The following is a 265,785-nucleotide window of genomic DNA, read 5'->3' on the forward strand; positions in this document are numbered from 1 at the left end:
CCCGCTGCTCAGAACTTGGGCTCGTTCCTGAGCTCACAGCCTGGTTTATTTGCATGGGATGTCAGTCGCGGGCAGAGGGGCGGTATTTTTAGTGCTGACCCAGATGCCGACAGGAGGGAGGCTCCGGGCAGAGTGCTGCGGGGTTCAGCTCTGCGCTCCCACAGGCCGGGCTGCGGGGCTGGGTGCAGGCGGTGGGGAGCTCACCCCGGGGGTCCTGGAGCCGACCGCCCCGTGCCCAGCAGCTCGTGTTCGTCCTCCAAGCACCGTGCCCCCCGTTCGGTAATCACCCCCACCCTGCCACTTCGATCCGTACAAACGCTAAACCCCGCGTGCACCTTCTTTGGTTCCGTCCAGGCTGGTCACGGAGGCTTTAGAAACGAGGCGGACGCTCTGGCTTTGATTTACACCAGGATTTAGGCATGGAAGCAACTTCGCCTTGCCGCGGTGTTAGATTGATTGTCCTGCATGGGAACGCTTTTGTGGGCTGGGCAGAGAATAGGAGACCCCAGCCATTCTTTTGTCACTCAGCCCTCGCTCAGCATGCGGCTGAAACCAAGGTGACCTCATAAATCCTCAGGCCTGGTACAGAACAAGTGTTCTGGGTCAGTTTTATGAATCATTTCAGTTGTTCGTTGTGATTTTCAGAGAAAAAATATATTTTTCAGCTTAAAATTTTTATGGGTGTTTTAAGCAGCTTTATGGGAAAACCACACACAGAAAAAAAGAAAAGATGAAAGACTGATTTCTCCTTTATCAAACTTGACTGAAAGCTTCTTTTAAAAGACAAAGAAAATAAACTCGGAGCTCTTCTCACAGATACTCAAGACCTACCAATTAGCCATTTGCCGACTGCCGCAGAGCCCTGACGCCCCGACACACACAGGGGATGGGGTTTTGGCCACCACCAGCCCCAGCAGTGCAGCACCCACCGCCCCAGCACCGTGCAGGAGGGGTAACAAGGAGGACTTGGGGCTCCTCGGCTGCCCAGGGGCCGTGAGGTCAATCACAGAGCCTCTGCTCCCCCTGCTCCCCTTCTAGTGTCGGGGAGGCCCCGGGCAGGCCGTGTATGTTTGCTGGTGGGATTTACACGGGCTGCCCAGGGCTGCTCCACGTAGCACTGGGGGCGTTTCGGAGCCCCCAGGCTGCCACCGAGCCCTGGTGCCAGAGCTGCCTGGGACTGCCCATGGTGCTGGAACAGCTCAGGAGAGGTCAGGGGAAACCAAGGAGGTTAAAGCAGAGAAAGGAAAGCAAAAGTGTTCAGCAGCAAATGACTCAGCCTGGTGCAGCTCCTGAAAGAGCTGGAATCCAGCAAGAAGTGTACCAGAGGCAAGGAAGGGGCCGTGGTGCCAAGCGCTGCAGGAGGAGAACCTGTAAGGGGTTGCAGGTAAGAGCCAGGTGCTTGAGTGATTAAACACAAAGGAACAGGGGTAAATAGAAGTTAGATGGCATAAGGAAGTGGCAGCTCTCTAAAAAACAGTTTTAATCACCTAAGGAGCAGGCGGTCGGTAAGAAATGGCAAGGCTCCGAGGAGGCTGATGGGCAGGGGCTGGGGCGAGAGCAGCAGCGAAATGCGGGGGGGCAGCTGGATTCCTCCAGCCCGTGCTGACACTGGGGGAGAGCAGATCACACCCAGACAAAGCCCCCCAGGAGAGGGAGGAGAGCATGAAAGAAAATGTCGGAAAACCCAGAAGAACAGGAGCAGGAACTGCCGCCGGCCCCAGGTGCGTCCTTCCCCAATCTGCCATGGGAAAGAAGAAGCATGACCGTCGGTGGAGGCAGGGACGAGAGGGAAGAGGGGAACACCAGCACTTGTGGTTTTCAGAGGAGACATTCACAAGTGCATTTGTGTAACTTCGGGTGTGGGAAAAGTACAGGCGGGCAAGTGCCTCGATCAGCAAATGAGCTGGAGAGCACGTAAACCCGAACTCGGGGCTTTGATGCAAGCCCAGGCGAGCATTTGGTTCCCAGCTCGGCACGCGGGCAGGAACTGCTGCAGCTGGGCGAGGGCCGGGCCTGCCGGTACCTCCGCGGGAGGGACTTGGAGACCGGAGCCGGGGCTGCGGAGAAGTTGCTCTCGTGTTGCTGCTGGGATCAATATTCAGGCACATTTAATCCATTTCCTGTTTTTCTGAGCTGGGGGAAGTGGGACAGGCGGATGATCCGAACTCAAGAAGCAGTCATCAGGAACGGGGTTAGGGAAGTCAGCACGGAGAAGTGCAGAGGGGGCGGGTGGTAACGCGGTCACAGTGCCCATTGGGAGCACCTGCACCCCCGGCACAGGCAGCCCCCGCGGGCAGGGGACGAGCTGGTCCCGCTGGCGAGCTCCTACCCACTCCTTAGGGGTGGCACCAAAGCACAGGGCCCTGTGCAGGGCTCACCTTTTGCACCAAACAGTGGGGTTAAATCGCCCTGCACCAGCCTGGTGGCACTGGGTTGGCACTGGGACTTGTGCCGGCACCTTGAGGCAAGCACCATCCCCGTCCCTGCTGCCTGCACGTCTCCCCGGCCACAAGCAGCTCCTGCCTGCCCAGCTGGGGCTCGGCAGCAGCCCAGCTGCTGCTGTGCTGGCACAGCCAGGAGGGACAACCAATTTCTGGTGATTTTCCTTCCCCTGCCTTCAGTGCAGCTGTGCAGCGGGGGCCGAGCAGTGCGCTGCGGGATGGGGCCCTGGGGGCCGGAGCTGGCAGCAGCTCCCTGGGGAGGAGAGGGTCCGGCTGCGGCCACGGGGAGCGTCCGAGCACCCCTGCAAGGAGCTGGGAATGCCTGGCCCAGCCTTGCCAGTATGTCGGGAGACAGCGCGTCCAGCCCGCTCTGCAAGGCCTTCGAGAAGGCTGAAGAGGGAAGTGAGAGCAAGGAAGTGAAACAAAAGCATTTGTCTGATCCCCCACTTCCCTCTCGGCGCGGTGTTTGTGCAGCTGCCTCAGCAGCTCTGCTGACTGTTGCGGCCTTGCTCTCCTTTGAATAGCAAAGCTCAGTCTTATGCACAAGGGCTTGAACGTTTGACAGAGCAAATGCAAAGGTTTGCGTACCACACACACAGCTTTTGCTTTTGCCCTGGAACCCCAGAGGAGCGGCGCTCGTCCCCTTTCTCGGAGTGCTGCAGATAGGAATCTGTAATTTACTTTATTCTGAAGGCCTCTGTCTTAGGGCTGTTGTTTTGTTTTTTTCCTGGGTTTCGTTTTGCTATTTAAACACACGAGTGCTGGTCTCAGGAGCGCGTGCGTGTGCGTCAGCCGCTCAGCCTCTGCCTCGTGGTGCTGTACTCGGAGGCAGAGCCGTCCCGGCGGCCGGCACCGTCCCGGCACGGTGCCACACCAGCACGGTGCCTGCACGCCGGCACTGCCGGGGCACCGGGAGCCCCCGGTTCCTGCCCTGAGCCGGGCGGCGTGACCACAGCACGGCTGCAGAACACGGCCAGAGGAGATGGGTGGGCATTCATTGTCCCGAGTGATAAATGGCTGTGGAGAAATTGCCCCTTGGAGAAAGCAGGATCCTAAGGGGACTGGAAGAGACGTCCAGTCCATGTGGGAAATAGATAGAAATTGCTGCACTGGCCCCCAAATGAGGAAGAAAACAAAAAGAAAAACGGATCAGAACAGCTTTTCCTGCTTTCCGGTCTCCCTGGCTCCTCTTGCCAGCACTGAGGGAAGGGACCCTGGCTTTCCTGCCCAGACCGGGGCCCTGGGGAGCTGCCTCTTGTTTTTAGCTTCCTTACTTGGAGCAGGAATTGCATTAGCAGGTCTCGAAGCCAGCAGCACTGCGCCCATGTTCCTTCCGGGAAGCTGCTGTCATTCCAAGCCCCGGCTTCGTGCTTCCTGCCACGGCGCCCTCCGGCCAGCTCGGCCCCGCGGCTCGGCAGGGGGCTGCTGAGCACGGCGTGACCGGGGAAATTGGAGCAGGGAGCACGGAAGTGAGAATCCCTCCTGTCCGCGCAAAAAGGCAGGGGATGTTTTTGCAGGGGTGAGTTCTGTTGTGCTGCTCTCTCCGGTAGCCGTGCACCCCACCGAGGCGCTCGCTGTAAGCCAGGCATCCAGCTGAGCTCGGCGGAGGGAGCGTGCGCGTGGGAGATGGGAGCAGCGGAGTGATGCAGGGTGTGGAGACCACGGCATGTCCACAAAAACTCCACCCACGCCGGAGAGAGGAGGCTCATCCGCGCTGCGCATCCTCCGGAGCAGCACTGCAGGCTGGCGCTGAGGGGAGCGCAGGAGGTGGCTGCTGTGATTTCCCCACCACCACCACCCCCTGCCCAGCGGCACAGCCGGCTCCCCGCGCTCCCCCCATGCTGTCTGGTGGGTCGGGGGGCTCTGGGGGCTGGAGAAGCCTGGCCGGTGCTGGGGGCACTGCAGGCAGACGGAGGACAGGGAAGGGGTCGAGCTCCCAGCAGAGCTCCCACGTGCCCACTGGGGTACTGGGGGGGTTCTGGACAGGGCTGTGGTGTCAGCTTCCCACGCAGCACTGACTTGTCCTGCTCAGTGCTGCAGGTGGGCTCCCACACCCCATGCCGTGGGCACTGGCCCAGGGGTGCCTGCTCCCATCCCCGAGCCCAGCGGTGCCTGTGCTGAGCACACGGCGAGGCTGTGGCCATGGCTGTGCCCAGCGAGGTCTCATCTCTCCCCCGGGCTTCCTCTTCCTGCTCTCCAGCCGGCTGGTTTGCCTCCCCCATCACTTCTCCCTCCCCAGGAGGATGTGTGCTGTGGGCACAGCGCGGACATGGGAGGATGCACGGAGCGGGCAGCTGGTGCCCAGCCCTGCACCCCAACCAGGCGGCCGGGACAGCGGCCATTCCCCTGCCGCAGCGAGGCCGATAACCGGACAGCGGGGCTTCTGCGCTCCGGGAAGGGCAGCGGTTGGTTAGCCCACAGCTGCCACTTTCAAGTCTTGCAGGTGCTCCAGGGACTGCGACATCATCTGGTTTAGAGTTTATTCCTGTTTTACTTCCCCCGTAGGATTCCTCTTTGTTGTAGCTGCAGAAGTAATTATATTTAGAAGGACGTTCTCCACTGCAGGAGGAAGCCGTGGCCTCCTCTGCTTCACTCGGGGGCAGCTCCCCCAGCGCTGCCCTGCCCGGCCGTACCAGGCTCCAAGGGCTGCTCCGGGGGGGCTGCTCCGGGGGGGCTGCTCCGGGCGATGCCAGCCCGGGGGCGATGCACAGCTCCCCCCAGCTCTGCTGTGGACACTGGAGCTGCAGCGGCAGCGTGGCCATGCCCAGCTGTCTCCAAGGCCAGGCACGGGGAGCAGGGCTTGAGTGGGCTGCGTGCGCGGGCACCTCTCAGGGCTTGTTTCAGTCCTCACAAACCAGAGCGCCCGGGATGCCCCCACGCTAGCGCAGGATGCCCCAAGCTAAGCGCGTTTGGCAGCTGGCACTTCTGCTTTCCCCGCCCGCTGTTGGGCTGCTCCTGTTCCCAGCCCTGCCTGCCTCTTTAAGCGTCTCTCCCACTTCTCTCTCCCACTTTCTCTTTTGCTTTGTCTGAGATCCTCCCTTGCTGCTTCCCAGCCGCGGCTTCTCCCAGCCAGCACTGCCAGCAGACAGAGCTCTGGGGTCTGAGCGTCCCGCAGGTGATGTCCCGCGCTCCTCCCCTGCCACCGCTCCCCAGTGCTTCGCTGTCCCAGCTCCCCGGGTGGTTCTGAACCCCCTCCTGGCTGCCTCCTTAAATCCTGAGCTCGAGCAGGTGCTGCCCGCTGCTGGGTGCAGGTTGCTCCTGGTTTTCACCGGGAAGTGCGCACGGTAAGGAGCGGGGGCTCCCCACGAGGCTCTCTTCCCCCTCCGGGGTGACTCAGCCCTGGCTGCTGCGGGTCCCCCGGGACCAGCCGGGCACGGGGCCACGTGGGGCCGTGGGTCTGTCCGTGTGGGGCCAGGGCTGCACCCCGCAGGCTCTGGGGCTGGGACAAGCGGTGGCAGCGCTGCGTGGACCTCGCGTGGCCCCGCAGCCCCATGGTTGGTGGCTGTGTGACCTTTCCAGTCCGGGTGTCCCGAACTGGCCGGTGCCATGCGTGGCACCAGTGCGAACGCCACCGTCTGCCTTTCCTTCCCCTCGCTCGTCACCAGAATGGTGCCACGGAGCAAGCAGGAGAATTGAAACCGCTCCTTCGCGTGCTGACCCTGCCCTGTGGCTGCACGCCTGGTGCAGAGGACAGGCTGCTGCCTGCAGCCCCGTCCGCACCGTTTGTCCCTCGCTCTGTGGCCGTGCGTTATTTCTCTCAGAACAACTTGCTCGGAAGAGCTTGTGTTGCCAACAAACCCGAGCAGGCTGTGCCACCAGCCAGTCGCACCGCGGTGCACTCCTCCCCGTGTACACGAGCAGTGCTTTGTGCCATTTGTAAGCAATTATTTGACTTTCTTCCTGGAAATAGATGGAATTATTAATAGCTCTAGGAATCCTGCAGGATCCTGTTGCAGGCCCTCCCAGAGGGTGGGGGGGACGGTTCTCTGGGCCCAGGTGCATTCACAGCAATGCCCTGGAGATCTGTGATTTTTGCAATGATTTTAACCAACTCTGTAGCCCTGGCTCTGTGAGGGATCTCATAAATCTGCCCGTAAGCAGGCTGTATAGGCCCAGTGCTACTGCAGGGGGGAGGAAGGCAGGAAAAATGGAAACATAAAATCTGAGGGAAAGCTGCTGGAGCCTGGCGTGCTTACTGCTGGGGAAAGGCATTAATAGAAACAAAAAAAAAAGGGGGCAAGGAGGTGCTCGAATGGCAACGAAAGGAGGATGGAAGGGTCTTGGGGTGGTGGGGGCATGGCAGAGCTGGGGCAGCCTGTGCCAGGCGAGTGCACCACAAGCACCAGCCCTGCGCCAACCTGGAGCCTCCGCCGTGCGTTTCACTCGGGCTCGTGGGACTGGTAGTTGTCAGCTCAAAATGTTCCCAGGGAGGAGGATTTGGGCCCTGTGTCCCTGTGCCCTTTGCTGCTGCATCTTTCCTGCAAAGAACTCAGGAAAGGGGCACCTTTGGCTTTCCCGGCCTGCCCCTGAATTGCACGGGAGCCTGTCCATGGGAAATTCTGCTCTGAGGGGCACAGGGAGCCCAGACCTCAAACCACAGGGTCTGTAACCTAGCCAGCAGGGCCAACGGCGGGTCCTGGGCTGTGCCTCCCTGCTGCAGCCTGGTCCCTGGCCCTTGCTGCAGGTGTCTCACGTGGGACCCCTGGAGCTGCACAGCCCCACGCGTCCCAGGGCGCACAGAGCCCGGGACCAGCTCTGGAAATGCCCGTGTTCAGTCTGGGGGGGGTATTGGGGACGGTGATCACCAAATAGGTCAGTCCGTGCTGAAACGAGCCTTTACCAGAGCAGCCTGGCTGTCGGGCTGCGCAGGGTGGGAGGGAGCCCCGAGGAAGGCTAACTAACGTCCGTCCCTCTCCTTCCCCAGCCATGACAGCATAGGCAGCGGTGAGAAATGGATCGCTTCACCGAGTGTGGGACCCAGACGGACGCCGTGGTGGTGCTCTCCCTGGCACAGGCGGCGGTGCTGGGCTTGGTGTCCGACAATGAGCTGCTCGGGGCCACCGTCAGCCCCGCCGGCTTCTTCCCGGGGCTGGGAGGAGAACTGCCCGAGGCGTCGGGAGGGGAGCCCGAGGAGCCGGAGGGCGACGGGCAGGCAGCGGGGGACGGGCAGGAGGAGGAAGCCCTGGAGGCAGAGTCCTCCTTGGAGAAGCATGCCCGGAGGAGGAAGCGGCCTCCTGTGAGGCTGGTGCCCAAGGTCAAGCGTGAGAAGGCCGAGGTGGAGGAGGAGGTGGTGTACGAAGTGTCCGTCCCCGGGGAAGACAAGGGCGAGCTGCAGCACAAGCTCCCGCCCGCCTTCCCGGACCCCAGCCAGGAGAAGACGGTGCAGAGCAGCGCCGTGAAGATGATCGACCTCAGCTCCTTCAGCAGGAAGCCCCGCCGCCTGCGGCACCTGCGCCGGCACACGCGCCAGTCCTCGGAGAGCTACGAGCCGCACCACGGCGAGCCCGACCCGGCGGGCACGGCGGAGGGCAGCACCGCCGGCACCCCGCAGACCGAGTGCGCCTTCGAGGCGGGCGCCCCGTCCCCCGGCGAGGCCGAGGCGCCCGCGTCCCCCGAGCAGGTGAAGAGCGAGCAGGGCTTCTCGTGGCAGGAGCCCGGGGAGCTCGAGGGGGACGCGGCGGGCGCCAACAGCGAGCGCAACAAGAAGGCGCAGCTGGACCGGCTGGACATCAACGTGCAGATCGACGACTCCTACCTGGTGGAGGCGGGGGACCGCCAGAAGCGCTGGCAGTGCCGCATGTGCGAGAAGTCCTACACCTCCAAGTACAACCTGGTGACCCACATCCTGGGCCACAACGGCATCAAGCCGCACTCCTGCCCGCACTGCAACAAGCTCTTCAAGCAGCCCAGCCACCTGCAGACCCACCTGCTGACCCACCAGGGCACGCGGCCGCACAAGTGCGAGGTGTGCAGCAAGGCGTTCACGCAGACCAGCCACCTGAAGCGGCACATGCTGCTGCACACCGACATCAAGCCCTACAGCTGCCGCTTCTGCGGCAGGGGCTTCGCCTACCCCAGCGAGCTGAAGGCGCACGAGGTGAAGCACGAGAGCGGCCGCTGCCACGTCTGCGTGGAGTGCGGGCTGGACTTCTCCACGCTCACCCAGCTGAAGCGGCACCTCGCCACGCACCAGGGCCCCACGCTCTACCAGTGCCTGGAGTGCAGCAAGTCCTTCCACTACCGCAGCCAGCTGCAGAACCACATGCTGAAGCACCAGAACGTCCGGCCCTTCGTCTGCACCGAGTGCGGCATGGAGTTCAGCCAGATCCACCACCTCAAGCAGCACTCGCTCACCCACAAGGTAGGTGCCGGGGCCGGGCGTGCGGCGCATCAAGCGCCCCAGGGCTGCTGCTTTTGCTGTGTCCCGGGGAGAGGTGTTGGCCCCGGGGATGGGTGCTGGTGGGCCGGGTAGCATTCACTACAGCTCCTTAAATGGGAGAGAAACTGCAGTCATCGTGCAGGCAGGGTGTCAGGGGATGGCCTGGGGGTTTCCATCCCCCGGGAAGGGGGCTTTCAAACCTGCAGCAGGGGGCTGTGCTGGGTGCTGGCCAGTGTACTGACCCTGCAGTGGGTCTGACTGAGGGCTCTGCTGTTTCTCAGGGGCTCTTTCACGGGGGAGCGATTGCCCGGCCAGCCAGAGGGCAGAGCCTGGCAGCCAGGTCTCCTTGTGCCCAGCTCCCCCCACAGCCCACCTCCCTAGGGTGGCTTGGGCAGGGCTCACCGAGGTGCCGCACCGCAGCGTGGGCTGCAGCGGGGCTGTGCTCTCCTGATGGCTCCTTCCTGCCCCTTGGCCGAGCTGCTCTCGGTGTCACCCCAGCAGCACACAGTGCTGGGTTTTCCAAGTGCTGGGAACACTTTCCCAGGGGGACCAAGCGGTGATGTGTGGGGCGAGGAGGGGTGGGGGCTGCCTGCTGTGTGGCGGAGTTGGGGTCCCAGGCAGCGGGAGGGGACGGCCCCAGGCTCTTGGCAGCACCAGCGCTGCTCACAGAACAGGCAGCGAGAAGGAGTCAGGAAATGCTTTGGGAAGGTGCAGGAGGGCTGGTTAGGGAAAACCTCCCATCGCGGCTGGCTCCAGCCGGCAGTCACTGAAGCTCAGCTCCCATCCCTGTGCCTCAGGAGGCTCTGCTCGGGACCCCCCCGTGCGCCCCGGCCGGCAGGGTGCAGCCGGAGCTGCCGCAGCAGAGCCCTGCCCGCGCTCACCCCGTGCTGCAACCCCTCCAGGGCGTGAAGGAGTTCAAGTGCGAGGTGTGCGGCCGGGAGTTCACCCTGCAGGCCAACATGAAGCGCCACATGCTCATCCACACCAGCGTCCGTCCGTACCAGTGCCACATCTGCTTCAAGACGTTTGTGCAGAAGCAGACGCTCAAGACCCACATGATTGTGCACTCACCGGTGAAGCCGTTCAAATGCAAGGTACGGCGGGGGGGGCCGTCCTGGCGCTGCTCTCTGCTCCTGGAGAGGTGCCAGCCGGGGCTGGGCTGAGCCCTCAGCCAAACGAATGCAGTTTTGTGATGCCTCCCTCTGTTCGCACGGGCAAACAGCTCGTCCTGCGCTGCCTGAGCCGTGCAGCAGGCAGGCAGTGGCTCGGGACGAGGGAGCGGGGACGGCTGCCCGAGGAGGGCAATTCCTGCCTGCCTCTAAGCAGTGCTACACATGCGGGGTTTCGTGAGTGTGGGCTTCACAGAAATACCAGCAGGTCGTCCTTGAGGCCTCCCATGAAAGGCAGGGGGAGGGAGGGGGGCAGCCCCATTAGTCTTGGACATCCGTGGAGTCAGTCGGGGACCCGGGAGCAAGGTCAGGTCTGCAGAGCCCACGTCCCCGAGGCAGTGCTGCCCGGCAGGGGCAATGCCTGCTGCTCAGCCCTTGCTGGGGGGCGGGGGGCACCAGGAGAGCCCTCGCTAACCCCAGGAACGTTGTTGTAGGTTTGTGGGAAGTCCTTTAACCGCATGTACAACCTGCTGGGCCATATGCACCTGCACGCTGGGAGCAAGCCCTTCAAGTGTCCCTACTGCTCCAGCAAGTTCAACCTGAAGGGCAACCTGAGCCGGCACATGAAGGTCAAGCACGGGGTGATGGACATCAGCCTGGACAGCCAAGGTAGGTGCAGGTGGGGCCGGAGGCTGTGGCCGGTAGCTGGCCCTGCCCACCGCAGGCTGGGTGCTGTGGTGTCCCTCGGCGTGCTGCGGGCTCCGGGCTGTGCCGCGGCACCTCTGGGGAGCACCCAGTGGGTGCTGTGGTGGGGAGGGTGCCACAGGGCCACGCGTGGAGCACCAGCACCACGGGGCAGGGCTGACACCGTGTGGGCGCTGTCCCCTAGACCCCATGATGGACCTGGCCGGGGCTGAGCACGCCGAGCTGGACGGCCAGCAGGAGATGGAAGACTTCGAGGAGGAGAACTCTTACGGCTACGGAGGGGTCGGCAACCCCCCGGACGAGAGTGCACTGGCGGAGCAGGCCATGAAGGAGATGGCGTACTACAACATGTTGTAGCCAAGCCGGGGGGGGCGGCCGGCCCGCAGCAGGCTGGAGGAGGGCGGCCGCCGGCCTGCGTGGACCTCGAGTGGTAAGAGGAGCTGCTGCTGCCCGCGGGCTCGGCGCCCAGGCAGACCCGCTGGAGAGGGGCAGGCTGCAGCCGGGCAGAGACGGGGATGTCCTGCAGGCTGTGCTGGGTGGAGGCTGGAGGTGCTGCAGGGCAGCGGTTGCTGCTTGCCTCAGGCACTTGGAGCAGGCACGCCAAGCCGGCGAGGCTCCAGCACACTTTGAGAGCTGCAGAAGCCTGGGCAAGCTCTTGCCACCAACGGGGGCTGTTCCTGCTTGGGGCCCCGTCTCCCCCAGCCGCCCTGGAGAAGGAGCACCCGAGCTGCACGCAGCTCCCCTGCCCAGCACCATCCTGCCTGTCCTCCTGCCCGTCCTCCTGCCCTCCCACCCGCCCCGCTGCGGGGTGGGAAGCCAGGACCTCGCCCCAATCTTCCCCTTGCCTGTAGCCCAGCACCCAGCGCACTCCGAGCTGCGGGCAGGGGAGGGCACATCCCAGAAGACGACGAGCATTATTTGTGATTCTACCTCCTGGGTCCTCCCTGCTCGGCTGCGGCACCAGCCCAGCACCCCCCATGCGCCCAGCAGCGCAGGAGCCCCTCTGCCTGCAGGAAGCCCGGAGGAAGGCGGCTGTGCCGCAGCGCCCGCTCATCCCCGGCTCCTCGGCAGGGAGAGCCGTTCTGGCATCAGCTGCGAGCTGGTACAGGCAAAGCTGTGGCAAGCCAAGAGAGGCCACAGGGCACATACAAAACAGAATATTTTCTTACAAACTAATTGCAAAGCTCAGTGGAAGCAGCAGCTCTGAGTATAGAGCAGCTTTAGCGAGCGATGTATTTAAAGGAAGGCAAACCCTGTTCAACTTGAGCAAATGATGGTATTTTGAAAGTAATTTATTTTTTTCAGATGTGCCGCGTGGTTGGATTTATCTTTTCACTGAGTTCAGTTTCCTTCAACCAATGTTCTTTGTAAACCTGTGTAACGTGTGTGATCTGTGAAGCTGCGAGCAGCGCAGGCGGCGGAGGGGCGCGGGGCGGGCAGAGCACCCAGGGGGCTCCTGCTGCCCGCGGGAGGCCGTGCCCGCCTGCACTAACGCACCAAAGCTGCTGTACGCACTGCCGGCGCTCCTCGCCCCCGTGAGCTTCTCCAGACCGGGGCTCAGGAAGGTTTTTGCTCTGGGAACACAGCCCCGGGATGCTGGTTTGCCTGACAGGCTCCCAGGTGCTGTGGGGGAGAACCGAGCCCAAGGAGTGACGGAGGCAGAAGTGGCACCGGTGGGGATGGGGATGGGGACCCTGCTGCCCGGGGAGGGAGCAGGCAGGGAACAGCTCGCTCCCAGTGCGGGGCACAGCCCCAGCCAGCCCAGGGAGGCTGCAGCAGCCCTGGGGCACGCAGTGATCGCAGCCTCCCCACAGCCACACTTCCCGGAGCAGGGCACGTGCGGGGGCCAGCGGCTTTCCCTGTGGCCTGGGGGGGTTCCTCCTGCTGCAGCAGCGCAGAGGCGCTGCCATCTGCCTGCCTCCAGGGGCCTGGTGCCACCACCCAGCCCCAGCCCCAGCCTCACCCCCCGGCTGCAGCCCCCCGAGATGTGGCGCAGGGTGGAGGTGGCAGCGGCCTCCCCCCAGGCCGGAGCCCCCCACGGCGCAGCCCCCTCCCCACGCCCGCCCCTTGCTCCCGGACAGCGCGGCGCATCCCCCACAAGCTACCTCTGTCCCGTTACCAAAAAGCGCTGGTGCCAGCGGGAGCGGTGCGAGGAGCACCCCCAGGAGCACCCCCAGGAGCACCCCCAGGAGCACCCCCAGCCGTGCCGCACGGGGGCTGGTGCCGCCCCGCACCCCCCGGCGTGCCCGCCTTGTGCCCGCAGAGTGCTTCACCTGCCCCTTGTGCAAAGCCCTACTGTGTTTATTTTTGTTGATCTCTTTGGTTTGAAGAGTTGTTTAGCAATAATTCTAAATAAATGAATATTCTTTAGCTGCTGGCTGCCTCCTGCGCCCGGGCAGGGAGGACGTGGCCGGGCGGCGAGCCCCCCGCGTGCCCGTGCCCCCCCCCGCGAGCCGTGCCACCACCACGCGCGCCTCGGTGACGTGTTTAATAGCTGTTTGGCACCATGAGGTCAGAGGTTACAGAAAGTACAGTACGGTGAAGGGCAGCCCCCCCCCCCCCCACCCCCTTCCTACAAACCCCTGCTAGAAAGGCTTTAAAAACACTCGTAGGAAAACTGCTTATAAAAATGATTCCAATGTTCCTGAGCCGTGTCAGTGAGCTAGAGGCGGCGCTGGCTCGCTATCCTGTTAAAAATGAGGTAAAGGCTGGGCAGCACACGCGGACCCCCGCCCAGGGGGAGCCTCTTCTACTTCTTGCCCAGGGCCTTGTCCAAGTTGTTCTTGATGGCATCCAGGAAGTCGGTGGTGTTCACAAAGTGCTCGTTCAGCTTCACGCTGCGAGAGAAGGGTGCGGGGAAGGGCTGGGGGGGTCCCGGGGGGGCGAGCGCCCTGCCCGTCCCTGCCCACGCAGCGCCAGCTGGCCGCCCGCGGGGAGAGGAGCCCCCACAGCGGGACGTGGCTCCCTGCCCAGCCACAGCCACCGCCCGACCAGGGCGAGCCGTAAATAGATGCCCAGTGTCCCCAGAGGCCGGCCAGCCCCCGGTGCCCGTCCTGCGGCCGCCCCAGAGGGCGAGCTTGCCTTCGTGGCACACGCTCCCTGTACACCCCTCCGCCCCGTAAGCCACACTTACTTGGCAAGCCCGTGAATGCAGCCTGCCAGATCCTTCGTCATCGTCCCACTCTCCACGGTCTCAACGCAGACCTTCTCCAGCGTCTGAGCAAACCTGGGGGGCAGCGGGGTCACCGGCAGCCACAGCGTGGGGCCCCGTGTCCCGCAGTGTCCGGCACCAGCAGGGCTCGGGTGGGACGGGGCCACCCTGGGGGCACCCCCAAACCACCCCACCCCACCCCACCCCGCTCACTTGATCAGCTCTGGGTTACTGTCCAGCTTGCCCCTGTGCTCCAGCCCACGCGTCCAGGCGAAGATGCTGGCGATGGGGTTGGTGCTGGTGGGCCGGCCCTGCACGCAGAGAGCCCCCGTCAGCGGCCGGGCCGGGGCAGCTCTCCCCGGGGCTGCGGGGGCCGCACACCCACCTTCTGGTGCTCCCGGTAGTGGCGCGTGACGGTGCCGTGGGCAGCCTCTGCCTCGATGGTCTTCCCATCCGGACACACCAGGACGGAGGTCATCAGCCCCAGGGAGCCGAACCCTGCAGGGGGACAGGGTCAGGGTGGCCCCAGGCGGGTGGCGGCGCCCCCCCAGCCACCCCCTCCCAATTCCCCCCCCAGCAGCCCCGGCATTACCTTGGGCCAGGATATCCGACTGGACGTCCCCGTCGTAGTTCTTGCACGCCCAGACAAAGCCTCCGGAGGACTTTAGCACCTGGGCCACCATGTCGTCGATCAGCCGGTGCTCGTACCAGATCTTCAGCTTGTCGAACTCCGTCTTGTAGTGCCTGGGAGCCAGAGTGGCTGTCAGCAGGCGTGAGTGTCGCGGGGTGTGGGGCCCCCTCCCCAGGCCCCAGAGCCCCCCCCCAGCAGGGGCAGGCGGCTGCCCCCCCCCAGCTCCATGCAGAGCAGCCCCAGCAGCCCGGCCAGGTCCGTACTTATCAAAGATCTCCTGGAAGAGGTCTTTGAAGCGCCCGTCGTAGGCTTTGAGGATGGTGTTCTTGGTGCTCATGTAGAGAGGCCACTTCTTCTGGATGGCGTACTGGAAGCAGCTGTGAGCGAAGCCCGAGATGGACTGCAACAAACGGGTGCAGACGCTGCGGTCAGCAGGGACCCGGGTTCCTTGGCTGTCCCGCAGCGCTGTGGGACCCCCACCCTGCCAGCCTGGCCACGAGCCCACAGCAGGGCCGTGCCAGCCCACGGGACCCCAATGCCCCCCGCCAGTACCTCGTCTGTGTTGTACATGCCCATGCCCACGCCGCCGCCGGGGAAGTTGTACACCTCCCACTCCTTCACCCCGCTGCCGTCCTTCGGCGTGAAGACCATCTTGAACGTCCCGGACTTGTTCACCACGAAGTCGGTGGCTTTGTACTGCAGGGGCAGCACGGGGTGTCACTGCAGGGCCGGGGGGGGCTGCGGGCACCCCTGGGGGCTGCGCCGGCCGCCCCGCGGGCTCACCTGGTCACCGTGGGCATGCCTGCCGATGGTGATGGGCTTGGTCCAGCCGGGCACCAGGCGGGGGATGTTCTTGCAGATGATGGGCTCCCGGAACACCGTCCCGCCCAGGATGTTCCGGATGGTCCCGTTGGGGCTCTTCCACATCTTCTTCAGCTTGAACTCTGGCACGCAGCGAGGTGAGGTGTGGGACACCAGGCACAGCCCGGCACAGCACACAGCCCCCTCAGTCTCCCCATGCCGTGGGTTCTGCCAGCCCCCGCCGCCAGCCCCCCCTGCAGCAGGGGCTCAGCCCCATCCCCTCGCCCCCTGCCCACCTTCCACCCTGGCTTCGTCCGGAGTGATGGTGGCACACTTGACGGCCACGCTGTACTTCTGGGTGGCCAGCGCCGAGTCGATGGTGACCTGGTCATCTGTCTTGTCCCGGTGCGGCAGGCCCAGGTCGAAATACTTCAGCTGGACGTCCACGTTGGGCAGGATCAGCTGGGGGGGCAGGAGCACGTCAGAGCCGGGGCAGGCACCGTGGTATGGCCAGCCCCAGCCCCCCGCCCGATTCACCCCCCTCCCCGGGGCCCTCCTTCCACCGGAAGGCTCACGGGTTGCACCAGCTGCTTCCTGCAGACAGACAGACACGCGGACAGACAGACAGACAGACGGAGGGCAGAGGGCAGGGACCACCTGTTCCCTGCACGGCACCCGCCAGCCCCGCGCGTGCAGCGCCCGCCCATTTCCCGTACGGCAGGGAGGGGCCCGGCCCCGCGCCCCCCCGCCGGGCCCCCGCTACCTTCTCCTTGATGAAGGCCCAGATGATGCGCGTCATCTCGTCTCCGTCCATCTCCACCACCGGGTTGGCCACCTTGATCCTCTTGTCGGCATCTGGGCAGGGGGGGGGCACGGCTCAGGGGCGCACACCCGGCCCCGGGGGCAGGTCGTGGCACAGAGCCCCCCCGTGGGACCCACACAGCCCAGCTGCAAACCCCTCCTGGGGCTGGACCCGGGTGCAAATTCGGGTGCAAAACTTTGCCTGGGACCAGGACCAGCCTCAGGGCAAGCCTCCACGGGGGTGGCCACAGATCGGGGCACAAACCCCACCAGGGTGCGGGTCGGGGTGCTGGGCTGCAAAACGCCGCGTGGGACCGGGGCTGGACAGGACCCGGGTGCAAACCCCACTCAGGGCGGGACCCGGGTGCAACTGGGGGTGCAAAACTTCATATGGGACCGCGGCTGGACCCGGGTGCAAGTGGGGTGCAGAACCCCTCGTGGGACCGGGCCTGGCCCCGTGCAGCCCCCCGGGGCCGCCCGCAGTTCCGGGCACGATTCCCCCCCCCCCTAAAATCGGGGCCGCAGGGGCACGGGTCGGACCGTGCTGGGGGTGGGGCCGGCTGCGCACGGCGCCGGGGCCGAGCCGTGCCGAGCCAGCGCGCCCCGAGCCGTGCCAAACCGCGCCGCGTCCCCGCAGCCCAGCCGAGCCGTGCCAAACCGCGCCGTGCCCCCCGCGCCGTGCCCCCCGCGCCGTGCCCCCCGAGCCGAGCCGAGCCGAGCCGGGCCGCGCCGTGCCCCCCCCCCCCCCGCTGCCCCGCCCGCCCTCTCCGCCCCAAGGACACCGGGCGCGCCCCCGCCGCGCGCCCCCCGGGCCAAGGTCACGCGCACTCACAGTGTCGCCGCGGCCCCGAGGGTCCCAGCACGGCGGCGGCGGCGGCGGCGGCGGGGGGGCAGCGGGGCAGCCCGGCGGCGCGGCTCAGCGCCGGGACGGCTCGGAGGTAGCGGGCGGCCATGGCGGGGCGCGACGGGGCGGACGCGGCGGGCGGCGGAGCGGGGCCGGCGGAGCGGGGACGCGGCTCGCCCCGCCCCGGGGAGGTGCGAGAGCGCCTGCGCCCGGCCCCCCCCCCCCCCGAAAGCCGGCCCCGGAGGGGCCCGTGCGGGGTCCGGCTTGGGGTCGGGGGGAGCCGCCGCCGTCCCGCAGCCCGCAGCCCCCCCCCAGCATCCACCCGACGGCCCTACAGGGGTGCGCAGAGAGGACCCCGCCGGGGAGGCACCGTGGGGACGGGAGGGGGCGTTTGGGGGACGGGGGGGTGTTCCTGCACGCCGGGCGCAACCGGTGCCAAAGCACAAGGTGACCGGCGGCCGGGGATCGGCTTTCACCGGGCAAGGGCTGGCGGGCAGTGCTGGCACGGCCCCCCCTCGGCCGGGGCACCCCCGGCACACAGCTAGCCCCTCGCCTCCGTGCGTCTCTGGCGGCGCAAGGGGGTGCCCGTGCCCTCCGCGGGCAGGGGACGTGGCTCCCGCATGGCTGGGCCGGGCAGGGCACCCGCTGCCAGCTCAGCCCGGGGCTGGGCGCTCCGGCTTTCCCTACATAGAGAGAAACCAGCGGTGTGCGCGCTGCCAGCTCGTGACGCAGGGCGGACGGGCCAAGCGGGACACGCAGCCGCTGCCACCTCCACCAGTCTCGCCTGGCCTGACCACAGCACCGGGGGGGAGACGCGCCCCGGGGCACCCCCAGAGCGTGCACGGGGGGCAGGAGGGGTGCAGGGGCCCAGAGCGCTGCTGTCCCTGCGTGCACGGGCCAGGCCAGCGGCTTTTTTTAGCTGCGGGGGCCGGGCAGGTCCCGCTCGGGGAAGGAAAGCAAAACAGGCACCAGCCCCAAGCAGAGGGGCTGCGGGGAGGAGGCAGGGCCCGGCGCTGACGTCTGTTGGCTTTAACATTAACCAGAGCCGCAGCCCACGGGCTGCCAGCTGCGGGGGGCCGCTGCTCCGGGGCAGCGTATGAGAGCTGGGTCCCACCACCCTCCCACAGCACCCTGCCCTGCACCCAGCCCTGCAGCCGCAGGGACAGCGCCGTGGGGCTGCCCCACAGCAGGGGGGCAGCAGCATTACCCCAGCGCAGGGCCCGGGGCTGCCCCACGGCACCGGCTGCAGCCCTGCCAAGCCTGCGGTCGCAGCCTCCCCGTGACCGGGCTCTTGCAGGGACGAGGTCAGGACAGCGCGGCCCCGGGCGTGCAGGCTCCGGCCGTGCTGACGGAGCAGCCATGTGGCACGGGCCCAGGGAAGGGCTGCCTTTGAACAAAGGAGGCATCCCTGGCCGGAGCCCAGCCCACACGCCCCGGGCTGCTGCCAGAGCAGCTCCCCCCGCAGCTGGGTGGCCCCAGGAGGGTCTGTGCAGGCTGGCCGGGCTCGCTGTGGGGGCCAGGGACGGGCTCCAGCCAGCCCTGCGTGGGGAGCAGCGCGTGCAGGGGGCTGACTCCAGCATTTTGGGGCACCGAGAGCCCAGCCAGAGAAATAGCAAGGGTCCAGGGAGGGAAGGGGAGCTGTCTTTGCCCCCATACAGCAACCCCACACCTCACCCCCCCACCCGAGGGCCCAGGGGCTGCACAGAGGCAGCAGCTGCAGGGACCCCATCCCCACTGGCTAGGGGCAGCCAGGGCCACGCGGTGCAGGGCAGCACGGCCACCCCAGGGACGCGGCGTGACATCAGGCAGAGCAGATGGTGGCGCCTGGGGACATGGCACAGCTGAAAACACAAGTGGAACCTCCACAAAGGAGGACGGGGAGCCTGGAGGTGCAGGGCTGAGGCTGGCTGGCCCCGTGTCCCTGCCTGGCCCAGCGCTGGGCAGCAGCTTGGTGCTCACTCACAGCACAGCGCCGGCTCCCCGCAGAGCTGGTGCTGCTGCCCCAGTTCTGCCCACAGGCTGGGGGGCGCTCAGCCCACTGGACCCCCGTGCTGGGGCACAGCCGCATGCCTGGCTCCCCTCACCCCTGTGGCTCAGCTCCTGTCCTGTGCCTCCCCCAGTGCCTGGCTGCTCCCACGCTGCCTGTCCCTGCACTGAGCAGGGGCCCCCACTGCAGCCACCCCAAACACCAGCTCAGGCCCGTGGATCCCCATGGGCTCTGCTCACCGATGGCACCCAGCCAGCAGCCTCCAGCCGTGTGCCACGGAGCAGCCACCTGCAGCCACGTGCTGCTGCAGAGCACCCAGAGCTGCACATCGCCGCCAGGGCCTCACGGCAATGCCTGCAGCCACACACGCTTGTACCTGGTGTCCTGCACCCACCGCACAGCACCAACACCCCTGCTGCTGGGGCTGCCCCGCAGCACCCCCGTCCCCGTATGGGGGGCCGCAGGCTCTCTCCCCGGGCAGGGCCCCCAGCATCACCCATGCTGCAGGACCCCGCAGAGCCCCGCTGCCCACCGGCCCTGGGCTCTGCTGACCACCGTGCTGCTGGGGCGAGCGGCATCGTGCCGGGGACCCCCCACCCCGGGAACCCCCGGGACTCCCCGGGGACCCCCCGCGCCTTGAGCTGGGGTCCCCCCCTGCTGCGCCCCGGGGCCGGGGCTGCCCCGGCTTCAGCCCCCCGAGGCAGGAGCAACGCCCGCCCCCTCCCGGCCCCCCGCCCCCGAGCCCCGGCCGGGCGGGACGGCGGCAGCGCTGCCGGTGGCGGAGCCGCGGGCGGGGGCGGCCGGGCGGGGCGGCCCTTTGTTGCGAGCGGCGGGCGGAGCAGCCGGAGCCGCCCCGGAGCCGCCCCGCGCCCCGCCGCGGGCGGGGAGCCCCGGAGCCGCCCCGCGCTGCAGGCGGGTCCCGCCGCGCCGCGCCCGGAGCCGGTAAGCGGCGGGGAGAGGGCGGCGGGGCGCGGGGGGGTGAGTGTGTGAGTGAGTGTGTGTGAGTGTGAGAGACGTTTGTGTGTGTGTGAGTGTGAGTGTGCAAGGGGGTGTGCACGGGAGGGGCGTGCGGGGGGATGTGCGCGCTGCTGGGGGAGCCCTTGTGTGCGGGGGGAGGTGTGTACGTGCACGGGGTGTGCAAGGCTGCGGGCGGCCACTTGCACGGGGCTCCCACACGCTGTGTGTGTGTGCAGGGGCGGCCGCTGCCCTGGGTTTGCCGCGGGGGTGGCAGAGGGCCTGTGTGTGTGCGTGCAGTGTGCGTGCAGTGTGCGTGCAGTGTGCGTGCAATGTGCGTGCAGTGTGCGTGCAATGTGCGTGTATATCGGTGTGTATATCGGTGTGTATATTCGGTGTGTATATCGGTGTGTATATCGGTGTGTATCAGTGTGTATATTCAGTGTGTGTATCCGTGCAGCATGCGTGTGGCTGCGTGTGCAGGGAGCGGGAGCACTCAGGGCTACGTGTGAGGACGGCTGCCCGCCCCAGAGCGTGGGGCTGTGCTCACCGGGGGCGTTCCCAGGTGTGAGTGTTTGCAGGGTGGGGTGTGTGCCTCCCCTAATCCACCCTGCGTGTGTTTACATGTGTGTCGGCGCGCGGTACGCACGGTGCTTGCCCGAGGAAGTGTTCTGGACAGGCATCTCGGTTTCTTGTAAGGAGGCGTGTGCGCTCGCTCGGTGTCAGGTATGGGGCACGCGTGTGTGCTGCGTGTGCCACGTGTGTGCGTGTGTGCACAGTGCCGGGATGCCTGCAGGCTGCACGCGTGCTGCGTGTCCCAGGCGTGCCGGCTGCTCCCAGTGGTGTTAGGTACCTCTGCAGCCTCTGGGTTTGGGGGCACTGGGAAAGCGGGGGCCACACAGGTCGTGAGGTCAGGGGCCCCCTTTTCCCATAGGCAGCACCACAGTGAAGGGAGCTGCTGTGGGGTAGGGGGAGCGAGGCCAAAGAACACCAGCACTGGCCTAAACTCTGTGGGGCCAGGGGTGGCTGGGAAGGGGTCACACATCCCTGAGCCAGGGCCCCTTGATTCCTGCACTCCCGGGAGCAGAAGTGCCTAGGCTCAGAGACCACCAGGTCCCAGCCCTCCAAGGGGTGCTCGGTGTCTCAACAAGCAGCTGGGGCTGAGCGTTGTGTCCCATGTGTCCTGCAGCCTCACAGGCCAGCAGCACGCAATAGCAGGCACACAGACCGCACAGGAGAATGAGGTGAGGGAATGGGGGGACGGCTCCATTTTGTAGGGTCTGGAGGGCCCCTGCCACAGGGCCAAAGGTGATGCTGCAGGGCAGTGTGCGGCCAGCACCTAGACAAAGAGAGGGAACGTCCAGGTGGTGGGGCCAGATCTAGCTAGGGAGGCATGGGGCACAGGGACAGGCAGGTGGGAGCAGGGAGCAGGGCTGCAGCCCCTTGGGAGGCCCCCAGCTCGGCACGGGACACGGCCGGTGCCTGCGGAACAGGGAAGATGCCCAGGGGCCCTGGGCCCAGGGTGCCCCTCCTGCCCTGCGGCTGGAAGCTGCCGCAGCCCCTGGTCCCGAGCGGGGCCTCTTCCCCGCTGCCTGCCGGCGTGCAGCGAAGCAGAGCAGGCGTGCGTGCTCCTCGCTCCCCCCGCCGTGCTGACCGCGGCTGTGCCGCCCGAGGCGGCCCCGCTCCAGCAGGACACGCGTCCTCCTCTGAGCTGCTGGCGCTGAGCAGCTGGGGCTGGGAGCATCTGTGCGTGAATCAGCAGGGCCCGGCAGCGTGCACGGCTGCAGGTGTGCGTGCGAGCGCGCTCCCGCTCTGCCTGTGTGCGCGGCTGGGGGGAGGAGGGGGTCTTGCGAGGACGGCCTGGTGCTGTCTGGCAGCCGCCAGGAGGGAGCCGAGCTGGGGGCGTGCGCGCCGTGTGTAGGCTGTGTGTAAGCACGGCTGGAGTCTCCAAGCAGGGGACGTGCCTGTGCCGTGCCCGTGCCGGGGCAGGTTGATGAGCAGGGTTTGAGCACGCAGGCAGCGGCGGCGGGGCGGCCCTGGCCCCAGCTCCTCGCAGGCAGCAGCACGGCTCTGCGCCGCCTTCCCAGCCACCTGCGGGAGCAGGGCGGAGGGCTTCAGCGTGGGAATTTGGTGCAAAAACCACCAGCGTGCCTGCCAGTTGACCCTAGGCCACGGGTTTTGGTGCTGCCCGGGCCCGACACCCCGAGCAATTTCCCCATCCCTAACCGCTGTTGCAGGTGGAGGGGCGGGAGGGCTGGCAGGGCGGCCGCACATGTGCGTGCAGGTACGGGCAGAGCCGCGCAGGGCACGCAGGCACGCACATGCCCGCCCGGCCGCTGCGCCTGCGCGCCGAGCGAGGGGCACGGTGCTGCAGGGTGCCCCTCGCGCTGCCCCGCGCTGGCAGCCTGCGTGGGCAGGCGGAGGAGATAAATGGGAGTTTGTCGTAAACAGGCCGGGCTGCCAGCAGCGGGCTGGGGAGCTGTTCCAGGCTCGCCGCCGGCAGGCGCTTAAAGGCGCAGGCTCCGGACTCGCCCCGCTGCCCTGCTCCTGCCCGGCCAGGCAGCCTGCACCGGGGCACCCTGCCTGCCCTGCCCGGCCAGTCCTGCCCACCCTGCCCACCCTGCCCTGCCCGCCTGGCCTGAAAGCGGCTGTCCTCCCCCCGGGGGTTCCCACTGCTGCGTGCCGTCACGCCAGGGGGTTGGCACTGCGCTCCCGTGGCCACGCGCAGGCAATGCTCAGGTCCCCAGAGCCCCCGCGGGGATCCCCGGGGTTGCAGCAGGCAGGGGGGGCATCGCTGCAGGGGCGAGCGTCCGCCCTCCTACCCCACGCAGCGTGGTGCTGCCCAGCCCTGTGACGCAGAATCACGGCCCTGTCTGTGGTGCTTCCCGGGCAAAGGGTGCTGATAAGGCAGGTGGGGTACAGCCCTGGCCCGTGCCCAGGAAGGGACTGCGGCCACAGCGGGAGCGGGGATGGAGCCGAGCCAAGGAGGGAGGCAGGGGCCCCACTGGTAGCCCCAGGCACTGGGAGCCCCGTTCGGCCCTGGAGTGGGCACCCTCCGGCCATGTCCCACTGGCAGAGCGTGGAAGCGGGGTACGGCCCTGCCAGGATTTTGGGGTACCTCCCGGGCAGGGGGCTCGCATGAGGGCCCCTGCCAGTGGGGGGGCGATGGCCCAGGGGTGCAGGGCTGGGGCTGGCCCAGCGGGCAGCCAGGGGCTCTGCCCCAGGCATAGGAGCAAAGTGTCTGGGCGGGCCTCGACCCCGGGAGGGCTGCTGAGCAGAGACCCTTTTCCCTTTCCCCCCCGTTGCCATGGCAAAATAAGCAGCTGTCATTAATAACGCATTTCCATGGCAACCGCTGGACGAGCGCGGCGGTTCTCTGGGGGTCTGCGGGTGCTTTTGTGAGGGGGTGGCGAGCCCCCCCCCGCCACACACGGCCCCGCACACCGCGGGGCTGGGAGCGGGTCCCGCTGGGCAGCCTGCCCCCGGGGGCGGCCCGTCGGGGGGGCAGCGCCCCTGCCCCGTGCTGCCCGGAGCCGCCCCCCGCGGACACCGGCGGCCGGGAGCTTTGCCCCGGGGATGCTGCGGCCCCGGCAGGGCAGCGGGCGCCGGGATGTGCCGGGAGCGCGGGCGGGCGGCCCCGGGGCGCAGCCGGGGAAGCTGGCGGCACGGTGCCGGTGCCGGTGCCGGTGCCCCCTCCCCGGGGGGCGGCGGTGCCCAGCAGCGGGTCCCGGCGGGGCGGGGAAGGCTCCGCGGGGCTGGGCTCGGCTGGGCAGGGCTGGACTGGGCGCTGCGCCCGGTGCCGGTGCCCGAGCGGGCGGGGAGCCCCGCGGGCCGGGGCGGGCCGGGGCGGGCGGGGGGCGGTGCCCGGTGCCGAGCCGAGCCGAGCCGTGCCGCTCAGCCCCTCTCTCCCCACAGGTCTGCAGCGCCCGGGGCGGCTTCGCGGGACGCCGCGGAGGCCCGGCCCGGCCCGGCTCGGCTCGGCCCGGCTCGGCTCGCCATGGCTCCGCGCCCGGCGCTGCCCGTCCTGGCGCACTCGGTGCTGGCGGCGCTGCTGCTCTCGGCGGCGCAGGAGCCGGTGCCGCGGGTCAGCCTGCCCTACGGTGAGTGTCCGACGGGGCTGCGCGGGGGGGGCGGGCGGGGCGGGCCCGGGGGCTGGCCGGGCACCCCCCCGCCGGCACCCCCGGGACCCCGGCCGGGAGCGCGGGGGGGAGCCGCGGCGGCGGGGCTGCCCCGAGCATCTCGCCGTGCACGACGGCCGCCCCTGGGGGGCGCGGGCTGCCCCCGCCCGCTCGGCCGGGACCGGGACTGGGACCGGGACCGGGACAGGGGTTGGCCTCCCCCGGCCGTGGGACGGAGCCGGCCCCGCCGCCCCGGCGTGGAAACGCCTTGTGACAGCCCGCGGGGTGCTGAGCCTGCACAGCTCCCTCCCAGCCAGCCTGGCAAGCCGGGGCTCGCTGCGCTCCGGGGGCTGCCGGCAGCACGGACACACGGGGAGCAGCAGGGGCTGCGTGGTGGGGATGGGGCAGAGCCCCCGGGCTGCAGGCACGGCGGTCAGGGAGCACGGAGCTGGGGCAGGGTGCTCTTGACCCCTGCGCATGAGGTGCGTGAGTGTGGGAGGGGGTGAGCTGGCCACAGGGGCTGTGCATGTTGGCACTCCGTGCAGCTCCAGCCCTGCCACGGCAGCCAGGGTGCCTGCAGGACCCCCCTCACAGCTGGGGGTGTGCGCAGCCCCTCGCCGTGCCCGGCCCCAGGTGCTCTGGGACCCCCTGGCCCTGGACTGGGCTGGGGAAGGGGCTGGGGAGGGGTGGCCCAGGGCAAGTGGGGTCCTGGCAGGCAGAGCCCCCCCTCGCCCTGCAAAGCCCCTGCTGCCTGGGGCCACGTGTCACCGGCTGACATCGGGGGGGTCAGCATCCTGCTCCTGGGGGCAGCTCGGGTTGGCACCAGCAGCCATGGGCCCAGCTCCATCGGCTGGCACTGAGGCTGTGGCGTGGGCAGCCCACAAGTGTTGAGTCTCGCTGGGCTCCCAGAGGTGGCTAAATCCAGCTGCCGTTGGCGAGCGGTGCCTGTCCCACGCTGGCTCCCGGCTGGGGACAGCTGGGGAGGGTGCGGTGGCTTTGGGTCAGGATGGTTCTGGCACGGGAGCGCTCTCTGGCTCCGTGCGCTGTGGTTCGTCGGCGTGGACGTGGCCCTGCCACGTGCTCCCGTGACTGCCGGCCACAGTTGTGGTGGCACCAGCAGATCTGGGACCTGCTGAGTGGGTTGGGATGGATGGGAGCCCCCGGAGCCAGCGGGACAGCCCAGCTCGGCTCCGTGCCTTGCCACACCGTGCCGTGCCACACTGTGCCTGCACAGACCGGTTCTGGCCCAGCTCTGCCCTCCTGCAGAAGCTGTTTTGGCAGAGGCTGCAGCCTGGGCTCGGGGCTGTGGGGAGAACCTAGGGGGCCCGACCTAGATCCCCCCGGTGCCATTGCAGGAGCAGGCAGGGGGTGCCTGCAGCGTTGTGCATCCGAAAGTGGCTCCTGTGTGGGGCTTGCGGTTGGCAGGGGGGAGGAGCAGGCGAGCTGCTCCCCTTGAGCGGCTGGATGTGCCTCCAGCAGGTTTGTCTGGAAGAAGCAGGTCTTGTCCTAACAGGTCCCCCTGGCAGCCAGCACAGGCTCCAGAGCTCCCAGGCTGGGAGAGCTCTGCGGGGTGCAGGGGCTGCCGCTGCCCCTCTGCTGGCTGCGCTGCACCTGCCATGGGTGGCATAGCCCCGAGACCCGGGCACGGGACCCCCTGGCAGGATGCAGCTCCCCAGGGCATCCTTCCCTCTGTGCTGCCACAAGGGAGGCAGCGTCAGAGGGCAGGCACTGGGCCAGGTGCCTTGGACTGTGCCCAGGCTGCCGGGATCAGGGAAGGGCTGTGCCGTGCAGCTCCACGCCGTGCCGTGCCTCCTGGGGAGGGAGTCCAGGGTGCTTGTCAGGCGCAGCAGGTGGGGATCGGGGTTGGGAGTGCTGTGTCCCTGTGGGGCTCTCTTGTGCCCCCCCCCGTGCCGTGGTGGCAGCAGCAGAGCAGGGAGAGGAGCAGGGCCCTGCCCCGGCAGCGCTGCCAGCACCCGAGCGCACCGGACAGAGTCCGTGCGGTGGCTGGCACTGAGCTGGGGGCCGGGCAGGTCGGGGCATCCCCGGGGAGCTGTGGGTCAGGGGTGAGGGAGTTGGCAGCGTGAGTCAGCCCGACGTGTCCCACTGACACAGCCAGGCCGTCTGAATCAGAGGGCTGCTGGCGCGAGAGGAAGGGCTTCCGGGGCAAGGCCACCCACGCGGGACAGGCGCTCGCCTGACTCAGACGCTGCCTCTGCCCGGGGCCGGAGCGGGCAGCGGCTGGGGCAGTGCCAGGGGGGCTCTGCAGGCGGGGGTCCCCCCAGGGCTGGCCGCAGGGCCGAGTCCCGAGGGGCTGTGCTGCCCTGTGCTGGGCAGAGTGCCTGCAGCACTGTGCGCCCCAGGGCTGTTCCCGGGGGCCAGGATGCTGCAGCCCGTGCTCCCAGCAGTACAGACATTGCAGCCGTTGGTGGTTTTCCGGGTGTACAGAAGGATGTGGTTCAGCCAGCGCAGCCCATGCTGCCAGCTCCCTCAGCGAGGGGCGAGGGGAGCTGCCCCCTCTCAAAGTCTGCTGCTTTCTGCCTCGAGTCACGGCCGCAGCGGGGGTCGGTGTGGTGCGCGCAGCCCGGAGCAGCATGCGCGGTGCTGATCCCTCGCTGTCCCCCGCAGACTCTGCCGAGCGGGTCGTGCAGCGCTTCACGGTGCCCGGCGTGTCCAACTACACGGCGCTGCTGCTGAGCCCGGACGGCAGCACCCTCTACCTGGGGGCGCGCGAGGTGCTCTTCGCCGTCAACACCAGCCACTTCCAGCCCGGAGCCCCGGCCCGCAGGGTGAGCCCGTGCAGAGCCCCCCAGGACCATGGGAGGGCTGGGGGCACCAAGCCCAAGTTTGGCACAGGTTCTGTGCAAGACCTGGTGCTTTTTGCAGCCAGTTGGGACAGCGAGGAGGCTGCTGCCCCGGCTGTGCTGGCAGTGGGTGCTCAGCCCCAGGCGGCTGCTGCTCCTCGTGGGATGGAGCCAAGGGAGGACAGCGGTGCTGGGGCTGAGCTCTGCCAGCCCCAGGAGGGGTGTCAGGGGGCCAGCCGGTGACAGGGGCTCCCAGTGACTTTCCCCTCTCTGCAGCTGCTGTGGGGTGCAGATGAGGAGAAGAAGAGGCAGTGCGTGTTCAAGGGCAAGGACCCCCAGGTGAGCCCAGCAGGACGTGCTGCCGGGGGCAGGCAGTGCCCCGTGCGCCGCACCTGCAGGCGTGGTGGCTGAGCCCTGTCCTCCCCCTGCAGAGGGACTGTCACAACTACATCAAGATGCTGCTGCAGCTGAACAGCACCCACCTCTACACCTGCGGGACCTGCGCCTTCAGCCCCGCCTGCGCCTACATTGTGAGCATGGGGAGGGTGCCGGGGGGCCCTGCGGGGCCACAAGTCCCCGGGGTGGGAGGTGGGCACCGTGCTGTGCTCACAGCCCCGTCCCCGTGCAGAACATGCAGCGCTTCAGCCTGGAGCGAGATGCATCAGGAAGGGTGCTGCTGGAAGACGGGAAGGGACGCTGCCCCTTCGACCCCGAGTACCGGTCCACCGCCGTCATGGTCGGTAAGGCACGCGCTCCCCCGGCCTCTGCGGCGGGACGAACCCCGGCCGGGCACGGGCAGCCCCGGTGGGAGCAGGTCCCGTGTCCGTGCCGGGTCCCAGCAGGAGCCTCTCCCTGGCAGACGGCGAGCTCTATGCCGGCACCGTCAGCAACTTCCAGGGCAACGAGCCCACCATCTACCGCAGCCAGGAGAGCCGCATCGCCCTCAAGACGGAAAACTCCCTCAACTGGCTGCAGGGTGAGGGGGGCCGGGACAGACAGGGGTCGTCGGCCCTGGGCTGGGGAGGAGCGGGGACGGGGACGGGGACGGGGTGGTGCTGAAGGTGCCTGTGCCCCCAGACCCAGTCTTCGTGGGCTCAGCCTACCTGCGGGAGAGCCTGCCTGCCGGCAACCCCGAGGGCGACGACGACAAGGTCTACTTCTTCTTCAGTGAGACTGGCAAGGAGTTCGACTACTTCGAGAACACCATCGTCTCACGCATCGCACGCGTGTGCAAGGTGAGCGCGGGGCAGCGGGGGCACACGTGGGGAGGATGTGCCCAGGGTGTCGCTGATGCGGGCAGGGGGAGGGATGTGGGACCTCCCTGCACGTGTCCATCCCTGGGAAGGGACCAGCACCTGCAGGAGAGCCCTCCGGGGCAGTCACAGCTCCACGGTGCCCAGCCTCGCTCACGCTTGTTGCTGCTGTTTGCCCCACGGGTAGCAGCAGCCCCTCCCTGCCTCCTGTGCCCCCCGATGTAGGGGACACAAACCCATCCTCCTGGACTGCATTTCCCTTCTGTGCACGCTGCTTTGCTCGTGCCTCCCCAGCTCTGGGGCTGTTGTGGATAGTGCCTCAGTGCTGCCACATGGACAGACAGAGCCCCTGCCCCCTCAGCCAGCCCGGGGGCTCTGCAGCATGGGGGTGTCCCCGTGGGGCTCCCCCGTGGGGCAGCGGAGCCATCGTGCCCTGCCCTGACCCCCGGTGCCTGCACAGGGGGACCAGGGCGGGGAGCGGGTGCTGCAGAGGCGGTGGACGACCTTCCTGAAGGCACAGCTGCTGTGCTCGCACCCCGAGGACGGCTTCCCCTTCAACGTGCTGCAGGACGTCTTCGTGCTCACACCCGGGGAGCTGCGCTGGAGGGAGACGGTCTTCTACGGGGTCTTCACCTCGCAGTGGTGAGTGGCACGGGGGCTGCGGGGCGCAGTGGGGTCGGTTCTCGCCCCCCCCTGGGTTCCCAGAGGCGTGTGAGGCTCAGCGGAGCCGCGGTGCCTGATCCTGCCGTGGGCTTCACCTCTCCCCAGGAACAAGGGTGGCCTGGGCAGCTCGGCGGTGTGCGCCTTCCCCATCCGCAGCGTGCAGAGGGCCTTCAGCGGGCTCTACAAGGAGGTGAACCGCGAGACACAGCAGTGGTACACGGACACCAGCCCCGTGCCGGAGCCCCGTCCAGGCACGGTACGTGCCCCTGGGCACAATAACTGCAGGATGGGGCAGCCCCTGCGCCCGCCCCCACCTCCATCCTGGCTCCTGGCAGTGGCAGCAGGGCCACCCTCTGCTCACACCCTGGCTGACCCCCATCTCCCTCCCCAGTGCATCACCAGCCACACGCGGCACATGAAGATCAACTCGTCCCTCCAGATGCCGGACCGGGTGCTGAACTTCATCAAGGACCATTTCCTGATGGACAGCCCCGTCCGGAGCCAGCCCCTGCTGCTGCAGAGCCACCTGCGCTACCAGCAGATCGGCGTCCACCGCGCGCAGGGCCTCCACGGCACCTACGACGTCCTCTTCCTGGGCACGGGTGGGTGCAGCTGGGGGCTGGATGCGATGGGATGGGATGGGCACTGCGTGTCCTCAGCCCCACTCAGCACAGCCCTTGTGTTCACAGACGACGGCCGCTTGCACAAGGCTGTGCATGTGAACCACAGGGTGCACATCATCGAGGAGATCCACCTCTTCCCCGCCGGGCAGCCCGTTCTGCAGCTGCTGCTGGACCACGACCAGGCAGGGGCCGGGCACGGGCGCTGTGGGGTTGGAGCAAGGGGAGGTGTTGCGAGGGGCAGGGATCTGCTCGTGGTTTGGGGATCCCTTTCTCCCTCCTTGCCAGGCCCCCGCTGTGCTGGGAGCTGTGACTCCGAGCCCAAGGCTGGGGAGCCCTGGGGGGCTGGGGTCCGGTCCTGCTGCAGGTGTTGGGGCCGGGGCCGTGACGCTGCCCCCCTCCTGCCTCCCCACTGCAGGGCCTGGTGTACGCAGCCTCCTACACGGTGGTGGCTCAGGTGCCCTTTGCCAACTGCAGCCTGTACCGCAGCTGCGGCGAGTGCGTGCTGGCGCGGGACCCCTTCTGCGCCTGGAGCCATGGCGCCTGCCGCAGCACCGCCCTGCACCCTTCGGCGCACCCCCAGTAAGTGCTGCGCCCCGGGAAGAGCTGCACCCAGCCCCCTGCAGCCCCCAGTGCCTCACCCCCTTCCTCTGCCCCAGGCTCTGGGCCCAGGACATCGAAGGCGCTGACACGGAGCGGCTCTGCCAGTCGGCCAACGTGTCCCAGCCCCGTCCCCGCATCCTTCTGACCCCAGGTGAGATGCTGCCGGGGCGCTGCGCTGGGGCAGGGGCTGCTGCCGGCCCCAGGCCCCCGCTTGGCCCCCCCGGCTCCCCCAGCAGCAGGGTCCCGCGGCCTCGCTGACGTCCCCGCGGGTTGTCTCCCCGCAGCCTCGCACACCCCGTGCCAGCAGATCCAGCTGCCTCCTAACGCGGTGCGCCCGCTGCCCTGCCGCCTGCTCTCCAACCTGGCCTCGCGGCGCTGGCTGCACAACGGAGCCCCCGTCAACGCCTCCTACCTGGTGCTGCCCGAGGGGGCCCTCATCCTGGTGGGCAGCCCCGAGCGCGCAGGCACCTACGAGTGCTGGTCGCTGGAGGAAGGCTTCCGCAAGCTGATGGCCAGCTACTGCGTGGGCGTGCAGGAGCTGACCCACGGGCCCCTGGAGGCCGGCAGCAAGGTGTCCGCCGGCCGGGATGCGCTGGAGGCCGTCAGCACCTCGCGGAGCACCTCGGCAGTGGGCAGTGCCGCAGCCCGGCTGGAGGGCAAGACCTACTGGACCGAGTTCCTGGTGATGTGCGTGCTCTTCGCCACGGCCGTGCTCGTGCTGGCCCTCTTCCTCCTGCACCGGCACCGCGACGGCATGAAAGCCTTGCTGGAGCCCGCAGACCCCGGCCGGCACCAGAAGCCGCCCCGCAAGCCGGTGGAGAGCCTGCCCCTGAACGGCAGCAGCCTGCCCAGCGCCGTGCCCGAGCACAAGGGCTACCAGGCCCTGCAGGACAACTACATCGTCAGCACCCCCGTGCACGAGCCCCCGGGCACCACGCGCACCTTCTCCGAGTCGGAGAAGAGGCCCCTCCACGTCCGGGACAGCTTCGTGGAGGTGTCTCCAGCCTGCCAAAGACCCCGGGTGCGCCTGGGCTCTGAGATCCAGGACTCGGTGGTGTGACGGGGGCTGAGAGCCCAGCCCCCTTGCGCACGACTGCCTCTGCTCTGCTGAGCCTCGCCGGCCCGCGGTGCCGCGGCTGGGATCGGTGTTCGTCTGTGTGTGCATGCCCGGAGCCCGCGCCCGCCACGCCACATGCTCAGCTGCCGGGGCCCCCCGGGGGCTGCCCGGGCACCACCTCAGCTCCAACCCCACGCCCTGGGATGGGTCTAGGGGCTCCCAGCGTGGAGGGGCATCGCGTGCCTTCCAGGGACGGGTGGGATTCCTCCCGCATCCCTGTTGCGGGACGGACACGGTGCCCGGCACGGGCTGCCGGCGTAGCCCAGGACCCGTCTATGCAGAGGGCAGGGGGGGTCGGCCGCAGCCCCCCCAAACCCTGACTCACTGTGACGTCCCACTGCGGGACTCAGAGCCACGCATGCGGCCGGGTGGTGCCAGAGCGCAGCGGCCCCGCGGCATGTGCTGTGTGTCCGTGCTTGGTTCGGTTTTAATATGTTGAAAATGTGAATTGTGTCCTGGGGAGGGGGGGGGCAGCAGGCAGCGGAGCCCACCCCGTGCAGGGCTGGCAGGGCCCGGGCCCCTCGCCCCTGCGCTCCCCGATGTGCGTGTGCAGAAACGTCTGTGGTTTTTACATAAAGTTCTGGTGTCTCCTTTGTACGCGTGTGTGCTGCTGCGGCTGGCGGGGCCGGGGGCTGTGCCCAGAGCTGGGACCAGACCCCCAGAGGGACCCGGCTGTGGCACAGGGACATGGTGCTGGGGCAAGGACCCTGCGCACAGCACAGCGCCGCTCCTCAGCCCTCGCGCCTGGGAAGCAGCGAGCTCTGCACCAAGCTGCTGGCGTGCTGGGGCAGGATCCCCCCCCGGGACCAGCACTGCCTCGCTCCCGGCCGGCCCAGCGCGCCCAGCTTCCTGCCCAGCCTGTTCTGGGACATCAGAAAAGCCACCGGAGGCGTCGGCTGGTGCCGTGCCAGCAGACGCAGCCCCTGGGGCCGCAGGCCGCGGCTGGCAGATACCATCAGCGCTGCGGGGCACTGAGCTGGAAGGGCCGGCACCGCCGGGAGCGAGGAGCTGGGACGTGAGAAACGTCTGCGAGCCGGGGCCAGGCTCCAGCAGCACCAGGCGCAGCGCTGGGGGAGGCCGGGAGCCGCAGGCTCCCCGCACGGGGCCGTTGCAGCGGCTGGCAGCCGGCCAGGGCGAAGCCCGCTGGATGAACAGACACAAAGCCCCGGCGCTGCTCGCCCCAAAGGTAGCTGCCTGCCCTGGATTTCCTTTTGTGCCTCCTGCTTAAGAGCCAAGCTCTTTGTGCACCGCCCGCTGAGCGCGCTGGGAAACAGCCGCTGGTGCTCCCGAGGAGGGAGGCGTCCCCCCCGAGGATGGAGGTGCCCCCCGAGGGTGGAGGTGTTCCCCGGCAGTGCCTGGCCCCCCACAGGACCCGTTCCCATCCCTGGGAGCTGCAGCTGGCACACGCAGAGGGGCCTGGCAGGAGGCCGTGTCCCCAGCACCCCTCATGGCAGCGGTCCTGCAGCGCCGGGGGCTGCCCCCCCCCTCCTCCATCCCCTGGGGCGAGACAAAAGCAGCAGGGCCAGGCAGAGGGTGAAACCAGAGCCCTTTATTTGTCCTCTCCAGAGCACAGAGAGGAAGAGGCCAGGCGCTCCTTGCACCATGCTGAGCTGAATGCGAGCCTGAGGAGGGGCAGAGAGGAAAAGAAAAGGAAACCCAGACCCTGAGCGCGCTGATGCTGCGGCAGAGTGCGGCTGCGGCTCCTGCTGCCCCGGGGCCAGCCCTCCAAGCAGCGAGGGGCAGCTCCGGAGTGGCACGAGGACAGCACCGCTGCTGGGACGTTGCATCTGAGGTGGATTGTTTCTTATAAGAATCCCTGTTGTGCAGGAAGGCCCCGAGGAAGAGCAGTGGAAGGCACAAACTGGTGCTGTGGGCGGTGGGGGGGCTGTGCTTGGTGCAGCGTGGCCGCAGCCAGGAGCACCTCTGTGCCTGCCCCAACCCACCGCAGAGCTGTGCTTATGAAGGGCTAAAATCTGATCCTGGGGCAGCAGAGCTGCTGCCTGGTCTGGTGGACGTGTCCAGGACAGTGAAAGACAGCGTCCCAGGACCACTCATCGGCTGCAGAGCCCTGCGGACGCCTGCTGGGCATCGGAAGGGAGCAGGAGCGGAGTCCTGCCTAAGGCACTGCGGTACTGCCAGGCTGGTGAGGCGCAGGGCCCTCTGCCGCCCTGCTCACTGGAAGAGGAAATGTCTGAGACCATGAAGAGCTGTGGTAGCTGGAGAAGCAGTTCTGCTGGAGAGCTGCAGGGCTCTCACAGGACGATCTTGAAGGAGCTGCAAGAGACACGACAAGTTCTGCATCTCCTCACGGTGCTGCAAGCGGGTGGTGTGCGAGCAACCTGTGCTCTGGGGACACATCACCCTGTGCCAGAGGCCTCTACAGAGTTATCATGGCATGAAGTTCCCTTCACTGTTACAGGAGACCTCGTGAGGGATAGGCTTGCTCCCATGAGAGCTCTGCCCCAAAGCCAGCACAGCAGTCGGGGTGGGCTAGCCCCGGAGAGAGCCCCCTGGGACTGCACCGCTGCAGGCCACGGTACCTGACAAAGTCCGGGGAGCGGGAGACAACGTGCTGGAACTCGGAGAGGTTGATGGTGCCGTCCTTGTCGATGTCTGACTCCTCCAGGATCTGCAGGGGAGAGAGAAAAGCAGTGAGCTCCGCGTGGCCAGGACCATGCAGCGACCCCTGCCCAGCCTGACGGTCCTCACGTTCTGGATGAGCTGCTCCATCTCCGCGTTGCTCAGAGACACCTCCTCGCCTTGCCCCGTCAAGCAGTTGACCAGCTTCTCCAGGTCCTTTCTGGACAGAGTCCCATCCTCGTCAAAGTCTTTGGGGAGAGGAAAGTTACATCTCGGCAGGGCCCCCGTGCCTCGAGTCAGAAGCACTCATGCTTAGGGAAGGGGGGGGCCTGGATGACCTGCAGGCACGGCAACCCCGCACTGCACATCTTACGCACGCCCTGCCGAATGCATGGTCCCCGCAGGGAGTCCCTAAAGCTGCCGCTGCTGTGGGCACCCTGAGGGCCCTGCCAGCCCTCGCAGGCTGTCCCCAGCCACGGGGGGAGGATCCCAGAACACTGCGTCTGCCCCTCGAGTTACCAAAGATGCGGAAAGCGTAGTGGGATTTGATATCCGGGGTGGCGGAGTCGCTGAAGACACTCAGCATGTCGAGGAAGTCTTCAAAGGACATGCTGTCGTCCCCCTCCTCCGAGGTGGAGAAGACCCTGCAGATCCGGTGCTGGAAGGGGTTTGCCTGCCGAGATGGGGGGGCTCAGGGCAGGCTCCCACAGGTGCCAGGCCCCGCAGAGCACTGCCCCGCACACCCGGGGAGCCCTGCGCTGCCACCAGGCCATGGCACGCAGTGCAGCTGTGCCACCCCAGGCAGCAGGGCCCTCGGCCCAGTGGCACAATGGGGACGAAGGATCCAACTGTGGGCACAGCTGATATGGGGTGGTGATATGCTGCCCGAGTGTCGGTCAGAGCAGCACGGCCAGGGCTGAGCGTGGGCACCACGGGGGGCCCGAGGGGTGAGCGCTGCCCTGCCCAGACGCAGCCCCCCGGGGAGCAGCGCGGGGTCCCGCTGCCACCAGGCTCCGTACCCGCAGCTCGGGCAGCGTCAGGATGCGGCTCTTGGGAACACGCCGGGAGCAGGCATTGTCCCTCTGCTCCTTTGGCAGCAGCTCACTGAACCTCTTGTAGGCACTTGAGGAGGCAAGAACAAGAGCGGCTCTGTGCGGGGGCAGCCCCCGGGCCGGGGGCAGCGCGGGGCCAGCACCGGCTCCCGGCACCGGCCCCGGGGGGCGAGGACCCGGCCCCGCCGCCCGTCCCCCGCGTGCCCCGGGCGGCCCCGCTCTAACCGGGCACCGTGCCCGGGGCGGCCGCACCCAGCGACCTTCGCACCGAGCCGCCGGCACCCCGAGGGCAGGGAAACGGCTCTGCCCGGCCCCGGGCCAACCTCGCCGCCCCCCCCCCCCCCCCCCCTGCCCCGGGGCAGCCCCCCTCCCGCAGCGGAGCCCCCCCTCGGCCCGGGCACTCACAGCAGGATCTCCTGCTTGCTCAGGAAGGTCAGCTCCTGCGGGCACAGCGCGCGTCAGCTCCGCCACCGGGCGGCCCCGGGCCCTCGGCGGGGACCCGAGCCCGGCCCCGGCTTCCCCCCGGGGTCCCCGGAACCCCCCGGTCCCGTCCCCTCCGCCTCGAACCCGGCCCCCTCCCCTGCGCCCCCCCGGTCCCGGAGCCCCCTCGGCCCCCTCCCCTGCGCCCCCCGGTCCCGGTGCCCCCGGTCTCAACCTCCCCCGGTCCCGGTGCCCCCGGTGCCGCCCCCACCTGGTACTCGCGCAGCGCCTCCCTGTGCAGCAGGCTGCCCGCGCCCCCCATGCCGCCGGTGCCGCTTCCGCCTCCACGTCACTGCCGCTGCCATGGCAACGCCCCCCCCGCCCCGCCCCGCCCCACCTCCGGTACCGCGCGGCACGTGGGGAGGGGCGGGGGGGCCGGCACCGGGACACCGGGACACCGGGACACCGGCACCGGGGGCAGGTCGGGGCACGGGGCCGGCCCTGGCACCGCGGCGCTCACCCGGCACGCCCCCCCCTTTCCCCCAGCAGGTCCCGGCGGCACCGAGCATGGCGGCGGCGAGCAGCGGGGAGCAGCCGGGGCCACCGGACATCCCCGAGCCCGAGGACTTCGTGTACGGGGAGGACGAGTTCGTGCTGCAGGGGGTCTCCTGGCCCGGCACCGCGCCGTCCCGCTTCGACCGGGCCCTGCTGGGCGCGTGGCAGGACCGCATGGCGCGGGGCCTGTTCCGCTACCGCCTCGAGGAGCTGCCCACGCGTGTGCTGCCCGGCGCCATGGGGCTGGTGGCACAGCTCAACCCGCAGCGCGCCACGCAGCGCCGGCCGCCGCAGGCCATCCGCAGCCTGACGCAGCCCTTCGACCCGCAGCAGTTCAACTTCACGCGGATCCGGCCCGGGGAGGTGCTGCTGCGCCTGCGGCGCCGCTCGGGGGGCGACCCGCCGCCCCTGGACCGCGTGCTGGTGGCCATCAACGTCAGCCCGCTGGAGCGCGGCCACGTCCTGCTGCTGCCCGAGCCGGCGCTGGGGCTGCCGCAGGCGCTCACCCCGCAGCTGCTGCGCTTCGGGCTGGAGGCCGTGCTGCTCAGCACCCAGCCCGGCTTCCGCGTGGGCTTCAACAGCCTGGGCGCCTCGGCCTCCGTCAACCACCTGCACCTGCACGCCTTCTACCTGGCCCACCCGCTGCGCGTCGAGTCGGCGCCCGCCGAGCCGCTGCTCCCCGAGGGGGGCCCGGCCCTGCTGCGGGACGTGCCAGCGCCCGCGCTGCTGTTCTACACGGCGGGCGCCGAGCTGCGGGCCGTGGCGGAGGCGGTGTGCGGGCTGGCGGCCGGGCTGGCGGCGCGGGGCCTGGCCTACAACGTGTTCGCCACGCGGGGAGCGCCGCCGGCGGGGGGGGCGGCGGCCGCGGGGCTGCGGGTGCTGCTGTGGGCGCGGCGGCCGAGCTTCGAGGAGCCCGAGGGGCCCGACGAGGCGGTGCCGGCCGTGGCGCTGTGCGAGCTGGCCGGGTACCTGCCCCTGCCGGCCGCCGCCCCCTTCGCGGCGCTGTCGGAGGCCGAGGCCCTGCGCGCCCTGCGCCGCCCGCTGCTGCCCGAGCCCGAGCTGCGCCGCCTGCTGCGGGACCTGCTGCCTGGCACGCCGCGGGACACGTGACACCCTCCGGGACACGTGACCCCTCCCGGGACACGTGACCGCCCGCCCACGTGCCCGCGTCTCGATGGTTGCGGGGGGGGGGGGGCGTCGCCATGGAGACGGCGGCGGCCCCGCAGCGGCGCCATGGAGGCGGGCGGGGGGGGCGCGGCCGCGGGGGCTGCGGGCGGGAGCCGGGCCCCGGCCCCCGGCACCGGCACCGGGCACGGGCACGGCGCCGCCGGGACCCCCCCGTCCGGCACGGGCACGGGGCCGCGGGGGAAGCGGAAGAAGCGCAGGCGAGTGCGGCGGGAGGGGGCGGCGCGGGGAGCTCTGTCTGTCGGTCGGTCGGTCGGTCTGTCTGTCTGTATATCTGTCCACCCGTCGGTCCGTCCATCAGTCCGTCTGTCCGTCGGTCCGTCCGTGCTGCCCGCGGCCGCGCACATAAAGCCTGTCGGTTCACGCCCCGTGTCCTGGTGTCTGTCCCGGGGCGCGGTGCCCGTGTGCCCCCCGCAGCAGGGCAGGACGCGAGGTGCCGGCTGGGCCCTGCCCCGGTGAGGCCTCTGGGGCCCCTCCAGCACGGAGCAGGAGCTCCACGACCCCCAAATCTCCCCGACGTGATGCCTGGGAACACCCCGTGGTTGGGACCGGGTCACCTCGCAGCCCCCCAGGGCCGTGCTGGTCCCTGCACAGAGCCCACGCGCGCCGTGGGGCACGGGTGACATTCGGGTGACATATGGGTGACATTCGGGTGACACGGCCCCCTCCTGCCCACCCACTCTCAGATGGGCTCTGGTCGCACACTGAGCAGCTCTTGTTTGCTCTCTTTCAATTCCAGCGTCCCGTCCATCAACCTGACCACCTGCAAGTACGAGAGCGGTAAGGCCGGGGCACCGCGGTAAGGCCGGGGCGCTGCCGAGTGCCCCTTTGGATGAAACCCACCCGCAGCGAGCTCCTCGGATGCCCAGTTGGCCAGCGAGGAGTGCTGGTGTTGAATTTCTGCTGCATGGTTGCTTTTGTTTCATGCATTTATTGTTTGTAACTCCTGTAAAAATCCTGCACTTTGGGCCAAGGTGCTCAGTGCTTAAAGAGACCCAAATCAGGCAGCACTGCAAGCTCTCACCACCCCATACACCTGCATTCGCCAGGCCTCTGCTTGGATCAGAGAGACAGGTTCGGCTGGGGGCAGTCGTAAAGCGGGACTGGTACCTGTGCTTGGGGAGACGAAGCGAGCTCTGTGAACAGCTTAACTTGAAGCGGGTGGTGGAACAGGCTGGATCAGTGCCTGCAACATCTCCTTGCCATTCGTCTCCAGTGACGTGCTCTGGGTAACTGGTTCCTGCTCCTCGTCTTGCTCTTCTTGGCTGCCACAAGCTGTATCTTAAAGGAACGATTGGACAGATGTTATTAGTCAATTTGCTAATGACTACTCTTGCACTGCAACCACATATGCACTGCTGAAAGTCACAGCCTTTAGCTGTGGTCAGCTGAAGGCTGGCTGTGCAAGGAGCACTGTTTTACACAGAGCGACAGGCAGCGCCTGTTCCTCCTAGGGCTACGCGCGGTTTGGTGACAGGAGGTGGATGAGGATCCCCACAGGAGGTGGTGTGGCAGTCCTCAGAAGACTCGTATCTGCCTGTGTGGCATCAAACACGTGGCAGATGCAAGCCTGCTGTAATCCAGGGGGTGCTCTGGGACCCCACAGCGGGAGGGCTTACAGGGACGATGTTCCCCAGTGTACTTGCGGTCAGGGTCTGTAGTGAGTTAGCGTGGTACAGCTGGTGGCTGCGGTGCCTCCTGCAGGGTCCCACCGAGACCTCGTCACCTGTGCGGGTGGCAGTGCAGCCCGCAGAGCTTTGTTTAGCTCCTGTTTAGTCTGGGGGTTTAACAGTCCCGGGCATTTACATCCTCTGCTGGCGCCTTGTCACACGCTTTCTTTGGTACAGTGCGACGTGCTGCACGGTGCTGTGGGCTGAAAGAAGTGGGAGAAAACGAAGAATGGACGCTGTACTGGACGGACTGCTCGGTCTCTCTGGAGCGTGTCATGGAAATGAAACGGTTTCAGGTAAACACCCCCGTGTAAAGGGCGCCCAGCAGGAAGAGCTCAGGAAAGGAGGATGAGAGAGGGTTAGCGGAACAAAGAGTTGCAGAACAAACCAGAAGTGTCTAAACGAGCACCCGTGTGCCCTCCTTATCGGTGTTGGTCCCAGAGCGCGCAGGTTCAGCAGCCACTGCTTCTGTTGTGTCTCTGATTTGGTGCCCTCAGCAACAGTTCAGTCAGTAGCACGAACTGGAAAGTTGCCAGCCTCTTTAATGCAGGGTGAAATAAATGGTTCTTCTGGACAAACTGCTCCCTTCCACAAGCTGCAATATTTTAGGAAGGGAGAGCTTCAGGGCTGAGATGGAACGAGCAGATAAATCACACTGGTGAAGTTCAGATAAAGCGGTTCTAGTGTAATCTTATCCTTGGGCAGACGTTCAAGGCAACTGCTCGCCTGGCTTCCCGTTCTGCTGCTTCTTTCTTCATATACTGGCTGTCTCTGGGTCTCAAGGACTATCAGTGATGATTCTGTTTTTCTTCTGCACCTCTTTCAGAAAATCAACCATTTTCCTGGCATGACAGAGATCTGCCGTAAGAACTTGTTGGCTCGCAACCTTAACCGCATGCTCAGACTCTTCCCCAAGGAGTACAATATTTTTCCCCGTACTTGGTGCCTGCCAGCTGAGTGAGTGATACACATTACTGCAGCAGAGAACGGGGGTGTGAAATAGGAAGTGGGAACGTCTATGCTTGACAGATAGGGCTTGGACGTGGGGGGCCTCTCTGAGATTTCGTGTCTTGGCCTGGGCCTTCGTAACCTTCCCTGGATCTGAACAGGGCACCGAGACCCATTTCTAGTTTCACACATCTTTAATCCTGATTAGACTGAAATAGGCTGTGGAGTAGCACCTGCTACAACACACGCCTTGCTGCTTGGCAGGTTGCAGGCCAAAGGGCTAAATCTCAGAAGAGGGACCCACCCTGAAGGACAAAGGGCACTGGGCTAGGTGGGAAGCGTAATACCTGTGCTTCTGAGGATCATCAGCTCACTGGGAACAGGAGAGGTAACAGAGAAGCATGCTGTGTCATGGCAGAGGATACTGAGAGTGCAGGTCGTCATGCTAAACAAAATATGGGTACAGTTATATGTAAACCATCATCACGTTATTCGAAGTTTGGGGCAGAAGGCCCGGCCTCGCTGATAATACACAGGCAAACAATCACAGAAGTGTAGCTGAAGGATGCCAAAGAGCACTCGTAAGTTTGGGTGGTGTAAGGAGATAAGATATCCGTTTTCAGACAGATTTTATTCGTGGCATTTCCTGAAAGACGTAAAGTAGGGCTTCCGAGATACGTTCTGCAGCTGAACTCTCCTCACGTTTATGATGGTTTTCTTAATATCTGACCTAAAGCACCTTTGCTGAAATATCAGCGCTTTAGTACTTCTCCTGTAGGCACTGGCCCAGTGGTTTGCTGGGTTTTGCTAATAGGACCAGGTCCAGGAAGGCTGTTGGTACAGGTCCTCTCAGTCCTCTCCTTTCTGGGGAAGACTGACCTAGTTCTCTCAGTCTGCCTTTCCAGGTTGCGTTTCCTGGACTCTGATTGTTCTTGGCACTGTTTTCTGGGATTTGTCCTGTTTGCCTCCCCATTTCCCTTAAATGTGGTGCCCGGTATAGAGACTGGGTTCCTCCCTCAAGAGCAAAATAATTAACTGCCGTGTGGGCCTGACACTTCAAGGCATCGTGCTCCCAGTGGAGCTGCTCTTGAAGATCAGCCATGTAGCATGATACGTGAGCTCAGCCCCACAGCACCATAGTGTGAATATCCAAATGTTATCAGAGAGGTGAGGGGCTCTCTTTCTGCAGCTTGTAACAGTCACCCCTTCGTTGTACAGCTACGGAGACTTCCAGGCCTACAGGCGCAGGAGGAAAAACAGAACGTTCATCTGCAAGCCAGACAGTGGCTGCCAGGGGAGAGGCATCTTCATAACACGTAATGCAGAGGAGATCAAACACGGAGAGCACATGATCTGCCAGCAGTATATCTCTAAGGTAATGGAGATCGTCTTGAAATACAGGTGGAGGATTGCAACTTCTTAGCTCTTCCAGCTCCCTGCCTCCTCCCTGTGTCCTTTGCCCCACGTCTCCTGAATCTGCCACGGGCACCGGTGTGGCTGCAGTGCAGCAAAGCAAAAGCTCGCCCTTCTCCTCGCTGCTGAGCTGCCAGGAAGTGGCACCAGCAGTGCACGCAGAGCAGCTGACCTCCAGGAATCCGCGGCACGCCTAGCAATGTTCCTTTATCTCATGCTTGCTCCTGCCTTTTTTCTCACAGCCTTTCCTTATTGATGGCTTTAAATTTGACATGCGTATCTATGTGCTGGTCACATCTTGTGACCCGCTGAGGATTTTTGTCTACAAGGAGGGTCTGGCCCGGTTTGCCACCATGAGGTACATCGATCCCAGCAGGAGAAACCTGGTAAAAAAGGGAGGTTTACAAAAAACTCACATAGTATCTATAGTTTTTAGACCCTAGTTTGTCCTAGGGGCATTCCAGAACCCGATAAGGCGGGTACTGGTGCATTGTATGGGACTCAGCTTTCTTTCTTTCCTCTTCTCCCCTCCCTCTGCATCTCCTCCCCACAGAAGTTATTTCAGGAGTGTCTGAAGTAGATCTACTCCCAGGTCCCACGTCTGGGCTGTTTACTGGCATTATCACAGAATCTGAGAGGTGTTCAGATTTGGAGGAACGTTGGATGTTCTTGAGTCCCACATTCTGCTCTAAACTGGGTCAACAATAAATTCAGATCTGGTTTCTCTGAGTTTCACCCAATTAGGTGTTGAAATCTCACACAGATGGAGACTCCACAACGTCTGTGGGCAACACTGCTACTGCTTCTTGCCTCTGTGGGCATTCTCAGGTCTGCACCTTTCTGTGTCTGCCTGTGCTTCAGGTAGAAGAGGGACCTGAGAATTACCTGGTGGTAGTGGAACAGCCTAGGAAAGACAGGAAGGAGAACAGGGAAAGAAAGCTGTAGACCATACCCATGCCCATCTCTAGGTAGGGGTCCATATCCTATAAAATCCCAGAGGAAGACAGACTCTAGTGTTGGATTGCTGTGTTCTGGCCACGGGCTGGTGTGAGACACCCTGGGTTTCTGACTATGTGCCCCCTTGTCCCAGAGCTGCGTATTTGTACGCCCTCCCTCTCTCCAGTACATTTATGTATTGGAGAGGTCTTTTGCTTTGGATGAATAAAAGAAGAGGAAGAATCTGCAAAAACATGCTGCAGCTTCTGCCCTGAGGAGTCCCTTGTTTTCTGGTGGGGCCGCAACTGGAATGGCATCTGTGGAGCTTACTCCCATGCTCTCCCCCAAGAGACAGGACAGTGGTAGGGAGCAGGTAGAGCTCTGTTTGCTCTAACTTCTGGCTAGAGAATGGATCACCAGCATAATTCACTCCTTGCTGCAAGCCACTGACACGGAGAGAGAGGAGGCAGGGGTGGGTGAGGCTGGTGGCTAGGTTAGTGCTAATGGGGCTGTTGTTTCTGTTTACACTGCAGCTGAGAGTTAATGAAAGGTCTCTTGCGGTTCCTCTCTCAGGGTGATATCTGCATGCATTTGACCAATTATGCTATCAACAAACGTAATGCAAACTTCATCCAGGATGACACGATGGGCAGTAAGAGGTATTGTCTCGTTCAGGTACCACGATGCCTGGTGCACACCCTGCAGGAAAGCTGTGTTGGGGACATTGGTTTACTTCCATCTTTCTTGGGAGAAACATGGTACCACAGCTGAGCTCTTACCATCTCCTGTCCCCCACACAGGAAACTCTCTACCCTGAATGCCTGGATGATGGCTAACAGCTACAACACAACAAAACTCTGGGAAGATATTGAAGATATTATTATAAAGACTCTTATTTCAGCTTACCCTGTGGTGAAGCACAATTACCAAAGCTGCTTTCCTAACCACACTACTAGCTGTGCCTGCTTCGAGATACTGGGTTTTGATATTTTGCTAGACAGAAACCTGAAACCTTGGCTGCTAGAGGTGAGGAAAAGTCTCCTGCTGCGTTGAAGCAGCAGACAGCTGAGAGCTTGCTTGTCTGGGGAAAGCTCCAGAAGAAGGGGTGGTGGGATGAACAGAACTTCTTTGACTAAACTGGGCCACCTCGCTCACAACATTAAACTGTCTGAGAAGACAAGTGGCCAAGCAACCTGCTGCAGGCTAAGCAACCTCAATTCACCAGATCTAAGAACCTGCTCCCTGTACACCCTCTCTAACAACAGGGAGTTTCCTGAGTTTTAGAGCTCCTTGATCTGTAGCAGCATCCTGAATTTATGATAGCTGCCCTGCTCTTGCAGTCCTGTGGGGTATAGGAGCTGAACGGCCTGCAGTGGGGATGAGCATCACACTGCAGAAGGGGCAGAGGGACAGGACCAGACACTGCGGGCAGCCTCCCGCTTTCTGTCGCTGTTACAGGGGAGAGCATCAGTTGGGCTCGATCCTGGTGGGTCCCTTCCAGCTCAGGATATTCGATGGTTGATGGAAAGTGTACAGGGAGGCAGGCTGGGGCCAGCAAGCCTGCAGCTGGCAGCACGGTCTGGGAGTTGGTGTCCTGCTGCTGGGAGTTGCCAGGTTCGACCAGCTGCTTGTTTTGGCAGGTGAACCACTCTCCCAGCTTCACCACGGACACTCGCCTGGACCGTGAGGTGAAGGATGCTCTTCTCTGCGACACCATCAACTTAATAAACGTGCATGCCTGTAGCAAGAGAAAAGTGCTGGAAGAAGACAGACAGCGGGCAAAGGAACGGCTGCTCCAGAGCCATCAGGCTCCCCGGGTATCCAGGTATTGCTCTTCTGCACGGTGCTGCAGGCCCCTGGTGAGGAGAGCCGGGATGTGACACTGAAGTTTCCAGGGGCTGGGGCACCACAGGGCCTCCGAGAAGAGATCCCCCAAACCATCTGCACCGTGGATGGGAAGAGCCAGGACCGGTCCCTGGGTGCGAGGAGATCTGAGGCTCCCCGTGCTCTGGCCTCTGGCCTTACAACCTTCCCCATGGAGCTGTGCCTGCTCCTCACGTCCTTGTGTTGCCGTCAGGCCGTGCCAGCATGCCCGGGCTTACAGTGACGCTCACAGGACAGACTGCAGCACTGCTGCAGGGGCTGGGAGCACCCCGGGCCACAGGGCCCTTCTCCAGAGCAGGGCTCCTTTCCCAGGGCTGAGGGTTTTCCCACCCTTCTTTGTCTGCGTGTCCTTTCATGATCATGAATCCACATGGCTGCCCGAGGCCATTGGAGATGAGCCTGCTGCCCGGGCTTTTCCTGCCACACAGGGCAAGGCAGCAACTCCCTCCAGCTCCCATTTCAATGAGACCCGGGGTAACTACCGGCTGGAGAAGCTGAGCGTGTCAGCCCTGCACACGGCATGTCCCTCGGCTGCCCCACGCTCCCTGCTGGTGTGAAGATCTCCCAGCCCAATGCGGAGTAGCAGGCATTCCTTGTACAGGCACATTGTGACTGAACTGCCCTATTAATTGGGTTGAAAAGGCTGAGGGGCAGGCTGGGAGCCTGGAGCAGGGGAGGCACCTGAAAATGCTTCACCAGCATTCTGCATGTAGAGGATGAAGAAGTGTGGGTTGTGCTGGTTCCCTGCAGTGACTCTGTGTGAAACAGGCTCCCAGATGGGGAAAGACGGGGACAAAGCTAGCCAGGCCCTTTGTCTCTCGGGCAGTAAAAATAATGGAGTCTCCCATCGCAGCTCCCTGCCTGTGCTTTCTCCTGGTTTCCAGACGCGAGGAGTTAGAGAGCAACCAGGCAGCCTGGCTGTCCCAGGCAGAGGAGTACGAGAACTCGCACCTGGGCAGCTACCGGCGCATCTACCCAGCGTGTGGAACAGACAAGTACGAGCCATTTTTCAAGCAGAGCAGCTCTCTCTTCCAGGAAACGGTATCATCCAAAGCACGAGAGGAGTGTGCCAGGTACATTGCTCCCACAGAAAACCCACCCCTCACATTACACAGGGGCGGAACAGAGACCACTCGCTTCTGATCCCTTCTTGGGAGTGACTCCTGTTGGTTACCAGCTGTAAGCAAACTGGGGAGAGCTGGAAGGAGGAGAGTCTGCATATGCTGTTGCCATGGCAAAGCAGCCTCTTTAGTGCGTACCTCTGAGAGGCAAATGCAATATTCCACTGACTTCTGGGCTCAGGAGACACATTGAAAGCATCCTCCCCCTTCCCACCCTGCTGGCAGTCCCAGCCTAATTCATGGGCATTTCTTACAGCAGTGGAGTACAGTAGTCTCTCTCTTAGCAGCACTCCTCTCCCACTTCTTAGCACACTTCCATTATGATCTATTCACTACAGAACTCCTGACCACAGCAAAATGTCCTCAGGTTGAAGTCTTTGCAGTGTTTTGCTGTTATGGAACCAGTGACCAAGGCAGTTCTTCTATGGCAGGCAGCAACTGGAGGAAATCCGCATGAAGAAAGACAAGTTAGAGGCTGTTACCAGGAAGAAGAAAAAAGAGAGGAAAGAAGAGCTGCAGGGAGAGTCAGCCATGGACAAACCCCAGATCCCCAACAAAACCACAGCTTCTATAACCCACCTCACCTCCAGAAGCACCGAGACGCAGGATAAAAAGGTACTTTGTTCTAGTCAGTGCTCACCCATGCGTTTCTCAAAGGCACTAACAGGGCTCTTGGAACAGAGCCGTGGGCGTGTGTCTCCTGAGGAACAGAAGTACAAGGCTGGAACTCCCCTCCGTGAAGTCCAGAGGGTTGAGAACTTGTGCTGGGAGGCACTTGTAAGCACCAGTGTTGTCCTACCTTGCAGCGCCTCCCACTGGGATCTCCATCCCACTCCACCCCAAAGTCTGAAACTCTTTTAGGGCTCGGAGCAATCTGTGGCTTTGTCTCTCTTGCCCATTACTACGGCTTCACCTTTGCTGTAACTTGTGTGTTTCTTTCCTGAGATATAGCAAGTGCAGTATGACTCCATGCAACCCCAGGATATCGTGGAGGATGAGGAGAAGAAAAGAGTGAATGCTCTTCGGAAGCGTAAGAACCTCATCCGAGGCCTGGGCATCACGAATCAGCTCTCCCGGCTGCTCCCCACAACTGATAGATCGACTGACACCCAGAGATCCTCTCCTGTTACCTCCAAGATCCAGGTAACTGAAGATTCCCAGGTCCGTCCCGCAAGGCCAACATAAGAGACAAGTCATTCCCGGGAGGATCGTGAGGAGTGAATCGTGGGCACTGAGTGTCTTTGGTGTGGCTCAGTTAAATGAGATCCAACGTAGTGTCTGGGTCCTTGGGTTTTCCTATAGTTCTGTGACTTTGTCTCTTTCCAAGTGGGTGCATGGGGGCCATGCCAGTCACCTGCACAGAGCCCCCGGGCACCTTTCCCCAGAAGATGTTGCTCGTTGCTATTCCAAAGAACAGGCTGTGGTCATACTGCCTTGCGGACACTGCTGTCCCCAACATGCAGCACAGCCTGGGCTGCTCCTTCAGGGCCATACCATGAATCTCCTGACTAAATAAGATGAATTCCTAGGAAGGAGTTCTTACAAGCTAGGGACACTAACATTAGGAGCATTAAACCACTAGGAGCCCGATGAAGTAAACGGAACAAAGAGGGGCTGAAGGGAAGTGTGGAAATGTCTAAAAAAAAGTCTTTCAGTGTATTCTGCACTGCAGACAATGCCTCTCCCTAAATTATTTGCCCTCTGCATTACACAAGCCCCCTCCTAGGGAAGGTGATGAGTCCGGTACACGTGTTCTGATGCTGTTAGTGCCCGTGCTGGAAACACCACAGAGCTCAGCCCTCGGTGCAGGGCTCCCCCTTCACAGTCATCCTCGCTCTGCAGGAGCGTGCTATAGCGTGAACCCTTGGCTTTGCTGCGGTCACGTCCTGGATTATCTCCGGGTGCCCAGCAGAGGATTGCACCAGGGGAACCTGGGGATGGACCTAGCCTTAAAGCAGATCTGTTTGATTGTCTCAAGCTGAGTCCTGGCTACCAAGCCAATTCCCAAAGCAGGCTACTGGTGCTAGCTGTCTAAACTCTGGACACACTTTTCCAGCAGCAAAGCATTATTTGGGGCTGGGTCAGATCCTTCATCACTGAAGTCTCCCCAGCCAGCTCTGGCATTTCTTTCCGCAAATCCCACTCCAGCTCAGAACAATGTTATGGGCAGAGTCTGGGAGTCTGAGCACTGCTGCAGGCAGATCAGACGGGCAGCTGCACTGACCCCTTAGATGATTTGAATCTGAGACCGTGAGCATGCTGAGCTTGGGGAGGGAGTGCAACAAGACGCTTTAGTGAGCACCTGTAGGTGACTGGGGAAGATTTTTCCTTCCTGCCTCTTGCCAAGGCCTCCAGAGCTAAGCTGCGGCTGCTTTCTTTCCTTCCAGTCGCAGTTTCTCTGGGACGCACTCCAGGGACAGAAGGCCTGCAGCCTGGTGACTCTCATCCCCCTCTCGCTCCTGGGAGGTGCCGTCCGGCCCTTGGGGCACTCGTTCACCCACAAGCCCAGCGCCAGGGCTCAGCCGCCAGCCGGCCGGGGCTCTGCCCCTGCCGCCGTTTGCACCCTCTCGGTTCGAGGCCAGAGCATCCCCTGCCGTGAGCAGCCCAAGGCGCAGCACAGCCTCCAGCCGCGGGACGGGGGCTGCCTGCAGAGCCAGGCTGCACAGACTCCAGGGGTGACCCAGCCCTGCCCCAAAACCAGGGCACTGCCGCTGAGCGCCCAGCAGCTCCCTGGAGCCAGAAACAAGGCTGCAGGCTGTGAGTACGCCGTACCCTGCTTTGGTTCTGCTCGCATCAGTGACCGGTGAGGGGCAGAGGCGATTCCTGCCCCCTCCGAGCTGCGCAGCAGCCGGCTGAGGATGCCCGGCCCGGCTCCCGCTGCCCGCCCCGCACGGCCCTGACCCGGGCAGACCCGGCACCGAGCCCCCGGCCCCCGGCACCGCCGCGCCGCCCCCCCCCCCCCCCCCGGGGCCGCCCCTCCCGCTCGGGCCATGGCGGCGCTGCTGCGGCGCGGGCTGCGGGCGGCCGCGCTCCTGGCCGGGGCCCCGCGGCGGGCGGCGGCGGCGTGGCCCGGGGACCCGGAGCCGCCGGACGCGGCGCTGGAGGAGGCCGAGAGGTGCGGGGCGGCGGGGCCGGGGCCGGGCTGGGGCCGGGACCGGGGCCGCGGGGACCGCTCACGTCTCTCCCCGCAGGGCGCGGAGGCGGCGAGCAGCGGCGCGGCTGCAGCGGCTGCGGCGGGAGCTGGGCGAGGGGCGCGGAGCCCCCGAGCGCACGCTGAGCTGGCAGGCCATGGAGCAGATGCGGTGAGCGCCGGGAGGGACGGGGCGGGACGGGACGGGACGGGACCGGGGGGGGGGGCGGCTGCCGGTGACCGTGCCCGTGCCCGCAGGTTCCTGCGGCGGGAGCTGCCCGAGGAGTGGCCGCTGCAGCGCCTGGCCCGGGGCTTCGGCGTCAGCCCCGACGTGGTGCGCAGGGTGCTGCGGGGCCGGGGCTGCCCCCCGCCGCACCGCCGCCTGCGCCAGGATGCCCGAGCGCTGCGCGCCGCCGCCTCCCCGCCGGCCCCGGGCCCGGCTCCGCACGGCGGGCTGGAGGTGCGCGCCCCCGACGGCACGCTGCTGTACCGCCTGCCCCGCGCATGGGACCCCGGCTCGCAATAAACGGTTGAACGGGACCCGGCTCCGCCCGCTCTCTCTGCGCATTTCCCGTGGGCTCCGGGGCGGCGCCGCTGCCGGAGGCGGCTCCACGGGGGGGGGGGGGGGGACGCGGCCACGGCGCTGCCCGAGCTGGTGGGGGGGGGGGGCAGGAGCTGAGGGCCGGCACGGGGCTGCCCCGCGCCCAGCTGCTGCGGCCGGGCCACGGCTCGGGACCGGCACCGGGACCGGCTGGGTGCCCGCGGGGTGCTCGGGGTCGGGGCCGGGCCGGGGCGGCGGAAGCGGCGGATCCGGTGCCGGGTCGGAGCAGCGCGCGCTGCCGGGGCCGTGCCCGCCGCTGGGGGCGGCGCTGGGGCGGCTGCTGGGGGAGCGCGGCCCGGAGGAGCCCTGAAACGGGGCGGCCATAAACGGCTCGGGGCCGCCGTGCCCACAGCCGCTTCCGCTCCGGGAGGGGGGCTCCGGGCGGCGGGGTCCGGTCCGGGGCTGGCGCCGGCCCCGCCATGGCCTCGGCCACCCGCCACGATGTGCCCGAGCCGCCCGACTTCGGCATCCTGAAGCGCCTGGCGCGGGACCAGCTCATCTACCTGCTGGAGCAGGTCCGGCGCACCGGGACCGGGACCGGGACCGGGACCGGGGGGTGGCGGTGGGACCAGGACCGGGGCCGGTGGGGCAGCGGGACCGGGGCAAAGACCGGGGGGCGGTGGGTGCCGGGACTGGGAGGCAGCAGGGCTGGCACCGGGACTGGGACCAGGACCGGGGGGCGGTGGAGCTGGCAGCGGGGGCACGGTGCCGTCCCGGGCAGGCAGGGCCGAGGCTGGGTCCCGGTGCAGCCCCAGGCAGCGCCCACCCCGCTGCCCACCATCACGCAGCTCCCCGGGAGGAAGGACCTGTTCATCGAGGCCGACCTGATGAGCCCCCTGGACCGCATTGCCAACGTCTCCATCCTGAAGGTACCGCGGGGCAGGCGGCCGGGCACGGGGGTGCCGCTGACAGCTCCCCGCTGACAGCCCCGCGCCTCGCCCTGCAGCAGCACGAGGTGGACAAGCTGTACAAGGTGGAGAGCCGGCCCGCACTCAGCACCAGCGACCAGTGAGTGCAGCCCCTGCCCTGGGCAGAGCGGCACCGAGAGGCGGAGGGGGGCCGGTGCCCCATCCGCTCGCCAGCTTGGGGTTTGCCTCCCCGGGCCCGCTCGGGCCTCAGCGCGGAGCTGCTGCGGGGAACGGGGCTGGGGCAGGCAGGGCCGTGCACCCGCGGCTCTCACACCCCTGTCGCTCCGCTCAGGCTCTGCTTCCTCGTCCGGCCGCGGGTGAAGACGATGAAGTACATCGCCGGTGAGTGCGGGCAGCCATCGGCCACCCGCTGGCAGGGGGTGCCCCCCGCTCCGTGCTGAGCTGGGGGCTGCCGCGGGGCCTCCCCAGGAGGGTCAGCAGTGGTGGCGAGGGGCGCGTGGCGCGTCCCACACTGCGCGGGCTGCAGCCGGGGCTGTGCGCACCGGTACCGGGCCAGCTCCCGCAGGTCCTTCCAGCCCCACAGGCTGCCCTTGCCGGGCCGTCAGCTGGCCCCGCTCCCAGGGTTTTGATTCCTGCCTGAGGTCTTTCGGGTCCAGTGAGGAGCAGGACCCCGGAACTTGTCCTACAGGGGCATTGTGCCCAGTGGGGGCAGTGGGTGGTCTCTGTTTGTGGGGGCTGCAAGCGCTCTGTCTGCAGATATTGTCAACGCTGACAAGATGTCAGGCCGGAGCCGCAAGTACAAGATCATCTTCAGCCCCCAGAAGGTCAGTGGCTGCTGTTTCTTCCACCAGCACCCTGTCACGCTGTGCCTGTCCGGCCCCTTGCCTTCCCCCCAGAAATGTTTCACTAAAGCAGATGGGGGGGGGGTGTCCAGGAAGGAGAGCGTCCTGTGTGCCGCTGGCAGCTCGCCTGGCTGAGGGCCTCCTCCTGCCTTGCAGTTCTATGCCTGTGAGATGGTGCTGGAGGAAGAGGGAGTCTTCGGCGGTGAGTGGGACCGTGCTGCCTGCAGCCACCCCCCTGCCCCGGGGGCTGGCTGGTGGCGGCTCTGACACCGCAGCACCCCAAGGGAACCCCGCTGCGGGCACCCCAGGCTGGTGGGGCCTGGAGCCGGGGCAGCAGCCGCAGGGCCATGGGAGGCTGCCTGCTGCAGGCGGGGTGTGCACGGCACAGCATCAGCGCCTCTGCCTTGTGCTCAGGGAGAGCAACGGCCTTGCCCCTGCCTCGGGGGAAGAAGGGAGTGATTCCCCTGGGAAGGCCCCGTCTCTCTGTTCTCCCCCTCTGTGCGTGGGGCTGCCGGGCCTCCTGGGGCTGTTCCTGCGGGGGGCTGGTGACTGCTGCCTTTCCCTGTCCCGCGCTCAGATGTCACCTGCGATGAGTGGTCCTTCTACCTGCTCCCCCTGGATGAGGACATCATCAGCATGGAGCTGCCCGAGTTCTTCCGCGACTACTTCTTGGTCAGTGGGACAATCCTGCCGGGATGCTGCCCTGCAGGACAGCAGCCTTCCCTGCACTCACCTCTTGGGCCCAGGACAAAAGAGCTTTGTTTGGGGGATCAATGCGTGGTGTCCCACTCAGCCCTCTCAGCCCCTTGCTGCAGGACTCTATTGTCCTGGGGTGGATTTTGCCTGGGGAGCTGCTCAGGTGGGCTGCAGTGCCTCCACCTCTCGGCACACAGCTCCCCTGTGCTGCCCCCTCCAGCCCTCCCTGGGTGGCTCTGGGCACCTGGCGTGTTCCCCTGCGTGTGGAGCGGGGCCGAGCCCACGGCTCCCCCAGCCCCAGCCCCGCTCCCAATGCACGCAGCCATTTCCAACCTGGCCTGCCCAGAGCCTCTCCCCAATGCTCCCATGCTCCCCGCAGGAGGGAGATCACCGCTGGATCAACTCGGTTGCTCGAGCCCTGCAGTTGCTGAACTCCCTGTACGGGCCATTCAGCAGGGCCTACGGGATCGGGAGATGTGCCAAGGTGGGTGCAGCCGCAGGGCTCACGCTGCCCTGGCCAGAGGTGCCCGCCGTGTGCCCCGGGGAGGCTGCGTTGGCACCAGCCCTCAGCAGGAGCAGGGAGCAGCTCTGCCACAGGCACTGGCGTGCTTTTCCTCTTGCAGATGTGCTATGAGCTGTGGCGGGACCTGGAGGAGGAGAGTGAGAGCGACAGCCAGGGCAGGAATCCGGAGATCGGGAACATCTTCCTCATAGACAGAGGTGGGGGCTGCGGCAGGCTGCAGCCAGGGCCTGGCAGGGGGAGCGCTGGGGGCTGCCCATGCACACAGGGCAGGAGGCAGCCGGACAGCGGCCGGATCTCATTGCAGACACGGACTATGTCACGGCGCTGTGCTCCCAGATGGTGTACGAGGGGCTGGTGGACGACACCTTCCGCATCAAGTGCGGTAGGTCGCAGGGCAGCAGCGGGGTGACGTGGGGCCGTTCTGTCGGTCTGTGATCCAGTCTGTGACTCCACTACTCTTCATCCTTCTCTGCAGGCAGCGTGGATTTTGGGCCAGAAGTCACCTCCTCGGACAAGAGCGTTAAGGTGCTGCTCAATGCCCAGGACAAAGTGAGTCCTGCCCACGTGCCGTGGTGGCAGTGGGTCACGCTGGCGCTGCGCGGGGCACCGGGAGGGGGCTGAGCAGGGAACGGAGCCGCTGGGCCTGGGGTGCAGGTATTGGTGGGTCGGGTGTGCAGGAGCTGCGGTGCTCTCTGCAGGTCTTCAGCCAGATCCGGAACGAGCACTTCTCCAGCGTGTTTGGCTTCCTGAGCCAGAAGTCTCGCAACCTGCAGGCACAGTACGACGTGAGTCCCACCCGGCCGCGCGGGCACCCCCAGCGCCTCCCTCCGCAGCCGCCTCACTGCCACGATGCTCTTTTGCAGCGGCGCCGTGGCATGGACATCAAGCAGATGAAGAACTTCGTCTCCCAGGAACTGAAGGGACTGAAACAGGAGCATCGTCTGCTGAGCCTGCGTAGGTGCTGGGGCAGCGGGGGGGTTGCAGGGTGCTGCCAGCCCATGGGAGGGGGGGGCAGAGGGTCTGAGCAGCGGGCAGGCAGCAGGGGCTGTTGGTGCATGCAGAGCTCTGCAGTGGGGCTCGGGGGATGAGCTGTACATGGAGCCCGTTACACCCCCAAAGTGTAAAACTCTTGGCTGTGCAGATATTGGTGCCTGCGAGTCCATCATGAAAAAGAAAACCAAGCAGGACTTCCAGGAGATGATCAAGGCTGAGCACTGTGAGCATGGTTCTGTGTCTGTCATCACCCCCCGGCTCCCCCAGCCCCAGTGCCCCACATCTGGGCTGTCTCACAGCCAGGGTGCCCCTTACAGACTGTTCATGTTGGGGTGGGTGTTGAGGTCTTGAGCAGGGTCAAGCCACGTCCTTGCAGGGCTGACACGTGGCTGGGCAGGCAGCCCAGCATCACAAGCCTTCCCCTCCCCACGGGGTTCAGGCAGGGAGGCTGAGCTGAGACCCTACCTCAGCCAGGCAGTGAGAGCCCCGGGAATGGGTGAAGTGACTCTGCCTCTGCCCCCGCACAGCTCTGCTGGAGGGTTTCGACATCCGCGAGAGCACCAGCTTCATCGAGGAGCACATCGACCGGCAGGTGAGAGCCGTGCCGCGGGGCAGGCCGTGCCCGGGGACACGCAGGGGCTGGCAGCCCGCTCACAGCCTGTCCCCACACAGGTGTCCCCCATCGAGAGCCTGCGCCTCATGTGCCTGCTGTCCATCACGGAGAACGGTGAGAGGGGCTGGCTGCACTGGGGGCAGTGCCACGGGCCTTGGGCTCAGCTCACAGCAGTGCCCTGTCCCCACAGGTCTCAACCCCAAAGACTACCGCTCCCTAAAGACCCAGTACCTGCAGGTGAGCCTGCTGGGGGCCCCCCACAGGGCGAGCACAGGACGGGGCATCGCTGCCTGCCTGCTGCTTGCCATAGGGCACCACGCTGCAGTGCTCCCCGGGGATGTGCTGGCTGCCTGCAGGGGTTGGTGTGAGCCAGGGGCTCTGCCTGCCCCACAGGGTGCCCTAAGCAGCCTCCTGGGGCTCCTGTCTGTCCCCACGGAGGTGCCACGTTGCTGCCTCATGTGTGCTGGCAGCTGGGGCTCCGCGCTGATCCCAGTGATCCCTCCCCAGAGCTACGGGCCTGAGCACTTGCTGACCTTCCACAACCTGAAGCGCATCGGGCTGCTGACTGAGCAGGCGGCTGGGGAGACCCTGACGGCTGTGGAGAGCAGGGTCAGCAAGCTGGTGACAGACCGAGCGGCGGGTGAGAGCCAGAGCCATGGGGAGCTGCGGAGCAGGGCAGCCCACGGCAGGGAGCTGCTGGGCTGGGGGCAGTCCCAGGGCTGGTGCTGCCTCTGCTGCCCCTTCTCTGCCGGAGCCTGGTGCCTGCACAGCCGCCGGGCCCCAGCTGGCAGCTGCTGCACCATGTCCCGGGGCTCTGAGCTGCTTTTGTCTTCTTTTCCAGGAAAGATCACAGACGCGTTTAATTCCTTGGCCAGGAAGAGCAATTTCCGAGCCATAAGCAAGAAGCTGGGCTTGGTACGTGCTCGGGGGGCTGCTGGGCTGCCCGCTGCTGGCCAGAGAGCTGTGCCCGGCCTGTGCCCTGGCCTGCCCCAGAGCTCTGCACCCCCTGGCTCTGTCACACCCCGGGGCTGCTGCCTGGTGCCTGGCTCACCTCGCCTGCTGCGAGGGCCGTGCCGTGCGGGGCGTGATGCGGGGCCAGCTCCGTGATCCCGCAGCGAGCACCGCGTCCCCGCAGATCCCCCGTCTGGACGGCGAGTACGACCTGAAGGTGCCCCGGGACATGGCCTACGTCTTCAGCGGCGCCTACACCCCCCTGAGCTGCAAGCTCATCGAGCAGGTGGGCCCGGGGCGGGGGGCGGGCACCGAGCACCCCGGGGGGAGCCCGGCCTCGGGCCCCCGCTGCCCCCCGGTGCCCCCCGGTGTGTGCAGGCCGTGATCCGCTCCCTTCGGCAGGTGCTGGAGCGCAGGGGCTGGCAGGGCCTGGAGGAGGTGCTGCGGCTGCTGGGCGGCCCCGAGTTCTCGGAGGCAGGTAGGGCAGGGGCAGGGGGGGTGTGTGGGGGGGGTGGGCGCGGGACCGGGACCCCGCTGTCTCCGTGCGTTGCAGGTGGCGGTGCCGAGGCGGGGCCGGGCCGTGCCGGGGGCCGCACGGTGCTGGCCGTGTTCCTGGGCGGCTGCACCTGCTCCGAGATGGCGGCGCTGCGCTTCCTGGGCCGGGACAGAGGTACGGGGGGGGGGTACACCGGGGGGGGCACGGCGCGGGGCTGGGGGCTGTGCGCTGAGCCCCGTGCCCTGTCCCCGTGTCCCTATCCCCGCAGGGTGCCGCTTCATCTTCCTGACCACGGCCGTGACCAGCAGCGGCCGCCTGATGGAGGCGATGGCGGAGCCCCGCAGCTGACCCCCCCCAACCCCCCCCACCCAATAAACCGCCCCTCCCCCGCCTCGCCCCGCCTCCTCCTGACTGCTGCGCGCGCATGCGCCGTGACGCCGGGGCGCCGCCCGGAGTCGGGAGCGCCGCCGGGAGGGGTCACGTGGCGGCCGCGGAGCCTCCTCCCTGGGGGGGGGCGGGGTCCCGCGAGAGCGGACGGAGCCGATCCGGCTCGCGATTGGGCGGCGGCCGCGGCGGCCTCTCGCCGCTGTTGGTCGGCGGCCGGCTTGGGGCGGGGCCGGGCGGCGGTTGAGGGCGGGGCTCGGCGTGACGCGGCCGCGGGGCTGCGGCCAATCAGCGCCGCCGGCTGCCAGTTTGAATCCCGGCACCGGCGGGCGGCGGGCGGAGAGCGGCCATGAGGAAGAGGTGGGGGCGGCGGCACCGGGACCGGGACCGGGACCGGGACCGGGACCGGGACCGGGACAAGGGGACCGGGGGACGGGAGGGGACCGGGGACGGAGGCGGCGGGACCGGGGGGCGGCGGGGCGGAGACCGGGAGAGGGACCGGGACCGGGGGGCGCGGCGGGAGGGGCCGGGCGGTGGCCGTGGTGCCGGTCCCGGTGCCGGTGCCGGTCCCGGTGCCGGTGCCCCCGCTGACGCCGTGCCGGGGCCGTGCCGGTGCCCGCAGCGAGGTGCTGGCGGCCGAGGCCGTGTCGTGCCTGAACCGCGCGCTGGCGGCGCTGCGGGACATCTGGGAGGAGATCGGCATCCCCGAGGAGCAGCGCCTGGAGCGCACCGACGTGGTGAAGAAGCACATCAAGGTGAGCCCCCGGGCCGCCCCCTCCTGTCCCCGTCCCCCCCCATCCCGGTGGCCGCCTCTGACGGTGCCCGTGCCCGGCGCAGGGCCTGCTGGACATGATGGTGGCGGAGGAGGAGAGCCTGAAGGAGCGGCTCCTGAAGAGCATCGCCCTGTGCCGCAAGGAGCTGGACGCGCTGTGCCGCGAGCTGCGCCTCGACCCCTTCGAGGTGGGCACCGCGGGGCTCTGACGGGGCTCGGCCCGGGGTCCTGGCGGGGCCTGGGCTCCCCGTGCAGGCGCACCCAGAACCCCAAAAAGCTCGGTGGGGCCGAAGGCTGGGTGGGTCCCTGCAGCCCCGGTGCTGGGAGGTGGCTGTGAGAGGTCCCGGTGCCTCGCAGCGCCTTGTTTTGAGCCTTGCTGCTGCGTTTGCACCTCCCTGGGGAACTTTGCTCAGAGCCGGGGGCTGCGTCCCTCACTTTACCCTTAAGGAGCCCTGGGTGTGAGTCAGGACCACAAGAGCTGTGGAGGAGAGTGGTTTTCTGGTCTGTCCTAGGCAGAGGAGGAAAGCACCATCCTGCAGATGGAGAAGGATTTACGCACCCGCGTGCAAGTGATGTTAAAGCAGAAGAGGGACAGGCAGCAGGAGCTGAAAGCTCTGCAAGAACAAGACCAAGACCTGTGCGACATCCTCTGCGTGTCCCCGTTTGGCATCGACAGCAACGCCGTGCCCAGCCTGGAGGAGCTGGACCGCTACCGGCGCCACTTGGCCTCCCTGAGCGCCGAGAAGGTGAGCGGGGAGCGGGCGAGGTCTCCCTGGGGGGTGGGGACGGTGCCCACGGGCTTCTCATGGGGCTCGTCACCTGCAGGAGCGAAGGCGGGAGCAGTTTGTCAGTATCAAGCGACAAGTCATCCTCTGCATGGAGGAGCTGGACCACACCCCGGACACGAGCTTTGAGCGGGAGGTGGTGTGTGAGGACGAGGAAGCCTTCTGCTTGTCCACAGACAACATTGCTGCCCTCCAGAACCTGCTGCAGCAGGTATGTTGGCACCTTGAGGCAGCCTTGCTGGGGCTGTGGGGCTGTGGAGGCTGCCTGGCAGCGTGACACAGAGCGTGGCTGCTCTGCACTCAGTAACCGCGTTGTGTTAGAACCTCCTGCTAGGAGCTCTTGCATGGAGATGTGGGAGGATGAACGGGCTGCTCTGCTGGCTGCAGCAGGGCCAACAGCCTGCCTGGTTAGCATCGGGCCGTTCTGGTGCTGACCCAGCTCTCCTTGCTGCAGCTGGAGGCCCGGCGGTCCCTGAACGAGGCCGTGTGCGTGGAGCTGCGATCCAGGATCACTGCGCTTTGGGACAGGCTGCAGGTTCCTGAGGAGGAGAGGGAGTCCTTCGCAGTGCACATGACCGGATCCAGGGCCAAAACTAGGAAAGCTGTAAGGACCTAAGGACCGTCCTGCTGTCTCTGGAGGGGGGAGGGCAGGGGAGCAGCAGCTCTGGGTTGCACGTGCGTTTGCTCAGCTGGAGTGCAGGGGCAGCTTCCAGCAGTCTGTGCTGTGAGCCAAAGCCTGCCCTCGCAGGTGGAGGAGCTGGGGCTGGGGCTGGTGACTGGCTCGTTAGAACTCGGCTTACACAGAACATGAATCCAGTTCTGCTCTTGCTGCCTTCTGAGCCTGTGCTCTGATCTCACGGCAGCTGCAGTTAGAAGTGGACCGTCTGGAGGAGCTGAAGCTGCAGAACATGAAGTCTGTGATCCAGGCAATCCGGGTGGAGCTGGCTGAGTACTGGGATAAATGCTTCTACAGCCAGGAGCAGAGAGAAGGCTTCAGCCCCTATTATGATGGTGGGTGCTGGCTCTCAGACTCCCCTGGGGGAGCTGCAGGCTGCCTGCCAGCAGACCGGCTGCAGGGAAGTGCTGCTGGATGTGGTGCCGGGTCCCTGCCTGCCTCCTGAACGCGCTGTTGTATCTCTCCAGAGGACTACACAGAGACCCTGCTCCAGCTCCACGATGCTGAGGTGGGGAGGATGAAGAACTACTATGAAACACACAAGGAGCTGTTTGAGGCCGTCCAGAAATGGGAGGAGAACTGGAAGCTGTTCCTGGAGCTGGAGGTATTGCTCGGGCAGGTCTCTGGGCGCTGTAGGCCTCTGCTCTGGTGTGCAGTGTCCTTGAGGGAGCGGGGGGGCGGGGGGAGCCCTAGCAGCATGGTGAGGGGATGGGGCGCTGTGTCAGAGCACCAGGACAACTTGTGGTGAAGAGCTGGCTGTGCTGTGCGGGGCTGCGCTGCAGGGAGCACTGTGCAGTGAGGCTGGGCTCCGTGCCTGCCTCTCTCCTCACTCTCCTCACCTTCTTTTTCTATGCTAGAGGAAAACAACCGACCCCAACCGCTTTGCCAACCGGGGGGGGAGCCTGCTGAAAGAAGAGAAGCAGCGAGCAAAGCTGCAGAAGATGCTTTCCAAGGTAGGTTCAGACCTGGAGGGAGGAGAAGGAGCTGCAGTTTTGGGTAGGCACATGTAGCAGTGACCAAGGAGAAGTGGGGCACTTAGAGCCAGCAAGGAGTATCTCGGGGGGCAGCCTCCTGACACTGCCCGTGTGTCCCCATCAGTTGCAGGAGGAGCTGGAGAGCAGGGTCCAGGCCTGGGAGCAGGAGCATGAGGACGCTTTCCTGGTGAAGGGGCAGCAGTTCATGGAGTATGTGGCGGAGCAGTGGCAGCTGTACCGCATGGAGAAAGAGAAGGAGAAGCAGGAGCGGGTGAGTGCAGAGCTGAATGTGCTCTCCTGGCCTCGAGGAGCCTCTTCTGGCTCCAGGCTGTCAGTGGCCCAGCCCCACTCAGGGGGGTGAGAATTGCCCCAGCCCCGGGCTCCCCATCTGCTGCTGGCAGCTCCCTAGGGAGACGGGGTCTTCTCTTCCTGCTGGCTCTGTACGTGGTCACCTTCCTTACCAAAACTGGTGTCTGCTGCTGCTGGTGTCTGTGTGCTGAGCATTTTTCTTGGCCTCAGCTGCACCAGGACTCTGGCTTGGCTCTGGCTACCTGTAAATCTCCCCCGAAGTACCTGCTTCTGGCTGCAGGGCTGCTGCCCACCAGCAGAAGCCTGCCTTTGCCCTGGCACTGGGCAGTGACCCAGAGCAGAGCAGCCAGCTCCCCGCTGCTCCTCTGCTCGGGGTGGTGAGCGCAGCTCTCTCACGCAGCACCTGAAGAAAAGCCGCCAGATCGAGGCAGAGATGATGTACGGGAGCACCCCGCGGACACCCGTCAAGCGTCGCGTGCTCACCCCACACACGCCTGGCAAAGTAAGGAAGGTAAACTGTCCACACCGGGCAGAGTGCGAGGCTGGGACCCTGCCGGCACTTGAGTGCTGGCACGACGTAGTGCGTGTGGTGCTCAGAGCCCCACCTCTGGGTTCAGTCTCTCAAAGGTGCCAGAAGGGCTCAGGGGTGTTGCAGCAGTGTAAGGGAAGCAGGAATGGGGCCAGATTGCGGGCACGTCTCTCCATGGGGGCGGTGGGATTTGTTGGGGTGCCCCGGAGCTGGAGGGCCCTGTGCGGCTGGTGCTTCCACAGTGGCTTTCCTGGTGTGGCACAGCCCCGGCTTCCTCCCCCCTCACCTGGTGCTCTGCTTTCCCCCAGCTCAACACCACTTCCATCTCCAGCGCCACCCCCAACAGCACTGTTCGCTCGGCCTTTGGGGCAACTCTCTACCACTCACCAACCTCCCGGCTGCCGCCCTCCGGAGGGAAGGTGAGGGCCCTTCTGGGGCGTCCCTACCTGCAGGGGGGCTGGGGAGCCCTGCCGTGCCGCGCTGCTTCACCTGCCTCCCCTGCCAGGCTCCAGGGGCATACAGGCTGCTCGTTGGTCCCGGCCTGCCCTGCTGGGCAGCTGCACGGCTGGTGGGATGTCGGTGGGACCAGCACAGCCTGGGGGAAAAGGAGGGTGGGCAGCATTCAGGAAGACTCCCCCTAGCCCAGATTTCTGGTGGGTGTCTGGGCCAAGCCTGAAGCTTGGGGGGGGGCGGGGGGGTGGTCTTCATTACCTGACCTATGTGTCCTGGGTCAGAATTGGGCCCCAGACCACGAAGGGTTGCTGGAGGTTGGAGTTCCTCCAGTACTGCAGAGCAGCAAGGCTAGCACAGGCTTCCAGCCCCCTCGGGTCATGCCTCCTGTCTTCCATTCCAGCAGTTTGGTCAGGCTCGGACCCCCAGCCGCGTGGCTTTGAAGCCCCCCCGGCCAGGACACAGGGAGCAGAACAAGGAGAACGTGTCGCAGCTGAACGGAACCACCCTGAGCGGTGGGTGCACCCCCACAGCCCCTGCCCAGCGTAACTACAGCGTTAGTTCTGTTGCCAGCACCTATTCTGAGTTTGCGGTAATTCACCTCTTCTAAACCTGCCTCCCCCCGGCCGCGCGGGGCCTGCGCCCCCTCCCACAGCCCCGCGGCCCCCGCCACACAGAGCGCCTGCTCCTGCCAGCGCCCCCGGCACCGGGTGGGGGCTGCATGGCAGGAACTCAGCGCTGAGGTTGGGGGGCTGAGGCCAAGCACCGCTCGCATCCTGCGTGGCCCTGAGCAGCCCCGGGGGGAACAGATGGAGACGAGAGGAGTTCTGCTGCCCAGGGCAGCCCCCGAGCCCGTGCAGGAGCCAGGCCCTGCCTGCGGTGTGTCCCTGTGCCAGGCCTCCCGGCACAGCCCTGCTCCAGTGGCGTGGCTGCTCTCTGGAGCTGGGCCTGTCCCCAGCTGCCTGAGCCGAGCACTGAGCCCCGGGGTTTGATGTGGTGTTTCCTGGGCGCGGGCAGCTGGCAGCAGCAGCGCTCTGTTGCTGTCCTAACCTGGTTGCTGGGAGAGAGGCGGGAGGGTCCTGCTTGCCCCTGGGTCCTTTTCCCACTGCCTGCATGGCCTCAGCCCCTGCATGCTCGCCTTGACTCAGCTTGCTGTGCCCCTGAGCTCAGCCTCCCAAGGGACCCTGCCTTGTCCCACCTCCTGCTGGCCTGAGCTGTGCTGGGGAGCTCCCTGGGGGAGGTGGGTGCTGGGGGGGGGTGTTGGTCTTTGCTGGTGGATAGAGCTTTGCTGGCTGGAGGCCTCTGCCCTTCCCTTAGCCCTCACTGAGCCCAGGCTTTAACCTCTCCTGATGCCCAGGAGCATCCCTTCCTGCTGAGAACAGAGCCAGCGCTGGGGGTTCCTCATCAGGCCCTGATGCTGTGCCTGTGGCAGCCCCTGGGGAGGGAGGGAGGGAGGCAGGGTGCTGGCTGCTGGCCCTGCTGTGCTGGGCAGAGGCAGCGCTCCCTTCCTGCACTGCTTGCACATAGGCTTGCAGCCTGCCTGTGCTCCTGCCCTGCCAGCCTGCTCCCTCGCTGTCCCACCGATCTGGAAGCGCTTCCCAGGACAGGTGGTGAGCTGCCAGCTGCAGGAGGGAGGGATGAGGCTCCCGGCCCAGGGCTCTTGCTCCTGGGAGCCTCGGGGATCTTTCCCAGCTGCTGAGAGCTGCCTTCCTGCCCTGTCCTGAAGCAGGGGGGGTGTCGGCTGCTGTCTCTGCCCAGCAGGGGCACAGCGTGGCCTAAAGCCGCTGCCCCGGAGCACCAGCACCGCCTGCGGCCCCCGGCCCTCACCCCCCGTCTCCTGCTTCTTGTGTCCACAGCGCGAACTTTCAAAGGCTTCCAGGTGTGACACCAGCTCCCGCGTGCTCAACTCCACCACCACCACCGCCTACTGCTGAGGCGCTGCCCCCGGCTCTGGCCCTGCGCAGCCGCAGTGAGTCCCTGCCCTGGGGGAGCGCTCCCGCAGCGCCCAGGCCCGGGGCAGGCCCTGCCCTCGGCTTGGCTTTTAGCTAGGGCCCAGCATTAGTCTGGCCGCCCCCCCCCCTCTGCCTGCGAGGGCAGGGGAAGGAAAAGGACACTTCTAACATTTTTGCTTTTATTTGGGGAATTCTTGTGACTGTTTGTGATTAAAGACTGAGAACAAACTTGGGGTAGCGTAGCAGCGGGTGGTGGCTTCCGCGGGAGCCTGGCTGGGCAGTGGGGTGAGGTGGCAGGGCTCTGCCTTGCCGGGTGTGCTCTGGGACAGACAGGACCTAGTGCAGAGAGCTGGCCTTGGTGCCTCTTACCAACGGCTTTTTTTTTTTTTTTTTAACCTTCCATATATCTGTAGGTATTATCTACCCAGCTCTTCCTTAACAGCACAGCAGCCATGCTTTAGCTAGGGCTTGCTTTAGCTGAGGTTCCTCTAAGCAGCCTCCCTTGGCCCCCCGCGGACTGCTGCAGCCTGGGCTTGTGGCTGAGGGTCTCAACTCCCCCACGCTGGGCACTGCAGCTGCTCCCTGGAGCCCTCAGGTGGCCGATTCCCCTTTGCCCATCCTCGAGCCCCTGGTGAGGGGCTGCCTGTCCCCCTGCACGTGCACCCCATCGCCTGCCTGCCCTTTCTCGCCCGCTGCTCCTGGGCAGAACAGCGCATGGCTTGGCGGTACGACGTGCTGGTGGGGGCCCGTTTGCACCTTTTGTTAATGAAGCTCTGTATGTGTGTCTGTCCCTGATCAGAACTAATTTGCACCTTGTTGTCACTACACTCCCCCACTTGCTGTTATTTATTCCCCAGGTTCTGTTCCCTTGCTCTGTAACTGTATATACTGTTTATGGGAATAATGCGTATCCATGTATATACCCCTGCTGTTTGTGTGGTTGTTGGGGTGACCAAAGGCTCCTCCAGCATCACCCTGGAGGCTGGGAGGAGGAGAGGGCTGGGCCTGGCTCTTCAGCCCCTGCCTTCTTGCCTGTGCCCGTAGGGGCTGGAGCAGCTGGGCACCTGTATGTGTACGCACCGCGAAGCACTACCGCAGCTGTTACAAAAAGAGATTTAATAAATCCATGTAGTCCTGTTCTGTCTTTATCACTAGTGCAACCCCAGCTGCCTGAGGCAGCAGCACAGCTCCTCGGCCTGAGCTGTGGTCCCGGGGGGGGAAACCCACCCACGGTGTCTGCCCAGCCTCTGCCCGACCTCCAAGGGCCGAGGGCTGCTCCGTGGGGCAGGGGCAGAGCTTTCCTCTGTCTCCCTTTGCTCCATGCACACAGCGATGGTTGTGGGACAGCCTCGTGCCCCTCACTGCTCCAGCACGCACACGTAGGTGTTCCAGGGCCCGCACACCACCTCCTGGGCCCGCAGCCCCTCTGCCACCAGGTGCTCCACGCGCCGGGGCCGGTCAGAGCTGGTGTTGTCCCCATGGCCCAGCTGCCCATATTTACCTGCAGACACAGCAGCTGTGTGACGGGGCCCACAGGAGGGATTTCATCCCCTGGGCAAGGATGGAAGGGGAGCAGTCCAAATAAAGCATTAACAGCCAGCAAACAAAGCGGCAAGGCAACCAGCAGGTCACACTGGGCCATCATGGAGCAGAAGCCTCGCTTACCCCAGCCCCAGGTGTAGAGCTCGCCGTCTCCTGCAACCAGGACAGAGCCCATCAGCTGGCATTGCCCCCAGCACCGGGGCTGCTTCCCCCACCCACCCACCGGGCACTCACGTGTGACTGCAGCCGTGTGCCGGGACCCGCAGCTGACGGCACCAACCTCCACGTCCTGGGGCAGGTCCAGCAGGGCCGGGAACGCCTGGATGGAAATGAAGGCGGCGCCCGGCTGCTCCCGGGGGGGCGGCAGCTCCGCGGCCCCTGAGAACAGCGGTGCTCAGCCCTGGCCGCGCCATCCCAGGGGCTGGGCATGGCCTCGCTGCACCCAGCAGCATCCTCACCTGTGTCTGCGTCCTCATCCTGGTCCTGCTCCTCTGCCACCGCCTTGGAGGGCAGCGCCAGCTGGCCCGATTCGTTCCAGCCCCACATGTAGAGGTCCCCCCCCTCTGCAAGCACGCACGGGGCGGCCCTGGTCAGGGCACAGCTCGGACCCCGTGGCAGCGGCCGAGTGCTCGAGGGTACCAGGCACCAGCACCGGCCCTGCCCGGGACCACACGGGGCAGCCGGCCCCAGGCTGCCAGCACCGCCACCCCCCGCCCCCAGCCCCTCACCGCTGATGCTGGCCGAGTGCCACCCGCCCGCCGCCACCGCCCGCATGGGCACACCGGCCAGGGCTTCCACCAGCCGTGGCTGCTGCTCCGACTCCAGGCCCCCGTGGCCGAGCTGCCCGTGCCTGTGGGGAGACGTACGCGGGCAGACAGACGGGCACCTCCCGCACCCGGTGCCTGCAGCCCTGACGCCCCCCGGCCTCCTGCCGCCCCCCGGCTGTGCGGCAGCTCGTGGGCCACAGCCGGCAGCGAGGGCACTGGGAGGCCGGGGCACAGCTGCTGGTGGTACGCAGCCGGGACTGGGGGGCTGCATGGTGCAGTAACTACGCGCAAGGGAACGACGCACGGCACAACTGTGACATAACGAACGTGCCCCTGCTGTGTCATTTATGTCTGAGCTGATTTGTATGTCAGGAACTTAACCTGCAAGGCTGCAGGTGCTGGCACAGCGGGGTTAGCACCAGCAGGGAAAGGGGAAAACTGCTGGGGAGCTGAGGGCTGCTTTAAGCAAGCGTCCCTGAAGGCTGGAGGGCCCCGTGTCTAACAGCTACAGCATTATTCAGCAGAGCCCTAACGCTGAAGGAAGAGGCACAAAGAAGTACGAGAGGCTTCTCATACTTTTCTAGTAACCAAAGCTTAACCATGGCATTTAGTGTCTGCAAAAAGTTAATCCTGAAATACATGACAGCAAGTGAGGTGTGTAAACCTTTCCTTTAAAGGTAAAGAAAGAAGGCAAGAACGATGGCAATATGGCAATATCTGTAAATGTAAGGGCTGATCTAATGCTGTTTGCTATGACAACCCGCCGGCCATGACAACAGCCCCCAAACACCAGCGACCTGAGGCTGGGAAACAAAATGCACCCGAGCACATCGGCAATACCGAGGGAGGAAGACACTCCAGTTTGCACAGCTCTGCTTTAATCTTTGTTGGCTTTGTTTCACGTAAGCAGCAAGATCGCTAACTTACCCCTTCTACCCTGTAACTATCTGTAATTGGCAATTAACGTGGTCAGGGCAGATCGCCCACCGACACCCCGACCCCACAGCTGTGCTGGTAACGTCTGCTCGGGGCTGGGGGCGCACGGCCGTACCCAGACACATTTACCAAGCACAGGGCTGGCAGCGTGACCCCGGGGCCACCCATGTGGTTGGACTCAATAGGGACAGACCCAGGTGCTGCCTGTGGTAAACCCCGCACAGACAGGGTGAGACCAGTGCCCGCAGGGACTTTCAGGGAGTCCTGTAAGGCCGGTGGCACCAGGCTGATGTCACAGCATCAGCAACAACACACCAGGCTCAGCCTGCCCAGGTAATAGTATGGGAAACGCCAGACTTGGGTACAAGTAGCAAAGCCAGTACCAACAGGGAAAAACATTGTGGACGACCTGCTGGTCCCCACTGCACGTGAGGCCTGAAGGCACGGCCTGGGAACGCCGAGCAGAGAGGGCCGGGCCAGAACCCGAGTGCCTCTGTCCCTGCTGCACCCCAGGCGCCTCCCCACTGCCAGCCCTGACAGGGGGCACGAGGGAAGGGACCGGGACAGCCTCTGCCCCGAGCCCAAGCAGCACGGGGGGCAGGGGGCAGCTCGCAGGGCTGCTGCTCAGGACCAGTTGCACGTAATCAAGAACCAAGACTCAAGAGTTACTTGTAGCACAGTATTTATGTGCAGCAGCATGAAGAACAGCCCTTGAAGTGCTGGCGGGTGTGCGTGCTGCTCGCTCGGCTGGCTGCCCACGCAGTGCGGCACCTTTTTAGCGTGCTGGCGACACCGGAGCCCTGAACCCTGCCTCCACCTGCGTGCTACCAGCTGAGGGACCCCCACCACCACCCCAGCACCCCTCACCTGCACCCCGGCCACCGGCGCGCCCCCCCCCGGCCCCCTGCCCCCCCCCGGCGCTCACCTGCCGCCGCCCCAGCCGTAGACCTCGCCGTTGGCCCCGAGCGCCAGGACGTGCTCGTGGCCCAGCGCCAGGGCGCGGAGCGGCGGGGCCGGGGGCAGCTCGCAGAAGAAGGGCGGCCGGGGCACCGCGAAGCCGCCGGGCAGCAGCGGCAGCGGGGGGCGGCGGGGGCCCGGCGGCAGGGCCCGGCGCCAGGCGGGGGCTCCCCGCAGCTCCCCCCGCAGCGCCGCCGCCCGCGGCCAGGCCTCGGCCGCCGCCCCCGGTCCCCGTCCCCGTCCCCGCAGCAGCAGGACGTGCGTCTCGGACGGCAGCGCCTCCGCGCACCCCGCCGGCAGCCGCCGCCGCAGCCCCGCGCCGAGCACCTCCAGCCCCGCGCCTGCGGGAGCAGCGGCTCAGCGCCCGCCGGGGCTCCGGGGGGCTCCGGGGCCGGGAGGGGCGCCGGGGGGGCCCGGCAGCATCCCCGTGCCGGCCGCCCCGGGGGGCCGCTCACCGGTGTCCAGCACGGCGTAGCTCCAGGCGGGCCACACGCGGCGGATCCCCTCGATCCCCTCGGGGCCCGGCTCCAGGCGGCGCGGCCCCGGGCCCGGCGACGGCTCCCCCGCCGCCTCCTCGGCGCTGAAGCCGAACACGAGCCAGGAGCGGCGCGGGGCCGCCATGGCGGGGCGGGGAGGACGGGGCGGGGATGGGAGGGGCAGCACCGGGCCCCCCCCCGTCGGGCAGCCGCAGACAGACGCGGAGGCGGCGCCGCCGCCCAGGAGCAGCTTCAGCGCGGTGCCCCCGGTGCCGCCCCCGTTAAGGCACTGGCAGTGGCGGAGGTGGCGCTGGGCCCCGTCCTCCCCCCCCTCACCCCGGGACGCGGCGGCAGCGGGCGGGGGGGGGCCCGGCCCGGTCCCAGCGGGCGGCCCCCGGTCGGTCCCGGTGCGGCGCGGTGCGTGCGGTGAGCGCAAGCCCGGAGCAGCGTGTGCAGGGCAGGGCCCGGGCCCGGGCTCAGTCCTGGCCGGGGCCGGGCTTGATGAGGCCGTAAGACACCGCCTGCGCCAGCGCCTCCTGCGCCGCCTGCGCCACGCGCGGCTTGTCGCGGTCCTTGGCCAGCACCGAGAGGATCTCCAGCATCTCGCTGGCGATGAGCTGCTCCGCCACGCCGCGCTCGGCCGCCATCAGGTTCATCACCACCACGGCCCCGCGGTGCTGCAGCTCCGTGCTGGGGCTGAGCAGCAGCGCCTGCAGGATCTCCAGCCAGTGCACCGTCTGCGGGCAGAGCGGGGTGCTCAGCACCGTGGGCAGCCGCAGCACCGTGCCCCTGGGTGCCATACGGCAGCGGGTCCCCAGCCCACAACTAGCCCCAGCACGCGGGGTGGGGGGCACACGAGGCTGCCCCTGCCCTGGGCACTCACCACCTGCGGGATCCTCTTGCAGATGGGGGGATGCAGCGCGGTCAGCATGGCCAGGGTCCCCGAGGCTGCCCGCCGCAGCTTCTCATCCTCCTCCCCGCTGTACAGGACCATCAGCTTCAGCCGGTCGCTGTCCTCGGCCAGGAACAGCTCCTGCACCTGCAGGCAGCAGGGAGGGAGGTGGCCAGCAGCCCAGGGCAAGCAGCCGCCGGCTCAGCGCGGCACGGCCCTCACCTCCTTGCTCATGGCCATGTTGCACATGCACTCGGTGGCAGCCAGCCGGATCAGCTCGTGCTCCTCAAACATGTAGCCCTCGATCATGGGCACAGCCTTCTCCTTCAGGATCTTCTGCCTGCAGCAGGCCAGGGGTGAGCACTCCTTGCCCCTTGGTGCTACCCCCGCACCACTTTTGGCCAGGGCAGCACCCATCTGGACCTGGGTCCCCCTCACCCCCCGCCTGGAAGAGCTGGGCCTTGGCCCCACTGCCCCTACCGCAGCCTCTCGCTGATGCCAGCCAGGTTGGTTAACGCCATCAGCCCCTCAAAGTTCTCCAGGCCTGTGCGCTGGAGGTGCAGAAGGCTGACCAGGGGCCGCACCACCTCGTAGATCTGTGGAAAGAGCAGTGCAGGGCTCAAACCTGGGGGCAGGGACTCTAGACCTAGCAGAAAGGCAGAACTGCTCCTTGTGGCCAGGCCTGGACAATCAGGCCGTTGTGGAAACCACCAGGGGCTTTTGCCTCCTTCCCGAGGAACGTCAGACTCAGATTGTCACCCCTCAGGCCTCCATCTCCTGGGCTGCCAAGCCCTGCCGCAAGGGGAAACGAGGAGCCAAAGCTGGCTCCCAGCGACCATGGCAGCCCCTGCCCCGCAGCCCTCCCTGTGCTGCTCAGCCCAACGCCTCCCCAGAGCAGACGTGCCTGGCTGCAGCAATTTGGGCACACAAGGAGCGTCGAGGCCCCCCCACAGCCCTCTCTGACCACTGCAACCCCCGGCTGTCCCCTCCACGCCCTGCGCAGCGTGGCAGCCTGCCCCTCGGTGGTGACACTGACCCGCTCCCCAGGAAACACCATCTCTGGGTTGGAGGTGATGGTGATCTTCGCCAGGGCCTGAGCCGCCTTGGTCTGTCCCACCTCAGTGCCCTCCAGGGACAGCGGGATGAGAGCCTGCAGATGGAGATGCATCAGCCTGTCCTACAGCTGGTCACAGCCCCAGCCCTCCCCATGGAACGGGCTGGGGGCACCGTGGCACCCACCACCTCACCTTGCCTCCTCCCTGTGCAACCACACCGCCTCGGTCCTCTGCCTCCGCCACGAGGGCCAGGAACACCCTGCAGACAGGGCAGGAGCAGACGGAGTCTGGAACCTGCTGTGGTGGCTGCCAGTGCCACCCCGATACCAGCAGCGGACCCGGGCTGTGCCAGACACCCCCCTGCTCCTAGAAGCCCGGGCTCCCCACAGGCACTAAATTTGCAGGAGGGTTCCAGCAGCCTCAGAGGGCAGCTCCCACGCCCCTGCCCCCTGTACCTGGAGATCAGCTCCCGGCAGGAGTTGGTGAGTGCCGGGTTCTCGCTCTTCACCATGCAGGCCAGGGCTGACACCACGCCAGCCGTCAGCAGCTTGCGCACCCGCCGCTTCACGAAGTCCGGCTTGTCCTGTCCCGGGCAGGGGCACCGCTCCAGTCAGAGCCAGCACCCGACCTGCCACCGCCTCCTGCTGCCCAGCCCCGAGGCCATCACCCCAAAGGCACCAGAATGGTATCTCCGGACTCCCTGTCCCTGGCCAGGCTCTGTCCCAGCCCCCTGCTGTCCCGTGGGGCCAAGGCTCCCCACAGCTCCTGCGATCATCCCCCCCCCTCACCTTGGGGTGCTGCTCTGGAATGTGCTGCTTGGCGTACTTGGCCAGCTCCAGCATCTGGGGGTCTGGCTCCTCGTGGTCGTAGCTGTTGGTGCAGTTCACCAGCGTGGAGGCAACTGCATAGAGCACGCTCCTGTCCTCCGACTGCAGGGGAAATGGGACGCTCGTCACACCCGTGACACAGGACAGAGCAGGGCTTGAGCCCGCTCAGCACCACCAGAGCCCTGTGCACACCCCAGCCACAGCCCCGCAGGAGGAGCCCCAACCCCTTCCATCAGGAGGGGCACTCGGGCACGTTCCCCCCACGGCGCTCAGCGCCCACCTTGGCCAGCTGGAACATGGCCTGCATCGCTGCCTTGTCCTCCACGAACTCCTCCTTGACATCCGCATCGAAAGTGAGGTAGGCCAGGCCCTCCACAGCCCAGCGCCGCGTGCCCGCGTCGATCGCCTCATTGCACAGCCACCTGCGAGACGGCCCCGTGAGCCCTCCCTGCAGGGCTCCCGCCCCCAGCGCACCCCGCCGTCCTCAGCACTCACTTGCGGCACTGCTTGGCTAACTTCATCGTGGAGCCCTCAGCAAACTGCTTCATGCTGAAGTCAGTGCCTCCGGCAGACCCCAGCTTGCAGAGCCCCTGTGAGGAGCAGAGCGTCAGGGCTGGAGGCCGCAGTGCCCCCGTGGCAGCCCCCCAGCGGGGACAGGATGGCACCACGGGCCGCCGCAGCCCCCCAGCCCCACGCACTGCTGCTCCTCCTGCCCTGCCGCGCTCACCACCAGCGCCCGGATGCGGATGCTGTCCCTCTCGCTGTGCTTGTAGATCTCCTTGAGCAGGCTGACGCCGTTGGCCGTGATGAAGGACGCGCGCTTGGCCTTGTCAGCAGCGTGGATCAGCGCCTCCACCGCCACCAGCTGGTGGGCCTCGCAGACGGAGGCGCAGAGGGACAGCACGCTGTCCATGATCCCCTCCAGCTCCAGCACCCTGTTCCCAGCGTCTGAGGGGCCCTGCAGCAGGCACGACACCGTCTGTATGGCCCGCAGCTTCCCGGCCAGCTCGTGCCCCTCAAACCAGCTCCTGCAGGGGAAGAAGGCCAGGAGGGATAAGGCTGATCCCCACCAGCCTCACGCCGTGCTGCCCTGCCGGACCAGCGGCATGGCAGGTCCCTGCTGCTCTGCACTTGGCTTTTACCACTAAAAGCAAGAAGCCTGGGAACAGGGTGCTGCCACTCCCAGCGGAGGCAGGGACAGCAGCAGAATGCTCCTGGCTGCACAGGACGGAGCCCTCCTCTGCCCCGGGCTCACCTCACGTAGTCCTCGCACAAGTGGTGGAAGTTCTCCCTCTCAGCGTCGCACTTCAGGTCCTCGTAAAGCTTGCTCAGTAGGACCGAGGCGCTCATCCGGGTGTTCTCTGTCACGGGCAGGCTGCCCGGGGCTCCGCACACTGTGCTGCCCACCTCCAGAATCTTCTTCAGGCCTAGGAGGACACAGAGCTCAGGCACCCAGCGAGGAGCAAAATGGGACGCGCAGGCACCTCGGTCCTGCAGAGCCAAGGCACGCGTCGCCCCAGGCAGAGGGGTGTGACGGCCCAGCGGGATGCTGCAGGCTGTTTCACTCACCCTGGTCGATCACCCAGAGGCTCATGCTGTTGTTGGTCTCCTTCGGCGACTTCCTGGGCACCACCTTGATGAGCAGGTTGAGGGCGTTGTCACGGCCGTGCGCAGAGGCCCCTTCCAGAGGCAGCAGCTCCAGGAGGTCCTTGATCAGCAGTTTCAGGTCCTTGGAGGAATCTTCCAGGGGAGACAGGGCCAGCGGTCAGTGCCCTGCACACAGCCCTCACCCCATCACAGTAAGGCCAGCAGGAGCTGCTGGGATCGGGGGATCCTGACCCCCAGCTCAAGCCCGTGTAAATCCAGGCCCAGAGGCAGGGAGCAGCAGAACCCACCGCAGCTCAGTGCCTCCCCACACCAGCTGGGGCAGCAGCCACTCACCCAGCACCACCGCGTCCTCCTTGCCACGGAAGTCCTTCTGCAGTCCCTCCCTCAGGGAATCGAACATGACGTGCAGAAGGTTGCAGGCAGCCAGGGAAACCTGCTCGTGCTCCACACCCAGCACTGCCGAGAGGCGCGGGGCCCCCAGCTCCGCCAGGATGGCCATGGTCTGCAGGTACAAGCACAGGCGCCTGCTGGGGACTTTGGGGGAAAACCCGGCACTCCCCAGCATCTTCTGAGAGCTGTTCCCCTCCACAACAAGGCTCTCACAGCTCAGGCCTGGCAGGTGACAGCTTAGAGCTCTGCTGTTCAGCTGCAGGGCTACAGCACAACACAGGCAAAGGCCATCGGTGCTCCCCAGCCCACCGTACTTCAGAGCCTGCCCAGCACAGATGTCCCCGTGGTCCCCACACGCAGGAGGACCGAGCTCCCGCGGCACCTACCCGGGAGCGGTGCCCGGAGCACAGCCCCACCAGGGTGCGCAGGGCTGCCAGCATCAAGTCAGCCTTGGCCGTGTCAAGCAGCTGCGTCAGCAGCCGCACACCATCGCTTTGGAAGATTTTCTCTGCTCCAGCCTCCTCTCGTGCCAGCACAATCAGGTTCTGCGCCGCCTGGGAGAAGAGAGGCACGTTTGGGTCACCCGCCCTCCAGAACAGACTCCCTGCACACAGCGAACCTCATGTGGGAGCCAACGGGGCAGCCACAGGCCCCCAGCCCCGCTCCCAGTCTCCAGGGAGCGTGTTCTGCTGGCAGGAAGCCTGGGCTCCCAGGACAGCACAGCGCAGCCAGCAGTGCCGACCTAGGCATGATTCCTCCACTCCTTGCCCAACACCCAAGTCATGTTGCCCCCCGTTCCCTGGAGCTCAGACCTTCTGCTTCTTGTCGGCATCTTTTTCTTCAGGATCCAGCAAGATCTGGAACATCTGCTCCACCTTTGAGTCCGTGCAGGACATGGTCTTCATCTGAGACACACCAGAAAGAGCAGCTCAGCCCTTGCTCCCCCTCCACCCCCCGCTCCCGCAGGGATGCGCAGCAGCAGCCGCCCCACAGCACCTTCCCCCTCACCTTCTCGTGCATGCTGCTCCCCAGGGCGCGCAAGGCCTCCTGGAAGGCCTTGTTCTTGGGCTCCAGGCTGATGCACCTCTGCAGGTCGCTGATAGCCTGGTCCAAGCGGCCCAGCTTCTGCAGCGCCTGGCTTCGGCGGAACAGCGCCTTCGTGTCCCGGCCGTCGGCTTCAATGGCTGCAGGAGAGCGAGGGAGCGATCGCAAAGCCCCTGGCGTGCCCCGGGCTGCCTTGGTAGGCGGCACACAGCAGCCGGTCCCTGCCGGCTACCCCTGGCAGTACCTTTAGACGCATCAGCCTCCGCCTCGGCATAGTCCTCCTGCAGGGAGAGAGCGGGTGAGAAGGGGGCGCCTGGCACACCGTCCGTGCAGGCTGCATTCACCCTGCCTGCTGCACCCAGCGCTGAGAGAGGAGCAGGGAAATGGCTGGGGGAGGTTGGGGGGGGAAACAGTGTCACTGGGAGCTGGGGACCAGAGGTTGGGTGCCCTGCCCTTCCCAGAGCACAGCCCTCGGGGGGTCTCCAAGGAGCTCTAAGGCCCCGTGCTCTCCGTGTGCCCGCTGTGGCGGTGCTCCCTGTCCCTCTGAGCTCCTGAGGCTCTCGGTGCTACCCCCTGCTCCAGGCATGGTTTGTGACAGCAAATCAAAGGCTAGTGGGCAGACCCGGGGCACCTGCATGCCCCAGCTGGGGACAGCGGCCCCTGGGGAGATGGGACAGCGACAGCCGGGGGCTGGGGGCAGGGCAAGGGGCGAGAGGAGGGATCAGCGCCTGGCCTGGGGGCTGGCGGCGCTGTGCGGGCACCCAGCCGGCAGCGCAGGGTGCCCGGCCCTGCCCGGCCCAGCCGGCAGCACAGGACGGCCCGGGACGGCCCAGGGCAGCCCATCCCGTCCCGTCCCACCCCATCCCGTCCCACCCCGTCCCGTCCCGTCCCCACGCACCAGTTTGAGGTGGCAGGCGGCTCGGTTGCGGTGCAGCACGGCGCGCTCGGGCCCGCTGCAGTCGAGGCTCAGCGCCCGCGTGTAGGCGGCCAGGGCGGCGCGGTGCTGCCCGGCCTGGAACAGCGCGTTGCCCTCCGCCCGCAGCCGCCCCGCGGACACCTGACACGGCAGCGCCTGGCACCAGGGCACGGGGCCGCGACCGGCACCGCTCCCCCGACACGGCCCGAGCCCGGCCCCGCCCGGCCCCGGCTCCGTCTCGTCCCGGCCCGTCCCCGAGCCCCGTCCTGCCCCGCGCTGTTCCCCAAGCCCCGGCCCGGCCCCGAGCACAGCCCGATCCCGATCCCGGTCCTGGTCCCGGTCCCGCCCCAAATCCAGCCCGGTCCCGCCCCGTCCCGTTCCCGTCCCGGTCCCGGTCCCCTCCCGTCCCGTCCTGCCCCAAATTCATCCCGATCCCGATCCCGTCCCCAGTCCCGGTCCCGGTCCCGGTCCCCTCCCCTCCCCTCCCCTCCCCTCCCGTCCCGTCCTGTCCGTTCCCGTCCCGGTCCCAATCCCGTTCCCGTCCCCGTTCCCGTTCCCCTCCCCTCCCGTCCCCGTCCCGTCCCCGTCCCCCCCTCACCGCCTCCTCCATGGCCGCTCCGGCCGCGCTGTGACGTCACCGCCGATCGCCCGGGGAACCCGGACGCCGCCGCCCGCGTCACGTGACGGGAGGGGAGGGGAGGGAGGCGGGGCCGGGGCCGGGCCGGGCGTAGCCCCCAGCGCCCCCCCGCGGCCCGGAGGTGCCAGCGCAGGGCGGGGCCCCCGCTGACCCCCGCTGACCCCGCGCGACCCCCGGTGCCCCCGGTACCGCCCCCGTGCCCCCGGTACCGCCCCCGTGCCCCCACCCCCTGTGACCCCACTGCCCCCCCGGCCCCCCCACCCCCTAGTGCCACCCCCCCAGCCCTCGGGTCCCCCAGAGGCAGCAGCCACCGGGACCCCTACGCTGCCCCCCCAGGAGCGCAGGGGGCCGGGGCTGCGGGGCCGGGCGCCAGGAGCCCCCCGGGGGCCGGGGAGCCGCGGGGGGGGCAGCGGCCGCAGGGCAGGAGGCGGCCGAGGCTGCAGCGCTTGGTGCGGTAGAAGTGGACGAGGTCGAGGGCCATGAGGACGAGGACGAGGAGCCCGTAGAGCCCCACGAAGGGCAGGGCCAGGGGGTTCCTGCGGGCGGGGGCGGCTCAGCACCGGGGGCAGCTCAGCACCAGGCACCCCCAAGGGCCAGCCCCCCCCCAGGGCTGTGCTGCCCACGCCGCAGCCCCCGCCGCCCCTCCCGGCCTCGCTCACCGGAGGAGGCCAGGCACGGGGAGGCTGGAGAGGTTCACCCCGGTGAGGGCCTCCACGGCCCCCTGCGAGCAGCAGGACTTGAGGGCGTGGGGGCCGGGCCGGCAGCAGTACCGGTGTGCGGCCGGGTCGGTCAGGCGCGGGCAGTAGAAGCCGGGGTGGTAGCGGCCGTCGGGGCCGGCGTAGCCCTCGCAGAGGTGCAGGTTCTGCACTGAGGCTGCGGCAGGAGCGGTGGGCACGGGGCTGCGGCACCGGCACGCTCCCAGGGAAGGGCACGAGCAGGAGGGGAGGGCAAAGCCCCAGCCCGGCAGCCCAACGCTGGTCTCCCTGGTTCCCCCTGCCCCACAAGGGCAGCGCCTCTCGCCCCACACAGCTGTGACCAGCTCCGGCACCACCACCCCTGGCTCCCATCCCCAGCACGGACCACCGCCTCCCCGCCCTGACCGCACAGCCTCCAGCTGGGGATGGCAGGGAGCAGCCCAGGGGACGTGGTCCCAGCCAAGAGGGGGAGGACGGGCAGTGCCTGCCTCAGGGAGCAGGGGCAAAGGGGCCGTACCTGTCCCGAGGATGCCGGGGCACAGAGCAGCGGCGAGGAGCAGCCGGAGCAGGAGCCCACCCGGCATCTTCCCCGCCATCCCTGGGCAGAGGCAGCTCCGGCGCTGTCTGAGGCAGAAACCACAGCCCCTCCTGCTCCCGCCTCCATTGCGGCCCATCAGGAGCCTCGTGGAGCCATTAGAGCCTCCTGCACTCACTGCCCCGCTCCGCAGGGACCACGGGCAGGAGGCGGGAGCATCGCTAATGAGCTTCTCCAGGGCCAAGCACCGGGACCGGAGGCACCATCCCCACCTGGCAGCAGGTCTGGCAGCCCTCACCGGGCACCTCAGCCCTGCTCGGGCTCCCGGCTGGAGGCTGAGGGCTGCAGGCCAGACGGGCACAGGGCGAGTGCACTGTGGCTGTGGGGCAGTGGGCAGGATGTGCCGCAGCCCCTCGGGCAGCAGGAGAGCCCCAGCAGGCAGCAGCCTGGCCCCTGGCCAGCTGTGCCATTAGCCAGGCTCTGACAGAGCCACCGTGGGCACACGTGTGCCCTGCAGAGGGGCAGGACCCGGCCAGCTCCCGCCCGCCCCCCGGCACCATGTGCCCCACAGCCGGGGACCCTGAGCCAGACCCTGAGCAGTGGTGGTGTGAGGGGTGTGCTGCCCTGTGCCCGCAGCACGCTGCCTCCAGCTGCTCTGCCCCTCGTCGCTGCTGTGGCTGCGCGTGGCTGAGCCTGGGGGGTGCAAGGACAGAGAGATGGAGCTCAGACGGCACCACCTCCTTCCCCAGCCCTCCCCAGGGTGCCGCAGCCCAGCCCACCGGTGCCCCAGCAGTAATAATTAGCCCCGGGGGGGGCAGGGGAGTGCAGCATCCACAGCAACCGGGACACAACACGGCTTCCCGCAGCCTCTGAGCCACCACAGACCCGAGGCGCTTTGGCACTGCCACCAGCTCGTACACACAAGCAGTCTGGGCGATCCCCAGATGGGCAGGCACTGCAGCACTGCTGGAAGAGGCCATCCCCACGCTCACCCCACGCTCACTCCAGCACCACCTTGTCTTTGTGCATGGCTGTCCCAGCCATGCCACCAGGGAATGAGCTCCCAGGGCTCCCCACCCTGCTCAGCTGGGGGAGCAGGGGCAGGACGGGGGCTCCATGGTGCAGAGCAGGCACAGCACCAGCCGCCCGCAGCCCTCCCAGCCCGCCTGGGCGCAGGGCACAGCCCAGAGCCTCTCCCCGCAGAGCCCCCCTCCTGCTGCCCAGCGCCACCGGTGCGAGAACCACAAAGCAGACACAGGCCGGGGCTCCTGGAAACAGCCTCATGTTTCCTACAAGCTCCAGGCGAGCTCAGTCTCCAGTCCATAGCGCCTGCCCGGCCAGGCCGCTGCCAGCCCACGTGCTGCCCTGCCGGTCCGTGGGAGCCCAGGCGCCAGCAGGGCCCCTGCCCCAGGGCTGCACGGCGGGCACACCGCGGCCGGTCCCGCTGCCCCGCCAGCCCTGCTCCGCTCAGAGCAGCGCCCAGCCCGCGCCCTCTGCACCAGGCAGCATTCAGCAGCCTCCGCGCAGCCCTGCCGCAGCAGCTCACTGTCCGAAATCTATCTGAGAACACAGGACTAATAAATTAAGAAGGCAGCAGCCTGCGCAGGTCCGGCACCTCCTGCCTGCCACGGGCCTGCCGGCGCAGCCTCTGCGGGGCTCGGCGGCTGCTCCAGCAGCGCACAGCCAGTCTGCTCCTCCCCGCCGCGGGACGCGCTACCCCAGGCGGACGCGGAAAGTGGCGATTTCCATGGGGTCCAGGCGGATGGCGGTGCTGTTGGAGGCCGTGCCCAGCGGGTACATCAGGGTGAGCGAGGTGGGCTGCAGGGAGCCCAGCTCCAGCCCCTGGAACAGGCTGCCCAGCGCCAGCTAGGGAGAGAGCAGGAGGGCGAGTGGCACAGGCGCCTGGCTTCCTGCACTGACCCAGCCCAGGCTTTCCCCTCCTGCATCGGAGGGTGCAGGGCCCATTCCAGACCCCAGTCCCCCTTCCTGCAAAACCAGTGTCCTCCAGCTTTGCCTGCAAAAGGGGCAGAGCGGGACTGCCTCCTTCGTTGTGGGACCCTTGAACTGCTATGGGTTCTAGGCTTCGGGGGGGGCCCTCCCTCCCACCCCAATCCTGGCTTGGCAGGAGCCCAGGATGCTCGAGGCAGGCCTGGTGCCAGATGTGCCAGGGTGCCACAGCCCAGCTCTGACCCCACGAGGGTGCAGGCGGCAGCTCCTACCTTGCCCTGGGTGGTGGTGCAGTTAAACCCCAGGTTCCTGGCCTCCAGGCTGCAGTCAAAGCCTTTGCGGTGCAGGATCAGGGCTGCCTCGGCCGAGGGGAGCGAGTCGTCCTGCTGGGAGCGGGGCCGTGAGGCACGGTGCTGGGGACCCCTGCGAGCCCCCCGCCACCTGCCCACGGCTCACCTCTGCCTGCAGCGTCCGCAGGTTGAGGATGTGGAAGTCACAGGGGACGGTGGCAGCAAGGGGCGCGAAGGAGCGCAGGGCCGGCGGGGCTGGCTTCTCCTGGGCCACCGGCAGGACCAGGGCCTCGGCATTCAGGTGCATGGAGGTGATGTGGCTCAGCAGGGAGGGGAAGCTGACCGGGCGGCCGTCCTGCGCCTGGCAAAGAGCAAGCAGTCAGCGCGAGCCAGGCGGCTGCGGGGCCAGGCACAGCCCGCCAGGGCCTGCGGGGCCTCCCGCTCCTTTTGGCCTCCCCGACGGCACCCAGAGGACAGGCACCCCCCGGCACCGGGCACCCAGAGCCTCCAGGCACGGCCCCTCCTTCCCCAGCACCCAAAGAGCAGCCTCGCCACATGGCCTGCGTGGTTCCGGCTGGGCTCTGGTGAGGCTACGAGCCCGCTAGGGCCTGGCTAGTCGCTAGCAGCTACTGCACGAGACAGGGGGCGGCAGGGCCGGGCCGGCCGTTACCTCTGGGCTGCCAGTCCTGGCGCCATGGAAGCCCAAAGCTTTAAACACGGAGGCCAGTTTGGAAAAGAAGCTGGAGCTCTGAGTGGGTGAAATGGTGCGTGGATCGAGAGCAACGAGGGATGGGATGAGAACACGGTGATTATGAGGGCTCCGTGCCCCCACACGCGGGGCAGACCCCGCCGCGCAGTCCTGCCCTCCCCGCACACCTCCCGCTCTGGGCACGGCCCCGTCCCTCTGCAGTGCCAGCGTGGTGGCTGGGAGGGCCGGGAGGTGCATGGAGGGCACCCCGCACCCGGCTGCACCCGTGGCTCTGTGTGCACCACCGTCCCCCAGCGTCCCGAGGCAGGGCTGGGCTCTGCTCCCCAGCAGCGCTGCCCCTGACCCCCAAAGTCCCGTGGCGCCCCCAGCCCACGCACCTTGTTGGCAGTGGCACGGCGCTCCAGGAGGAGGCGGAAGCGGTTGCAGGTCCGCTTGTTGTCCTTCAGCCCTTGGCCCAGGCCCCGGTTGTCATCCTGCATGAGGCGCCGGTCCAGGATCACCTCCAGCTGGCCTGCGGAGAGCGGGCCCCGAGCATTAGCAGCCGCCAGCAGCCCCCCAAGCCCCCCGGTGGCACAGCCCCCAGCCCTGGCTCACCGCTGCTGAGGCTGGAGACCCCCAGGGCCTGGGCTGTGTGCAGCGTCAGGCGGCTCTGCATGTCCTGGATGTAGGCCATGGCGGGCATGGGGTAGAAATTGGCCTGCAGCGGCAGCTTCTGCTGGTACCTGCGGGGCTGGATCTGTCGAGGGACGGGGGTCAGGGGCTGGGGGGCAAAGCACTGCCCCCGCGGGCAGCTGCCGTCCCTCCCCGGGCTGCTGGCACACCTGGAAGCCGTTGAGGTCTGTGAAGAAGGTGTCCTCGCTCTCGATGTCCGTGCTGAAGCGCAAGGCCAGCTCCTTGTTGACGTGGTCACGGATGTCCACCAGGCAAGACACGTCCAGGGACAGGCCCTCCACGCCTGTGGGCCAGCAGTGAGCGGCTGGGCCCCGCAGGGAGCCTCGGCCAGTGGCCCCGGGCTGGGGAGTGCCCTGGCACAGCCCCACTTGTCCCACCTGGCACGTTGTAAAGCCGCACCACGGTCTGGACGTGCTGGTAGTAGCTGGAAACCTCTGAGAAGAAGGGTCCCTCCGTCACTCGCACAACTGGGGGCTCCTTGGGTGTGTAAGGCTGTGGGGGGAGGAGGCTGCAGTGAGGCTGCTGCCTCCAGGACTGTCCCATGGCTGTTGGCACAGCCACCGGCCAGGGTCCCAAAGGAGGCCCCCATACCTTGGCCTCGCCATCGGGCAGGAAGAGATAGGCTCCACTTTTGTCCTTGGAGGTCCTGGTGCCGTAGACAAGGAACTCGCTGCTCACCCTCTGCTCCCGCTCCTCCCCAGCTCGGCGGAGGCTCTGCAGGGCGCAGGCCGGCAGGGCAGTGAGCGCAGCCTGCCCGAGGCAGAGCTGTGCACCCTGCCCTCCTTCACCTCCGTGCCACCCCCAGGCGCTGTGCTTGCCTGCAGCAGGCCTGAGTGCCCCGAGAAGCAGGCCCGCAGGTGCTGGTTCTCCAGGCAGAAGTCGTCAGGAGCGGTCGGGAAGACGTGCACAGGTACAGCCTCCTGCTTGTGCACGGGCAGGTCCCGGCCGTGCAGGTACAGGCGCACGGAGGACTTCAGCACGGCTTGGCCATCGAAGGACTTCTGCAGCTGCAGCACACGCAGCCCCAGCGCGGGCAGGCGGGCCAGCACGGAGACCTGCGGGCGGCAGGCAGACGTGACCGAGGGCTTCCCTGGCAGGCAGCCAACCTGCTGGCTGCCAGCAGCACACGGGCCCCACTTTTGGGGTCTCTGTGGTGGTGGATGTGCGTGGGAGCCTGGGGTCTTGCGTGCCGTGGGAGCTCCTGCTGTGGTGCAGAAACACTCTGATGGCGTGTCGGTGTGTGAGGGCGGGAGGCTGGCACACACGGGCTGTGCAGGGTGAGGACAGGGGCGGCAGCGGGTGGCAGGGCACCCATACCTGGTAGACGTCGGGCACCATGTTGGTGGCGGAGCCCCACTGTGCAGTGAGCTGGGCAGGCAGGGGCTGCCCCTCCTCAGACAGCACGCGCACATGCGGGGTGTCCACCAGCACCGGCACGACGCTCAGGCGCTCCTGCTCCAGCGGGTTGAACACAACCAGGAATCTGCAGGGCAGAGATGCACCAGGACGGCCACCCCCAGCCCCACGGTGTCCCACACGCCCTGCACTCCACAGCACCCCCCGAGCTGCACACACAAAGGCTGCTTCACAGAGCCCCAAGTGCCCCTGCACGTGGTTCCCCCATCGCCTCCCGCTGCCCCCACGAGACCCCGCTGTCGGACAGGAGGAGGCAGCCCACAGCCCTGCGTGCAGCCCTACCGTGGCGAGGCGCCCAGCTTGATGACTGTTCTCTCTGGGAGCGAGTCCTGGTTGAGGCGTGTGTCGTCCTAGGGGAAGCAGCAGGTCAGCCACGGCGTCCCCACTGCCCCCAGCCCGCCTGGCCAGGGGCGCAGCCTGGGGCTGGGGCAGCTCCCCCAGGGCCCCAGCCAGCAGCGGGTGGGCAGGCGGCGCTGTGCCGCACAGGAAAGGGCACGGAGACCCCAGCACGAGGCTGAGACATGGGGAGCCTCGGGGCAGGGAGCTGCTCACCGTGCTGAGGAAGGGGGCGGCGGGGTCGTAGCGGTAGGCGTCCTTGTCCCCCAGCACCAGGTAGTGCGCAGCGTTGATGATGACGCGTTTGAGGCTCGAGAGGGAGTGCAGCAGCCTGGAGCAGCGGGCAGAGTGAGACACTCAGGACCGTGCCCTCTGCCCCCTCCCAGCATCCCCCTACACCGCCCCCACATCCCGCTGGGGTGCAGCCAGCACGCCCAGCCCCGCACCCACCAGCCCCCAGCCGTGCCCCCGGGCTGTGCCGCAGCCACCCGCACGCACCGGACTCCATAGTCGACCACCACGGCCTCCTTGGCGGTGCCCGTGATGGCGTCGTGGTGCTGGAAGAGCCCCAGGTTGCGGCGGGCGTTGGTCAGCAGGGCATAGTCAGACAGCGGGTAGCGGCTGTCGGCACCGGCACGGCGGGCGTGGGCGAGCGCCAGGCTGTACAGGATCTCTGCCCCCCTGCGCAGGGACAGAGTCACCCAGGACCCGCCAGCACCCCTGGGCCCCACGGGGCCAGAACGCAGATGAGAGGAAAGGAGCAGCTGGCACAGGCAGCCTCAGTGCCAGCAGGGCAGAAGCATCACCCCCCCGAGCCGTGCCTGGGCCATCCCCAGCACACCGGTGTCTGGGCACAGGCCAGGGCGAAGGCTGGGGCTGCGGGTGCCACCCGGCCAGCACCATCCTGCACCCCGTGCCCCACGCACCACCCCTGCCCCAGGGCCCCAGCCTGCTTCTCCTCACCGGAGGTGGGTCTCCAGCACGCGGTCCAGGCTCTTGTAGAAAGGCCGGGAGGTGAAGTAGCCCGTCCAGTAGTGATCCTCCCGGTCCGCGTAGGAGAAGAAATCGCCACTCAGCACTGGGAACCCAGGCGGCTTCATGCCCGGCACAATGCCCACCTTCTTGTAGAGGGCATCGAAGTAGTCGGACAGCGTCCCGAACTGCGCCTGCGGGACAGCACACGCAGCTCTGAGTGCTGCCCACACTCAGAGGGGTGCCACACACCCCTCCCCGCTCTGCGCACCCCTGCCCAGGCTGCCCCAGGCACACGGGGCCCTTCGGCAGCCCCAAAGCTCCCGGCACCGACCTGCACGTGGAGGTGGGGCTGGGAGTTGAGGAAGTCAAAGATGCGCTGGTAGTTGAGGAACTGAGCGTCCCACTCCTGCGGCTTGTCGTAGCGGAAGTCGTCCCCCAGGGGCACCAGCAGCACCTTGCTGCGGTACAGCTTGGACTTCTTGCGGTACTGGTCCAGCAGCAGCTGGGCTCTGCCATGGGGCCAGGGCGTGAGGCTGGCTGCCGGAGGCCGGGCTGCGGGGCTCGGAGCCGCTCGCCCTGCCCTCGCCGCACTCACCGCTCTGCCACGTTGGCCTCGGTGATGGCGCGGGGCGGCACCTTCCATGGGCAGTTGATCCGGCCGCCTGGCAGGCGCTTGAAGTCGAACTGGCAGCAGATCTTGGGATCGGGCCCGCAGGTATGGGGCACGTCATAGCTGTAGAAGGGCATCATGTGGCAGAAGATGTCAGTGCTGGAGTCTGGGTCTGCAGGACCGAGGACAGATGAGCATCAGCAGAGGCTCTCCCTCACCTGGCCCCTAGCAGAGGGCACAGGGCACACCGAGGAGGGGCAGAGCAGACCCAGCACACAAGTTCGCCGGGCACCAGGCACCGGCACATTTGGGGGTCCCCTTGGGCCTGCCCACTGCAGGGCAGAGGCATCGCCTCCCGGCACTCAGCTCCCTGGCCACATAGGGAAGTGTTCAGCAGCTTTCCTCTGCTGCCACCCACCCCAGGCAGGTCCGCTGCTGCGGTCACCTCCCACAGCCCTCACCCCACGCCTGTCTCCACATGAACTCCAGGTTCTGCGTGGCAGCAAAGTGCTTCTTGATGGCGTAGTGCACGCGCTGGATGAGCATGCCCGTCAGGTTGGAGCGCTTCAGCAGGTAGGGCATGGTGGAGCTGTACCCAAAGGGGTCAACAGCCCAGCCTGACCGCGGCGTCACGCCTGGGGGCACAGAGACCCGTCAGCACCTCTTGTGAGCAGCGCCCCCAGCCAGCACCCCTGCAGCCCACCCAGCTCTCACCGATGTTCTTCTCCAGCCACTGGTGCCCCTCGATCAGCTGGTCGATCATGGCGAAGTAGTGGGAATTGGCCTCGTCGGGCATCACCCAGCCACCCGTCACCATCTCCAGCTGCCCGTTCCCAACCAGCCTGCGAGAAACACGCACCAGGGACGTGGTCAGCTCGGGGCAGGGCCCTGCGGTCAGCCACGTACCCATGGCAGAGCCTCCCCCTCTCCTGGAGCCACCTGGCTCTCGGCAGCAGCCTCTGCGATTGCCAGCTGTGGTGCGATGCCCACACTCTCCCCATGCTCCTGTGGGGAGCTGCGTGGAGCCCACGGACACCACGCTGCAGCCAGAGCCAAGTCCAGGGGGCAAAGGGCCCTTCCCTTACGCCCCCCTCACCCACACCCAGCACCTCCTCCAGGCAGCAGAGCCCAGCAGCCAGGGCAGCCCTACCTCCGCACCGCAGCTCGCTTCTGGGCACTGATGTTGTCCCACCACTTGGAGAAGAAGGAGATCTCAGACCAGATGAAGCGCCGGCGGGGGTCCTCCTGCATCTTCAGCACCATGCTGTTGAGGATGTGCTGCGTCTGGTCATAGTAGTACTTGTCAAATGTCTTGATCCAGCCTGCCAGCACACGTGGGGGGTCACTGAGCGGGGCCCAGCCCTCCCCAGCCAGCAGGGCAGGGGCTGGGGGAACACGTGCTGCCTCTGCTCACCGGGGTCATTGTGGGAGTGCGGCACCACAAACACCTGCAGGGGCTCAGCGTCCCACTCATTGGGCTCATAGGTGATATCGAAGCCCTGCTTCCACACCCCGCCATCCTGGTTGTCAAAGGGCAGCAGGGAGTACACGGCCAGCATCTGCCAGGGGACAGCGAGCTCAGGGGGCAGGCACCGGACCGGGCAGGTGCCTGCAGGCGCCCTGCTGCGCATCCCCTCGCCGTCACAGGGCTGGGCCCCTCGCCCCCTGTGCTCGCTGCTGCACCGAGACCCCAGCCCCTCACCTGCAGGTCTGGGCTCTGGCCCTTGCCCCCCAGGGCAAACTGGCAGTCCTGCGGGGACACGGAGAGGAAGCTGGGGCGACTCTCAGGGGGCAGCGCCCAGGAGCTGTTGGGTGGGTGCCGGGGCGGCGCCGGCTGCCCCTCCGCGTGGGCCGTGAGCTCCAGCACCGAGTCCTTGATGTGGCTGATGATCTCGTGGTTCTCCTCCAGCAGCTGCTCCAGCTGCTCGATGCGGTTCTGCAGCACCGAGATCTGGCTCTGGGGACACGGGCGCCGCGGTGAGCGCGCTGCCCCGGCTCGGGGCTTCCTCGCACAGCTCCGGCCCCGCTCGCGGGCTCTCGGCAGCGGGGAACGAGCCCTGCCCCGAGCTCCGGGCCTGGCGCCGGGCCCCGCAGCCAGCCCGGCCCTGGGCCGCCCCGCGCCCGCCGCTCACCCTGGGGAAGTTGCCGCCGCTCTGGTGGCGCGCGGGGTCGTGCTGCACCCGGTCCAGCATCAGGTAGAGGGAGAAGACGGCCACGCAGAAGATGGCAGCGCCGCACACCGTCACCTGCTTCTTCAGCTTCATCCCGGAGGGCCGCGGGGCCGGGCCTGCGGGGGGGGGCGCACCGGGAGCGGCCGCCCCGTGCCCGCCGGGCGCGATGCGGGGACCGGCAGCGACACCGGGCGGCGCCGGCGGAACGGCCCCGGGGGGCTGCTGGGGCCCGGCCCCGCGACGGGCGGCCCCGGGGGGGGGAACCGGGAGGAGCCGGGCCCGTTGCAGGCCGGGGGAGCCGGGGGGAGCCGGGGGCGGCCCGGAGCAGGCCGGGGGCTGCGCTGGGGAAGGCGGCGCCGAGCGGAGCGGAGCGGGCGGGGCCGGGCAGGCCGCGGGGGGCTCGGCGCGGCCCGGGGGCGGGGGGGGGGCGGGGGGGGGGGGCGGAGGGGCGCGGGGGCTCCCGGCCCGGGGCTGCCCCCCCGCTGCGCTCTTACCCTGCGCGGCTCCGCGGCCCGGCCCCGCCGCTCGCCCCGCCCGGGCCCCGCCGCCTGCCGCGGCCGCGATGGGCCCGGCCCCGCCCCGCCCCGCCCCGCCCGCACGGCCCCGGCCCCGGCCCCGGCCCCGGCCCCCGCCCCGCCGCCGGTGGAGCTCCGCGACCCCGGGCCCGAGCGGCCGCCCCCCGCCTTCCCCGCCCGGTGCCCCGCGCCCCGGGCCCAGGACAGACGCAGCGCTGCGGAGCCCACGTTTATTGCCCGGAGCCGCCCGCCCGCGCCCGCCGCCGCCCCCGGCCCCCGCCGCCCCGGGGGGTCCCGGCCGCGGAGCTGCCCCTCAGCGGTGCCGCTTGCGGATGGCGATGAGCTCCTGGTGCACGGCGCTGAAGCTGGGCCGCCGGCGGGGGTCGTAGTCCCAGCAGCGCAGCATCAGGCGGTACAGCTCCTCGGGGCACTGCTCGGGGGGCTCCAGCCGCACGCCTGCGGGGGGCAGCGCTGGGGTCGGGCCGGCCGCGGCACCGGCCCCGGCCCCCGCGGCCCCGGAGGTCCCGGCTGGGGGGGGGGGGACCCGCGGCCCCGCCGCCGCCCTCACCCTGCTCCACGGCCTCGCGGGTCTGCTGGTTGCTGAGGTTGGCGTAGGGGACGGCGCCCAGGCTGAAGGCCTCCCACAGCAGGATGCCGAAGCTCCAGACGTCGCTCTCCGAGCTGTATCGGCCTGGGGACACGGCGCGGGCCGGGCGGCGAGTGGTGGGGGGCACCCACGTCACCACCGCCCCACCGGGTGCCCGGCTCTGCCTGCCTCCCACCCCAGCACCACGCGTGGGGTGCCGGGCAGTGCCCCCCGGACTCCCGGGTCCCCCAGCACAGCCTCCCCCTTTCCCTCCCCACAGGCTGTGTAGGTCCCAGGCCGTGCCCGGTGCCGCCCGTACCGTAATTCAGTGCCTCGGGGGCAGTCCACTTCACAGGGATCTGCTTCATGCCTCCCGTGGAGGCGTAGATCCCATCCTCCTCCTCCCGCGACATCCCGAAGTCGCTGATTTTCAGGACGTTCTTCTCGGTCACCAGGCAGTTGCGGGCAGCCAGGTCCCTGGGGTGGCTCAGAGCTGTCAGCCCTGCACCCAGCTGTCCCCAGGACCGGGGGGGCCCGGCTGCCCCTGCCCTGCCCGGCCCCCGCGGCCCCCCCAGCCCACCTGTGGATGCAGCGCTTGCTCTCCAGGTACTCCATGCCTGCTGCAGCGTTCTCCGTCATCTTGATCAGCTCCTTCACCTTCAGGTGGGGCCCCTCGCTGCGCAGGAAGCTCAGGAAGTCCCCCCCTGCACCGAGCAGCACAGAGCTGGCAGGCGGCCATCCCAGCCCCGTGCAGCGAGCTCACACGCTTGCACTGGGGCGAGCCCCCACACATGCACCAGGGACCGCAGGATGGGGCCGCTCACCCTGCACCAGCTCCATGACGATGTAAATGGGCTGCTTCTGGGTGCAGACGCCGATGAGCCGGACTATGTTGGGGTGGTTATACTGTTTGAGGATCCTGTGGGGACAGTGAGCAGCACCGTGGGCACACGGGGACCCAGCTGCCCCCACCAGCTCCATCACCGCCTGCATCCCAAGGATGCTGTGCCTGGCTGGTGCAGGGACACAGCCCCCAGCTGGAGGGATGCTGAATCCCAGTGGGGTTTGGGCAGCCCCAAGACCTCAGGACAGACAGATGGGCAAGGACGAGCATGACGGTCACACAGACCTGGCTTCCTGCAGGAATTTGGCCTTGAGCTCAGGTGGCAGGGTTTCCCGGCAGGATTTCACAGCCACGGGGGTGTTGTCAGCACGCAGGCGGCCGCTGAACACCTCCCCAAAGTTACCCTGCCGAGAGACACGGATGCACCGCCCGAGCCTGCCACAGCGCACCCGCGGCCAGCCCTGCCCTCCCGCTGGCACCCTCGCACCCCAGCTCACCCGGCCGATGCGCTCCCCCAGCAGCACGTCCTCGTGGTTGAGCACCCACTTGTCCTGCAGGCAGCAGACACCGAGGTCAGCGAGCCGCCCCAGCCCACATCCCCTCCTGCTCCTGCAGCTCCCTCGTGCAGAGATGAGTCACTGCAGCTGGAAGGGGCCGGGGCTACGCCCTGCGCAGGGCTCTCGCCTGCTCCCGCTGCCCACCCTCACCTTGGGCACGGCCCTGGCCAGGACGATCCCGCTCTTGCGGGTGATGGGCTGCTGGCTGTGCAGGAGGTGGTCGATGAGCAGCGGGATGGTGGGGAAGCCGTCCCCCTCCAGCCGGTACAAGTTCTGCAGGGAGGGGAGGCTGCGGGGTCGTGCCTGTGTGCACGCGTGAGGTGCACACCCGGGGGAGTGCGTGCATGGGGGTACACGCACACACACACGCAGCACAAGCGTGCATTCACACGCACGATGCAGGCTCACAGCTCGTGCTCCGTGCTTGGTCCGTGCAAGGACATGCACACAGCTCGCAGCCGCACACACACATCCTGTGCATTAACACCAGGGTCCTGTGGCTGCACAGGCAGGGCCCCGACATCTGCCCACTGCAGGGGCCGCTCCCAGTGCCACCCCCGCCTGCGGTCACTCACGTCAGCAGCCTGGATGATGAAGTGCCGGGGCTGCCCGTCCCACAGCACGCTGAGCACATACTCCTGCTTCCCCTGGCTCTCCCGCACCAGGAAGTCCCCGCTACAGCTCAGCAGCTCCTGCACCTCTGAGCGTGGGATGGCCCCGTGGTACCAGACCTGCTGGCACAGCGGCTTCTGCACCTCCGGGATGAGGGGCACCGGGGGTGGCAGCTGGACGGGGACAGAGCAAGACCGGTCATTCCCCCAGGGACAGGGAGAGCAGGGTCCAGAGGGGCTCGTGCAGGGTGGGGAGAGGGGCTGGAGAGCAACGTGGAGCAGGGCTGTGGGGCACGACAGGAGAGGATGGGGGGAGCTGAAGGTCTGGGAGGTTTGGCAAGGTGGCTGGGCAGGGCAGGGTGGCTGGAGGTGCTCAGGGTCTCACCGAGAACTTGGGGCTGAAGATGCCCGAGATGTGGTTCTTGAGGGTCTCCAGCGCAGTGGCCCCGCTGCGTTCCTGCTCCTGGGGAAACATGTGAGCTGTTCCCCTGCAGGCACCCTGCGTGGGGCCGCCAGAAACCGGTGTCACCCAGCCCCACATCTCCCAGAGCACTGTGGGGAGGACTCACCACGGAGGAGACCGAGTGCCGGTCCTCCTGCAGGGGCAGGGCAGGCAGGGGGTCTCCGGAGCCCAGCTCCGCCAGCTTGTTGGCCAGCACATCCCGCTGCGCCTGAAGCTTGGTCTGGGTGCATTGGCAGCTCTGGAGCTGCTGCTGGGCTTCCTGCAGCCCCTGGCGCTTGCTCAGCAAGTGCACCCTGGGGACGGGATGCAGCGGGGTCAGCCCCTGCCACCTCAGCCCCCGCCCCGCCACCCCCCCTGCACCTCACCGCTCCCCAGGCCTCAGCCCCTGCTCCTCGCCCTGGATCTCAGCCTGCAGCTCCCGCACCCGCTGCTCCTTGCTGCTCACAGTCTCGGTGGTGGCCGCCAGCTCCTCCTCGATGGACGTCAGGCTGCAAGAGATGTGTGTGTTGGGTGGGTGCCGAGCCATGAGCCCCCCAGCCTGCCCCCGCCCGCGGTCCGGCCCCGCTCACGAGTGCTGGACACTCTCAACGGTCAGCTCGTTCAGCTGCAGCTCCCCTGGCGCCAGGCTCTCCGTCTCCTCCAGCAGGTTTTCGTCAAAGGTGACGGCTGGCGGCACCTCGCTGCCGTACCTGCGGGCACCGGGCACAGAGCTGCCCTCTGCTCCGCTCGGTGCCCACCCCCGCAGGGCCGTACCCGGTGCGGTGCCCGCGGCCGCACCATCTCTACCTGTGGCACTGGACAAAGCTGCTGTACTCCGTGGCAGGGTCGATCGCTTCGATAGCACGGGCCATTTCCTGGTGTATGGCCAGCACGTCCTCCTGCACCAGGCTGCTGATGCTGTAGTACTCCCCCAGTATCTCCTTCCTGCGGGCACACGGGTGCTGGGGGCTGCCCGGCCTCCCGCACCCCTGCAGCCCAGGCTTGGCCCCGCACTGCCCAGGCCGCCTGGTCCCGGTGTCCCCACAGCCCCTGCCCCTCATGAGGTGCTGGGGAAGGGCCCCGAGCTGCCCTGTCCGCAATGGCTCTGGTGCCAGGGGACGGGCGTGTGTGGCACAGGCAACGGGGCAAGGACAGCGCCTGTGCTGTTGGGGGCTCCAGCAGGGGGAGGGAGCGTCGCTGGGTCTGGAGGGGAACGGGGGTGCAGAAGCAAGGGGGTGACCGGAGGGGCGGCAGGGCTCTTACAGAGTGAGGACCATCTCCTGCTGCAGGCTGTAGAGGGACTCGTGCAGGCTGGGCAGTGCCCGCTGGTAGTGGTGGTGGTGGTGCAGCGCGGCTGCCTGCACAGCCAGCACGTACTGGTTGTGCAGGGCGTAGAGCTTCCAGAGGCTGCGCACGTACTTCTCCTTCGCCTTTTCCCTCTCCCTGTCTGCGAGGAGAGGCCATGGGGGCACCCGCTGCCCCGGCACCACAGCTCCCAGTGCATCCCCCCAAGCTCCCAGGCCCACCGAGGTTGTGCCCACGGGTCCCATGGGGCTGCCGTGGCTCCAGGCATCCCTGATCCCGCGGTGTGGCCCGAGGAGAACCGGGGACTGGGGAGAAGAGCGCACGGCAGGACAAGGCTGGGGGATGTGTCAGGACAGTACGGGGCTGCCACCCACCTTTGCTGGCCTCCTGGTACTTGCGCTTGGCCTGGGTGCTGTCACGCACCAGGCTGCGGTACTGCGCCTTCAGCTTCTCCATCTCCTGCTGGGTGGTCTGCAGGACGAGGCACCCTCAGGGAGCGGGGCCGGGGCAAGGGCCCGAGCCCCCCAGCCACTCACACAGGGTCCTGCCTACCCGGGTGTACTCCTGGCTGAGCTGCTGCCACTGCTCGGTGAAAGCCTTGCGGAGCTGCTGCTTGTCGCGGATGAGCAGGCTCAGCTTGGCCAGCGGCCCCGCCGCCAGCTCCTCTGCATGCCGCCGCAGGGTCTGGCTCAGCATCTCCGTCTGGTTCACCAGCACCCACCACGACTGCAGGGACAGGGAATCAGGGACAGAGCAGTGACGGCCACCCTCTGGCAACGCGACAGGTCTGTGGGGTGTGCACCTGCACCCTGCTGTCCCTACCTCCCCGATCTGGCCTCCGTGGTCACCAGCACGGAGCTGCCCAGAGCCCTCCTGCTTCTCCAGCTGGGACAGCATGTGGTGCAACATCCCCGCGTACTCCCGATCACTCTTGGCCCGCTGTGACATCCACTTCTTCATCAGCTCCAGCAGGCGCAGCTCACTGTCCTGCAGCCGCAGCAGCGCGCTGTGCCCCTGCGGGCACCACAGCTCCGGCCCGAAGCCCATGGCACCGTGGTCCTCCTGGGACGAGGCTGCAGAGCAGCAGGGCAGCCTGAGACGCGGCTGCCACCCTGCGCTCCGCGTGGAGCTCGCCTGTGGGCAGGGCTCTTTGCCTCCCCTCGCCCATCTCCCCGCGGCAGGCATGCGGTGCCCGGGGCAGCCCCGCAGCGGGGGGCAGAGTCACCCACACCCTCCACAATGTGCCTTGCAAAAGGCGTATTGAAGCAGCTGGGAGGGCTGCGTGTGCCCAACATGCCGCAGCAGTCGGGGCCCGCGGCGGGGGCAATGCCAGGGAGGAGGAAGCGTGGGGTCAAAATCCAGCCCCGCTCTGCCGTGTGCCGCGAGGCCGGGAGCACCGGCTCCATGGGGCTCCGGCTGCTCTGGCCCTATCCTGCCCCACTCCCTGTGCCCGTGCCGGGGGCAGCTGGGCACACTGGGGCAGGACAGCACCCAGGGGCCAGGGCACAGGCAGGAGGCCAGCAAGAGGGGGACAGGGCACTGAGCCACGGGGGACAGTGCCAAGCCTGGACGTGTCCCTGCATACAGAACTGTGGCATGGCCAGCAGGAGCCGAATTCAGCCCAGGCCTGGCCCCAGGGTGCGCAGCCCATCAGAGAGGGCACAGCCAGGAGTAGGAGGGTGCTGGAGCCTGGCTCCATGCAGGGCAGGATGTCCCCACACAGACTAAAACCCCGTAGAAGAACAGGACCGTGACCCCCCCCCCAGCCCCGCAAAGGGGTCCCCTTCTCTCCAACCTGTGCGTGCCGCGAGGTCCCGGCCGCGGAGCTGGCGCCGGTGTGCTCCCGGGGCTGGGGCCGGTGCAATCTGGACCTGGCGCAGCTCCGGCTCCCAGAGAGGAACAGGAAACCCTGTGCTGACCATACAGCCATTGCGAGATTTCCTGCGCTTCCTCCCCTCCCTGCCGGTCCCCCGCGTTCGAGGCTGACTCCAGCACACAGCCCCAGAGCTGCTGGGCAGCCCCCAGCTCCTGCACCTCTCCCAGCGGCCAGGCACCAGGGCCTTGCACCATCAGGATTTGTCCCTGCAGGAGCCCGGGCCCCTTCCTCACCTCAGCTGTGCTGCGCTGCCACCGCAGAGCCTCCAGCTGCAGCTCAGCCCAGGTTGGCTCAGCTGCCTCGTGGGGCACCTCCTGCAGCCAGGCAGGGGTCCCCCGGCCCCAAAGCGGTGTCACAGTCACCTGCAAGCCACGTTCAAGCCATTTCCACTTCTTGAGGAAGTTGTGGGGAAAAGTGCGTAGAAAGGTTTTCTTGAGTTGCCTTCCCACGGCTGAGCGCTGCCTGGGTGGTCATGTCGAGGAACACTGCAACGCCTCAGCACGGCTCTGCACCAAGGGCTGCTGCAGCCCCCGGGCACGGTCAGTGCCAGTCTCCCTGGAAACTGTTTTTCCACAGCACGTTTCACCAGCAGCAGCACTGCAGCTCTGTCCTGCAGCACACGCTCACCAACCCCCAGCCCCCGCTGCCCATCCCAAGCCCTGCCCGGGACTCTGTTCTGCGCGAGCTGCACCAGCAGCACCCCCTGCACCACCGGCTGCAGAGGCACTCAGCACTTCCACAAGAGCAGCAAGGGTTCTGCCAGCTGGGCTGAGGGGCTGCTTCTCCTCTCCAGCTTCCCCTGGCTTCTCCCAGATAGCGCAGGCTTTCCCCACATGCACGGGTCTGGCTTGTGAGACACCGGGCACCCCGAGCCGGGGGCTGTGGCCTGACCCCCTGTGCCTGGGTAGTCAGGGCAGCCAGGCTGTGAGGCTCCGTGAGCGACCGTGATTGCAGAATCCAGCAGAAGCCCTCGCTCTCCAGCAGCCCTGACCGCTGCCTGCAGCAGGAAGGCCGCTGTGGGCTGCGCTGCAGCTCACCCAGTTTCACATCCTCCATCCACGGTCCCACAGCCTGCAGGGCCCCGCACTGCGGTGCCCCGTGGAGCTGGCCCCGGCTGACCCCCCCACGGCACCGTCACTGCGGCTGCTGGCTCTGCCCTGCACAGCCCTCAGCCGAGGGGCAGCCGGGACGTGCCCCCTGCCCAGCCTGGCAGGGCAGCGAGAAAGGGAAAGCTCCCACAGCTGCATGCACGCAGCAGGGAACCCGCTCCTGACCACAGGAAGACGCCACGGCTGGGATGGCACGAGGGCAGCTGCAGAGAGGAGCCCCTGAGCAAGCACGCAAAGAAACCCGCTTGGGGCTGTCCCCCTCCCTCCGACAGCCCCCCCGGCCGGCTCTGCCATCCCACGCACTCAGCCCCAGGTGGAGCAGGGCTGGGCCCGGCCCGGGCTGGCAGCGGGGGCTGCCCGCAGGCAACGCGTGGCTGCAGGGGCTGCGCTGGGCACGGGGGCTGCAGCGCGCGAGCTCAGCCGTCCCCAGGGCTGCAGTGGAGGGACGCAGCCCGCGTGCTGCAGGGAAGCAGTGCGAGCTCCCCAGCCTGCTGTCCCCCTCCGCTCACTAGAGCCGGTTCCAAAATTAGCTGCTCTGCGGGTTTGCGATAAGCAGCTGCTTCCCGTCACTCAGGTGAGGGTGACGGTCACCGCCTGGGTGCCACGTCCTCACCAGAGCCCCAGACAGCGGCCCCCTGCAGCACAGCTCCTGCCACAGCCCGCAGCTCTGCAGGGCTCCTCGCCTCCGGGGGCATCTCCGTCCCGGACAGAGCCCACGGGGGGCCCGGAGCCGCAGGGCTCCAGCAGCACAGCCGCAGGCAGCGAGCAGCTGGGCTCCGCAGTGCTCTGAGCCGGGGGGTCCCGGCAGGGCCCCCCCGCGCCCCTGGCTCAGCCCAGCGCTCCCCACCCTGCACCTGCCCCGGGACCCCTCATGGGGCTGCGGAGCAGGGCACGGGGCTGCTGGGGGCCCTGGCCCCACACCTCCATGTGCCCCGGGGTGCCTGCCTGAGGGCCCCCGGCTGCCTCAGGGTGGCAGGACACAGAGCTCGGGCAGCGGGGCTGGTTTGCATAGTTCTGAACATTTAATAACTCAGTCTCTCTAGCGTTATATCCACATCCATTAAATTAAAAACAGGCTCAGGAGGCAGCTCCCGGCTGATTAAATTACAAGAAAAAATTACTGTGCACCAAAAAGTTATTATAGAAAAATAGTCCTGTGGCCCCCCTGCCGGCAGCTCCCTCTGTGACGGGCTGGGACTGGCGCTGGCACGGGGCAGGTGGGAGCCCGTGCCGCAGCCCTGGTGCGCGGCGGTGGCGGCAGGGGGCGAAGGGGCTGGCGGCACCGGCCCCCACCCCGCAGGGAAGGGGCTGAGGGCAGGCAGTGCCGGGGGCTCTGGCGGGGAGCAGAACGGATTGTCACCAAGTGGGGGCAAGGCACGTCGGGGGGCAGGAGCAGCGGGGCCGGGGCTGCCGGGCTCTGCCCGGTACAGGCAGCGCGAGGCAGAGCCAGGGCACGGGCAGGCACCGGCGCTGCCCGAGCGAGCCGGCCGGCAGCACACAGGGCCCTGCCCAGGGGCAAAACGGGGGGGGCTGGGGCTGACCCCAGGGCAGGGGGTCCCTCCCCTCGCTGGGGGCCCAGCCTCGGGCACACGGGGAGGCGCTGCCCTGCCTGTGCTTTCTGGCACAGGGGGCTCCATCCGTGCTGCAGGTGGCCGCGGCTGTGGTGGGATGGGCAGGCAGTGGGCAAGCGGGCAGCAGAGGCCGAGGCCTGGCCATTATTGCTGTTGACGGGCACGGGTGGAGGCGGACAGGCCCTGGGTGGGCAGCGGGGAGCCAGGGAGCAACAGGGGACAGGGGTGGCAGGCAGAGCCCCGGGGTGTGCTCAGGGCGGCAGTGCAGAGGGTGCCACGGCCCAGGCTTGGCTCAGCCCGTGGGGACAGAGCTGCCCCTGCGCCACCGGCCCCGCTGCAGCAATAACGGGGGGAGCCCGGGCACTGCCCCCAGCAGCAGCCGCCTGCCCGGGACGAGGAAGGTGGCTGCCAGCGCAGAGCCAGCGGGCGCCAGGGTCCCGCTGTCACCCAACCCAGGGGGGGCCTGGGGTGCGGGGTGGACACGGGGCCGTGAGAGATGGTGCGAGGCGGGGATGGCGCCAAGCTGAGGACGGTGCCAGCAGGGCCGTGCCTGGGCGCCCAGGCTGGGGCTGAGGGATGGTGCTGGCGGCGGGGAGCCCAGGGCCGCCACGGCACGGAGGGGGACGGGGGCAGAGTCCGGGGCCCCTCGGCCTCGCCTGCCCCTGCCCCGCGGCGCTGGGCAGGGAGGAGGGAGGGGCGGGAGGGCTCATCAAAGGGCACTTTGGTCTCTGATGAAGGCAGTCCTCTCGTTGTGGGCCTCGTACTCCTCACCGTCCGACTCGGAGGGGCCCTCCTCCTGCCAGATGTCAGAGGGCAGCCCCTTGTAGGAGATGATCCCGCTGTCCAGGGCGTAGACCTTCACGCCCCGCAGGCTGAAGCCCGAGCGCGCCTGCAGCACCAGGAAGACGGTGACAAAGATGATGACGATGAAGACGCAGCTGAGGCTGGCGATGAGGATGGGCAAGTTGGCTGCAGGGGGGGCCTCGGCCGGCCCCTCGCCCTCCGCCAGGGCAGGGGATGCACGGCTGCTCTGCGTCTGGTGGGAGCAGGAGAGGTCCAGGCTGCTGAAGTGTGAGTGTGCGGGGCAGGTCAGGCACTGGTTGGGGCCAGGCCCCGCGCAGGTGGCGCAGGAGGGGTGGCAGGGCAGGCAGAGGTGGGGCGCGATGGGCTCCACGCTGTTCTCCAGGCTGTAGTGCGTGCTCTGGACGCCGGGCGCGAAGCCGGGGGGGCAGCGCTTCAGGCAGCTCTTCTGGTGCAGGTAGTACCCCTCCTCACAGACTGCGGGAGAGGCAGGGTCAGCACACCCGAGGGCCCCCCGTGTGCCCCCCCACCCCCCCAGGGCCTGGCACTCACCCACGCAGGTCTGGCTGGGGGTCAGGGTCTTGCAGCCGCTGCTCTCCAGCTGGTTGGAGAGGCTGGGGGAGTCGGTGGCCGTCCCATACAGCACCAGCGTGAACTTGGTCAGCGTGCCTGAAATGAGGCAGAGTGAGGCCCACCGCCGTGCCGACAGGACGGGAGCAGGGGGAGGACTTGCGCCAGCCCCCCCGCGTGTACACCAGGCACCGGAGTTGCCCCCACTCCCACATTAGGCTCAGGGCAAAGCAGCAAGCCCCCCCCTACCATAGTTGTTGGCGTCACTGGTGTTCTCAATCTCCAGCAACCAGTCCCCAGAGGGGTCCTCATCCCACGAGTGTGTCGTCATGAAGGCCCAGTCGTTGAAGCCATCAGCCGAGTAGTCATGGGGCCTGGGGAGAGAGGTGTAGGTTGCCATCCTGGGGACCCACCTGTGCCAGCTCTGGAGCATCCTGCGGCCCCGTCAGCTACCTGGAGGCCAGCAGGGTGGAGCGGGTGCCCATGGGGCTGACGAGGTGGATGGCGAGGTCCCCCCGACGGTTATAGGACAGCGTCAGCCTGGCCTGCGCGTGCTCCAGCCGGCTGATGTAGTTGGCCTTCCCCAGGCAGGCATCTACTTTCCGCCGTACCTCCAGGCGCTTCCCGATGTCCCTGCCAAGGAATGGCAGGAGTGAACCCAATCCCCCCTCACGGAGGCTGCAGCAGGGCGCCCTGGACCCGCTCCCCACTGCAGGGCCGTGCGCGTACTGCAGGGGCGTTCAGCTGCTCTCCGGCCCTGCACCGAGCGGTGCCGCGAGCAGGCGGTGAGGCTGGAGAGTCACGCAGCAGCTGACAGCAGCTCCCTGCCCTCTGACAGCAGCTCCCCGCCAGCACGGGGCGCAGGAAGCAGACGGCCGGGAGCAGCACAGCCTTGCTGCCGCACGCTGCTCGCCCCAGGTCCCGGGGAGCCAGGAGCACGGAGGCTTTGCTCTGCTGCGTGCGTGCTGAATCACCGCTCTGTGCCAGCCATGAATGGGGCCTTTCTTCACCAGCCAGGGGCCAGCTCCACCCCTGCACAGCGTAGCCAGGGCTGGATGGGCACGGCCATCCCCATCCCACCGCTTGTGTGCGGCTGCCCGGGCACAGCCCCGGTGCTGGCACAGGGCTCCGGTCACAAGGGGCCGTCTGCTCGGGACAGGCAGGGACTGGGCCGGCGCCCGCTCTCTGGGGCCGGGTCCCAGGGGAACGGGGCAGGGCAGCAGGCGCAGTCGGGGCCCAGCCCCCCCATGCCCAAGGGCTGCCCCCCCAGGGCCCGGGACTGCCCCAGCTGCACACGAGACTGGGCAGACACTGCTGAGGCGGCAGCAGCCAAGTGGGAATAAAAGGAGCTTCTGTCTGACCCCTGAAAGCCCCTCTGTCTGACGATGGCTTGTGCTGGCTGCTCCCAAAACCACAGCGCGGACGCCTCCCGGCTGTGCCCGGCCCAGCCCAGCAGCGGTCAGCATCCAGCGCCGGGCGGCCACGAGCTGCGCTCCCTGGCCCTGCTCCAGCCCCACAGGAGGGTGGCCCAGGGGACAAAGGGCTCGGGGCGCAGCTCAGCCCCGAGCACCCTCCCGCTCCCCACCTGGGGCCGAGCATCCCCCTGCCGATCCCAGCCCCTGCCGTCGCTGGCTGCTGGGCAGCGCCTGCCCGGGCTCAGCAGCCCTTACTTGGGCTCTGTGAGGACGTCGATGACACATTTCCTCTGCGGTCCCACCGTGGTCCAGTTCCTGGCCAGGCTCACCATGGCCCCGGCATCCAGCAGCCCGTAGCCGTAGGAGTGGCTGACTGCGGGAGGAGCAGGGTGAGCGCTGCCCCGCGGCCTCCCCGCCTCCCGCGGCCCCCACCCGGCACCCCGCTACCTTTGCGGCCGACCCCATTGGTGACCCAGTCGTTGGCGTTGAGGTGCGCTGGCTTCGAGGTCTGCACCACCAGGTGCTGCATGTCCCGCCACGTCAGGTTCTTGCTGCGGGGAGAGGCGAGGCTCAGGTGCCAGCGCCCGGCCGGGCCCAGCCCCCCAGGCTCGTGCGGGGCTCCCCGGCCTGGCCCCACCGTGCTCGGCCTTACTTGGCTTCCAGCGCAAGGGCGATGATGCCGGCGGCGAGGGGTGCCGAGGCTGACGTCCCCGTGTGGGACTCGGTGCACTTCTGCCTCAGGTCAGTCGTCACCTGCAAGGAAGGGCCCCGTAGGGGTTGCTGTGCCCCCCCGCTGGCTCAGCCCCCGCGCGCCCAGCCCCGCAGCCCCAGCGGGGCACTCACAATCTGCTTCTCGTTCTGGTTGCCACTGCTGTAGGTGGTGGCGAGGGTGGAGGAGCAGGCCTCGCTGTACCAGGGCACGTTACCGTACTGCGTGGTGCTGCTGATGGACAGCGTGTAGATGCTGTTGGTGTAACCGTCACAGTTGCAGCTGTCGTGCTCGCGGCCCCCGTTCCCGGACGCCCAGACGAAGATGGAGCCCAGCCCCCCTCGGCCCTAACAACAGAGGCAGAGTGAGGACGGGTGCCCACACGTCACCCCACAGCACAGCAGAAGGCACCACGTGGGAGCCAGGTCATGAGCAGACAGCCCTGGTGCCGCAGAGCTTGGGTCTGGGTCAGGAAGACCAAGCAGATGCCAACGGGGCCCCAGGGATGTTCCCAGCTGGCTGCTGGCCTGGGCCCCCGCACAGCCATGCCCTGCTGCTGCCGAGTTACAGGACGAGGCAGACAAGGCAGCTCTGCAGAGGCAACACAAGCAGGGGACTTTCCAAGAACCGGTGCCTTTTTCTGCTTGGCTGGCTACAAGGGGTTTGTGCGCATGGGACTTGCAGCTGCCCGGCAGCCCCGTGGGAGCTCCACAGCGTTCCCAGCCGGCTGCTGAACCCCTGAGCACCACGGCTGCACTCACAGCATGTATAGCAGAGCTGGCACAGCACAGCGGGGATTCGCCAGTACACCCCACACAGTACACCAGCATTTCCGTGCAGGGAATCCCAGGCAGAGCACAGCACAGCTGAGCCACGTGGGCTGTGCCGCAGCCACACCACGACGGAGCTGACAGCAGCTGAGGACAGCGAGGGGAAGGACAGGCGGAGGCGAGGGCGAGCAGCTGGCACGGAACAAGGCAGAACCAGAACGGGGTGCCAGGGAGGAGGGAGGGACGGTCCCTGCACCAGTTCCCTGGGAACTTCCTGAGCAGGGAGCACGGGTGGCAGGGGGAGCACCCTGCGCAGGAGGAGCCCTGACTCAGCCATTGCTCAGGAAGAACCAGAAAAACCGACAGAGCCTGATCCCAGAGAGGGCTGGAAGACGACTCACGGTGGGACAGCCGAGACAGCCGGGACAGCCCAGCCACCCAGAGCCACAGGACAGGCGTTGGAGCTCCGCTGGAACCTGGCAAACTGCTGCTCACCTGGCTGACTCCCCGGAAGAAAGCCTCCTCCGCCAGCCGGGCTGGGCCATCCACAGTCTTGCCGTCGTCCTCTGGGCCCCAGCTGGCACTGTAGATGTGGATGTGGTTGGGATTGAGGCCCAGCGAATGGGCCTCCACTGCATCAGTCACCTCCCCATCCAGCATGCGCACGCCTAGGGCCAGAGAGCAGATGTCACGGGCGACGGGGCTGGGCTGGGCGGCCGCGCTCCGCAGGGCAGCGGTGCCACTGGGGACGGCTCCGCGCCTGCTGCCGGCCCCTGCCGCGGGCTGTCCGCTGCCTTGGCAGCAGCGCCGAGGTCGCAGGCACCCGCGGGGCTGAGCGCGGGCTCTGCACTGGCTGCGGGACGGGGCGGCACCCACCTCCGATGCGCGCGTTGTAAGCCACGCCGACACCGCAGATCCCGTTGTTGGCCACGGCAGCGACTTCCCCAGCGCAGCGCGTGCCGTGCCTGCAGGCAGAACAGCACCAAGGGCACTCAGCGGGGAGCGAGGAACACGGCGCTGGGAACCAGCTGCGGCTGGGGGGCAGCGTCCAGGCTGCCTCCACCCCACCCCTCCCCACACCAGGCTGCCAATAAAGCCCTGCTAAGCCCACCCCATGGAGGGGCACCGCAGAGCTCTGGGGCAGGGGGCACTCAGTGGTCTGCTCCCGTTCCAGGCAGCCCCAAGGGACACAGCTCGTGTCAGTAAGGGAGGCAGGGGGGTCTCCATGGGGCAGAAGTGCCATCACCCCGGCACCCTCCCAAAATCTGTAAGGGCTGATGCCGCCTGCTGGGTCCCTGCCGCGTCTGGGCTCTGCCAGCCTCACCTGTTGTCATTCATCTGAGTGTAACGGGGCTGCGGGTCTGGGTCCTGGTCATTGACATCAAAGCTTGCCCCTGGATCCTGGAAGGCAGACCCGGCAGTCAGAGGTTGTGCCCTGGCCAGCAGGCCCTACCGCCCTGGGGCCATGCCTGCACCGTGTGCCCCAGCACGGAGCCGAGCAGGGTGCGGGCTCCAGTCCCACCACCACTGCTGCCCCCACACCCCCATAGCAGGCACGAGCCCTGTGCCGTGCGGCTCTGGGGATGCAGTGAGCAGACACCAGCCCCTGCACAGGCTCCTGTGCACCGCCCAGGGATTGCCCCACACTTACGTAGTTGGCCTCCAAGTCAGGGTGGTTCTTCTCGATGCCATCATCCAGGATGGAAACCACGATGCCCTTGCCCGTGTAGCCCTGCTCCCAGGCCTGACGCACATTCAGGTCCCGCTGGTTGGTGTTGTACTGCCAAAAGAAGCCCTGGCATTGTCAGCTATGTCCAACTGCTGGACTGCAAGTGGGGTGTGCGGACCCCTCCAGACCCATCTGTAAAGGCAGCCTTTGCCCTGCTCTCTGCTGTGCCCACGGGAGTTTTGCACAGAGCATGGGGCTGGCTGAGGACAGTGCTCAGAAATGGGGCTGAGTCCCAGAGGGTGCCCACGTCCCACAGCCACAGCTCCCTGTGCCAGCACCCGGGCTCAGTACAGGGGCAGGCAGTGCATGCACAGACCCAGCTTCTGAGGCAGGCAAGGGGCAGCTGCCCCGACTGCCAGCGCCCCAGCAGGGCACGTGCATCCCCTTCCCCAGTGATACAACGTAGGGCTGTGGCCTCAGCCCTTCCTCCCCCTCCTCCTCCTCCCCAGCCTGGCTGGGGGCAGCGGCCTGGCAGCCCTCCCTCGGGTGCCACCCCCCCGCCTCCCCCAGCACTCACCAGGTACCACTGCTGGGGGAACTTGGGGTCGGTGGGCTCCATGAAAACGTCTCGCTTGGTCCTGCGCTTTGCCACCTGCTGCTCCAGCCAGTGCACCTAGGGCAGGAGGTCATGGGGCTCCCTCGGCTCCTGCCTGCCCTCCTCCCGCCCGCGCCCTCCAGGGAGCCGCCGGCACCTCCCCGCATCGCCGCCACCGCATCCCAGGGGCCCGCCAGCCCTGGCTCCTCCCGGCCACCCCGCCCGCTGCGCCAGCCCCGCCGCCACGGCCCCGCTCCAGCGGAGCAGGCAGGGCAGGGCACCAAGCTCTGCTGAGCAGCAGGAGCCCGGCAGCCGCCGGGCCGCGCGCCCATTGTGCAGGGCTCAGGGCGCCAGGTGAGCGTGCCCGGCCCCTGGGCCACAGCCAGGGCACAGTGATCGCCGCCGTCCTGCCCCGCCGCCGGCCGCCACGCTGCACCTACCTGCGGCTCCCGCGCCAAGCGGCTGTGCCAGGGCTGGTGGGGAGACAGGGAGCGCTTCACCACGCCACGGTGCCGAAAGTGGTAGTAGTCACCGAAAATCTGGAGCAGAGAGAGGAGCAGGATGGACGCGAGAGCACAGCCTCCCCGGTTCCGTCCCTCCTAGCAACCTGCACCCCAGGGCTGCCCGTGGCACCCCTGCCCCAGGGGCAGTAAGTCCCACATGGTGCCACAGAGCTGCTGCCCTGGCAGGGAGGGTGCTGGTTTCTGACCTGTGTCGGTCCTGGGATGTGACCGACCCCAGCAGAGCCCTGTGTGGGTATCACACAGCCCTTTCTGCCCACCACCCCCCGGGAGGAGGCAGCACCGGCCAAGGAGCCGGGCAGAGCCCCACGCACGAGGGGGTGTCTCTGGGGAGGGACAGGACGTCAGCACAGCCCCAGCTGGCCCAGGAGGCCGCTCAGCCTCCCCGCGGGTTATTTTTAAACCCTGAAGCCCTCTCCAGTCCTGCCATTTCCTCATCCCCTCCTGCACGTCCCGGAGGCTGGCCTGGCCGCAGCAGCCCAGTCCTCCCAGCCCAGCCGCCTGCTCAGGGTGGGAGAGGGGCCGCGTGCCCCCAGCCCCCTGGGAGCTGCGGGCAGGACCCCCCCACCCGGGCTGGCGAGGGCTGCAGGAGCACAGGGAGGGGACATCCACCCCTCTGCCCACCCCACACTCTCAGACTGAGGCAAAACAACTTGGTTACCTTTAAGGAAAGCCCAAAAGCTTATCAGAGCCCTGCAGATGTGACACGGTCCTGGCCACCATGCAGCCAGCCCACACCAAGCGGGGGGAGGAGGGGAGCCCTGCCAGCCACGAGGCACCCGCAGCCCCGGGGCAGCAATCCCAAAGTCCCTCACTTTGCCCAGGTGCTCTGCAGGGTGAGGGAACACATCCCCGACCCGCAGCAGGGCCAGTGCCACCCCTGCTCCTGCCCAGGGGCTGAGTGCCGGCAGCACAAACCCCTGCCCAGAGGAGCGATCGCCTCCCGCCGTGCACCAGCCCACGGGCAGGACTGGGAACGGGCTCAGCTTGTGGCAGCCCCGTGCTGGTGGCACAGGACAGCAGGGGCACAGCTTGTGCTACCCAGGAGCTATCCAGGGGAGCCACAGCTTACCCCGACGCACGGTGCCCGTGACGTGGGGCCTCGCTCCCTGGCACCGACCGGCAGCCAGCTGCTGCTCCTGCCTGCAAGGGCAGCTCTGCACCCCCAGGGCCCCCGGGGTCACAGGGGGGGGGCACATCCCCGCGGGGCTCTGTGCCCCCTGGTCCAGCCCGGGATGCCCAACTGCTCGTAGCACCTGGGGCTGTGCTGGGGTGAAAAGCTTCCACGCCAGGCTGGCTCCCCCAGCACCCTCACCCCTCCAGGGCCACGAACAGAGCCCCGATTGTTCTGCCAGCAGATCTGGGCTCTGCTCGGTCACTGGGCTGGATTAGGTCTGCACACATGCTGCGGTAGCAGACAGGAGCCGGCCAGCCCACATGCTGACACCCTAATCCCCCGCAGTCCCTGTCCTCAGCAAGGGCAGAGCCGCCCCCAGCCCCGCACGTCCCCGTGACGCCCACGAGCTGGGTGGCAGCGCCGACCCCATGGGAACGGTGCCGACCCACCCCATCGGCCCCAGCAGCTGCGCCTCCCCCCGTTACTGCCCATCTCCTGCTCAAGCCTGCGCCTCCTGTGCCCCTCTCGCTGGGCGAGTGGCCACGAGTCACAGCAAGGCCCCAGCACCTCCAGCCAGCTGCCAGACCCCGCAGGCCCAGGGGACTCCAGTGCTGCGGCCGCTGCCCGCCAGGCTCCGCGGGCAGGGAGGACTCCAGCCCGGCGTGCCTCTGCGGACAGCGCCCAGGCACCACGCGGAGGCCGGGAGCCTTCCAGATCTGGACCCCGGGGGCCTCTCCCTGGGGCAGGGCCAGCAGCGCCCGCTCCTCCCCGCCTCCTCCTGCCGCATCCTGTCCCAGCCACAGCAGCTCCCCAGGCCCCGCTCGGACACCCCCGGTGGGGAGCCGGCCCCCCAGGCCAGCCTGGCCTCGTGCCTCAGCGCAGACCCCGGGACAGGCTCCAGGACGGGAGAAACGTGCTCGGGCCCACACCCCCTGCTGCAGCCCGAGCTGACGGCTCGCTACAGGGGTCGTGCTCCCGCTCCGCCAGAGCTCAGCGGCTGGCAGGGCCAGGGAAAGCAGCCAGCCTCTGGCTGCGGGGCAGGTGGGGGGTGCTGCCCAGCCAGACCTTGTGCTGAGCCTCCCAACACAGCCCCAGGCTCTCCAGCACACCGTGGGGCATCCCCAGGCAGGCAGAGATGTGGCCGCAGAGCTTGGTGCCTCCTCGGCCCCGGCCCAGGTCCCAGGGCCCCACAGCAGCAGACAGGGTGGGTACAAGGGCAGCACGGCAGAAAATGCCATGGTGGAGGGCAGCTGAGCCCTGTGCCCCACTCCCAGCAGACTTGGCAGAGACCTGGCCCAGCAGGACATGCCCAAATCTCCTCTTATAGAGCAGGAGGCACCCCTGTCCTCCAGCACACACCCTGGAGGACTTGGGGCTCCCTGACCCAGAGCCCTGCTGCCCCCACAGCTGTGCCAGGGCTGCTCTCGGGCAGCAGGATGAGGCACCCGCTGGCTCCCGCAGCAGCCACCCTCCCCATGCTCCCAGCAGCTGGCTCCCAGCGAGGTCCTGACACCGCAGCCATGAGTTGTGCAACTTCCTCTGGGATTTCACCCCTTGCTTCCTTCCTGCCAGACCAGCATGGCCCGGCGCACCGCCTGGCTCACGGGGCTCCGGGACAGCGGGGTCCCTGTTCCGGGGGTACTCACAGCACCGCAGCCCCTCGCAGCCCCAGCATCCTCACTGCACGGCGGGGCACCGGCAGAACCACGAAGGCTCTGCCTTGCTAGAGCTTTGCTAGCCTGTGGGGGCTGTCCCGGAGCCAGCCCCCTGCTCCACAGACCCATCAGGCCCCCAGGGCAGCGAGCTGGGCCTGAGCTCAAGAGGTGCTGGCCAGCCAGCAGGGACAGGACACGGCAGGGCCACACGTCCTGCCCACGGCACTGCAGAGCACAGCACCACCCCTGCACTGGCTGATGGCAGAGAAAGCCGAGAGCGGTGGGGGCCTGCTGACACAGGGCTTGTGAAGGGCAGCTCTAGGGCCAAGGACACATGGCTGCTGTCAGAATCCCTCTGCTTCAGCGGAGCCCGGAGGCTGCGCCACGCTCAGGCACCGCTCGCCATGGGGAGCATGGGCAGGATCTGGGAGATGAGGAGCCCTTCCCTCCTCCATCCACACGCAGCTCTCCCAGCTGCCTCACCCCGAGATGGGCTTTTCCTCCTTCCACCTCCAGCAGGCAGGGCATGCCGTGCTGTGCCGTGCCGTGCCACCAGACCGTGTTGCTGACGGGGAAGCCGCGGTTCCATCCAGCCCCCACCACCACCGTGGGTACCGGGCAGCTGCAGTGAACCAGCACAAGCACAGGGCCCGGCCTCCCAGGCAGAGCCACCCACCGGCAGTGGGGCTGAGCCCAGCCCCTGCCCAGCAGGAGCAGAGCCAGCGGGGACACAGCTGCTGTGGGAGAGGGAAGCAAGGGACTTACCGGGCCCAGGTTGAGGAATCCATGCTTCCTGGCCAGCCTGTCAGCCTCCTGGGGCCCCGCAGGGACGAGAACGGCCCAGGTGTTGGTGTAAATACGCTGGGCCAACACCTCTTGGGCCAGGAGAACAAAGGCAACCAGCAGAGTCCAGAGCAGGAGCAGCGAGCAGGGCCTCAGATCCATCAGAGTATCGGGGTTCCTCTACCAGCAGCACAAGGGTCCAGGCAGCGGCAGGTCCGGCGTCCGCCCGTGTCAGATCCCCACGGCCCCGCTCTGCCCCGCCAGCCCCCGCTCAGCCCGACACACCATGGGGACGGAGCTGCGGGCGTGGAGCGGCCAGGACAGCAGCACAACCTGCAGGGAGACGGAGAGCGGTCAGAGCCGGCCGGGACGCTTTCCTCGCCCATGGGCCACGCTGGGGGCTCCGCTGGCTGCAGGCGACGCAGCGCCCTGCTGGCCCCAGGGCTGCCCGCGGGGCTCCGCAGCGGCCGGCCCCAGCGCAGAGCTGCTGTTTACCTCACCTATTGCCCAATGTGTACTTATGCTTTGTGCTTGCAAACACGGGAGGCAGACCGGGAGGGGAGCCGGGCACGGAAGGAGGCGAGGAAATGGAGGCCGTGCCTCCCGCTGCTGGGGCTGCTGCAGACAGGAGCCCCTTCCCCAGCCCAGAGGGGTCGGTCTGGGCACGGAGCTCTGAGCAACCGGGAGGGGAGCGCTGCCTGCCCGGTGCCACGGGGGGCACGAGGAGATGCCCCGGGCTGCAGCTCCTGCCCCCAGAGGGAAGCGCTGGCAGCGAGCTGCACCCCGCCGCGCCTGGGGCTGAGCTGTGGGCTCTGAGCAGGGGCCAGGCCCGGACAGGCTGAACACGGGGAGCTCTGGGCACAGCGGGGTGCTTCTGGGGCTACCGGGACATGTGGGGCACCAGTACAGAACCTCACCAGCTGCAGCAGGGGTAAAAGAGGGGTGAGAAGGAGCAAAGCCTGTGAGAGCCTTTGCTCCCTGGTCTGCAGAGCCCCAACCCCAGCACCTCATCTGCCAGCCATGGCCCCAGCCGTGCCTGGCAGCAACGCCCTGCCTGTCACTGCACTGCCCTTCCCCAGGAGCACAGGGTGCTGACACCGCTCTGACTCATCCCCAAAACAGAGAGGAAACGGGCACAAGCACCGGGAGAGGGGTCCGCCATCACCTCCGGCAGGCACAGCGCAGCCAGGAGATACCTGGTGGGGACAGGCCAGAGGTGGCCCTGCCACGGCACCCAGAGCGGCGAGCACCCGCTGGAGGCTGCCGAGGAGCCCCAGTCCCGGGCCGTGCCGCGGCCCGAATCACGGCTTCCAGCGGGGGAGGCTCCCTGAGCCCCGGGGACGGGAAGTGACGGGCGGCGAGGACACGCTGCCCAGCACGAGGGGACGCCTCGTTCCACGGCACGGCTCCGCGCCGGCCCCTCCCGAGGGTCCCCGGGCCCCGCGGTCCCCCCGCGCTCCCGGCGGGGCCGCTCCACGTGCGGACGAAGCCCGGCGGCCGCAGCGCCCTGCCCGTGCCCGTGCCCGTGCCCGCCGGCGGGGGGCTGCCGGCCCGGCGCTGCGCGGTGCCCGCGGGCAGGAGCGGGGAGCGGACGGGGGCCGCGCTCCGCCCCCGGAGCCCGCAGCCCCGGAGCGATCGCGCCCGGCCCCGTGCCGGGGCTGCCGGAGCCCGGCTGCCGCAGGCCGCGGCACGGCGAGCCCGGGGCGGCTGCACGGCTCCCCGCGGCCCGGCCCCAGCACAGCACAGCCCCGGCTGCGGCGCCTCGGCCGCGGGCGGCGGGGAGCGGCCGCCGGGAGGCACCGGGCGGCACCGGCAGCGGCACCGGCAGCTCCCCGCTCCCCGCTCCCCGCTCCCGGCCGGGCGGCCCCGCGCGTCCCGCCCCAGCTGTCAAAGCCCGGCCCCGGCCCCGTTCCCGTTCCCGGTCCCGGTCCCGGTCCCGGCCCTCGCCCTCACCGCGGCGGCGCCGCCCGCTCCCGTCCCGCCGGCCCGGCCCTTCTGGCGGCGGCGCAGCGTCACGGCGCGGGGCAGCCCCGAGCGCCCGCCCCGGAGCCGGGCCCGGCCCAGGCAGGGGCGGCGGGGCGGCCGCGGGGCCGCTTGTTTACAGCTGTCAGCGCCGCCCCGCCCCGCCCGGCCCCGCGCGGCCCCGCTCGGCTCGGCCCGGCCCGGCCCGGCTCGGCCGCCGCTCCGCCGGGCGCCGCCGGATGCCGTCACCGCCGCCCGCCCCGCCCGCACCGGCGCCGCCGACGGGTCCCGGGGCGCCGCCGCGGCCGCAGCCCCCGCCCGGCCCCGCCGCCGCCGCCGCCCGGGGGCTCCCGGGGCACGGCCCCGCCGTGGAGGGCGCCCGGCAGGCGGCTGCTCCGCGGCCCCGGTGTGCGGGAGCCGCCGGGCCCCGAGCGGCTCGGCCCGGCCCGGGGAGCGGGGGGGGGGGGGTCCGGGGGCGGCCTCGGGCCCGGCTGGGAGCGCCCCGGTGCGGCCCCGGGCAGGCGCCGAGCGGCCCCACGGAGAAACCGACCGGGGGCAGCCACGGGGCCGCGGCCGCGTTCGGGCTGCAGGGCACCGGGCGCAGCCCTCGAACAATCCGGGAGCCGGGGGGAAGGCGAGAAGCGACCGGCGGCCGGCCCCGCCGTGCTGCTGCCCCGGCACCGAGCCGCTGCGCTGCCCACACGGGGTCTGCGTGCCCAGGAGCGATGCGAAAGGCAGCGCGAGAAAAAAGGCGTCAGAGCCCCAACTGACCTGAGTCCTGAGCCTCAGAAGGCGCTTGGCGAAGCGCAGGGTGGGAGCGGGACGCACATCTCACGGAAAGGAAGTCACCCAGATATCATGATCGAGATATGAAGCGTTAGCAATCGCACAGGAAACAGTCACCTTGGTAACTGAGATGCCGAGAACAGCCCAGAAAACCTGGCACAGGGCACTTTTCTTTGCTAAAGTAGGTTAATTTTGCAGGGCAGTGCCCGGTCACGGCCCGGTGCCAGGAGCAGGGGCTGCAGGCCGCCCGGTGCCCACCGTGACTGCCCCCGAGGGGCCCGGCCGGCCGCACGAGCCGTGGGGCTGGGGCAGCCCGGGGCCCTCGCACCCTGCAGGGCTCACTCCCAGCCCCAACACACAGCTCAGCCTCCTGCTGCCCCTGGCCCTCTGTGTGCGGCCCAGATACGTGGGTCTGGCATGTCCCGCGTCTGCCCCTGCCCCTGCCTGGGCCTTACCTCAGGTGCCTCCTCCAGCAGCCCCGGCTGTGCCCAGGCCGGGCACGGAGCTGCTCCGCCTGGCCCTGTGGCACCCCCAGCTGTGGGGACAGGAGCTGACAAAGGACCCCTTGTCACCTTATCTCGGTGCTCCGGGGCAGGAGAGCAGGAAGCACCTCTCTCTTGCACAAACTGTTAGCTTTGGACAGGCGCAGCCGATCGCTCCTCCTGCCAAAGACAACGCCACTCACGCGGGAGCAGCAGAGCGGGACCTGCTGCCAGCAGCCCCTCGGGATCGGAGCAGCTGCCGACCCCCTGAAGGCTGGGGAGCCGCTCAGTGCTCCCTCCTCAGCTGCTGCCTGCCGGGGACAGTGGAGGGGTGCAGTAGGTGCCGTGGCAGGGTCTGCGAGGACCACAAACCCTCCTCTCAGACTTCGCACTGAGTTTGGTGGCCTTTACCTGGTAGCATCAGCGCGCTCCAGGAGTTGCCAGGAGCTCTGTGTGTGACTCCCAGTGCACGGCACCCAGCAGCTGCCCACGAGGCATCCCGTGCCACACAATATCCTCTGCCTCACAACGTCCTGTGCCACACAATGTCCCATGGCTTGCCCTTCTGAGCCACACACTGCAATCAACAGAAACCTACTTTTACAGAAAAAACAGGTCAATTTTTGGCATTCTGTTGCAGGGGTTGCACAAGCTCCACCGGTGACACTGCCCATGGGCCAGTGCTTTGTGGTGAGCAGCGCGGTGGTGGGGCAGCACCCCCCCTGTCCACAGGCACCTCCAGCCTGAAGGTGGGCTCGGGGCGCAGCAGGACCACCACCGTGCTGGGAGAAAATGGGCAGCGGAGCGGAGAAGCTGGGGAGGTGGGGCTGGGACCCTCACACAGCTGAGAAAACCAAACAGAGGGCAGCGAGGGCAGGCGGACACCGAGGGGCTCCCAGCCGGTCAGGCAGTGTGTACTCGCTGCATGGCAGCCCCGCGCCAGGCAGGCTCCGGGCCCCGGTGCTGCAGCTGGGACAGCCGCGGGGGCTGCGTGCTGCAGGGCTCGGGAGGCTCCGCTCGCAGCCGTGCTCGCAGACACAACGTCTGGCCGTGCCCGCGGAGGGGCTGGGGATCCAGCCCAGACACCCTTGACCTTGGCCCGCGGTGCAGCCTGCAAACAGCGGCGGCACAGCGCGGCTCTGCGACTTTATCTGCCTTCTGCCCTTATCATCAAGGGCAGCGAGGCTGCCAAGGCAGCACAACTGCAGCCTGCCGTGCTGCTGCCCCTGCTCTGGGCTGTGAGTCACAGCCACCACCTCCTGCCCAACTGTCCAGGCAGGGAGATGCTCTCACCCGTCCTCAGCACGCTCAGCATGCTGCGGGGCCCACAGGAACACCCGTGCAGAGAGCCCACACACAGCCTGCAGCAGGGCTGCCCTCACCCTGAGCACTGCAGAGGGCCGGGAGGGCTTGCTCAGCTCTGCTGCCAGCCCGTGTTCCCCGTCCCCAGAGGGGTGACGGGGACAGCCGTGGAGCTGCAGCACCCCGGTGCAGCTGGCACGGCACGGGCTCACCGTCCGGGCCCAGGACAGCACCACAGGGCCCCGCCAGGGAGACCCCACAGCCTGCACCTGCAGGGTCAGCCCCAGCCCACTGTGGCTCCTGCACCGGCTGCATCTGGCTCCTTCAGGTGGCTGCAGCTCCCTGGGGACACGGGGAGAGCAGCACGTCACAGGATTAGGGCTGCTGCTTGCCACGGCTCCAACCCCCTGCGGTCACAGCACGGCAGCCAGGGAACACATTTCCCTGTTTGCCGAGGTCTCGAGCTTGGCTTCACCTGATCAGGACGTTTTGTGCTCTGTGCACGGTTCCCAAGCCTTCCTCTAACTGCTGCTCCTAATTGTTTCACCCACTGAGCCATGTGCTGGAGCTCGCTCCTTGCCATGGTGACACAGGACTCATTAGGCAGGAACACACTGCGATAACCCCGCGAGTAATATCTCATCTGATCATCAAATGCGGAGCAGGGAGCTGGCCTGGAGCTGCAGTTGTCATCCAGACAAAAGGGGCAGGAACACCAGAAAGTTCCTGCCCTCCCCGGGCACGGGCTGCTGCAGCAGCACAAAGCTTCCCGTGCCGGGGCGCCAGGGCCCAGCGCGAGCTGCAGGGCAGGGGGATGCCTCAGCCTGGCCCAGGCCGGGCACCGCAGCTCCTCCAGTGCCTGCACACGCAGCAGAAGCGTCGGGGCCCCAGGGAGAGCCAACAGCTCCCCCCGCTCGGCAGGAGCAGGTTTGTAGGAGAGGCCCACACGGACAGACTGCAGGCAGCGCCCGTGCGCAGGGCCACAGCAAGGACGGAGCCGGCAGTGCTCAATGCTCGGCACAGACGGCGGGAGGGGCTGGCACTGCACGGCCCCGGGGCTGGGAACCTCTGGTGGGTCAGCAGCCGCGCTCCCTCCGCAGCACCGGCAGGATCGGAGTCACCCAGCGGGGGCTGCTGACCCGCCTGGGGCGAGGGATCTCCCGGGACAGAGCCTGCCCGGCCCCAGCCTCACACCCCTGCGGCCGCTGTGGGGACTCTGCCCCCGAGGAGCGGGGCCCAGAGCGGGGCAGGGCAGCTGCTGGGAATCAGCTCTGCTCCTGCTGGAGCTGGGGCTGCTCAGTGTGGAGGTGGAAAAGCTCAGGGGGATCGCAGGGCGCAGAGGACAGAGCTGGGCTCTTCTTGTGGCAGCCAGTGCCAGGAAGAGACAAGGGGCACAACTGGAACACAGGAATGTCTGAACACCAGGAAGAACTTTTTTTTTTTTTTGCCTTGTGGGTGGTGGAGCACTGACACAGACTCTGCCCCGAGAGGTGCTGGGGTCTCCTTCTCTGAGATCTTCTAAAGCTGCCTGGACGTGGTGCTGCGCACCCTGCTCGGGGTGGCCCTGCTGGAGCAGGGGTCGGACCAGAGGGACCCAGAGGTGCCTCCGGCCTCAGCCGTGCTGTGGTCCTGCGGGACCAGAGACAGCGGCCAGCCCACCGCTCACAACAACCCCCTGGGGTGTCTGCGGGGGCCCAGCAGGCACCGGCACTTGTGGTTAAAGCACGGCGCGTCCTGCTGCTTCCCAGAGCCCCGCCGCAGGATGTGCCGCAGACAGCCCCGCGCTGACTTTCCGGGAGGTGAAACCTCTTCAAACCTCTTCCTCTCTTTCCAGAAGGCGGCGCGGAGCTGCAGCTGCCGCGGTGTTTGCGGCGCGGCTTTACTTGAAGTTGGGCAAAGCCGTGCCTGCTGCGGCCGGGCGCAGCCCTCGCAGAAATCCCCGCCCGGTACGGGCTGGGGCAGGGCAGGGGCAGGGGCCGGGGCCGGGGCCGGTGCCGGGGGCTCACACGAAGCCCCCCCGGCTGCCACGAAGGGGCCGCCCCCGCGGCGCCTCCCGACGCCTCCGCACCGGCACCGCGGGGGGGCGGGGGGCAGGGGGCGGCCCCTGGGGACGGTCCCGCTGCGCCCGCAGCCGGCGGGGGAGGCGCCCGGGGGCCCGCAGCGGGGGAAGCCCCGGGGGACGCCCCACTCCCGGCCCCGCCCCCGCCCGCCCGCAGCCCCGGCGGCGCGCCGGAAGTGACCCTGGCGGCGCGGAGCGTCACTTCCGTCCACCCGCAGCAGAGCGCTGAGGCTTCCGCGTCCGGTGCGCCGCCGGAAGTGGGGCCGTGCTTCCGGTGCGCCGCCGGCAGCTGCCATCGCCCGCCGCCCGTCCCGGCCCGTCCCGCTCCCGTCCCGGTCCCGGTCCCGCCGCCGCCATGGCGGTGCCCAGCGCCCTGATGAAGCAGCCGCCCATCCAGTCCACGGCGGGCGCCGTGCCCGTCCGCAACGAGAAGGGTGAGCGGGGGGCGGCGGGCGGCGAGGGGCGGGGGGCGGCGGGGGGCCCGGCGGGGGGCCCGGCGGCGGCAGCGCGGTGACGGCCGCCCCGCAGGGGAGCTGTCCATGGAGAAGGTGAAGGTGAAGCGCTACGTGTCCGGCAAGCGGCCCGACTACGCGCCCATGGAGTCCTCGGAGGAGGAGGACGAGGAGTTCCAGTTCATCAAGAAGGCGAAGGAGCAGGAGGCCGAGCCCGAGGAGCAGGAGGAGGAGGTGGCCAACGACCCGCGGCTGCGGCGGCTGCAGAACCGCGTCACGGAGGACGTGGAGGAGCGGTGAGCAGGGGGGGCACGGGGCGGGGGGCCGGGCAGGGCCGTGCTGCAGGCGGGCGGCAGGACAGCCCCGAGGCTGCGCTGGAGCTGCTCCTGCTGTGCTGGGCTGCGCCGTGAGCTGCCCCGAGAGCCTGTGGGGATGGCGCCAGAGCTCAGCCCCGCATTTGGGTGTGCTCTGGGTGGTACAGGCGGCCTCTGAAAGTTCCCATAACACGCTAAAGCTCAGCGTGGATGGAAAGATGGGGTTCTGTGAAAACGTGCCCAGGGCAGGGAGGGACTGAGTGCTGTTTGGGTTCTGCCATGGAGTGCCTTCAGCTGTCAGTCCCAGTTAAGGGCAGGCTCCCCTCGGGAGCAGTTCTCCTGCCGTCCCTGTGCACTCAGAGTACTGAATGTAACTGGGCTCCACCGCAGGCTGGCACGGCACCGTAAGATCGTGGAGCCTGAAGTGGTTGGAGAAAGCGATTCTGAGGTGGAGGGCGAAGCGTGGCGCCTGGAGCGGGAGGACACCAGCGAGGAGGAGGAGGAGGAGATCGACGATGAGGTACGATCACGTTGCTGAACCGGGGGTAGCCCAGAGAGGCCCCTGAGTGCCACAGCTGGAAGTGGATGTCATACGGCTGGGAGCTGTCTGGGGGCACTAAGCAAGGGCCGGCACCTCAGCCACAGCCAGCGGCGGTGTGAGGCTGGCGTGTGGGCTACAGGGCACTGGGGGAGGCCGCCCCACCCTGCGAGGTGGACGATCTCACAGCCAGCGAGTTCGGGGCACTGCACTCTGCGTGGGGAAGGGAGAAGGAAGCAGGAGCGGGGCTGACTGCGCTCCATGCATCTCCGGTAGGAGATCGAGCGTCGGCGTGGGATGATGCGCCAGCGAGCGCAGGAGAGGAAAACCGAGGAGCTGGAGGTGATGGAGCTGGAAGACGAGGGCAGATCTGGAGAGGAGTCCGAGTCAGAGTCCGAGTATGAGGAGTACACGGACAGCGAGGATGAAATGGAGCCGCGGCTCAAACCTGTCTTCATCCGCAAGTAGGTGGCAGAGCGGCACTGGCTGGGGACACGGGAGCGGGCAGCTGGGCACCACGCACAGATCCTGCTCCTGCGGGAGGGGAGGGCAGAGAGCTGCAGCCTCCTGATGGGGCTTTGGGCAGTGCAGGGCACTGGGAAGCGAGCACCAAGCTCTGCCGTGCTGCACAGCCACGGGCAGGACCTTCTGCCACCTGTGCGTGCCCGCAGCCACAGGGGGAGCGGGCCCTGGGCTGGGCAGCACCAGAAGGGAAGCAGCTCGCCAAAAGGCTGAGTTCTGTGGTCTATGCCTACAGGAAGGACCGAATCACAGTTCAGGAGCGAGAAGCAGAAGCCTTGAAGCAGAAGGAGCTGGAGCAGGAAGCAAAGAGGATGGCAGAGGAGAGGCGCAAATACACGCTCAAGGTACCACGGGGCTGGCGGTGCTCTGTGCGGGGCAACGGCTGGGGTCTGCAACGGGCTGAGCTCGGTCCTGCCTCCAGATCGTGGAAGAGGAAGCGAAGAAGGAGCTGGAGGAGAACAAACGCTCGCTGGCAGCACTGGATGCTCTGGACACTGATGATGAGAATGACGAGGAGGAGTATGAGGCCTGGAAAGTACGTGAGCTGAAGCGCATCAAGCGGGACCGTGAGGAGCGAGAAGCGTGAGTATTGTGTGCTCAGGCACGAGGGGAGCCCTGGGCCCCGCAGGGAGCGGACGGCTGGGGCCTCTCCTCATGACTCCCTTTGGGCAGCGTGCTCTGGCCTAGACAAGGTGTCCAAAATCCCTCGGGGTGCCCTTACTCTGCTGCTCTCGCTCTGGGAGCCAGCAGCTGTAAGCCTGCAGCAGGCCCCCGTGGCAGCAGCTCTCCTGTCTGCGGGGTGCTGGGGGCGTGGGGCTCAGGGTTTTTCTCCTGCGCAGCATGGAGAAGGAGAAGGCAGAGATCGAGCGGATGCGGAACCTGACGGAGGAGGAGCGCCGCGCCGAGCTGCGCGCCAACGGCAAGGTCATCACCAACAAGGCCGTGAAGGGCAAATACAAGTTCCTGCAGAAGTACTACCACCGCGGCGCCTTCTTCATGGTGAGTGCTGCGGCCAGAGCCCGGACGTGGTGAGCAGCAGCACGGCCTTGCTCCTGCTGCCTCCTGGCAGCTCTGCACGAGCCCCGAGGTTGGGCAGCACAGCAGCGCTGCGGCGGTACCGGCTTCTGGGGGCTCTTCTCTGCTGCTGGCACTTGCCGGAGACTGGCAGCGCAAGCAGCTGTGCCCTTCCTCCGCAGGATGAAGACGAGGAGGTGTACAAGCGGGACTTCAGTGCCCCAACCCTGGAGGACCACTTCAACAAGACCATCCTGCCCAAAGTCATGCAGGTGGGTGCGCGGGGCGGCCGGCGGGGGAGGAGGCGCCGTGTGTCAGGGCCGGGTCCCCGCGGCTCCCCCAGCGGCTGCTCAGCAGCTCTCCCTCCCGCCCCCAGGTCAAGAACTTCGGGCGCTCGGGACGGACGAAGTACACGCACTTGGTAGACCAGGACACCACCTCGTTCGACTCTGCCTGGGGCCAGGAGAGCGCGCAGAACACCAAGTTCTTCAAGCAGAAGGCAGCGGGCGTGCGGGATGTCTTTGAGCGGCCCTCGGCCAAGAAGCGGAAAACGACCTAAGGCGGGCGCGGGAGGCGTCCCGGGAAGGCGCTGCCGGGCCGGCTGCCCGAGAGCCTGAGCAGGAACAGAGGGGAGGGAACTGCCAGGACTCTGCCGTGACACGCCGTTCCCGTGCCCCTGCCCCGCACCCTCCCCGGCAGCACGGCGGCACCGTGCCCACAGACACGGCCTCCTCCACGCCCGCCTCGAGGAGAGGCTGCCGCCCGCCCGCCCTGACAGAGCCGGGCCCGGCTGTGCGGGAGCACGGCGCCCCCTGCCCCGCGTTCGGAGGAACTCGCGGACTTCTCTCTGCTCCCTGGTGTCTCCCTGTGCCCTGTACCTGGCCCGTCACCACAGCGGGCCCTCTTCTTGGTTTGGAACAGCTGTAACAACGTTTCCTAACCCTGTTTCTGCGGGGCTTGGCTTTTGTACCTGGGCAGCGGGAGGGGATTGTTTTGATTAAAGCAGTTGTTTTCTTAAGAACTGTGGTAGCGGTGTCCATGGAGGAGCTCAGCTGCTCTGTGCCTTGCTCCAGGCAGATGTAGGTGCCCCCCCCTGCCCTGCCAGGGCAGCAACGCAGCCGCAGTGCAGCAGCGTTCCCCCAGCTCCCACTCCCCTCCCCAGGAAGGGGGAGAGCCCTGTGCTAACAGGTAGGACGCAGGTGACGCTGTCACTGCTCGTCTGGGCTTCCTGCTCTCGGGGTGGGGCAGGTGCCCAGGGGCCAAGGCAGGGGCTGTCCCAGGCCGGCCTCTGCCCTCTCTGCTTACGGCCTGGCTCGTTTACAGGTCGGTACAGCCGCCTGCACCTCTGGCCTCCAGCTGTGGCTGGGTTCACAAATGAGGAAGCGGCACTGGTGCAGTGCCCTGCTGGAGCCCCGTGCAGCCTGGCGTGTGTGCTCCCTGCTCAGGAGCAGCCCAGACCCTCCTGTCCCCAGGAGGAAGGGCTCCTGCCAGCCCCGGGGCAGGCCAGCTCCTCTGCAGCAGGGCCCAGCGGCCGCTCTCTGGTCACAGGGTATGGGGCAGCCCCATCCCGACCCCCTGTGCCATCCCCACGCACCCTCCCCACGTGCTCGCTGGGGCCAGGCACCCTCTGGAACCTGCCCCCAGGGGAAGCACTCGGCGCTGCACGAGCCACAGGGAGGGCCTGCTCCCGCTGGTGCCTTTATTCAATAAGTTAACACACGTCCTCTCCAGCCAGGGCTGTGTCGGGCCGGGGCCGCTCCCGGAGCAGGGGACGGCAGCGCCAGCGCAGCCGCGGGGCCCACGCTCAGTTGGTGAGGGTGATCAGCGCCTCCACCACGTTGCCCATGTGCTCCCGGAGGCTGCGCTCTGCAGCCGCCCGCGAAATCTCCATCTCGGTCATCTGCAGGAACAGCACCGCCCGCTGCAGCGGGCACCCAACGGCCACGGGCCCGGCCCGGGCAGGGCTCCGCCAGCCTGGGGCACCCCAGTGAGCGCCCCCCGCCCCGCCGGGACCCCCGCTGGGGCGGTGCCAGCCCCGGGCCTGCGGCCGTGCTGCCCCCGCCCCCACTTACGATCAGCTCCAGGTCCTCCTTCTTGATGGTCACCTTCGCCAGCTCCTTCTCCCTGCAACGAGGCAGCGCCGCTGAGGGGGGGCCTCCCCCTTCGGCCGGGCACGCTCCGCGGTGGGACGGCTCCGTGTCCCCGGGCGCTGCCGGGCCCGGGGCCGCTCCGTTACCTCTCCTGCTTCGCCTTCTGCTCCCGGGACCGCCGGTCTCCGATCACCGACATGGCCTGGCGGGTCGGGGCGAGCGCGGTCACGGCGGGGCGCGGCACCGGCACCCTCCCGGCCCCGGGACCCTCCCGGTACAGGGATCCCGGTGCAGGGACCCCGCCCCCGGCCCCCCGGCCCCCCCCCCGGCCCCCCCGGCCCCTCCCGGCCCCCCCGCCGCCCCCGTCCCGGCCGCACCGTCTCGAGGTTGGAGCTCTGGATCTCCTTCTCCTCCGCGTAGTCCGTCACCCTCTCCAGGTCGGCGGCCCCGCTGTCGTGCTTGCGCGGCTTCTCGGCCGCCCTGCCGCCCGCCCCGTCGCTGCCGCCGCCGCCGGAGCCGTTGGGCTCGGTCTCCAGCTCCAGCTCCACGTCCCCCTCCGCCGCCATCGCGCCGCCCGCCCGCTTCCGGCCCCGGCACGGCGGCGGGACCGGCGAGGCGGGCGGGAGCGGCGCCCCCGGGGCCCCGCGGCGGGACAGCGCCCCCCGGCGGCGGGAGGCCGGCGGGGCCGGGCCGGGGCGCTCCGCCCGCACCGGGCCCGGGGGGGGCCGCGGGGGCCGCGCGCTGCTCCCCGCAGCCGGTGCCCCCCCCCCGGCGCTGCCACGGCACCGGAACGGCCCCGGGGGCAGCGAGCCCCCACACACAGCGCCCAGACACAGCCCCCCCAAGCACCCCCCCAGCACAGCCCCACACACAGCCCCCCCACACACAGCCCCCAAACACCCCCCCAGACACAGCCCCCCTCACACACAGTCCCCCCCCAAAGTCCCCCCCCCCCCAGCCCCCACAGCCCCCACGCCCCGGCCCCTCAGGGCCTCGCGGTGCCCGTGAGCGACCCGCGGTGAGGGGTGCGTGAGGGGTGCGGGGGCTCAGCCGCTAATCCCCCCCCGGCCCGCTCCAGGAGCAGATGGCGGGGCGGGCCGAGCCGACAATCCCCCTAATCCCGCCGGGGCAGCGGGGCTGAGCCGGGCCATGGCGGGCACGAGGGCGCGCGGCCGCCTCCTGCACTCGCTGCTGGGCCAGGTGGGACCCCGGGGTGCGCGGGGGGCCGGGCGGGGGGCTGCGGGTCCCTGCTGACTGCGCTGCCCCCCCAGCTGTGCTGCGGCTGCGGCCCCTGCGGCCGGCTCCGCGTGTCCACGGGCACCCGCGTCCTCTACACCCTCCTGCACGTCCTGGCCTCCACCGTGTGCTGCCTCATGCTGTCCCGCACCGTGGCGCAGGCCGTGAGGGAGAAGGTGACTGGCGGAGCTGGGAGACCCGGGGTGCAGGGTGCTGGGGGTGTTGGGGAGGCTGGGAGCAGCGGGGGTGCTGGCGGTGCCAAGGAGAACGGGGAGCCAGGGGCATGGGAGATGCAGCCACTGCCCGGTGCCCTGGGGTGCCGGGGCTACTGGGGATGGGGAGGGCGCTGGGAGTGCTGGGGGCATCGGGGCTCCCACTGTGCTGGGGGTCTGGGGGTGCCAGGGGCCCCCCGCCGGCCCTAGCCCCCTGCCGTGCCCGCAGGTGCCCTTCTCGGCCGTGCTGTGCCAGCACCTGGCTGGCGGCACAGACTGCGAGCGGCTCGTGGGCTCCTCGGCCGTGTACCGGGTCTGCTTCGGCACTGCCTGCTTCCACCTGCTGCAGGCCGCCCTGCTCCTCAACGTGCGCTCCAGCACGGACTGCCGCGCGCAGCTCCACAACGGGTACGGGCCGGGACAGGGGCTGGGGGCTGGGGGCTGCCAGGCGCCCCCGTCCTGCATCTCGCTGCCCCGCAGGTTCTGGTTCCTGAAGCTGCTGGTGCTGGTGGGGCTCTGTGCCGCCAGCTTCTTCATCCCCGAGGACAGCTTCATCCGAGGTGCGTCCCCCGCCCAGCCAGCCCCCGCCCGTAGCCCCCAGTGCCCCCGCCTCGTGCCAGCCCCACCGCCGCCCTCTCCCCCTGCAGCCTGGCACTACACGGGCGTCTGCGGGGGCTTTGCCTTCATCCTCATCCAGCTGGTGCTGATCACCGCCTTCGCGCACACCTGGAACAAGAACTGGTGAGTGGCGCTGCGGCCGCCTGGGTGCCCAGGTGCCCCCGGCTCTCACCGCTGTCCCGGCAGGCTGACAGGCGCTGCGCAGGACAAGCGCTGGTACCTGGCCGTGCTGCTGGCCACGGCCGCCTTCTACACCCTCGCCTCCGCCGCCTTCTCCTTCCTCTACAAGTACTACACCCACCCGGCTGCCTGCCAGCTCAACAAGGCGCTGCTCACCGTCAACGGCAGCCTCTGCGGCATCGTGTCCTTCATTTCCATCACGCCCTGCGTGCGGCTCAGTGAGTACTGCACAGCGCCGCACGGCACAGCGCGGCACTGCCTGCCGAGGGGCAGGGCTAGCGGCATCCCAGCGCTGGGAGGGCAGCTGCGAGCCCCCAGCTCAGCACAAGAGCAGTGGGCACCTGGGGAGGCCCCAGCTCCTGCTGGCCCCGCTCAGTGCCTTGGCACAGGGCTCTGGGCAGGAGCCCCACGGGAGGGGACCGCCTGGAGCCCACACGAAGCCTCTGCCCCCTCTCCTTGCAGAGCAGCCGCGGTCAGGGCTGCTGCAGTCCTCCATCATCAGCTGCTACGTGATGTACCTCACCTTCTCTGCGCTGTCCAGCCGCCCTCCGGAGAGAGGTGAGTGGTGCCACCTCCTGTGGACAGCCGGCCCTTGGGACACAGCCCCCCTCTCACCTCCACCTCCCCGCAGTGCTCTACAAGGGGCAGAACCTCACCGTCTGCTTCCCCGGCACCCGGCAGGATGAGCTGCAGACAGAGGACACGACCGTTGCTGTCCTGGGGGCTGCCATCATGTACGCCTGCGTGCTCTTCGCATGGTGCGTGTGCCCGGGGCACGGGGTGCAAGGGAACCCGCCTGTCACAGCGCACCCAGAACTGCCCCTTGTTGGGCACAGCCAGTTCAGCACCGTGCGGGGACCCTGTCCCCAGCCCGTGGCATGGCCGGAGGCGCTGGGCTGTACCCGGGGGCAGTGTAACCTCCCCATGCCGGGCACAGCAAGCCTGCTGCTGCTGTGAGGATCCCAGGTGATGGATCCGCGGGGTGGGCTGGGGCTGGCGCATTCCCGTGTGTTACGCCTTCTGCCTCTCTCCCGTGCACAGTAATGAAGCCTCCTATCTTGCCGAGATCTTCGGGCCCCTCTGGATGGTCAAAGTTTACAGCTTCGAGTTTAAAGTGAGTATGGACGCTGCCCACCCCCATCTGTGCCCCACATCCTCCTGCCACAGGCACCCAGCCGCAGCGCCCAGAGCCCTCCTGAGCCCCAGTTCCAGCCCCGGGGCAGAGGCAGGTTTGCCCAGCTCCGCTGGGGACTCTCCTGTGCTTACCCCGTCTGCGCCAGCTCCCTGCAGCCGGGCAGCCGTGGCACCAGCAGGGCCAGCTCAGTCCAGATGCTGCGGGGCTGCCCAAGTGGGGCAGCGGCTGTGGGGCTGGGCTGACCCAGCAGCAGGGAGGGGTGGCCGCAGGTCCCTGCCTTCACCCCACACCATCACCAGCTCGCCTCTCCGGCTCTCTACAGAAACCTTCCTGTTGCTTCTGCTGCCCAGAGAAGATGGAGGAGGAGCTGAGAGGTGAGTACCAGCAGGTCGGGGAGAGGCTGCAGGAACACACAAACGTGGGCACCAGCATCAGACCCCAGGGGTGCTGGAGGACAGGGTGCAGGAGCTGCTGTCATCTTGCACTCTCCCAGGTGCCGAGCAGACGTGTGAGCCAGAGGAGCCTGCCGGGGGACAGTGCCTTGTCCAGGACGAGCGAGACCGGGTGGTCTACAGCTACTCAGCCTTCCACTTTGTCTTCTTCCTTGCCTCGCTCTACGTCATGATGACCCTCACCAACTGGTTCAGGTAGGGCCCAGGGTGCTGGCCTTACCCTTGCTCCTTTTCCAGCTCTGGTTCAGCCACCCTGCCCAGGCTGCCCACCAGCACTGTCAGCACCAGCTCTGACCCGCTCTCGGTGTGGCCGTAGCCTGGTGCTTGTCACAGGCTGCTCCACGTCGGGCCATTGTCAGCAGTCCAGTCACGTGCCAGGCAGGCGTAGGGCTCTGTGCCTGCAGACCTGCACTGCTCCATCCAACAGCCCCTGCCCGATCCCCGGGGTCACCCCTGTTGGTGTCCCTCGGGTGCCGACACCTGCCCTCTCCCACCAGCTATGAGAACGCGGTGCTGGAGACCACCTTCACGCACGGCAGCTGGTCGACGTTCTGGGTGAAGGTGGCTTCGTGCTGGGCCTGTGTCCTGCTCTACCTGTGGCTGCTGCTGAGCCCCCTCTGCATCCACAGCTCCCCCCAGCACCGGCGCAGCAGCCCAGCCTTGCGCGTCCTGCGGCGGCGGCGCGCCCCACACCGTATCAGTGTCTCCACGTAGTCCCTGCTGGGACGGACTGCGCCCGGCCCCGTGCACGGGTTGTGCCCTGTTCCTGTGCCCGGGCCCCGCCCGACCTCGTGTCCCGGGAAAAGGCAGCACCGGAGGAGGATCCAGGAGGTGTGCGCTCTGCGACACCAGCAGGGACACTGCTCCTGCCTTGAGCTGGAGCCATCGGGGGCCATCCCGAGACCACCTGGGTGGCGGGTGCTCAGCCTCAGCTACAGCTGCGGCCCCTCCAGCTAGGGAGGCAGCTCCTGCCCATGCACCCTTCTGGCATGGCTCCTGCCCTGGCCCGGGGCCTGCCAGGAGAGCGGCGTCTGTGCTGGCCACCTCCACTTCAGCTCGCCTGCCTGGCCGTGTGGTTATTGTAAATAGCTCCTTGAATACATTTTATTTTTTAATGTAAAGCTCTGAGTGAAGCGTATGCCATCTTCCCCACATGCACACAGCAGCCGTGGGGCCGGGCATGGCAGGTGCCAGCAATACCCCAGCAGCCCCCAGCCCTGCAGGGACAGGGGGCAGGGGCCTGTCCTGACGGGGAGCAGCCAGGGAGCCCCCTTGGTCCTGCCCCAGCCCACAGCCAGCAGCAGGCCCTGCACCCAGCCCCGGCACCAGGGCCGCTCCCGTCCCCATCTGCACCTGATCCCCATGTCCACTCCACTCCCACCCCACCCCTCCCCGTCCCGTCCTGTCCCACCCCACGCCACCACCACAGCCGCCCCTCTCCCAGCACCACAGTCACGCCACGCTCCCGTTCCGCTCGCCGTGGCCAAGCCGAAGAACGGATGGACAGACGGATGGACAGACGGATGGACAGATGGACGGACGGACACTGCCGCCGGCACCCGCCCGGAGGGCGCGGTACGAGCGCGGCCGCAGGAATGCGGGGCCGGCCCCGGGCCCCCGCCCCGCCCGCAGAGCAAACACGGCGGGGGCGGCCCCGGCGGGGCCCCGCTGCCACCCGACGGGGGCCCCGCGCGGCGGCTCGCGCCCGGCCGGGAGCGTCGCGGGTCCGCCGTTGCCCCGCGCCCACCGGCCCCGGGAGCCGAGCGGGGAGGGCGGCACCGGAGCGGGGCTGCCCGGGGGCTGCCGCCCGTGCCCCCCCCTTCCCTCGGCCATGCAGGGGCGCGGGCGGGGCGCGGGCGTCGCGCGGCTGCAGCAGCGGCTCGGGGCCGCCACGCAGGTACGGGCGCGGGGCGGGGGGGGCGGCTGCGGCCCCGGGCTGCGCCGCCGGTGCCAGCGGGACTCTGCCCGCCAGGAGAACGCCCGGCTGCGGCGCACCCTGCGGCAGGCCGAGGCCGGCGTCTCCCAGCTGCAGGCAGAGCTGGAGCGGCTGCAGAAGGACTTCAGGCAGCGGGCGCAGCGGCGCACGAGGTGGCACCGGGGGCGAGGTGGGAGGGACGAGGGACGAGTGGCGGGGGGCGAAGAGGGACCCCAGACCCAGCCCCTGCTTCGGCACGGCTCTGCCAAACGGGTGCCCCACACAGCCCTGGCCATAGCCGGGACGGCCCCGGTGCAGCCCGGGGCCAGGCTCCCGTCGGGAAGTGCTGCCCACCCAGCCGTGCTGTGAGCTCCGGCAGCCGTTGGGAAGCCCGTGCAGAGCAGCTGGCACGTCCCCACCGGCCTGGTGTTACCTGCCCCTGTGACACCGGGTGTCCTGGGGCCGTCCCAGCACCTCTGCCAGCCCTGCGGGGCTGGGGCTGGAAAGCTGCGGGCAGCCCCAGCCTTCGGAGGCCCTGCCATGAGGGTGCTGTGTCCCTGCAGAGAGCAGCAGGCCCTGCGGGAGCTGGCAGAGGAGAACCTGGTCTTCACAAGCTACGTCAGGATGCTGCAGTACGTAGGAGCCTGGCAGGGAAGCGGTGGCAGGGGACAGCTGCCGGGACCAGCGCCTGTCGCAGTCCCTGCCAGCCTGGGGCTCAGGCTGCTCCTCCGGGCAGGGCGACGAACAGGAGCCTGTGTGAGAGGAACAGCAGCCTGCGCTCAGCCCTGCTGCTGGGCTCCTGCCGGGGCCCTGGAGCGGTGAGTGCTGCGCGGTGCAGCAGGGAGGGCAGGGGCGCGGGCGCTGCTGGGGCTCCCCGCTCGCCCTGCCCGTGCCCCAGCTCAGGCGCGTCCAGCACGGGGGCTGCAGCCGGCACCCAGGGTCCTGCCACAGCCCTGGGTTCTGGGAGCGGTGGACCCCCCCCCCCCAGGAGCCCCTCCGCACTGATGCCTCCCCCGCAGCCATGGCCACCCCTCCAGCCTCACAGCCCCCTCGCTGACCCCTCACGCTGCCTCCCTGAGGACACCCACGGCAGGTGAGGAGCGGGTGCGGAGGAGCAGGGACAGCCGTGGCCGCCCCTCCCTGAGCGCTGCCCTGGGCACAGGTACAGGGGGGGCGGCTCTCCACGCCCCCAGCTCCCCGCCACAGGCCCCCGGCAGAGCTCAGCCTCCAGCTCGGACACAGCCTCGCTCAGCGACGCCGGCAGCTGGAGCTCAGAGGATGCGCGTCCCCCCAGCCCCTGCTGGGGCACCCAGGTGAGGCCCTGCCCGGTGCCCCAGCCGGGGAGGGGGATGCTGCTCTGCCTACCCGTGGCCCCCAGCCCACCCCACGGGCTCAGAAGCCTTGTTGTGATGTTTGCCACCCTGCAGGACCCCGTCCCCCCGGCAGAAGGCTGCTGCTACCCTGCACAGCACTGCTGCAAGAGGAAGCTCCCTGCCTTCCCTCCGGAGGTAACCAGCAACGCCCCATCCGGTGCTCGCAGCCCAGCTGGGGAGGGGAGCGGGGACACCCCCGCCTTGCCGTTCTCCCCATGCCCTCCTCCCCCCTTCTCCCCAGGGGTCCAGGGCAGCAGAGGAGCCTGCGCCCCCCTGCCCCGTGTACCGGCTGGTGCTGGCAGGTGACAGCGGCACGGGCAAGTCCAGCTTCCTGATGCGCCTGTGCATGAATGAGTTCAGAGACGTCTCTGCCACACTAGGTACCAGGGCTGAGGTGGAGGGGCAGGGGCTCAGGGATCTGGGCCTGACTGCTCCTCCTGGCAGGGGTGGACTTCCAGATAAAGCAGCTGCTGGTGGATGGGGAGCAAACTACGCTGCAGATCTGGGACACAGCAGGGCAGGAGAGGTGAGCAGAGCCAGCAGGAGCCATGCCTGCCTCCGGCACCCAGCCGGCAGGGCTAGCAGGTCCCCACAGCTGGCCTGGGGTGGGCAGGGGTCTTGCCCCCCCTGCAGTGACAGCCCTGGCTGCAGGTACCGGAGCATCGCCCAGTCCTACTTCCGCAAGGCCCACGGCGTGCTGCTCCTCTACGACATCAGCTCCCAGAGCAGCTTCATCAGCATCCGCCAGTGGATTGAGGACATCAAGGTAGAGGGGAGGATCTGACAGCCCCCGTGGGGCAGGGCAGCAGCCCTGGGGAAGGCTGTGCTGAGCCCCACATGGTGCCGTGGGAGCAGCCGCAAACCTGCTCCAGCCGGGCCGTAGAGCCTGGGGCCAGCCAGGCCTTGGGGAGCACCTGGAACAAAAAGGGCAGAGCCCCACAGCCCCAGAGGCTGCTCCAGCCAGGCTGCGTGCCCGAGCCATGAGCTGCCCCTCGCTCCAGCAGGCTGCTGAGACAGCGCTCCCGCTCATGCTGGTGGGGAATAAGACTGACCTGCGCCCCGGCCTGCCGGAGGCAGCGGGGGTCCGCACGGCCCACGGGCAGAAGCTGGCCATGGTGAGCAGCCACAGCTCAGGACGGGGCCTAGGCGGGCCGGGACCTCCCCCCGACTCACCTGCTCTCCCCCCAGGCCCACAACTGCCTGTTCTGCGAGACCAGCGCCAAGGACGGCACCAACGTGGTGGAGGCCGTGCTGCACCTCGCCCGGTGAGCAGCTCTGCGTGCCGGCTGTGCCGCGCAGCGCCCGGGCAGCGGGCCTGGCTGACGGCACCGCGCTTGGCCCCGCAGGGAGGTGAAGAGGACGGCGGGCTCGAGCAGCGGCCGCGGCGTCCGCCTGGATGCGAGCATCCCTCCCCCGAGGGCAGCCCCGGGCTGCTGCAGGGCCTAGCGCAGGAGCGGGCGGGCTGCAGGCCATGGCCCGCCCCCGCCCGGCAGCTCCCCCCGGCTCCCGGCCCGCCGTGCCGCCCGCTGCCCCCGCAGCTCCCCCGCATCCGCGCCGCCTCCCTGCTCGGCCCCCACTACAGCTCCTTCCACCCCAGACGCCGTCCTCCGCTGGTTTCATTTCTCCGCTGGTTTCGTTCCTCCGGGCTTCCAGCGCATCCCCGTCCTTCCGCCGTCCCCCGGGCGTCTTCCCCTCGCCTGCCCCGCCAGGGCCCGGCCCCCCTGCCCGCCCGCCCGCAGCCGCGGTCGGTGTCCCCCGAGGCGGCGCCCGCGGGGACCTGGCAGGCTGCGCCCTCCCCTCCCGGCCTCATCTTTGTTTCTCAGCGTGAGGCTGCGGCCGCTCCGCGGCGCTGCCCCCCCCGCCCCATCCCCCGGTCCGCTCAGCGCCGGGCGCGGCCCCACCGGGCAGCCCCGCGGCACGGCCCCATCCCGCCCCCCGGGCGGCCCCAGCCCCCCCAGCCCGGGCGCAGAGAGGGAGGAGGCAGGAGGCAGGGCCTGCAGGGCTCCACAAGCTACTTTAATAGGAGAGGGGCCCGGGGCGGGCGCAGGGCGCTGCTGCCGGGGTCCCCGGCGGGGCGGCCCGGCCCCGGGGCTGCGCTGGGCATCCTGCCGGCGGGCGGCCCGGCCCCGGGGCTTCAGCGGCCCGGCCCGGCCCCGGGCTACTTGGCGCCCTCCTTCTTCTCGTCGGCCTTCTTCTGCTTCTGCTGCATGATCTCCGAGTCCCTGCGGGAGAGCGCGTCGCCGGGCTGGCACCGGCACCACCGCCAGCACGGGCCGGGGCCGGGGCGGGGGTGCCGGCGGGGCCGGCCGACGCTCACCTCTGCTTGCGGGCGGCGGCCGAGAGCCCGTCGTCCCGCCGCTTGCCCTTGCCCGAGTCGCTCTGCTTCTTCAGGTTCTTCTGCCGTGCCAGTTCGCGCTGGTTCCCGCCTGCCACGGCGCGGCCGCCTCAGACCGGCCCCGAGGCCCCCGGCCCAGCCCCAGGGCCCGGCCCCGGCCCGGTTCGGCCCAGCCCGCGCCCCCGGCCCGGCCCCCAGGCCCGCACTCCCGGGCGCGGCGCCGCTCCCCCGGCCCGGCCCGGCCCCCTCCCCCCGCAGTGGCGGGTCGCGGCGCCGCCGCCCGGCCCGCACTCACGGGTCATGGCGCCGCTCCCTCCCGCCCTGCGCTCCGCCGCCACGTCCCGCACTGCCCCCCCGCGCCCCGCCCCGCACCGCTCTTTAAGGGCGCGCCGCAGCCAATCGCCGCGCCGAGCCCGGCCCCGTCACGCTGCCATTGGCGCGCCGCGCCGGCTCGGCCCCGCCTGATTGGCCGCGGGCTACGACCGCCGTTCTGCCGGCGGGGGCGAAAAGACCGAGAGCTGCGGCGCAGGCGCGAGGGCCGCCGAGCCGCGCCCACTGCCCTGGAGGGCGGGGCCTGGCAGAGCCCCGCCCCCTCGCGGAGCGGCGAGGCGCGGGCTGGGTCCAGTCCCCACTCCGGTCCGCCGCTGCCACCGCCCCTCCGCCGTCCCGCGGGGCGGGGCCGGGGCCGCTCAGGCCGCGCCCTCCTGCGGCGCCCTGCGGGCAGAGGCGGCCGTGAGCGGGGCCCGGCGGCGCGGGGCGGCCGCGCAGTGACCGGGCCGGGCACGGCCCCGCCGACGCACCCGGGGCTCCGCGGGCGGTCGCGGCGCTCCTCGGGGGCGGCGGGCCGGGCGCGGCGCTTCACCAGGCGGGCGAGCTCGGCGTGCACGGCCTGCGGGGGGAGGCGGCCGGGCTGCAGCGGGGCGGCGCGGGGGCGACCCCGCCGCGGCCCCCCGCCCGGCGCCCGCACCTTGCTGGCCGGGTCCAGCTCTAGCGCTCTCCGCAGGACGAGCGCGGCCTCCTCGTCGCGGCCCTGCTCCGCCAGCAGCTGCGGGAGGGGAGAGGCGGGGATGGCGGCGGGCGCTGGCGGCCGGGCGCGGCGGTGCGGGGCGGCGCGGGGCGCACCTGTCCCCGCCGGAGCAGCGCCTTGCCGTTATCCGGGCTGATGCGCAGCGCCGCCTCGCAGGCCGCCAGCGCCTCCCCGCCGCGCTGCAGCCGCCGCGCCGCCGCGGCGCAGTTGTTGAGGCACTTGACGCGCTGCTCCCGCAGCTCCTCTTCCTCCTGCGGCCCGGCCGGGGCTGCGGGGGGCACGGCGGTCAGCGGCCCCGCCCCGCCCCGCCCCGCCCCGGCCCGCCCCGGCCCGGCTCACCGGCGCCGTCGAGGGCCCGCAGCGCCAGCCGGTAGGAGCGCAGCGCCGCCGCGAAGTCGCCCCGCGCGAAGTGGACGTTTCCCCGCTCCCGCTTCTGCGCGCCCAGGCGGAGGCGGGCGGCGGGCGGCAGCCGCCCCGGGTCGGGGCTGTCGCGCACCTCCAGCAGCGTCACCTCGAAGAGCAGCGGCGCCTCGGGCGGCACGTCGGGCTCCCTGCGGGCAGAGCGCCGGCTGCCCCCTGCGCCGCCCGGCCGCGCCGCCCCCCGCCCCCGGCCCCACCTGCCCGCGCGGCCGTAGCCGTAGGGGAAGGCTGCGAGGAAGAAGGAAACCTCTCCGGGCTGCATGGTGGGGACGCCCAGCTCCAGCGCCTGCGGACACGGGGCATGGGCTGGCATCGCCGGGCGCCGGCCCCGAGCCCCGCGCCCCCGCCGGAGCAGACCTGCACGACGTCGCCCTGGCCCGGCACGAAGCTGAGCCGCGGGTCCCGCTCCACCAGGCCGCCGTCCTCCAGGGCCCCCAGCACCTTCACGGACACCTCCTGGCCCGGCCGCGGCGGCGGGCCGCCCTGCCCGTCCGGCACCACGCGCTTCCGCAGCAGCCGGTCCTCTGCGGGAGGCGGCCCGTGAGAGCCGCCCCCCGGGCACCGCCGCCCCGTCCGGGGCTCCCGGCCCCGGCTCCCCGCGCGCGGGCACTCACCCGTCAGGTCGCTCCAGCCCTCGGCGGCGAAGAGCGGCGTGAAACCGGCGGGGCCCAGCGCCGCGAGTCCGTCCAGCCGCCGGTAGAAGAGCTGCTCCTCCTCGCGGCCCGACGGCACCGCGATGGTGGTGTGTGGCATGCGGAACCGGACCCTCCTGCCCCGGCCCGGCCCCCGCGGCCGCTCGCCGGCCCCCGCCTCCCGCTCCGGGGAGCCGCCGCCTGCCGAGGGTCCCTGCATGCCCGCCCCCGGCCCCGCTCCCCCCCCGCAGCTGTGACCCGACCTCGGCCCGGGCGGGCCCTCGCTCCCCGGGGCTCGGCGGCGGGCTCCCGCAGCCCCCAGCCCGCTCCGGGCGCGCCGCCTCCGGCCCCGCCGCCCCGCGACTGCCCCGGGCAGCCCGGAGCCAGGGGCGCCCACGAGCGCATCCCGCCGCGCCGTTACCTAATGCCCGGAAGCCGCTAAGGGGATTAGCGGTGACGGCAGAGCTTTGCGAGCCGCCGGCAAAAATAGCCGGCTCAGGTCGAGCTCTGCCGCGGGGGTCCCGCCGGGACCGGCCCGGGATCGGCCGCCCCGCCCCGGAGCCGCCCCGGAGCAGCCCCGGTGCCGCCCCGTCCCGGTGCCGCCCGGCGCGGTCCCGCACTCCGGGCCATGCCGCGGGCGCGGACGGAGCTGCGCGGGCGGCTCCGGTACCGGGGCTGCGCGCGGGGCCCGCGGCTCAGCCTCCTGCACGTGCGGCTCTCGGAGGCGGCGGCGCGGGCGCTGCGCGGCTGCCAGCGGCGGCAGGTGGGACCGGGGCGGGCCGGGGGGCGCGGGGGAACCGCGCTGTGCTGGACTCACGGCGTCCCGCGGTGTTGCAGGGGGCGCCGGGGCCCGCGATCGCCTTCCAGGGGAGCCAGGGGGTGAGTGGGGCTGGGGACGGCGGCGGGGGAGGACTCGGGGGCACCGGGGCGCCCGGGGTGGCCGAGGGTGAGTGGGTCGGGGCACCGGCGAACGAGGAGGGACGGGACGGGACGCGGCAGCCGGGGCGTGGGAGGGGGGGCTTGGAGCGCCCCGGGACGGTCTCCGCGGGACGGTGCCGGTGGGAGCCGGGCAGCGCCGCGGGGTGGGGCCGCCGCGCTCCGCGGGATGGAGAGGCTCGGGGAGGGCGCGGCCCTGACAGCCGGTCCCCGCCGGCAGTGCCTGACGGTGCCGGGAGGCCCCGGGACCTCTCCGCGGCTCTTCACCTTCTTCCTCTCCCGCTGCAGCCGGGACGAGCCGCAGGCCAGCTTCGAGTGCGTGCGGCTGGCAGTGCCCCGGTGAGCCCCCCGCCGCCAAGCCGAGGGTCCGGTGGGCTGTGAGGCTGCTCACTCGTACCCCCCCGGAGCCAGCCCTCTCCCATTCTCCTGGTCACCTTTGCACTCGACCTGTGCCAGCAGCACGGTGTCAGCCCCAGCCCTGGCACTGCCGATGGTGCTGCAGCACCCATGAGTGCGAGCACTGCCCATGAGCAGTACCTCCCATCACTGTTCAGACCCCAGTTGTGTCCTATCCTGCTCACGGTCTCCAGTGGCAGCCCAGGATTTTGGGGGCTGAAAATCCCCAACAGCCTCTCATTGTTCGCAGCATCCTCAGCCCACAGTCCCTGCAGGGGCATTCAGCATGCTGGAGCAGCAGCAGCCTTGGAGACGGGGCCTCTCTGGGGACAGGCTGCCTCCTCTCTTGGGGTGCCCGCCTTGCAAGATCTTCTCTGGGCTTTGCATGGGATAGAGAGCATGGGCTGGGCTTGGCTGGCGGGAGGTATTGTCTTCTCTCAGACTAGGTCAGAGCTGGCTGGACAGCGTGGGCAGCATCCAGGAAAAAATCACAGTTTGTGCCTCAGAGGGCATCTACCCACTGCTGCGGGAGCGTGTGTCCCAATCTAAGGAGTCCTGGAGCAGAGCAGTCACTGAGCCGGATGCGGCTGTGCCTGGCTATGGTGAGCAGGGTCCTGCAGGGGGTGCTGAGCCTCTGCTGCCTCTCAGGCTGAGGCCACACTGAGCACCCACACCGGCGTGCTGGCAAACCACCAGGGTGTGATGGCTGCAGGGCCCCTGCTGTCCCCCCAGGAGATGGGGGCTGCCTTCCCTGGGACCTGCTGGCTCTGGGATGTGGCAGCTGCTTGCCATGGCCAGGGGCAACAGCTCTGTGAGTCTGGGGGGTGTTGGGCCACACCAGGTAGCAGGAGGCACCAGTGGCACTGCGAGTGCGGTACCATGTTCCTGCCCTGTCAACCTTGGTGGGGTGGGCACCGCTGGCTGGGGGCACAGGGGCTGCACTGGGTGTGATGGGGGACGAAACCTGGTGTGATTCTGCCAGGTGCTGACACTGCTCTCTCCGGGTGTGTCTGCAGGCAAAGGTGTCACGGCTCCCGAGAAGGCAGGCACGGTCAGCTTGCTGCAGCAGAGCTCCCTCTGTCATGTCCGCGAGGGCAAGAGCCACGGGCCAACAGCGGCCAGCCTCAGGGCCGCTGCTCAAAGCCTGGTTCAGCTCCTGGCCCTGCGGCCCCACCGCAAGCATGAGCTCCTGCAGCGGCTGGCGGGGATGCAGGCAGGCAGGCCCGACTGGGCAGGGCTGCTGGCTGCCCTGGAGGAGGTGAGGGGCACTGGGGCAGCTCAACTCCGGCGTGTGAGCACTGCGGGACACGCGCCTGCTGCTCTCCCTGCACAGGTGGCAGACCTGGATCCCACAGAGTGCTGCTACCGCCTGAAGGAGTCGCTGGTGGGGTGGGTGCAGGAGGACTGGCCGGGGTACACGGCCCAGGAGCGCCGGCAGGTTGCCCTGCTGCAGCACAGGTAGAGCCGGGGGACCGGGGTGAGGTGCGAGGAGCAGGGGGGCTGCAGGTGCACGTTTGCTGCTGGGGTCTTGCCTTGGGCATGCTGCGCATGATGCCAGGTGCTCAGCACCCTCCAGGCACAGCTGGATCCACCCTTCTGCTGCCCGGGCACCAGGCATCCGAAGGCGCTTCCCCAGCCTAGGTCTCTGGTCACCCCCTTCTTGTGCTCCTGCAGTCAGCCCCACGGCCCCGCAGCCCGGTCCTTCCTGGTGCCTCTGCAGCAACCGCCGGAGTGCGGCTCCCCTCCGGGTGCTGGCGGAAACCGTCTGGGGGTGGTAAGTGCTCGTGGACGCCAGCAGCAGAAAGCTCCCGGGTTCACAGGGGCAGAGGGCCCGGCTGGGTGTCTGCTTCCCGAAGGCATCCAGCTGCTTCCTCACTGCGTCCCCTTCCCATGGAGCCCAGCCACCCCGGGGCTCTGGGTTCTGCTCCTGCCTTGTGTCCCAGCCACCCCTGTGCCCTGTGTAGCAGCAGGGGCTGGCCCTGCTGCAGCTCCTGGCTCACAGACACAGCCCAGTGGCTGGGGTGTGCCAGGGCTGTGACGTGAAGCAAGGGATGGCGCAGCCCTGGGCTAGCTGGCAGAAGCATGCAGCACCAACTGCTGGAGCAGGGGTCTGGGACAGGCATGAGGCAGAGCGAGTTTTCTTTCAGAAGCGCCTGGCACTGCTGGATTTCTCCAACCCAAGAGTCAGCAAGAGGCACCGGAGCTGCCTGCGGACATTTGGCACGAGGCAGCCAGGAGCATGGGGCCAGCAGCAGGCTGGGCCTCTGCCCCCGAGTAGCGACACCAGGGAGCTGCAGGGTGCGGAACGGGGGGAGAGCAGAGAAGAGGCAGACAATGGCCAGGAGGAGGGCGCCCCATGCCCCGAGCAGCGCTGCTCTGCACCCAGAGGTAGGGGGAGCATGGCCAGGGCCTGGTCGGCTTGTGTTGCAGAACTAGACCCTAGGATACCTTGGGAGGGGGGTGGGTGGCCCAAAACAGGACTTCTAGTAAGCAGAGAGGTTTTGGCTGCAGAGCCAAGGCGAACACAGGGATGATGCATGCCTGGATGTGCTGCCCAGCCTCGTGGCCCCCATGCCCAGTGGAGCCATGCAGCTGCCAGCTTGGTTTAGGACAGAGTGCTGGACAGGTTCTGGCTGAGTGGGAGAAGGCTCTGGGAAGGCTTCAATCCTCACTCGTCTTCTCCTTGTCAGACACCAGGTCCCAGCCCAGCAGCTCGTCCTTAGCAGAGATCCCAGATTACTTGCGGTAAGAGAGTTTGGTGCTAGCTGCCACAGCATCGTATCCTCACCCTGAGTTTGCCACTGCCTACCACACACCATCATCCTGATTTGGGCAATTTGGGCCAGCCCCACAGCATGGGACAGGCTGAGACCAAACTGCCTGCCCAGCCTCCAGTGGCAGCAGCGGCAAAGGCTGCAAGCCAGGTCCCAGGCACAGCAGTGTGACAGCCGTGTGCTCACTGCCGCTCGTGCTGAGGGCGTTGGCAAGACAACATAGCATGGCCAGGCCCCTGCCCTGTCACCTGCTCGAAGACACAGGGAAAACAAGCCTTTTCTCCTTGTTGTGGCAGAAAATACCATACCATCCGCTCAGCAGAGCAATGCAGGTCTTATGAGGCAGCGTTCAATGCAGACTATGCTGAGTACCGCTACCTGCACGCTCGCATTGGTGGTGTGAGCCAGAAATTCATTCAGCTGGGAGCTAGAATGAAGACATTGAAGCAAGGAACAGAGGAGCACCAGGCAAGCAGTAGAGCTGGGCCATGGGTGACACAGCTGTGGTGTTTTCTGCTCATCTCCTGCTTTTGGCTTTCAGGCACTTGAAGCTAAGATTGTGTATGAGTACAGTCACTTCAAGAAGGTAAGGCTGCGTGCCCAACAGGTACTGGGGGCCCTCCAGGAGCTGATCTTTGTGTGTGTTTTTCTTTTATTTATTGTTCTGTTTTGTTTTCCTTTCAGAGTTATCCTAATTACCAGCAGGAGAAGAACCGCTGTGAATACCTGCACCAGAAGCTCTCCCACATCAAAAGTCTGATTCTACAGTTTGAAGGAAGAGGAAACTCCTAAGCACACCACTGCTGGGATTCCTTTTTTTTTTTTTTTTTTTTTTTTTCGCTTCTCAGGACTTGTTCTTCCTGGAACAGGGGAAAAGCTGGAGGAATTAGGCCCCCAAAAATGCATTAGACTAAGGGTAATGTTGGTGAATGTCCCACAGCCCTGGGGTAGTCGCTACCTGGGCCAGCTGCCAGGCTGCTGTAGAAACAAGCTGTCCCAGCTGCCTGCCATGCTGCATTGCCAGTTGTGAAGTGTTTCTCTACTCTGTAACAAAGTACGTGGCCTGGGCACAAGCAGTAACACTCACCAAGAGCAGGCACTCAGCCACACTCTTAGAAGAATGTCACCTGTGCTCAGTACCTGGCTGCCACTGATTCTGAAGTCAGACTAGACCAGATGGCAAGGATTGGAAAAGCTGCTTCTTACCCAGAGTAGGACAGTGCCTTGTCCGTTTGGGAACCAGCACTCCAGTGTGGTTTTACAGAAGATAAATAGGTCCTGTTGTAATCCTATTTCTTGTAGTAGTGTCTGGATCTGCAGCCAGCTTCAGGGATCCTACCAGCTTGAGGTGCAAAGGAGTCAGATTTTGCTCTAGGACACCACCAAAAAGGGGTCTTGATACCTGTGCTTGGACACAGACCACTTGGCAGCCAGCAGCAGAGTAGAGAAGGTAGATGTGGTTTAGTATACTGATGTAGTAGAGATTCTTGTATTTCAGAACTGATACTGCATAGCTGCTGTAGCCAGAGAACTATGTGCTAAGTGTTGTATGATCTACTGTACCTGGAAGATTTCAGCAGAAATAAAAGACTGGTACGCTGCCTTTTGGAGGCATGGGGGAAGAAACCACAAAGAAAGCACTAGTTCTTACCATGGTAACTGCTGCACCATAGTAGTACCTCATAAGTCTGCTGTTCCTTGTTCTAATCCACACACATCCTGAGAAACTCATATCCAGGGCAACAGCTTATCTTTGTTCACCCACCACAGCACTCCTGACCTTTCCAATCAGCGCCTTCTGGGACCGAGGAAGTTAGGACTGCTTGTACCAAGATGGTCAGTCACAGCCCACACCATCTGACTGGAGAATGGGATTGCATCCCTCTCCTGGTGAGGCATTGCTACAGCCTGCTTTCTACCATAAAAAAGATCTCACAATTAAGTAGTCTTAAGTGTCCCAACCTCACACGAAGTACAGACAACAGATCTTCAACAAGGCTGTGAAAAACACCATCACTGGCTTTACCTGTGTTTGGGTTGAATATGTTGTTACAAGTGCTCCTCCCCTACACTCAGCTAATCTTGCAAAATTTAAAAGCTTACTTTATGCTGCTGCTGGTATGCTGCTGATCAAACCTGATGATATGCTGCTGTGTAAGTCCACATGTCTAGATCCAGCAGTCACATTAAGTACTATGTACCTCTAAAGTCACCAAAGCAGCATTATTACCCTACCAGGCAACATGCAGACAGCAAAAGCATTTATGAACAAGGTCCCTGAGCCCCAAATCTACACAGCTGCTGTACCTGAAGCACGACCCATTGGGGCAGTTGCTGCTACTATACTCTGGGAGGATTCCATATCTGGACAAACAGTCTAAAAGCTGAGCCTAAAGGCTCACTGAAGTAAACTAGACTCACAGTAGGAAGGTGCTGACTAAAGAGCAGCAGCAGCAGCCTAATGTTGTGTTTGAGAGACCTACATATGACAGAGACACTTTGGTTTAAGGGGGTCATTTTATTGTTTCACTTCTCCAAATGTACAAAAAAAATTAGAAAATAACCCTGCTCCCACCCCCTCCCAAACCACAAAACAAACCAGTCTGGGGAGCCCCACAACAGTGCAGCTAAGAGACGGCAGGAAATTAAACAGAACTAGATACAGCAGCTGGGGCCCCTCAGCCCACATGGTCACTGGCTCTTCACAACCCAGAACTGGCCCCAGTCTGCCCAGTGCTTCCCCAATTCACACAGAGCTCATCCTGACAAGATGGTGAGTGGGTACTTTACAAATCCTCCTTTGCTTTCTTCTTGGATTTCTTGGTTTTATCTTCCTCCTGCAGCACAGGAGTGCTGGTTGCCTCCCGCTTCAAGTAGCTGATGAAGTCACTCACTTCTCTGCCACCCTGCAGGAAGCACAAGACAGTAAGGCAGAGCCTCATCTCCCTGTGGACTTCCCTTTGCTGGGTGTGTGTGGGGGTGGTGTTCAGGTGCCAGGCAGGAGACCAAAGCAACTGTAAGTGAAGCTCTCCCCCATGAGTCTGCAGCATGCAGCAGAACATTCCCAGCAGGTACCACCAGGTGTGTTCCCAGGGTAACAGAACGGAGTGCCAGGCACAACTCCAGAGAGACTCCTCATTATTTGAACACTTGGATTCTACTTTACCTTTTTTACAAAGCCCCAGGAGAAGCAAAACACTCACCTCATACTTCTTTGGACTCTGCTTCTTGCCAGCTGGAGCAAAATAAATGGTGGGAAAGCTGGGGAAACAGAATAGATGTCTGAGCTCAGGATGTGCTATTTTCTTCAGGCTCTGTCCTTCCAGACTATCAAGCCAACACTTACTGAGGGAACTCACACCCTGCATTGCTCTGGTTTAGCACGGCAACAGCTTCACCAGCTCTTATGGCAGAAGGTATGACCTCCAAAAGCCTGCTCCTGTCTGCACAGCTGGCTGAGCACAACTACTTTTGCAAGCTAAACAGTTTTCATGAAAGCAACTCCAGTGTTGTTCTTACACTGCTGAGACCAGAATCATAGATTCAAAAGCAGAGCAAGGGGTTGTGTGAGACAGGCCTTTAAGCATGGCCAGGACACCAGAATCCCAGAGGAGAGTGACAGATACGTGTAGTTTTTTTCCCCACATGACTTCTTCACACTAAGCAAATGCCTAACAGTTGTATGCTAATTGCCCCTGTGCTCCCATCCACCCCAGGAGACACTTTCAGCACTTCTGCAGGGATTGCTGGTCAGAGACAGAAGCCTGAACTGGTCCACTGATGCAGTGCTACAACAGCAGTAACACCTACCCTCTGACTTCATATGGAGAAGGCACATCGTTGGCTGTAGCATCCATTTTGGCAATGACAATATTGGGGTCTTTACTGAGCTGTTAGTAGAAAGAGCATATTAATAACCAATCCATAGTAGTTAACACCAGGAACTAAGCATCAGCAAAGAGTGATGTCAGATGACAATACACACTGTACACAAAAAGATCAGTAAGTTTGTGCGGTTTTCTTCTGCCTCAACAGGGGCACAAAGAATTAAGTCCCTCCTCATTCAGCTGTATGCAGCATACAACTCCCAAAGGCACCTGCTGAATTTGTCTGGTATAACTTCTGGGGAATGCTGACCCCAGAGAAACCACCTACCTTCAATCTTTTAGATTTAGGAAAGGTGCCTGACAATCAAATAGGAAAACACTGGACAGATCTGAGAAAATAACTGTATTTACTCCACTACTGAAAATATACAGGGCACTGTTATCCTTCACCAGACAAGGGACTATAATCATTCAGAGGGAAAGGACCTAAAAAAGGAACTTTGCCAATTGAGGACAGGGAATCAGGGAATATTTACTTGCCAGAGCAAAAAGAGCAAGCTAAACCTTACAGTGTGGTTGCTACCATGCTCCAGATCCTGCTAATACACTTCTGCATTCACAGGCAATGTCAAGCAAGTCCTCAAGAAGGACTAATTATGCCCTGTTATCATGAAGGATAGGCAGACAGAACCTGCAGGATTGTTTAGCGCTGCAAAGTTCTAGTTTGTTCTTACAACAGAGTCCTAAGACCTACCTTCTCCCCCAGTTCTTTGTATTTGGGCTCCAGATTCTTGCAATGGCCACACCAAGGTGCATAAAACTCTATCAGGACGTCTTTGTCTTCTGCATTAACAATTTCATCAAAGTTCTCAGCAACCACCACCTGACAGAGTTCAATTAGACAAGTTATTATTTTTTTTTTTTTTTGTAAGTCAGCAGTGAGGTAACAGGACATACTCCATATGCTACGCCCCAGGAAGCCTGGCTCTCCCACAGCAGGATTCACACCACACCTACACAGCAAGCATCAAAATGACCAAACACACAGCTCTTCACCAAGCTGTAACATCTTTAACTTGCAGGCCAAAGACGTAAGATACTGGCACCACCTGCAGGTGAGGTTTGGACCTGGTAACATTGCAGGAGGATGGTAAAGTTGTTTATTTTTAATTCCACTAGTTCCAGGCTGAAAAATGAGCTTAGCCAGACTGGCCAGGGCATCCCTATGCACACATAAAAATAGTGCCTTTCATTCCCTTATAACACCCTAATCATAAAGCCAAACCACGGAAATACTTTCTTTCAGGGCAGAATTTAGTGGGATGAATGTACAGTAGGAATTATACCATTCCCCTAAGCTGATGAGATGAACATGTAGCTCTTTAGGAATGGTGCAGCTCGAAAGCCATGCCATGGGGGAGCACAAATCAAGACAGCAGGCCTTTGCAGAATCCCCGTAGATTGTGATGATCTTACACTTGGAGGACAAATCACTAGTGTGCTCAAGCAGCAGTTACTGTGCTGACAGAACAGTATGGAATCAAAACTGCAAAAGCTGCATCTCCCCCTTACCTCAGAAAATTGCAACATAAAAAGGAGTGAATTATTTTTCCATCTTTTTTCCATCTATCACAGGATAGGCTTCTCAAGATGCCACAACACAGCACTCACAGTACAGGATACTAGCATATGAGTAGAAGCTGCCACTGAAGTGTTCTCCAGCCACTAGTAGGAGCTGCTGCTACCCTTGATACAGCACTCACCTTCACAGGACCATCGTTGCTTTCAGGGACAGGCTCCGATTTCAGATACTTTTTCAAATTTCCATCGAAGTAATCTTGCAGGAATCTCTCCAGAGCCTTTCCATCACGGCTGAAAGCAAAGTGACATTTTACAGCCACCATGACACATACAGGATGAGAGACAAAAACTTTCAAGGCTGAAATAAGCTCCTTCCACCCACGTAACAGATGCTACTTGCATCTGTGAGAGCACCAGTCTGGGGCCAACTTAGAAGACCCAAGAACAAGCACAACAGAAAACACTAGAGTTTTGACAGGAGGCTGGATGCATACCCCATTCAAGGTTTTAGGCCTTCCAACACCCTTAAGTTTCTTCTTTTCTCAATAAAAAAGGTATAACCATTCCCACCCTTACCCTTTAATACATCTTACTTCCAAACCAGACATTAAATAACTTGAATTTAATTCTGTACCTTTGTATACAGAGTTTTTTTGGAAGCTCTCTGGAGGGTAGGAAAGCACACCTGACAGCTAAGGTATTTTGACCCAGCAGTCATTTCTTCCATCAGGAAGATCCAATTTTCCTGTTTCCTCCAAGCTAATGAAGTATGATCTGGTCACAGAACCCTAGACAAAAGTCTATCAACAGAGAGGCAACATTGCTAAGTTCAAAAAACTTACGAGAATTCTTCCTGCATGACATATTTATCTCCTTTAGCTGTTCTGATGGCAACAACAGGAGCCTCACCCACGCTGCTGTCTAGACCAAATTCTGACAGCTCATGGCCAAAGGTTTTCCGGCTAGCAACAGCAAATGACAGTTTGTGGCCAGCATCCAAGAACTTCTTTGCGATCATCATAACTCTGAGGAGAAAAAAAACAAAACAAAACAAAGATGATTGCCTGGAACATTATGCTGTTCCTTTCAAGTTGAGGTACACACTGGACAAGGAATTCAGTAGTGTGAAGTGATACATTCAGCATAGGTAATTCCTACACAAGTGTCGTTGAGAAGCAGAGTAAGCAAGCAAACTTGTGTTTATTCTGAATGAAGCCTGTGCAAATACCAGGTGCATTCATCTTTTAACCATCAGCTTGATCACTAAGGTCTAAAGCAGGGGTGAATAAGAAAGACAGAATACCGTATAACCTTACCAAGGAAATTTCAGTTTAAGGTCAAGGGACTAGAGATCCAAAAGCAAATATGGTGAGGTTCCAAGTGATAAATGCCTTTGGTTCTGCAGGCAGCAGCCAGCCTGGTAGTTTTGATTAGAAACCCACCTGGAATTTTTCTGAGAGAAAATAATTCCCATATGAACAGTTTTAAGAAACTCTGTAAATGGAACTCTGGAACAGCACTAACACGGGGACCAAATAAGAGAAGCAGATGAACACCACCCTGGCCACTGCGTACCTGTTACGCCAATAGTTGGAGCCCTTTGCATTCTTCTCATAGTCCACATCATAGTATGCCACCAGCAAGTCCTTCCCCTGGATCAAATCTTTGTTGTCTTCAGTCATGTGTGGACAGATGCCAAAGCTACCAATGAAAAAGAGGTTAGCAGCTTTGATTTCACTGTCCAAAACCTTGTTTTGATACAGTACACTCCTGTTTCACACCCAAGAATGTTCAGTAAGCAGTAAGACCCAAGTAAGAAACACTTTGCCTATTCATGTACCAAGTCAAATCTCTATCTCTAGACACTACATCAGTTAACATATCTGACCTAATTAAGGCCAAATTTGGCATACTTTTCAGGAAGTTTACTGTTTTTTAAATACAAGTATAGTTGCTAGATTATGGAGTAGATGCCAACAACCATGCCAGGATTTCCAGACAGGAGGGAGATATCCCAAAGGACACAGTGCCTGAAAGACAGTTCTTATGGAAACTAAACAGGAAGCCCCAGCAACACCAGGTAGAGAAAAAATGAGTTCTGACAGGTCTGAACCCAGTTCCAAATAGATGCATCTATCATGTTCTGCAGTAAGGAAACACTCACATGTTCTCCTGGATAAATTTCTTGATTTTTCCACTGGTGATTTTATCTTCTGTGTACTTGACGGTGCTGTCCTCAAACTTGTTTGTGAGCCGTGAAGGACGGAACAAGACTATACCCCTGAGGGGAAGCAGATATCATGAATTAGTTCAAGATGTCCCTAAGCTTCCAAAGGGCAGCAGCTAGAGGAAGCAAAAACCTGATCTCCAGTGACTACTCCCATTCGATGTGCATAGATGCAGCAAGACTGGCTACTTTCTTGGTGGCACTATTGCATTATAACTACCTGTCAGGCTGTTTTCCATTATTCAGACAGGACATGGCCTTCTACAGTGAGAAACTAACAAGACCATAACAAGCAACGGGGAGGCAAAACACCTCTGCTGAGACATTTCTCACTCAGAGGCAAACACTAACTCTCCACATCCTGCAACCCTCAATTCCAGACATCTAAACTACATATGTACACACACACAACTGGCATTTGGAAAAGCAACAATACCTTAAACTATGTTCAGAAGCTTAATCCAGTCAAGAACTGGAATCCATTAATTTGTTGCAGATGTCTCAATAACAAGAAATCTTTACATTAAACAACTTACTCTCCATCTTCCTCATACTTCTGCACCAACTGCTCCTCACTGGTGTGTGCAAAACGGTAGTTATCTCTTAAGTTGTTGGCAGCTTTCATGAATTCAGAATAAGCATCACCAGATGCATCTCCAAAGAAGCCTGCAGCAGAAACACAGATGGTGACCCCAAACCAACTCAGCAGCAGTTACTGTGCAGCTCTCATCATTTATCTTTACAATGCATTGAAAGGTGTCTTCTGAATCAAGTCCTTCAATGCATGTCCAGGCCTGTCTTTGACAGCTTCTCCCCCATTTTTAGTGAAACATTCCCTCCCTTCCATCAGCAGGATGTTACTCAAGAATTAGTCATTCATCTAAAAGAAAAATGTCCTCTGAGCACTAAGATTTCCATTTGCAACCACATGAGACACTACTAGTGGTAACAACAGCCTTAAGTTCAGGACTGCCGATCAATACTCATTTCGTTCCACTTGTATGATGACAGCTGATCTAGACAAAGAAAAACTGCTATTGCCACTTGTAAACCATGATCAGCTCATACAATGCTGACAAATACCACCCTAGTGTACTTTCTAGAAAAAGAAAGCTACCTCTTGTCAGTCAGCCAAAAGAGCAACAAGCTTAAAAAAAACAAACAAAAAAACCACTATAGTGCCAAGAAGCCTGAAAGACAGTCAAAGAATCAAAAGAAAAAAAAAATAAATACTTGGAACAAATTCCCTGAGGTCACCGAGTTCAATCTCTTGCTCAAAGCAGAACCAGCTTCAAGGACAGGTCAGGTTGCTCAGAGCTTTGTCCAACTCAGTTTTGAAGAATTTCCAAGACCAAAAGCTTCAAAACCTTTCTGGGCACACGTTCCAGTACTTTTTCACTCTTGCCATGAAAAACTTTTTTGCTCACATCCAGGTGCTGCTTCCCTTGCTACAGTCTGATAGCGCCTCTCATCCTTTCCCTGTATATTCCCAATAGATTTTCCAGGGCCAGATGTCCACTCATTTCAGCGCTGCACTGATTCTACTCACCCACTACAGAAGCATCTTTATCACCGATGAATTTCTCAAAATCAGCCATAGAATTGAGAGCCACTGAAGCAGGTCCTGCCTGTTTCTTGAGATGACTGACAATTCCATCTTAAAATACAAATGAAATGATTAAAGGGATGAATACAAAGTTCTAAAAGACATTTCTCAAGCTTACTAAAAACAAAAGCTGTTTCCGCAGAATCCACACCCCTGGTGCCACGTAATAAATATGATATCAATTGAAAGATTCATCAGCACTTTCTCTTAAGAATTTCCATGCTATCACATTGAAAACTAACATAAGAAAGGCAGAGCTTTTCAGGGCATTGCCCTTACAAAAAGGATTTTTTTTTTAATGCTCTCATACCAAGAGCTGCATGGTACGCCTGTTAGGCGTTACAGAAAGCTGTACTGGTAAAAAATTCAGAGACTAATTACCAAATTACACATAACAAGAAGTTATCTGTATGAGGTCTTCCACTCAAGCATGTTCTGCACACGACCCATCAAGGGTACTATGGATGAAAGACAATCTAGAAACCTTCACCTTTAAGAGAGTTTTAAGGGATCCTAAGCATCCAGGACTTTCACAGCACAAAGAGCTCTGGGAGGGGCAATGTGTACATGTAGGTGGGATTCTTCTTTGTATCTCTCAATACATTTAACATCCCTGATACAAGCCTATTCAGTGTGCGCCTGCCTTCCAGCGCTATTTCAGCGAGCAAAATGCTGAGACTAACAAGCTCTTACCCGCTGTCCTGGGCCCATCATAGGTTCCTGCCTCTTCTCCATCTCGAAAAATCTTCAAGGTGGGATATCCACTGACTCCATACTTGTTACAGGTGTTTGAGTTTGCTGTACAGTCAACCTAAAGGAATAGAAATACTGCTGCTGAGTGACCTAGCAACCCGTATACCCAAACAAAAGCAGCTTTGCCATTACCCACACCATCAGACATAAATTGGAAGTTTGATGGCTAGAAAACTCTCACATACTTTTAATCAAGGCTGGATTCCTTCCACACAAAATGTAAAGATCTGAAAAGCATCTATGTGACTCACATGTAGAAGATTAGAACCCAGGCCCAGCACCCAACCAAGTGGTCCAATTGGTCCATAAATCATTAACAGGAAGGATGTAACGGGTGTAACAGCACAGATGTAATGGAAGACCCAGAAAAATATTTGAGGAAATACTGGGAAGATTAAATAGCTGTGTGTTTGACATGACCACACGCAAAAAAATCCTAGAAAGAGTAGATTCTTGCAATCAATGACAGGCTTAACAGGAATTGACCATTCTTAGCACATTACCAACCCTAAAGGTTCCTGCCATGCCTGAAGCAAACAGGAGTCCATAGCACTTCCCACAAAGGAACAGGAAAACCCTCATTTATCAGAACCACGCAAGTTTTCTGGCAGAACACTCTTGAACAACGTCCCTTACTTTGTAAGCCACGGGACAACACTGTGACTACACTGCACACTAATTTTTGGACTAGGCGCACGCAGCTCACAGGTTTCTTCCTCCCAGCCTGGGAGGGCCCTCTCTCAGGCACCGGTGCACGCCCATTTCACACTCTGCGGGCCAACGGAACGGGTCCCTGCCCTCACAGGCGTCGGCTTTCAGCCCGCTCCCCAGTGCTCGAGCCCCCAAAGAGGAGCAGCCTGGCAGGGCTCCGAAGAGCCACGGAAGGCCAGGCACGCGCATGGGCGGAGGCTGCCGGAGGGCTGCACCCCCGACGCCTCGACCTGACCAAAGTCTGCCCGGGAGCCTCCCGCAGGTCAGCGCCCCCGGCCGAGCGCCCACCTTGACGAGCGGCACGATGCCCTTCAGCCGGGTCGCCGCCGACTCGTACTCCGGCGCCAGCCGCTTGCAGTGCCCGCACCTGGGAAGACGGAGGGGTTAGGCCCGCCGGGAAGCCCCCGCCCGCCCCGCCCCGCCCCGCCCCCGCCCGGGCCCTCCCGCCCCCGCCGGGCGCCCCCCGGGCCCGGCCCGGCCCCGCCGCCCCCCGCCCCCGCCGCCCCTCACCAGGGCGCGAAGAACTCCACGAGCACCAGCCCCGGGCGCTCGGCCAGGCCGCTCTCGAAATCGGCGTCGCTGAGCTCCACCACGTCGGAGGCGCAGCCGGGCCGGGCGGCGAGGGCGAGCAGCAGCAGCAGCAGCGCGGCGGGCGGCGGCCGGGGCGCGGACATGGCGGCGGCCGGGGCTGCGCTCCCTGCTCGGCGGCGGCGGCGGAGGAACAGGCGCCGGGGGCCGCGGACCGGAAGTCCCGCCTCGCCAGCCGGATCTGCCGTGTGGCAGCTCCCGGTTGGGCGCCGTGCCTCGCGTCACGCCAGCCGCGGCCAATGGGCTGCGGCGCGGGGCCGTTGGGGAGCTGCGGCGGCCCCGCCCCGGCCGCGGGGGTCTCTGCGGGGGCGGGGTCTCTGCGGGGGCGGGTCCGGGGGCGGGGCCTGGGCCGTCCCCGCCCACCCCGGTGCGGCCGCGCGGGGAGCGCCCCCTGGGGCTCGAGGCCCGTCGGGGCCGCGGCGTTGCCCCGGTTCCGCCCCGCCGCCGGAGCCCAGCGCGGCGCCCGCCCCGCCCCGCCCCGCCCCGCCCCGCCCCGTTCCGTTCCGCAGCGCCGGGCCCCGCCGCCACGCCCGGCCCGGAGCCGCCGCACGCAGTCCGGCCGTGCAAGGCGCCGGTGGCGGGTCGGGGCCGCGGCCGCGCCCGGGCAGGGGTGGCGGGCGTGGGGGACTCGGCTCCGTTAACAGCCGCGGGAAGCGCTGCGGCGCCTTCAGAGCCCGGTGCTGCCGCCGAGCAGCCCTGCCGGCGAGCCGAGGGCGGTGCTCCCGCCCGCCGCAGGCTCCCGGCGCGGCCCCCCCGCAGACCCCGCGGGAGCGCTCCCGGCCCCCGGCACCGAGGTGCTCGCAGCCGGCCCCGGCCTCTCCCAGCCCCGGGGGCGCCGCGCTGATTTGCGCCGCTCGGCCGCCGGGCGGGAGCGCGGCCCCGGCTGCCGGACCGCCCGCGGAGCTGCCCGGTGCCCCCGGCAGCCCTGAGCCGCGGGGGGAGCTGCCTGCCGCCTTACTGCGGGGCCGGCAGGAGGCGCCGCCGCCCTTGTCGCGGGCTCCCCGGGACCGCCGGGCGCCGTGCGGCGGAGGGGGCCGGCGCCGAGCCCAGGAGGAGGTCGAGCCCATTCCGCATCCCCTAGGCCGCACAGAGGGCGAGAGTGGCCGGGCCGGAGCCGGACACCGCGGGTAGCCCTGCGGCAGCCAGGCCGCGCCCGCCGGTCCCTCCTTGGCTCTGCTCGGGGCAGCCCCGACGGTCCCGGTGCAAGGTGAGGCCGGGCCGGTCTCGTCCTTGCCAGGCGCAGGTAGCGGTCGGGTTGCAGAAGGGAATCGAGTGATCCCCAGCGGCTGCTTCTGCCCCCGCTTCGTGTCTCCCGGCTCGTCCGCACGGCGCGGCCGAGCCCCCGCCACCGCCGGCTCCCGGCGCGGAGGCTGCCGCAGAGCACGGGGATGGGGGCTCCCCGGCCCCGCGTCGGGCTGGGGCTGCTGCTGCTGCGGGCTCCCGGCGCCGGCGAGTGAGCGCAGACCGCGCTGAGACGGGGCCGTGCCCGGGACCCGTCCCGCACCACCGCCCCCTGTCCCGCGTGGGAGCCCATCCCCTGGTGCTGGGCGTGAAGGGCCGGGCGGACCCCACGCTTTGTGTGCGGGCAGCTCTGGGAACGTGCGTGGTGACGGGGCGGGGGGGGGGAGAGAACAGGGCACGGGGGCAGCACGGACACGGTCCCACGCGCAGATCCACGCTGGGGGCGCGACCTCCGGGCAAGGCTGCAGCCCAGCCGCCCAACTCGGCCCCGCCTGCCCTGCGGGAGCTGTCCCGGGACGGAACGGCTCCGTGCCCCGAGACCTCGCGGCCGTCTCGAAGCCCCTGGCCCGGCCGCTATCGCAGCGTCCCGTCCCCGTCGTCCCACGAGCCGGAGCTCCCCCCGTCGTCGTCCCACGGGCCCCGGGCAGGGCCCGCCAGGGGCCGCGGGCGTCCCGTGGGTGGCGAGCTCAGGGACAGCCACGGCCCACTCCCTGCCCAGAGCTGTGTGCACGCATGCATGTGCGCAAGTGTGTGTGTGTGCGAGCACTGTGAAGGGCTCACAGCAGCAGCAGGGATGTGAGCCCTTTCCATGGAGTGCCAGGACTGACACGCTCTGTTCTGAAAGCACTTTCTTTCCTGCAGGCAGGAACAGAGCTGGGCTCCACTCTGATTTCACCTTTGTTCTCCTCCTCTGCCTGCCCCAGAGCTTTCTGTGAGCATCCCTCTAACAAAGTGGCGATGGGAACCCAGCTCTGCCTGCAGTGACACAAGAGCTCCTTTTTGCAGCTCATCCTGTCCCAGCAGTTCTTGGCAGCCTGCTGCTCCCCAGCTCCCTTCCCACATGCAGCCCCTCGCAGCCCCCAGACCCGGGCAGCTCCAGAGGCCCCTCAGGCTTGTTCCTCAGGGCAGTGGTGGCACAGAGAAAGCTCAAGGAAGGTGAAGCTCCTTGAGGAAGGTGAAGATTTGTCTGGGTGCCTCTCTGCAGGCACAGGGCTGGGTGGGGCGGTCGGCAGGGCTGGGTGTGCCGTGGGGCTCGAGTAAGGAGCAGACCGAGACACAGCTACAGCAGCGCACATTTATGGGGTCGGGCCTGGCGCGTCGTGGGTAACAACGCAGCGACATGCTGGGCACAGCGATGGTGTAAGCTACAGCGGGAAGCTGGGTCCTGCAGGGCTGGCGCTGCCGTGGTCCAGCTCAGTGCCGGAACTGTGGGACCGGGGAGGGGATGCGGATGTCCTGCCCCTTCTCCAGCCGCCGCTCACAGTCGATCAGGTAGTTCACGCCGTCTATCACCAGCTGCACCAGTTCCACCTGCACCGGGGACACACACACACATCCTCACCCGGGGGCTGCCCTGGCCCCAGCCAAGCCTCTGCTGAGCCATGCCAGCAAGGGCCCCGGCCACCCCGCTGCAAGAAGGGCACGTGCTGCCTCCTCTAGGAGAGTGGTACAGCCCGCAGGCCTCATGTGCCAGCCCCAGCACACAGACCCAGAGCTGAGGGCCTGTTGTGCACACGTGTTCCAAACCGCCTGCTGCAAAATCATCTCTGTCCAGCACCCACCTCTGACTTCCCCAGCCGGTCCAGGTTGGAGATGTCGAAGACATTGCCAGTAGCGGCGGTGTCTACACCGCCTGTCCCACGCTTCTGTAGCCGGAGGTTCTCCAGGATCTTGGGGAAGCGGTTGTCCTAGTGCCCAGAGAACATGTCAGTGCTCAGTGCAACCATCAGCAAGGCAGCCAGGGCACTGCAGCCGACTGCTCCCTGGGGCAGCCCTCCCACACCTTGCGCAGCCCCATCTGTGGGCCCTGCCCTGAGCAGACCCAGCTCAACACGCAGGTCCGGCCCCTTGTATGCTTCACTGCCCTGGTGAGCCTGAACGAGGTCCGGGGCTGGTCCCATGCAGTCCTGCGCCTCCCCACGAGGCTGGGCTCCCGGTGCTGGCAGCTGAGGCTTGCCACAGCCCCAGGCTCACTCCCCACAAAACCAGCCGTGGTAACTACCTTGCTGAGCAGCGGCAGCTTGATGTGGACTCCTGCTCGCAGCCCGGTGCCCAGGTTAGAGGGGCAGGTGAGGATGTATCCCAGCCTCTCGTTCCACATGAACTCCCAGCCTCGCTCCTGGATTAGCCGCTCCACCTGGGTGCGAAAAGCAGTTCAGCCTCCGACTGCATAATGCACTGCCCTCAGCAAGGCACTCCTGCCACTTGGGTGCTGCCCAGCCCTGGGACAGTACAGGACACAAAGCCTGCAATGGCCCTGTGTGCCCCTGTCCACCTGTCTGTGGGTCTGGCACGGCAACGGCCGGTGGGTGCTCACCTCCTTCAGGCCCCGGCAGAACCGCTCAAAGACGCGCTTCATGTTGCCACCCTTCTCCATGGAGATGATGCGTGTGTGGTCCTCCTCATTGATCCAGATCAGGAAGGTCTTCTCGTTGTTGTGCCTAGGGACAGGGCAGCATTTGGCTGCGCTGGCAGCCAGCAGAGCCCCCGTGCACACACAGCTGCCTGTGCCAGCCCAGCAGTGCCCTGCTCACCCCCCCCGCCGATGCCCATGCTGCCCCTGGATCCAAGCTCCCGCAGCTGAGCATGTTGCCAGAGCACAGCATGGCAGTAAGGCAGACAGCCAGGAGATGCACCCAAAGATGGGCCGGCATTCATCCTCACACACTGCTGTGGGTGATGAATGCTGGCTCCTGTGCCTTGGGCACGGGCAAGCGCTGCCGGGGAGGAGCAGCGCGGTGCCAGCCCTTCCTGACCCTGGGGCAGGGACACAGCTCCTGCAGGAGGGGCTGCGAGGTGTGAGGTGCACTCTGGAGCGCTGGGTTTTGGGGGGGCTGGAGCCGTGTGTGACATGGAGGTGTTTTCCCTGAGGCTGCTATAAAAGCGCTGTGCCTGCCAGGGCGGTGTGGGCAAGCGCATGTGCCGGCTGTTGCTCCGCGGGTGCGTGGGATGCTGTGTGGGTGTGCAGAGATGCCGGGAGCGAGCGGCAACAAGCAATTGTAGCAAGATAAGTCTGGGGGCAGGTAGGGTGTGCAGAGAGCAGGAAGGAGCACTGGGGGTTGCCTGGGGAGCAGAAGGCAGTTACAGGTTTTTGGCAGCCCAGAGAATGAGTGGCGATAGGCAGGAAAGAGCAGTCAGAGTTGACAGCAGGGGGCTGAAATGGCCGGCTCCTAGGCTGCACACCACTTAGCGAGACACTGCGGTTTGTGTGAGGAGCAGACACCCTCTGACCGCTGCACAGCTCAAGGGGCTGAAGCCAGCAAGGGGACCCCAGGTTGGGTGTGGGCAGGGAGGGCCCAGCTGCCCCCACCACGGAGCTGGGGCGATGGCAGCCTGGGGGCGCCGGGGTCTGCAGTGCAGGGAGTGAGGGGAGCGTGGGCAGTGTGGCTGGGGCAGCTGGACGGAGCAGCGTCCCCCTGCCTTTCTGCCCTGCTGGCTGCTCAGGGCTGGGAAGATCCTCACCAGATCCCTCGGGCGTCGGGCCAGTCCCGGGCCATTCCTGCCGCTGTCAGGAGGGGGGACACCGGCTTGTCGAAGAGGAAGTGATCCTGGAAGGAGGCAGAGAGTCAAAATGCCCCCTGGGGCTGCACAGCCGAAGCTGGGGCACCCCATCTCTCTGGTCCCAGTGTGCCATGCAGGAGATGCACCGCAGCTGTCCCTGGTGGGGTGAGCTCGCTTGCTGTCCCAGCTGCGGTCAGGAGTCCCTGCTTCCTGACCAGGCAGGCAGAGGCTGCTGGTGGTCCTGCCTTCCCCTGAGCATACACAGGGACACGGGGCAGGAGCCGGAGGGGCCCATGAGTTGCTGGGGCTGTGTTCAGCCAGCTCCGTCCTCCCCCAGGAGGGCTGAGAAGTGCCCTAAGCAGCCTCTGCACCACTGGGGCAAGGAGCCCCGGTCCCACAGGACCATGGGGCTGGGGAAGGGGGCCATGGCCTCCTGGGGAGGTGATGCCTGGGATGGGGTCCCAGGGCTGGCCGGGTGCTGTGCCAACTCACGTCAATGAGCTGCTGTTGCTCCTTCTCCGTCATCTCGCTGAGGCGGTAGTACCGGCCTGCCAGGTCTCCAGAGAGGCCGTTCAGTGCCTCCACGGCCACCTTCTCCACCTCCCGCCGCTCGGCACGGGTACAGGCTGGTGGCAGGCTCAGCCCACGGATGCTGCGCCCCGTCCGGACCCGGGACGAGAGCACATAGCGCTCGTCAAACTGGCCAAACTTAATCTGGAACAGACAGGTGCCGTGGGGTGTTGGTGGGGTGGTGCCTGTGCTGAGCATCGCCCTGTCCACCAAGGCTCAGGAAGGGCACCCTGCTCCCGGCCAGGGCTATGTGGCACTGCTGCCCATCTCGCCCACCTTGGAGGCATCCAGGTCCGTGACATGCTTCATGGTGCGTGGGTTGTACCCGTTGTGTCGCTCCTGGATCACAGGGTCAAACAGCTCGGCAAACACCTGGAAGGACACGGGACGGCATGCAGCTCTTCAGATCCAGAGTCCCACAGAGCCCCTGCCACCAGCACGGGGGCTGCACATGGCAGCACAGGGGACCACAGAGGGTGGCTGGGGTCACCTCGCATCCTGCAGCACAATGGCAACCCACAGAGCCGACACTGCCCAGACAAGTAGGGCTTAGGGGCAAGGAGGAGGAGGCTGCAGGGCTTTGGGAACAGCTGCTCTACAGGAGCCCTGTGTCCCCATGGGGACATGCTCCAGCTGCCTGGGCTGAGTAGGAGGAGGTGAGCGGTAATACTTCAGGCCGCTGGATCCCAGGGATCGGGTCTAGGCCAGCAAGAGACAGCACACATTGGGCCAGAGCTACACCACATCCCACAGGTACCGTGACTGCCATGGCTGCTGCAGCCACCCTAGAGAGCCTGGAGCACAGCAGGGCTTTGGCCATCACTCACCTCATACGTTTCTTCATCGCCAGCCACCATGCCCACAGTCTTGATGAAGGGGTGGCCGGGATTGTCCACACCTGTCTGGATGCACTGGTCTAAGGTCCAGCCATTGGGGGTTGCTTTGTCACAGAGCCTGGTGTAGATGGCTGGCGTCAGGTTGCTGGCCATGCAGTTGTTGTGTTTCCGCAGGTCGGGGTACTCGGCACTGCAGAGAAAGAGTGCAATGAGCCTTTGGGGCCAGGGGGTCTGCACTGGGTCTGGCTGGGACGGAGTTCACTTTCCCCACAGCACCCCACATGGTGCCATGCTCTGCACTTATGGCTAGAACGGCATCGCTATCACACCAACGTTTTGGATACTGCTGGGCAGTGCTGGCACAGCATCAAGGCTGCCTCCAACCCCTTCCAAAGGCCAGAGGGGGCAAGAGCTGGGGAGGGGGCAATGCCAGGGCAGCTGACCTAAACCGACCAAAGGGATATTCCTTATTGTATGACAGTCTGTTCAGTGACAAAAGCTGGAGGGAAACAAGGAGTAAGGGGGGAGGGGGAGTCTCATTATGAAAGCGTCTGTCTGCCCAAGCAACCACGTGTACTGAGGCCCTGCTTCCCAACAGATGTCTGAATGTTGCCCGCTGATGGGAAGTAGAGAATATTTTTTTTCTCCTACTGCTTCTGCGTGACTTTTCCCTTTCATTAAACTGCTCCTTATCTCAACCCACGAGCTTTTTTTCATTGTATTTTCTCCCTGTTTCCCCCTGAGGAGTGGGAGTGAGAGCAGCGTGGCGGTGCTGAGCTGCCCATCCATTGCCAAATTGCCACCGGGTCCCAGCGCTCCTGCCCCGCAGAGACCCTCAGGGCAGGCATGTGCAGGGGAGCTCAGGGGGGCTGAGAAAGCCACGCTGCCTGCCCAGGAAGGCAGCCGCTGGCATCACACAGCAAGGGCAGAGAACAGCCCAAGATGACTGCTGATATTGCCACAAGGACAAGAGTCCACCAGCAAACCTGGGCCGGTTGTTAGGGTGCGGCTCCTTATCAGCTGCGTACCAGGGCTCCTGGGCTCTGGGCTGCCACGTCAGCCACAGCCCAGCGCAGAGTCCGGGTGTGGAGCTGCCGGCTGGCCAGGCTGTGGGGGCTCTTACTCGCCTTCTCCTGCAGAGGGGTGGCTGCTCCCAGCACCGGGGTCTGCCCAGGGGCACGAGCCCGTCCCGTGCAGCCAGTGGGGCAGCAGGGCACGGGACCCTTGGGCGCCCTGTCCCAGGTCTGCCCGCACTCGGTGCTGTCCCCTGGGCCCTGACCCCACGCAGCTCAGGCACCGTGGGGCAGGAAATCGGCTGACCCCGATCTGCAGCTGGTGGGAACTGCACCAGTCTGGAGCAGTTTATTGTATTAGGGGAATGCTTCCCTCTAATCAGCTTAGTGGGAGGCCGTCTCCTGACCTCATTCCCACTTTAGCTGGGCTTTGTGCTTGTCCTGTGTTCCTGGGGGGTGGTGAGGTGGGGTGTTGGCAGGACAGGACCTCAGCTATGACCATGCTCTCCTTGGCCAAATCCCTCCTGCTGGGAGGTGCCACTGCCTGCATGAGTGGGACAGGAGGGGTCCTGCAGCCCTGGGGACACCCAGCCCCTCTCCCTCAGGGTGGCACAGGCAGCTTGGGGGCTGCGTGGGAAGAGGGGTGCTAGAGGCAGGCCCAGGTCTGTGGCAGAGGACGGCCACCGTCACTGCCACCCAGCCTTGACATGCCACAGGCGCCCAGGTCCGGCACGGGTGCGGGTTTGGCTGCCAGCAACCAGCCCCGTGCTGCAGTGCACAGCACCACCGCTGCCCCCACCCCTGCGTCTGCAGGTCGGGGAATGCACACTGGCCCCGCGCCTACGCCTTGGCTGCTGCTTGTGGCTTCCGGAGGTTGCAGAAAGAAAGGGAGGTTGGGCTCTCGTTGCCGCTCTGTGTGGGGAAGCACTGGCAGTTCCAGCCTGGCCCCGTGCAAGGAGGAGTTTGCGCCGGGCAGGAACGGGTCACAGGCCTGTCTGGCTGAAGGCTGCTCCCCCAGCCCACGCACATTTCTCTGCCACGTTGAGATGCTTCAGCTCAAAGGATGGCTTATTGTATATGGGACTCATCCTGTCCCAGCCTTCCTTGCTGCTCCTGCCCCTGCCATCGGCTGGCTATGGATCCACGTCTCCCTGGGGAGAGACATCCTCATAAAAAACACTCACTGATCAGAATGGGACACTTGGACACGTCCCTTCCCTACCCCCAGTGCTGCCTGGCATGCCAGGGCTGAAGCTCACTCTGCTTTCCTGGTGCCAGTGGACTACATCCAGAGAGCCAGAAAAGGTTGCTAAGGGGAGCAAGCTTGCTTGCAGAAAACAATGCTGTAGTTTTAGGCTCACTGACTGCTGTGGCCAGTCTGTACCTCCACTGCAGAGTTCAGAGACTAAAACCTAAGAGCCTGCCCCAGGATCTGTGCCTGCTGCAGTGCTGATTTAGTTGCTGGCCCGAACACACCCTTCTCCAGAACAGCCCTGAATCACAGCCAGCAAATCTGGGCAATCTCTTTTCAGCCTTTCCAGAGAACCCCAACTAAGCAGGATGGTGCCAGGATAAGCAGGGCAGTGCAGGGGATGAAGGTGTTACATGCTTAGTGCTCTTAGTGCTGTGCTCACAAGCACTTCCAAAAAGCCTAGAGCTGAGCTGCACAGGGCACTGCCCTTCCACCCACATGGGCTGTGTGGGGAGGACAAGGGGAGCAGGCGCTCTGCTCTCCTGGGTGTCCAGGTTTCCTCTGCCACAAGCAGGAAGGTCTTCCTGGAGTTGCCTTGCCCTTTGGTTCTGCTCCCCAAAAACGGTATTAAAGCAATGCCCCCTTCAGAGCTGGCTTTTCTTTCCCAGTGCCCCAACGCTGAGCTACGAGGTGCATTCCTGTCAGGCTCCCTGGCCACAAAGGCTGGGAGCTCTTCCAGCAGGAGGTGGATGCCTGCCAGTACGGCATGGCTGGGAGCGGGCACTTCGCTACTGGCCGTGCTGCTGCGAGAGCCAGCTCAGCACTGCGGTCCTGCCACGCCGCTGGGACCCGGCTGCCTGCAGTGACCGTCCTCTCTGCCCTTGCACGAGGGGTGCTTCACCCAGGAGACCTGCACAGTGCTCAACAGGCAGCATTAGCCCACCCGCTGTCCCGAAGCGGCAGCCCGTGCGTCTCCCCGTGACTCTTTGTGGCTAATCCCGCAGCCTCCGGCGCCCTTCCTGGCGTCACCGGCTGCTGCTTCTGCAGGGGCACTCCGCGGACACCCCGCTGAGGCCACCCCTGCTGCGCGGGGCGCCCCCCGAGGCGTGGGGCTGTGCGGGGCTGTGCCGGCGAGGCTGCGGCAGGCAGCGCAGCATGCGGCTTGCTCTCGCGGGGGGGGCAGGGGCTGGGATTCTCCGCCTGACTGCTCAAACGTGGCTGCTGCGGGACCCTGCTGGCGGCGGGCATCTCCACGCCGAGGTGTCAGAAAGCTGTCGGGGGTGTCCGTGCCCCCGGAGTGCGGTCATTTGTGCCTCTGGCAACCATTTGACCATTGTGCGATGCTCAGACCTCTGAAGGCTGTTGCCAGCGCCTCTCATTGTTTGACTTAAAACCTGGAGGGGCCAAGTCCGCAGGTGGGGTGACTTGCCCTGCAGAGCAGGGTGCTGTGGCTCACCCTGGGGCTCTGTCCAGGCTCTTTCCAAGTGTCAGCATCATCACAAAAGCCAAATGCACCCTCCCGGGAAGCTCCTCTCAGTGCTTCCCTGACAGATCCCCTGCCCTGGATTTCATCATTTCCCCCAGACTCATCTCAGCCTCTGTTTCCAAAGGATGGTGCCTGTCTCTTCCTCCCAGCCCCGTCTTTGTTTTCAGCACTAACTCTGACCTGCTGTTTTCCCCCAGCCCGCTGGTGCTGCCACAGCAACATCTTCACAGCACTGCCCGCTTGCCCCCCCCCCCCCCCCCCCCCCCGCCCAGCAGGTGTTTTGAGCGTGCAAGGGGACACTTCTGTGTTCAGGTTCAGCGGGGTACAGGCCAGCTGCCTGCAGATGCCAGCACACCTCTGTGGGGCCAGAACACAAGCAGAGTGCCTGCCTCTCCCACACCAGGTGGGTCTCACAGGTCCCGGTGGATTTTCCTCCCCATCCTCACTCAGTAAAGATGTTCAGTCATTCAGAAAGCTTGAAAGCACAATCCTCTCAGGAGATGAATAACCAGTAACATCCAATCTTCATCAATCCCTGAACTCGTTCCATTTCCATCCTGTTTCCATGGCTCGACCCAGCACGTCTGAGCACCAGAGCTGGCTCTCAGCACAGCTTTCTGCACGAGCAGAGCTCTCAGCCTGCAATGCAGAGCAGCACCGCTCGCTGACAACACGGTGTTTGGTGCAGGCATCACAGCAGCCGCATGTGTTTGGAGCAGCGACACGCCGCCTCCTTCCCCGCTCTGCTCCTTCACTGCACGCAGTCCCTGCTGGCATCAGGGTGGGGGGGGACACCTCTTCTCGCTTTTCCAACCTGCATCTGACCTGTGCCAGGCTGCCAGCGCAAGGGGAAGGGCCTGCTGGCAGCCACGGCATCCCTCTCCCCTGCCCTGCCCTGCCCAAGTGAGGCACAGGCAGCTCTGCCCTCTGCCCCCCGTCTTGTGCTTTTGTCCCCACACTCCTCAGGGCCAGGCAACGTGGGGGCCAAGAGGGAGCTGCCACCCTGCTCCTGGCCTTGAGACCTCCTCTTCCTCATTGCTAAAGCAAGCGGTGGTGAGCGGAGCAGTAGGTAATGCCTCTGCATGGCCAGGGCTGGGGGCAGCCACGTGCCTGGTCCCCCTTGGCAGAGAGCAGTTTGAAGGGGTGGGGGGAGGACACGGAAACTTCTGTGCTGGAGCTTGAACCTTAGCACTGCTCCGCAGCTCTGACACTTATCTGGCTTAAAGGATCAAGCACAGGTTGTGGAAATAGGGCCAGCAGCTCCTGCACACAGAGCCAGCATTACCCCCAAAGCACCCCTTAGCCAGACCGGGCTGCACGCACCCGCCTGGCCCAGCTCAGCCCTGCGCCCACCTTCCAGGCACGTGCCTGGTCCCAATCACACATCTCAGGGCTCATCTTCACCCCCCATCTGCCAGCACAGCTCTGCCTGGGAGGACAGGAAGAACTGCTCAGCCTTAGTGGGACCCGTGGGCCCTTCCAGTTCTCCCTTTAGAATCTGCCATGAGATGGGAGAGTGAGGACTGTCAGGCAACCTTTTTTTTTAACGCCCTGGAGAAGTCCTTGTCCCAACGCCAGGCACCGGTACAGCCCAGTGGTGAAAGGCTAGGAGCCACAGCCAGCCCCGGGGCAGCCAGGAAGCCTCTGCTCCAGCACAGGCCCTCACAGACAGAGCTCCAGGGTGTTTTGCCAGGATGAGAGAAAATGCAGCCTTCCTTTTGCTCCGTCCTGTTCCCACCAGGGTATTGGCAAGCCTCCCCTGGCTCCTGCGACAACCGGGCCAAGCTCGGGGCATTTCTTTGCTTGACATCTCCGCGACGCTGTCCCCGCGGGACGGACTCACCGCCCCCGCCGGTCCCAGCTCTGCCCCAGCCCCCGGCCCGCTCCGCTGCCCAGCCCCGTCCAGCTCCGCCCGTCCCCGGGCCCGCCGCGGCAGCGGCCGCTCCCGGTTCCCGACCCGGCCGTGCGAGGCGGTGGTGCCGGTGCCGGCCCGGGGAGGCCGGGCTCGAAGCGGAGGCTCCAGCGCCGCGGCCCGCGCCCCTCCCGCCCCCCGCGCCCGGCGGCCCCGGTGCCCTTGGGCTCGGGGACGGGCGCCCGAGGCGGAGCCGCTCCTTCCCGCCGGAGGCGGCCAACACGGGCGAGCCCCCCGCCGCCGCCGCCGCCGCGCCGCCCGCTCCCCCGCGCCGCCGCCCGGCTCCCCGGGCTCGGTTCCCCGCGCTCCCGGTCATTCCCGGCTGGGGACGGGGAGGGGGGCACGGCCCCGCGCCCTTTCCCGGTGCCGTGGCCGCCGGGACCGGCCCCCGCCCGCCGCCCGCCGCCGGCCCCCCCACACGTGCGCCCCCGCCGCCCGCGCCCGGTACCTGGGCGGGTAGCGCCGCCGCTGCCGGTCGCCCGCTCTGACCGTGTCCCGGGCGAGCAGGAAGCCGGCGGCGAGGGAGCCGGCGCCCACCATGGCCAGGAGGCCGGCGGAGCGGCGAGCGGAGAGCGCGCGGGCGAAGGTGCTGGCCATCGCGGAGCGGCGGCGCGGCGGAGCGAGCGCGGCGGGGGCCGGGCGGCGAACGTGATGGGAATGGGAACGGCGGCGGCGGCGGCGGCGGGAGGGTGCGCGGGGGGCGGGGAGCCGGCGGCACGGGGGGGGCAGCGACGGCACCGCCACCTGCTCGGGCCGCCCCGCCCCGCCCCGGGGCCGCCGCCGCCGCCTTCAGCACCAAGCGCCGGACAGCGCCGGCGGGGCCGCGCGCCCGACCCGCCCTGGCCCCGGGCACGGGCCCCGGTCTCCGGGCCCCTCGCCCCGAGCCCTGGGCTCGGGCCCCTCGCTCCGGACCCCTCGGCCCGGACCCCTCGCCCCGCACCCGCCGCCACAGGCGGGCACGGCGCAGCGCGGCGAAGCCCGAACTGCGAGGGTGCGGCCGGGGCAAAGTCCGCGCACCTGGAGCCGGCGGCGGCGGGGTGCGGATGCCGGGACGCGGCGCCCCGACGGCCCCGTGTCGGGACGGGAGGCGGCCCGGGATGCGTGCCGGGGCGGGCGGGCCGGCCGCGGGGGGGGGAGGATGCTGCTGTCACCGTGGCGCCCCGCGCCGCTGCCCTCGCACGTCGGGTGCGGCCGGGCCGGGGCAGCCGGCCGCGAACGCCGCGCTCCCGGCGGCCGCGGCAGCCGCGGGGCTTGGAGTGCGCGCCTCGGGCCGCCCCGCGCTCCGCCGCCGCGGACCCCGCGGGCCGGCAGCGCCGCGGGCCGTGCCCATGCCGCGCCGCCCGCCCGCTCCGGGCCCGCCCCGCCTCGCGGCGCAGGGCTCGCGGGCCCGGCCCGGCTCGGCGGGACGCGGTTGCCCGCGCGGCGCGGTTGCCGCGGTAACGCGCGGCTCGCGCGGCGCCGCCCGTGCCCGGCGCGGGGCTCGCGCCCACGTGCGCGCGGCTCGCGCGGCGCCGCCCGTCGCCGCCAGGGGCCGCTGCGCCGCGCCCGCCCACGGCCGGCCGGCCCCGCCCCCCCGCGCCGATTGGCCACCGCCGGCCGTCAGCAGGTCGCGATTGGCCGCCGGCCGCGCCGGCCGCGCAGGGTGCGCTCGGAGGCCGCAGGTGAGCGGGGGGAAATGGCGGCGCCCGGCGGGGCGCCCCCTGCCGCCGCCCCCCCCTCCCCTCCCCTCCCCTCCCTGCGGCCGGGCGGCCCCGCTGCGGGCTGTGCGGCCGGGACGGGGCGCGGCGGGGGCGCTGCTGCCGGGCGCAGGGCAGCGGCGGGGGGGGGCGGCGGGTGGGTGTGTGGGTGTGGAGGTGTCGCGGCCGCCGCTCGGCGCGGGCTCGGCCGCCGTCCCGGCTCCCCGCGGCCCCCCCTTCGGCGGCCGAGCGCGGCGCGGCCCTGCGGGGGGGAACGGGCGGAGCGGGCCGGGCCTCGCCCCCCGCGCTGCGGGCGGGCCGTGCCCCGGCGGGCCGGGCGCCGGCTCCGAGCGTCCCTCCGGTGGCGCGGGGCCTGCGGCGGGGCTCCGCAGCCCGGCCTCGTGGGCAGGCGCTGCCCCCGCGCGCCAGGCCCCGTCCCGGCGTTCCCCCGCCGTGCTGCGGGGCGGCCCCGGCGCCGCCTGGGCCTTCGGGGGAAGCGGCGGCCTCGCGCCCGGGGCGAGGACGGGGTAAGGCGGGTGGGCGGCTGCCCCCGCCGCCGTCACCGGCCCGACTGCGGCCCGGGCTGGGGAAAAAGGAGCGTTAAGTGCTAGCGTGTCCACAGGCTGTACGCGAATACACCAAAGCTGACGAACACAACAAGTGGCGTTGTAAAAGTTCAAACATCTTTATCTTGTTCATAATGTTCTTTACAAAAAAAAGGAAATACTATTTTACGTGTAAAGTTGCTAATAAATCTTTATTAACGGTTACAGGCTCAGAAATTCTGATGCTGTAAAGCTTCACACTTAACAATCTCATAAATCTTGTTGTTAAAAAAAAAAAAAAAAAGCACCTAAAATAATTTCGTAAGCCAAGAGTGGATCTTACTCCTGCATTTGCTATGTGAACAATGTAACAGCTGTTCAAATGTAGGGGAGATGAGCCAACAGGTTTTTGCTAAACTTGCAAGCAGAGGCATTGTGTAGGAGAAGGAGCTCCTAGTCAGGAAACGTGTTTTAACCATTGCTGCAGTCTCTGGGCTTGAAGCTGTTGATAGATTTGCAGTTACTGACAGTGCTGCTCAAACAGGCAGAACAGTATGTTTAGAAGCATGACTTCAGCTGCCTGATTTTGAAGACATTGAACTTCTTTGTTAATAAAACATGGAAATTTTTCTTTAATACACCAAGTACAAATAGCTTTTAATTATTAACTCTGAAATAGGTATGTGGTTTCATTTTTCTGAAGCAATTAAGAGTTTGTGGCTTGATTTTTGATAAGAGTATAGCTTTCACCTTTTGTATGTAAGTGTGTAATTAACCTTAATACAAATAGACCTTGTGACAATGGAAATGACCCCTTTGGCAAAATTACTTCACTGATCATACATTCAGGGTCAAGGCATAAGTTTTTTTTTTTTATTATTTTAAAGTGTCAGCTATGTGCATTCTTAAAGGTTGTCATATGTCAGGTTCTTGACCTTGCTTAAGTCAGGTGGGGGTTCTGTAAACTAGCTATCCTCACAGCCTGGTTGCGTGCAGTGGTATCACACACTCCTTTGATCTCCGCTCTGCTGCTTCCCCCAGGCTCCCTGGGGTGCAGAAGCCTCTCCCAGCCACCTGTGGCTGCTGCCACCGGCGATGTGACTGGTCTTCATTGGTCACTGCGTGCCAAAACCACGGCAGTCCTTGTCCTTTGGCTCTCTGCTGTAGAGACTGTGCTGTCAAGTGCTGCTTCTGCAACTATAACAGGTTTTGTTTTAAAAACAAACAAACAAACAAAAAACAAACTAATCAATCAAAAAGAACACCCCTCCCACATAGTTTTCAGTTGTTAATGCCATGCTGGGTGTGAAGTTAATGCAATATATGATCATCCTTTCTGCACTTAAATTTCTGGTACTTCAGAAGTTGGGCACAAAGAATAAATCTCTCCATGCTGTGAACGTCCTTATCAGAACACCACCAGATTCATCTGCTGGGGAACCTGGAAACAACTTACATCTCGTTTCTTATCACTAACGCAAGGTAGTCCAGAGAGCTGAATTAGTCCCAGAACACTGAGAGGCAAAGTTTAAATCTCAGTTCCGGGTTGTGTGTCAGCAGTTTCTGCTTGCCGTTAGGTGATTACATTAACCTTTGGTATGACTGTGTAGCAGATCGTAGCTGTCCTTGGAGGAGAGTGCAAGGATGTCTTTAGCTGGAGTGGCTGGTACGTACTTCCTCATGTATTTGTGATGGGATGAGCATGAATATTTCAAAATAAGAACCATGCTTAACTTGCGTGTGTGTGCCGTTGTCGTGTCAAGGCTTTAGATTCTCTTGGATGGTACAGCCAGCAGCATTAATGCTTAATTTTCTTGTTGTGATTTGGGGAAGGTGAGAGACCAGTAGTACCCTTAGCAAGTGGGAGCTGGTCTGAATGTATGGGCTGTAGGAGCAGTTAGCCCAGGGAGCAGTGAGAGTGATGTAGAACCATCAGACACCTGTGTGAGAAGCAGACATCCCGTACTGCCAGGATCTCTCACAGCGCTAGGTTTGAAGAAAAAAAGCGGCAGGGAGGATGTAGGCTGAGCACCGTACAGGAACCTTGCTAGTACTGTTTCTGTAACAGGCGTTGCTTTCCTCGTGTCATATAAACTCTTTGATATCCCAGCTCTAGAGCTGATTCAGGCATGGTGGCAAATCCTCATGTAATCAGTCTGTTACACAAGAATGGTACTTCGCTTGCCTGTTTAACAGCAGCAATCTGTCCAAATTTTGCGTACCTTAGTTATGCTGTTTCATCAAGTGACTGTAGCCTTGGTTGGTAGAAAGCCAGTCAGAGAAGGGATATGCTTTAAACAGAAACTTGGAAAAGGTTTTGCTTATACCCTGTTCCTGTCCTCTCACCAGAAACAACTTGAGATAATGAGGTTTATCCCATTAACACCAAGGGGATGCTGGATGTATCAGTGGCCTTTGGCTTCATTGAGGCTCAGGGTTTTCACTTATTTTTAGTATGGCATGTCATAGCCTCCAGAAATAGTTGCAGAGCAAAGTAGAAGTTTTTTTTTTGTTTTTTTTTTTTTTTTACTATTTTTTTTTCTCTGGGATAGAAGCAGGAATGTAGAGAACCTGTTGCTTTCTTAGTTCTTAGGCCAAAGGTTTTCCTGCTGCTTGGTCTATTTTTTCCAGGAGGGAGGGGAGAGTATGCGATTGGTGAAAACGGTCCTCCTCCCCTTCTTGCATGGTTTACTTCAGTAAGTCAGCAGCCACCAAGCTGATAGTGAACTTGCTAAGGTCTTACTCCACGCTGGCATGCTGAGGCAGCAGGGCCAAGGAACAGAAACGGTTCCTGAGTATGTTGGGAATCCTCCTCTTGTCCTTGTGTGGAAGTAGCAGGATTACACGGCACACACGGTAGAAATGCCTGTGTGGCCTGGTCTGCCAGTACTATTGCTGCTGCCAGCAGAGAGCATGGGTGGTGGATTAAAGCTTTAACTCTCGCTAATCTGGATGCTCGTGTGTTGGGTGTGCCCCGTGCCTCACGCAGCACATAGGAGCAGGCAGCACTGGCCTTTGTGCACCGCTGTGAGTTGGGCTTGCTGTGTCTTCTTGCTGGCCTGGGCTCCCCTGGCAGATCTGGCTCACGAATTGACAGTCTTGCTGTCAAGCCTGCGCCTCATGGCGTGGCTTTGGGCACTTGTCCGGCACGCTTCTGCTCCAGTGCTTTCTGTGAGTGCCCAGCTCTTACCTCTCCTGTCCTTTCTGGGAGTCTGCAGCCTTTCTGCATGGAGGCATACCTTAGTTTTATCCATGTTTCCCCGGGGATTTCAGAGGCAGCTGGATTGCCCTCTGTGTGTTTGTTTCTTTTGGCTGTTCCCACCCTGCTCGAGTGGATGAAGTCAGTCTCCCTCCTTTGTTCTCGGTGAGGGGATTTGCACCTACCATGAAACTGTGCTGGCAGCAGGCAGGTGGCATTTGGGTGCATCTCCTCTGTTTTGTGAAGAGCTGTCAGGGAGGACTGGGAATCCAGTTGTACGTGGTGGTACGTTCTCCTGTGATATGCTGGCTCTAAGGCCAAGCGTGCCTCAGAAGAGGAAGTGCAGTAACTGTCAGCCTGGGAAAGGGTGGAGATCACGTGAGAGTACAAGAAGCAGCGGCAGAGTGTGCGTTTGTAGGAAATATTAGCATGAGGTGTTTACAAAGTCATCTTGAGGTTGCACTTCCTGTACTGGTTTTGGCTGGGATAGAGGGAGGAAAGCTTTTCACCATGGGGAAACCAAAGTAAAGGGCAACTGCTTGACATTTGTGTGCACAGCTATGGACAGAGCTGAACAGTTGTGTCCTTGGTCTGTACAGGTCATGCATACTGTACATTCAACTCAGTTGCTTGTGTGGCTGACAGTGCTGCTCCTGTAGGCGATTGTGCAAGATGTGCTCATTTCCTAGTGTTTATAAAGAACGGCTTGTATCTGGATAACCAGACTCCATGGTCAAAGAGTAAATCAGAGCCAAGCTTGCAAAACGTAAAAAGTCCTGACCTGCAAGCCGCTGCTTCTTTTGTGTCTTTACCTGCCAGAGTTGTCCTTCCTTTTCCCTTCTCCCCTGCAAACTCATATGTCTTTCAAACTGTTCTCTCTGTTACTTTAGGTCTTCTTGAGCTAGAAGGATGAAAATTGGCAATTGGAAAGTCACCGTCACTCTCCTAAGCTTCCTCCTAACTTCTGAGTCCCAGTTTGGGTGTACAAGGCTGCGAGCAAGTCTACTGTCCTATTCCATGATTTAAACAGAGGCTTGGAGCATGCATCATTGTAAGGTTTAAATTATTTCAGCGCTAGCAACACTGTCCCTTTCCCAGCTGGTGCAAAAGGGCTCATTGCACAGTGGAGCTACCTATCTAAAATGGTTCTGGGTCCTGGATCCCCTCCCACCCTGAGGGTCTCTTCCCGCATACCTCTGCCTAGAGGCTCTCTTCATCTCACCTGGCTCCCCCTGTTTGTCCTGGGCAGCGTGTCCCTGGACATGTTCACTCTAGCTCAGTCCCTGCCCTGCCCACCCTCACCTGCTTCCAGTGGCATCAGCCCTGGCTCAGGCCCTTCTTTACCACTTTTTGCGCACTGTGATTCCAGAGCGGGATGGTCGGCCACCGAAGCTGCCATGTCGTCCCTGACGACCTCCAGTGAGAGAGAGAACTCCACTCCCAGGTTTGTTGTCGGTTCCAGGGATGATGAGACAGACTTTCTGGAATCAAACATGAAGACGGATGAAACCGATTTCTTTGAAGATGATGAAGAGGAGGAGTCGGTAAGGAGGTCCTGGCATTCTGGGTTGGAGCATCTGTGCAGAACTCCTGGGTTTCAGCCAGGTTTTGCATGGTTCCTGCTGAGGCCACAGACAGTCAGGACTGTGGGGAACATGGCATCAGGCTGTGTGGCACAGCCATGTGGAAGATGCATTGCATTGACATGCTGCCAGACTCAGTGCCTCGCGCTGCAGTAAATTCTGGCCTTTCCACTTGCAGGTCTTTTCCAGTTGCAACAGCAGATTTCTTTATCCTAGCAACTTAACCCTGATACTGCTGTAAACCTTTTGCTTTACCAGGGAACTTCTTGAGGAAAACTGAAGGAACTGTGAATAAGGGCAGAGAAGTGTCTGCAGGGAGGAAGCGTTTGCTCTTTTCTGTAGCCTCCAAGAACAGGCTGCAGAAAGGAGAATGATCTCCAGCTCCTGACTGCTTTTGGCCTCTATTCAACCCACCCTTTCAGTTCCCACAATGGCCTCTGTACCGGGCTTCTGTTCAGAGGAGCTTCGTGCCACTGAAATCATCTTGCCTTTGACCTTCACATGGTGAACTGTTCTGACTTAATCTTATTCCTAGTACAGTATGTAGGGACCTTGCAGAACTTTTATCAGCTGTTATCCTGTCTCTGTGCAGCCCATGGGGGCTAATACAGGTAGATCCTCTAGCACAGTTAAGAAAGGTCATCAGCAGCATATGCTGACCTCCTCTTTAAGGATGGGAAAGTAGATTTCCAAAGACAGTGCAGAGAAACCAGTGAATAGCTTGAACTTGTCTCTGCAAGACTCGTGGGCAAGGGCACTGCTATGAGGCAGAGGAACTCCTGACCTTTCATTCTGGTGATTGAGCTGGGACTTGTTTAAGTTGGTGATAGCTTTCGTGTTTTTTTTTTTTTGTTTGTTTGTTTTAATTCAGAATGGGCTGAGCAAAGTACTCTAGAGTGGAGTGGAATGTCCCTTGCTTCATTCCTGAGGAAAACACTAGTCCATCCCAGAGAAACAGTTAGGTGCCTTGGGCACATTAAGTGACATTTCCTCCTCTGAAGTTATGAGAAGTTGCTTTTCCCCCATGCAGATGCTTTAGGGTGTTGCACAGTCCTCTGCTGCCGGCCCCTCTAGTGAATTCCTGACAGAGATTGCCTTGAAATATCAAATACATCTGCAGCACATGGGGACTCAGCTTTAGGAAGGATACACTGATACAGTATTGATGTCCCAGTGATGGGAGTGCCCAGTGTTTGTGGCATTGTATTTTTGCTGTAGAACCTGAGCCCTTGGCTTTGCAAGTCAGTGCAGGTAACTTCTGAAGTCTCAGTTTATAGTTCGAAGCCACACTTGCATGTGCTGTGTAACCCACAGTCCTGTGTGTATCACTTCAAGTGACCTTACTGAGTTTGAACTTGCTTAGACCAGAATTACTTCATCAGGAAAACATCCAGTCTTCAATTAAAAACAGTCAGTGATGGAAAGACCAACACAGACCTTAGCCTGTTCTTCTGTTACAGTTACCAACACTTTTTGAATACAGGCCTTCTATCTTGCCTTATTCAACTTACACTTGTCCCACTGGATCTTGCTATACCTTTGTCAAGTATATGGAAGAGCTGTTAATACTGTTTCTCTTCTACTCACAACTACTTGCTGTTGTGATCTCCCCTTCATTTTCTCTCAGATAAAACAGACTGAGCTCCTGCTGTAGTCTTTTGCCATAAAGCATATGCAGCTCTTCTGTAAGTCTTCTTAAGTCTGCCACTTGTCCTGGTGAGTCCTGGAGAGAATATGAGGGAGGATTCCAGTCCCTGCTGCTTATTCAGGTGCCAGATATTTTTTCTCTGACCCTGTAAAAGGAGGAGGTACGTGTTGCCCAGCAAAGAAACAATCATTTTGGGCTGCTCCTTAATGACATCCACCAGTGGAATCTAGTGGGAGCTGGGACTGTGTATGGTCTGAGTCTAGGAAGGGCTGTGAGATCTTAGGGTTGGAAGAAAATCCTGTGTTTGTTCAGTATTGCCGCATTTGCACACTTAGAGCTTAAATTCAGTAAAGTAGCCAATCCTGAACTAAAACAGTCTGTGTCTTTCCTTTAGCCACCTGAACGGCAGATTGTGGTTGGAATCTGTGCCATGACCAAAAAGTCCAAGTCAAAGCCCATGACACAAATTCTGGAGCGTCTGTGCAAGTTTGAATATATCACAGTTGTGATTATGGGGGAAGATGTTATTCTGAATGAACCAGTGGAGAACTGGCCTTCCTGTGACTGCCTAATCTCCTTCCACTCCAAAGGTAAGAGTCTGTAGCAGGCCTTAGCCTACCTAAGATCTGGACAAGGGAGCTTCCATTCATTCTTTTTGTTTTGTTTTCTGTATTTCAGGATTCCCTCTGGATAAAGCAGTTGCATATGCCAAGCTGTGCAAGCCATTTTTAATTAATGACCTTGATATGCAGTATTATATCCAGGACAGGTAAGTGTCTGTGATCCAATAAAGCTCCTTCCCTCTTCCTTTGTCCGCTTTCTGTCCTTAGCATGCTGTGCAAGCTTCTTCCTGCCCACAAGCAAATGAGATGGGAAGGAAGGGTACTTTAGCAAGGCTTTTAGGGGTTGTTTCCCCGTAACATGAAGGGGAGTAGATCTGGGGGTAAACCCATTGATACTTGACATGTTTTGTCTTCTGGTTCAAATGCATTGTAAGGAATGGCCAAATGAAGAAGGATGTGGAAGTGGTCTCATGGGATGAGACTATCATGCCTAAGACAAAAAGACTACCCAATTAGTAGGAGAGCCAAGTAGTGGGATGGCGTTCTGGGGCGGAAACTGGGGGCAGCAAGGCCAGGTCAGACCCTAAGGAAGTTATGTTGGTGAGGCACTTCAAAAGGCTTCTTAGCCAGTTAGTAAAACTAACTTGTAGTCATGTACCTCGGTGCATACAAACTGCTTTGGCTGTATATGGGCAGAGCTAATACTAGACGCCAAACCTCCCACCGTATTTTTGGGTTGTGTGCAGTGTTCCTGCAGGTGCTGACAGGTACTTCGAGGTGTAATTGTACTGAAAGAATTTCAGTTTCCCCATTCCAGACCATGCTGTTGAATCTCACTGTTTCTGTCCTCTCCAGGCGTGAAGTGTATCGGATCCTTCAAGAAGAGGGAATAGACTTGCCCCGCTATGCTGTCCTCAATCGAGACCCCGATAGACCAGAAGGTAAGTGCCCAGGCTCTTCTGAAAGCCATTTGCACATACTGTACTATTTAAGATATTCTGCAGAGGCTGGGCACTGATAATCAGCTCAAGCAGGTCTGATTCGAGAGTCTATTGACTTTGGTGGAGAAAAGCCGTTGTGCCTACTGGCCAGGACTGAAGGGCTTCAGCTCTGCACAGGGGCTGCTTCCACTTTTCCTAACATGCTGCTGCTCTGCTTTGTCTTCAGAGTGCAACTTGGTGGAAGGAGAGGACCATGTGGAAGTAAATGGAGCTGTTTTCCCAAAGCCATTTGTAGAGAAGCCGGTCAGTGCTGAGGACCATAATGTGTATATTTACTACCCGACCTCAGCAGGTGGGGGCAGCCAGCGGCTCTTTCGGAAGGTGAGAGGATCTCTAGCTCTGGTGTTGAGACCAACAAATTTGTGGGTCTGAAAGATGCATGTGGCTTCAGGAGGGAGTGTTGGGGCAGGTGAAGGAGAAAGGAAGGTTTTGTGTTGGGGAACACAACTTCTTAGAAATTTTAGTTGAACCTTAAACAGCTGGGAATTCCAGAGGAATGTGTTTTGGTGGTAATGCTGACTTCACCTTTGTCATCCTATGTCTGCCCAGTGTCCTGTGTAGCAGTTACGGAGAAATGTGTCCCTTACTGAACTACATACTGTTTTTTTTTCCATATCATTTCCTTGGTTTATTGAGATGATCCTTTTTAAAATCTGTTGCTGTCTGCTAACACGCTTGCTGCCTTTCTCAGCTTAGTGTTACTTGCAAATATAGTAAATGCACTATTTATTCATAGATTTCACAGAGTATCTGCCTTTACTCACTTCCTCTACTTTGCCAGCAAACAGTTAAAAGCTATGATGTATCTTTTTTTCCAATCACTTACACATCTGCCCTTAGTAAACCTAGACAGATTGTTTCCTTAGCTGGTGTACAGACATGCCATTTGAAATTGTATCCAAAGACTCACTAAAACTTAAAATGACATCATCTTCTGTCCATAAGATCTGTCATACTGTCCTAGAAAGAAGTAAAGCTGGTCTGATTGTGAACTGCCATCAGTTATTATCATTTCCTTATTAACTAGTCTCCTTACTTTACACATCTTTATCTACTATTTTTTGTTGCATATCCTTGTAGCAATTGGAGTCAACCTAAAGGTCTATAATAACTTTTCTCCTCTTTAGGCCTGGAAAAGGACATACCTATTGTCTGCCTTTTAGAGTCTTTTTTGTCCTCCATAATTGTGCTGTAACAGCTGGGGGTTCTGAGAGGTGTTCAGCCCATTCTCTCCCTATGGGACAAAGCTTATGCTTTTTGTTCTTCCATATAAGAAAACAAACCCCACTGACTTCCCTGATGTGTTTATTCTTTGCTTTCAGATTGGTAGCCGGAGTAGCGTGTACTCCCCAGAGAGCAGTGTAAGGAAGACAGGGTCATACATTTATGAGGAGTTCATGCCTACAGATGGCACTGATGTAAAGGTAATGGAAAGCCTGGAATTGCTCCTACTGTCTCCAAGCCTGGGATAGCTGAAGGTTGGGCAGTCCTGCCTCGGTTGACTCTGGAGTGTTTGTTTAAGCTGTGAGGTGCTGTCTGTGCAGCTTGGATCCCAAACTGGGGAGTGGTTGTTCTGTAGATCATAACAGGAAGAAAGTGTGAGACCATCTACATTTTTCCATGTGTCTGTGGTAGAACCTTCTGGAAGATGCAGTTACTTTAGATGGTTATGTCAGGTGTATCTATTTCTCTTCCTAGGTGTACACTGTTGGGCCAGACTATGCCCATGCAGAGGCTCGCAAATCTCCTGCTTTGGATGGGAAGGTTGAACGGGACAGTGAAGGGAAAGAAATTCGTTACCCAGTTATGCTGACTGCCATGGAGAAACTCGTTGCACGGAAAGTCTGTGTAGCCTTTAAGGTCTGCCTGTTTTCTCCTCTACACAAGCAGGATACTCCATGAATGTCTGATTTGTATCTCAAGCAGTGTTAAAGCCTGAGTTCTGTTACCCCACCGTGTTCCATGACTGCTGCCAGTTGCCATCTCTGCAGGCTGGGTACAGCTGGTCCTGCTGGCCCTGGCAGTTTGCTGGTCAGAGATGACTGGGAAAGCAGAAGGGCCTCCACCAAATGTGCTCTGTGCTGGCAGGTGGCTGGTCTCCAGTGCACATCTAAGCATTTAATATCATATTCTGAGTGTGCTGCTTTGTCATATGTGCTGGTCCCTCCTTTACTATTCCTAGTTGTACATGTGTAGAGACCCTGACCTTCATTTCCTCTGCTTTTTTTTTTTTTTTTTTTTTTTTTTTTTTATCTGGCTTTGGTGTACATTTGTGCTGTACTGTAGAGGTAGGTAGCTGAATGTATGCAAGTCTAGGTGTAGTTACATGACATGTTCAGCGGTGTCAACAGAAGCAGCACTTAACTACTTGTTCCTGGCTTCACTGCAATTTGCAACCCATGCAGCTGGGCTGATACAGCTGTTCCATTTTACAGCCTTTTCCACATACTGATGGATGTCTGTGAATTCATCACTTATTGTCTGTATTTCTTCAGTGTGCTTCAGAACCGTTGAGTTTAGAGGCAAGAGCAAGAGAGCCTGGAGCTTCCCTGTTCTGATCCTTAAGTGTTCTGTGGAGCAGGGGGGCTGGACCCTATAGGCTTAATCCAGGAGCTCATGGGCTGGGCTCTTGGTGCAGCTGTGAAGCTGTATAAGTTTGTGTAGAGGGCCTCTTACTGCTAACTTGTGGCTATATTTTCCCGCTTTAAGACTAGTGAGGCAGGCATAGAACGTAGAAGTGCTGCAGCAGCGGTGCCTTTGGAGGCACCAGTGGAGCTGAACTGGGCAGCATATGATAACTGGGCATGTGTGTCAGCCGTACTTGGCTGTGCATCTGCTGTCCTGCTTGCTGTACTCCCTCCCAATGTGCTTATGAATCCTGTGTCCTGTGTTTCCTCATGCAGCAAACAGTGTGTGGGTTTGACCTCCTGCGGGCAAATGGCCACTCTTTTGTTTGTGATGTGAACGGCTTCAGTTTTGTGAAGAACTCTATGAAGTATTATGATGACTGTGCCAAAATCCTTGGGTATGTAAAAGGGTAAAGGAACCCACAGCAAAGTATAGTGAATGGAGATGATAAGTATGACATAGAAATCTGTGGATGGTTCAGCTAGGGAAATTTGTTCAGAAGGTGAAAGCTTGGCTCTGGGAGGAAGGGGTTAATTATGTATAGCAGCTGGAACTCCTGCCTGCATTGGCATTAGCTGTCTTTTTCTATACCTGGAAGTATCCTACAGGATACATCTAAGATTGGTTGCTAAGGCCAGATGCAGTATTGGTGATGTGAGGGGAAATTGGTGTCCCCTGGGGGGTGCCCTAACTAGTCCTTGGTGTGCTAGATGTCCCTGCAAGGAAGGTAAGGAGATGATCTGTTTGTGGTTCTCAAATCTTTCAGCAGGACCACCAGGCAGGAGATGGAGAACCAAGGGAATGTGAGTTTTATGTTCTGATTTCTTCCAGAAACATAATAATGCGCGAGTTGGCTCCCCAGTTTCATATTCCCTGGTCTATCCCAACAGAGGCAGAAGATATTCCTATTGTCCCCACAACTTCAGGCACCATGTGAGTACTTGTCATCTTCTCAAATGAATGCCCCTGGAGGCTACATGAGGGACAAAGTGCAAATACCTTCCAAGGGACACATTTGTCAAGTATATCTTCTGTTTCCCCAGGATGGAGCTTCGTTGTGTTATTGCAGTCATCCGGCATGGAGATCGTACCCCGAAGCAGAAGATGAAAATGGAAGTTAAGCATCCTCGGTAAGAGTCAAGGCACAAAGATGCTGCATTGCTGGGAAGTGAGGAGGGCCCATTTGCTGAATTAAGAAGCACAGCAGAAGAGCACATGGAAAGCAGTGCTTTTTCCTGGCTCTATTCAATCAAATGTTTTCTTCTAAGTTGAGAGAGTCTTCTTTCCCCATAAGAATCTAGTCACCTTCTTTGTGAACACTGAAGGAAAGAGTGAAGGCTGCTACACCTTTCAAAGTGAAGTACCCCACTAAATTGCAAGATAGTGTCTACTTCCTTTTCTTAAATGAGCCTGGAAACATTAATTTTTATGAGAATTTCTGAAGGACCCAGTGGGCCTGCTGATTCTTCCTGAAGAATAGTGCATGAATCCATAAGTAGGGATGAAATTTGTAGCGCTGAAGCAACAGAAACTATACCAGGGTTCTTTGTTGTCTCTACAGATTCTTTGAGTTATTTGAGAAATATGATGGTTACAAGACAGGGAAGTTGAAGCTGAAGAAACCAGAGCAGCTACAGGTGAGGGGAGCCCTCTCTGGGGTTACTGTATGGATGAAGGCAATTTGGATCCCAGTGTGAGGCAGTTTTTTGAGAGTGAGAAGACCCTCAGAAAGGCAACAGTCTGTTGCACAAACACTCCCTTTCTCATTCTCCACCCACTTTGCACTCAGCAGGGTAATAGTATGAGAGCATAGTGAAAACTGCTCCTGGATGATTTGAAGACTGTAGAACGAGGATGACCTTGCCCATCTGTTGTGGTTGCCTCCAGTGAGAGACAGCTCCGGGCTGGGGAAAGTTTGAGGCACCTGCTGGGTTCTAAATGGGGCTGGAGCACAGGGTGAAGATGCAGCAAACTGCAGTGTGAAAGTTTGTCCTCCCTGAGTTGTGTCTTACGAAGTGACATGCCTCTAAGGAGTATGTATGGCCCTGATGGTGGGTGAGACTGTCCGGAGGCCTTGTAAGATTATGGTGGTGAGTGAGAGGCAGAATTGCTGTGTGTTTGAGACAGTGTCTGCCCTCCAACAGGAAGTGCTGGACATTGCACGGCAGCTTGTGGTGGAACTGGGAACCCACAGTGACTGTGAGATTGAGGAGCGGAAATCCAAACTGGAACAGCTGAAGAGCGTCTTGGAGATGTAAGGATTCATATACTGGGGCACTGTGAGTCTGTCTCAGAGCCTTGGTCAGCATGTGATGCAGAAGCAAATTGGGCTGCTGATGTCTTAAGCAGCTAGTTCTCCAGAACTCAGGGAACTCTGTCCCTTGTTAGAAGCTATATGTGAAAGGTGCCATCCTGTTAATGTTTTCTCCTCAGCATCAAAACCGCTGTTGATTCTTATTCTAAGTGTCTCTGGTGTTTGTCTAAACAACTTGAGACAAAACTGAGCTTCCTTTGCTGTGGGAAAGGAGCTGGAGTCCTGTAATGACCATATTAATACGAAGCATTTTTATAAATTTGGAACAAATGTGATTTAAATAAGGTTGTTTGGTGACAAAAGTTTAACAAAGGGCAGCTTGGAAAACATGAAAAGAAGTTTGCATCCCCTTAGATTGCATATAGCTGAAATAAAAGACAGCGTGGTGGTGGTGTCATCTCAGAAACAAAAGGAAGGTTCCTCTCACTGTGGCATACGCAGGTGGTGTCTGTTTTTAAATCGTGTCTGAGGAGCACAGAAAATTATTTTTTTACCATGATTCCTTCCCCTGCTCTCTCTGCTCATTAGAGGTGTGGCTACACTTAGAGTGGCTGGCAGATTCTTTTTCTGTGATCCCGCTAATTCACTTGCTAAAGACGTAGATAAAGAATAACTCGGGTTGACTAAAGTCCTTGTGGGCGTATGAGAGCACAAAATGCTGTCAACTGAAGAGCAAGCAAGTAAATGGGTCTTTGAATTTCATTTAGGGAGGTTATATAGCTTTTTTTTTTTTGAGTGTGTGTTCATGCTGGGTCACAGATAGATGTCAAAAATGTTCGTGTTCCACAGCAGTCGGTGTTGTAACAGGAAGTCAGTGTTTGTACTGTGTATTTTTGCTATGTGCTGTCTAGGGACCTCTGGATACAGGGTGAATGGGGATGGTTTATTTTTAATTTTTCCCCCTCTCACTGTGATAGGTACGGGCATTTTTCTGGCATTAACCGTAAGGTGCAGTTGACCTATCTGCCTCATGGACATCCAAAAGCTGCAAGTGAAGATGAAGGTAAAGAAATCAGACACTGCTGCCATGGTCTTTAAAGCCTGGTGTTTAAGAGTGTGTACAGCTATCCTACCTATAAAGACCTCTGGATATACAAGCAGAATTAATGACCCATGTCCTGTCTTTGCTGCCATCGTAAGAAGGGGTGAAGTGATACACAATGTAGAGTACCAGTACACCCTGGATGGTGCCACAGGGCTTATGTTTCCAATTTAGTGAATGTCAGCCTATACCATCTGAAAGTAGTGGTTCTTAATTTGGTACTTGCTGGCTTGATTCTTGTGGATTCTGGGTCAGACTTGTGCTGAGAATTCTCTGCAAGGCTCTGGTGACAACTTCTTCTTCCTTCATCCTCTCCCAGTGCAAGCTCAGCTTTGAGATCTGACATAGTGAGTACCTGTTTGTCTCCTAGAAGGTCGCAGAGAGTCTTCTCCTTCTCTTCTCCTGGTGCTGAAGTGGGGTGGAGAACTGACACCAGCAGGAAGAGTCCAGGCAGAAGAGCTGGGGCGAGCCTTTCGCTGTATGTACCCTGGTGGCCAAGGTAAGCTTTTTAAATATGTCTTAGGTCCTGTCCTGTGACTGTACCAGGTTGCTCAGCCTAGGTAATCACCAGTGTGAGGAATGCTCATATGTCTGTAGGTTGTGTGCAGCCTTTGTGATTCAGGTCATCACTGTTTTTGTTCTTTTGAGTTGACCTGATAAGGATTCAAGCAGGCTTTGCAACCAAAGATAGCTAAGCTAGCCAGCAGTGTTTGTTGCAGCGGTTAAACTTCAGAATGTTTTAGTATGGGACATAGAATCACTAAGGCTGGAAAAGCTTCGTTCAGTTAGTCTGCCTGTATTCAGAAAATCAAGCAAATCTAACAAAGTAATCCTGATGCAGCAACACTATTCAAAATTTATATATTTATTAAGAATTAAATTAGGTCAGATGTAGAGAACAGAGTGAATCTATCTTGGAAAACTGATAATTATGTTTTGGGACAGGGCAATAGTGAAGTAACTTACCTGTATTTTCTCTACCTTAATTCTGTGACTGTGAAAAGCACCTAGTACAGAGCTAGGAGCCCATCCCCTGCCAACAACAAGAACAAAAGACTGAGATTGCCTTTCTCATCCAAGTAAAAGAGTCAGAAGTAATATACTTCTATATTGGTCTGATGAGACCTATTTACTTAAGATAATTTAAGGTGAATTGGAAAAGATTTTCTTATAGAATAAGGGAGAATTAATCTAGGTGGAAGAGGATCAGGTTACAGAATACTAAAACAAAATGGACGTATGCAAGTCCATGGGTTCTGATGGGATGCCCCCATGAGTGTTGGAGGCAGCAGATGTCATTGAAAGGCCACTGTAGATTATCTTTGAAAGATCATTGTGACTGGAGGAGGTGCCTGAAGACTAGAGGAAAGGAAATGCCACTCCTGTCTTCAAAACTGGCAAGAAGAAGGACCAAGAGAGCTACAGGTTGGTCATCTACACCTTGATCCCTGGAAAGGTGATGGAGCAGCTAATCCTCAAAACTGTTTACAAACACATTAAGGAAGTTGATTGGGAGTTGGCAGCACGACTTCACAAAGGAAAAGCATGATTAACCAACCTGATAAATTGCAATGAAGTGACTGGCTTGGTTGATGAAGGGAGAGCAGTGGGTATTTTCAGTAAGACCTTTGATGCAGTCTCCCATAAAATCCTCACAGAGAATCTGATGAAGTGAGTATAGACTAGATGGACAGACAGTGGTGAGGACCAAAAGCTGGCTAAATGACCAGGACCAGAGAGTGATGATCATGGCGTGAAGCCTAGTTAGAGGTCAGTAACTAGTGGTATACCGCAGAGGTCAATATTGGGTCCAGGCTTGTTTAACGTATTCATTAATGATCTGGATGATGGGGCAGAGTGTACCCTCAGCAACTTTGCAGATGACACAAAACTGGGAGGAGCAGCAGATACGCTAGGGGGTTGTACTGCCATCCAGAGGGAATTGGACAGGCTGGAAAAAGGGGCTGACAGGAGCCTCATGAAGTTTAAGAAGGAAAAATGCAAAGTCCCACACCTGGAGAGAGAGCTTAATCTGCAGTGAGACGCTGTGTCACAGTTCCCGGAGAGCAGTTGGTACATGGCAGCTTTGTACAGATATACAGCTGACTTCTGTCTAATGTCTGTCCTTATCTAGCAGACTGTTTCTCTGAATTATGAGCTCAGAGCTGGGAGCCGTGTCCCCATCTTCTCATGCTGTGTGACTGGGTACTGTACAAATTCATCATGGGATTCCATCCGATAGCAAATGAGTCACCACTGTACTGTTTTTGGAGGGTCAGACTCAAAGCTGCATGAGTTGCTTTCTCTCATTACTGATCTGTCTCCTCTGGTTGACTCAGCCATCATAAATAAACTATTTTTCATGCCACAAGATAATTGTAGCTATACAGGATACGCTTTGGAAGCCAGGTGCTTCATTATTGGCTAGCTCTGGCTGCAGTTCTGATGGCAGCAGTACTTGCTTTTGTGCAGAGAACAAATAGAAGGAGGCAATTCTGTTGTGCTGCTTTATTCTGCACAGGGGCATTCAAGCTAGCAAAACAGTTACAGACTGTTGGGAGAGGGTTGCTGCAACATTTAGACAGCATCAGACCTTTACTGGTGAATCCTCAATTTCATTCTCAAAATGAACTTTCCCAATTTAACCTGAAACATATTTTCAGGCTTCATGTATTGGCTAGAGCTCTCTGTTATGGAGCAGACTAAATGCTAGCTGCGAAAGTGATTAATTCTCTACAAAACTTTGTTACTGCAAGGAAGTTGTCTAAAGTAGTGGTATTCTGCAGTATACTCAGCTGATAGTCTTGAAGATGTCAGAATACTATTTTGACCTTGTTCTCTTTCCAGGTGATTATGCTGGTTTCCCTGGCTGTGGCCTGCTCAGACTGCACAGCACATACCGTCATGATCTCAAGATTTATGCCTCCGATGAGGGACGAGTTCAGATGACAGCAGCAGCTTTTGCAAAGGTTCTTCCTCTCTTGGGCATCTACATTCTGCTACGTTGGTCTTAGAATATGACAATTCTAAAGAAAACTTCTGGTGATGAGGAAGGAACTGTCCTAGTAGTTTCCACGTGCCTGTTGGGAGGGCAGTGGTACACTATGCTATTAGCAAGTTTGTGGGGCAGCACTGGAAACCCAGTGTAGCTGCACATGTATGTTGTCTTTGGTATTATGGCCAATATAGGACTCGAGGAGTTATTTACAGAGTATTGCTGGTGTTTAATGTTAGAACACTTTTGCTGAGTATTAACTGCCTATAAAATGAAAGTTTCTGACTGCCCAGCCCAAAGGCAAATGTCTTTGGTGCCCAGACACCAGATGTCTTCGGTGCATTTTGGGGTGAAGGCTGGGGAAGAGACAGATTCATCTGCCAAGGGGGATCCTGTGGTAACCATAGCTGTTCTTCAGAGCCTCTGCTCTATCAACATTTTCCAGCAAATTGTCTTGCCTGCTTAAGGATTGCCTAGACAAATCTGGGACTGCTGCAGGCAGAGATGGTGTTTTGCCTAGAAAAATGGCTGATGCTGATGCTAGAAAAAGTAGATGCTGGTGCTGTAAAAATGCTATTCAAGGACAGTTGAGATTTCACTCAAGTTGACTGAAGGTTGGCCTTGAAACTAACAGAAATGTTTGTTGCATGGGTTGCACATAGCTGAAATCTTGTCCTCTGTTGTATTAGGGTCTGCTGGCCCTGGAAGGAGAGCTGACCCCCATCCTGGTGCAAATGGTGAAAAGTGCCAATATGAATGGTCTCCTGGACAGTGACAGTGATTCTCTTAGCAGCTGTCAACACAGAGTGAAGGCACGACTGCATGAAATCATGCAGAAGGATGCTGAGTTTTGTGAAGAAGATTATGAGAAGGTAAAGCACCTGCATAGCCTTAGAGCTTCCTGTGTCTTGAAGGAGAATAGTGTTGCTAGAGTGGTTTAATATGTGAAGGTGGCTGGGATGTGAACAGTAGTTCTGTTAGTCTCAGATCAGCTCTAGTCAGAATTGCAGGATATGAACAGAGCTTAGGAATGGCAAAGGAAGGATTTTGGGGAGTAACAATCCCTGTATTTCTCCAAGTGGAAATCCTCACAGTTGTTCCGGTGTCCACTTGTCCGCTTCAAGAATCATCATCATGGTACCTTTCTCTCCCTTTAGAAGTCCCAGTGCATTTTATTCTCATTACTATGCCAGAATAAAATGGGTTTGACAAACCTGTTTTATAAATGCATGCACAAATATGCGATTGGCTGACATTTGGCATTTTTTTCAAAGATTTTCAGTGTGTGAAATCAATGTATCCCTTGTTAGAGGAAAGCTCCAAGCTGTTGTGGAAGAAGTTGCTCCTCCAGTCTTGTGAACTATGTCTCATACAGGTTAAAATTTAAAAAAATAGATCTGGGGGAATTTTTAGTGAGGACGCTACAAAAACCTCTTTCTTCAGTGGTGTACAGAAAACACTATCCAACATTGATGCTGGAGTGTCAAAAACTAAATGGCTTTTTATAAAACAATGGGTCCTGCAATAAGCTGGCCACGATCGCATGACCTTCTATGTATGCTCTTGCACAAAACTGTAGGGAAAATGTGCGGGTCTAGGGCAGAGGATGAGAACTACATTCAGAAGGGGAGTGATGATGAAAAGAGCAGTGGAGTCAGCTGAAAAGCTGCAAAAGACATTGCCGCTTCTGTGTAAGAGAAAATTCCTCTCCAGTTGGTTGCTTCTCTGCAGGATGGGAAAGTGGTCTCAGAATAGCCTGCCAATGTGGTAGCTCTCACTGGTTTATTCCCTCCCTTTCCCTTCTCCCCTAACCAGGAATCTGGCTTTTTAGCAGCTCTGTCCAAGTGTATACTGTACTGTATGCTACATGTACTGTATACTGCACCTGATAGCCCCAGTGTAGGAATCACATGCATAGCAATGTGAGTTGCTTGCTACTTAAATCAGATTGATTGTGCCAGCTAGGGGTTAAAAATAGTATGTTTTGCAGCAGAGAGAATTATAAACATGATTCAATAGGAACTACGATGAACTTTTGAAACAACTTGATATGGAGTAGGGTGAACTTTGGATCTATAAACCCAAAGTAACTATCTTTTGTAAGTGATCTCTATGCAGAAGAGACAGTATTTCATGTGACTTTTTTTTCCCCTTTCACTATCTAATTTCATTAAGGTCTATGTTGATACAAAACTTGCTGAACATGCTTCAGATGCCAGTTTGTCTTTGGAAAAATCTCCTTTCTGTAGTCCAACTAGAAGTTCTGGATTTGGACTGCTGCGTGAGCCTGTGATTTGCACGTGGTGAGGCTAGGTGGCCACAATCTTCCTGCTTGGTTTTCAAGCCAGTGAATCTTTGAGCTCCTATTTTTGTATGCTGTGGCTCATGACTTGGAGGGATAAGATTGTGTCAGAGACTAAGGCTGTAAGCACAAGAGCCAAATGCAATAGGCTTTGTTTATCCTGGCCTTACAGGAAACCACATGTCAGTGATATAGGTGACATAAAGCAAGAAGACTGTTCTGTCCTTATCTTCTTTGGGGCTCCCTGATTTGGGTGCATTGCTGCATGCTGCCTGAAACAATCCAAGTTGCTGTGGGTGGGCAATTCACCTTTGCCAGATTCTAGATCTTTTGTGCACATACGAACAGATCTTTTGGATACAAACCCTTACGTGGTCCTGTCAGTGTCTGGTAACTGAAGAGTAGAGAGCACATGCTACATCCAGCACTGTAGCTGCCTCTCCAACAAGTCCCTAGACACTTTATTTTTCCCAGACTCTGAGATACGATTACAGAATATTTTTTTTTTCCCAGACTCTGAGATATGTTTACAGAACTGAAATCTATTACCATTAAGGAATATATTTATCACCTCATAAAAATACGTAAAACACCTGTGGAGCCCTTCTGTTCAAGCACAGAAGCAAAGCAAGCCAAGAGTGGATATTGTAGGTGGAGGAAGGTCTGATCTGACAGGAGCAGTTGTTTGCTCCGAGTTTGATTCTAAGAACATGCTTAATTACCTTGAGCGTTACACCAGGTTATTACACTTGGCTGGGAACGCAACTTCAGTACCTAATGGTAAAGCAGGGCAGCTGAAGAAGGCAGATATTTTGTGTTCACAGTCTGTAAAGCTACTGACTAATCTCTGTTGTTATCTTCTCTCAGCTGGCACCTACAGGTAGTGCTTCTCTGCTCAACTCCATGACCTTTATCCAGAATCCAGTAGATATCTGTAACCAGGTGTTCACCCTGATTGAGAATCTCACCTCCCAGATACGAAAACGTCTGGAAGACCCAAAATCTGCAGGTAAGTATCAGAGCTGGGAAGAGTCTGCAGCAGATGCATTTATTCTTCTGTCTTCAGAGCTCCCAAACATCACTGTGATTTATATATATAACTATAGCAAAGAAATTGTAGAGTGAGATTTTGTGTGTGCTATTGATATAGAAGGCTCCTATTCTGCTTTCAGCTACTGGTAAAGAGAGCTGTAATGCAACAGAAATGTAATATGTATTTTGGTTTTAGAAGGAATATAATCAGCAGCACTATGGCCTGGAGGGATATGCTTGGCTTTTTCAGGAATGTCTTGGAGGGTAGGTCAAGGCTGTAGGCAAGTTCTTTGGGTCATGACTTACTAACCTCTGAGAGTTTTCCTTATAACAGTGCAGAGGCTGTATAAAGGCACCTGTGGGACATGGACACATTCTATGGTAGACAAGCTGTAAGGAAAGCAGTTTCACTTTTTCCAGATATTTCAGAAATAATTTATTGCTGTAGGTTAAGATGCATTGCAACAGGTCCGATGGCTTTTCCAGGCTCGGATTCCTGTGGGTGGCATAATGCCTTCTGTGCTGGGAGAAGTCAGGTGTAGCTGTCACTTGAAATCTACATGGAATTAGGCAGGATATGAATGCATTTTTGTGTTCTCTGCTGTTTAGACCTGCAGCTGTACCACAGTGAGACTTTGGAACTGATGCTGCAACGCTGGAGTAAGCTGGAGAGAGATTTTCGCATGAAGAGTGGCCGTTACGATATTAGCAAGATCCCCGATATCTACGACTGCATCAAGTATGATGTACAGCACAACTGTGCACTGAAACTGGAAGGCACAGCTGAGCTCTTCAGACTCTCTAAAGCCCTGGCAGATGTGATCATACCCCAGGTATAGCCTGTCCTGCCTGTGTGAAGATATCTGTGGTGCCACTTTATGACCTATTCTCTGTTTTTTCTTGTGTCTCCTGCACATTAACTTTTAAAGCAGTGTAACACAGATATTTCTCAGGTATCTCTTTTACTGTTTGTATAATGCCAAAACCATATATGACATAAGATATGGCAATGCTTTCTTCATGGATGAGGATTCTAACAGCATTAGAGCAATCAACAGCTGATGCAGCAGATTTCTCATGATCATCACAGTGCATTGTAGCACAGCTTCAAGTTGAGTGTGTGCTCTGTACAACATCACATCTTCCACATGCAAGATTGTACCTGGGGATAGGGTTTTCTGCATTAAAGTGAAGGCTTTTTATGGTGGATCTAATGTCCTTGTTAAACTAGGACTTGTTGAGTTTGCAAATTTGGGTTGCTTCTCACAAATTTTTTGCGTGTAGAAACGGGAGGGGAAAAGAGGGCCATTTGCAATAGCTCTCTTTATTCACCATTGTTCTGTCCCACTTGAGGCACAAATCTTTCATTTATATGGAATGAGCTTCTAACAGCAGGGTCCAGTTGCCTTGGGCCCATGTAAGGCAGAAGTGGGATTCTAAGCTTTCCCAGACTATTCCTGATGAGAGATCCTTTGGCCATTTACAGCTTGGCTCTTCAAGTTTTATCGCTGCAAATAGCAGTTGTTGCATTGCTACTCATGACAGATCTGGGTATATGTGTTCATACATCAAATTGTATTCGTCCTGAGAGAAAGCTCCCTGTCAGGTACTTGTCTCTCTCAGTTGTTGAAAGTCTACTGATGGTTGTGTCCAGGCAGTCTGGGATTCTTGGAGGAGCCTCTTTATGTGGAAGGTGTTTCCCTTTCTGGCCTTGCTTAACTGCACTTCTGTTTGTGGACAGGACTGTGGAAGTTCAGCCTCCTTTCATCTGAAGATGTGGCAAAGCACAAAGGCTCAAAGATATCTATTGTGTTTTTTTGTTTGTTTGTTTTGTTTTGTTTTTCATTTTGTTTTCCTGCAGGAATATGGAATTAATAAGGAGGAGAAACTGGAGATTGCTATTGGCTTTTGTCTTCCTCTCATTAAAAAGATCCAGTTGGACCTACAGAGAACCCATGAAGATGAGTCTGTCAACAAACTACATCCTTTGTAAGGACTGTTGCATGCTGTTATTGGTGGGTTGGGCCAGCTTTGGGGCAGTGTGTGGGAGCCATGCAGAAGAGTGTACTGGTGTGTGAGGAGGCACTGGACATATGTTGGTTTGTCTGATGCTCCTTGAAGTGGAAGGGAAATGGAAAGGCACATTGAGACTGCTGAGAGTGAGCCAAGGTGCCGAAGAAGCTTAAACCAATTGTAGCTGGATGGTGGTACCTTCATTCCTGTCGCTGCAAGGGGCAAGTGCTAGTGTGACGTAGGCACTTCTGCCTGTGTGTCTACCACAAAACTTGCTGCTTCTGTCCCTAATGCTCACTCTGCTTGTTCTATTTGTGCGTCTCTTTGACAGTTCCCAGTGTATGATTTCCTTGTTAAGTAAACAGAAATGGTGCTGTATGGTGGATGTTAATACACTGGCAGACTGTGAGTAACATGGGGCTAAACATTTTTTTTAGATACTCAAGAGGAGTTTTGTCACCGGGTCGCCATGTTCGGACACGGTTATACTTCACCAGTGAGAGCCATGTGCACTCTCTGCTCAGCATCTTCCGCTATGGGGGGCTCCTGGATGTAAGTGTTCCAGCAATGCTCACAGAGTAAGCCTCCCTGCTTTTTCTTGGTAGCCCTTTCCAAGGTAGACAGTGTTTGCAGGTTGCCCCTTTAGCCAGCGTTCCCAGTAATGATGTGCATCAGTGGCCTCTGGCCTGCTCCATTTCTGCTGTGTTTGCATGTTGCAGCTTCCTGCCTTTCTGGCATGGAGGAGGATTGGTCTTCCTCTTTCCTGCCACTGCCTGCCTTGCTTGTGCAGAGGCATGTTTTCTCCAAAAGTTCTCCTGTTGATTTTAGATGAGTCTAGACCACTTGCCTGTGTAGGAAGATAGCAATATGAGGCAGTGGTGATGCAGGAATTTCTTCCTGCCTCCTTCAGCTCTTTATTTAAAAAGTTATGCAGTCGCTGTTATTTCTTGTTTTTTGGTCAATTTTAAGTCAAGAAAATCAGTTTGCTTACAGAAGAATTGACTTGGGGTTGCAAATGCATAGGGGGTGCTCTCTACCAGAGGGACAGACAACACAGTTTTAGGGGACAAACTTATCCAATCCAGCCTCTTCCTGTGCTCTCATAATCTGCTTCCTCAAGGAATCATCATGCAGGCCCTGAGAAAAGCTCTGCTTTATACTATGATTTATCTACCTGCTTTTAAGCGTGGTGTTCTCAAAAGCCTTGAGAGTTTGGGGTTGTTTAGCAGGTGTGATTTCTGATGTCTTTGGAAGCTACATATATCTGCAGGCAGCCATCATGCAAGTACCTCTGTATTACTTGCTCACTCCATAAGATGCTGCTTTATTCCCCACGCAAGTGTCAGAGGATGCCATGTTGCCAGCATAAGAATGTTAAGCTGCATCTCAGTTTATATGTACCGATGGGGTTCATTTCATGACCATCAAGGTGGTAGGACACTCCACAGCAGCATGAGTGGCACTTTAGTTATGGCCAATCCCCAGCAGTGCTGGGAAACAATTATGGGTGGGCTGCCCTGCCTTGTGGAGCCCAAGGCTCCAGTGTAGCTCTGTCATTCAGCATTGTGTACAAGCAGCTTCACTCAGTCCTTTATTTACCAGTTCATTCCTTGTGCTTTTTTTGTGGTTTCTCTAAGATACTCATTCTGTAGAACACTGAGAATGACTGTGTTTGGGTACTGCTGTGGGTTATGCTTTTCTTCAGTCAGCATGGCATAGGGGGCTTGCATCTGGATGTGCTCAGAACTGCACGTGAATTGTATGGGTAGCTGTAGTATCCCTCTATGCAATTGCTCCTTACTGTAAGCATCCTGCCCTCATTGCAAGGTCATCTCTCTTCATGCAGTTAAGCAAGATGTTTTTGTCCTGACAATGCTGTTACCTCGTGGAGAGGCTAAGTCTCTCAGACCCATTTCACTGAATGCTGCAAGGTGTCTGCTGTTGCTTATTCCATGCGACTGTTTATGTGTATATATCAGGAGAACAAAGACCAGCAGTGGAAGAGAGCCATGGACTATTTGAGTGCTATCTCAGAGCTGAACTACATGACCCAGATTGTTATCATGCTCTACGAGGACAACAACAAGGTGAGGGATATAGCTGTAGGACAAAATCCTTCCTGCCATGATGCAAGGCACAGTCCCCTGAGAGATGTGTTCAGCTGGGAAGTTTGTGACCTGAGCTCTCTCACCTTGTGAATAATGATGGATGGATCATTTACACAACCACTAGTTCTTATTTTTAGGTGAGAGGAAGTGACCCAGTTAATGTTTGTTACACGTAAGCAGGATGCCATCCTGATCAGTAACACCAAACTTACATATTTGATACTAGCTATTGTAAAGCATGTCCTAAAGAAAAATCATTTGGTGTTTCTTACTATTAATTACAAATGAACAATAAGAAAAACAAAATAAAACCAAATTATATTTGACAGTTTATTCAGAATATTTCTAAAAAATGTCCATAAATCCCACATTCATAAACTTTTATTTATTAAAAATAGACTGGTATAGATAGGGAAGTATATACTGATATCTTCAGGAAGTAAAGATAATCACTTAAAAAACAGATAGAATATGGAAGGTGACAGTGATGACCATAAATAGTTTTGACACTGAATTGTACATACTGAATCCCAGGTTTTGTGACCTGTACTGCAGGAGGTCATAGTGGGTGAGAGGAGCAGTCACTTTTTTCTGTAAGCTTTAGAATTAGAATTTTGTATTCAGAGAGTTGATGTGGGATTTTAATGGTAGAATAGAGATCTTGAGTTGTGGTATAAGTCTGTTAGTGAGTTGAGATGATAAAACTTTGGGTTTTCATTAGTGCCAGATCCTGTAAAAGCTCTGGCTACCTTTTAAATATATATATATATGTATATATAAAATAAATATATATATAAGTTTTTAATAAGTTTTATATATATATATGTTTTAAATTAATATGAGAGACAGTTACTTAAATCTTGGAGTAACTTGACTAAAGTTATAGGAGGGAACCCATCTCTCCCTGTGCCAGTAAGTTCTGATTTTGCAACAGGAGTGGATCAGAAAGGGGCTATGCTTTAGGTTTGTATATATACATATAGCCTGATGCTGTTTTGGTCTTCTGGTGGCTGTTATCACAAAATAACAACAGTTTGAATGCCTCAGCTTTGTGCTAATAAAGGCTGTCCTTTTGGATGAGACAAACTTAGAGCCAGTATGTTTGTGGTTCCTTGTTGCTTCTGCCTTTCTTCCGAAAGGATGTGCTTGGGATGCGTGCTGCACCAGCATGGTGGGCTGACCTAAGTCCAGATCATGGCCTGTGCTGACAGTGGGATTAATTTTTATTCGTTTATTTATTCCCTATCACTCCTGTTCACAGGACCCATCTTCAGAAGAGCGTTTCCATGTGGAGCTGCATTTCAGCCCTGGTGTGAAAGGCTGTGAGGAAGACAGAAATGTCCCCACGGGATTTGGCTTTCGGCCTGCATCAGCAGAGGTGAGCACATTGTCCTAGACAAGAGTGACACTGTGCCCTGTGTGCTGGGGACATGGTGAGCATGGATCTGTCAGACCCCATACTGCTCTGCTGGGCCCTGTCTGGTCTCCAGCAGCATGTTCTCCTCTGGCCTTTAGTCTTGTGCCTGAGGATTCTAAGTGGGTTATGTTCTCTGCCTAACTTCGTGGGCTTTTCAGGACAGTCTTTGTGTAAGGAGAAAGCAGAATGCTAAATTCAGTGAGTTATCAGCAGAGCTGGAGATATGAGCCTAGAGTAAATGCCCTAGGCAGTGCCTGGTAAGGACACGTGCCTGGAGCTGTCAGTGTTTCGTACTGCAGAATGAGGACAAGAAAACAGACCAAGGCAGCCTGGAGGACCTCTCCAAAGAGAAGACCATTGATGAGCCAGATCGTGCACAGCAAAGGTCTCCGCAGCCCTCTGAGCCAGTCAGCATTCAGCGAAGATCACCACTGATCAGGAACCGGAAGACAGGGTCCATGGAGGTAATAGTGCAACGGGCAGTCTAGGTTGTTCTAGTGAAGGTCTTTTGCCTAGTTTTAGTTTCCTGAGATTCCTCTTAACATGCCAGAGTATGAGTTGATTCTGTGGATTGATTTGGGGATGGGATTGAACAGGGATTTTTCAGAAAGCTGACCTACGAAACTCCTCACTGAGCAAAGAGGGAATTGATGAGGAAGAGCAAGTAAGGAAATGCTTGAAAAACACAAGTATATTTAGATTACGTGCTCTGTAGAGGCATTCATGTTCCAGCTGCCAGATTGCTCACCTCTTCACCTTGCCACATTGTTATCTTTGTGTTCACTTAGATTCCAGCCTTTGCATCTTACAATTTAGCTCCCCATTTCTTGTTCCTATTTCCTGTCTATGGTCTTGTGCAAATCAGAGCTCCCTGCTAACTGGCGGGTTTATTATTTATTCTGTCATAGGGTTTAGAATTGTCACAGTCTCTGATCTGCTAAAGCAACAGATACTGATTTTACTGATCTTACTACTCTCTTTCATGGCTATTTGTATGCCATAAGGCTAGCTTCACAGTCAGCAGGTAGCTGACACCTTCAGGGTGCTTCATGGGCATTTTTAATATCTGTTTTCTGAGCCAGTGAAAGCAGAGTTAGGGCTTGAGATGTTTGTTAGCTGTCTTTTATTTCTGTGTCACTTGTGGTGTAATCTTTGTCAGCAGTACGCAGGGGCTCTTTGTAGTGGGCGCATGCTAAATTTAAGGGGACATACTTTTCTGCTGCTTAAGAAGGAACTGTATGTCCCAGTGTTTCTAACAAGAGTTTTGGGATACAAGGAGCTTAGCACAGGAATCCCTTTGTACTTCTGAAATCTCTACTGTTCCATAACCCGACACAAACATGAAATTAAAATTGAGCACACACTGTCACAAGCTTAGCATACAAGTACCAGTATGTACTTGTTTCTTGAAAAGTACCAGCTTCTTGAAAATTGTGATTTTAAGGAAGAGACACTTTACTTTTTATGGGTGTATAAAGGCTTTTGGCATCAGTGGGTAATTTAGGGCATGCCACTAACTATACTGTCTCTTTTTGCAGGTGCTTTCTGAATCTTCTTCCAAATCAGGAGGTTATCGCCTCTTCAGCACTTACTCAAGGCAGTCTTCTGAGATGAAGCAAAGTGGCTTAGGTACTGTACTTGACCTATACTCAGCCTGCTCACCTGTACCTCTGTATTTTTGCGTGCATCTGTCTGTTCCTTCCCATATACATCTGGCTTAAGTTCCTTGTATGTCTGTGTGTATGTGTTATCTCTTCTTGTAGTGCTACTGCCTCGACTGCTATAAAGGCTATCTTATTGTAATACCTTTTGTGTATGATCTTTTCCTTCAGTTTCTAGCAACAGAAGATGCACCTGTCATCTTTTATAGCACGAAACAACAGAGCAAGCTGTGTACTTAGAGACTGGACTTCTGCTTCTGTGTTGTTATCATTTGTTACACCATTTTTAACCTTGGTAGGAAGAGGTGATTTCACATGAGAACTGGTATGCTTTCTGTTCTGAAGAACGGTAATTTGTGAATAAGGCTGCTCTTCATGTAAGACTATTTTATTTCTACCTTTGTTTCATAAAGAACTCTTGTATGGAACAGCTCTGTCATCTGCTGCAATGTTTTGACAGCTTCAGTTGAGCTAGGATCCACTGGTTAGCTGTTCTTTGCATGGTAGCCAGTGGCAGAAAATATTTTGGGGCCGTTGGTGTTCTCCATGTGTTCTTGAGGATACCATTCTCTGCCAACCTAAGCTAAACTATGTGTTAATAGTGGATTTTTTTCCTGAAATATTTTTGCTAAAGCAAGATCTGTTTGGAAGGTGAATAGCAGTCTCTGGTGTCATGAGGTTTAAAGTAGCTGAGAAACCTAGATCCTGAAGATTACTAATAAGCACCAGGAGGTGGAAGTGCCCAAGTTATGCTCATTTTCTTTTTCTTTAAAGTCATTTTTTACATTTTGGCTTTGAGGCATGGCCACAGATTTCCTTGCAGAAGTTCTGATTTACCAGTTCTTTTCTCTGTTATGTGGGCATCCTGCAGCCAAGGGTTTTCTGAAAGGCCTGATTTTTTTTTTTTTTTTTTTGTCATTTTTGAATGATTTGCTTCTTTGGAAACTAATTCTTGCCAAGTTAATTGAATTTTCTTTGGAATAATAAGGAAATATCCATGGAGTCTGCAACCTATAGCTCCAGCCAGCTGGAAAAGTGTAAGAAGTAATGCTGATGCATATTATTTTCTTAAAGGCGTAATAACTTTGGCCATAGTGGTTTTTGAGTGTGGTATATCTACTGCCTTTCGCAGACCACCTGCAGGATTAAGTAAGCTATAATAAACTGCCTTGATGAGGCTTGAGGAAACCTGTGGTTAATCTGTGAATCCATGTGAGTTAATATGAGAATTTCTAAGATAGCACTCACTCAATGAAGCACATCTGTTTGAAAAATTAATACATCAAATGCAACATGCAAACTGTCTTCAATGTTTGGATTTCTGAGTGCCAGGAGGCATGTGTTCTGGAAAGAAGATTTTACAGCATAGATATTATACCGTTTTCGAGGATTCTGAGGAATATATGTTTTGGGGATAGAGAAGACTACTGCTATACCGGAGAGAAGACTACTGCTATACTGCTATACTAGTCCTCTTGCAGAGGACTAGTTTTCCTTGACAGCAAAATTTAAAATGTAATCCCATCAGGTTTAATACCAGGTTCTTGCCTGACTTGCCTTGCAGGAAAGCCTTTGCTGATGACTTCCAACTGTGAAGCTCTGCAGAGGCAAAACTTTGGGTAGGAATTGACCAGATCTGTGACAGTAGATACAGCTGGATACTCAGTTCAGTCTGTAGAGACTTGCAGCTGCATGCAAATAAGGGTTGAGCAGAAGAGACTTGTGGTGCAACACCAGCTTGCACAATCTCTGATTATTAGGATGTCTGTTTCTGTGAATTTCTCTCAGCCTGAGAACTGTTGAAAAGAATGGTGCCTCTTTACCTTTAAAAGTCAAGCTCTTCAAGGAATATTCCTGCTTATTTTGTAGAAATCTAATTGCTTCCCCCTTTATGATCTGACATGCTCTCTCTTGGAGAAAGAATATAGAACTCATGTGAGCTTGAACTTTGGCTTTAATACTTGTCTCAGCAGCTGTGCTATGAGGTGGTTCATTCAGATGCTACCACTGTTTCTGAGCTTTTTTGAAGCTGAGCTTACTCTCTTGCTGCCTGACCTTGTCAGTGTCTGGCTATTTATCTCCGAGGGAACATTTCCATCTCTTCAGGTATAACCTTATATGTTGAGGCATACAGGAAAGGGGAGCAGGGCAGAGCTCCTAGAATAGCCCTGTTGCCATACCTGCTAGAATTCTGTCTTTAGAGTATTTTAAAAAATGCCTTAAAATGGCTGTTTGGAAAAGGGGAGAGCAGCAGCTTGCTTCATCTTTGTAGTGTGATGCTTTGGAGTATGCCTCATTTTTCTGGGCAAGAGCAAGTGCATCATTATGGATTGTCTGCAGTATTTTGCATGTTTCTGGCTTGAGAAGCCTAGGGATCTTTCAATGTCTTTCTTCGCTTGCAAGGACACTGAAATGGGATTAAATCTCTCCTTGCTGTTTGAGTAAGAGGTGGTGTATTGCTGGTGGGGATGACAGCCTTGTTCTGAGACTCCCTTTACCATAGGGAAACCGGAGATGTCCATTTTTAAACATCTGAAACATTGAATAGACATCTGAAAATTAAATATACAAAAATAATCCAGTACACGCTGCTGTTTCTGGCAAGTGTTGCTACATCTTAAAACCAATTTGCTAGTATACCATTATGTTTTGAGGATGTGTGTTTGTTTGTTTACTTTGGTTACAGTGAACTCCTAGAGTTTATTCATAGATGATTGCTGTCATCCACAGTCATCCTTGTAAATTCTATTCAGGTTTAAGGGTGCGTATGGAGTGCTTTTTGTACTGTAGCAGAACAGAACCACTGGGGTATCCCTAGCTTAATGATTATTGACGCAAGATTGCAGAAGATAGTAAGTGATAAAAATATTCTGTTACATTTTTATTTGCTGGTAAACGAGCCTTGTTTTTGATGTTGTTTGTTTTAAACCGTAGAAGGATGACTGTGAACATCATGCTGGCTGCCACTCGACAAAATCTTGTTTGCTTTCTGACAGATTCCAGTTCATGCTGAGTCACCACTGAACTTCACTTTAAGGCATTAGGAGAAAATTTTCTAAGGCTTGTGTATCAGTCACCCTGCAGGCAAGAGTTCTTTGCCTATTTGTCGAAGGACGTGTACGTGCTAGTCTGTCATGCTGGAAAAGCTATCAGCAGTGACATGGTGGAGTAGCTAAGGTTCAGTGCATATGAGAACTCTTTATCATCTTCCACTGTTCCAAGAAGCAGGTGCTGTCAGTTGAGGCTGAGCTTACATTTGAATAACTCAAAGCTCAGGATCTGTGTTTTTTTTTTTTTCTCCAGAGGCTCCAGCTAAAAAGCAGTCTTGTAGAAAAAGGGCTGGCATCGTCATTGGCAACAAATGGACGCTAGGCAGCAGTGCACCCTTCCACCAGAGGAAGACAATGGCTTGCTTTCTCTGCTGGGTTAACAGGACTGTAGCAGGCAGGCTGAGGGAGCTGTTTTTTCTTCTCTGTTCAGCATCTGTGAGACTGTCTGAAGTACTGCTGTCCTGTCCTGAGCTCCCTAGTGCAAGAAGGGCATGGACATAGGCTTATGTAAGTCCAGCACAGGGCAGTGGAGGTGGGTGGGAGCTGAAGCGTGCAGTTGATGAGAAACCGAGAGAGCTGGGCTTGTGCAGTCTGTGTGTCAGAAACTGAATGGAGGATGGAGACCTTAATGTGATTCAGCCACCTAAATGGGAGGTTACAGAGAATACAGACTCTTCTCCAAGGCACATGGTGATAGAATGAGAACCAACAGGCAGAAGCTGCAGTATGGGAAATTCCAATTAGTGACGAGGAGCACAGTTTTCACAAATGCACCAAATACTGGAACAGGGACCTCGACAGGTGGGGAAATCTCCTTCCTTGGAGGTATGCAAAACTTGACTGGACAAACCCTAGCAAGCTCATCCAAGTTGGTCTTGCTAGGGGGATTGGGAAAGAAGCTTCCAAAGGTTCCTTCCAACTTAAATTGTGCTGTATTTTAGAGCCAAGAGCTGCTTGCAATATAGGCAGAATCTTTTTAACAGTAGTAACAGTTGCATTGTTCCACATAATGCTAGAAGGCAGTATGTCAGGGTTTTCATCCTGGCAGATAAGATGGAGCAAGATCAACCTGCTTGTTTCTGGAAGCAATGTATGTGGGAGTAATGTTGTTTTTTAGTAGTTGGTATTCTCAGTACAGACGGTAGTATCAAGACAGTTTAACAGAGAATTCATAGACAATCAGTAGTTTCTCTGGCCCGCAAGAAGTTTGTTGTGTTTTTTTTTTTTTTTTTTTTTCCTCATGGACAATTGCTTTTCTTGGTCAAAAGAGTCCTGTTTCTAATGCCCAGAAGTTCCTTAAATATCACATAAAGTCTAGTTGCTGTAAAAAATGCTGTACTTCACAGAAGGAAACACCAGCACTTTCCAAAGCCACTGGTCTTAGGTTGCCCTTCTGTGCTTGAGACCATTTTGAACACCTTAATCATTGCCACAGGTTATGCAAATCTCCACACTGTGGGGGCATCTGGTGCTTTGTGGATGTAGATCATGGAACACTTGGACCCACTCGGGACTCAAAGCATGACCATGTGGATGTGAAATACCATCTAGGCAGCAGCTTGAGAAAGAAAATTCTCTGGTCGTATTGCTTTCCTTACTGCTTGACAGAGCAATTAATCTCCATTTACAGCAACAGATTAAATACATTGAAACTTATTAGATGTAGACAACCCTTTCTCCTCAGTGCCCTGCAGAAGAAGGAAACAAAGAGAAACATGTGACATGAACATCAGTGATTTGTATCCTGGCTTTTCTGATATGAGTACTTAGTTTTGCTGACTGGCAGATGTCAAGATGTTTTTCCTAGACCAGGACGGAAGAGCCAGAGGGAAATAAACCACTGGAAGAAGTTAGGAACTTTCTTGGAGCTGAGTATTGGGCCTACCTGATGTGCATTTGTCACTGCTGAATTGAGAATGGGGTTTACTGCCTCCCCATGCTCCCCTAGCATCAATTTCTTCCTGAGATGCCTGTGAAGTAGGCAGATTATTCCTCATTCTTCGACTAACCCTGCTTTTCTGTAGTTGCATGTGGTGGAGATGTAATACTAACACCTTCCATGCCTTTCCAGGGTCACAATGCACCGGCCTGTTTAGCACCACTGTGCTGGGAGGCTCCTCCAGTGCCCCCAACCTCCAGGACTACGCACGCAGCCATGGCAAAAAGTTTGCCAGCAGCCTGACATACAAAGACGGTATGTGTGTTCTCTGTGCAGCAGGTTAATTTGTGGACTTTGGTGTCTCAGGATACTACTAAGGCAGAGACTTAGACCATTAAGACGAGCGACACGGTTGAATGTGTATATTCGCCGCATCTACAGTAATGCATTTTGTCATATCCCAGGAAATCATGAACCCTGCTAGGACAAGACAGGAGCTGACATTGTGTGAGGAGCTTTATGCTGATGTATGGTAATGCTGGTGTATGGTCATGCTGGTGTCTGATTCTGCTCTTGTATTTTAATACTACTTGCTGTCGTGGAAGAGGGATTATCGGTCTGGATAGGAAATAGGTTTGTCCTGTGACTGAAATCCAGCACGTCAAATCATTTTGCTTGTCTTGGTGATCTTCCTGATGTTAAGCCAATGTTTTCTTGAGATAGTAATGCTCAACGTACAGAAGATGGGGCCATCCCAAAGGCAGTGTGATGTGCTGGGTGGAATAAGATGAGTGCTGGAGACCCCATCTGTGCGCTAGGCACACAAAAGAGTCTGAGAGAGCTGTCAGAAAGCAAGTGTAATAGTTGTGATATGCTTGTGATATACCGCAAAAGGTCTGTAAGGTTTAGTTATTGTGACTAGTTTGTACTGCTGTATAGTTCAGGAAGACGGCCTGGTAAAATGTATTTGGGCCATTAGTATAAATGTTGTGCAGTGGGCATGGATGAAGGGGTGTTGCCAGCTGAGGACTGATCTGCAGTTAGTGTATTATGTATTGAGAAGCAGAGAGTCTATTGCTACTTTCAAGGAAACTGGAGCACAGGAAAAGGCCGAGGTATCCTGGAGGAGTTGTAGGAATGTCATGCATCAGTGGAAGTGTTCTTTATGATCCCAGTAAGAAGGTCATTCAGATTCTGTAAAGTATTGATGAGAACAGTTTAGGTGATGAATTGATTGAGAGCAGCACTGCAGAGAAGGACCTGGGGAAAGCTGATGGATTCAAAACTGAATGTGAGCCTACAATGTGCACTTGCTGTCCAGGAAGCCAAACATAGCCTCATAAAGATCATTGTAACCAGATGATCTTTAAGGGCCCATTCCAACCCAAACCATTCTACGGTTTTACGATTCTATGATCTAATTCCATTCCCCCTGCAGGGACACCTCCCACTAGACCAGGTTGCCCAAAGCCTCATTCAACCTGGCCTTGAACACTTTCTGGGATGAGGCATCCACAACATCCATAAAAAGAAGCGTGGCCAGCAGGTCAAGGGAGATGATTCTTTCCTGTTGTGGTTTAACCCCAATAGGCAGCCAAGCCCCACACAGCTGCACGTTCACTTCCCTGCAGTGAGATGGATGAAAGAATTGAAAAAGTAAAAGTGAGAAAGCTCAGGGGTTGAGATAAAGACAGTTTAATAGGTAAAGCAAAAGCTGTGCCCACAAAACAAAGCAAAATAAATAATTTATTCACTGCTTTCCATCGACAGGCAGATGTTCAGCCATTTCCAGGAAAGCAGGACTCTGTTATGGGTAACAGTTTCTTGGGAAGACAAACAGCATAACTCGAAACATTCCCCGTTCCTCCTTCTTTTCCCAGCTTTTATTGCCGAACATGATGGCATATAATTTGGAATATCCCTTTAGACACTTGGGGTCAGCTGTCTTGGTGCGTCCCTTCCCGGCTTCTTCTGCACCCCCAGCCTACTGGCTGGCGGGGCAGGTGAGAAACAGAAAAGACCCTGATGCTGTGTAGGCACTGCTCAGCAACAAGTAAGAAATCGGTGTGTTATCAGGACTGTTTCTGTCACAAATCCAAAACATGGCACCATACGAGCTACTATGAAGAAAGTTATCTCTATCATGGTCAAAAATAGGACATCTCTTTCTGTTCTGCTCTCCTGAGACCCCACCTGGAATACTGTTCTGGGATCCCCACACAAGAAAGACATGGACTTGTTAGAGCAGGTCCAGAGGCGGGCCATGAAAGTCATCAGAGGTCTGGACACCTCTCCTGTGAAGACAGGCTGAGAGAGTTGCAGTGGTTCAGCCTGGAGAAGAGAAGGCTCTGGAGGGACATTATTGTGGCCTTTCATTATATAAACAATGCTTATAAGAAAGAGAGACTTTTTTTTTTTTTTTAATAAGGAAGAAATTTTTTGCAACTAATGTGGTGAGACACTGGAACAGGTTGCTGAGAGAAGCTGTGGATGCCCCATCACTGGAGGTGTTCAAAGTCAGGTTGGACAGGGCTTTGAGCAACCTGATACAGTGAAAGATGTCCACTGCAGTGCGCTTGGACTAGATCTTTAAGGGTCCTTTCCAACCAAGACCATTGGTCAAAAGTAACACAGGAAGGGAGAGAGGACAAATGATCTTATATGTCCCTTCAGGTACTGCAAACACTGAGTTATGCAGCATTGGACAAGCCTCTCCATGGATGGGGTCTGCACAGTGTGCTGTGCATTGGTTGGAAATCCATCCAGTACTTCACAACTCGGGTTTCCCAGCATTTGGATGGATTATTATTTGTTACTGTGTCTGAGTGCCTTTCTTATTGGGATCACAATGAACACAACACCAGTATGTGACAAGCTGGGGAGATAACTAAGGTTATAATTTGTGGCATTGGGGAAAACAGGAGATTGATTCGTTTGGATTTTTGTTTTAAGGCAAGGAAAATGTTCTAGCCAATCAGGGTGTTAAGATGTTATCCAATGCACAGACCTGTTGGAACCCTCTGAATACTGTTGTATTGAGACCATTAGGTACACCAGCTTTCTGTGCAGTTTTGCAGAGTGTAAGAGAAAATGGTGTTGCTTTTCACCTCCTTAGGGAGCTCCCTAGCAAACAACAGGCTGTGTGATAGAGTCAAGGAGGATGAACTGGAAGGATTTTTTTAAACCCTGCTGCACAAGCCTGAGTGCTGGCGACCTGTGGATCCCAGAGTAAGCTCATGGTGTTTGGCACAAGACGGATATGGATACCAAGAAAGCCACTTGAAAAGGCCAACTAGGGCTCTGGCTGATTTTCTTCCACAACTGTGCAAGCATTGTGGACCGAAGGCAGTACTAATTCTCAGGGAAAACTGTCAGACTGCTTGCTCTGTGCTCAACTGGGAACAGGACAGATTCTGTTCAGTCCTGGTGCAGCGCTGCCTTCCTCCATAGGCTGTGTAGTGGGACTGTGCCTGCAGCTGGCTTCTTGCAGTCAAGGTCCACAGCAGACACCTACTGCTTTAGCCTAAATTCTGCAACAAGGTTTCTGTGTGCTTAGATGCAGCTGTGTATTCAAGTATTTAAAAGTCAGACTTACTTAACTAATATGTGACTAACATAATGCAGAATTATTCATCTTGTTGGTACGTTTCATTTTTCACATTTCGTAGTGTGCTATGGCACCCTGTGCCACCAGTGCCCTGCTGCAAAAATAAGAAGAAATTGGGAGGGTTGGAAAAACAAATAGGAGTCAGAAGGACATTTATCTTCTGGGGAAGGTAGTTTGGAATGTGAAATAAGCCCTTAATCTGTTTGTTCTGCTCAAACAAGTACCAATGAAATGATGAACATTGGCATTTAAAACAAACATGACTAGAACTGACTGCAGTAAGTGACATAGCAGCTACAGCAGTCTCTTGGGAGTACACTTGTATCAAGGCTTTTTTTTGCAGTCAGGCTAATAGTCTTTAAAAAGCCTTCAGATTCTGAAGCATGTCTTTGCATGAACTCTGACAATTTTTCATGACCGATGCTTCAGGATACGATGCATGGCTTATAGCACTTCATCATAGACTTGCTCAAGTGAAGTTTAAGTGGCCCTTATGTCTTTTTGCTTGGGACTGGAAAGAGGGTTAAGCAAGACCTCAGTGGAGAGTTGTGTCCCAAGCTCAGGTTGAGGGAAGGTCCACTGATGGCGATGCTTTGAAGTTGGTTTGTCTGAAGCCAGTGGTCCAGCAGCCTATGTTGCAGCACCATTTAAATTGATGTCCTGATAAAGGACTGGTGTCCCTGGCAAGATTGAGATGGTTACCAGCTGACTGACTGAAGCACTAGGACTCAGACACTTCTCAGAGGATGCACATGTAGGGAAGCTTTGCCATCTATCTGTTGAATTTAAAGAGGAAAAAAAAATAAATTCTAGGGCTATGACGTTGCAAAAGGAAATTGCAGCAGCCTTTAGAGTTGTTTTAAATATATTATATGGGCAAGTCAGTTGGTGTAAATAGAGAAATACAACGTGGGGTGTGGCAGCATAAATTGGTATGTAAGACCCCTAACCTTGGTGTACAGTGATAGGCATACAGACTAGGTGGAATGGATGCATGAAACAAGAAATAGAAATGACATCCTCAGTTCCTAAATAGTAGCAAAAGATATGATTGGCTGGGCTCTCACACCAAGTCATACATACAGGTGGTCTAGACCATTCTTTCCCATGATAGGCTGGGGGAAGAGTGACTGGAAAGCTGCCTGGCAGAGCTGTGTGCTCAGGTGGCCAAGAAGGCCAACAGCATCCTGGCTTGTATCAGCAAGTGTGGCCAGCAGGGTTAGGGAAGTGATTGTTCCTCTCTACTCGGCTCTGGTGAGGCCACACTTTAAATACTGTGTTCAGTTTTGGGCCCCTCACTACAAGAAGGACATCGAGATGCTAGGGTGCACCCAGAGAAGGGCAGCGAAGCTGGTGAAGGGTCTAGAGAACAAGTCTGATGAGTAGCAGCTGAGGGAGCTGGGGTTGTTCAGCCTAGAGAAAAGGAGGCTCAGGGGAGACCTCTAGCTCTACAGTTACCTTGAAAGAGGCTATAGCAAGGTGGGGAATGGTCTCTTCTCCCAAGCACCCAGTGATAAGACAAGAGGAAATGGCCTTTAGTTGTGCCAGGTGAGGTTTAGGTTGGATATTAAGAAAAATTTTTTCACTGAAAGGGTTGTGAAGTATTGGAACAGACTGCCCAAGGAAATAGTTGAGTCACCATCCCTGGTGGTCTTCAAAAAAACATGTAGATGTAGTGCTTAGTGACATGGTTTAATGGTGATCGTGGTAGTTCAAGGTTAAAGGTTTGACTGGGTGATCGTAGAAGTCTTTTCCAACCTAAGTAATTCTGTGATAGCCAAGGAATTCCCAGAGTGGGAATAAGCTGAAGTTTTCATCCTTTTGGGTTGTTTTTTTTTTTTTTTGTTTTGTTTTTGCGCATATGGAGAGTAATCCATATGTTTTAAAAGTCAACTGTTTGTGCCTCATTAGATGCATAGAGCCTATTCTTGCACTAACTGTCTTTCTGATGTTTGATTTCTGTAAGAGACCTTGGTCTGATTTGCTCCATGGCTCTAAGAGAAGCCTGAGGACCAGTGTGACAAGTGTATCCCAAAACGTCTTCCGTATTGAAATGCTTTGAGCAACAGAACTGCAGAGGCATGCCTTCATGGGTGTTGATTAAGCTTTTAAATTCTCAAATAGCTATGTTTAACTTGCATTAAGAGGATGTTTTGAGCTGCTCTTTCCAGTGCCACAGCTTTTCAGTTCCTCTGTAGAACAGCGTGTTTTCCTTGAGCAGAGGTGAATCCTGAGGACTATGGTTCCAGGTTTTCAGGGTATTCTCTAGTGCTGCTGATTGCTCAGTAATGTGCTTTTGTACTTGCAAGCATGGCCTACTTGCATCTTTCACCGGACTGAGCCTGGCTTTCCATCAAGATGGCTGGAAGTGTGATAGGAAGGAGTGTGACCAAGGAGTTTATAGGGTCAGGGGAGCCACTGGTAGGACAGTGCAAGGAAGGTGGGGAGCTGACAGTGTCCAAGGAACCTCAGAGCTTCAGTCAGACCTGTGGGCAGAAAGTGCCTGGGGTGCTACAACAATGCCAGTGGGAGCATGTGTTATGGGGGTCAAGCCAGGAGGTGAACTTGAAAGGGTAGTTGCAAGCATATGAAGGCTGGGGGATCCTTAGAGGTAGGCTGTTAACTGAGATGATCTGTTTTTATTTCCTCAGAGCTCTTGTCTATGCCAGCCGTAAAACGATTTTCTGTGTCGTTTGCAAAGCATCCGACTAATGGTACGTTTGCTTCCTTGATTTGACGTTCCCTCACACTTCTAACCCCATGCTCACATTCAGTTCTCCTCTCTGCACATGCTCTCCTTTCAGCCGCCTTGTGTTTTTTTGCGTGTCTGTGTATCTGGTGTCCAAACATGCTTCACCTTTCCCCATTGTCTCATTGTGACTAACTTGTTCACTCATCTGCTGTTACTGCACAATGGTTCCCGTGCTGTTTGTGGGAGATCTGTCAGGCTGCTTTCCCTCCCAGACATTTGTGTGAAAAAGCAACAGCAGTGGCTTTGTGAACGGACTCCTAAAGCAGCCTTTAATTCCACTGCTGATGTTAAGGCCTTCTCGTGTGCTGCCTTGCAGGGGGTGGAGAGAATGCTCTTGGATTTGAGGGTGTGTGGGAATATCTACTCCATATCCTAAGAGCACTGCAGCTTAGGTCTTCAGTTTCTACAGAGCAGATCTTAAGGATCAAAACAAGGATATCCTGGAGCTACATGTGTGTCACCTTGAAAAGTGCAGTCTGCATGGGAGAGCAGGAGGTGCTAGCAGATTCCTTCTGCACATTGTATTCCTTAGCACAGGGGTCTTAGGAGGCCATGAGGTCACTGGTACTCCTATTTGCAAACTTGTTTGTTACGGTGGTCCCTTGGTTACTCCAAGCGTGGTGGTGCTGGTGGGAGTAGTCTCACCTTTCCTGATGACGTTATCCTGGAAATGATGTCTCTCCAGGTATTTCATCTGCTGATGGTGTACAGTGCTGGCTTGGGCCTGGTGTCATCCCAAACTAGGAGGGGATCAGCAATGTGCCACGCAGGGTGATGTGACCATATTCACTTCTGTTGTGCTAGTAGCTATGAAGAGGCTTGGTAGGGAAAGATATCTGACTGTGCTTATATTTACTCACCATCTCTGCTTCATATTGCTAGTAACCTAACACCTGAACTGTGAGTCTTCTGAGATTAAAGACCACTACATGGGTTGTAGCAGATGCCTTGAGCTACTATTTATTATAGCTTACCCTGAAACTTTTGCAAAGGTTTGTTTCATAGCACCACTCCTACCCATACCTCATGGCTCCTGCTGTTGAGACAAGTTAGATCCAAAGCACATCACTGAAAGATACCAGGTTAAGTATTTCTGTCTTAAGTGGTCATGGCTGCTTCTGGAATCTTGTTGCTTAGTAAATGCGAAGAAATTCTGCTCTCTGTGATCTGGAAGATGAAGAAAATCTAGAAGACTGTTACAAAGACCAAAGTTCTGGGAAAGATGAAAGAGGAGGGGACAACTAACTGTGGCTTTGTTTCACATATCTAAAGGGAACCTATTTTCTCTTTGCTTGGTTTATTTTTCCTAGAGTGGCCAACTGCTCAATTTGTATGTGTGGAAACCATCTGAGAAAACAAGGTGTACGTCAGCAGGATGTGTCATTCTATCTTGCCAACAAAACTTATACCAAGTACTGGTCTTTCCCAAGCCACACTGTAAAGCACCTGCCCCCTACAAAAAAATACAATAAAACGAAACTGAGCATCAGATTTTCTCAACAACCCAATGAATATTTCTAATAGTAAAGTGATTCTTAATCAAGAAAACAAAGACAGAGGTCCAGCAGGTCTGAACTTGAAGTTAAGCATCTTTTTAACAGCAAGGACATTTAGCTGCATGAACCACTTGCCTGAGGACGCAGAAGTTACTCGTAGCCCTAAATCTGTTTTTGCTTTTTTTTTTTTTTTTTTTTCTTAAGAGCTGCCTCAACTTGGTGAGATGGGATGGGTGAACTAGAGCCATGGCCAAGCACAGTGTCAAGCCAGATGTTGCATGACCTGATCTCACGAGTCTTGGGAGCTCAGTATGAGTCCTGAGGCTGAACGCATGGAGAAGATGTATCTAGTACTAGCTAGATACTGGCTAGTACTGTATCTAGTACTAGCAGATACTGGCTAGTATCTGGACTGCCATGCAATGGCAAGGACATCACAAAAGATTGCACAGGGCTGTTTTGAGAGTCTAGAGAGGGAAGGTCAGTGCTTCTGTTTTTCTACACACACTAACAATATGTTCTCAGTCAAGCCCTGCTGTCCCCACAGTGTATCTTGCACAGCCTCCAGTCATTTGGTGCCAGGTCATTTGTTCTCTTCCATGTGCTGAAGTGACTGGCTGCACTTGGATGCAGAACTTTGTGCTTTGTTGGCAGTCTGGAGTTCTTGTCTCCTCTGGGAGGGTGAGTCTGGGCCTGTCTTTCTTATACTGCTGAACCTGAACTGTATTGGACTTGGAATATGTTGTGGAATTTATTCATTTGTCAGACTTCCACTTAAAAAGGTGAAGCCTTGCTGTTCTGCTTGTGGTGGGACTGCCTGTGCGCTGCAGTCGTGTTTGGCAGAGGCTGGGCCAGCTGGGAGTCTGCCCTGCTGCATTAAGATTTGGGGTATGTAGCACTGAGAGTATTCCTGGTCTGCTTACTGTGGGAGGGACTGGGCTGCGGTGTGTGATGAGGGTCATCTCCCATGCAGCAGCCCCAGTGCTGGCAGCTCCGCTCCATTCCCCACATCTCTACGTTTTTTCTATTTCGCAGCTGCGCCTCCCCACTCCTCTCACTCTTTATGGCCCCCTTTCCTCCAGATGCGTTTGAGCACCACCACGTTGCCCAGTTGCTGCGCCGTTTTTCCTCTGACTATGCCACGAGCCGGAACATCTCACTGGATGCCACTCTAGCCCATCACCTCCAGCAGTGCTCCTACCACCTGCGCCTCTTCAGGAGCTGGCTGATCTCAGGGCAGGATGACTTGGAGTGTCTTTACGGTACTGCACGCTGCAGCTGCCTTGGTCCCGTGCTCTTGTAGCTGAGTAGGGACCACTGTCTGCTTGGAAATGCAAAGTATGCTTTGCTTCTAAAAAAGGAAAGCCTTTCCCTCACTGCATCCCTTAAATCTCTGGGTGGCTGCTGCAGCAAGGCGTGTGGGCTGTTGCACCCAGCGGTTTTGGAGCTTTAGGAAGTTGCCTTTTCACGTGGAGCCAGTGCTCTTTGTGTAGCTCTAACTCTGCTCTTTCCATCCTAGGCAATTGTTCATTGCCTCCTTCCTTTAGCTAGGGTAAGCCCATAAGCTTCCTTCAAGTGAAATGCTGTGCTTCTACCAGTGTGATGCCCTGCTGACATGATATGCCTCTCCAGGTCTCAGCAGGGTGCTCCTTGGTGTCCCATTATTAATGGAGGAACCAAAATGGATAATAAGAGTGTGGGAAGAAGGATTAAGGATGCACTGCAGCTGCTCACATGCAGGGTGAACTTGGTGTGGAAATTCAGGGAAAGTGACTGCTTGTGGGATTGTGTTACTTATAGAGAGACCAAGTTAAGCTAGAGTAGACACCGAGCCTCTGTTTGTCTGCATTGCATGGCATCTGTTCTGCCTGTTAGGATGTTTGCAGCGTGTCATGTGTCTGGTGGGAAGATGTAGGTGATTTCACTATTGAATCCAGATGTTATAAAAGTCTGCTACTATTTCTTGGGTATTTGTCAGCATCTAGCATGGGTGGGAAGTCTGATGCGTTGACGTCTCCCTGCTCCGGAGAAAAGTAAAAAGATTCCTCTCTGAGAGGGGCAGCTAGCTAGGGCTGGCTGTTAATGTTCACCCTGCACCATAAAACCTGCTTGGTGCATGTGGCTTGCTGAGCTGTGTGGTGTGATGCATGGACTTCCTTTTTCATTCAGACTCATAGGTGGAAGGAGTAGGGTAGACCTAGTATAGCTTTTTATGTAGTGAAGCACCAGGATCAAGCAATTTTCAGAGCCTGGAACTCAGAGTTTTTCATATTTGGTCTATTTTTTTCTTGATATGGCTCTTTCTGTAAAGTAGTCAATTTGGAGATGGCAGTTGCTTTTCATCTATAATTAGGACAATCCCTGGTCTCCTAGCAACAAGTACTAAAGAGGATCAGAACTGCTTGAAGGGATGAAATGCTGGAACAAAGCAGACTGTTCCAAAGCCAAAGCTGAGTTTCCCCTGCTGCAGATCTCAACCACCTCCTGTGAGCTCCTGGAGAGAGAGGAAATGAACTCAGCACTTTGGGCAGTGATACTCCAAATATTGCAGGCTGATGCTGGGTTGTGCCACCTATCCTAATGCAGCCAAGCTATGAGCTGTGCGCATCGACATAAGAGCTTTCCTGTGAGGAAATCAGATCTCTGCGCTCGTTAAGTTCTTTTTTTCTGCTGTTTTCCCTGTCTGAGCGTCATCCAGCCCACAGTTAATTAACATGTTTGGAATTCCTGCTGGGGTTCTTCCTTGAAAAGTTTCTCCTCTCTCTGTAGCTGACAGTTCTACTTCCCCCCCTTTGTAAAAACTAGGTATTCCTATCAACTTTTTCTCATCTCTCAACTGTACTTCTGTCCACACAAAAGAATTAAAAGAAAGAAACAGGGAGTTGAAGTTTGTAGCGAGCATCTGTGGTTGGAGAGATCAATGGTGAAGCCTTGAAGTGATTGGTCTGGGAACATGTGCTCATCTAGTTAAAAAAAAAAAAAAAAAAAAAAGGAAGATCGTGAAGTGAGCTTGTGTTGGTACTGAATTACAGCAGTAGTAAGGGCAAAGATCAGCTGTGAAGACGCACAGAAGGACCGTGTGATAATGAGTGACTGGGCAGTAAAACAGCAGGTGATATTCACTGTAAATAAATTTAGAATAACAGGGAGAAACTGACCCAAATTCATACATAAAATGATGGGCTCTGAGCTAACCATCACCACCGGGAAAGATACGGAAAAGGTAGAAAGTCTGGGAAGAGTGATTTTAATAGTAGTCTGGATGGTCTGGAGAGAGGTGGTAGGGGGATCTGCAGTTCAGTCTCTGCTCCAGTACAAGAGCTACGAGTTTTCTAATAGACTACGTAGGAGGCACATCAGACAGAAGTGATTTTTTCTCACAGAGTGGAACTCCTCACAGCACTTCATGGGGGTGTTAAAAGCATAACTGAGTTTAAGGGGAGACTGGAGAATGTCTTGGAAGAGACACATTAGGTTCAGAACAGTTCTGAGCCGCAGGTCTCTGGAGGTTGGGGGAGTGTTTGGGGAAGGAGTCGCTACATGCTGTCATGTCTCATACTGCCATCGTGAATATCCACTTCTGGCACTGTGGGCAGAGAGATACTGAACGAGAATAGACCTTCAGGCTGACTGCACAGGCTTAAATTTAGAAAGGCTGCTTAGCAAAAGTCCTTCATGTAGGTATGGACATGAAAAATGTATTTAATGTACGTATTATGTACGCATATATGAACACATACAGATATACGTGCCATGTTGAAGCTCCCCAACACAGTAAAGCTTGACTGACCGGGCATTTGGAGGGGGAACTTGCCGAGTGTTCTTTCTCCCATCCCCTTCAGGATCTTTGCTAAGACTGAGGCGAGTGCTTCTTTACTCCGGAAGAGCTGACTTACAGACCTTTGGCATAGAGACCATTTGGGGATGTATTGGTGCCATTGGTCTGCCTCCTGCTTTCCGGATCTCCGCTGCAAAGGAATAGGTACTCCTTCCCCTCCAACGTAGATTTCACAACTGAAGACATGCGTAGTATCTTGGTAACTTCTGCTTATCAATGTATACTAATGTTCAGAACTCAGACAAAAATATAATCCTCAACAAGGATTGCTTTGGACCAAAAGAATTCTTACCTGAGCCTTCTCTGGCCTCTGTCTGTGTTGGCTGACAGCAGTCTGGATGCTTTCTACTTACCAGCCTGTTGGAGCAGCCAGTGCCTTCTCTCTTTTAAGTAGCCTACTCTGTTAGTGCAGATGCTTGCCATATTTGGGACCTGAGCTCAGTCTTAGTAAAGCTGAGGAACATGCCATTTGGACTACTTGAAAACTGCTTATGTGACATAGCCACAAATTCTGCTGGCTCCCAGGTGAGCTGATGAATTACCAGTTCTAAGGGGTAATCACACAGGTGCCGATTTCATTCTGTGAGGAAACGCATTCCATATAAACTCAACTTTCCGAACTCATATCGAACAGTAAACTTTCTGCTGGTCTCTTTGGAACACACACATATTTTAGGAAACTTTGTGTTACCTTGAGTCAAATCAGGTGCTTCCACTTAATGAAATGGTGTTGATTTACTCAAGGTTTTGCCCTTTTATTTTTTCTTGTAGACTGGGACATCAGTAGTAATCAAGAAGATGCTTGTGAATTCAAAGTCTTGTTTTCTTTCTCTCTTGTTCCTCCCTTCTTCCATTATATAGACCTCAGGGTGACTGGAGGAGATACAGCTCGATAGATGAAAAATACCTGTTGGATCTGCAGTGAAAGGGCAGTAGAGTAATACAGCACGGAGGGTTCACCCGGTGATCTGTGATGTATTTGCCTGGAGTTCAGGCCATGTAATCATAAAGTAGGTGTTGGCTGCTTCAGAATTCATCATTATGTTCATACAAAAGGTGGTGCTTCTTGACCCTTTCTTTGGGGTCATCTGCTAACTGTTCACAAGAGTTGCATCTGTGTTCCTACTGCCTGCTGGAATCTCCTAGAAAACTGGGATTCTCTGGATTAAATGGAGGACGTGAGACAGGTTCAGGTCTCCATTGGCTTTATATAGTGTAGTGTGCTTGGTAATCTCTGCAAAAGGGTCCTTATACCCAAGTCGTCGTTTTATTAAAGTCTTTTAAAGCATTGTGTGTTGGTACTGGGCAGCTCTGAAAGCCCTACTCTAAGGTGAGAGTCACACTCTCCTTCAGCAATTGGAAGACTTCTTCATAAACTGTAGTTATATAGAGTAGAGGCTCTGACAGAGTGTGGTGATGTGCGCATTTGCCAAGAAACTGCCAGGGGGAGAGCTGAAATGGGAATGTTGTTGACTCAGCTGTAATGTGATGGGGCTTTCAGCTTTGGCATCAGCATAGCTGGGAGAATTGAAACAGGACTTGTAATCCTGTTGTAAGAGCACTGGGTTGTACCTCCCAGTGCTCTTACCTGTAGAACAGCTCTTGGGGCAGTCCTGTGCTCTCTGCTGCTGTGTCAGGCTGCTCCTGTGTTATCATTCAGATTCCTCCACATCACATGTAGTCTCCTTGGACATCCAAAATAATGCAGACTCCTCTGTCTTGAGTATCTTAAGGTTTTTTCCATTACCAAATCTTGTTTACTCAACTCTTAAAGCCAATTTATTTTATTTTACTGAACAGAAAATTGAGAGCCATAGCCATGCTGTTCTTCTTGCCCAGAGGAGATTACAGCTGAGCTTGGGAGTTGTTTCTAGCTACTCTGGTCTGCAGAGCCCAGACATGTGCCTCTTTCTGCAGGTAGATCTAACTGGAGGAAGCAGATTACTGTCTGCATCCCTAGTGCAGCTACTGTAGACAAACCTGAATTAAATGAAAAATGGCTGTGGGCTGCTGTTTGGTATAAAATGAATGAAATTCTGTTCACTTTCTTGTGCTATCATCCCCATCACAAACTCCTGCCCAGCAGGCCCCAAGAAAAAGAGTTCAGGAAGTATCATCAGAAGCTGAGCTGTCAGCACTGAGTAGCTGTCAAATTGGAAAGGTTCATGTGTTTTCCACTCGTGCTTTGTTTATTTGTTGCCTCTTCCCCAAGGTGCCAGTTCTTCGCTAAGCATGTGTTATGCAACAGTGGTCAGAGCCTTTGCTTTGGACTCCTACTACTGTTGTGATACAAGAACTATAGTCTATAACGATAACTTCTGCTTGAAACTGCTGTTGTTGGCCTCACCACAGCAAAGCGGCAGGTAAAGAGAAGTGTGCAGGGCAGTGGGCTGCCATATATAAATGAGAGGCCTTGCTTGAAAACTGTAAATGTAGTGCTTCCCCTTAAGAACGGAAAGATCCACCTTTTCCTCCACTTTCTTGAGAGCAGTGAGATCACATATTGCTGGACAGATCTGTGCTATCAGGCATTTGGCACTTCTGGGATCTAGGTGTATTGATTCACATCAGTGGTGGTGTCGGTGTCACATGTTTCCTTTGACATTGGACATTTGATTTCTTCTCTATGTTAGAGGCATGCCCATGCACTCACATCCCTGTCGATGCCTCCAACGTATCTTGTAACAACATTGCTTTGCCCTATGTTATATTTAATCTTCTTCCCTTTTTCTTTGGAGACCTAGATAGTTGAGCTGGCTTTGGCTTCTCTTAAATCAGGTTCTGTTGTGAACTGACATTAGCCTCTCCTGTGCTGCTCCAACACCATCTCCACTCTTCTGGTCTTTTAAGTCTTCACCTTACCCTTTTCCTTTTAGATCTGTCTCCAGGATGCTTTTCAGAAAATAATTAAGTAAACAATATTCCTTATTCAGCCTTTCTGCTCAAAGGATTTCTCAGCAAGGGACAGAAGACAATGGTGTTTTTTCTGTCTTACATTCCTTTGTTCCAGTCAAAGATTTGTTATCCTTACGTCTTGAATTAATGTTTGTAGGCTCTTTGTGGCATAGGTAACCTCTCCGGGCTGGCTGTAGGGTTCTTTATCTCCAGTAGCTGTTAAGATGGTAGTGAATGTCTCTGCAGCACTGCAAACTGGTGATGATCTGGTCTGTAGCCTCCTTGTATTGTATGTAGATTCACTCTAAATACCATCTGCTGGCTTGCACTCCTTGCCTCTTGCAGAACTGGGTTAGGTGAGTGTGTTTGAGCAGAGAGCGTCCAATGAAACCTGGAAGTGATTGGAACAATGTCTACTTTTAGCAGATACTCCAGGTACTCTTGATCTTCTTAGCAGGTGCTGTCAAGCTGCATGGACCAATTTTAGCCTGTCAGTGTGCTGGGCAGCAGTCCTGACACAGTAGTGCATCAAAAGCTGTTGCTCTTTTTGCTTTTCTAAGCAATCTTCCTTACCTGTAAGAACAGATACAGATATGATTCCTTCACCATTTTTTTTTTCTGGGCTTCTCAGAGGGAGTTTGGGGAGTCACAGAATAGGAAACCTAAGCATAAGTATAGAGGTCTTTAAACACAAGAGGCAGAGCAAAAGGAGGCATTCCCATGTGTCCAGAGCCTCATGTGTTTCTTCCTTGCTCCTCTGACAGATTCACGTTGGCTTGGTGCCCCAAAGCATTGCCAAGAAGCTTGGATGAAGAGGGATACGCTTTGCCATAATATTCTGCTGGCTTGAATAGCAAAGAATTTCTTGTCAGTGGCTGTGATGTAGCTTAGCTGTAAGCAAGTGTCTGTTAAATGTTGAGATACCTATTTCTGGTAATTCTGGGTTTGCTGGAAATGCAGTCTTTATGGGACAAAAAATTCAAACTGTTGCCCAGCCCTTCCTTGGGGGAGAGTTCTGTCAGGTGTACACTGGAGGGCCTGCTGTGGGAGAGGGAGGTTCTTTTCCCACTCCCTGCATTGGTAGCAGTGTGCTCTAGCTCACTGATAGTGAGAGGGGTGGACTGTGTCCCAGGCTGGAGTATCACTAATGGCAGGAATCTTCATGGAAATTCTGTTGACTTCACTCAAATTGTCTTTAGCTTCTGCAAACTGTGGGGAACTATGCCGAGTTCTCTGTCATAAACAGATATTTTAGTGAAAAAGTCACGAGTATCGCAGCAAAGGTTGATGCTGCTAGATATGGTTCCTTCTCCTTCTCCTCCTTTTGCGTGTGCCTGGATGCTTGCTTTCAGGTCTGTTACTGCATGTGATTGCCTAATGGTGATTTTCTTGACCTAGAAAAGGAAAGGTGACTTTAGGCCTGAGAGTGGCTGTTGTTTGATTCCTAGACTGCCAAGCTCCTTAAGCCATGAGCAGTCCTGCATGGATTTGGGTTGTTGTTTGCTCAATTCATTTTCTGATTGGGTTTCTTTCCAGGTTTTGAAGGCTGTTCCATGGTTCCTACCATTTATCCCCTGGAGACCCTGCACAACTCCCTCTCTTTGCGACAGGTCAATGAGTTCCTGACGGCTGTGTGCAGGAGTTGCAGTGAGTCACATGTCCAGTCTACCGCAGGTACTGATGAGGTGGGCTTGTTTATGGGTAGGGCAGAGCAGAGCTGAGGCAAGCAGTCAGTTAAGGCCTTCTGGTCTTTCACATTTTTGGGGCAGATCAGTCTGCAGACAGGACTGGCAATAAGTGATCAGCCAGGTCTGTCTGCAGCTGATAAATACAGTGATGTGGATACAAACTCCAGCTGGGTAAATCTGAGGGTTGGATTCCCAGGGGCTGGGGGCAAGCATGGCTCTGAATGTGCACTCTTAAGCTCTTTCCTGAATGCGTGCTACTGGCTACTGGGCTATGTAGTCTCTGGTTTGACCCAGTGTGGCCTTTCCTTTATCTCTCTGTCTGAATGTTACTGATCTGTATATTTTTTTTCTTTGTTTGTGTGTGTGTGTTTGTTTGTTTGTTTTTCTTGAAGCTTTGTTTGATTCAATGATTGGCAACCAGATACCAGGGGACCCCTTTATGTCTCAGCGAATCCTGTCATCATCCTCTTTCCCATTGCGCCAGCGTTCGGATAAGCCCCCTTGGTGTGAGTGTGCTTGCGTCTTGATCGGGGATGAAGAGGGGAGCAGAGGGTGCCAAATGCTGAAAGCCACGTATTGGTATTCAGGGTTTTTATGCTTTGGCTTTGAAGGAACAAAAACAGAAAGGGGAAGGAAGTCTCATGCCCTGTAAGAAAGCTACCAAAGAAAGATGGAAAAAGGAACTCTATATATAGCATTGTATATCACAGGGAAATCCACTGTTGGATAGATGCTCTCTCCCCAGGCATCCTCTCCTGAGTGCAATAGGACATAGCCTGAATGCACTTCATTTTTAACTCAAGTTCCTTGCTTCTCTGTGACACGTGTCCAACTCAGTGTCAGCATGTGGAAGCACCTTCCATACCCTATCAAACACATACATGCCTCACCCAGAACTCCACTTTGGACAGCCTGTCATTTAGTTCTTCACTTACGGGCTTTTCTGTAGCTCCTGAGCCTCACTTGCCACAGCCTCTGCAGAGGTAGTGACTGTTGTTAATTCCTTTTGCAAATCTGGCTGGAACTCAAAGGGCTTATCAAACGGTTTCACAGCAAATGCATTAATAACACAAGTCAGTGTTGCCACTGAAAGGGCGGTTCCACTCTTCTTGCCATACACTCCTTGTTCCAGGAGTAGTGTGTACTGAGCTGTGTAGGGAGCAAGGCCAAGAAACTGATCCGGTGTACAGTTGTTTAATCCTCCCCCATTCATTGGACTAGATATAATCTAAATCTCTTCTCTGGTTTCACTCAAACAATGAAAACAAACAAACAACAACAAAAGAAACAAAACAAAGCCAAACATTGGTGGTGAAGCAATATTTCTTCTTCCAGTGGCAACTCTAGTTCAACATTCAGGGATTTTGTGCTTCAGGTAGCAAGGGCACCAAAGTTAAAGTGTCCCATAATAATGAAGGAATGAAAGAAACTGCTTTTCAGCTCAAAGCCCAACATCAGATTTCACATGTGATGTGTTGGCATTATAGATAAACTGTATGACAAGATGTAAGTGTGGTGTTTGTGCTTGTGTTTTCATCAGCTGAGCTGCCAGAAGCACATCTAACAGCAGCTGCAAGCACCTACCAGGGTGCATGGCATGTAGGTGACCCTCACCCATTGCTTCTAGAACTTGTGGGACTGCAACAGCTTGGGTTTGCTCAGGCTTTGGGCTGGGGAAATATCAACTACATGTTTAAGATTTCTCTTCCTTTTTGCAGACAGCAGTGGTCCCTCCAGTACCGTCTCCAGTGCAGGCCCGTCCTCCCCAACCTCTTCGGACAGCTGTGCTCGTTTCAGCTTCACCGAGAAACTTTCCATCAGTCCCCCAAAAAGCGAGGAGCAGCTGAATAGCCAGTCCCCTGAGCAAGGAGAGAGAGAACCTGACAGAGGAGGGCTTGATGTGGAGGAGGGGGTGTCTGGGTTGTCAGTGGCTGAGCCAAGTGCCCCAGAAATGCTGACCTGGAGTGAGGGCCCAGAGCCAGGTGGGGTCCTGGAGCTGTGCAAGGAGCTGGCTGACAAGAACTCTAACCCAGAGAAGAACAGTGTGCTGGCGCTGGATGAAGAAGAATCATCTGGGAAAATGCTAGACCCAAGTAACACAGGGAAACCAAAGTGTCATGCAGAGTCTGAGATAAGGCCAGCTGGAGAGAGAGCAGAGCCAGGTGAAGGGTATTCAGGGGGAATGACTGGCCTGAGTCAGTCAGGGCTGTCCAAGAACATCTTGGTGCCCTGTGAAGACGAGTTGCTGGGAGAGGTGTTGGACCCAGAGCATATGGGCAAGGAGCCACTGGGGGACAGCGCTCTGCCAGGCCAGCTTCTGTCTGCTCAGCCGTGCCAGGAGCAGCCACTGCCTCCTGAGACAAACGTGAAGGGGCTGCAGCCAATGCGTCAGGAGGGTCAGCAGAACTAGCGGCTAGCTGGACAGTACACTGCAAGCGCTTCTAGCCTGGAGGCAGCCCAACTTCCTGCACAACACTTCATGCAGCTGGCTGTCTGCAGCACAGAACAAGCCATATCCCAAGGCCACAAGACTCTGGGGTGTGGAAGAGTCTGCTCCGCTCCGACAGAAGCCAGCTCTTTGCCAACCAGCAAGAGATAACAAACACCCCATCTGCCCTGTTAAACAAACAAATGCAGTCTCAGTACTGGCACAGCACCTCCATGGAGTAGGGATGTGGCGCTGCATCGGTGCAGGGTGTCCCCAGGGCTGTTTGCTTGCTGGGACAGCAGAGTTAGAGGATTGGTAGAGTCAAGGCTTTTGGGGTGGTAAGTCCAGAGGGGATAAATGCTCCCTAGAGATTTGTTGGCCCACAGCCTTCAGAGAAAGGCATTCTGGGTCCAAAGTAATTGGGTTCTTCACAACCGCCACCCTCCTCTGTTCCTTCCTTCCTCTCTTGATGCCCACCATTGGCCACCAAAAACAGATCCAGAGAGTCCATGTTGGGAAGAATAGGAAAAGGAGAAATCATTCTGAATGAGCGTGGGAAAGAATTTAATGAGAGGAACAGGTTCAAGACTGCCACTTGCAAGAAGAAATCTCTCTGGAGTGGACTTGAATATTTTTCTGCTGGGCTGGGGCAGGCAGAAGCCTGGAGATCCAGCCTGAGAGGGGCGTACAGGGAGCACACACGGGTTTTTTCTAGTCCCCAAGGGTCAGGCAAGGTAAAGTTCTGAAGTCTTGGTGACAGAAATTAAGAGAAACTGCTATTTGAGCAAATCAGGATTGTTAGAAACCAATAAGGTGAAATCTTTATTATATATAAAATGAAAAGTATTTAATACATATTTATGTAAATGACCTGCAAGCACAAGCCTGAGGGCAACATTGACACAGGTTTCCCTGCTACATCCTTAGTGCAGGCCAGGACTGTGCTTCCTGCGCCTCCTGCATTTATGGACAAGTCTGTGTGTTTGTCTATAGCTAGGATTTATGTTTTTGTGAAGCTGTGCCCAAAGATCTCTGCGCTGTGTTGTGATGATGTACGTTCACAGTAAATCTCTGCTGTGGGTCTGGTGTCTGCCTTTGATGCTGACTAGTGCAGCAGTGTGTGTGTGCCAGAGCTTGCAGATGCCCAGGGCAGCAAGCACTGCTTGTTCTTGTCCACCCTGAAGGAACGAGGAACTGTGGCCAAGACTAGTTACAAATGAAGTGAGCACACAGGCATGGGGCTCTGCTCGAGAAGGCCAGATACCTTTTTTCCTCTGAAGAACTGGTCATACTGAGGAAGAGGTCATGGCTTCCCAGGGCCCATGATGGTTTGCTGTAGGATGGGAGCTCCGGTCTAAATGTTTCCTTCAGTTCCAAGCATGTCCTGCATACCATGTCCTCTTTCCTGTGCCTGATAAACCCTCCCTGCAAGTTTGGATATTTAAGAATGGTGATGTCTACTTGTACCTGAAATGCAGCAGTCTTACAGTGGCTTTTAGTGCAGCACTGTGCCAAGAGGAAACCCAGCTCCCCTTTCTACAGGTTTGGGTGCTGGGGTCTGGGAAAAGGGCCTTCCACATGCTGCACAGAAGCTCTCTGGCTTCTGTTGGCAACCCTGAAGTCAAGACTTGCCGACCAGCTACCCTGGCCTGTCTGACTGAGGCTGCCAGGCTTCAGCGTGCCCTGGCCCCAAGAGCTGGCTGTGGGAGAGCTGGCAGCAGAGTAGCTCTCCAGACCCCACGGGCCCCTCGGGTGATGCCCAAGCACCAATCCTGCTGTGTGGCCCCACCACAGCCCTCCCCAGGCTTGCACGTGGTCCTGCCACTGCCAACACCTCGCTCTCGCAGACGAGGCCCTGCTGGGGCCTGGCTCCTGCCAGCAACCGACGGTTCCTGGGGACAGCACCTGCGGAGCGGAGGCTGTGGCCTGGGCAGGCCCCGCCATCACCTGCTGCTCGCAGGGGGGGCTGAGCGAGATGCCGGCTGCCGGGTCACGCAGCAGGGGCTGAGTGGGCATTTGCTTGGCATGGGCTTCAGGGGCCTGGAGCCTGCTGTGGGGTGGTTTCACTCTGCAGCAGTCTCTTAGAAGGTCTGCCTGTCTGCTCCCTCCCCGTTGCCAGAATATGGTCAGTGGCTTTGCTCAGTGCTGGCTGCCTGCCTGCCACACTGACAAGCAGCGCAGGCAGTGAACTGGGCCTTGGTGCTTTGTAGTTGGGAGCCCTTTCCCCCAGAGAAAGTGACTGCTGCCTGCAGTCTCCTTGTGCTCCTACATCTGGGCAGGGTGACTGCTGTGGTAGCACTGCCCACGAGCTGGTGCTGCGGGACACGCCAGGTCATCTAAGCACTGAAGATGGCCTTTATGGCACATCCCTGAAGGCCAGGTCCTGCAAGAGGGGATTGCAGGGTGCAGCAGTGGTTGAAATCCCAGATAGATTGTTCCCACTCACAAAGAAGCAGTTCTATTTAGAATGGTCCCCAATCTTCAGCCTGTTTCTTCACCTGGAAATAAAAAGGGAGCAGCACTTTGGAAGCAGCTGGCAGCTGTGGCTCTGCTGTGGCTCTCAAGCTCAATGAGAGATTGGGCCCAGACAGGGTTTTTGTACTTGTGATGAAAAATACAAAACTTCATATCTCTTAAGTGCAAATATGTATACCAATTCTCATTAGTGTCTAATTTCAACATCAGACTATGTCTTTTGGTTCCTGGTGTCCTCTAGCCAGCAGTTATCTGGCTGCATTGGTACTTTGCATACTGGTAATCCTGTTAAGTGGTGTTCTCCAGACAGTTTGTTGGATCACAGGACTTCCTGATGCAGGGCAGGGTAACAGGGAAGCAGTCTGGTTAGTTGTACCGACTAATGCTTATGTGTGTTTTGGAGGCAAATGTTCTGTCCTTAAAGGCAGGTACCTTTCCACAGGCAACCAAGGAGGAAGCTGGGCTACCTGCAGTGGCGCCAGAACAGGGTTCTGGTCTATGGCTACTCCCTTTGATAGGTAGGCTAAAAACAAGTAGTGCCCTTTATTTTAAAAGAGCTGCTAAATAGCTGCTCTGTCAAGAAGCTTGTGGTTTTTCATGGTGCTCAAACACTTCCACCTGAACACCTGCAGAGTGTGTGGTGAAACCTGAGCACAACTGTCTGATCTTAGTGCAGTCTTTAGTGTGTTTTTCTTGACTAAGAAGCAGCAGTGATTGATGGCCAGCCAGACCTTTCCAGACAAATGGGTGGTGTGAGTGCTATGAGTCACAAAGCAGAGGTTGGGATGTGTGTGCGCGCGCGCATAATTTCTGGATACAATTTTAGGAGCTGATGTTTTTGGTTTAATCCTGCCAAAGCCAGCTCTGGCTCCTCAAATCTGTGCTGGCTGCTGTAAGCTCTCCGTGACATTTCTCCGTGACAGCTGCATAAGCTGTGATATGCTCCCCAGCCACAGTGGCCCCCCCTTCTGAGTCTGCAGCCCAATCCCTGCTCTCTTTTTCCCCTGCATTCAACTGTGCCCCTGAGCTTCCTCCAGGGAACCACCAGGCAGGAGCAGAGCTGACTGGGCATCAGCCCCTCCTGACTGCTGCCTGGCACAGGCAGGGCAGAAGGCTGCTCTGGTAGTGTTCTGCTGAGTAGCGGAAGAGTTGAAACAGAGTGTCTTTCCCTCCAGAGGGAGGCTGCAGAATTTTGCAGTAGTGCAAAGGTGTGCTGTTGAGCTAAGGATGGGCAGCACCTGGTGCCCTGTCAGTGCCTTGAGTGTCCACAGTCCCTGAGCTGAGTCCCTGATGCTGGTGCCCTGCCTGGCTGGCTTGCGCCAGACTCCTGGCCAGGCCCTGCTGTGATGTGCCTTCCACAGGACTGGGGATGCTACCAGTTTGAGGAACGCTGGCCAGAATGGTGATTCCCAAGAAGTGCAGAAGCCACCAGGGAGAGCCTGGCTTAGTGCTGCAAGGCAGCTGCCTGCAGTGTCCACTGGAGTGGCTGTGCATGGAGCACCTGGGCTGCATCCTGGCCCTTGGCCAACCAAACATGGGCAGGAAACATCTTCGAAAGCTGCAACAGTGAAAAACCCCACTGGAGCTGAGGAAGGAGGACGGGGTCCCAGGCAGGTCTGTACCGCTGGCGTGGGTATCCTCTTGGCAGGGTCACAGGTTTTAGCAGCTGTGAGTGAAATTGTGGCATAAGCACAATCACCCAGGCCCGCCTGAACTCAGGTTGGGCAGTAGCTGGCCAGCATCGAGGGAAGGCTGCTGGTGTGGCAGCAGGATCTGCATGCCCCCTGCCTACAGGATAGACTCACTTAAAGAACAGTTTGAAACAGCTGGAAGTGTTCTTGTTCGCAATTAATGTGGCTTTATTATTGATGTGTTGGGCTCCTCTCTTGACAGTAGTTAGTTACAGTGTTTCACATGGAAATGGGCAAAAGGACAGAGGTCAAGAAACTAAATTCAAATAGAAACATGATGCTGAAGAAAAGAATCAGGGCTCCGTTTTTAAAACATTTAGCATAGAAGCTGGGAGCACAAGTTGCCATTTCAATACAGTTGAGACGTTCACTTTTTTTAAATTATTGGTTTAAAATAGTATTTTGTACCTATTACATACAGGAAGATTACATGTTGTTGCCCACATGCAGAAACAAGCAAAAGCAGAGTTTAACTGTTTCTCTCTATAGTGTTGTATTACCTCTGGCTCTGGATGGGTTCTGCTGGCTCCTGCAGGCTGAGCGGAGTCAGACTTCAGAATTTGGCATTTTTACAAGTCCTTTTCCCCCATGGCTTCAGAAGATTTCATGGGAGAGAGAGAGGCTGGAGGCACAACAGACTTCCACAAAAGACTTAAAAAATAAATAAATTGTGGAGTCTTGAAGACAGGGAAATGAACTGGTGTAGGATAGAGCAGTCCAAGCAGCGTAGCTGCGGAGTGCTGGAGCACAGCACATGGAGGGCAGGTGTTTTTGCTGGAACATGTCACTCCTTCCTGGAGGATGCAGGCACCTTACAAAGCCTCACCATTACTGCTTCTTATTCATAACTGCTTCAAGTTTAAAATTGAGAAACATTCATTTGTAGGTCTGTATAAAGTTAGTGCATTAGCTTTTACCCCTAGCCACACTGAGGAATCCAGGGATCCAGTCACTGAAGATGTCACGTTTGTTGCTCTGACTACCTGGCACTGAACATTTTGCATCCTCCACCTGCAGCTGGCTGCCAGCCAGTGCTATTGGCAGGTGAGCCAGGGTCTCCCCAAAGCACTGAAGGCAAAACCCCAGAGCAGTGCCTGGGGAAAACAGGAGCAGGTCTGTTACTGCCTGCAATTGCTTGCTGTACCCGACATTCATAGACACTTGACCCCATTGGGTTACAGAGAATGACATTTATTCTTCTGGCAGACACACTGTGATTCCATGGTTAACGTGAATACAGCGCAGGGCAGGGATTTCATAAATCCCTGAGTAAGCTCACATGCTCCTACCAAGGGCTGCATCAAAAGGGCTGGCTGCTCCTCGGGGAGGGGCTTCTGGCCTCAGGCTTTGTCCTGCAGCTGCTGGGTTTTAGACACAGCCTTGCAGGCTGCAAGCAGAGACCCCCTTTTGCTGCCAGCAAAAACTCTGCCCATTTCTCTGTGGTCTTTTGTTGTTCTTCTTTAAATTGCAGCATCTAAGTATTTGTACTGAGAAACCTCTGAGCTGACACCAAGAGCACATAGTGTCAAGTTAACACGTATAAATTAAAAAATCCAAACAAAATGCAGCTTAAGATAAAATAATAAATATATAAATTAAATGCAAAATAAACCATTTCCCTAGAAACTCCATTTTAGTCTAGGAGCAGGCTTCTAAGCAGCATTTTCTTTCTATCAGCTGCTAGAAAATGCTAGCATAGAGACTGAAGTGTCCCCGGCAAGCACAGCACATAGTCCTGGGATGCTTATTATGGAATCAGATCTTGGCTCAAGGCCAAGCATAGCGGGTAACACAGCAGATGGAAATACTTTGAGTTGTATGCCAAGCCTTGCTGCATTGCTTTCCATCTCATGTCTCTTTCACAGCCCACCACCACGCTTTTTTCACGCACAGAAAGTTTAAGTTATCCCTGTGATAAGGCTCTCTTGCAGTGCTCTAGGATGTGGCAAAGGCTCCCCGGGTGCTACAGAACAGATGCCTGAGCACTAGCACTCCTGGAGCTGCTCTCGCTGCAAGGGCTGGCAGCCCCACAGCAGGAATGGGCTTGAATGCCAAGGAGCCTCTAGGTGACTGTTCAGTGGCAATGATGCACTCACGGCACACAACTACATCTCTGCCAGGCTGGCCATACAGCAAGGACCTAAGTCCACAATAGATGTGCAAGCAACAGGCTGCCAGCTGCAACTGCAGGGTATGCACAGCACAGCCTTGCCAGCAGCTATTCTGTGCAGGCAGCTATGCATGCTCCTGCCACAGTTGTGGAGTATCTATGAGCTAACACAATTGCTAAACTACTCCCAAGTGTTTTTGGGAAAGGGGTTCTCTTTCCTCACACCACAGGTTCTATTCCCCACATCCTGGGCACACTTAGGGAGGGCAGCAAAAGCTTGAACACAGCTAAGAAGCTGGACCACTGGCATACATGTAGCAAGGAAACTGTTGCTGCTTGCAGAACTGGCACACATCAGCTACGCTGGCCAGACAACAGCATCTCAGTACAGCATGCGAGTTCCTCAGCTGCCTCACCACACTCCTCAGGAAAGCCTTTGGTTTACGAGGGCAGGGAGGTTTCTCAACTATCATAGGCCAACAGAGGCCGGGTTGTTTCAGCCCTTCTGCTTTAGAGGGGGCTGTAGTTGTGCGTTTGGATACTGAGTGTGACTGTTCAGGCAACAGCCCCTCTGTGCCTCCTCCTGTCGCACTGCTGATGTGCAGGAGTAAGTTACCCACTTAGTGTGCAAAACTCAAGTTAGCAGGTTAGGAATGTGCTCCCTGTAGCGAAGAGCAACAGGCTGAACTCTCCCCTCCCACTGCTGCCCCTCCCCCCCCCAAAACCAACATGTCCTTCAGCCCAGCTCCTTGAGCATAGCGAGCAGGTGTTGCAGGAGTCTGTAACCAAAGTATTTGGGATAGAAGCCTGCAGAGGTGGCAAATGGTGGCCCTGCCCGGTTGGAGTACAGGCCCCCTCACCCAGAACACCACCTGTATGCTCAGGATAGAAGATGGAAGAATGCCTTTCACTGTCATGTTACAGTTGGAGGGTTTGGCCTTCCCTCATCATGTAGGTTTGCTTTGTGAATTAGTTTTTTTCTCTGTCTCCCTGCCCCCAAACACTGTCAACATGCAGCAGCAGCACTTCAGCCCTCACCAGAAAGATGAGGCTCATGGTGCTACAAGTTAAATGGCAAGGCAGCCAGGAAGAGAGTAGAACAAGCTCTCACAGCAGCAAGGCAGCCAAGATAGTCTACAGAAACTGTACAGGCGGCAGAATAAAGCAGGGAAAGTGGAAGTGCCCCTGGCCTGCAACTGCTCTTGCACAAACTCTTAGCTCAGTCCAGAATATTACAGAGCCCTGCACTTCTTTTTCATGGCATCCAGTGCTGAGCTAGATGGGTACCCGATTGCCTGACAAATGGGAACCATGTAGAGGACTAAACCAGAGAACTGGACTGTGATTAGATGGTGTCTCTGATGTTGCATCGGTGATTGAAGAGTCAATGGATGAACGCAAAGTGTGGCTGGGAGATTTAGAATTCGATCTTACAGGCTGGGAAAGATTCGTCCTGCATCACAACAGTACTGCTGCTTGCCAGTACCATGATGTTTAGCTCCTGCTGTTTCTCATGGGTCTGTTGGTACCATTCTCTTGTCACCTCAGTATCATGTGTCGGGATCAATGTCACCTGGGGAAAGAAAGCAGGAGGCATCATTGTTCGAGAACAACTGCACTGGTAAACAATGCCCGTAGGAGCTGAGGCTAAAATTTCCCATTAATTTTGGAACACTGTCCCCTTGGTACTGCTTGTTCTATTTAATGCCTTTCAGATGTCACATTCTCTAAGGCAGAGCTGGTGCTTTATTTTATGCAGTACCAGCACAATGGGGCTCTGAGCTGGCTGTACACTAGCAGTACTACCCCAATAATGGTGAAAATGGCTGCAGTGGAGGGGAGAGCCTCTCTTTATTGTGCGCCAGAAACAGCCTTAGAAAGATCCTTCAGTGTGAAAAGGAGCAATGCTGAGAGTATTACTGTTATTGATTTTATAGACTTGATCTGCCTACTGACCCAATGTGCAGCTCAGGGACTTTGAAATCGGGGGGTGCATCATCTGAAAGAGCATACACACTTCCTGTACCTGTCATCAGAAACAGCGTCTACCCAAAATCTCCTGCAAACCTGACTACACAAGAAATATAAGTAAGAATGCTCCATTTGTTTTTTAATCTCTAATAAAAGTTAGTATTTATTACCAGTATAATAGAAAGAAAAATCTTAAGCAAGCAAGGCTAGCAACAAATGCCACAGGGCATGGGACACTGATGAATATTCAGCCTGTGACAGTGCTTGTTTTTGCTTGCAGATAGGCTCATCCTGCAGCAGGTGAGAAGCAATGTATAATCTCTAAGTGCTTCCTCCTCTCAGAAAGATGTGGAATGGAGGACACATCTAACACGACTCCCATCATTCTGAGAGTGTCCCCCTTCTCAAGAGTACAAGTAGTTACTCCTCTGAGATTGCAGAGCAATACATGCCCAGTACCACTTGTATCCTCTTAATGTACTTTGTTTGTGACACGCACCTTCCCCCAAGTGCTTATGACACAAGGAGAAACATACATTCCCAGGCACTTCCGTGACATACCTGCAGATTCTCCCCCCACTGAGACTTCCCTTCCAGGAGCGCATCCAACACTGCACGGCTTGGTTCTCCATTGGCTGCATCATTCCCACTCACAACATAATATGATGCTCGAACCCGCTTGAAGAACTCTGGATCTGTGTTCTTTCCGCTGCAGTGGTTGGGAATGTACGCCAAGTCCACATAGACAGGTGGACCCATGGGCACAGCCAAACTGCTTTTAGGACTATTGGAAGCTTTGGAAAAAAGAAAGCAGAGACTATCAAAACCCTTCTGGAACGCACAGGCACTCAAATTAACACCGAAGAAACTGGATTCCAGAAAGGTTTTTCCCTTCAGCAAACAAGTTAACATTTATCCAGGCTCAGAGGAGATCTGGGTGGAATTTTGAGCCAGCACTGAAAGAAAGGGAGGAAAAAGGAGTGAGTTCTGCTGTTCTTGGGGGTTAATGAAGGGGGGCTGGAAGGCTTGAGACTCGCAAGTCTTTCCTGAAGAAGGGACTCAAAAGCTCCATTATTAGCTTTTGCAGAGTTGCCATCCCAATCAATAGTTTGTCCTACCTTTTTTTTTTTTGTGTATGTTAATAATCTATTTTTGCTTAAACAAACAAACAAACAAACAAACAAACAAACAAACAACTGTTCTGTGGCCTCTGTATCTGTTTATATCCTAGGGTATTGCAGTGGTCTTTTTGGAAACTCCACCCTGGCTTTCTGCCATCCCTGAGAATCACTGCTATTCTGTGGACTATTGCTCTTTCCTAGCAACACTGCTGTAACTTTTGTACATCTTTTCTTCATTTACTGCTCTTTATATTTATGAGATGAGAGATTGTCAAAGGAGTTGTTATACTCAGCAGTAAATAGGCATATACAGACAAAACCCATGGAAGGACTGTCCCTTCTCTCCCTCCTGCTCTCTGTGGAGTCACAGAGGCCTCTGTCTTCTGTTTCCTATTCTGGGTACTCTCTTCTGTGAGCACAAAGCCACCAACACGGACAACTAATTGTGCTGGCTAGCTGTGGCACAAACAAAAAAAAATCCTTTCTTGTTGCAGCCATTCTTACTGATGTCTATTCCTCATCCCCAGTGTGATTTGGGCAACCCACAGCACTGCTCCAAACACAGAAATCATGCATCTTTGTCTCAACCTTCCCTTCAGGCTTACGTGTCCAGACACTCCATCTTGACAGCTCTTTCTGTGCAGTGCCTTCAGGACCTGACCACTCTGTACAGACACACTACTAATACCCTCATGCAGGCTTTCTCTTGACTGTACCATATTTCTCTGTCAGCTACTCACAAGTCAGCTGGCTCAGAAACTTTTCAGGCCACGTTCCCTTGCAGACTTTTCCCTTGGCTGGCACTGTGACCACTTCATTACTCCATCCACTACTTTCCTCTCACTCCCCACTACACTGAGCAGACTCTTCATCAACCACTCAGCCTGAACATCCCTCTTGCTGTCAGTGACACCATCTGTGTGTCATCTGACAACAATCTCCTCACCTGAGTTGTACATGTATTTGCAGCAGGCACACATATAGGCTCTTTTCAGGTCTTTCTCTTCAGCTGTTCTTACTCAAGAAGAGCCCCTTGTAAAGCCTCTGCAAACCCTCTCTTTGCCTCAGTGTCTTCAGTGGGCATCTGCTGAGACCATAGCCCATCAGCACTGTTTTGACTTTCTTCATTCTCCCTGACACTATCTTCCTGCTGGCTCTTGTCTTACGCTCAGTATCAATGGTCTGGAACAGAAGATTAAAAATCAGTCCGTGTTTTGCATAGAGCCTGGCACTGCAGCTTCTCAGCAGGGACATGGGGGTAATGCAGCTACACTGTATCACCTAAAACTGGTGTCCTCTTTTAGCATACTAGTAGAGCACTGGTCTCCATGTGAACACTTAGAGGAGGCTATGGTTTGTACAGACACTTGCAGCAAAGTACCCTTTTCACGTCTTCATTCAGTGCCCTACAGCGTGGTACTCAGACATGAGGGCTGCTCCCATCCCACCTCCACTTAATATTTCAGAGGAAAGAAAATATCTGACCATAGTGGTTCCTGTTATTCTACATGAGAGCTTTATCTCTGTCCTGTGCAACTTACCCCACTTAGAGGCCAAAAGGTGACCACCACTTCTTACACACAGATGTATTTTGTCCTTCAGTTGCTGGTATTTCTTTGACAGCACCCAACTCTAAATACCTACTGCCTCTCCACAGCTGTAGCCCCCAGGGGGAACTGAATCTTAGTCTATTGAGTTCTGAATTAGGTCTCACAGGGCTTTCTGCAGATGTGGTTGGATTCATCTCTACAGAGGTTCAGAGCTTTCCTCAAGGCTTTGATCTTTTTATGTGACTTGTATGACAACCTCTCTGCTTTCTCACTGCTTATGCCTGACTGGGAAACTCTGTTCTACTACATTTAACTTAGTGTTTTTTCTTTTTATTGAACCTGAAGAGAAAAATGCATGTTTAATGAAGACTTTCTTACCAGGGTTTGTTTTGATGCCATTAACAAGGTTCTTGCCAGGGTTGCTGTGACTACTCCGAGCCAGTTCATCCTCTGTGTGAGGAGGCTGCACAAGCACACTACGTGGTTTGGGCTTCTCTCCTCCATCTTTTTCTTTTTTGGCAGTGGCAGATTTTGGGGATTTGTCAGATGGCTGTTTCACAGGTGTGGGTGATCGTTTCCCTTTCACATCTAATTTCCGGGCAGGAGAGGAAGATTTGGGTTTACTCAAAGGCTTCTTCACACTTTTGCTCTTTTCTTTCATGTCCTTCTTGGAAATTTTATCAGTTCTGCTCATGCCTTGCTCATTTGCCAACATATCAGGATCTACCATGCAGACATCAGGGTGAGGAGGATGAGGATGGGGATCTACCATTGGAATAGGCTGAGGATCATGGCTGGACCTAGAACTGGCATGATGAGCATTTCCAACAGCTTTATCTACTGGGAGGAAATCAGCATCTTCATCTGAGTCCATGTTTGCATCTGCTGTGATGGATGGACATTCTTCTGTCTCAGGTGGAACATCTGAGTCTGACTGGGAGGTTCCAGAATCACTCACTGATGTTGGAGGGGTTTCCTCTGCTGTGGCACTTTGCACAGGGCTACTACTCGTGTGGAGTGGTCTTCCTTGCACTGAAGGATGACCCTCCTCCTGTGAGAGGTCACTATCTTCAGAGAGCTCATGAGGGCTTGGGTTAATGAAGGAGGGTGAGAGCTCTCCCTTCCTGTGCTTGAATTCACATGAGGAGAATTTCTGTCTGCAGTCAAAAATGCCTTCTAAATGTGGCTCCATCTCATGGGAAGCATCTCCATGGTCCTCTGCTCTTCCAGCCCTTTGCACATCTGGGAAAAAGGGCTGGAAACTGTGTTCAGGGGACATCAGAGAGGAAGGACGGCTCTGCCTCTCTGTATCCTCTTTGCCTGTGCATGGAGAAAAACTGCTGTCAGAATCAGGGCACGTTTTTTCATCTTTTGTCTCTGCTGCATGGTATGTGCTTTGGAAAGCTTGCAGACTGGTGCTCACCTCTGTTGGACCATTGGCTGTGGTTTCATCTTCATGCTGATGATGAGGAAAAGATGTCAATACATCAGGGAGAGATGCTAATGTCATCAGCTGTTCTGTAAATGGTGCTTTCTGCTCTGGGCTAGTTACAAAGGGCTGCTGTTGTTTCTCTGCAGAGTGTGGTATGGGCTGTGAACTCTGGCACTCCTTTCTGCATGGCAAAGTGCTCTCACCCATGCCACTACTGAATGCAGAACCACGTTCTTCAGCAAATGTGAAGTCTTTGGTTTCAGCTGTATGGGTTTTCATAGCATTATCTGGAATCTGTGGAGATGCATCCCAAAGACTCTTGGTACTTGGTTCTGCTCCTGCACTTGTGTATGCAGAAAGCATATGGGAGTAAAAACTTTCTGCTGTAGTTGATATTACAGGAGTAGTTGCTTCAGATGATGGTTCCTCTGACAGGCTAGAAGAGTCATCTTTCAGTGGCTGTTGGGGCACAGACTCTCTTTCCACACCTTTGGAGAACAGTTTATCTTCTTCATATGGACTCAGTGGTGAGAATTTAGTTAAAGATGAGGTATGGCTGCTGATCTCAGAAACCTCCAAGTACTCATCTTTCTTCCCCTGACCTGAGGACAAAGCACAAGAAACCTTTAAAGGAAGAGAGATATCTTCTAAATGGCTTGCTGAGGTTTGTTCATGTCTGAACACACTAGATGTTTCACTCTTTCCTAGCAGGGAACATTCAAATCCTGAAGAGATTTCCATCACTCTGCCTTCTCCTGTTGGCCCCTGCTTGTATTCCTCTTTCTGTTTTTCAGAATCAGATTTCAAGTATATGGCTTGGTCATAGCACGCTGAGACAACCTCTGTACTTGGATAATCTTTTACATGGAAATGTGATTCCTTCGTGGATTTTTCAGCATCCTTTCTCTTCTGCAAGGAATCCTGGCTTAAATGGCACATTTCTGAAGCCTGCTCATCTCTGCCTATGTCTGGCAAGTCACTGTAACCAGCAACATATGTTCCCACAGCTGTGGCTGATGCAGTTTTCATAATTCCATATTCCTCTTTCCACACTGGATCAGAAGGTGAAGAGGCAGTAGAAGGGGGTGAATTGGACTCCTCATGCTTGCTTTGCAGAAGTGGTTCTGTTACATGGAACTTCTCCATTGCTGAGATGTGTGCATAGACTGTGCCTGCAGCTTGGTCAGGGCTATGCAGTTTAGACTCCTTTTCAGATCTCTCTGTAGCACCTTTCTCTAACTCTGAGTCACTCATGCTTTCTTCCCCTTGCCCTGTTTTGTCATAGTATGTATCTTTGAGATTTTGGCTTTCAGATTTCAGGGACAGAGTTACCTGCTCCTGGCCAGACAAAACGATGTTCTCATCTGGACAAGTGGCACCAATATAGGCAGCTGATTTTTCTTGATAAAATATGTCAGTGGGAGAGATAAATGCTGTGCCTGCAGATGATGGATGATGTTCAGAGTCCACTTCTTCTGGCAAAGCACAGGACACATTCAGTTCTTCCTGTCCCTTCGATATCTTAGGCTTATCTGTTTCAGACAAGGGCAAGTATCTTTTATGGATGTCTGTATATTCAAAGGCTGCATCTGCTTTATCTTTAGGGGATGCTGGAGATGACAACTCCTTCTCAGCAGAGGTATAAAGGCAGGACTCTTCTTCCTTCGCAGAGACATGAAAACCTTGATCTTTCTGAGAGCTCAGTGCTGTTGTCAGCACCTTGTCAGTGTGACCTGAGATGTCTGCATCCTTGGATGTGAAGGGGGAGAGTCCAACTCCAGACACAATTACCTTCTCATAGATATCAGCATACTTGAAACTTCTTTCATCAGGATAGGGTGTTGGTTCTCTTTCTTCTTGCTCTTGTCTCATGGAATCGTCATCACCTCTGGTTCTGCAGACCCCTTCCTCATAGGAACAAGGGTCCACAGGGCTCCTGGAATAGGACTCAGGAAGATATGCCACTCGGCTCACAGAACCCACAGCCTCAGAATGGCCAATGGCAGCACTGCTTTTCTGAGGAGGGACTTCTCCTAGAGGGGAGTGTGCATGCTGCCCTGACCCTGCAGGACTTTCTTCTGAGGATGCTGCTACATATTCAGATTCTGCTGGTCTTGTAGATTGGAACAGAGCAGATGCTGCTGCCACCTGCTCTTTGCCTCCTGTAGAGTCATAATGAGCCTCCGTGGATTTGTAGTCATCCTCTTGCTTTCTATCTATCTTGTATTTACAGTCCATTTCCTGAGACAAACCACTAACATCTGTTTTCTTTTCTGTATCCTTCAATGGGACTTCCTCCTGTTGCGGTGCTTTGCACAGATCTATCTTGTAAGACCTCTCTGTTTCTAGTGTTGTGCCAGTCTGTGTTTCCAGAGGGCTAGCTGTTACTGGCAGGGGAGATGCTTTCAGTGCTTGGTCTATTGATTTTGCGTAGATATCCAGGACAGCTTTCTCCTCATCGTCTAAATAGGAGTAATCTTGTTTGGATGTCAGCATCAATTCTTGCCTTTCTATGTTTCCAGTTAATGGTTTAACCTGATTTTCCTCACCAGAGACATACTGAGAAGCCAAATGAGAACTGTCTGGGAAAGTGATGTCAGCAGGAGCTATGCTAACAATCTTTGTTTCTGCTGTTGGTTTGGCACTCTTCAGTGTCTCTTCTTTGTAATCACATGATTCCACTTTTAAACATTCTGCTTCTGCTTGCAGTAACACAGGTTTGTCTTTGGCATGACAGAGATCCTCATCCTCCTCACGGGATAACTGCCCTGCTCTTCCAGTGTCTCCTCCTTCCTGAAGATACTCATAAGCAGAGCCCCATGCTTCACTTTCTACTTTTCTCCAGGTATGACTGCCAGGCAGTACAGGAGATGGGATCTCCACTTCTCCCCTTTTAGGAGGGGATTTTTCATATTCTGGTACCTCATCCAAGAATGTGCTCTCTCTCTCCTTATCATATATCTGCCGCCTTCCCTGAACAGGAATCTCTTCCACTTCTTCTGGAAACCACACTTTCTTCTCATAACCTAAATCTTTCATGTAAAAATCATCCATTTCTGGAGATTTTTCTTCTTTAGCTTCCTTGAACCCACAAGATTTTACATCTTCAGCAGAAACATGTGATGATGTTTTATCCTCAACTGGGCTAAATTCTGTAAAGTATAAGCCCTTTGCATCTGGAGATACTTCCTGAGAGAAGAAGCCTGCAGTTTTTTCCTTAGATGTGGCTTTTTCTGTTACAGAAAATAAACTGCTATCATCGGGAGACATTTCTTCAGTTGAAGTATCTCTGGGTGATGTATCTTTAACCGGGATACTTTCTAGGCAAGAAAACGATTTTGCCACTTCTTTTGTGAGCACTTTGGTAGAAATGTTTGGTGATTTTTCATATGTATCTGGGCTCTGCTCTGTGAAATCCATAGATCCAACAGCTTCTGATGGGAATTTGTCGGTAAAGTCAGACAGAGATTTTTCTTTCACGGGTATCTCTTCTGTGAAACTAAGAGTTTTGATGTCTTCTGGAGAAATACCTTTAACAAAAATGTCTGATGAGATGTCCTTGCTGGGACTCTCAGTGAGAGAAATAGATTTAGTTTCTTCTGGAGAAATGTCTTTAATTGAAACCTGAGAAGATTTTTCTTCTTCTGAGGTGTCTTCTGTGAAATAGAGTAGTTTTCCTTCTTCAGTAGCCATCCCCTTAACAGAAATATCTGGGGATTTTTCTTTAGCAAGATTTTCTTCTGTAAGATAGAGTGATTTAGTATCATCTGGAGAAAATTGTGAGGTTTTCTCACTTTCAGATTTGCTTTGGTTTGTGAACCATGGAGGAGCCACACTTCCCACAGATGTTTCTGTGGTAGAGAATGGCTCAAAGGACAAATGTTTTGAAAATCCTGTTAAACTTTCTGCCATGGATTTAGTTTCTAGCTCTTTTTCAGGCTCCAGAAACACATCTGTGCTGGGATGCGGAAGTGCAGGAAGCTCTTCTTCCTCCCCTATCACCACTGTGTCCTGCTTGTGGTAAGAGAGCCAGGGCAGCTCTTCCTTCCTCACTGGTGCTTCCTGCACCTCCTCCCCAGGAGATACCTGCACATCAGCGCCTGCCTCCAGCTTATGTAGTACAGGTCCAGACACTTCTTTTTCATGTCTATACTTAGATGCAGACACCTCATCATCTCTGAGCAGTTCATGCTTGGTTCCCTTTACCACAATAGAAGTTCGATCTTCCAATTTCTTAGTAGCAGCATCTTCTTCTTTTTCAAATAGCTCTGAATCTACTGTTTCTAGCTTTTCTTCCACTGGAGACTGGTGGAAAGGTGTATGTCCTGCACTAGTGGGACCAGATTGGGTGGGAGATGCCATTTTGACTGTACTATCATCAGGACTCATGCATCGTTCTTCAGCCTCTGCAGAGTCAACCTGGGAAAACGGTGTTTCTTCAGTGGATAATGGCAAACCAGAAGTATGCGTCACTTCTGTGGGGACACTGGTTAACATATTATCAGTGCATTCTTGATGAGCGAACAGTGGGGCACTGTAATGGCCTCTGAGTTTGTCAGGCATTTCAATATTTGGAGTCCCATCTTCTTCTTCCTCTTCCTCTTCTGCCTCTTCATGAATATCCTTTTTTTGAGCTTCCAGTTTTCTCTCTCCTTCTGCTAGTGCATGGAAATCTTCAGGAGGTGGAGATTTAAAACATTTGTCTTCCTCCAAGGATGATGTAGGAGAGATTGTGCCAGCAGAGGGAACATAGTCAAGACCTTGGGTTGCTTCAGTCCGAGAGGAAGGCATGCTGTTTACTGTGTCTAGAAGTAAAGAGCTTTTCCCAGTCTCTTCTGTTTGTGGTGCTGTTATAGATGCAACTGACTGATCTTCTGCTACTGAAGTTGCAAAAGATGAAAGCTTATCACATTCTGTAATGGAGGTAGCAGAAGAAATATGTTCTTCCTCGGCTAGCGGAGCTGCCACTATGTTTGTAGGATATGCCAGGATTTCAGACTCCTGGCCAGCATAGCCCTTGGCTGCAAGATCTGCAGTAGGCATGGCCTGTATTCCATGTATTGCTTCAAAAGAGCCTGGGTGGTCAGGAACAGAAATGTCATATGCATTGACATCATACTTCAAGTGTGGGATCCTCTCTTCCTGTTCATCATGTATTTCTTCATCAGAAATCGTCTGCTCTGTTTCTGAGTATCCTGGGATAGTTTCATCTTGGATATATGAAACATGTTCTGCTGTTGCTCCTGCTGGGACTGGCAGACTGCTCAGATACGACTCTTCCTTTGTTACCTCTTTTCCAACTAACTTGTTTTTCTCACCCATGTCACTAAATTCTTTTTCATTTTCTTTAATGGTAAATATTTTGTCCTCCCTCTCATCCTGCTTCAGTTCATAGAAATCTTTACTCTTTTCCACCTTCATTTGCTGTTCTTCCTTTTCTTCCAGTTCTGCCTTTTCTACCACATCCTCTCTCTTTTCCCTCTGACCTTCCTCCTGTGCCTCTGTCCCCTCAGTATACTTTTCACAGGTCTTTGTTTCTGCTTCCCTCTGTTTTCTGTCCAAAGAGATTTTTTCCTCTTCTTCCTTGTCTTCATCTCTGTATGCTGGTGACCAAACAGCTTTTGCTACGAGGTCACTGTGTGTTGGTACCTGTTCTCTGTCTGGCAACAGCTGAACTTCCTTGTACTGCTCAGCTTTTCTCTTGCAGTATCTCATATCAACATTTTCATCTAACGTTCTTCCTTCATCCTCTGTTTTTTCAGCTTGACCTGCTCTTGGTTCTAGATGATGGACTGCTTTTTCCTCTGCTGGGGATTCTTTTTCCAAATCAGTAGTAGTTGTTCTCTGATTAGGAATGTTTGTTTTCAAAATCGTATCCATTTCCAGGTGACTCTGAGATGTCACGTCACTGGACTCTTTCATCTCCTTTTCAGGTACTCTCATAACCTTATCACTTACTTCTGTATCACAAATTTCTTGAGCCCCCTGCAAGTTCCCTTTCTCTTCATTCTTCAGCTCCTCAAAGTCCTTTGTAAGATCTTCTGGTGAAGACAGGACTAACCTCTGTTCAGCTATGGAAATCTCTCCTGGCTCCACCTCTACTGGCATCTTCTCCATTGGTGATGTCCTTAGGTCAGTAGGTACTTCCTTTTCAGGTTTGATTTTGATCTTCTCAGTTTTGATTCTGCCTGGAACTTTTGCCTTGTATAATGTTTTTCTTACCTCTGGAGTAAATGGTTTTAAGTCTGGTTTAGACATTTTTTTGGGCTCTGGCTTGATTTCTTTCTTTTTATCCTCTTTCTTTGAATCTTTTTTTTCCTCTTTCTTTCCATCATCTTTTTTTAAGTCCTTTTTTTCCTTCTTAATCTCTTTCTTTTCTTTGTCTTTCTTCTCCTCCAGTTTGGATACTTTCTCTTTGAGGTGCTTTTTGCCTACTTTGTCTTTTGTTAGTTTTCTTTTCTCAGCTTTGAGAACATCACTTGATTCTGTCTTTATCTTTTCATGTTTAACAGGTTTCTCAGGAATCTTCTCAGAGTGTTCTTTAACCTTTTTCTCAGTTTTAGCATCCTTTACGACTTCTGTTTTTACCTCCTTAATCCCTTCCTCAACTGCCTCTTCTTTCTTAGCTTGCTTTGTCACAGACGGCTTGGGGGAAGATTTAAGACTCTCTTTACTGTCAGTTCTTTGTTTAATTTTGGTCTGCTTCAGCACAGGTGGAGGTATTCCAGAAGTGATATCTTTCTGAGTAGCCACGGGGTACCTCAGAAAATCCAGGTGCTTGAGTTTCTCAAGACCTTCCAGTATTTTATTTTGAGGAGCATTTCCAGGAAACAAAACCCTTACAATTTTCTCTGTTGGGCTAGCTGGCAGCCACACCACTAGGGCTGTGATGGATGTGAGATAGGGAACAGAAATTTCACCTTCTTTTCCACTTGCAAGAATTATGCCAGTCTTTGCTTTACTATTACCAGCCCATTTCTGCATTAGAAACTGCATTTCTTTACTGTCCTTGACAGGATTCAGTATATACATGTCCAGCTTACCCACTCCCATTTTGTGGAAAAGCGTGATAGGTTCAATGGTACTGCTCACTACCCTGTACAGAGGCTCTGATTTAATGCCAAGTCTGTTGAGATACTGCAGTGTCAGACAGGCTTCTTCAATGCTCCTCTTTACTTTCATAGATGATTCAGGCATCTTCAGTTTTTCAGGAACATTAAAAAATACCACCCCCAGCTCGGGAGAAATTAGGTTCTTCATCCAGTCACTGTAGTTGGTAGAGCCCTGGGATTGTTCCTCCTCTTGTTCAGCAACTTTCCTCTGCAGCAGCCCATTGATACCAGGTAGGTTGTCTGCACCAATGTGGGTCAGAAGAATAGAGTCAATCCTATCCAAGTGCCTTACAAGCTTCCAGAAACAAGATTTCCTGTCAGAGCCACCATCTACAAGGATGTTAAACCCATTGACAGCAAAGAGAGCAGAATCACCTCTTCCACCAGGGAATATGTAGCAGCAGGGTTTAGAAAGCTTCAAAAAGCCCCCTGAGGTGGGTGGTTCCAGGAGATCAAATGGAGATGGCACGTCAACTGTTTCAGAGACATATTCTGCAAACTCAGACACCCCATCCATTTCTGGCAGAACTGGATCAGGATTCAGTTTCAGATTAATAATATCCTGAAATCGAGGATGCCCAAGGTTGCTCCAGTCTCCTTCTCCCAAACACGATACAGTAAGGGAGGCCTTGATATCTGAGTCAGTGTTGCTAAGAATCTGGGTGACCTATTGAGACAGGCACAGACAAATAAAGGTCAAACAGAGCTCTGAGACCAATTCAGCTCTTTTAAAAATAGCCAGTTAATGCAGAAATACTGCAAAGACTCCACGAGCATTTTACTGAGAGGAAATGCTGAGAACAGATGAAATACTCCAAAAGCATAAATGCATGCAGCCACACTCTGCTCTCTTTTGAAATTCTTCATGTTGATTTTTTTTTTTTTTTGTTTCCTGACTGTTTGGGCTGCACAGTGACAATACCTCAGGAAAGAGAACAGAAGCAGAAGCCACCTTGTCCTCTTTCTTTACTTCTTCTTATTCAACCTGGGATATCAGTCTCTAGCTTGATTCAAAAATAGCAGTTTCTTTTTGATTTGTGAATTCTAACCCTGAAATACCCTTTTCAATATTAGGCATCACTGTCGGAACTTATCCTCACTTATTGGCTACTGAACAATCGTATGGCATTTTGTGCATTTCAGTACCATGGGACTTTCTCTTCTATTCAGATCCATTTTCTTTCTTGAAGCCTATTTTAAAAAGTCAGGACTCCATCTCCGATGGGGCTGGGGACATGATACATGGTTAGTAATTAGAGCTAAGGTAGATATCACTTTCAAGGCTCCTTAGAGCTGTGGAGAAAATATCCTGAGCAAAGAAGCATTACAACTCAAACTTACTAAGAATCTGGAATGAGGTTGGAACATTCCTCCTTTGCATTATATTCTCAAACAATCAACCTAAAATAACTGAAGGCATTCAGATTTCCTGATATAATTACAGCAGCAATGTTACCCATGGTCAGAGTAATCAATGAGCCATTCCTGCAGCAACTGCACTTTCAATCCAATGGAGGCATTATAAATGTCTATCACACAATCATCAGTGGAAGCTAGGCTTATCAAAACCTGAAGAAGCCTATATGTGTTTGCAATGAGCTCCAATAGTAAGAAAGCTTAAGGCCTCTGAGGAAAGCTACAGTACAGCTAGCCAAGATAATAAGCAGGAGATCCAAGGTTAAGAGACATCCTATAAAGTCTTCAGGACCATACTGGACAAAGTCCTGAGCAATCATGTCTAAATTTATTGCTGAGCCCATGTTAAGCAAGAGGTTGGACTACAAACCTCTCAAGTTCCCTTCCAACCTAAATGATTTTGCAATTGTATGATTACATAACTACATTTGTAGTTACTTAATCATCATTTAGTCATTTCTGTGTCATCTTTATGCAATGAATTCAAAGCTTTCTCTGTCACTTTTTTTTTCTGTATATAGCTATACACCCTGCTAATGAACACACTGAACCTTGAGAACAGCTTATGCTCACTAGACAGACTGTGAAGTGAAGAGAAACATTTACTAGGTTGACAATGGCCTCCGTTGGACATTATTTGGAAGTCACCTGAACATATTTTAAAACCTGCATTAAGAAATTTTAAGTGTCTGCCCACTGCAGAGTTGGTCTGGAAGGATGTCTCAAGCTGTGCACTTAAAGGTGGCATCACCTATGCCTGTAATTTTGGAAAACTTAAGCCAGGGAAGTAAAGCAAGATGCCCACAACTACACCATAAGTTATTTACAATGTGCAATTATTTTGCTGGAGTTCACAGAGTCATAGACTCATAGAATGGTTGGGGTGGGAAAGGACCTTAAAGAACATCCAGCCCAAACTCCCTGCCATGGACATGGGACATCGCCAGATCAGGTTGCTGAAAGCCCCACTGAACCCAACTTTGAACACTTCCAGTGATGTGGCATCCACAAATGCTCTGGGCAACCTGTTCCAGTGCTCTGTCATGCTCTTTGGGAAGAGGAAGAGACATCCTGGCTTACTGCTCATGCTCACCTCTGGGTCTGAAAGTATCTCAGCAAACTTCTGGTAAGTGAAGGTCCCCGTCTGCAGGATCAAGTCTCCTTCCTGGTCTGAGCTCTGACCACAGAAGATCAGTAGTTTGTGGGCTGATGAATCACACAACAGTGAGTGAACCTGTTGCCATGAGACAATGTTGTCATGAATCTGATTTGCAGTCAAAAAGTTACCTATATTCTTCACCAGTACCCAGAAACACAACCACATGGAGAGTCAAAAACTTCCAGGTGATGTTTACTCATTTAATTTACAAATAGCCAAAACTTAAGTTTTCTATATACAGGAGAGTAGGTTTCTGAAAAGGGAAGATGATGCTACTGCCTTCCTGACACAGCTCCACATCACAATTCACGTTAGGAAAGTGGGCTAGTTTTAAGAGAAAATGTTTGCTAGGAAGCTCTACAATCTCCTGAGAAATAGTTAACATCAAGCAATAGGCACTAATTCTTCCAGGAAGCAGCTCATTGCCATAGGGCTGTGTCCTAGTTTCAATTAGGACAGAGTTAATTTTCTTCCTAGTAGCTGGTAGGGTGCTACGTTTTGGCTTAGGATGAGAAGAGTGCTGATAACATGCTGATGTTTTAATTGTTGCAGAGCAGCACTTACACCAAGCCAAAGACGTTTCAGCTTCTCACTCTGTCCTGCCAATGGGCAGGCTGGGGGTGCAGCAAGAGCTCGAAGGGGACAGAGTCAGAGCAGCTGACCCAAACTGGCCAAAGGGGTATTCCATACCATCTGACGTCATGCTAAACAATATATAGGGGTGGCTAGCTGGGGTGGGGGGCTGGACTGCTTCGGGTTAGGCTGGGCATTGGTCAGCAGGTGGTGAGCAATTGCATTGTGCATCACTTATTTTGTACACATTATTATTAGTGGGACAATTATCATCAGTATTGTTATTATTTTATTATTGTTATTATTTTTTTTTCTGTCTTCATAAAGTGTCTTTATCTCAACCCACAGGCTTCACTTTCCTGTTTCTCTCCCCCATCCCAGAGAGGGAGGGGGGAGGATGAGCAAACGGCTGTGTGGTGTTTAGCTGCCGGCCAGGTTAAACCACAACAGGCTGGCACACAAGGAACCATACATTCTTGTGTCTTTCTTTGTCTAGCAGTAAATTGTGCCAAATAATACTGGTTACAGCGTATATCTTACTGGCAAGACCAGAATGCTTAGTAACCTCACCACACCTTGCAGCAGACCAGTAGCATGGTCAAGAAGGTGCCAAGTGTGATAATCATGGCCCTCTAAGTCAAGCACAGGCCAGAGATCTGATGTGGAGAAAACACAGTGTCCTTACCTCAGACACGATGCTGTCCACATTGGGATTTACCAGGATCACTGTCTCCAGGGTATCACTCCGGTGATGGAGGGTTCTTTGGCCTGGGGAGAAGCAAGAAATTAAACGAGAAGGGAGAAGTTGGTAAGAAAGGGTCTTGTCTACTAATGTTTTAGCTTCTAAAATTCCAGTTCAGCATGGCTTTGATTGCAAGGCTTCAACTTACTTTCAAGACCCAATTTATTAATTGGGTCTGACAGACCAAAGCAAGCCCTTTCTGGTAACAAGGAAAAAATCCTAGCTCTGGATCAGCACTCTCTGCATCTGAACTCAACATGTTCTGAAGTCCACGGTGCCAGACGTATCAAGCTGCCTGCTTGTGCCAGACAACTGTGCCCCACACAGACTGGCACAGACTGATTATCCCACCCAGACAGAAGTATCTTCCGTCATTGCAGCTACCATGAAGAGGTATCTATGGGTATTGTCCAACCCTTAGTCATCACAGTCCTTTGTAAGCCAGCTGGTGCCAAGAAGCTCAGTGCCAACTCATCCTTCACTATTGTCATGCAGCACCAATACCAAAACTCTTGTCATTCTAAGTGAGCTTTTTTTTCCTTAGTAAGGCTTTTTTTTTTTTTTTTTTTTAAAAAACCTGCACTCCTAGATGTGAACTGCTGCTATGGGAGCTATCTAAAATGCTTGTTCTCCTGTCTTCCTTCTGCGAGAGTCACAAACAGGCACCCAGGTGACAATCTACTCTGTATGCAGGCAGAAAGGGAAGAGCCAAAGAGCAAACAAGTGCCTAGTAGTGTAAAACAAACACTTTGTGTGCTCAACTTAATGTGGGCATTACATGCAAATTTCACAAAATATTGACATAATGCCTGGGCCCTATTCATTTTTTTAGAAAGAACAGTAGTAAGTGCCTGCTATCCTGAAAGGAAAGGACAGAGGTATCTTTTTGTATCTGTGTCAAACAATTCTGTGAAGCGGGATTATGTAAAAGACCCTCCTTGCAGAATTTCCTGTGACAATGCAGGTGGTATACAAGTTTTTGCATTCTGGCCTTTGCAAATACCTATCTCTGGATATTACATCCACTCTACAAGCCAAACATTTAGAACTTAACTGTTGAAATTTATAATTTATAGGGTTTAACTCTTTCATAGGGTTTAGCTTCTCATATAGTCTAGAGGGACATAAATCTTCACTGAAAATGGACATCTATTTCTATTTTTAATCCTTCATCTTCCATACATCTGCTGCTCTCTGTCAGTGTTGTTCTTCCCACCCTCTTTATTCCACAGCCTCCCATCATCTCTCTTTCTGGGCAGATTGCAATCCTTCTAAAATAACATAATGAAACTGGTATTTCAAAGAACGGTACCAAAAGGACACAAAAAGAAAGAATTCAGAGGAAGGCAAATATTTAGCATAGCTTTAACCAAACTCAGTTTACTGGGATGTTTTACTGCCAGCAATTAAGTATAAACCAGCTAGAAATGCCCTGAATGCATCTTTCAGACCAAAATGACAAAGGCTTTAAGCTCTGAGCAGAATTATTTATACTCCGCTTCTCTATCTGCTTTGTGAACTTGTATTTTTTTCAGTTTGTCTGAAATGGTCCCTCCAGACTAAAACAAAACCAATCACTGTGCAACAGAAATGTCTGCACTCAGCTCAGTGGCATTTCTGCCAGACTAGAAAACAAGCCCCTGCACAAAGAAGGGATTCTGCAAGTGAGCCCACGGCGAGTGGTATGTGGGGTGGCAGGTGGAGCATATGAGAAGGGCCCAGGAAGTGTCTGGGGCATGCACTGCAGCCAAAAAAAAATACTCATCCACTCATCGTACTCTTATCTTAAAGTAAGAATAACTGTAAAGGCACTGATACTTTGGTGTTGCTTAGATCCCATCAGTGAACACAAGGAGTACCTGGTTTCCTCACTGATTGCATTGGGAAGTTTTTGCACAGCTCACCCCACACCTGGGCCTCCACTCATGCTGCTCAGTGCAGAAGCAATCTACTCCACTCTGTCCCAGGCCTACAGTTGAGAAATGGAAACAATCCCATTGCTTCAACTTTTACCACCTTCCTGCTTATAGAGACCTTTTTGGCAGTTGTTATCCACATCACTTGGAGAACACAACTTGGTGTAGAGAACCAAGGCCAGTAGCCTCATTCTTGTGCTGCATGAAGAGGGCTCTCAGGCCCAGAGAGCAGTCACTGTTTCCAACACATGGGCATCCTTCCAGGCGCCAGGTACTAAGGTGCTGTGGAGGCAATGTCAGCCTAATGGCTCTGTAACAGACAATGCCAGTCATAGAGGGAAAGGGGCCAGTCTGCAGGACTAACAGGCATTAAAATACTGCTGCTTTCTGCCATTTCTGTCATTCAAACCTAAGCAGCTGAGCTGTCACTGCTGAGACTGGTAAACAAAGCATGGCTGGTTAGCAGTCTGCTCACATCCTCCCATCCCACAGAGGGGCAGTCCTCTTCATGCTTGAAAGAAAGAGAAGAGTTCAAGCTGTGGAGCCAGCAGCTGCTGGCAGATGGAAGGTAAGAATGGCGAAGTACTGAGTCTCATGAAGGGCCACGAAGATGATTAAGGGACTGAAGTGTTTTCATATGAGAGGCTGAGAACAATAAGACTGTTTAGGCTGGAAAAGAATGGGGGGGGGAGGAAGAGGCCAGACAGGGAACTTATCAATATTTATAAATACCTGATCGTAGGAAATGAAGAAGATGGAGCCAGACTCCTCTCAGTAGTGCCCAGTGACAAGACAAGAGGCAATGGGCACAAGTTGAGATACATGCAATTCCATCTGAACATGCAAAAAAAACACTTTTTTACCGTGAGGGTGGTCAAACACTGGAACAGGTTGTACAAAGAGGTTTTGGAGTCTCCATCCTTGGAGATACTCAAAACCCAACTGGACACGGTCCTGGGAAACCCACTGTAGCTGACCCTGTTGAGTAGGTAGGATCAGAGTAGGTGATCTCAAGAAGTCCCCTCCAACCTACAATTCAGTGACCTTGTGAAGCAGTGCAGTCCTCCAGAGCTTTGCTCCTGACCCAGTCTTGGGTGGATTCCCTTTCTCCAGTGGCAGCAATTCATAGAATCATAGAATATCCCGAGTTGGAAGGGACCCATAAGGATCATCAAGTCTAACTCCTGTCACCGCACAGGTCTGCCCAAAAGTTTAGACCATGTGACTAAGTGCACAGTCCAAACACTTCTTAAATTCAGACAGGATTGGTGCAGTGACTAGTTCCCTGGGGAGCCTGTTCCAGTGTGCAACCACCCTCTCGGTGAAGAACCCCCTCCTGATGTCCAGCCAAAACTTCCCCTGCCTCAGCTTAACACCGTTCCCACCGGTCCTATCACTGGTGTTTACAGAGAACAGGTCACCTGCCTTCCCACTCCCCCTCGCAAGGAAGTTGTGGACTGTGATGAGGTCTCCCCTCAGCTTCCTCTTCTCCAGGCTGAACAGGCCCAGTGCCCTCAGCCGCTCCTCATACATCTTCCCCTCTAGGCCCTTCACCATCTTCGTCGCCCTCCTCTGGACACTGTCCAACAGTTTAATGTCCCTCTTGTAATGTAGTGCCCAGAACTGCACACAGTACTCAAGGTGAGGCCGCACCAGCACAGAGTAGAGCAGGACAATCACCTCCCTTGACCGACTAGCGATGCCGTGCTTGATGCACCCCAGGATATGGTTGGCCTTCCTGGCTGCAATTGGTTCTCAGAAGGATACAGGAGCATAACCACATAGACAAGCCCATTCCAGAAACACTGAATCACTGTACACATGCATGCACACCAAAACCCAACATGGTTCTTGCACTTAATTCAGAGAGAAATCAGACCAGCACACACGCTCTTGGCTGAACCGCGTGCTGTGACTGAGGTGGCACACGGCCACCCCCCCGGCCTGTCAGCCCCTCAGAGCCAGCACCCCGGGCCCAGCTTGGCAACAGCCGCACCCCTGCCCAGGATGGAACAAAGGCTGGGCTGTGGCAGCTGCACACGGCTGGCACTGGACTGCCAGGTACTGTCAGCACGTGTCAGGCTGCAGAAACAAAAGTTTCTTTGAGGGAGAGAAGGGGTGCTTGTCCAGCCCTGCAGCACCACTATTCCTCTGTTGCTGCAGCACCCTTCCTTTGGCCCAACTATGCTTTATTCTACTGGCACAACGTCTCACATGAGAGATGCTGCTGGGACAGCCAGAAGGGTGATACTTTCTTTGGCTCCCCTGCCATGATGGTTCTGTGCTGACATCAGGTGACTGCCCAAGATACAACAGGACCCTTTTCAGAGTAGCTTACTGGGAGAAGCAGGGCTCAAGGTCCTACTTCAATCATCAGTATTGTTTCCCCTTTGTATCCCTGAAACGAAAGATCAGCAATTGCTGCCACTCAGGGGCTTGCTGATCTGGCTTGGACTCAACATCCAGAGGAACATTCCTAAGGCAGGAATGCGCACAGCAAACCTGTAAAAATCAGTTACTGCAGCTTTTTGGAAACCCACTGGCCTAGGATTTCACCAGGATTAGGAACCTTGACGCCAAACTGATGAGAGGTTCTCCTACAGCTGGATGATATGTGAACCATGAGTTTAGAATTCACTATCCTACCAATAAAAGAGGGGAAGAAAGTAGGAAAGAACACCAACTTTCTTTTAAAAGAATAGGAAAATAAAAAGTTTACTTTAGGTAAAATTTTGCTTAACTTGTTTTATAGTAGTTTTCCTAGACACTCACAACAAATCAGAAAAGGAAACATCAGCTGAAAGCAAGCCTATAACTAGGGTGGGCTTCTAGAACAAAAGGTATCTCCTGGGTCTGGAAATAATTTTACAAACAGTATCTCACTAGTCAGATGAGAAGTCAGCAGGAAGAGGAAACTGTGCCTTGGCTGCTCAGAGACAGAACCATGGTAGAACAAGGCCAGTAAGAGGCAAAAGGTAGAGAACAGGCCAGGAAGACAGCATATTTGTGCTGGGCCACAACACTGGCAGGAAAGTCTGACAAAGCAGTCAGACTGTGGAGTATTGGCCCTCGGGCTTTTGTTCCTGAACTCCTTTCAGACCTACAGTCAAGTGGCTGCAGGCTTGGCAGCTAAGGGAATGCCAGTCATTCCAAAGCCTCTTTGAATACAAGTGCTCATCAGTCTGAGGAGCCCTTTGCTGGCAGCTCCCTCTGCACAGGCCTGCCCAAGATTTAAACACATTGACTGGTATCCTTCTTCTTACTAACAAAAATTACTTGCAACAGAAATGAGTAACAGTGTGACTTACATTGCGGGCAGTGATTGAAAGCACACTGTTTGGGTCATAGCCATGATCCTTACTAGAGCCCTAGCATGGTGAACTGCACGCCTGGAAATCTCACTGCAAATGGGAAAAAACTTTAAATACATTTACAGTATGAAGACTATCCTTCTCCGGCTCATGAAAATTGCTGTTTTCAACTTGCCCGGCACAAACATCTGAGCACAGGTTGAGGCCTACAGATCTCCAGGTGCATTCTGAACATGGATCCCCATCCCTGCTCAGCCCTCTCAAACCATGCTCACCTGCTGCATACATTAAACAAAATCTCCTCTCCCCCAGTATTTCTGGGAGTAAATTTCATTAACACTGAAATCCCCCTTTCACATGAATCTTCACTTTGTGTGCTAAGGAACACTAATTACTGCAGTAACCACAATGCCTCTGCACTTACAAAGAATGTTTCTATCTATTATATCCCCACCAAGGCAGAAATGTCCTAGTCACAGAATCACAGAATCATAGTCTTTGCTATCTGTTTCTTAAAAGGAGAGTTTCTCTAGAGTTTCTCATCCCACTGTCACTAATTCTTGAAACTCCTCTAGTTCTGCTACGGCCCTTATGATAAGTAAGAGTGCAAGTATCAAAACAAGAAGGAGCACAAAAAATACGCAGCGTGGAATTATTGTATCTTCTGTATTATTCCCTATCTTGTTTTTTTTGTTTGTTTGTTTGTTTGTTTTGTTTTGTTTTGTTTTAGGCATCATAACATAACCTGACATTAACTTTGCATCAAATAAGGATTTTCAGTTAGGGGTATACAGTGACATCCAAATTTCATCCTGCCATGATGCAATTAACTGAGCTCTTACAAGGAGTTCGGAAGGTTTAATATTTCCAGTGTACTTGATCTTGCATTTTTTGACAATAAATTTAATGGGATATCATGATGACTGTACAGTTTAGTTGCATAAGTTCCTAACAGTCATTTCTAGATATAAGCAACTGAATCATCTGCAAATTGATCCACCCCCGTGTTCATTCCAAACCCTTTTCTGGTCATTGCTGTATTGATCAACTTTATATTTAGTAGGAAAACATGAAGCCCTTATATTTCACCCCCTCATGTGGCACAAACCTGGCCACATATTTTTTTTTCTGTCTCTTAACTAGTTTTTTACTCATGGTATTAGTTGCTTTTTACCTGCACAAACTGCTTGCAGTATATGATATGTAAAGATTTTCTATATAAATGCCTCATTCATGACTTCACTGAAAGTTCAGAGAGGGGTATTCTCCTCTACATAGATGACAATACTTACCGTTGTGCAGAAGCAATGCCACTTCCATCTTGAAGGACCACAGATAGCATGCATAAAGCTCTTTTTCTATAGGGCAGTTGCCTTCTGAATAGAAGTCAGCAGGAACTGTCCAGGGAAGCATTATACATTAATGTCCCAGACGTGATGAACACCTTTTCTAGGCAATAGCAGAACTTCTAAAGCTAGTACTAAGGAGCATTTCAGAATTTGCAGGCTGCATTTGAGGATCGTGACTGATGAGGGAGAAAAGTGTTCTTTGTTTGTTTTGTTTGCTTGTTTTATGTGGCCCACTGGATGTAGACTTTATTTGGTTTTGTTGGAGGAAAGCAAGCGATGAGCAAAACCATATAGATTTTGGTGCGAGTTACCCATCCACAGCTGTCTACATACGCAAACACACATACTGTGAGAGAATGAAGGACCTGACACTGTTTTTAGTGATCAGCAGTCAAGCAAAAAGGACGATGCAGGAAGATCAGTCTAGGCTAAAACAAAGGACAGTGGTCTAGGGTCACTACGTGACAAGCAGAATGTCGAGTAAAGAGATGATCCCAGAAGCAGACAGATGGCCCTGGAGGCAGAAAAGTTGCTCTTGCTGCCAAATAAGATCCTTGTATGTAATGTGCAATGCCACTCTAATTGAAAGCACCTATAAAAAACTGTAGCTGAATAATAATTTCTGGGCTGATCTGAAGGGCTAACAAGTATAGCTGCAAGGGCTGTTGGCTGTCATTTGCTGTAATCTTTCAGACCACCAAATCTCAGAGGTCTTATTATTCTGTTGATGAGAACTGGAGAAACTACAGCTACAACGCACTTGCCTGAAATAAGAGATCAATTGTCAGGCCAGTGTACCCAGGTTCTCATCTTTGTAAAATACAATCACCTAGGCCAGAGCACTACAGAGGCATCTTTCAAGGGAGACTGTGCTAAAGTCAGTCATGATGTTCTGACTGGTACATCAAACCTTAATAAACAAGATGCACAGAAGGACCACAAAAATGATTAAAGGACAGGCACACCTCTGATGAGAGAAGGGCTGAGAGAGCTGGGACTGTTTAGCCTGGAAAAGTATCTGATGGGAACGTGCAAAGTCTGTGCTACAGAGCTAGCAGGACCTTGGCAAAAAGAGAATGCAGGCTGTTCATCTGACCACATAGAAACTAACTCTCCCCCATCCAGGGAATATTATTTATTCCTCTTTACCTCCTTTGTCTTCCTCACAAACACTCCAACACTGTAATGAGTGCAGCAAGCTACAGCTCCTTGGAAGAGAGACAGATTACTGAGAGACAGATTACTTCTTATCCCCTCTGTGCAAAAACATATTCCTACCTTCTACTGCAATACAGACCCACCCTACCAACAAGCCCAAGGAAGCCCTGCATTGTTTAGCAGCGAGGGAGAAGAGCGAGTGCACTCTTGCTGGAAGCAATGTCCTAAAACCACCACCTGAAGGGCACGCAGCTGCTGAAGTTCCTTCCTCCAGCATGCAGATTGAGCAGCATACAGCTGGTAGGACCAGCTCTAGCTGGAGGAGATTTTGAAGCTCTGCCAGCTAGTCAGATGGGCTCAGGGATTAAAAAATAAACACAAAGATTGCTTTGGAAGCCAGTACACAAACCAGCAACCGCAAAATCACAGCTCAGCACCTCCTTACCTACCGACTGCCTGTGCATCTCTGTACCTGGGTATCCTTGCTGTACTGAAGGAATAACATCCCTGACCTGCTGTAGCATGTGAGGGGGCTACATCAACCTTTGACACATGCTTTGGTGCTTTCATAGTTGTGAGCAGAAGCATGGGCAACCTGTGGGTAACCACAGCACTGGCAGTATGAACTAAAATGTGAGCAGCAATAGGAAAGTTTGCACACACTCATCCTGCTGCCTGTGAGCTCAACACATTCAAGAGGAGCATCCCCAATAAATGTAAGAAGAAATCCCTTTGCAGATGGATTGGCTGAAGAGATTCTGAACAGCATGTGGACGTTTGTGGTGGGATCTAGAAAGGAAAGATCTGGGGAAAATTCTATTTTAAAGAAAACTGACAGTTAAAGTTTTTGGCAGAGGGAGGCAGCTGCTGTAAGTAGAGCATCTGTGCAACAATGCCTGGCCCTACACAACCAGCAGTAACTGCCACTGCCACAAACATGGCATGGAGAGCAAACGGCTATATCTCATTTTGGTTTGACCTTTAGAGGGCAAACAGGAGCATAGAAAGTGCTAGTGTCAGCCTGGCTTAGCAAAATAGTCCGCTTCTACTTCTGGGAACTTAGCCACATAGGAGGCAGCCACCTTCATGTTCAGAGTTACATCCCACGTCCAAACTGAATCACCCAAGCACAAGGAAAGGAGCTTGGCCAGCTCCTCAGATTCTGAAGAGAGAAGATGACCCACAGTCTCAGTTTCCACAGACTGTAAATTAGATTCCATAGCTAATGTAGTGCTCATATTCGCTACTATATTAAAACAATCATTTTACTAATGAGCTGTTCTTAAAAAACTTTTAATTTCAAAGCAAAATATTCACTTTTTTAGATTGCAACAGAATATATTTGCCAGAATTAAATACCATTTAAAGTTATTGATAAAAGATAAAGATTTTTTTTCTTAAACTTGCACTGATTTGTCAGTTATTTTTACTTTTCTTTCTCTCCCTTAAAAGTTTTCAGAAAATTATTTGCAGGATACTCTATTCACGCACATAAAATCCCAGACTCATTCTTTTTTCAAACAAAAATGGCTGTATTGGGTTCAGCGTACACTTTGACTGAGAAGATAAGATAGGGTCACTACTCTTTGCCAGTTTAAACCACTTTGTTTTTTCTTGCCATGAGACTTTGCTCTTCAGGCTGTCGGAGTTACCTTTTTATTCCTCTTGACTGCTCAAAACACCCTCCAATTCATCGTTGTCCATGCCCACAATCAAGGTGTTGCCTACATCCCGATCCTGATCTGCCACAGAGAAGTATTAAGGAATCTGGAAGCACATGGAGGCTTGTATCTAGCAGTCCTGTAGAAGGCAAAGAACCCAAAGGAAGATGCCACTGGTCTGCTCTTGGCTGACTCCCTCGGGATATGAACAAACCTCTGTTTGGTTCCATGTCTGCCAGAGACGGAACAGAGCTGCTCTTGGTCCCTCCAGCTGAAGTTAGTCTCTTTTGTATACATAGTTGAAACACTCGCTAGGCACAGAAATGTGAACAGATCGTGACACATCTGTGTCCCAAACGCCAGACTGTACAGTGAGTGTCTTTTCTCCCTCACCCAACAGCTCTAAGGAATAATTATTCAATTATACAAGCCACAGCTATTTCAGCAGGGGACACAAAGAGCACACTGGTACTGGCAGCGCCCTGTGGTTAGGGAGACCTCTTTGCTTTGGTGCAATCCTAAATCTGTGCATTTCTTCCAGCTCAGGAATTCAAGCAGGATCGCTAACGTGCCAGTGGACCCGCTTGTGGATCCCCTCACAAGGGGATGTTTCCCACTCTATTGCTCATTTTTCTTAAAAGGTAGTATTGTGTCAGATGACATGAGATTTTCATGCAGTGTAAGTGGAGAAAAATCAGGTGAAGACTAAAGCTGGAGCTTGTTGTAAACTGCTCAGTAAAGACTAGGAGATATTTTTAGTGCTAGGTGGGAGGCTGCAGTGCAAAATAGTGCCCAATCATTGGCTTCAGGTGCCTAAAGAAAGGTAGAGATCCCAGCAATTCTGGGTATGTCCAACTCTTTGTTTCTTTTCCAGAGATGAGGGAAGCAAAGGGTGCTATCAACTCAATGGATTGGATCACATCTGAAAGGGGCTGTCCCAGAGTCTTCTCCACCAGCTTCTATTCACAACACAAAATCATAGAACGGCATGGGTTGAAAAGAACCTTAAAGATCATCTAGTTTCAACCCTCCTCCTCCGGGCAGGGTTGTCAACCACTAAAGCAGGCTGCCCAGAGTCACATTAAGCCTGGCCTTGAATGCCTCCAGGGATGGGGCATCTACAAGCTCCCTGGGCAACCCGTTCCAGTGCCTCACCACCACCCTCTGAGTGAAAAACTTTCTCCTAATTTCCAATCTAAATCTCCTGTCTTAGTTTAAAACCATTCCCCCATTCTCCCTTGTCCTATCACTATCAACACATGTAAACAGTGACAGTTACAGTAATTACTTAATATAATAAAAATATTATGAGAAAAGTGCTGTAGTTTTAGCTTTCTAGCATGATTCAGCAGCTGAGAATAATGAGCTGTGGAAGTTTCCTGTATTGGTTTTAGTTTTGGTAACATCCCAGACACGGACTGATGGGAATTTTATGTATACGTGGCATATTTACCATTATTACTTGTATTCTTGCTAGACTGGAGCTGGGCAGAGGGTAGAAGAGCACCCCCTCAGGAATACAACACCTCGTGCACTAAAGCCTAATAGAGTTCAAGGGTTTCATGATGCGAGGCACTGACACAGAGAAGAGTGGCAGGCATCACACAGCACCCTGAAAGGCTTGAGGTGCCTGAAGGAATGTTCAGTTTTCCTTTTGTGGACCTTGCTAGAGATGTTTAATAACTCACCTTACCGTACTGCTACTGCTCGTCAGGAGATTCAGTCACACTTTTGGATAAGAACAGACTGTGCAGAATGCCTGACAACTTTCTGGGGAAATACGAAGGTAAGCCAGCGCCTGAACAAGGAGAGGAGATTTTTTTTTTTATTTTTTTTTATAAGGTATGGAAGGTGCTGGGTACTTGCTACATCCCAGGAGATACACCCTCCTATCATTTTCCTCTGTATTCCATACCTTGCCTCTAATATTTTCATGCCATCTACAGCTCCTCTCCCAGACAACTTTTATTTCTATACCATGCCAACCATAGCAACCATCTAATTGCTTTTCAATTGCACATACTGTCTCACTCTTATACTAAAGAACAACTTGACAACTCAGCCATTTTAGAACCTCTAATTGAAGACACAGATGTTCACTTTGGAAACAGCTGTATCTATTTCCAGAAGTTACTGTTCCAGCAACAGTTTGTTAAACGTCCCTGAACTGGAAGTTACACCACAGCTGAGCTACAATAATGGGTAAGATGAGCATTTCTGTATAGTTTGCCAGGTGCAGAATCAGTCAGGAGAGATTCTGTTCCTTTCAGCTGACTCAAACTCCCATTGAGAAACTTCTCTCCTTCTTGGAGTTGTTTGCTAATTGAAGCTCTCCTTGTCTCTTTTGCTGTGAAATAGTGTAAGGCATTCACATGAATCAAGAACACAACTCTGCATTCGGGCATTCTGTCCAGCTGTGAGGAGCTAGAGATGTAGCTTCTTAAATGTCTCCAGCTAAATCCACTAAAGGAAACCTAAGAACACCTTAAAACACCCTCTTATCTGTTGTCCTCACTCCACCAACTATTGACAGACTAATGATGTTCCCTTTGGAAAACAAATTAATTTTTCTCGTTTTCCTTGTCAGTAGAATTTCAGCTGTGATTTGCCACCAGTCCCTGAACAGAGGCTCCCATAAAACTCTTTGTCACTGAGGCAGATGCATCATTCCAGATACCAGTGCTAAAGACTCCTGTAAGTAGCAGAGCTGGGCAGCTTCCAATTTCTTAATTTTAATAAGAATATGAGTAACAGGCTACATGTTCGTACAAGCAGAACATAACATATCTTCGCTATGTCCTTCTAGTTTTGAAGTATTTGGCTGATAGTTGTCTGACTTGGAGGTATAGCTCATGATCTGTCCTGTTTCTCCCTGATTTTTGTTTATTTTTTTGGACAACTGATCAATATGAAATGTTACTGCTGATCTTGTGTAAGCAAGATCTTGCCTGAGGCAGAGAGAACTTAGTTGTATCGGAGAGAGGACAACTGTCACAAATAAGGACACAAATCAATCTCAGATTTCCTCTTGTTGGCCCACCCAGATGCCAAGTTTCTAGCAAGTCTGCTCTTTGCCCCTGACTTCTAGCATCTGTTTAGACTCCTCAAACTTCCTTCCTATGCCCTAAAGCTAACAGTCTCATTCTAAGTAGCTCGTCTTCTCTCTCACCTGCTTTCTTTGAAGATGACATGCTGAATGTGATCTCTATTCAACACATGTTTATGAATCCAGCTGTGGACTGTGTGTGACAGCAGTGGTAAAGCACAGAAGGGCTGTATTCTGTCAGTGTTTGAGGAAAAAGCAGCTGTCCTCTGCCAACATTTTTCCTTGCTGTATTTTGACTTTGCACTCTTGGATCTAGTTGCCACTTCATAAGTTCTCTACATGGTCTGGATTCCTGGGATTTCATTTACAGCATGGAGTATGGTGACAATGAAAGAGATACAGAAAGTTATTTAAAGGTGCAGAGCTTCCAGGCCACCTGAGCATTCTGCCAGCAAATAAAAGGCTTGTCTGGTCAACAATGAGAAGTATTTGAGAGAAGGCAGGGAGGCTTGTGTCAGAGTAGAGACATCTTCTGTCAATACCAGTGACAGATCAACTCAGCCACTGTTTCTCACCAGTCTGCCTTGCACTGAGTTCACTGAAGTTGCACTGAAGTTGCCTGAGCCCCTACTTCTTAATGCCATGCAGTTAGCCAGGTCTCTCTCAGTTCACAGATTATGCTGCAATCAGGGACTGAACTTACCAACTTGGAAGAATAAAAAGGACTAGAACAGTCTTCTAAGATCACGAATACTTTTGTCTCAGAGCCTCTCTCTTGTTTGGCTCCCTCAGAGTCGTGCAGGCACAGACCCCTTCCACAGTCCCATGCATTCCATTTCCTCCGCCTTTGCTTTTGAACATGGACCAGCAGCAGAAAAGAAAACCCCTAACAATTAAAACACTCATGCAAATCTGTCAGTCAGGAACTGGGCCAAAACACCAACTGCACTCATATTTACCAGCCTGCAAGCTGGTTCTTCAAAAAGATGCCACGTACTTGTTTGAAGCAATTTACTTCTTATATGATCTGGGCAATGTTCTCTGTTACGTCCAAGTACTGCAGTCCACCCCTTTCACACCATTTAGGCTTTTCAGAACATAAATCTAGCCCACAAGAAGTCACTGGTTTCTTGCCCATTTTACCTCTAAGATAGATGTTAGTATCACAAGTGTCTGATGACAGGCTGACATTCCTCAGACAACATTCAAAATGGAGATAAGGGCCTTTTCCTCCCATCTTTCTCCTCAGTTATTTAAGAATTTGGCAGGGGCACTTAACAGAGGATGGCACAGGTGAGATGGCTATATCCCAGTGAAATCCCTGGCTATCTACAGGAAGTGGAAAAACAATTTTGCAAAATTTCCTAACAGAATCTCTTAACTTGAAAGTTAGTAGAGGAAACAAATGATCTAGACTCGCCAGTTATGCTTCCAGACTTTTTTTTTTTTAAATCTGTTTCTTCTTATAGCATATTGTGAAAAACAGAACCAAGTTTTTACAGCTTTAATCTTTTCATTGGAAAGAACCAGAAGGACTTTTCTCAAGACTAACAAGATACCTGAAAAACAGAGCTAGAAAATGTCAGCCCACCCAAGCAGTGGTACCATGCAACTTTTGGACAAGCCTCCTGGTGAGGATTAAGGCTATAGCTTGTGCTGTTTATGTCCTGCCACCTGGTATTTCTATTTTCTTACCATGTCCAGTTCCCCTGAGACAGGAACGGTCTCTCCTTCCCAAGGTTAAAAGAGCTAAAAGACTTTCAGGTCAGGTACTCTATGAACATATTCAGTAACAACCATTTATTAAACCACTGCTGCCTGAGGCATTTAGGTGGATCCCAGGAGATAAAGGAGAACTGGCTCAGACATCACACATGAATGGTCTGGCAGTCTTGCCGTGCCTGAGCTCTGATATTTGTTTTTACCTTTGCTTCACACTAAAGAAATGGAGGGAAAACGCCCCAGGCACTGACCAGTGACTATAGTTCAGTTCTCCTCCTGTTGCACCTTACTCTCCAGGATCTCAAAAGCCAGTAAAAAATCACTAAAAAGATGCCTTGTATTGCAGAATGCCAAATTCACCAAGAACCTTACATACCTGGTCTACTGAGAACCCAGGACACTAAGGTAGGTTCTAGCAAATTGCAAGAGATTTTGGTGCTTCACAAGAAGGCCCATGAAAGACAGTAATACATACAAAGAGACTCAAGTTCAGTAGGTCATACTGATAACAGACGTGCATGTTAAAGCCTATCCCATCTGTGACTTACACTCCTCCTTTCATTTGCGATTCTCAAATTTCATCCTCCTAGAGGAACTATCCAAACCTTTATTTTTGAAGCTAAGAACGGGCTTTCTGATTTATTTCAAAACATAGGTATTTGCATGATGATGTCTTTTTGGAACGCAGAAGGGAAACCAAATTGCACTTCCCATAAAAATAGTCCAACCCAGTGTTACTCTATCCATTTGAAAGATTGACTCAGCAAGACTTAGAGGCCTGTCTCAGGAGAACTAAGAACCTGTTGGCCAAGGACACCAATGTTCAAGTTCATCTGTGAATAAAGCCTAGGAAGGCTCCCTGAAGCACCGGATATACAATTAAGTTGTTCCATTAGCCGTGCAATTAATGACTATTTTATGTGTCCACACTGCACTGTCGCACTGTAATAATCCTAGCTACCCTCCACGTTCCTTGCAATATCCTCATGTCCTCTTATGAGTCATAACTACCAAATAGTCAAGGGGCAGCACACTCAGAGATAGAAGTGCACTGTCTGACCAGCTGGTGCATAAGTGCTGACTGCCCAGATGGCAGGCCAAACAGAATACGTACTGTCCCAGTGAAGGCACTAAGTTGGATCACTTTCCTCTACTGCCCCACAGTTTTCGTTAAACCTGTAGAAATTTGTTACCTTGAATGCTTTAGCAAGGGGGAAAATGTTTGTCCTAGACAAAGAAAAATGTGTATTTGTAAGAGGAGTCCACAGAATTCATCCAAGCTGCTCTAATTCACATAATTCAATCAAGCAATTCAAAGGGGATGGAAAAAGAACAAATACCAAACAAGTTAGAACCGAAGTAGCTCAATACCTTTTCTAGTCTTTCCTCTCAACAGCAGCAAGACTTGTGTCTGTAGAATGATATGGACCTGTAACTAATTCAGGATTTTTGAGGGGAAAGAAAAACAAATCCTCTTTTTTCACTGCAGTGAATCTTCCCCTGAATATTTTCTAAGCTTTCATATACATGTAACTTATTCTCTTTCCTTCCCATACACAGAGACAATCCATCAGCCCAGTAACTATACTACCTCCCTTCCTTCCCTTCGCAGTAGTTTTGCTTCACAAACACTTCACAGTCTGGAAAGTACACCCTTCATTTTGAGCTAGTTATTACTGTGAAGTCCTTGGATATTAACCAACCTTGTCCTCTTTGTCCTCCAATAGCATTCAGTGGCCTGCAGGTCTCTCTCTTTCCTATCCATCAATCACAAACGAAAGCCTGTGATAATGCACATAGCACATTTGGCTGTGCTAGCCAAGAGGCCAGCAGTAGAACCAACTGGGATCTCAGACACCTATCACAAAGACATACTGCTGGATCCTTACTTGGTTCTCAGTTTCTTATTCTTTTAAGAGATGCAGCCATCCCAGGAATTACCTAGAATGGTATGTGAATGAAGACAGACAGAAGAATGCAAGACCATGCCCCATAGAAGCTCATGCTGTAGAACCCCTCTTCTACCCCTAGTCTGGTGCCCAGCCACCTTCCTTTGAATGAGACACGCTGCATTTCTTGTTTACGTACAGACGGCTTCCTTGCTTTCACTAAGGAGAGCCTGTGCTGGCTATTGCTGACTGTATTCCTCTGCTCAAGTCCATCATCTGTTTACCTCCATATCTGCTGAGGACATGACTAAGGTATACTGACAACACAGACATGTGGAAGAATGGCAAAGACAATGTGAACGACATTCCTCTCGTGGATTGTTTTGCCAGGAGAGAAACTACTGCAAATCTACACATCCCTCTGTCCACAAAATGGGAGCAAGGTGGAAGATTTGACAGCCTGGCCTTGTCAGATCAAAGGAAAGGAGGGGAGAGAAAAAGAGTTTCTGGCCTGTATACAACCACGACTTGCTGGAGGAAGTGTAAGGGCAGACATGCAATCTGGATGCAACCAAGCAGTACAGAGCTGTCAAGGAGACAGGGAGGATACTGACCTTATGCAGTCAAAGGTCCCCTGCCCCATCAGAAGAAAAGGAATTCCTGTCCTTCTGGAAGAGTGCCCAGCCTGCAGGGCTTTTCGCAGTGGAACCAGAGATACTTGGAATAGAAACGCCTCGTCTCTGAGATCAGAGAGTTTAAACTGGAGCTTGTTTTTTCTGCAGTCATAAGCCAGCAGGCACCAGCTGCAGAATTTGCCGCAGTGTGTGTGTGCGCGTTTCTGCGTGTGAGTGTGCAGCAGCCACGCTCCTCCCCTCCGAGCCCGCTGTGCGATAAATATGTCCAGCTCCCTCCTTTTTCTCCTTCCTACATCACTGTGAGCCCCAGCCCGATTGCTCACAGCCCCCAGCCACAGCGGCCCCTCTCTTTTCTATTAAAAAAGCTTTTGTTGGCATCAGTACCGACTTTTAATTGCTCCCTCCTCAGTCAAAGAGGTTTGCCTCTCTTTCTTCCTCGCAGCCAAAACAGCAGTCTCCGATAGATATTCACAGTCATGTAGCTTGACATGTGCACCACGCTAAACCCTGCTCCAGCTCTGGACGCTGTAGATAAAAAGCCCTATTTTGAGATGCTTCAATACATTTTAGCACTAGCATAGATGATTTAACACTTTTAACAAGATGTTTACTACAGACAATACTAACAGAGGACAAAGATATCCAAAAAAAAAACAGATCCCTGTGTGTCCATGGACCGCAAAGGTGTCATCACACTGCACCAGCGGTAACGCACCTTCTCCCCTCCTCAAAAAGGGAAAAGCTGGCCCCATACACCACTGTGCTACACGGGGAAGCACAGCAGGGGAAGGGACGACAAAGGACTGCTACTAGGAAAAAGAAAGCACTTTGTCGTTTTCACTTCTAAAGCACAAAATGCCTCCTTGTAGCCTACTATAACAAAATTCAACTCCAAATCTAGCCACATCTCTTCTCCTCCTCCGCTGCCCTAGAAAAGCTGCATCTCACTTGCGTTTTGCAAGAACCTTCCCTTTTTCCTACCCCACTAACTGGAAGAGTTGGAATGCTTTTTGGCCTCCTGTAGCGGAAGAATGTAGCGTTGAGCAGCTCAAAGCCAGACTTCAGCTACTCCGAGACTACTCGTGCGTGGGTGTGCAGCACTGAAGGAAAGAGAAATAGCAGGAGGGTGCCCGCATCTCTCTTTCATCTAATCGGCGGCACGACAGTCCCCCTTTACAGCCCTCCCGGCTCCTGCCAGGCATTAGCCTCGTTCCAGCACCAGCGCCGAGCTGGACGGCGGTGCGGGCATTAATGCCGGCTTCCACCGAGCCTTGCCGAAAGGGAGCGCCCGCGAGGTGCCCTGTGCCGCCGCCGCCCCTCTCCCGAGCGCCGCATCTTCAGGCACGACCACGCCAGGATCAGACATAGCGCCGCAGCGCTGGCTCCGGCAGCCCCCGGCAGGCAGACCGTCTTCTCCAGAGCCTCCTCCAGATTCACTGGGCATCCTTCTCTGTGCCTGAGCTAACGACACAAGCGCAGTAAACAGCTGAGCAGCTAGGGAATCCAGTCTGTCCCGACACCCGGGAGCAGGAGCAGCTGAAAGGGGCGAGGTCTTCACAAGGGTCATAAACGACCAGCGCCATCCGCAGCCCCCTCGCCCTCTTGTCGCTACCCCGGCCCCCTCGACCACCGGCCGGTCGGCCCCCGGCTCCAATAAGACTCCAAGGAAGGCCAAACGCGGCCGCCGCAGCCTGCTCCGCGAAGCCCTCAGCCGCTCCTCCGCAAGGGCAGCGCGGCCCCGGCCCCCCGGTCCGCCAGCGGACGGCCATGGCCGGGGAGCCGGGGCCGGGCGCGGTCCGCGGGCCGGGTACCTGCACTTCCAGTACCCCCCACCCCCACCCCCCGGAACCCGTCCTCCCCCGACCGACGAGCTTTCTCCACAGCAGCGGACGGCATCAGCCCCAGAACAAAGCCGCGCTGCCCCGGCCCCGCGAGGGGCTCGCCGTCCTGACGGCGGGTCCTGACGGCGGCCGCCCCCCCGCCGCCCAGCCCAGCCCAACCCAGCCCAGCCCAGCCCAAGCCTGGGACTGCCGGGCCGGGCCGGGCCGGGCGGGGCGGGCGCCGCGCACATACCATCGTGTCCCGGGACGCGCGGCCCGCGGAGCGGCGGCCGTGTCGGGGCGCGGGGCGAGCCGGGGATGCGCGGCGCAGGCCCGCGGCGGCAGCTGCTGTGTCAGGGCGAGCCGAGGGCGGAGCCGCCCGGCCCCCGCCCGGCCCCCGCCGCGCCCGCGGCCCCGCGCGGGGCTGCCTTAACCCCCTGCGCGCTGCCCGCCGCTGCAGCGCCGCGCCGCCGTCGGGGCCGGCCGCTCGTGGGCGCGGGCAGGCCGGGTGCGTGGCGGGGGCCGAGCGGGTCCCCGCGTTGCTTGTTCCCCCGCGGGCTCCAGTCAGGCTGCTCCGCGGAGCGGTGCCCCTGAGCAGCGGCACTCCCCCCTTCGTCTGAGGGGGGCTTTGCGCCAGGCTAGCCGTGAACCGAGAGGGAGAGAGCTGGTACAGCCTGAGCAGCTTGGCTGGTGACAGTGCTGCCTGGCTAGCAGCAGAGTTTGAGTGAGCGACGCGAGAATGCCAGCAACCTGAGCTCTGGAGATTATTTCCAGCACGGTTTTCAGAAAATGATTTAAGCATTTCGCTAAGAACTTCGCAACTCATTTCTTAACCAATATCACAGTGCCTGATCTGTTAGACTTGCGAGGCAGGGGAAGCATGCTTCTAAGCCCAGCAGAGCAGGAATGAGAGCCCAGTATTTGGAACACTCCATGCAGGGCCTGTAACTACTCCATAATATGTTAATTGCCAATAGTAACCTTTTATCCATAGCAAGCACTGAAAACCACTACCAGGGTCCTGCTTGCCTTACACAAGGTCCCAGCTTACAGAGTTAACTAGGAAAGCCGAAGGCGTCCTGCCTGCCCTACAGCAAGTGTCCCTCTCGGTGACCTTCTGAGACAATGGAAGGCTCAGGAATAGAACTGTAACCAAATTCTGATGCATTTTAACAATAAATTACAACTTTACTTTCCGTAGCTTGCAGATGATGCTAATCAGTGGTTAATATCTGTGAACCTCAGGAAACATTAACACAGTGGAATCTAACATCTGTGGCTTTTTTTTTTTTTTTTTTTAATATGTTTTAAATAGGAACTCAAAGAGACAAACTTCAGCTGCATATTGAAAAAAATATATATATATAGTTTCGTGCAATGGGAGCTGCTGAATTGCTCTGTTACACCTGCCACATCCCAGTCTGCTGCTTGACAGTTCCAACACAGAGGCAGTGACACCAGCTACTTGCACATGCCAGTAAGCATACTGTGGTGGCTAGGAATGCCTGTGACAAGCACTAGGTGAGGACAGGGCCTTCTAAGTTTTGCTTTCACCTTCAAAGTAAAAGTCACCACAAGGAGCAGTTCTGATCTGTCGCTCTGTGCCCAGCTACGCACTTGACAGTCAAACCGGGCAACTAACAAGTGGTGGGAGGCACAATTATTTTCCAGTCACCAGAATCATCAGTACAGCATAACATTCCAGCCACAGAGAAATAGCAACAACTGCAATTAAGTGATTGAAGAAGGTTGCAGATGACACAAAATTGGGTGGAGCAGCTGATACTCCAGGGGGTCATGCTGCTACTCAGCCCTGGTGAGCCCACACCTGGAGCTGAGTGTCCATTTCTGGGCTTCCCAGAACAATATAGACATAGAGCTTCTGGAAGGAGTTCGGAAAAGGGTCACTGAGATAATAAAGGGAGCGGAGCATCTGTCACGAGGAAAGGTTGAGAGAGCTGGGACAGTTCAGCCTAGAGATGAGAAAGCTCAGGTAGGATCTCATCAGCATCTGAAGGGAGGGTGCAGAGAGGACAGAGCCCAGCTCCTCTCAGCGATGCCAAGTGCCAGGACAAGAGGCAATAGGCACAAACTGGAGCATTAGAGGTACCACCTAAAAATCAGGAAGCACTTCCTTACTGTGCAAGTGACTGAGTAGTGGTACAGGCTACCCAGAGAGGTTGTGGAGTCTCCTTCCTTGGAGATCTTCAGAAGATCTCTGAATCTCTGACAGAGTCCTGGGCAACCTGCTCTGGGTGACCCTGCTTAAGCATTGGGGTTGGACCAGATGACTTCCAAAGGTCCCTTCCAAACTCAACCAGTTTGTGCAAGAGCATAAGATACAAGACAGATTGGTATACCGGCGAGTATACCTCTTAGTTTCTGGAAGACACCAGCTTAGGAGCCCTCGCTCTCCAACAAAGGTTGTTTCCATCTTCATTTAGAAGATTTCTCTATTGCGCTCTGAATCTATGTATACTTTTCAACTGTGGCAACTGTTTAGCAACGCATCATGTACAAAAGGTTCTTCCTCCTACGTACTTGATTTGTAACTTCTGGCCAGTGATTTTGTGTCATACTCCCTAATTCAGGAGAGGAAAATAAAAAGAATTATTTCCCATTAACTTTCACTAGTGCGTCCATACTCTCATGTCTTTAATGGTGCTTTTCCTCTGCCTTTTCTATAAAGTGAGAAATCTATAAAGTGAGAAATGCTAACATGATCTTATCTCTTTTGTCTCAATGTATCTGCCTCCATGTAAATCACAAAAAAAAAAAAATTGAGTCTTCCAGTTGCTGTTGAGAGTTTATATCAGAAATGTTTTTCTCTGTTAAATGAATGAACAGGAGACAGATGCATCTCTTACCTCTAATTTACCCCCTCACTTTCCAGTTTGTTATATGATTATGCCCTGGCAGGCAGGGTTGTGTTTTTGTCTATCACAAGTGTTCTTACAAATAAGAATTACTTATGAGTTAAGGCAGTTTTCACAAAGTACAAATTCATGGCGTACAATCAGCTCATATCTGTGCTGCTTGACTAGCAAAACATTTGTTCAAAGCAGAAGGGATTCTTAAAACAGTTGCTGCCTTTACCACAAACCAGTCATTTAACTGGCCTAAAAAGCCTTCTTTCTGCACAGTTCTTTGAGGCAGCCCTCCTGCCTTTATGTGATCAGATGACAATTGCAGATAGCCTCTTCTTTTTAGCTTCTAAAGAGATCAACAAATTATCATTTAGAAAAAACAAAAGCCAACCCCCTAAGAATAGCTGTCAAAGAAAGAAGAAAAGGTGCACTAAGAAAGAAAGCACTTACTGAACTTCAAGTCTCTTCCAGTTCCTAAAGGGAAGGCCATTTTCTAGCTTCCAGTTCCTACTTTCTAAAGCCAGAAAGACCTACAGAGCTATGATCAACATCACAGTTTCTTCATTCTTTCAGGAAATAAGTACATTTCACTTGTCACCTATAAGACATCACAAACATCAGGACCACAAAACATTGAGGGGGGAAAAAAAATAAAACTAGTGCTCTTGGTATTAACTAAGGCTTACTGATGTTCCATTCCAAGAACCATTTGAACACTGGTATTTAGGGACACTATTCTATGATGCAAGGACAGATTTATTTTAACAGAATTAGAGAAGGGATGGAGTTTCTACCACTTACACTAACAAAAACTCTCCTTCAATGAGTCAAATAATGACAGCCACCAAGTCACCAGGGTTTGAAACAAAGATCCTCTCTTTATGCTGGAAAACTGTAGTCCCTGTCTGCTGGGCTTGGAAAGGGCCTAGAAACTTCCTGAGATATAAGGTATAGATCTCCACTGACTAGAGCATAGAATTACATAAGGAATTAAACTGTTACTGACACGAACATTTATCATCACTGTGTACCTCAGTCTGTATCGCACTGATAGGATTGTTCTTGATCATAAATACTTGGAAGTCACAAACTGGCTATTTCTCCAGGCCTGCACAAATAACAAAAATGACTTCTTAAGATGTTTTTTCTTGTTATTTTCAAGTATTAGGTTACAGCCAGGATCGCACCTCCATGCTTTTCTATACTATGATGTTGAAAAGTTTATATAAAGTGAAGGCTGAGTTTCTTGATGAAATATTAGAATTCCAAGAACATTATGCTAAAGCATAATACTGAATAGAGCTTACAGTAAATATTCAGACAGTGGCTCAGAATTGCCTGCTATCTTCCATAGGCTTCTTTGGCTCAAATGCACCTGATTTTCCTTCATAACCATACACCAAGTCTTTAATGAGACTAGAGATTCTAATAAACAGCATACAAACATCTGGATTGGTGGAACAAAGGATTACCATGTATACACCAAGCCATAGCCATGCTTTTAATTTGAGTTCTGTTTTTATTAGTAAGGTCAGGTATTTCCTAGCACCTCTAAATGAAAAGCACACAGTTTACAATGCAAAGAATTCTGACTTCTGGTATCTCATTACAGAAGACTGGCCTGGCAATGTAATTACTAGAGAAGTAGCAGGATACCTCCGCAACATACTGTATGAAGGAGACCACAGTTGTGCAAGGATTTGTTTGCATCCATCCTGTTGGAAGATTATTTTTTGACTACCCAGTTACTGACTTTTCCACAGGCTCTCTTCTTAAAAAAAAACAAAACAAACAAACAAAAAAACTGACTACTTGTTTCAAGCTTTTGGAAAATCACTTCTACAACCCTCTTGCCTATCCTCTTTTCTCTCCAGGTACACTGATTTTTGCTCTTGTTTATGGGCTTTACCAGGATTTTTTTAAATACTTGTTTTTGCTAAATACACCTGAATCTTTTTGTGTAACTATTTTGTGTGTCTTTCCAGCTTTCTTTCTTACTTACAAATAGGAGTACCCTTCCATTCTGTATGACTGCTTAAATTCTGACTAAGTATTTACTTCGTGCTCTTGTTGAGTGACTATATTTTTAAAGTATCTATATCTGAAAAGCAGTCACACCTTGTTAGTTGTCAAGAAACATTTGATCCCTTAAGTATTTTATTCTTTCAGCTGCTTTGCAGGTCCACTATTGTTAGGCATTTATGCTCACTTCTTAATTAGAGAGTAATCTTTTCATCTTTCTGATGCCTCAGGGCCTAATGAGTGATTACCTGAGCTATTGAGAAATAGTTTCTTTAGACTTTGACTTGTGGTTTTTAAAAAGTTCACAGGTGGATAGGCCAAATCATCTGTTACATTTGTCTGTTTATCATTTTCTTCACCAAATAGCATTCTTAATGTAGGTCCAGAGAGACTGTCAGCACCTGTTATCAACCTCTTTTCCAATTCCTACTTTAAACAAATTTGTGAAACCTGAGAGTTCTTTGGCAACACTCTGGTCTCTCTTGTCCCAGAAAAGAAGGTTTTAAAAATGGTGATCCTAATTTAACTCAGCAACTCAAAAGCTTTAGGGAAAATAACAGAAGATGACCTGTCTAGAGCTCTCGATGGAAAAGATAAAGAGACATAAAAATCAAGGCTGCAAAACTGGAGCAAACATGCGCAGTACTAAAACACCAGAAGGAACATAAAGAGGGATTGAAGCAAATACTGGGGCACAGTAGGAACCAATGTGTAGCCTGCGTGAGCAAAGGATGACTTCATAGCACCCAAAAGGTGATCCTTCTTGGCAGGGTGGTTGGACTACATGATCTTCAGAGGTACCTTCCAACCTCAGCCATTCTGTGAAAAGGGTGGCTTAATGCAGTAGAGAGGAAGGAGGGACTAGGATATAATCCTGTTGGTTTTATAACAAGGAGTTCAAGGAAAGACTGCTCCAAATGTTGCCAATAAGTAGCATACGTCTACCTGAAGAAAAACTCCTGTCTTCCACACACAGAGTCCATGCTGCCTGTGTATCCTCAGCAGCCTTCATCAGCATTAGTACCCAGTTAACACCCACCAGACTTCTCCAGCCAGAGGCACATCATGTCTTTTCACATGTCTCAGCATATGTTGAGAACAACAGAAGATATAAGCCAGGTCTAGCACTGAAAAGTAACAAAGAAATACCTAAGGCAGTGTGAGAGAAGCTGCAAGAACCAAACTATGGTGCAAGATCCTTCCTACTGTAGAGAGCATCTTTTTCTTCCAGATATGTTTAACAGTTTCTTATCTCATTCTTTCTCTGAAAGAGCCACTTATCTCTTGTAATAGACAACAGCTACCCTGAGAAGGATGAGATTCCCAGGGACTTGCTGCTTTTTCAACTGCCTCCTAGGCTTGAACAGAAACAGAAAGGCTGCTGACATCTTTAAGGAGAGTATTTATTAGATCAGAGGCACTGATTTACCAGATACGGTTGTCCAAATAACAAATGTTATAGAGGACACCTGTAGGACAGTTCTGAAATTCACAGCAGGATCCTTAGGGGCAAACCTGCAACAAGCAGTGGCGACTGAAGATTAAGCAAACTGAAGATGGGAAGCTAAGCCTGATAGACAAAGCAAAAGAAAGGCTGGGGAGAAGGTAGAACAACTTTTAGAATTGGCAGTGGCATAGGTAAGATTTCCAGAACAAAATATACATGGGAAAGTTTGCAATATCCTGTCATTTCTGTTATGCAACTCAGTATAAAAGACTACTGAAGACTCTCAAAAAGAGAGTTTTTGTTAACCCATACCTGTCTTCCTTTACCTTTCTCCTCAGTGTGATATTTAGAGTCGGAAAACATTGAGATGTTGAAATGTAGGCATTTTCTTTAAGAAACATAAAACAGCGGTCATATGCCTGGAAAAATGCAGAACCTGTGACTTATCAGTGTTCAGATTTAAGTGCCATCATATGGAAGCTTCTCTCACAATGAATCGCAGTTTAAAGACAAGCAAAAAAGAAAAAAACAGAGAGGATTTAGTTGCTACTATGTGCAAAGATACTACAGGAAACAGCCATATACTTTGATTACAGAACAGAAACTGTTCTGTGAGGCATATTTGAAATTTGAATAGTAAAAATGTAGTTCCTCCAAACTAGCATTAGTAGATAGCAAGCATGGTAGGGGGCATTATGGTAAACAGCTATTTGCTCCTTGTAAGGCCTACTAGTCAAGAAAGGAAAAGATGTGAAATAAGCATTTTTTTTTTTTTTTTTTTTTTTAGCAGAAATCAAATAGGACATCCATTTTAGGCACTGTTCCCTCCTGCTTTTATGCCATCCTGCAGGATGAGCACTGTAGCACGTGCTTTCTTGCAAAGATGCAGCTCAGATGAAACCCAAGACGAAAAAAGACAAATGGAAGGAAAAATCAATAACCACTTCTGAATTATTAATCTCCATGAAATATGAGTAAAAGTACAAGCAAGTCTCATCTTCAGAACAGAAGAATATTCTTTATAGGAGTCAAACTGTCTACTGCAGATTTTCCTGCACAATCATTAATACTCAAAGTTTCAGAAGCAAAGTTGTAGGCTTTGGTAAAATTCACACTATTCACCTACCTAAAGGCAAAGTAACTGAACAGCCATAACCAGTTTCCACGATTGCAAGCATCAAAGTGTAGCAAACAAAATCCAGACCAGGCCTCGGTTTTATAAACTATGAGTAGAACTGCTAAACAGAGGTCATTTGAAAGCAAAATATAACTGTGTCCTATTGGTTGGGGACTTTTTGCTGTCTTCATTTTTTATTTTTAACCATGAAAAATTCTAGTCTCATCCAGCTTGTCTGCCCAGTAATTCTACAGATAAAGACCTATACCAGTAGGGATAAAAAGACACTGTTTTAGATGTATTTAAAATGCATTCCACCAAACACATTTAAAGAGGATTGAGAAATACAAATCAGTTATTCACACTACTACCTCAAGGACAGACTGGCCTGCATTTAATATTTCTTGGCATTCTCATATTTAAAAATAAATCAAGTAAGACAATACCCACATCCACTGGGACAAGAAGTACTAAGAAAATGCAACAATGACAATATGCTTCTTTCATTCTGTGTCCTGAACAAATAACCAACCTTTTACTAACAACTTCATTATTAGTTTTCCTTTTCTATCAAATTTAAGTGTTAATCATCCCTCTAGTTCCATTCAAACAGATCTTGACACCTGGAATCTTTATTTACATGTGAAATATAAAACAGAACTGTTCTACCTTCATTTTTCATGAAGAATTCAAAAAAGACTTTCATGACGAACCCACCCATTTACTCTTTACCTCCACATATGCCATATACACTTCTAGAATTTGAATTCCACAAACTACCAACAATACTAAACCACGATACTTAGTTTTAGAAGCAAAATAATAGTTTAGTAGGGCAAGTACTAACTTCAGAGAGCTACCAGTGAATATTCACAACTTCAGTTATTTCGGCTTTGGGAGCTTTATCTAATAAACTGGCAAAATTGGAAAATTAGAGGTATGCGTGAAGGTAAAGCAGAAAATAGAAAGAACAGAACAGACCAAGTGTTAATTTTTGTCTGTTCTGTATTAAGACTAGTTAAGAGTACAAAATATAACCATATAAATCTATTTCTCATTATATAATTCAATCAACACTATTTGATTAATGGAGGTTTATTCTGGACTAAGTATGCCTGCATATGGAATTCACCTACTAGCACTGTACTGACAGTTTTGTTAGTAAGCTTCCCATACATACCAGCCTTAAGTGATAATTAAGGAAAGGATACGGATGGAGCAAAATAGATACCTATACTGGCCACATTTTTGATCAGAGTGGTTTCTTACATGTATTGCATTTCTGGAGTAAGTGAACATCACAGCACCAATGGGAGATAGCACTTCCTCTACCATTTCCACCCCTCACCCCATCCCCAAAGAGAACAGGAATCTAATTTTGCTGAACTTTTTCTTTCAATTAAACTGTGTGCCTGCAGTACTCCATTTACTTTAGGTAAAGAAGGTCAAAGAATCACATTTGCAATAAAAAAAAAAAAGTGATCTTGTGACAGCTATTGGACTATGTAGGAACTCTTACATTACTATTTTAGCCCAAGAAACCACATATGCATGCATCATTTTCATGTACGCAGCATAATCCTGCTCCCCAAGAAATTTTTTATAAGAAGCTGTCCTGCAGTTTTAGGACCTACCCTATCCCTGAACTCAAGTCATTGAGCATCCTGAAGAAAAACAAAAACAAACAAACAACAACAACAACAAATACACAGGATCTGGGACTACAACTCATTGCTCTATGGAGAAATCTTTTCAGAAGGCTGGATGGGTCTGATGCATTTGTATGTTACTCTGTTAGAAAAGATAAATTTATACGTTCTACTAGATCAGAAATCACTGTCAGAAAGATTAAAGTCAGTTTTAAGTGACAAACAGCTGATGAGCAGAGATTTGTTCAACATATTTCTAAGGGAATTCCATATAACTTGTGATCAAGACTTCAGTTACTTGCAAGAAAATAATTAATAATTAATATTTAAAATAACTAATAATTAACTGAAACTTGTGATTGGTGCCAAAACCATTGATCTTTCTACTAGACTAGACACATTATAGAAAAAAGCAAGGAATTTATATCACACTTGTGCCATGTTGGTTACATTTAGAAAACAACAACACCATGGCTGAGAACACACAAATTCAGTTCATGGTAGAGAGCTAGCTGTAGATATATATTGCAGGCTATTAGTTAAGAGCAAGAATGTGATCAATAGGATGGTCAGAGACCACTACAGTTTGTAGTTTTTGGTTTCCTTTTTGAAAAGCAGATTCTAAGGCTCTTTAAACTGAAGAGATCGTAACACGATTGTTTGTTGTATCATAACACAAAGTATTGCTTGAGGTCAACAGTCCCCTCCCTCCCCAAAATTAGTTTGATTTATACAAAAGGATTCATTATGAGGGAAGGGGAGAAGGCATCTACAGGTAGTAAAATTTGTTCCAGAAGAGAACTCAGACATAGCAGATACAGTCAGAATGAAATATAGTGACTGCAAAGCACAGTAAATGAATTCAACCTAGATGTGAGGAACAGTTTTAACCACTGGCAATTATAACCACTGAAAGTAATAACCAATGGTTTATGGTAGACTGCTTGTAACCTGATGCATTCAAATGAAAAGCAATGCCTCATCTTAATACATAGTGCACCTCACCTTAATACAATTGTCTGCATAATACAAAAATCACAACACTCTCACCTACCAAACAAAAATAGTTAAAACATTTGCTTTGTTTATAATAATAATAATAATAATAAAAAGTGAGATTGTCTTCAGGTAGTAAATATCTTTTCCTTGCAGTTCTCTTAGCATTCTAAAGCCTGAATTCAGAAATTGACTAATTTGCTTCATTTTTTGCTTCATATAGGCTAGTAGAATAAGGCAATATGTAAGAAATCAGATGGAATAGGTGTATGGTGTGGACACCATACAGAAACATGTTTGCTCTATCAAGAAATAAAGAAAAGCTGAGTATTTTTTGCAGTTTCCTAAAGTTTCCAAATCAAGTAGCAAGACATTCCATTACAAAGAATAAAAGGTGCTACTTCAGAAGATGCTTCTAGACACACAGTCTTTACCAATGCCCATTAAGTCCATTTTAAACTTCGTGATTTTATAGCTCAGAGAATTTTATAATTTTTCAGGATCAAATAGAAAGCATGTCATCTCAGATTCCCCATGTACGGAGCAATACCAGTTCAGGAAAGGAAAATAGTGTCTCCAGTCTGCAATTTTAACTTCTTACAGAGAGGAAAAAGAGCATATTCTCTGGCAACACCATGGTTAACAGGGCAAGACAAAATCCTGGAACGGAGCCAAATCAGAGTCAGGGACATCTGTCTTCTAAGGAGGTTGGACTTATGGCATTAAAATTACAATAGCACATGACAACAATTAATCTCATGGCAAAATAGGATTAACAGGCTCCTTCAGTGCTGGCTTTCTGAGTCCACATCTAGGGGAAAAAATATTTTTTGAAATAGCAGCTAAAATCCTAGAAAAGATAACTTCAGACGAGCTCTGCTAAGTTCTTTCATCCAAGCTGGATGCAACAGAGTGCCAGAAGCAGTGCTGCCGCTCTGCAGACTGATGGGTGGACAACATTTCCGAGCAACACACGAGCACGTGTACCAGTATGGGAAGATGACGACATCGCTCATTTCTTACACGTTAATGCCTCCGGTGGGGAAGTGAGATAGGATACATTTGCTGGCTGTAAGTAACGATGCCTTCCACTTTATGAACCTATCCTGGGACGTTCTGAAAAAACAAGCTTCTCTAGATGTATTCATGATCTCAGGCAGAGTAACAGTCCAAATGGCTCAGCCCAGGTGCTCATTCCTAGGAGGAAGGCACTGAAACATCTTAAGCCACTTACCTCCAACTGTTTAAGTACACCACCCAGGTAAACAGGAATTGAGAGCTGCTGGTCAGATGCTCCCTCCTCAAGCCCATGCCAATACTAGGAATTCTTTAAAAGCAAAGGAAGAAATTCATAGCAGGGTAGAGTGAAACTACTGTAGAGTGAAACAGACCAAGAAATCTGTCAGAAAGTTATTCACAGCTGTTGTCACATGTTCAGGATTATTTTCATACTTAATCCTCCTTCCCTTTTGCCTATCTTATGTCTTAGCAAGGTCCAGTTCACATGGATTGGAAAAGCCTACTGTAAGCCACTGAAGGCAGGGACACTAAAGGAGAAACATTCATAGCCACAGTAAGCTAATAATACACTAGCAATACATTAACAAAGCTTTTGTTACCAATCTCCAAGTATGGCTGGGATTCCAGCATCATTTGTACAAAGTCACCCAGAGCTTGTATTAACTTGTAATAGCTACATCTAGCTCCACCATTTCTGCTAAAACAAACATGAAATTCCCCAAAGGGTAGGAGATAGAAAAAAAGAGCGTGCTAGAGCTACTCTTATTTGTGAGGCCACTGTCACTGTAGTTGCTGTGCTTACAATGCGCACAGCCACCAGGAGAATGTTGCCTTTGTCAAGTTAAAGAAGTGTCACTACAGCACTGCAAGAAAAACATGCAAGTCAAAGTTTCTGTGTGTAGCCACTGTGAGGGAACATGAACTAGTTACCAGAGCACTGTTTAAAGTAGCATCAAGCCTGTCTTTGAGAACAGATAATTAACATAACTATTTTGCAGCATATAGATCCTTCATAAACAGTTATCCAGTAATTGAAAGCTGCTCATTTTATGAAATGGAGAAAATAGTATTGACTTTTTATTGCTGTTTTTCCAGAGATGCTGAGTGCAATCACATGCCCCTTCTTTCTTCTTAACTGGCCATCTCACTCAGAGCTGTTAAATGCTTATTTAAATAAGAAACACAGCTCAGAAAAGTAGAGATAAGAGAATAAGGCCAGACAGTCAAGAAAAAAAGTGCTATTCTAGGCAAAAAATAGAAAGAATTAAAATAGGTTACACAGTAAGAGATAGCAGTTGTCTGATGAGTAAAAAAAAAAAAAAAAGCCTTACATAAGTTGCTAAAAACAGTGCCTGCAACACTTGAAATGCCTGGGTTGTCAGAACAATAGAACTGGGTGTTCACCAAGGTCATGAAAGACACTGCTCTCAGTATGCAAATGCTGACTCCTAACAGCCAATTCAGCTTTCCAGCAAAAGGCACCCAGCTCTCAGAACTTGAGCCAGTAGTGCACTGACCTCAGCCAAATTTTATGGAAGCAAGTCATATTCTAGAGGATGCTGAAGTCTGGAGTGCAGGTAGGTGTTTTTATTTTGTGGTGATGTCACTCATGAACAGCAGCTGAAGATAAGAACTGGAAGTCTTAGCTGAATGCTCAAGTACTACAAGAAGTCACATAAGAAGCATACTACAAATAGGGTCAGCAATTATAGAGAGGCAATAACACCAAGAAATCATTCAAATAGGGAAAGCCAGTATTTTGCTAGATTTCTTATCTGATAGATCTTGTTCAAAGGGGATGATTTTTTCCCCCCACATTCTTTAGGTGCATAGTTTCATGAATCGCTCATTATTAAAAGGGCAAACAATAAATTAAGAAGGCACAGCGTTATCTTCAAAAGCATGTGAAGTAGTGCGCCTATCCATTCAAGTTTAGCTTAGATAAGCAAAATGATCACAGGGATTGAACAACTGACTTAATCTTAGAAGTCCCAAATCCTTCAATTTGGAGAGGAAGGGCAAGAGCATGAAATACATTCAAGGCTTACAAAAAAATCAGTCATAGATCAGGTCACTACTCACCAAATTCTAAAATGCTAAATGATAGGAAACGCTCAGTGAAGCTAAATCTACTTAAGAAATAAATAACTTCTTTTGATAGCAAGCAGTAATTTCAGTAACTTGTTACACAGCTGTGAATGCAGACAGTATTTGTATTCAGAAGGGATTCAACTTTTTTTTTTTTTTTAACTAAAAGGAGTTGCTGTGGACATGTCCTTTAACATCCCAAATCCAAGCATTATGTAGAGTGAGTGAGTATGAGGAAAAGAGGACAATCAAAAGCAGCTACACTCATATGCTCTCCCTGAAATACATCTCTTATTGTTGCTTCTTGAGACAGAATATCAGGCTACATAGACCACTGATCTGATTCAGTATGGCATTTCCTTTGACCTTACTCATTTTTAATAAACTGAATAGAATTTTCAGTTCTTACCTTACTATACAGTAGAGAAGATGAACAGAATCAGAGCATTTCTGAAAATTAATTTCTTTCATAGTAATGATACTTCACATGAGTGAATCCTATATGATTTTACTGAATCCTCAGTAGTTTCAAGTGTATAATAAATACGTACAGAAGTGTCAGTTGTAAAATGCAGGTTAAACATTTATAAGAATTCTGGAGCAAGAGAAGCACTATTTACCCTTTCAATCGGTAGCCAGCATTTGGATACGACAGCATGAAAACAAGAAATCAACATTCATTTAACCTTTGCTTAGCTCAAATATAGGAACATGTTATTGGAGCTCTGGGTTCTTACTTTCCATCAAGCAGTCTGTTGGGCTATCACAGTAAGAACTAAAACACATACTTTATGAACAAAGCAACACTTTAAAATACACTAAGGTAAAACAAAAAATATTCCTCATAACTTCCTAACCTGGCCTAACAAAGAAGGTTCATTATGCTGGCTTCAAACAGGTAAGATGAAGCCCAATATTATTATCAGGGACAATCCTGAAGATGTATTATTTTACAAAAAGAGCTCACTTAGTATTGAAAGAAGTATGTTAAAGATTGTAAAAGCTGTATTTTTGAAATAAAGTCTTACGACTTCATAACATTTGTATGACATGTCTCTCATTCTACAGGTTGAATAAAGCTGGAAATATTCAGTGAATTTATTATGTATTTGGAATAAATCATTTTAGAGAATGAAACAATTTCTATTCTAAAGAAAAATTTAGAAATAGTGGTAGTGTTAAACAGTCTGTACAAACAGATTATTTCTATATAAGAACTAAGAGATTGACTAAGAAGAAATCAGCTTCCAACCTGAGATCTAGTACTCTGGCATTTAAGTCCTAGAAAACTGGACAGCCTATCAGCAGTAAGGATTTACATGGACTATATAATGAATAACAACTAGCATGTCATTACAGGACCTTACTTGTTAATAAAGCCAAAAAAAGCTTGTCAGAGCCTCAAACATCATATTGATATAATGCACCTTATGAAATATTAATTATACTATTTAAGCCTAGCTTGACTTTCAATTGTGTCATTAGTTGGTTATAACAAGTTTTCTGAAGACTACCACAGAATATAATCTGAGAGGAAAGATTACTAGTATAGCTATTCAACTGTCTTAAACTACCAGTCTAGCCGAAAGCAGCTGCTACTATTTCTGAAGTTTTGTTGTTGTTGTTGTTTTATTCCTGCTTTCTACAGGAATGTAACTGTTTTTTTTCCCAAACAAACTCAAACAAGGATCAGGAAGTAGGTTTATCATGTTCTGAGAAGTAATTATTCTGAGCATTTTACATTGCCACATGTCAATTTCTATTGGAAAAGCATAGTCTCTCTGTTTTGCAAAGAACTATTACCATCCAGACAGTGTACATGATCAAGTACTTATGGCAGCCAATGGCAACTGACAGCAGTACAAAAGTGCACATAGGGGTACCCTCACCATAAGGGCACACAAGCCTTCAATATTTCACCTTGAGTTGGTTTGACAGTTATTTTTCTCATCACATTACCCTTTCCCTCCTTCAGGACATTTATTAGCTTCCAGATTCTCCATAACACACGGAGAGTTTGTCATGCAAGATCCTTTCTAATTCTTCCTACCTTCTTCCATTATTCTGCTGCCAATCAGGACTATCCCTTTTCCCTGTAGACAGTTCATCATCAGACGCTTATTTTGTTTCATGCTGTCCCTACCATCCATAGCTCTCTCCTGCAAACTATGCTGCACAATTACCCCAAGAGCAAAAAAGTCGTGTTGTTTGTGATAATCAGAAGTGAGCCAGCAAGATAGGTTAGCAAAACAGTCACCTTTTGTAAGGTGGATTAGGTATCATTTATGACTGCCTCACCGTTATTGGTTTTGCCCTCAGCTTATCTCCTCTCATTTGAGCCACATCTTAGACTCATTTGTTCCTCATCTCTAAATAAGCTGAAACAGAAGTTAGAAAATAAGTTGGATTCTTAAACATGAAAGTACTTAGTATAGAAAAAACTGCTCAAACAAGTGTGGCACAGCTAAAAACATTTAAGATAGCAATTATCTTCCAGAGGGTATGATCTGATGGCATATATGTAATGCATAAAGACTGTTCCCAGGTCACATTTAAAGTTTTTCTAGATTATCATGTCAGTTGTGACCTGCAATTTCTGTTTTTGCAATCTTTCCTATGTTCTCCTCCTAACCATACCATAACCAGTTTCTTGCTAGCTACCACCAGAAATCTCTCTACACTTCAAGATTTACCACCTTCAAATAAATGATGGTATTATAGCCTAACTCCTCGGTTTTCAAGCTGAAAGGCATTCACCTTTAAGCTACATTATCTTCTGCAATAATCTTGAACTACATGAACTGTCATCATTGTCTACAGCTCGAGGCAGTTGCTTAATACAACTTAAGTTGTGGCTATTATCCTCACACTCACTCTTTTTGCCTCAAGATTCTTGATCCCACAGAGCGATCCCTCTGAGAAATCATCTTGCTGCATTTTGACTAACATGTTTACTGAATTGATCAACAAGAACATGCAACTTTCTAGTTTGATGCAAAGCTGCTCTCTCAACTTCCATAACCCCTAAGACTGTCTCTACCTGGCTGTTCTTGCTCTAAGTGCTGCCAGGGGACTATTAGAGAAGTCATATGCCAGCTGCACACATTTGCAACAAACCAAGTAGCCACCTTTGGAAACTAATCAGCTCCTAAGATCAATCCTTAGATAACCAAACCAGAATCTCATGTCTATACTGCTGACAGCTTCATCACACAAGCAGGAA

At 57.4% G+C, this 265,785-nt stretch overlaps 24 protein-coding genes across 41 annotated transcripts in view; 11 read left to right on the forward strand and 13 right to left on the reverse strand.

The window, feature by feature from the left end:
• Window positions 1–5,709: 5,709 nt before the first annotated feature.
• Window positions 5,710–12,315, forward strand: ZNF710 (zinc finger protein 710). Its single transcript, XM_032194906.1, has 5 exons — window positions 5,710–5,725; window positions 7,366–8,802; window positions 9,723–9,914; window positions 10,424–10,598; window positions 10,819–12,315. The coding sequence occupies exons 2-5, from the start codon at window positions 7,393–7,395 to the stop codon at window positions 10,989–10,991; spliced, it is 1,950 nt and encodes a 649-aa protein (XP_032050797.1). The 5' UTR covers window positions 5,710–5,725; window positions 7,366–7,392; the 3' UTR covers window positions 10,992–12,315.
• An 889-nt stretch (window positions 12,316–13,204) lies between these two features.
• Window positions 13,205–16,974, reverse strand: IDH2 (isocitrate dehydrogenase (NADP(+)) 2). Its single transcript, XM_032194798.1, has 11 exons — window positions 16,851–16,974; window positions 15,981–16,072; window positions 15,514–15,679; window positions 15,200–15,360; window positions 14,969–15,112; window positions 14,680–14,816; window positions 14,378–14,529; window positions 14,171–14,283; window positions 13,999–14,096; window positions 13,768–13,860; window positions 13,205–13,471 (listed from the first exon to the last, which is right to left on the reverse strand). The coding sequence occupies exons 1-11, from the start codon at window positions 16,969–16,971 to the stop codon at window positions 13,384–13,386; spliced, it is 1,365 nt and encodes a 454-aa protein (XP_032050689.1). The 5' UTR covers window positions 16,972–16,974; the 3' UTR covers window positions 13,205–13,383.
• Window positions 16,975–23,800: 6,826 nt separating this feature from the next.
• On the forward strand, window positions 23,801–31,560 carry SEMA4B (semaphorin 4B). The gene is made up of 14 exons (XM_032195023.1): window positions 23,801–23,903; window positions 26,547–26,707; window positions 26,999–27,061; window positions 27,154–27,252; window positions 27,351–27,462; window positions 27,582–27,698; window positions 27,800–27,957; window positions 28,436–28,617; window positions 28,744–28,894; window positions 29,030–29,240; window positions 29,328–29,443; window positions 29,677–29,840; window positions 29,918–30,012; window positions 30,146–31,560. Exons 1-14 carry the CDS (start codon window positions 23,801–23,803, stop codon window positions 30,919–30,921), a joined length of 2,508 nt encoding a protein of 835 aa, XP_032050914.1. The 3' UTR covers window positions 30,922–31,560.
• A 947-nt stretch (window positions 31,561–32,507) lies between these two features.
• On the reverse strand, window positions 32,508–35,360 carry CIB1 (calcium and integrin binding 1). Its single transcript, XM_032194996.1, has 7 exons — window positions 35,302–35,360; window positions 35,016–35,050; window positions 34,578–34,680; window positions 34,078–34,231; window positions 33,688–33,806; window positions 33,519–33,607; window positions 32,508–33,252 (listed from the first exon to the last, which is right to left on the reverse strand). Exons 1-7 carry the CDS (start codon window positions 35,350–35,352, stop codon window positions 33,231–33,233), a joined length of 573 nt encoding a protein of 190 aa, XP_032050887.1. The 5' UTR covers window positions 35,353–35,360; the 3' UTR covers window positions 32,508–33,230.
• Window positions 35,361–35,489: 129 nt separating this feature from the next.
• GDPGP1 (GDP-D-glucose phosphorylase 1) lies at window positions 35,490–36,695 on the forward strand. The gene has a single exon (XM_032195025.1). The coding sequence runs from the start codon at window positions 35,598–35,600 to the stop codon at window positions 36,693–36,695; it is 1,098 nt and encodes a 365-aa protein (XP_032050916.1). The 5' UTR covers window positions 35,490–35,597.
• Window positions 36,696–37,523: 828 nt separating this feature from the next.
• Window positions 37,524–47,549, forward strand: TTLL6 (tubulin tyrosine ligase like 6). The gene is made up of 11 exons (XM_032195026.1): window positions 37,524–37,550; window positions 38,618–38,736; window positions 39,267–39,397; window positions 40,607–40,763; window positions 42,311–42,396; window positions 42,538–42,763; window positions 43,378–43,562; window positions 44,506–44,694; window positions 45,174–45,357; window positions 45,694–45,885; window positions 47,130–47,549. Exons 2-11 carry the CDS (start codon window positions 38,716–38,718, stop codon window positions 47,547–47,549), a joined length of 1,791 nt encoding a protein of 596 aa, XP_032050917.1. The 5' UTR covers window positions 37,524–37,550; window positions 38,618–38,715.
• A 1,202-nt stretch (window positions 47,550–48,751) lies between these two features.
• On the forward strand, window positions 48,752–54,830 carry VPS33B (VPS33B late endosome and lysosome associated). Its single transcript, XM_032194832.1, has 23 exons — window positions 48,752–48,988; window positions 49,262–49,342; window positions 49,420–49,481; window positions 49,674–49,723; window positions 50,099–50,166; window positions 50,341–50,386; window positions 50,762–50,856; window positions 51,260–51,364; window positions 51,504–51,600; window positions 51,708–51,785; window positions 51,879–51,952; window positions 52,102–52,188; window positions 52,267–52,357; window positions 52,545–52,619; window positions 52,924–52,988; window positions 53,069–53,123; window positions 53,200–53,246; window positions 53,517–53,649; window positions 53,851–53,924; window positions 54,145–54,246; window positions 54,363–54,438; window positions 54,514–54,630; window positions 54,725–54,830. Exons 1-23 carry the CDS (start codon window positions 48,893–48,895, stop codon window positions 54,802–54,804), a joined length of 1,854 nt encoding a protein of 617 aa, XP_032050723.1. The 5' UTR covers window positions 48,752–48,892; the 3' UTR covers window positions 54,805–54,830.
• A 316-nt stretch (window positions 54,831–55,146) lies between these two features.
• PRC1 (protein regulator of cytokinesis 1) lies at window positions 55,147–62,209 on the forward strand. Of its 5 annotated transcripts, none has more exons than XM_032194761.1 (14): window positions 55,147–55,200; window positions 55,463–55,595; window positions 55,678–55,800; window positions 56,125–56,358; window positions 56,438–56,608; window positions 56,852–57,001; window positions 57,261–57,408; window positions 57,541–57,677; window positions 57,931–58,026; window positions 58,172–58,318; window positions 58,757–58,867; window positions 59,194–59,304; window positions 59,739–59,927; window positions 61,192–62,209. In XM_032194761.1, exons 1-14 carry the CDS (start codon window positions 55,190–55,192, stop codon window positions 61,267–61,269), a joined length of 1,839 nt encoding a protein of 612 aa, XP_032050652.1. In that variant the 5' UTR covers window positions 55,147–55,189; the 3' UTR covers window positions 61,270–62,209. The 5 variants fall into 5 exon arrangements, with proteins under 5 accessions (XP_032050652.1, XP_032050655.1, XP_032050656.1 ...); XM_032194764.1 differs by having other exon boundaries at window positions 59,739–59,891; XM_032194765.1 differs by having other exon boundaries at window positions 59,739–59,850.
• A 177-nt stretch (window positions 62,210–62,386) lies between these two features.
• On the reverse strand, window positions 62,387–66,125 carry RCCD1 (RCC1 domain containing 1). Its single transcript, XM_032194766.1, has 7 exons — window positions 65,945–66,125; window positions 65,458–65,830; window positions 63,558–63,679; window positions 63,288–63,392; window positions 63,064–63,207; window positions 62,953–62,982; window positions 62,387–62,788 (listed from the first exon to the last, which is right to left on the reverse strand). The coding sequence occupies exons 1-7, from the start codon at window positions 66,108–66,110 to the stop codon at window positions 62,646–62,648; spliced, it is 1,083 nt and encodes a 360-aa protein (XP_032050657.1). The 5' UTR covers window positions 66,111–66,125; the 3' UTR covers window positions 62,387–62,645.
• Window positions 66,126–66,363: 238 nt separating this feature from the next.
• UNC45A (unc-45 myosin chaperone A) lies at window positions 66,364–73,492 on the reverse strand. Its single transcript, XM_032194760.1, has 20 exons — window positions 73,296–73,492; window positions 72,680–72,838; window positions 72,026–72,062; window positions 71,746–71,921; window positions 71,550–71,642; window positions 71,124–71,291; window positions 70,681–70,849; window positions 70,309–70,479; window positions 69,995–70,166; window positions 69,467–69,767; window positions 69,235–69,329; window positions 69,020–69,161; window positions 68,701–68,841; window positions 68,368–68,495; window positions 68,105–68,171; window positions 67,894–68,007; window positions 67,338–67,453; window positions 67,080–67,197; window positions 66,849–67,004; window positions 66,364–66,702 (listed from the first exon to the last, which is right to left on the reverse strand). Exons 1-20 carry the CDS (start codon window positions 73,305–73,307, stop codon window positions 66,442–66,444), a joined length of 2,796 nt encoding a protein of 931 aa, XP_032050651.1. The 5' UTR covers window positions 73,308–73,492; the 3' UTR covers window positions 66,364–66,441.
• A 161-nt stretch (window positions 73,493–73,653) lies between these two features.
• Window positions 73,654–74,740, reverse strand: LOC116493560 (protein shisa-like-1). The gene is made up of 3 exons (XM_032195027.1): window positions 74,547–74,740; window positions 73,994–74,207; window positions 73,654–73,870 (listed from the first exon to the last, which is right to left on the reverse strand). The coding sequence occupies exons 1-3, from the start codon at window positions 74,701–74,703 to the stop codon at window positions 73,654–73,656; spliced, it is 588 nt and encodes a 195-aa protein (XP_032050918.1). The 5' UTR covers window positions 74,704–74,740.
• A 1,090-nt stretch (window positions 74,741–75,830) lies between these two features.
• Window positions 75,831–83,840, reverse strand: MAN2A2 (mannosidase alpha class 2A member 2). Of its 2 annotated transcripts, none has more exons than XM_032195250.1 (22): window positions 83,652–83,840; window positions 83,222–83,476; window positions 82,934–83,078; window positions 82,670–82,841; window positions 82,234–82,361; window positions 81,981–82,154; window positions 81,505–81,691; window positions 81,241–81,418; window positions 80,898–81,100; window positions 80,433–80,615; window positions 80,151–80,265; window positions 79,881–79,948; window positions 79,500–79,665; window positions 79,001–79,237; window positions 78,774–78,896; window positions 78,560–78,674; window positions 78,332–78,465; window positions 78,105–78,246; window positions 77,888–78,021; window positions 76,968–77,162; window positions 76,784–76,894; window positions 75,831–76,430 (listed from the first exon to the last, which is right to left on the reverse strand). In XM_032195250.1, exons 1-22 carry the CDS (start codon window positions 83,781–83,783, stop codon window positions 76,278–76,280), a joined length of 3,450 nt encoding a protein of 1,149 aa, XP_032051141.1. In that variant the 5' UTR covers window positions 83,784–83,840; the 3' UTR covers window positions 75,831–76,277. The 2 variants fall into 2 exon arrangements, with proteins under 2 accessions (XP_032051141.1, XP_032051140.1); XM_032195249.1 differs by having other exon boundaries at window positions 76,784–76,897.
• A 654-nt stretch (window positions 83,841–84,494) lies between these two features.
• Window positions 84,495–90,399, reverse strand: FES (FES proto-oncogene, tyrosine kinase). Of its 4 annotated transcripts, XM_032195040.1 has the most exons (19): window positions 90,346–90,399; window positions 89,373–89,623; window positions 89,103–89,276; window positions 88,925–89,021; window positions 88,509–88,692; window positions 88,053–88,190; window positions 87,836–87,955; window positions 87,632–87,754; window positions 87,373–87,559; window positions 87,189–87,266; window positions 86,768–86,977; window positions 86,343–86,465; window positions 86,133–86,186; window positions 85,921–86,039; window positions 85,616–85,710; window positions 85,372–85,495; window positions 85,111–85,268; window positions 84,774–84,896; window positions 84,495–84,661 (listed from the first exon to the last, which is right to left on the reverse strand). In XM_032195040.1, exons 2-19 carry the CDS (start codon window positions 89,595–89,597, stop codon window positions 84,519–84,521), a joined length of 2,475 nt encoding a protein of 824 aa, XP_032050931.1. In that variant the 5' UTR covers window positions 89,598–89,623; window positions 90,346–90,399; the 3' UTR covers window positions 84,495–84,518. The 4 variants fall into 4 exon arrangements, with proteins under 4 accessions (XP_032050931.1, XP_032050928.1, XP_032050929.1 ...); XM_032195037.1 differs by lacking the exon at window positions 90,346–90,399 and having other exon boundaries at window positions 88,062–88,190; window positions 89,373–89,597; XM_032195038.1 differs by lacking the exons at window positions 89,103–89,276; window positions 90,346–90,399 and having other exon boundaries at window positions 88,062–88,190; window positions 89,373–89,597.
• Window positions 90,400–92,535: 2,136 nt separating this feature from the next.
• On the reverse strand, window positions 92,536–103,944 carry FURIN (furin, paired basic amino acid cleaving enzyme). The gene is made up of 15 exons (XM_032195292.1): window positions 103,694–103,944; window positions 100,076–100,174; window positions 99,618–99,713; window positions 99,023–99,151; window positions 98,696–98,772; window positions 98,248–98,336; window positions 97,867–98,039; window positions 96,736–96,948; window positions 96,545–96,645; window positions 96,340–96,443; window positions 96,148–96,265; window positions 94,931–95,110; window positions 94,727–94,851; window positions 94,460–94,576; window positions 92,536–94,384 (listed from the first exon to the last, which is right to left on the reverse strand). Exons 1-15 carry the CDS (start codon window positions 103,871–103,873, stop codon window positions 93,816–93,818), a joined length of 2,370 nt encoding a protein of 789 aa, XP_032051183.1. The 5' UTR covers window positions 103,874–103,944; the 3' UTR covers window positions 92,536–93,815.
• Window positions 103,945–110,602: 6,658 nt separating this feature from the next.
• Window positions 110,603–114,154, forward strand: MFAP1 (microfibril associated protein 1). The gene is made up of 9 exons (XM_032195301.1): window positions 110,603–110,736; window positions 110,831–111,050; window positions 111,459–111,588; window positions 111,883–112,070; window positions 112,364–112,472; window positions 112,550–112,710; window positions 112,968–113,127; window positions 113,325–113,414; window positions 113,519–114,154. The coding sequence occupies exons 1-9, from the start codon at window positions 110,658–110,660 to the stop codon at window positions 113,699–113,701; spliced, it is 1,320 nt and encodes a 439-aa protein (XP_032051192.1). The 5' UTR covers window positions 110,603–110,657; the 3' UTR covers window positions 113,702–114,154.
• Window positions 114,155–114,821: 667 nt separating this feature from the next.
• HYPK (huntingtin interacting protein K) lies at window positions 114,822–115,833 on the reverse strand. The gene is made up of 4 exons (XM_032195058.1): window positions 115,610–115,833; window positions 115,379–115,434; window positions 115,215–115,266; window positions 114,822–115,042 (listed from the first exon to the last, which is right to left on the reverse strand). The coding sequence occupies exons 1-4, from the start codon at window positions 115,796–115,798 to the stop codon at window positions 114,947–114,949; spliced, it is 393 nt and encodes a 130-aa protein (XP_032050949.1). The 5' UTR covers window positions 115,799–115,833; the 3' UTR covers window positions 114,822–114,946.
• A 548-nt stretch (window positions 115,834–116,381) lies between these two features.
• Window positions 116,382–119,800, forward strand: SERINC4 (serine incorporator 4). Its single transcript, XM_032195028.1, is given in 13 exon segments — window positions 116,382–116,432; window positions 116,504–116,644; window positions 116,910–117,088; window positions 117,161–117,240; window positions 117,328–117,421; window positions 117,485–117,696; window positions 117,941–118,036; window positions 118,110–118,236; window positions 118,520–118,592; window positions 118,936–118,991; window positions 118,993–119,061; window positions 119,063–119,260; window positions 119,563–119,800. Coding segments are annotated over 13 exon segments (1,593 nt in total). The 3' UTR covers window positions 119,780–119,800.
• Window positions 119,801–120,896: 1,096 nt separating this feature from the next.
• On the forward strand, window positions 120,897–123,799 carry LOC116493562 (ras and EF-hand domain-containing protein-like). The gene is made up of 8 exons (XM_032195029.1): window positions 120,897–121,153; window positions 121,544–121,616; window positions 122,595–122,733; window positions 122,798–122,879; window positions 123,005–123,119; window positions 123,358–123,468; window positions 123,542–123,618; window positions 123,700–123,799. Exons 1-8 carry the CDS (start codon window positions 120,897–120,899, stop codon window positions 123,797–123,799), a joined length of 954 nt encoding a protein of 317 aa, XP_032050920.1.
• Window positions 123,800–124,458: 659 nt separating this feature from the next.
• On the reverse strand, window positions 124,459–125,043 carry SERF2 (small EDRK-rich factor 2). The gene is made up of 3 exons (XM_032194962.1): window positions 124,984–125,043; window positions 124,671–124,779; window positions 124,459–124,575 (listed from the first exon to the last, which is right to left on the reverse strand). The coding sequence occupies exons 1-3, from the start codon at window positions 124,988–124,990 to the stop codon at window positions 124,512–124,514; spliced, it is 180 nt and encodes a 59-aa protein (XP_032050853.1). The 5' UTR covers window positions 124,991–125,043; the 3' UTR covers window positions 124,459–124,511.
• Window positions 125,044–126,768: 1,725 nt separating this feature from the next.
• ELL3 (elongation factor for RNA polymerase II 3) lies at window positions 126,769–131,665 on the forward strand. The gene is made up of 12 exons (XM_032195030.1): window positions 126,769–126,877; window positions 127,605–127,646; window positions 127,924–128,042; window positions 128,541–128,701; window positions 129,116–129,357; window positions 129,433–129,557; window positions 129,774–129,873; window positions 130,247–130,487; window positions 130,790–130,844; window positions 131,170–131,341; window positions 131,415–131,459; window positions 131,558–131,665. The coding sequence occupies exons 1-12, from the start codon at window positions 126,872–126,874 to the stop codon at window positions 131,663–131,665; spliced, it is 1,416 nt and encodes a 471-aa protein (XP_032050921.1). The 5' UTR covers window positions 126,769–126,871.
• A 1,706-nt stretch (window positions 131,666–133,371) lies between these two features.
• On the reverse strand, window positions 133,372–142,252 carry PDIA3 (protein disulfide isomerase family A member 3). The gene is made up of 13 exons (XM_032195160.1): window positions 142,089–142,252; window positions 141,867–141,945; window positions 140,808–140,925; window positions 140,058–140,165; window positions 139,045–139,174; window positions 138,446–138,562; window positions 137,857–137,982; window positions 137,124–137,306; window positions 136,464–136,572; window positions 135,455–135,583; window positions 134,684–134,763; window positions 134,077–134,134; window positions 133,372–133,779 (listed from the first exon to the last, which is right to left on the reverse strand). Exons 1-13 carry the CDS (start codon window positions 142,250–142,252, stop codon window positions 133,660–133,662), a joined length of 1,521 nt encoding a protein of 506 aa, XP_032051051.1. The 3' UTR covers window positions 133,372–133,659.
• Window positions 142,253–144,688: 2,436 nt separating this feature from the next.
• On the reverse strand, window positions 144,689–154,801 carry CKMT1A (creatine kinase, mitochondrial 1A). The gene is made up of 9 exons (XM_032194595.1): window positions 154,586–154,801; window positions 148,526–148,724; window positions 147,975–148,070; window positions 147,621–147,842; window positions 147,090–147,175; window positions 145,945–146,068; window positions 145,630–145,764; window positions 145,190–145,315; window positions 144,689–144,938 (listed from the first exon to the last, which is right to left on the reverse strand). Exons 1-9 carry the CDS (start codon window positions 154,732–154,734, stop codon window positions 144,822–144,824), a joined length of 1,254 nt encoding a protein of 417 aa, XP_032050486.1. The 5' UTR covers window positions 154,735–154,801; the 3' UTR covers window positions 144,689–144,821.
• Window positions 154,624–208,942, forward strand: PPIP5K1 (diphosphoinositol pentakisphosphate kinase 1). Of its 9 annotated transcripts, none has more exons than XM_032194586.1 (32): window positions 154,624–154,723; window positions 160,448–160,608; window positions 160,927–161,101; window positions 163,183–163,378; window positions 163,467–163,557; window positions 164,207–164,292; window positions 164,519–164,673; window positions 165,675–165,776; window positions 166,051–166,212; window positions 167,256–167,377; window positions 167,812–167,913; window positions 168,024–168,110; window positions 168,542–168,617; window positions 169,125–169,234; window positions 170,212–170,297; window positions 170,707–170,835; window positions 173,184–173,305; window positions 174,021–174,203; window positions 176,501–176,642; window positions 177,275–177,498; window positions 178,527–178,654; window positions 179,116–179,230; window positions 180,658–180,765; window positions 182,048–182,164; window positions 182,503–182,667; window positions 183,742–183,832; window positions 188,986–189,108; window positions 195,052–195,114; window positions 197,731–197,910; window positions 204,918–205,055; window positions 205,462–205,575; window positions 206,788–208,942. In XM_032194586.1, the coding sequence occupies exons 3-32, from the start codon at window positions 160,955–160,957 to the stop codon at window positions 207,477–207,479; spliced, it is 4,356 nt and encodes a 1,451-aa protein (XP_032050477.1). In that variant the 5' UTR covers window positions 154,624–154,723; window positions 160,448–160,608; window positions 160,927–160,954; the 3' UTR covers window positions 207,480–208,942. The 9 variants fall into 9 exon arrangements, with proteins under 9 accessions (XP_032050477.1, XP_032050478.1, XP_032050476.1 ...); XM_032194587.1 differs by lacking the exon at window positions 154,624–154,723 and adding an exon at window positions 155,154–155,174; XM_032194585.1 differs by lacking the exon at window positions 154,624–154,723 and adding an exon at window positions 155,752–155,798.
• Window positions 208,943–211,805: 2,863 nt separating this feature from the next.
• The window catches only part of MAP1A (microtubule associated protein 1A), a 60,897-nt gene continuing 6,917 nt past the window's right edge, over window positions 211,806–265,785 (reverse strand). The window contains exons 1-6 of one of the 2 annotated variants that reach the window (XM_032194857.1): window positions 249,610–249,673; window positions 230,793–230,875; window positions 229,469–229,609; window positions 218,794–227,626; window positions 216,306–216,538; window positions 211,806–215,346 (exon numbers count right to left, since the gene is read on the reverse strand). In XM_032194857.1, the coding sequence (XP_032050748.1) occupies window positions 215,191–215,346; window positions 216,306–216,538; window positions 218,794–227,476 (9,072 nt within the window). In that variant the 5' untranslated portion in view covers window positions 227,477–227,626; window positions 229,469–229,609; window positions 230,793–230,875; window positions 249,610–249,673 and the 3' untranslated portion in view covers window positions 211,806–215,190. Of the gene's footprint in view, window positions 215,347–216,305; window positions 216,539–218,793; window positions 227,627–229,468; window positions 229,610–230,792; window positions 230,876–249,609; window positions 249,674–265,785 lie in introns of those variants that run through there. The other variant, XM_032194856.1, reaches the window with a different exon arrangement.

Source organism: Aythya fuligula, chromosome 11 (assembly GCF_009819795.1).
Source record: "Aythya fuligula isolate bAytFul2 chromosome 11, bAytFul2.pri, whole genome shotgun sequence".
NCBI classification, from domain to species: Eukaryota; Metazoa; Chordata; class Aves; order Anseriformes; family Anatidae; genus Aythya; species Aythya fuligula.

Coding starts and splice junctions, on each gene's coding strand:
- ZNF710 (XM_032194906.1), top strand. CDS start 7,393: ATGGATCGCTTCACCGAGTGTGGGACCCAGACGGACGCCGTGGTGGTG. Junction 8,803..9,722: donor AGCACTCGCTCACCCACAAG/GTAGGTGCCGGG, acceptor CAACCCCTCCAG/GGCGTGAAGGAGTTCAAGTG. Junction 10,599..10,818: donor CATCAGCCTGGACAGCCAAG/GTAGGTGCAGGT, acceptor GCTGTCCCCTAG/ACCCCATGATGGACCTGGCC.
- IDH2 (XM_032194798.1), bottom strand. CDS start 16,971: ATGGCCGCCCGCTACCTCCGAGCCGTCCCGGCGCTGAGCCGCGCCGCC. Junction 15,113..15,199: donor GGCATGCCCACGGTGACCAG/GTGAGCCCGCGG, acceptor CTGCCCCTGCAG/TACAAAGCCACCGACTTCGT. Junction 14,530..14,679: donor TTCCAGGAGATCTTTGATAA/GTACGGACCTGG, acceptor TCTGGCTCCCAG/GCACTACAAGACGGAGTTCG.
- SEMA4B (XM_032195023.1), top strand. CDS start 23,801: ATGGCTCCGCGCCCGGCGCTGCCCGTCCTGGCGCACTCGGTGCTGGCG. Junction 27,463..27,581: donor GTCCACCGCCGTCATGGTCG/GTAAGGCACGCG, acceptor TCTCCCTGGCAG/ACGGCGAGCTCTATGCCGGC. Junction 27,958..28,435: donor GCATCGCACGCGTGTGCAAG/GTGAGCGCGGGG, acceptor GTGCCTGCACAG/GGGGACCAGGGCGGGGAGCG.
- CIB1 (XM_032194996.1), bottom strand. CDS start 35,352: ATGGGGGGCGCGGGCAGCCTGCTGCACAGGGAGGCGCTGCGCGAGTAC. Junction 34,681..35,015: donor AGCAAGCAGGAGATCCTGCT/GTGAGTGCCCGG, acceptor TGCCTCCTCAAG/TGCCTACAAGAGGTTCAGTG. Junction 33,253..33,518: donor CGCTCCCCGGACTTTGTCAG/GTACCGTGGCCT, acceptor TGTCTCTTGCAG/CTCCTTCAAGATCGTCCTGT.
- GDPGP1 (XM_032195025.1), top strand. CDS start 35,598: ATGGCGGCGGCGAGCAGCGGGGAGCAGCCGGGGCCACCGGACATCCCC.
- TTLL6 (XM_032195026.1), top strand. CDS start 38,716: ATGGAAATGAAACGGTTTCAG. Junction 42,764..43,377: donor TGAAACCTTGGCTGCTAGAG/GTGAGGAAAAGT, acceptor TTGTTTTGGCAG/GTGAACCACTCTCCCAGCTT. Junction 45,358..45,693: donor CCGAGACGCAGGATAAAAAG/GTACTTTGTTCT, acceptor CCTGAGATATAG/CAAGTGCAGTATGACTCCAT.
- VPS33B (XM_032194832.1), top strand. CDS start 48,893: ATGGCCTCGGCCACCCGCCACGATGTGCCCGAGCCGCCCGACTTCGGC. Junction 52,620..52,923: donor GATGATCAAGGCTGAGCACT/GTGAGCATGGTT, acceptor GCCCCCGCACAG/CTCTGCTGGAGGGTTTCGAC. Junction 53,124..53,199: donor GCTGTCCATCACGGAGAACG/GTGAGAGGGGCT, acceptor CTGTCCCCACAG/GTCTCAACCCCAAAGACTAC.
- PRC1 (XM_032194761.1), top strand. Junction 58,027..58,171: donor TGCAGAAGATGCTTTCCAAG/GTAGGTTCAGAC, acceptor TGTCCCCATCAG/TTGCAGGAGGAGCTGGAGAG. Junction 59,305..59,738: donor TGCCGCCCTCCGGAGGGAAG/GTGAGGGCCCTT, acceptor CTTCCATTCCAG/CAGTTTGGTCAGGCTCGGAC.
- RCCD1 (XM_032194766.1), bottom strand. CDS start 66,110: ATGGCGGCCCCGCGCCGCTCCTGGCTCGTGTTCGGCTTCAGCGCCGAG. Junction 63,393..63,557: donor GCACTCGGCCAGCATCAGCG/GTGAGGGGCTGG, acceptor GCGTGCTTGCAG/AGGGGGGGGACCTCTACATG. Junction 62,983..63,063: donor GCACACGGCTGCAGTCACAC/GTGAGTGCCCGG, acceptor TCCTGGTTGCAG/GAGACGGCGAGCTCTACACC.
- UNC45A (XM_032194760.1), bottom strand. Junction 70,850..71,123: donor GCTCCGGGCACCGCTCCCGG/GTAGGTGCCGCG, acceptor TTGTACCTGCAG/ACCATGGCCATCCTGGCGGA. Junction 68,842..69,019: donor CCATGTTCCAGCTGGCCAAG/GTGGGCGCTGAG, acceptor TTTCCCCTGCAG/TCGGAGGACAGGAGCGTGCT.
- LOC116493560 (XM_032195027.1), bottom strand. CDS start 74,703: ATGGGCCGCAATGGAGGCGGGAGCAGGAGGGGCTGTGGTTTCTGCCTC. Junction 74,208..74,546: donor CCCCGGCATCCTCGGGACAG/GTACGGCCCCTT, acceptor CTCCTGCCGCAG/CCTCAGTGCAGAACCTGCAC. Junction 73,871..73,993: donor CCCGTGCCTGGCCTCCTCCG/GTGAGCGAGGCC, acceptor CCCCGCCCGCAG/GAACCCCCTGGCCCTGCCCT.
- MAN2A2 (XM_032195249.1), bottom strand. CDS start 83,783: ATGAAGCTGAAGAAGCAGGTGACGGTGTGCGGCGCTGCCATCTTCTGC. Junction 81,692..81,980: donor CATGTGGAGACAGGCGTGGG/GTGAGGGCTGTG, acceptor TCGGTCCTGCAG/ACCCAGACTCCAGCACTGAC. Junction 76,898..76,967: donor TGCGGACGCTGCAGGCAGAG/GTGAGCCGTGGG, acceptor CCCCGCTCCCAG/CAGGACGACTCGCTCCCCTC.
- FES (XM_032195040.1), bottom strand. CDS start 89,597: ATGGGCTTCGGGCCGGAGCTGTGGTGCCCGCAGGGGCACAGCGCGCTG. Junction 85,711..85,920: donor AAATTCCTGCAGGAAGCCAG/GTCTGTGTGACC, acceptor CTGTCCCCACAG/GATCCTCAAACAGTATAACC. Junction 85,269..85,371: donor AGCAAGCGCTGCATCCACAG/GTGGGCTGGGGG, acceptor GAGCCACCCCAG/GGACCTGGCTGCCCGCAACT.
- FURIN (XM_032195292.1), bottom strand. CDS start 103,873: ATGGATCTGAGGCCCTGCTCGCTGCTCCTGCTCTGGACTCTGCTGGTT. Junction 99,714..100,075: donor GCTTGGCGCGGGAGCCGCAG/GTAGGTGCAGCG, acceptor CTCCTGCCCTAG/GTGCACTGGCTGGAGCAGCA. Junction 94,577..94,726: donor CAGTGACGCCAACAACTATG/GTAGGGGGGGGC, acceptor GCCTCATTTCAG/GCACGCTGACCAAGTTCACG.
- MFAP1 (XM_032195301.1), top strand. CDS start 110,658: ATGGCGGTGCCCAGCGCCCTGATGAAGCAGCCGCCCATCCAGTCCACG. Junction 112,473..112,549: donor GGCGCAAATACACGCTCAAG/GTACCACGGGGC, acceptor TCCTGCCTCCAG/ATCGTGGAAGAGGAAGCGAA. Junction 113,415..113,518: donor TCCTGCCCAAAGTCATGCAG/GTGGGTGCGCGG, acceptor TCCCGCCCCCAG/GTCAAGAACTTCGGGCGCTC.
- HYPK (XM_032195058.1), bottom strand. CDS start 115,798: ATGGCGGCGGAGGGGGACGTGGAGCTGGAGCTGGAGACCGAGCCCAAC. Junction 115,435..115,609: donor AGAGCTCCAACCTCGAGACG/GTGCGGCCGGGA, acceptor CCGACCCGCCAG/GCCATGTCGGTGATCGGAGA. Junction 115,043..115,214: donor AGGAGGACCTGGAGCTGATC/GTAAGTGGGGGC, acceptor CTGTTCCTGCAG/ATGACCGAGATGGAGATTTC.
- LOC116493562 (XM_032195029.1), top strand. CDS start 120,897: ATGCAGGGGCGCGGGCGGGGCGCGGGCGTCGCGCGGCTGCAGCAGCGG. Junction 123,120..123,357: donor AGTGGATTGAGGACATCAAG/GTAGAGGGGAGG, acceptor TCGCTCCAGCAG/GCTGCTGAGACAGCGCTCCC. Junction 123,619..123,699: donor GCCGTGCTGCACCTCGCCCG/GTGAGCAGCTCT, acceptor TTGGCCCCGCAG/GGAGGTGAAGAGGACGGCGG.
- SERF2 (XM_032194962.1), bottom strand. Junction 124,576..124,670: donor GCCGCCGCCCGCAAGCAGAG/GTGAGCGTCGGC, acceptor GCTCTCCCGCAG/GGACTCGGAGATCATGCAGC.
- ELL3 (XM_032195030.1), top strand. Junction 131,342..131,414: donor AAGGAACAGAGGAGCACCAG/GCAAGCAGTAGA, acceptor TTTGGCTTTCAG/GCACTTGAAGCTAAGATTGT. Junction 131,460..131,557: donor AGTACAGTCACTTCAAGAAG/GTAAGGCTGCGT, acceptor TTTTCCTTTCAG/AGTTATCCTAATTACCAGCA.
- PDIA3 (XM_032195160.1), bottom strand. CDS start 142,252: ATGTCCGCGCCCCGGCCGCCGCCCGCCGCGCTGCTGCTGCTGCTGCTC. Junction 134,764..135,454: donor ACAAAGAACTGGGGGAGAAG/GTAGGTCTTAGG, acceptor TTCTACTAACAG/CTCAGTAAAGACCCCAATAT. Junction 134,135..134,683: donor TCTCCATATGAAGTCAGAGG/GTAGGTGTTACT, acceptor CTGTTTCCCCAG/CTTTCCCACCATTTATTTTG.
- CKMT1A (XM_032194595.1), bottom strand. CDS start 154,734: ATGGCCAGCACCTTCGCCCGCGCGCTCTCCGCTCGCCGCTCCGCCGGC. Junction 146,069..147,089: donor CCCGACGCCCGAGGGATCTG/GTGAGGATCTTC, acceptor CCCTGTCCCTAG/GCACAACAACGAGAAGACCT. Junction 145,765..145,944: donor TCTGCCGGGGCCTGAAGGAG/GTGAGCACCCAC, acceptor TTTCGCACCCAG/GTGGAGCGGCTAATCCAGGA.
- PPIP5K1 (XM_032194586.1), top strand. CDS start 160,955: ATGTCGTCCCTGACGACCTCCAGTGAGAGAGAGAACTCCACTCCCAGG. Junction 180,766..182,047: donor TCTACGAGGACAACAACAAG/GTGAGGGATATA, acceptor TCCTGTTCACAG/GACCCATCTTCAGAAGAGCG. Junction 183,833..188,985: donor GATGAAGCAAAGTGGCTTAG/GTACTGTACTTG, acceptor ATGCCTTTCCAG/GGTCACAATGCACCGGCCTG.